This window comes from Giraffa tippelskirchi, chromosome 6 (genome assembly GCF_054371585.1).
Source record: "Giraffa tippelskirchi isolate mGirTip1 chromosome 6, T2T-mGirTip1v1.2.pri, whole genome shotgun sequence".
NCBI lineage: Eukaryota > Metazoa > Chordata > Mammalia > Artiodactyla > Giraffidae > Giraffa > Giraffa tippelskirchi.
In genome coordinates, this window is record NC_137280.1 from 147,346,001 (window position 1) to 147,617,500 (window position 271,500).

The window sequence follows — 271,500 nt, forward strand, 5'->3', positions numbered from 1 at the left end:
GTAGGGTGAAAAAACAGCAGAAGAAGATTCAAGCAGCGGGACTAACATATTTCACAGTTTAGAAGCTTAAGAGTTGATGGAGTTTAGAGACTGCATGGGGTTTGACATGGTTATAGTGTAGAGGGCAGGGCTGAGAATGGGGAGGGTTAAGTCAGAAGTGATGAGCTGGACAAGGTCCGGATGGAGGCAGGCCATATGAGCCATGTCAAGAAATTTGAACTTTGTCCTAAAGGCATTGAAGAATCATTGATGGATGTGATAAATGGAGACTATATTATTCTCCCGGCCCCCGGGCCCTGGCCCGGCCTAGGCCCTGTCGGTCGCCGCCCCTGGCCGGTAGACTCCGGGAGTTGGTGATGGACAGAGAGGCCTGGCGTGCTGCAATTCATGGGGTCGCAAAGAGTCGGACACGACTGAGCGACTGAACTGAACTGATATTATTCTACTTCTGTATCAGAGAGGTAACTTTCATTCCCATTGGGAAGATAGATTGAAGGAAGAGAGACCAGTAAAGAGGCTGCTACAATGCTTTAGATTAAAGCTGGTGCTAACTGACACTAACATGATAACAGTGGCAAGAGCAAGTAGTGGACAAACTTGCCAGACACTTGGAATAATTTCTTTTTTCTAATGGCTAGCCATGTGCTTATTTTGTCTTTTCCGTTATGAGCTACTTAAGATCAGAGACCATGTCTTCTTTTTTTTATTTATCAAAACTTCCAAGTCATCAGTAGTGAAGTCTTATAAATATTTGCTGACTGAATGGGTCTTTGAATAGAGGTATTCAATCATTGAGAATTTGTAAAGATAGCTGGCAAAAGATTCAAGATGAAATTCTCCATAGTTCAGTTTTCAGCATGGTAATAAAAATGGTACTGTGATGCAGAATTCTCAGCCATTACCTTCTTACAGTGACCAGAGTAGTAAGCTATAAAGTTAGTGATGAAGAATGAACCAGTAGTTATAGCAGTTATCTTAGCTCTAGGGCAGGAAGTCAATGCCAGTGACAAATTGCCAATACATGACAATTTAAAATCCAGTAAGTGAAGTTAACAAAGTTGCTTTATAGCTCAGTGAACTCATGGGTAGGGCTGGAAGCCATTTTCATCCTGTATCATCAGACTGGCTGTCTTATGAGCAATATAAATAGCAATCTGGCAAGGAATCAGAATATATCTCTTTAGGAAATAAATGATAAGGGTGTATTCAGGTTAGCTTTGTATGTTCAGTGGAGCAAAAATTAGAAATGTATGAAACTGATCATTGCTTTGAAGGGAAACATAGCAGGGACTGACTGCATTTTTTTTTTTTTAAATAGGGAACCTATCTCCTCATGCAAATAATTTCCCCCTTCAATTTTGTGAAGTGGTAAACATAGTTTCTCCTGAAATCCAACAACTATGTTATTTCTTGGTTTTTCTTGGATACTTGCTCACTAGGAAACTAAACACGATATATACTTCATTGTGTGTGAAATTTTAAATGGGAATTAAGAGAGTTCATGTGATAATTCATTGTGGGTTGCTCTTTTTTTAAGCCTAAATATGAGGATCTTTCAACATTAAAAAGTGCTTTATCTTATATGTTCAGGATTAAAAGGTGCTTTTCTGGCATGATATGCTCATAAAAGCAAGCTTGACCTAAAGAATTATAATAGAATTACATTATTGAGATGACCGACAAAGCAGTGACATACCAACATATTCCCCAAGAAACTTATCACAAGCATGTTTCATAAAAATAGGTAGTATTTATTGAGTACATACAATCTGAGTTTTGTATTAAGCATGTTATTATTTCATGCTCATAACAAATTTATGTAGTCGATGTTATTTTTATTCATATTTTATGGGTAAGGAACCAATATTTAGATGGTTTGGAAACTTGCTCAGTCCTGGGATTAAGACCCAGGTTTGGCGAATCTGGGTCTCAGAATCCAGAACTGCTACTTTTTACCACCATGCTTACAGTCATAATTAATTCCTGCTAAGAAAGAAACATCATTTGTAGTTTTGACCAAGTTGGATGGTGGTTACTATGGTCCTCATCTTTCACCAGTATAAAACAAAATATTGGACACCATTGCCTGGTGTAATGTGTGTTTATTTTCAAAGGATTTTTATTCAGATCTTAGGGAGGTTAGGTTTAGAGTTCAAAATTTAACCAGAAGATGTCATATTCATCATCTTATTCTGAAATGATTCTCCATGCTTTATGGGTCTGATTGGGCTTACCCACTCTCCAGCTGCTCTTGGTGCATAGAGGTGACACCTGCAGATTTCTTTAGGAGATTCACACTCAGCACACAGTCAAAATCTCTCCTTGATTTTCAAACTGTAGAATTCTTTACTTTCTACCAGACCCTCCTTTGCCGTAAACCCATTTTACTTCTATATTTGTTTTGACTCTCTCTAAATAGTCTAGAAGGAAATGGCAACCCACTCCAGTATTCTTGCCTGGAGAATCCCAGGGATGGGGGAGCCTGGTGGGCTGCCGTCCATGGGGTCACACAGAGTCGGACACGACTGCAGTGACTTAGCAGTAGCAAATAGTCTAGACAATCTTTGTTGGGCAAAGATTGTTATGCAATCTTTGTTACACAAAAACCTTAATTCTCCAATTTGCCTACTTTAAATGTGTCATAATTCTGCATTAAACATACACACGTTCATATACGTATGTCTACACACACACTGTCAAAGTGACTGAGTTGATAAAGACTTCCTTCTCTCTAGAAGGTAATTGAGAAGACAATATGTATGAGCAAAGACATGACTCTCAATTTCATACTAAATGTTACTACATTTATAAAAATATTTTGCACGGTGATCTTTGAATGTTTAGTTAACATTGCAAATGATTCCTCTCTTTATATATATTCATGATGGTCATTCTTGGCTTATATACTTAATGAGAACATTTCCAAAAGCAAGTGTTTTCTTTACCTGTGTGTTTAGCCTACTGATTCCTATTTTACTGTAAGTTTTACCAGAATGAATATTAATTTTGTAAAATATAAATTTAAGTTTTGGTGGAGATAAGCATACACTTATAAACTCAATATAAACATTTTTCAATATTGAACCATCTTAGCAGCTCAAGGCTGAATCCTATTTCTAATTCTCTTTAAAAGCTCTGGGTTAATACAGAGCCCCTGTTTGAGTTTCCTGAGCCATACAGCAAATTCCAGTTGGCTATCTATTTTACATCTGGTAATATAAGTTTCCATGTTACTCTTTCCATACATCTCACCCTCTCCTCCCCTTTCCTCATGTCCATATGCCTATTTCTCTATGTCTATTTCTTCTAGAGGGGTGGGATGGGGAGGGAGATGGGAGGCAGGTTTAAAAGGGAGGGGATATATGTATACCTATGGCTGATTCGTGTTGAGGTTTGACAGAAAACAACAAAATTCTGTAGAGCAATTATCCTTCAATTAAAAAAAAAAACAAAAAATCTCCAAAACTCTGGGTTAACTTTACTGACGTTTCCCTCAGAATTTTGGTCTTGATATTAAAAAATGAGCTTTGCTTACATTCCTCTGTCTCCTTTCTTTCCTCCCCCCATACCTTACATTTTTTGTTTGTTTTTTGAAATTATATTTGTGATACTTCCATTATTATGGCTTTTTAGAAAGAACTGGGGAGGGTTTTTTTTTTAATTTTTAATCTTTTCAATGGTCTGTGACTGGTTTCTAAAGGTTGGTATATTTCATCTATGAAATTTTAATTTGCTTCATAACTTTAAGCAGGGTGGATCTTTGACCCTCTTTGACCATATTTTCAATTACTTCCTTGGTACTTGGTCTTTTGCTACCTTCTGAGATAAACTCAGACATCTACATTTCTTTTTAAAATAATCATCTAGGCTTTGTGTATTATAATTTAGCATTTATTTATATTTATGCATCTGGTGGCAATAAATACTCACAATGCTTATTTCTTTATTGTTTTCATGCTGCCAGCTCACTTCCTGTAACTGTACACATACATTAGAGTCTTTCTTTAACTCACATCCATGGATAATAGATAATCCCTGGATATTTATAGATATTGAAGCCCAGGTGTATTCCCGGGCTTATCCACTCACTCAGAATTATGCCATGTGATAGAGGTGTTAACACTGTGACAGTAATCACATTGCACTATGCAGATAGATTAAAACAAGAAATTATACACCTTAAGCTTACCCAGTGTTGTATGTCAGTTATATTTCTTTTTTCTTTATTTTTAAAATTATTTTTAATTGGAGTATAGTTGATTTGCATTAGGTACTTTCTGTGGCATAGCAAAATGAGTCAGTTAAACACACACATAGATACACTCTTTTTTAGATTCTGTTCCTAGATAGGTGTCAACTGTACCTTTCAATTAAAAACAAAAACAAAAACAAAAAAACCTCATCTTTCCAAGTAAGGGATGGCTTATTTGATCCTTTAAGGCTACATATAATGTGATACATACAATGGTAACCTCTGTTTTAAAAAGAATAAACAATTTCTTCTTTTTTTTTTTTCCTATACCCTCTCTTAATTTGTTTCAAATTTTACTCTAATATTCATCTTGTCTGGTTTGGGGTTGCTGTTTTTTCCTAGCTTCACTGAAAATGAGGTTTACTTCCCTGCTTTTGTTGTTTCATTTTTACTTTAATTTGAGAGTGGGAGTTGAAATAAAAAGGTTTGTCCTTCTTCCTTTTTAAGCAAAAAATCTCCACTGCCCTGTTTTCTTTACAGTATCATCATTACCTAGGCAAAAAATTAAGTGCTATATTTGCCCATCCTTAGCTGACCCATATTGTATTAAAATCAGTTAATAATCACTGAATGGTTTCTGTGTATACATTGTTTTGTCATATTCTGTGTGGGCATCATGTTTAACACTTACCACTATCCCTCACCTCCCTTGTCTCTTGTCATCATGAGAAGTTTATTTTGTGACATGATTTTGGTGCTATTGTTTAGTCTTTATGTCATGTCTGACTCTTTGCAACCCTATGGACTATAGCCTGCCAGGCTCCTCTGTCCATGGGATTTCCCAGGCAAGAATACTGGAGTGGGTTGCTATTTCCTTCTCCAGGGGATCTTCCCACCCAGGGATACATCCTTATGATATCTCAAGGCAGGAAATTACTGAATGGATGTTCTAACATAGTGCAGAAAGCTTGAGGAATGGGGAATGGAAGGGGTAGTGCAAGAATGACCTGTTCTTTAGAAGATGGATTGAATTTTAACAAGTGGTGATGATACTGCCATTGGTGGAAAGATTTGGCACAAAGGCAGAAAGATGGGGAGGAGTAAAGTACAACTGGAGACTGAGTGGTCACCCAGAGCAACCGCAGGGCAGGGGAAGTGAGGCTGCATGATGATTTAAGGAGCATTAAGAAAAATAACCTTGACATAACCCACTTTTTCAAGAAACTGGGTGGTAGCTCAAAGGAAATAAATTTCACATTAAATCGGTTGCTGTATTTTACCTCATCAAATAAAACCAGCCTTTCATTTTTCCTCTTCCCTATTAGTATCACCAACAAAAATAATAAAAATCCTACAGCATGTTTATTAAAGTCTCACTGTATGCCAGGAATTAAGCATATACTTTACCTTCAATATTTTATTGATGTCTCATTTTATATTTCAAAAAGCAATGTAATACAGGGGTTATTTTCATACTCATTTTTTCAGTTGAGGAAGTTGAGTTAAAAAAAAAGAACTTGATGTAGAAAGTTATTTAAATAGGTTAACTGTGCCATGAATCTTGGTAGTCTGTTTATAAAACATGTTTGTATTGACTACACATTTCCAGCTCTACCTGTATTCAGGAAAACATTTTAAAACTATAATATTACATATTATAAATGTAGATCATATTCATTTAGGAAGATTTAAGAAAAACAAAAGTATACACAAACCGGCAAAATCATAACTGATTTAAAAGGCCTTAATAATAATTTCCTTTCTTCCCTCTGATTCAGCTTTTCAGAGAGAACTGTTGCAATAATAGTTTGTAAGCAATCCTTTGCTTCAGCATGTACTTACAAACATGAATTCACCCTGTTTATTTTACTGACCAGTGATACGTTTTTAACTGATAGTTAACTGAACTGATAGTTCAGTCCAGTTCAGTCGCTCAGTTGTGTCTGACTCCTTGCGACCCCATGAACCACAATACACCAGGCCTCCCTGTCCATCACCAACTCCCTGAGTCCACCCAAACCCATGTCCATCGAGTCGGTGATGCCATCCAGCCATCTCATCCTCTGTCATCCCCTTCTCCTCCTGACCTCAATCTTTCCCAGCTTCAGGGTCTTTTCCAATGAGTCAGCTCTTTGCATCAGGTGGCCAAAGTATTGGAGTTTCAGCTTCAAAATCAGTCCTTCCAATGAACACCCAGGACTGATCTCCTTTAGAATGGACTGGTTGGATCTCTTGCAGTCCAAGGGACTCTCAAGAGTCTGCTCCAGCATCACAGGTCAAAAGCATCAATTCTTTAGCGCTCAGCTTTCTTTACAGTCCAACTCTCACATCCATACCTGACCACTGGAAAAACCATAGCCTTGTCACTACATTTACTTTACTATTGAAAAAAATTCCGAGGCATTTTGTTTTTGGATCTAAAATTCCTCTATTAATGGATAGAGATTTAAGTTTTTATTTTGCCTTTTTGTTGTTGCTATAGCAAGCTTTTTGTGTGCATAACTTTATTGTCTATGCTGCTGCTGCTGCTAAGTCGCTTCAGTCGTGTCTGACTCTGTGCGACCCCTAGACGGCAGCCCACCAGACTCCCCCGTCCCTGGGATTCTCCAGGCAAGAATACTGGAGTGGGTTGCCATTTCCTTCTCCAAATTGTCTATATCTAGTCTTATATGCCATAATTCCATGTGGGATTTAGTATTAATGAAATAAATAGTATTCATGGTTTTAGTATTTCTAGGTTTACTAGGCTGTGAATTATACACATTTATAATATTGGTAAATGGTACCCTATTAGACTGCAGAATAGTTGTACCAGTTTATTGCTTACCAACTAAATACATTCTATCACCTATACTGGTTGTGTTAATCTTTTTTATATTTTAGTCTCATGGGATAGGAATAAAAACCTGTATTTTAGTAGGTTAGTATTTTTATGTGTCCACTGGTTATTTGCAATTTTTATCTGAGATTTTATTGTTTATGTATGTGTGTGTGTGTGTGTATGTGTGTGTGTGTGTGTGTGTATAGAAAGAGAGAGAGAGAGAGAGAGATCCTTTTTCCCTTGGGATGATTGAATTTTTAGAAGTTGATTTATAGGAGCTCTTTGCATTTTATAATTATTAACCTTTGGGTTTTGCATGTGTAAAATATTTCCCCCTATTTATTTTACAATGTTGCTTATGATAAATTTTAATAGAGAATTAGTACAGTGTTATAATTCAAATCTACTTATTTTTGTGTATGTGTGGATCCTGGGTTTTGTATCATTCTGTCCTATCCATTTTTTATATCTAGATCTTTAATCCATTAAGTGTAGTTGTTTAGATGTGAGTGGTGTAAGATAAAAGTATAATTCTTTTCCCTCTGAAGTTCAGTAGTTTTTAAAAGATTTATTGACAAAGCCATATTTTGCCACTGATTTGAAATGCCATCTTCATCTACACTTAATTTATTTGAATCTATGCTCTGTCTGACTTAATACTCCACTATCTCTATGCCATTAGCACACTATTTTAATTTCAGTGGGTTTTTTTCACAGTATTTTGATATGTTATGTTCTTGATTTTTCTTTTCTCCAAGTTTTTGTCTGCCTTCCACTATTCTTTGTCTTGCATTCTGATTTGTACTGTTTTTCAGCTTTTTTCACCTATGAGGCAGTGTTTTAGGTCTTGATCTGAGCTCTTTTCTCTGTCTCTTCTTGGTCTATCTGGGATTTCATCTACTAAATTCAGGATTAAAAAAATCTCTAAAAAACTACCAAATTGCAAATCTCACCTTGACGTTGATAAATGTGCAAGTATTTTCATATGACCCTATCTTAGCTGTCCTCTTGAATTTCCAAATAGAAGCTCTACTGTTGAAGCTGAAACTCTAATACTTTGGCCACCTGATGTGAAGAGCTGACCCATTTGAAAAGACCCTGATGCTGGGAAAGATTGAAGGCAGGAGGAGAAGGGGACAACAGAGGATGAGATGGTTGGATGGTATCACCGACTCAATGGACATGAGTTTGAGTAAACTCCAGGAGTTGGTGATGGACAGGGAGGCCTGGCGTGCTGCAGTCTATGGGGTCGCAGAGTCAGACACAACTGAGCTATGGAACTGAACTGAACTGAACTGACTAGGATTTCAAACTCAACGTATTTAAAGCCAAAATCAATCATCTCAAATTTCTGTCTCATTTCCAGAAAAAAAGTGAAAGTTGCTCAATTGCGTCTGACTCATTGTGACCCCATGGACTATACATTCCATGGAATTCTCCAGGTCAGAATACTGGAGTGGGTAGCTTTTACCTTCTCCAGGGGATCTTTCCATCAAGGGATCGAACCCAGGTCTCCTGCATTGCATGTGGATTCTTTACCAGCTGAGCCACAAGAGAAGCCAAAGAATACTGGAGTGGGTAGCCTATCTCTTCTCCAGCAGATCTTCCTGACCCAGGAATTGAACCAGGACCTCCTGCATTGCAGGTGGATTCTTTACCAACTGAGCTGAGATGGAAGCCCATTTTCAGAAACCTATGCACAATAATTTCCTTCATAATTATACAGGTGTGAAGTTTTGGGACCTGAATTATTTTTACCTGTACCTAACATCACTATCGGAGAAGGCAGTGGCAACCCACTCCAGTACTCTTGCCTGGAAAATCCCTTGGACGGAGGAGGCTGGTAGGCTGCAGTCCAGGGGATCGTGAAGAGTCGGACACGACTGAACGACTTCACTTTCACTTTTCACTTTCCTGCACTGGAGAAAGAAATGGCAACCCACTCCAGTGTTCTTGACTGGAGAATCCCAGGGATGGCGGAGCCTGGTGGGCTGCCGTCTATGGGGTCGCACAGAGTCGGACACGACTGAAGCAACTTAGCAGCAGCAGCAGCAACATCACTATATTTATAACGATGATAAATAACTATTTACTATGCCAGCTACTGAGTTAAACATTTCATGTATATGCTTTTTAATCCTTGACTCTTCCCTGTAGATTCTATGGTATCATCCTCATTTTACAAACATCTTAGCTGAGGAATGTTGTTCAGTAGCTCAGTCGTGTCTGACTCTTTGCGACCCCATGGGCTGCAGCAGGCCAAGCTCCCTTGTCCTTCACCATTTCCTGGAGCTTGCTTAAACTCGTGTCCATTAGTCAGTGATGCCATCCAACCATCCTGTCCTCTGTTGTCCCCTTCTCCTCCTGCCTTCAATATTTCCCAGCATCAGAGTCTTTTCTAATGGGTCAGCTCTTCACATGGCCAAAGTATAGGAGCTTCATCATCAGTCCTTCCAATGAATATTCAGGATTGATTTCCTTTAGGATTGACTGGTTTGATCTCCTTGCTGTCCACGGGAGTCTCAAGAGTCTTCTTCAACACTACAGTTCAAAAGCATCAATTCTTTAGTGCTCAGCCTTCTTTATGCTCCAACTCTCACATCCATACATGACTACTGGAAAAGCCATAGCTTTGACTAGACGGACCTTTGTCGATAATGTCTCTGCTTTTTAATATGCTGTCTAGGTTGGTCATAGCTTTTCTTCCAAGGAGCAAGCGTCTTTTAATTTCATGGTTGCAGTCACCATCTGCAGTGATTTTGGAGCCCGAGAAAATATAGTTTGTCACTGTTTCCATTGTTTCCCCACTATTTGCTATTAAGTGATAGGACTGAATGCCATGATCTTAGTTTTTTGAATGTTGAGTTTTAAGCCAGATTTTTCATTCTCCTCTTTCACTTTCATCAAGACACTCTTTAGTTTCTCTTCACTTTCTGCCATAAGGGTGGTGTCATCTGCATATCTGAGGTTATTGATATTTCTCCCCACAATCTTGATTCCAGCTTGTGCTTCATCCAGCCCAACATTTGGCATGATGTAGTATGCATAATACTATATTTGTATATAACTGCATATAACTGAGGAATACAGAGTTAAAAAAAATCCCTGCCCCATAAGTGGTAGGGCTAGACATATAGAGTAGATCTGTATATCTCCCAGTACTTATTTGCTATGCAAACTTGCCTCATATTAGTTGTGGTGGTCAGATTACAGGACTTTGGAGAGCAGTAAGATGGGTGGCTTATTATATCAGAATTATCTAGTAGGATTTCAGAAATTATCCATGCTTCTCATATTTGTAAGATTCACTAAAGTAATAAATGTCTTCATCATAAGATTTTCTAAAATATCTGTCATACTTATTCAGAAAACAAATCTAATTCTTCATAATAAATACTAAGTAAAATACTTAGGGAAATTGTTCTTTCCTTATTTAACTTATGGTAACTACAGATAAGTTTAATCATTGCATTTTTTCCCATACTGTAATGGCATACCTATGTCAAGTTTTAATATATATAAGATACATATCAAGCACATAATATATTAGACAAGTACAACTCTTCAATTTCTTAACTTTTAAGATACATAATTGCTCCACTATAAAGACTTAAATGGGGATTGTCACTTTTGTAATTAATTCTTTTTGTTTCATCCTTGTTACTAATTGAAAATTGGCTTTCAATATAGAATGCTTTGAAACTGGATGAAGAGACAGAATTGGAAATGAACTTAATTAACTACAAACTGTCCAAATCAATCAGAGTTTGACAGTGCCTTGGTAACACACAGAGTTCATAATTTAGTTGAGATCTATCCTAATGCATATGCCATAAATTGCACAGAAGCCATGCTCACTGTGCACAAAATTTAGACTGTGAAGTTGCACTGAGAGAAAATTGCTCATTCAACATAGACTATTTTGGGAGAATATGCTTTACGTTTTTCATTTAAGCCACTAATAAACTTTGGAAAATAAGTGCTTTGCTTTTGTGCCCTGATAGAATTTGACATAGGAATAAAAAAGTTTAAAAGTGTTTCCAAGCATTGGAGCATTTATAAGTAACATAGTTATATCTGCATGTTCTGTTATAGAGCCTCAGAGGGTTAGTCTTGGGATATATTAAATATTATAGGTTATAAAGGAAAACTTACATTTATGCAATTATTTTATCCCTCATCTTCAATAATAAAAATAGTATTCTAGACTTTCAAAAGAAAATAGTAATTTCTAGTTATCAAATTGATTAATCATAATTTCCTAGTATTTTAAGAACTAGCCTATATGACTGGTTTCCAAGAAAATATATAATTACATTTTTTGAGAAGAATGGTTGATAAAATTATGTCATACACTTCCATACATGTGTGTATGCTCAGTCATGTCTGATTTTTTGATACCCCCTTTCCCCACAAAGCTCCTCTTTCCACGGGATTCTCCAAGCAAGAATACTGGAGTGGCTTGCCATTTCCTTCTCCAGGGGATCTTCCCAACCCAAATATAAAACCAGCATCTCCTGCATTGGCAGGTGGATTCTGTACCACTGAGCCACCTGAGCAGCCCATCAAACTTGGCTAGACCACATTAGAGGACCATGTTGACCCAAGATATCTTAATTCATACTCACCAGTCATTCCTTATATGCTTATATCCTGAATATATATTCAATTTACTGTATTTTCCAACTACTTAATTAACAAACAAGAGTAGCCATCATATTATCATCAACTTATTTTAATTCTTGAATATTAGAATGTTTAAAAGAGGAAGAGAAATATTATATGCCTCTAAAATATCAGTTATAAAAACCCAACAAAATGGTTGTGTTAGCTATGTGAGAAATATTGCAAAATATTTGAGGTAGGGGAAAAATTCAAGAAGACACAAATCAGCCGTGATACATAAATGTCCAGTTTTTATCAATCTGTAGATAATTTCTGATTTCTTGCTAGCTGCTAAGTCATGTCCGACTCTTGCAACCCCTTGGACTATAGCCTGCCAAGCTTCTCTGTCCATGGGATTCTCCAGGCAAGAATACTGGAGTGGGTTGCTATTTCCTTCTCCAGAAGAAACAGTAGTTCGTTTAAGTTGTACTTTACTGGCCTTGATGTGATCACAGAAATCTTATGTGGCTGCAAAAATCTCAGAACAAATGATTTTTCAAGTCAATGCAACAAATAAAGGTGGTATCAGGTACCATTATGGGCCTGTTTTGAGCATGTGAAAATCTGGCAGATCAGGGTAGGAGTTAGTGGTGTGTTTCAGAGGATAAGAATCAATTTAGAAACAATAACAGAACAAAAGTATACCTTATTGTGGGAAGAAAACACAAAATCTTATCAGGCCTTTTGGAATTAGATAACAAAACCTTATTCTAGTCAAGTTACCATTTTCTCATTGCTTTATACATAAATCCTCCTAACCAAGGGTAAAATTAACTAATAATCAAGTGAAAGAAAAAAGCATACCAGTACGTACATGTTGGTTTGATTTACATTTTAATGGGAAAATTTTGGTTAACTCAATTTTTCTGTTGTTATGTGGGACAAAAAATGTACACTTATGGACAGAAAAGGCATTACAATATTGTTCTATTTCCAATCTTTTGAGAAAAAAATTATAACATTGAACCCTGCTTGAAATAAACTGTTTTGGAATATAAATTTGAGTTTGATAAACAGGAAAGAAGTAAATGTACATTGGTGATTCTAAGACATGATACGTTACTGATTTAGGGGAGGAATGTGTAACAAAAAGGGAAGAAGTTTCCTCACAAAGTAAAATTTCTAAAGAATAGTAGTGGAAACTCTAAACCAAATAAAACTGACTAGAGAAGACTACCCCAAAGAAAAGATTGACCAGCTAAATAATAATGAATAATCATTATCATTTTTTTCTTTTTTTGTATAGTTCTTCTGTGTATTCTTGCCACCTCTTGTTAATATCTTCTGCTTCTGTTAGGTCCACACCATTTCTGTCCTTTATTGTGCCCATTTTTGCATGAAATGTTCCCTTGCTATCTCTAATTTTCTTGAAGAGATCTCTAGTCCTTCCCATTCTATTGTTTTCCTCTATTTTTTTGCATTCATCACTGAGGAAGGTTTTGTTATTTCTCCTTGGTATTTGGAACTCTGCATTCAAATGGGTATATCTTTCCTTTTCTCCTTTGCCTTTAGCATCTCTTCTTTTCCCAGCTATTTTTAAGGCCATCTTGGACAACCATTTTGCCTTTTTGCATTTCTTTTTCTTGGGGATGGTCTTGATCACAGCCTCCTGTACAATGTCACAAACATCTGCCCATAGTTCATCAGGCACTCTGTCTATCAGATCTAACTCCCTTGTATCTGTTTGTCATTTCCACTGTATAATCATAAGGGATTTGATTTAGGTCATACCTGAATGGTCTAGTGGTTTTCCTTACTTTCTTCAATTTAAGTCTGAATTTGGCAATAAGGAGTTCATGATATGAGCCACAGTCAGCTCCCGGTCTTGTTTTTGCTGACTGTATAGAGCTTCTCCATCTTTGGCTGCAAAGAATATAAGCAATCTGATTTTGGTATTGACCACCTGGTGATGTCCATATGTAGAGTCTTCTCTTGTGTTTTTGGAAGAGGGTGTTTGCTATGACCAGTGCATTCTCATGGCAAAACTCTGTTAGTCTTTGACCTGCTTCGTTTTGTACTCCAAAGCCAAATTTGCCTGTAACTCCAGGTATCTCTTGACTTCCTACATTTACATTCTAGTACCCACCCATCCCTTTTGGGTTTAGCTCTAGAAGGTCTTGTAGGTTTTCATAGAACCACTCAGCTTCAGCTTCTTCAGCATTACTGGTTGGCACATAGACTTGCATTACTGTGATAGTGAATGGTTTGCCTTGGAATTGAACCTGATGCGAAGAACTAACTCATTGGAAAAGATCCTGATGCTGAGAAAGATTGAAGGTGGGAAGAGAAGGGGACGACAGAGGATGAGATGGTTGGATACCATCACCGACTCAATGGACATGAGTCTGAGTAAGGTCCAGGAGTTGATGATGGACAGGATTTGGACACAACTGAGCAAGTGAACTGAACTGAATCCTTATCTTATAGAATTTAGGCCCAAACTAAAATAATTTATATAAAAACCTATGTATTTCTAGATCATCCAGTGATTCGTATGAGTACTGGTAGGTAAGGTGATCTGGTATTACCATTTCTTGAAGAGTTTTCTGTTTGTTATAATGCATATAGTCAAAGGCTTTAGCGTGGTTAGTGAAACAGACGTAGGTGTTTTTCTGGAATTCCCTCGGTTTCTTTATGATCCAGCAAATGTTGGCAATTTGATTTCTGGTTCCTCTGCCTTTTCTACTACACCCAGCTTGAACATCTGGAAATTCTCAGTTCACGTACTGCTGAAGCCTAGCTTGAAGGATTTTTTGCATAACCTTGCTAACTTGGGATATGAATGCAACTGTCTGGTAGTTTCAACATTCTTTAGTACTGCCTTTCTTGGGAATTGATATGAATATTGACCTTTTCTAGTCCTGTGGCCACTGTTGGGTTTTCCAAATTTGCTGACATATTGAGTGCAGCACTTTGATAGCATCATATTTTAGGATTTTAAATAGCTCTGCTGGAATTCCATCACCTCCACTCACTTTATTGGCAGCAGTTCTTCCTAAGACCCACTTGACTTCACACTCCAGAATGTCTGGCACTGGGTGAGTGACCATACCATCGTGGTTATCCAGGTCATTGAAATCTTTTTTGTACAGTTCTTCTGTGTGTTCTTTCCATCTCTTCCTGAACTCTTCCGTTCCATTCAGTCTTTACTGTTTCTGTCCTTTATTGTGCCCATCTTTTGGATGAAATGTTCCTTTGATATTTCCAATTTTCTTGAAGTGTTTCCCCTTCGATTGTTTTCCTTTATCTCTTTGCATTGTTTATTGAAGAAGGCTTTTTTTTTGTCTCTCCTTGCTGTTCTCTGGAACTCTGCATTCAGTTGGTTATACTTTTCCCTTTCTCTATCGCTATTCACTTCTCTTGTTTCCTCAGCCTTCTCAGACAGACACTTTGCCTTCTGTATTTCTTTTTGTTTGGGATGGCTTTGTTCACTGTCTCCTGTATAATATTATGAACCTCTGTCCACAGTTCTTCAGGCACTCTGTTTACCAGATATAATTCCTTGAATCTATCTGTCACCTCCACTATATATTCCCAGGGGATTTTATTTAGGTCATACCTGACTGGCCAAGTGGTTTTCCCCTCTTCCTTTAGTTTAAGCCTGAATTTTGCTATAACGAGCTGATGATCTGAGCCACAGTCAGCTCTAGGTCTTGTTTTTGCTTACTGTATAGAGCTTCTCCTGCTTTGGCTGCAAAGAACATAATCAATCTAATTTCAGTGTTGACTATTTGGTGATGTCCTTGTGTAAAGTCATCTCTTGTGTTATTGAAAAAAAGGGTGTCTTGCTATGACCAATATGTTCTATTGGCAGAATTCTATTAGCTTCTACCTTGTTTCATTCTGTACTCCAAGGCCAAACTTGCCTGTTACTCCAGGTATATCTTGACTTCCTATTTTTGTATTCCAATCCCCTGTGATGAATAGGACTTTTTTTTTTTTTTTGGTGTTAGTTGTAGGAGGTCTTGTAGGTCTTCAAAAAACTGATCAATTTCAGCTTCTTCGGCATCAGTGATTAGAGCATAGACTTGGATTACTGTGATGTTGAATGGAAATGAACCAAGATTATTTTGTCATTTTTGAGGTTGCACAATCTTGGGTGACCTTGCATGGCATGGCTTTTTGCTTTGCTGAGTTATGAAAGCCCCTTCATCACGACAAGGCAGCTGTCCATGAAGTGGATTCATAGTCGAGGAGGTGTATATATGTACACGTGTATACATGCTCTGTCATGTCTGAGTCTTTGTGATCCTATGGACTATAGTCTGCCAGGCTCCTCTGTCCATAGGATTCTCCAGGCAAGAATACTGGAGTAGGTTGCCATTTCTTCCTCCAGGGAATGTTCTCGACACAGCGATGGAACTCGCATCTCCTGCATCTCCTGCACTGGCAGGCGGATTCTTTACCACTGAGTCACCTGGGAAGCCCATAATAGAGGAGAGTGGCTTCTTAAAGAAATGCCAGGGAGATTCTCTACCTGTGTTAATCATAAAAAATAACATATATTCACTTAGAGAATATTTAGAAAATATGAGTGGCCTATAACTCTTCTAGTTGCAGCAAGGAGATTTGATAGTACTTAGAGGAGAAAACCTTATAGCTATTCATTAAGCAATATTAAAGTACCTACTGAATTGTAGACACAGTCCTAATCTAAGGAAGGTGACAGTCTACTGGGTCATTGCCACATGGCTCACCTCCACCACCCTGTTACCTCTCACAAATAATTTATATGAAATTTTCCTGTGTCTCATAAAGCATCTGAGATCAAGGAGCATATAAACAGTAAATCGGGATATTGAGTATGAGGACACTAATTTGTACATATATCTTCAACTACTATTTTAAAAGATAGTGTAAGATAAAGAATGATACTAAATTATTTTTGCCTTGTTTCAGAAGTAGTGTATGTGTATTGTGACAAAAATATATAGAAATGTAAAAAGTAAAAGATAAAAATCTGTCCTCTATACTCTCATTCATATCTTCTTTCCTTCAATGAGAGGTTAGCATGGTATTCGTAGTTTGGTATATATTCTTTCTGAACTTAGACCATACCATCAATTAAAGCATCAAGTTTAAACTTTTCAACATATTATTCAAAGGCAGACCTCACAGCCCTGAGATGCCTTTTGTAGCTTCTTTTATTACAGTCCCCTAAGGGTTCTCCTGCTCCAGTTACACTTGGCTTCTTGCTCTTTCCAGATTGTGTCTTAGGGACACTTTACTTCATTAGCCCCGGTACTGATGCTAATTCCATTGTGGAGAGTTCCTTTCTACATGAATAGTCAGTTGGTAAAAATCCTATTATCCTTTAAAAACCAGCATAAGTTCTGTTACTTTCTGTGCTCTGCCTAGCACTTACTACAATTTTAATATATCACTTCTTGATTCTCCTATTTCAAATGTGTAAGAATATCACTTGTTTTGAGTTGCAAGTTCTTAATTTTTTTTCTGCTTTTATTGAGGTATAATCAAAAAAATTATTAGATATTTAAAGTATACAGCATGATGATTTGATGTGCATATACATTGTAAAAGGATTCCCCAATCATTAATTAATATATCCATCACCTTGCATATTTAATTTTTTTAGTGAGGACATTTAAATTCTACTCTCTTTGCAAATTTCAATTATACAATACCATGTTATCAGTTATACCCATCATATTATACATTAGATCATCAGACCTTATTCATTTTATAACTGAAAATTTAAACCATTTTAACAAATTCTTATTCCCTCAGCCCCTAGCAACCACTTTACTTTTTTTCCTATCTTTAGTTCTATGAGTTCACCTTTTTTAAAAAAAAGATTCCATACACAAGTGATATCATACAGTGTTATTCTATATCTGGTTTGTTTCACTTAGCATAATGTACTCCAGGTTCATCCATGTTGTCACAAATGACAGGATTTCTGTCGTTTTTAAAGCTGAATAATACTCCATTTTCTTTATATATTCATTTATTGACAGACACTTAGGTTGTTTTCATACATTGGCTATTATGAATAATGCTGCAATGAATAATATGGGATGCAGATATCTCTTTGAGATGGGGATGAGATATCTCTTAATCACTGAGCTATCAGGGAAGCAACTTTGAGAGATAATGACTCCATTTCCTTTGAATATATACCCAGAAGTAGGATTTCTGGATCATATAGTTCTTTTTATATTTTCTTTACTTCATTTTACTTTTTTTTTTCACTTTTTATAATATTGTGTTGGTTTCTGCTGTACAACATGAACCAACCATAATTATACATGTATTCCCTCTGTCCTGAGCCTCCTTCCCCTGCCCCCATCTAACCCCTTTAGGTCAGCACAGAGTTCTAGACTGGGCTTCCTGTGTTATACAGAAACTACTCACCAGCTATCCACTTTACGCTGATAGTTTATATATGTTGATGCTACTTTCTTCATTTGTCCCAGGAAATTACTAGAGCTAATCATAGTTATATTTTTATTAATAATTTTTTGAAGAGTCTTTATACGATAGAAACCTCACCCATTTACATTCTTGGTAACAGTGTACACGTGTTTGCCTTTTTACCACAATCTCGCTAGCATGTGCTCTCTTGTCTTTTTGATAGTAGACATCTTTACAGGTATGAGGTGACATCTCATGGTGGTTTTTATTTGCATTTCCCTGATGATTAGTGATGGTGAGGTGGCCATTTGAATGTCTTCTTTGGAAAGATGTCTATTTATGTCCTCTGCTCATTATTTTTTTCCCCTACTATTGAGTTGTATGAGTTACTTTTATATTTTGGATGTTAAGTTTTTCTTGGACATGTCGTTAGTGGATATTTTCTCCCATTCCATGGATTGCATTTTCATTTACTTGATGGTTCCTTTTACTGTGCATAAACATTTTTAGTTTGATACAGCCTTGCTTGCTTGTTTAGTCGCTAAGTCGTGTCTGACTCTTTTGCAACCCCATGGACGATAGTCCACCAGGCTTCTCTCTCTGTCCATGGGATTTCCCAGGCAAAATTACTGGAGTGGGTTGCGATTTCCTTCTCCAGGGGATTGTCCCTACCCAGGGATCAAACCCATGTCTCCTGTACTGGCAGGCATATTCTTTGTTGCTGAGCCACCAGGCAAGCCATCTGCTTACTTATTTTTGCTTTAGTTGTCCTTGCTTTCAGTGTCAAATTAAAAAAAAAAAATCATTGATAAGACCAATATCAATGAGTTTACCTTCTATGCTTTCTTCTAAAAATTTTATGGTTTCTGGTTTTGAATCTGACCTGATGTTATGACCTTATATTCAAGTATTGAATCCATTTAGAGTTTATTTCTGTGTTTGGTGTAAAATAGCAGTCCAATTTCATTATTTGGCATGTCTTTCTGGCACCATTTTTTGAAAAAAACTATCCTTCTCCATTGAACATTCTTCACTCCTTTGTTGTATAATAATCTACCATTTATGCATGGGTTTATTTGCAGGCTCTCTATTCTGTTCCATTATTCTGTGTCTGGCTTTTTGTTTTTGCCAGTACCATAGTATTTTGACTACTATACCTTTATAATATATTTGAAATAAGGAAGTGCGATGCCTTCAGCATTTTTGTTATTTTTAAAGGTTGCTTTGGCTATTCATCATCTTTTGTAGTTCCACACCCACTGTAGAAAGGTCTATTTTATTTCTGTAAAAAATGCCATTGAAATTTTGATAGGGGTTGCATTGAATCTGTAGATCACTTTTGGTAGTATGGCACTGTTTTAGATTTAAATTTAAGTTTGCAGTTTGCCTTCAGAATTTTCAACTGTAAATAAAACTTACCTAAATCAAGCCACATCACATTTGATTATTTGGAAAATATGTTGTCAAAATATGTAAGATAATACATATAGGTTTTAAAGATAGATTTTAGAGTCATATCAGATCCTGCCATTTATTAACATTTTTTATTGTAGTATGGGTATTTTAATAATACTCTTCTAATCCATGAGCACTGAATATATTTCCATTTATCTTTGTCTTCAGTTTCTTCAGTCAATGTCTTGTAGCTTTAAGTGTATAGATCTTTCACCTCCCTAGCTAAATTTATTTCATGTATTTTATTGTTTTGATGCTTTTGCAAATTGGATTATCTTCTTAATTTTATTTTCTGATAGTTTCCTGTTACAGAATGCAATGGATTTATATGTATTGATTTTGTATCCTGTTACTCTACTGAAATTGTTTAACAGTTCTAAAATATTTTGGTGTTATAAGATCTTTACATGTTTATCACTCAGTTTTGCTGTGCTCCAGCCACACACAGCAGGAGTCAGGAAAGCTCTAGTTCACTACCTGATAGTGCCCAACACCTGTGTTTGTGAATAAAGTCTTATTGTAACACAACATCCCAGTCATTAAGTATTATTTACAGCTACTTTTGTACTATGTCAACACTATTGAGTACCTAAAAGAGACCCTGTGTCTCAGAAACCAAAAATATTTGTTTTCTGGATCATTACAGAAAGAGTCTGATGATCTGGTATAATGTTTTACACATTATGGATGTCCAATAAATGATAGATGAAATTTGCACATGGGTATTTTTTTTTAGGTAATATCACTCAGAAATACAGCTCTAAACTGAAATTTCAATGGCCCAATTGTTTTATCACTGCAATGCCAAACCCTGATGGACTGATATCTGATCTTGTTTAGATGTTTTATTTGATTTTTCACAGGCAGTCTGTGTCTGGGTAGTGAAGGTGAAAGGGCAGTAAAATAGAGGAGAGAAGCATTTCACCATGCCTGTTTAATCTGGCATGGAGTTACCTCTTCCTCCATAAGCCAATGTTTTTAGGGGAAAATTTATAAATAATTTTATATAGGTGCATCAAACTGTTTTACTGGTTGCTATCACAACAACAAACAATATGCTTTGATAAAAATACTTGTTCTGACATAAAATATTTCTGGAATTAAAACCATGGTTATAATCCTTTTGGTTATAGAAAGCATTTTGTTTGTGCCCAGTAAGAACATAAACGTCCTCACCATTCTTCTAGACCCACTTCCAGCGAGGAGACCACTTCTTCTTTGAAAGAGATGAAAAAAACTACTCATATAATAGTTCAATGATCAAGAAGTAGCTAAAGTTTGCATCTTGAAACTTTGCTTTTCAAGTGCACTATTGAAGACATATTTAGTAAAAATCCCTACTTACCAAACAAAATATATTGCCTAGGCTAAAGAATATCTTAATGAGATGAACTTTAACAGGTGAAGTTTGCAGTGTACCTTTAGAAGTTTCAACTGTAAATAAAACTTACCAACATCAAGCACCAGCACATTTGATTATTTGGAAATATAGCCACAGTAGGTAAGAGAAAACATAGGTTTTGAAAGTACACTGCAGAGTCATATCAGATACCGCCATTTATTAGCATTTTGTTGTCATAGTCATTGTCATTGACTGACTCCCAAGTCACAACTGTTTACAACCTCAGTAAAATGTAAAACAGAGACAATAATATTCATGGTTTTTTTTTTTTTGGTTGAAATTAAATGACATAATATAAATAAAGATGGTTAACATCTTGAATATTGTAGAGAATCCATATATATTGATAGATTTAAGGAACTAAAGGTCTAGTTTAATGATCTAATAGAAGCATTTCAGATATAATCCCATTAACAACCAGATAGCCAAAATGTGGTATTTTCCCTTCTATTAGAAGATCTTGAAATTTCAGAGAGTATAAAACCTTTAACAATCATCTATTGCCACTGAAATCATCATCAGGACTAGCCTGGCCTTTTAAGGATAATTAATTAATTATAATGATATAATTATTATTGAAAATAGAGCCTTCCAAATTAACTTCTGATGATAATTGGCCACCAAAAAATGGAGCACCTTCACCAGTTTACTGTCCTAATATACTACCCTGCCTGTCTTCAAGTGTTGGTAACTTCCAGACTGAATCTTGAATAGCTGTAACTTCAAGGAGGAAGAGCATTTTCAAACCTTTGAGTTAGTGAGGTTCTGTGTCCTCAGTTCTCCTTTACACATTTTATATTATTCACTGGTTTCAAGTATGCTAGCTCGATAAAGCCCTTTGTTTGGTTCTTAATCATTCCACTTCAAAACAGTAAGTTTGCCAGCCAAGCAGGTTTTCCAGAATTCTCCCCGGATACCATAAACTAATTGGATGTTTTAAATTTAAAATGAGAAGTCATTAGAATTGCAATAAGGTAAAATTAGGAGTAGATCATACCAATAAAAGTACCTGGCTGTGTCATGCTTCTGGGAAAGACTTGAACAAATTAAGATTTAAATCTTGACATTAAAGGGAATGTTTAGATTTTAGCACTGTTCCTCAGAAATCTTAAAGCATTAAAAAGAAGTACATTGCTGGAAAGACAGTCTATGAAATGAGAGACTTTTCACATATCTTGGTCAGAGGTGAAACATACCTATTTCTGGATAGTAAATTTACCATGTTTGGCAAGCTATGGGAAAAGTGATATAAATCTCTATTGAGTTCAATTGAGCAATTTCACTAGAATACACATGAGTTTCACAGAGGTGAAAGCTAAATTGCCTTTCCCACTTAATCAATGTGGACAGCCATTTGGGAACATGGTTGCCTTAAAGTTTCTCTTTTTTGTACTCAACAAAGTATATCAGTATCTGAACCATTTGGATAAATGATTCCTTTTTCAAATCATGCAAATTCTCTTAAAACCATCCTCTTTTGTCATCTTGGGGCTTCCCTGGTGGCTCAGACTGTAAAAAATATGCCTTCAATGTAAGAGACCTGGGTTCGATCCATGGGTCAGGAAGATCCCCTGTAGAAGTGAGTGGCTACCCACTCTAGTATTCTTGCCTGGAGAATCCCATAGACAGAGGACTCTGGCAGGCTGCAGTCCATGGGTTCTCAAAGAGCTGGACATGACTGAGAGACTAACACTTTAATTTTTACTTTTTTGCTTTAAGAAATCATGCCCCTTAAAAAAAAAAACAAAAAAAAACTTTGTGCTTTATGCTCCTTTGATCAGAATATTTATGCAGGTATTTGTACTTTTTCAGAAAGTATTAATTTATGCAACTTTGGAGTTAATCCATGACTAAAATATAAATTAACAGTCAGTACTGACTAATATGCTAGTTTATGTCATATATGCTTGTGTAAGCCGAGATTTTGTTCGGAAAAATAAGTTAGACAAACGTGAAAATTAGAGATAAGTAAACAAGAATGCATCATAAATTGTTCTATCTTCTAGACACATCTCACTTTCTGTGATAAAACTGGCTCCTAGAGATTTGGAGATAGATAGATAGGTACAGGTTCAGAGAGATTTCAAATGTGGCAAATTTTTTTAAGCAGGAAAGTAGGAGTGTGGGTATGAAAAGCAGGTTTTATGCTAAAGGGAAAGCATGACTAAAGGAGAGTGTCAGCTCAAAAGGGAGAAAACCTGTCTGGAGTTAAGTTGTCAGGATGGGAAATAGTCAAAAGAAGGTTACCAAGAAAGATAGGGGATGTAATAGGAAAAAGCTGAAAAAGTGAACAAGTATGTAACACTGTTGGAAAAGCAAGCCATTGTTTTTATTGCTCAAGAGACTGACATAAGAAAATGTTTAATTTTTTGTCAGGCCCTTTTAATTGAAATGTTCAGTTCAGTTCAGTAGCTCAGTCATGTCTGACTGTTAGTGACCCCATGAATTGCAGCACACCAACCTCCCTGTCCATCACCAACTCCAGGAGTTTACCCAAACTCATGTCCATTGAGTCAGTGATGCCATCCAGCCATCTCATCCTCTGTCATCCCCTTCTCCTCCTGCCCCCAATCCTTCTCAGCATCAGGGTCTTTTCAAATGAGTCAACTCTTCACATGAGGTGGCCAAAGTATTGGAGTTTCAGCTTCAGCATCAGTCCTTCCAATGAACACCCAGGACTGATCTCCTTTAGGATGGACTGGTTGGATCTCCTTGCAGTCCAAGGGACTCTTAAGAGTCTTCTCCAACACCACAGTTTAAAAGCATCAATTCTTTGGCGCTCAGCTTTCTTCACAGTCCAACTTCACATCCGTACATGACTACTGGAAAAACCATAGCCTTGACTAGACGGACCTTTGCTGGAAAAGTGATGTCTCTATTTTTAATATGCTATCTAGGTTGATCATAACTTTCCTTCCAAGGAGTAAGCGTCTTTTAATTTCATGGCTACAATCACCATCAGCAGTGATTTTGGAGCGCCTCCCCCCAAAATTCTGACACTGTTTCCACTGTTTCCCCATCTATTTCCCATGAAGTGATGGGACCAGATGCCATGATCTTAGTTTTCTGAATGTTGAGCTTTAAGCCAACTTTTTCACTCTCCTCTTTCACTTTCATCAAGAGGCTTTTTAGTTCTTCTTCACTTTCTGCCATAGGGTGGTGTCATCTGCCTATCTGAGGTTATTTATATTTCTCCCGGCAATCTTGATTCCAGCTTGTGCTTCTTCCAGCCCAGCGTTTCTCATGATGACCTCTGCATATAAGTTAAATAAGCAGGGTGACAATATACAGCCTTGATGTACTCCTTTTCCTATTTGGAAGCAGTCTGTTGTTCCATGTCCAGTTCTAACTGTTGCTTCCTGACCTGCATACAGGTTTCTCAAGAGGCAGGTCAGGTGGTCTGGTATGCCTATTGCTTTCGGAATTTTCCACAGTTTATTGTGATCCACACAGTCAAAGGCTTTGGCATAGTCAATAAAGCAGAAATAGATGTTTTTCTGGAACTCTCTTGCTTTTTCGATGATCCAACGGATGTTGGCAATTTGATCTCTGGTTCCTCTGCCTTTTCTAAAACCAACTTGAACATCTGGCAGTTCACGGTTCACGTATTGCTGAAGCCTGGCTTGGAGAATTTTAAGCATTACTTTACTAGCATGTGAGATGACTGCAATTGTGCGGTAGGCTGAACATTCTTTGGCATTGCCTTTCTTTGGGATTGTAATGAAAACTGACCTTTTCCAGTTCTGTGGTCACTGCTGAGTTTTCCAAATTTGCTGGCATATTGAGTGCAGCACTTTCACACCATCATCTTTCAGGATTTGAAATAGCTCAACTGGAATTCCATCACCTCCACTAGCTTTGTTTGTAGTGATGCTTTCTAAGGCCCACTTGACTTCACATCCAGGATGTCTGGCTCTAGGTGGGTGATCACACCATCATGATTATTGGGGTTGTGAAGATCTTTTTTGTACAGTTCTTCTGTGTATTCTTGCCATCTCTTCTTAATATCTTCTGCTTCTGTTAGGTCTATACCATTTCTGTCGAGCCCATCTTTGCATGAAATGTTCCCTTGGTATCTCTAATTTTCTTGAAGAGATCTCTAGTCTTTCCCATTCTGTTGTCTTCCTCTATTTCTTTGCATTGATTGCTGAGGAAGGCTTTCTTATCTCTCCTTGCTATTCTTTGGAGCTCTGCATTCAAATGGGAATATCTTCCCTTTTCTCCTTTGCTTTTAGCTTCTTTTCTTTTCTCAGCTATTTGTAAGGCCTCCTCAGACAGCCATTTTACTTTTTTGCATTTCTTTTTCTTGGGGATGGTCTTGATCCCTGTCTCCTGTACAATGTCATGAACCTCCATCCATAGTTCATCAGGCACTCTATCAGATCTAGTCCCGTAAATCTATTTCTCACTTCTGCTGTATAATCATAAGGGATTTGATTTAGGTCATACCTGAGTAGTCTAGTTGTTTTCCCTACTTTCTTCTATTTAAGTCTGAATTTGGCAATAAGGAGTTCATGATCTGAGACACAGTAAGCTCCTGGTCTTGTTTTTGCTGACTGTATAGAGCTTCTCCATCTTTGGCTGCAAAGAATATAATCAGTCTGATTTCGGTGTTGACCATCTGGTGATGTCCATGTGCAGAGTTTTCTCTTGTGTTGTTGGAAGAGGGTGTTTGCTATGACCAGTGCGTTCTCTTGGCAAAACTCTATTAGACTTTGCCCTGCTTCATTCTGTACTCCAAGGCCAAATTTGCCTGTTACTCCAGGTGTTTCTTGACTTCATACTTTTGCATTCCAGTCCCCTATAATGAAAAGGACATCTTTTTTGGGTGTTAGTTCTAAAAGGTCTTGTAGGTCTTCATAGAACCATTCAACTTCAGCTTGTTCAGCGTTACTGGTTGGGGCATAGGCTTGGATTACCGTGATACTGAATTGTTTGCCTTGGAAATGAACAGAGATCATTCTGTCCTTTTTGAGATTGCATCCAAGTACTGCATTTCGGACTCCTTTGTTGACCATGATGACTACTTCATTTCTTCTAAGGGATTCCTGCCCATAGTAGTAGATATAATGGTCATCTGATTTAAATTCACCCATTCCAGTCCATTTTAGTTCACTGATTCCTAGAATGTCGATGTTCACTCTTGCCATCTCCTGTTTGACCACTTCCAATTTGCCTTGATTCATGGACTTAACATTCCAGGTTCCTATGCAATAATGCTCTTTACAGCATCAGGCCTTGCTTCTATCACCAGTCACATCCACAACTGGGTATTGTTTTTGTTTTGGCTGCATCCCTTCATTTTTTCTGGAGTTATTTCTCCACTGATCTCCAATAGCACATTGGGCACCTCCTGACCTGGGGAGTTCCTCTTTCAGTGTCCTATCATTTTGCCTTTTCATACTGTTCATGGGGTTCTCAAGGCAATAATACCGAAGTGGTTTGCCATTCTTTTCTCCAGTGGACCACATTCTGTCAGACCTCTCCACCATGACCCTTCTGTCTTGGGTGGCCCCACAAGGCATGGCTTATTTTCATTGACTTAGACAAGGCTGTGGTCCATGTGATCAGATTGGCTAGTTTTCTGTGATTATGCTTTCAGTGTGTCTGCCCTCTGATGCCCTCTCCCAACACCTGTAGTTGGCATATAATATCATGTTCGTTTTGGGGATATTACATAGAGATTTGACATTTCCATACATTATGAAGTGATCACCATGTTAAGTCTAGTAACTGTCTACCCCCACACAAAGTAATCACAGTATTATTGAACTTATTCTTTATGCTGTGTATTATATTCCTGTAAATTATGTTATATAACTGAGGTTCATACCTTGTAATCCCTTTCACCTATTTTGCCCATTCTTCAAACCTATCCCTTCTGGCAACCATCCATTTATTCTCTATGAGTTCATTTTCTTCTCATTTCTTTCTTTAGATTCCACATGTAAGTGATATTGGGCAATGTTTGTCTTTCCCTGTTTAACTTATTTCAGCTCTAGCTTGTTATCTTTAGATCCATCTATGTTGTTGCAAATGGAAAGATTACATTTTTTAACAGCTGAATTTTATGTAGTTATGTATGTGTGTGTATATATATATGTCACAACTTCTTTATCAATTTATCTATTGATGAGATGGTTATCTTGCTTCCATATCCTGGCAATTGTGAATAAAGCTTCAGTGAACATTGGAGTGTATATCTTTTCAAATACCCAGAAGTAAAATTGTTGGATCACATGAAAGTTCTATTTAAAATTTTTTAAAGAACTTCCATACCATTTCCCATAGTGGTGGCACCAATTTATAATCCCACCAGCAGTGTACAAACATTCCCTTTTTTCCACATCCTCACGAACAACTCTTTTTGATCATAATCATTTTGACAGGTGGGGAAGGAAATGGCAACCCACTCCAGTGTTCTTGCCTGGAGAATCCCAGGGACGGAGGAGCCTGGTGGGCTGCCATCTATGGGGTCGCACAGAGTTGGACACGACTGAAGTGACTTAGCAGCAGCAGCAGGAGCATTTTGACAGGTGTGAGGTGGTATCTCAATCTGGTTTTGATTTGTGTTTCCCTGATGCTAGTGATGTTGAGAATCTTTCATGTGCCTGCTGGCCATCTGTACCTTTTCTTTCAAAAAATGTCTATCCATGTCCTCTGCCCATTTTTAATGAGGTTGTTTGTTTTTTTGACATTAGATTGTATGAGTTCCATACAAACTTTGAATGTTAACCCCTTAATATATATAACACTTACAAATATCTTCTCCTGTTCAGTAAGCTGCCTTTTCATTTTGTTAATGGGTTTGTTTACTGTGCAAAAAACTTTTTAGTTTGATGTCATCCAACTTGTGTATTTTTGGTTTCGTTTCTCTTGTCTGAGGATGCACAGGCCAAAAAATATTTCTGTGACCAAAGTCATATTACCTATGCTTCCTTCTAGGAATTTCATGGTTTTAATTCTTACATTTAATTCTTTATTCATTTTGAGTTTATATGATATGAGACAGTAGTCAATTCAGTTCTTTTGCATGTAGCTGTCCCATTTTCCCAACAGCATTTATAAAAGAGGCTCTTTTTTCCCATTTTATATTCTTGCCTCCTTTGTTATAAATTAATTGAGCATGTAAATGTGGGCTCATTTCTGGCTCTCTATTCTGTTCCATTAATCTTTTTGTCTATTTTTGTGCCCATATCATACTATTTTGATTACTGTAGCATGGTAGTATAGTTTGATATCAGGGAGCATGATACCTCTAGCTTTGTTCTTCTGAAAAATCATCTATTTGTGGTAGTTTGTATTTCCATACAAACTTTAAGATTATTTGTTCTAGTTCTGTGAAAAATGCCACTGGTTGTGATGGGGATTGCATTGAATCTGTATATTGCCTTGAGTAGTATGGTCATTTTAGCAATATCAGCTCTTCTGTTCATGAGCAGGTCTAGCACTCCATTTGTTTGTGTCATCTTCAGTTTCTTCCATCAGTCTTAATTTTCCAAGTACAGATATTTTACTCCCTTAGACTTGTTCCTGGTAGTTTATGCTTTTTGATACAATTATATATTGTTTTCTTCATTTCTCTTTCCAATAGTTTGTTAGTAGTGTATAGAAACACAGCAGATTTCTGTATATTAATTTTGTGTCCTACAATTTTACTGAACTCATTTATTAGTTCTAATAGTTTTAGGGGGAATCTTTAGGATTTTCTATGTATAGTGTCATGTCATCTGAAGTGACAATTTTACTTCTAATTTGGATTCCTTTTATTTCTTTTTGTTGTCCAGTTGCAGGGATAACGATGTTGAATAAAACTTGCAAGAGCGGTTATTCTTCTTCCTGTTCTTAGAGGAAATGCTTCCAGCTTTTCACTGTTGAGTATAATATTGGTTATGAATTTGTCATATATGGTCTTTATTATATTGAAGTATGTCACCTCTATACCCACTTTGGTGTAAGTTTTTATGAGAAATGAATGTTGAATTTTGTCAATCTACCCTTTCTGATAGATTTCTTAACTGCAGACTTTTCCTTTCATCACTTTAAGTACATGGTTCCACTCCTTTCTAACCTGTAGTTCTTCCTTAAAAGACAGCACATAGGCTTATGGGAGTTCCTTTGTATATAATTTGTTGCTTTTCTTTTGCTGCTTTTAACATTCTTTCTTTAATTTTTGCCATTTTATCATAAGGTGTTTTGGTATACACCTCTTTGGACTCATCTTATTTGGAACTCTCTGTGCTTCCTGGATGTCTGTTTCCATACCCAGGTTAGGGAATTTTACAGCTATTATTTCTTCAAGTAAATTCTCTATCCCTTTCTCTTCTCTTCTCCTTCTAGGATCCCATTAATGTTAATGTTAGTATGCTTGATGTTGTCTCAGAGCTCTCTTAAATTATTCTCATTTAATATTTTCTGTTTCATTGGGGTGATTTCTACTACTCTGTCTTCCAGTTCACTGGAACCTTTCCTCTGTATCAACTAGTCTATTGCTGATTCCTTCTTGTCATCGTGTGTGGTCAGTTGTGTCAACTCTGTTCAAACCCACGGGCTGTAGCCCTCAGGCTCCTCTGTCCATGACATTTCCCAGGAAAGAATACTGGAGAGGATTGACGTTTCCTTCTCCAGGGGATCTTACCCCACAGAGATCGAACCTGCACTTCCTGCACTGCAGACAGATTCTTTACCACCCATAAGGGAAGCCCTGATTCCTTATTATATATTTTAAAATTTCAGTTATTATGTTCTTCAGATCTTTTTGGTTTTTCTTTATATTTTCTAACTCTCTTAAAATTCTCACTGTATTCATGTATTCTTTTCCTGAGGTCACTGAACATCTCTGTGATGATTACCTCGAGCTTCTTATTGGGTAGATTGCTAGATTGCTTACCTCCAATGTTTCATTTTTTTTTTTTTTTCTGAGATGTCTTGTTCCTTTGGGACATATTCCACTGTCTCCTCTTTTTGCCTAATTTTCTGTGTTTATTTCTATGTTTTAGGTAAGTCAGTTACTTTTTCCAGTCTTGGAGAAGTGGCTTTATATAGGAGACATCCTATTGGGCCCAGCAGCACCCTCCCTTCTGGTCACAAGACCTGGATGTTCTAGGGTTGCCTCCTATGTTGGCTGTGTGGGCCCTTCTGTTGTGGCAGGGCCCTTAACTGTGGTCACTTATTAGCTTTATTCAGTGTCTGCCAGCCTGCTCATGGGTGGGGCCAAGGCTGCACAGCCCTGAGGGCGCCAGGTTTGAGGCCAGCCTGCTAGTTGGCAGGTGAGATCCTGTTGCTAATAGACTAGGGGGTAGGCTTCAAAATGGCAGTCATCAGCATCAGCCTCTCTTCATAGAAAAAACTACTCCAAATGAATGCCGTATGCATCTATGTCCAGCAGAAGTTCCAGGTGCCTCCTTTCTCTTTGAGTCTCTTCAAGATCAACACATGTGTCTGAACCAGGCTCTTTTCAAATTACTGCATCTGTGCTGGGACTTGGAATGTGTAAGATTTTTATAAATGCTCTTGAAGAGCAGAGTCTCTTATTTCCTGAAGCCCTCCAGCTTTCCCATATGCAAACCCTGCTGGCCTTCAAAGCCAGAAGTTCTAGGGGCACATTTTCTGTAGCAGACTGGAAGGGAGCCTGATGTGGGGAAGAAGGGAAGAACTGAGGAAGAACTTATGCAATTGTGATAAATCTCCCATTTTATGGGTCACCCCTCAGTGGTATGGATCTTGACTATACGACATCTCCACCCCTCCTCTCCATCTTGTTGTGATTCTTTCCTTATATCTTGAGTGGTGGACAACCTTTTCTATTAGTTTTTGGGTTGTTAGGATAGATAGTTGCTCTTTAAACTGTTGTAATTTGGTGTGCCAGTAGGAGGGGAGCTCAGGGTTTTTATACTTCCCCAACTTGGCCACACCTCTAAGAGGCATTTTAGAGGAGTGACTAAGGGCACACACTCTGGAATCAGACTGCCTGGTTCAAAACAAATGTGTTCCTCCTGTACACGTGTATGTGTTTGTATGTGTGCACATGCGTGTGGTGTGCTTGTCTTAGTTTCTGCATCCATAAGATAAAAATGATTCCTATTCCTAGTGTTATGGTAAAGCCTAAGTCAGTTCATGCACTTAAAGCATTTAGACAGAGCTTGGATATGGTTGGAATTCTATAAAAGTGGGTTACCCATTCCGTGGAGATAGACTTCATCAGCCAGTGGCATGAAAGATGGCTTGCAAGGAGAAGAACCTAGGATGACATGAACAGTTGAGGCGAGTGTGGTAGGAAGTAGACTTTGGGCTATTTATAGCCATAGATCCTGTCAAATTTATCCTTATGCCTCCAATATCCAGGAGAGTGCCTAGCACATAAAAGATACTCAACACCTGCTGAATATTACTTTATAAAAAGATGAACCAGGTGTGGACCTATTGTATAAATATGGAAAGAGAAGAAAACAAGGCAGATGTGGAAGATTTTTTAAAGGGAAGTCTGTACTATAGAATAATTTATTACACATTCCTAGTTTCATAACTCAAAATCTACTTAATATTAATTAGTCATTGTAATGCTTCTGTCAAATGAGAACAATAATATTTAGAGGATTATTGTGAGAATTAAGTGAGACGATGCTTATAAAAATGTTTTGTAAGCTCTAACTTATTATAGAAATATGAAATTAACTGTGAGAAGAAAAATGTAAAGTTTCTGAAGTCTTAGAAAGGGTGTTCATTTGGGAGAAATATTTCATTTTTTTGTAAGTTTGAGATGACATTTCAGCTCTTTGCCCCAGACCACTTTAAATGAAAAATAAAAAAGGATTCATTGTACTATTTCTTGATTGTGTAACCTGTCACTATTACATGAATGAAAACATTATTTAATGGAGAAAGTGCTAATACTTTAATGTGAATACTCAAAAATTGATGTCTGGTTAACATGAAAAATAATGAATATATATAGGTTTGTGTATATGGGTATACACTGTTGTTGTTCAGTGTGCTTCTTTGTGACCCCAGGAACTGAATCACACCAGGCTCCCCTGTCCTCCACTATCTGCTGGAGTTCTCTCAGATTCATGTCCACTGAGTTGGTGATGCTCTCCAAGCATCTCATCCTCTGTCACTCCCTTCTGTTTTTGCCTCCAATCTTTCCCAGGGTCTTTTCCAATGAGTCGCCTTTAGCATCAGCTGGCCAAAGTATTGCAACTTCAGCATCAGTCCCTCCGATGTATATTCAGGATTGATTTCCTTTAGGGTTGAAACTGGTTTGATCTCCTTCAAGATTCTTTTTTTGATTCCTTTAGGATTGACTGGATTGATATAGTATACATATACAACATATATAGCTTTCCTCTTAGCTCAGTTAGTAAAGAATCTGCCTGCAGTGCAGGAGACCTGAGTTAGATTCCTGGGTTGAGAAGATCCCTTGGAGAAGGAAATGGCAACCCACTCTAGTGTTCTTGCCTGGAGAATCCCATGGACAGAGGAGCCTGGCGGGCTACAGTCCATGGGGTCACAAGAGTTGGACATGACTTAGCAACTAAAGCACCACCACCACACATACCTATATAAACACATGTATGTATACATATTCATAAAAATGATAATCTCTCTAAAGCCTACAGGCCATGCTGAGAGATCTGGTGTTATACTTTTACACATACAGATGAAATTATATTCAGATTTGTTATAGTTGAGAATAACAATCCAAATAACTCTAGATCTGGGCTCTGTGCTATATTGATGCTAAAGGCTGGCTTCGAGTCTGGGCCTTGGGTGAGTTTGGTAAGTTTTCTGGTTCCATTTCTAATTTACAACATAAGTTGGAAAAAACTGAGGAGCTCCTGGGCAGAGGAACCTTGTCACCACTAGCTTTATACTTTAATTTTCCTGAAGATTTTTAGATCATCAAGTACTCCACTCTGAAATCTGAGCATTTCTTTGTGAAGTTGAGGCTTAATAGCTTAGTTACAAGCCTCTACCTTAACTGTCTGTAGGGAAAAGATGGGGTGTTGGTGCTCAGCAGTGGATTTAATACTGATCTATACATCCTGAGCACTTCACTAGTCGTTCCCATTTCAGAGGGTATTGTCTACAAGAAGGCCTGAATCTAATTTTAACATTATTCTAAAGATTAATAAATCCTTATATAAATTGGGATTTATTAAACTACGGAATATGACTTGTCTTGCAGACTTGTCACTTTAAAATTTCAAGTGTTTTGTTATAATGGTGATGTAGTCAGTAATTTAGAAGGACTTTGTCTCTAAAAGCACTTTTAACATGATAAATTGTTTGCATACATGACAACAAAATTGCTTACATTTATTTTTAATTCTACTTTTCCCTCCCTCCCATCTCAGAGTAGAGCCTGTGTTCCCTCTTTTCCAATTTGGAAAAGACAGACACTGTGACTTGCTTTGGATAGAATGACCCAGAAGTGACATGGAGGGATTTCCAAGACTAGGTCTTAAAAAGCCTTGATGTTTTCATTTCTGCCCTCTTAGAATGCTGAGGATAAATCCTGGTTGCTTAAAGACACTGCATATTAGGGTGACTTGTTATGAAGCAAAAGGAAACTGATATTCTAACACATAATTCATGTGAGTCCAGTATACAAACATTTTTGGATCAATGAATCAGTAAAGATATACCTATCCATTTTGAATGATTTATGTAACGGTTTTTCCTTGTGGAAAACATAAATTCCTCTTTTGATTAAATGTATTTCAATTGGTTTTATGCTATTTAAAAGAGTCCCTTAAAATATTTTATGCTGTTTAAAATATTTAAAATACAGTGCTCAATTCGTCAAAACAAATTAGTAAAACTCAAATATCTTTTTCAGAATAATCATTCTTTTATCTCTTTATTGTGATCAAACATTTATCTTATTTTACTCTGTCACGTATCTGGAGACCAGTCCTTGGAGGTCATGGCTTGCAAAATTCTGGGGAAAAAATCAGATAATGTGTAATAAAGCAAATGAACTTGGAGAAATCAGATGGGCATTTCTATTCTACAGTTAGATAAGTATTTGTCATTAAAAGCCTGTCAATACAGTCAATTTCACCTATTATCGTGTGGCATCAGCCCTTTGTGATTTCATTAGACGACAGGTCAATGGAGCATCTCTGTAGAAATTTCTTTAAGGTTCATGTTTGGTTATTTAATTATATAATAAAGTCTATTTGAAATGTTTATGATTAAAATTTTTTGGATGGAGAACTCAAAAAACCTCTTACAGGAAACTTTGCTCACAAGAACCACATTTATTTCAAGGCTTTAATGTGTTTAGAATCTATTGCATGAGAGGAAAATTGAACTATTTTAAAAGATGGTCAAATATATAGATATTTTATAAGGATGGATTTAGAAATAGCAAAACTTTCAAAACAAGCACATTGAAAAGATGTGGGAAGACTGGGTAAATGCAGTTCTAAAAAGTATGCTAGACAATGTAGTTAGTGAAATCGCTTAGTCGTGTCCAACTCTTTACAACCCCATGGACTGTAGCCTACCAGGCTTCTCCACCCATGGGGTTTTCCAGGCAAGAATACTGGAATGGGTTGCCATTTCCTTCTCCAAATATAGTTAACAAAGACTGTTTATTCACTAGACTTCTGTAATACTTCCATGGCTTTTAATAGGGATTATTTTCATGAAGCACATTAGTAACAGTCTCGGTTAATAAGTCTTTCACTGTTTCCCCATCTATTTGCCATGAAGTGATGAGACCAGATGCTTGCCCCTTGGAAGAAAAGCTGTGACCAACCTAGACAGCATATTAAAAAGCAGAGACATTACTTTGCCAACAAAGGTCCATCTAGTCAAGGCTATGGTTTTTCCAGTAGTCATGTATGGATGTGAGGGTTGGACTATAAAGAAAGCTGAGTGCAGCATTGATGCTTTTGAGCTGTGGTGTTGGAGAAGACTCTTTAGAGTCCGTTGTACTGCAAGGAGATCCAACCAGTCCATCCTAAAGGAGATCAGTCCTGAGTGTTCATTGGAAGGACTAATGTTGAAGCTGAAATTCCAATACTTTGGCCACGTGATGCGAAGAGCTGACTCATTTGAAAAGACCCTGATGCTGGGAAGGATTGAATGTGGAAGAAGAAGGGGGCAACAGAGGATGAGATGGTTGGATGACATCATCGACTCAATGGAGATGAGTTTTGTTAAACTCCGGGAGTTGGTGATGGACAGGAAGGCCTGGCGTGCTGCTGTCCATGGGATTGCAAAGAATCGGACATGACTGAGTGACTGAACTGAATTGATGACACCAGATGCCATGATCTTAGCTTTTTGAATGTTGAGTTTTAAGCTAGTTTTTTCACTTTCCTCTCATCCTTCACTTTCATCAAGAGGCTCCTTAATTCCTCTTCACTTTCTGCCATAAGAGTGGTGTCATCTGCATATCTGAGGTTATTGATATTTCTCCAGCAATCTTGATTCCAGATTGTGCTTCATCCAGTCCAGCATTTCACATGATGTACTCTGCGTGTAAGTTAAATAAGCAGCATGAGAGTATACAGTCTTGATGTACTCATCTTCCAATTTGGAACCAGTCTATTGTTCCATGTCTGGTTCTAACTGTTGCTTCTTGACCTGCATACAGACTTCTCAGGAGGCAGGTAAAGTGGTCTGGTATTCCCATCTCTTGAAGAATTTTCCACAATTTGTTGTGATCCACACAGTCAAAGGCTTTGGCATAGTCAGTGAAGCACAAGGAGATGTTTTTCTGGAATTCTCTTGCTTTTTCTAAGATCCAATGGATGTTGGCAATGTGTTGTCTGGTTCCTCTGCCTTTTCTAAATCCAGCTTGAACATACATTATATATGCTTTAAGTATTCTTACTCTTTTTAAAATTTATTAACTCCTGGATTTCTAAACAGACAGCTGTGCTGTATTTGAGAAGTTACAATGCTCTAACCCATGTTGGATTGTTGCCAAGTTGTATTAACTTTAAATGACTGGGATACATATTTTATTTTGCAACATTTGATGGTAGCAAGTTCTCAGCACCATTTGTCATATAAAGTGGATGACAGTGGGTGGTATCTAGATGCAGAAGCACAAATATGAATAATGGAACTGAAGAATCTATAATAAGTTACTTCAGGTGGTGACTCTGGAGGAAGTCACTTCTGAAAAAATAGCACCAATTAGTGACATGGATAAAACAAGTACATGAAAATTTATTTGGCACATCCAGCAACCTAAGTCATCAGGGCTATAAAAATTTTGAGTATTTTAATATGCATTAATATTGTAATTTTTTGATTACCCTGAAAATGCTTTAAACATTTTCCAAATCAATAATTTGCATGCTAGGTGAAATACTCTTCCATACTTTTAAGGTTAATTTATTTTGGTTCAAGGTCTTATCCAGGGGAAACATTCAGTGCCATGGAGTGAGGCAAAGATAACTTTGACTTGTCATGGAGTTAAACACACAGTGTGGAAGAAAAAGTTGCAGGAGTGATCAAGCTTATCTATTTGTTAAAATATAATTATAACGTGTATTCTATGGTTAATATTTACAGTTGTAAAAAGTGTAGCAGCTTATGATATCCTACAGAAATGATGGCTACAACACAATTAGTTTCTCCTTGGGTAGTATTATCTATGGGGCTTTGATTATCCTTCAGGATTCAATCCAGCCTGAAGAAACATCAGAGCAAAGAAGCAAGTGAATTATAAATATATGGTGATAGGAAACACACATCTCGTTGCAGAGTAGAAGATCCTAGATTACTATCTGATCAGTTATCTGTATTGCTTTAATGATTCAGATTAGAAGACAGTTATGCTAGTCATCTACTCAGTTTAAAATAGCTTCATATATAGTTATCTTGCTTAAGCTTAATTTTTGTAAACAGATAATGAAGCATCATGAAGAAATATGTAGCAGAGTGGATGCCAATGATGTCTTTGGATGACAGTTCCGAAACTCCGAAAATTCAATGTACCTTCACCCTCTCCTTGAATCAAACCCATTTTATTTAAAAGTTCTTAAAATAAATCACACAAAAGAAAAATGACAACAACCATCATTAGTGTATTTCCCCTTCCTATGTTGATTTGGCCCACATGTGACAGACACCACTTCTGCTCATAATCTATTAATGAAAACTAGTCACTTCCCCAACTTAATCAAGGAGGAGACTGGGAAATGCGTGTCATTTTCCTTTGTGTTCAAGAAGAGAAACAGGATGGCATAGGTCCAGTCAGATTCTGCAACACTATATATTAAAGGTTGCTTCCACCATCTCATGATGCCAGTATTCTCAGAGGTATTTTTAATTTTTCCAATATAGAAGAAACTCTTTTTAAGAAACTATTCAATTGAAGCTTATTACATTGGCTAGTAATTTCACTAGGAATTGTATTTGTTTAATTTCTGTTTTACACTTATTTACTTGGATGAAGCCACAGTATTAAACTAAGCATCATTCTTCACATACCTCTGATATCAGCTTGATCCCCATACCTCACTGGCTAGTGATGATTTTCAAAGGCGTGATTTGTTGCAGTAACAGTCAATATCTTTGTCAAAGTTCAAACCTCGAAGACTACAATATTCAGAATACAAGGCAAATATTTCTAAGCAGTCACACTCAAGAAGATGTATTTCTTCCAGAATTTTGAAGAATATTTTGAAATGTTACTGATAATTTTCCTTGAAGGGCTATTGTATAAATTTTATATATAGTTTCACATAGAAATCTTCCTAAAATTGTGTTTTGGTGTCCTCTTCTCTCCAGTTCAATTCATAGCACACACTAACAATATCTGCTTCTCTGGGTCTTCAGGTCCTTAATCTTCTTGCTTGTCACCACTACCTCTCATCCTTCATTCCTTTTCCTAATAATACTCAAGTACTATGCTTCTAAGGGGTGAATAACCTACATCTTTCTTTTATCTTTAAACATTTAATTGATTAATTTTATAACTATTGATAGGATAATATGGGAAAATATGTAGTATCTTCACTGAAATAAATTGCTTTTGCAAGAAAAATTTCACTGAGCAAAGTGTTAAATGTATTATCACACAGCACATTCTAACATGTAAAATTTTTTCATCTTCTTTCTTAGATCACCATCTTGCACAAGATAGTGGTAAATATTTTCCTATGAGAGATTCCACCACCCTAAGGGCATTCTTAATGTTCTTTCAGTAATATCTATATTTGAGAACTTTTTTCAAAGATGCATTTCATTAAAAAAAGGAATGCTGCCACTGCTGCTGCTGCTAAGTCACTTCAGCCGTGTCCGTCTGTGTGACCCCATAGATGGCAGCCCACCAGGCTCCCCCTGTCCCTGGGATTCTCTAGGCAAGAACACTGGAGTGGGTTAACTGTGTTTAAATATATGGGCTTGTTCACTAAGGATTTATACAAGCTAAGTTTTTTCTTATTTTTTAAGTTCTTAGATTACTGTCCATACTTTATATTCAGGAAAAAATGTCATTTTAATTTTTTAATATTTAAAACATTTTTCTTTTACTGATGATTTATAACTGATTTGAAAAATATATTCGGTTATTTTTCCCTCTATGTTTTAACAGGTTTACTTGGTTCTTATCTGAACCATTATATACAGAAATACTGGCTCTATTTTAATAGAAAAATGATTAGAATTTATAATCAGTCATTTTGAGCTTGCAGTTTCTTTCATATAATCAGATATATATATATCTCATATATATATATATGTCTCATAAGAATATTTTTAATATCATCTTTATTCTGAAAAGTAAAAATGAAATAATAGGACTTACCTAGGGGTCAAATTTGTGGGGTTTTTTCTGTATGCATGCATTGAGTAACAACTGGAACACAGACCACCAAAAGTGTCCTATGAATACACCAAAATTAGAAATGTTTATAATGACATTACATGTGTCTGCTTGTGGGTGAGATAAAACCTACTAATATCAATTGCCTCCTTCTTATTTTCATCTATAAGTGTATTCTTAGTTTGGCAGGGGACACAATGAGGTTAGATCTGGTTAATCTGAGTAGTAGGAATGGAATGCGAATTGGTAGTAGATAGCTTAGTATAGAGTTCTCTCTGGTATCAAAGTCTGATTTAAAGTAAGACTTTCAAAAATACACACCTACATGATATTTTTAAAACTGAAGTATAATTAGCATACATTGTATTAGTTTCACATGTACAAATAATGATTCAATATTTATATAATTTGTGAAATGATCACAGTAAATCATTTTACCAAATTGTTTTTCCTTGTGATGAGAAGTTTTAAGATTCACTTTCTTAGCACCTTTCAAATTTGCAATAGAGTATTATTGCCTATAGTCACCATGCTGTGCATTATATTGCCATTACTTACTTATGTCATAACTAGTAGTTTGTACCTCTTGATCCCCTTAAAGCACTTTGCCCAACCCCTTAAATTCCCTCTCCTCAGGCAACCACCAATCTGTGCTCTGTGTATCTATTGAGTTTTAATTTGTTTTTTTCCTTTTTAGATTCCACATATAAGTGAAATCAGGTTTCCCTGGTATCTCAGATGTTAAAGAGTCTGCCTACAGTGTAGGAGACTCAGGTTCGATCCCTAGGTCAGGAAGATCCTCTGAAGAAGGAAATGGCAACCTACTCCAGTATTCATGCCTGAAAAATCCCATAGACAGTGGAGCCTGGCAGGCTACAGTCCATTGGATCGCAAAGAGTCGGACACGACTGAGCAGTTTCAAATTATAAGTGAAATCATAATGTATTTATATTTTGCCTAATTTAAGACCCTCAAGGTCCATCCATGTTGTTACAAAATGGCAAGATTTCATTTTTTGTTATGGCCGAGTAGTATTCCATTGTAAATGTTTACCACATCTTCACTATCTATTCATGTATTGATGAACACAGATTCTTCCCATATCTTGGCAGTTGTAAATAAATGTTGCAGTGAACATGGGGGTATTTATATATTTTTTTTAAATTGGTGTTTCATTTCCTTGGATAAATACAGAAAAGAGGAATTGCTGAATTATATGACAGTTTTATTTTTTGAAGAAACCTCCATCCTGCGTTTCAATTTACAATCCTACAAACAAGTGTGCAAGCTTTCCATTTTCTCCACATCCTCACCAAGACTTCCTAATTTTTATCTTTTTGTATAAAAACCATTCTGACAGTTATTCTTAATTTGTCAAAAGAAGACATAGTAAGGGTGGGTCTGGTTAACTTGAGAAGCAAGAATGCAATGAAAATTTGTAGTAGGTAGTTAACCACATAGTGATCTCTGGTATGAAAATCTGATTTAATGAAAGGCTTTCAAAAATACATATATACATGATTTTTTATGATGAATAACTGATGTAAAACATTATATATCAGAAGAACAAAACAGTGATTCAGCCTTTGTCTATTTTATTAAAGTGCTATCTCCTTTAAGTTCAGTTCAGTTCAGTCACTCAGTCGTGTCTGACTCTTTGCGACCCCAGGAACCACAGCACACCAGGCCTCCCTGTCCATCACCAACGCCCAGAGTCCACCCAAACTCATGTCCATTGAGTTGGTGATGCCATCCAACCATCTCAACCTCCGTCATCCCCTTCTCCTCCTGACCTCAATCTTTCCCAGCATCAGGGTCTTTTCTAGTGAGTCAGCCTTTCACATCAGGTGCCCAAAGTATTGGAGCTTCAGCTTTAACATCAGTCTTTCCAATGAACACCCAGGACTGATCTCCTTTAGGATGGACTGGTTGGATATCCCTGCAGTCCAATGGACTCTCAAGAATCTTCTCCAATACCACAGTTCAAAAGCATCAATTCTTCAGTGCTCAGCTTTCTTTATAGTTCAACTCTCACATCCATACATGACTACTGGAAAAACCATAGCCTTGACTAGACGGACCTTTGTTGGCAAAGTAATGTCTCTGCTTTTTAATATGTTGTCTAGGTTGGTCATAACCTTCCTTCCAAGGAGTAAATATCTTTTAATTTCATGGCTGCAGTCACCATCTGCAGTGATTTTGGAGCCCAGAAAAATGAAGTCAGCCACTGTTTCCACCGTTTCCCCATCTATTTGCCATGAAGTGATGGGACCAGATGCCATGATCTTAGTTTTCTAAATGTTGAGCTTTAAGCCAGCTTTTTCACTCTCCTCTTTCACTGTCATCAAGAGGCTCTTTAATTCTTCTTTGTTTTTTGCCATAAGTGTGGTGTCATGTGCATATCTGAGGTTATTGATATTTCTCCTGGCAATCTTGATTCCAGCTTGTGCTTCATCCAGCCCAGCATTTCTCATGATGTACTCTGCATATAATTTAAATAAACAAGGTGACAATATACAGCCTTGTACTCCTTTTCCTATTTGGAAGCAGTCTGTTGTTCCATGTCCAGTTCTAACTGTTGCTTCCTGACCTGCATACAGGTTTCTCCAAAGGCAGGTCAGGTGGTCTGGTATTCCCATCTCTTTCAGAATTTTCCACAGTTTATTGTGATCCACACAGTCAAGGGCATTGAACGGTTCTATGAAGGCCTACAAGACCTTCTAGAACTAACACCCAAAAAAGATATCCTTTTCATTATAGGGGACTGCAATGCTGTCTCCTTTATGAGGAGATAACTCATTGTGGTTTTGATTTGTATTTCCCTAATGATTAGTGATGTTAAACATATTTCTTGTGTTTGATGGACATGTTTAGATCTCCTATGGAAAAAATGTCTATTCAGATCCTCTCCTAAATTTTTTTATTGGATTGTTCATGTTTTGTTATTGACTTGTAGAGTTGTTTATATACTTTGGATGTTAATCTCTTTAAAGTGTGAAAATATTAGTCACTCATCATTTCTAACTCTTTGCGACCCCTTGGACTAGAGCCCACCAGGCTCTTTTGTCCATGGAATTCTCCAGGCAAGAATACTGGAGTGGGTTGCCATTTCCTTCTCCACGGGGATCTTCCCAACCCAGGAATTGAACCAGGGTCTCCTGTATTGCAGGCAGATTCTTTACCATCTGAGCCACCAGGGAAATCCCTTATCTGATATAATTTATGAATATCTCTCTTCATTCAATAGTTTACCTTTTTGCTTTGTTGATGGTTTCCTTCACTTTGCAGAAGGTTTCTAGTTTGGTGTATTCTCATTTGTTTAATTTTGCCATTTATGCCCTTGCCTACGGAGTCAGATCAAATATAAAACATCATCAAGGCTAATGTCAAGAGGCTTAACACCTATCTTTTCTTCTACAAGTTTTATAAATTCAAGTCTTATATTCAAGTGTGTATTTCATTTTGAGTTACCTTTTGTGTGTTGTGATACACATGGAATTTATGAAAGACAGTGGTCCCAGGTTCATTCTTTGGCATGTAGCTGGCCAGTTTTCCCAAAACTGTTTATTGAAGGGGCTGTCCTTTTCCCATTGTATATTCTTGCCTCCTTCATTGAAAATTAATTAATAATATTTGTATGGGTTTATTTCTGGAATCTCTATTATGTTCCTTTGATCTATATGTCTGTTTTCATGCCAATACTGTACTTTGCTGATTACTAGGGTATTATAATATAGCTTGTAATCACAGAGCATGATGCCTCCAGTTTTGTTCTTCTTTCTTGAGATTGTTGTAGCTATTTAGGATCTTTTGTGATTCTATTCAAATTTTAGGATTGCTGTATTTCTGTGAAAAATGCCATTGGTATTTTGATAGGGACTGGGTAGAATCTGAAGATTGCTTTGTGGAATACGGACATTTTAACAATGTTAATTATTCCAATCCATGAGCATGGAAATCTTTCCATTTGTGTCCTCTTCAGTTTCTTTCATCAGTGTCTTATAAATTTAATTATACAGGTCTTGCACCTCCTTGGTTCAATTTATTCATAGATATTTTATTCTTTTTGATGCAGTTGCAAATGGGATTGTTTTCTTAATTTTTCTTAAAGTTCATTTTTAATGTATAAAAACAAAAGAGAAAACCTATAATTGAAAAGAATCTGAAAAGGAAATATGTATATGTAACTGAATCACTTAGCTGTATAGCTGAAACTAACACAACATTGTAAATTAATTAATTATATTTCACTTTTAAAAAAGGTTTTCACAACTGTTCCAGGACTAGAATGTTCTTTTAAATGAAAAAAAGAAAAAGCAAGAGATGTTTGTATATTTAACTTGCTCGATTTGTTTATTAGTTACAACAGTTTCTTTGTGGCATTTTTAGGTTTTATTCTGTGTGTAAAATCATACCATCTGCAAATAGTGACAGTTTTACTTCTTCCTTTCCAATCTGAATGGCTTTTATTTCTTTTTCTTGCCTAAATGCTTCTGCCTAGGACTTCTAAGATTATGTTGAATAAAAGCAGCCAGAGTGGACATCCTTGTCTTAAAAGAAAAGCTCTCAGCTTTCACCACTGAGTATAATGTTGGTTGTGAACTTGTCATATATGGTCTTTGTTATGCTAAGGTATGTTCCCTCTATTCCCACTTTGTTGAGAATCTTTATCATAAATAGATATTGAATTTTGTCAAAAACTATTTCTGCATTTCTTGAGACGATCATATGATTTTCATGTTTCATTTAGTTGATCATGTGGATGATTGAACCATTTCTGTATGTGGTTTGTGGATGTTGAACCATTTCTGTATCCCTGGAATAAATCTCAATTGATGATGGTATACAAGCATTTTAATGTATAGCTGAAATCAGTTTCCTCATATTTTACTGAGGATTTTTACATCCTTGTTCATTAAGGATATTCGCTTGGTGGTTTGGGTATTAGTGTGATGTTGGCCTATAAAATGAATTTGAAGGTATTCTCATCAATTTTTGGAAGACTTTGGGAAAGACAGGTATTAAACTTTATTTAAATGTTTGGTAGGTTTCACCTGGAAAGCTATCTAGTCTTGGACTTTTGTTTGGGAGGGTTTATTTTTTTCTTTTTAATTCCCAATACAATCTCCTCACAATAATCAGTCTATTAAGATTTTCATTTCTTGGTGATTCAGTCTTGGAAGATTGTGTGTTTCTAGGAATTTACCCATGTCTTCTAGGATTTCCTTCTTGTTACTTTAGATGTAATTTCAGATTGTTAATTTGAGATTTTTCCTATACTTGAGGTAGGCCTGTGTGGCTATAAACTTCCTTCTTAGAACTATATTTGCTGCATTCCATAGATTTTGGTTATGTTGTACAGTTGGTCCTTTATTTCCATGGGTTCTGCATACATGGATATGAAGGCCTACTATACTGTACCATTGTATATAAGAACTTGAACCTCTACTGATTTTGCTATCCACATTGGATCCTGGAATCAATCCCCCATGGAGGCCAAGGGACCACTTATTTCTGTTTTTATTTGTCCCAAGGTATTTTTTTTACTTCTGCTTCATGGACCCATTGATTGTTCAGTAGTGTATTGTTTAATTGCCACATATTTCTGATTGTCCTGGTTTTGTTCTTATAATTGAATTCAAATTTTATACCATTGTAATTAGGGAAAATGTTGATATGATTTCAGTCTTCTTAAATTTATTGAGCGTTATTTTGTGCCATAACTGTCTTGGAGAATGTTCCATGTGTACCTGGGACACATCTTGGAATTTTCCAAGTAATATTTTTAGACTGTGGTTGACCAAAGGTAACTGAAATTGCAAAAAGCAAAATTTCAGATAAGGGAAGACTACTGTACAATCAATCTGTTTATCAGTTTCATACAGTATTTCATAAATTAGACAAGATATTCAAAACTTTCTGATATGTCTTAGTGTTAGATGATTTTTGTCCAACTGTAGACTAATGTAAGTGTTCTGAGCATGTTTAACGTGGATGAGGCTAAGATATGTTGTTCAGTATGTTGAATGTATTAAATGCATCTTTGACTTAGGTTTCAACTTATCGAACTTAACTTAACTTATAACTTCCTTGTAAGTTGAAAAAGATCTCTGTGTAGAACATTCCATACGAAACCGACAGAATACACATTCTTCTCAAGTACACATGGAACATTCTCCCAGAGGGAGAGGAGAGAAAGGAACAGAATTATTTGGAAAAATATTGGCTGAAAGTACACAAGTACTTGGAAAATTCCAGCAATAAATAAGTTTTAAATTGTGTACAGGGAAGAAAACAGACATCCAGATTCAGGAAGCCCAGAGAAGTCTTCAGCCATTATTTTTTTCAAGTAATTCTGCTCCTTTCTCTCTTCTCCCTCTGGGACTGCTGTACTGTGAATGTTACTCTGATTGATGTTGTCCCATGGGTCCTTAGTCTGTCTTCACTTTTAAAATTCCTGTTTCTTTATACTGCTCTGTTTAGGTGATGTCCACTGTCCTGTTTTCCAAATCACTGATAGGTTCTTCTGCTTTCTCTAGTGTATTTTTTTTTTTTCCAGTTCACTTATTGCCTTCTTCAGCTCTATGAATTCTTTTTTTATTCTTTCTTTTATTTTCTATCTTCATTGAAGTTCTGTGTTCACCCATTCTTCTTCCCAGTTTGGTAAGCATTACTTTGAACTCTTTATCATGTAAATTACTTATCTCTGACTGGTTAATTTTTTTCCCTGAGGTTGGAACATATTTTTCTGTCTTTTTGTTTGACTCTCTGTGTTTGTTTTTACGTGTTACCAATGCTCCTCATTCTTAAAGGAGTATTTTGTACGAGATGAACCTTAATGTATAACCTTGCCTTAGCTCACAGTTGCCTCTTAAACCTGTGTGATAGTATTCACAGCTTGATTTATTTTTGATAGTTGTTGAGCATGTGCCAAGACCTTTCTGTGAGTATTCCAGAGGGAAAGACCTCAGTTAGCTATTAGTTCATGCTGATTGGAGGCCAGACTCACAGGCAGCAGCTTAAGGTTTACAAGTGTGTACAGTCCTGTGGGAACACAGTCATAGACCCTGCTGTTAGCCAGAGCAGGCCATCTGGAGGTGTCCGCTTAGCAATAGTTGAAAATTTCTGGGCTCTAGATAAATGTATGAGCTCCTTTCTGAGAGATTCTGTCAATCTACAGTGAGGTCCAGTAAGCGTGCAAAGATGTATTCCCTGGCCTCTGTTCCCTTGGAGGACTTCTGTAGCCTCTAGCTATGTGGCCAACGGAAAGCCTGCCCCTCAGACGGAAGCTTCAGGACAAGGAAGTAGGCCTTTTCACAGGAAGACTGAGGGTGTGTTTTAGCCTGGAGTTGGTGCTGTGCCCTGGGGATGGTAGCCCAGCAAGAACTCTCTTTCTGATTCTTTCACACCCATGGGGTCCAGAAATGTGATTATCCCTGGCTACTCAAGGGGTGACTGCTGGGTAGGCTGCACACGCCTGCCGGCTTCAGTGAGATCACAGGAGGAGTGTGTCCCCACTGGTGCTGGCAAGTTTGAGTCAGAGTACAAACATGGTGCTTTTCTAGGCAGGCGCTACCAAGGTAGAGGGAGAATGAAAAAAATACAATGCCTCCTGCACCTTTATATCCTGAGAGAATTCCAACATACTTCTTCCCATGTGGAAGATTTTTTTTTTTTTTTTCTAAGATTAACAAATGAATCTCCTTCACATACAGTTTAGGCACTTTTCAAACTACTGCTTTGCACTGGGTTCCAAGGTAAGTGAGTTTGTATGCAAGCCTTTTAATAGAGAAATCTTCGTTCCCTACAGATCTCAGGTTCTCCTGGATCTAAGCCCATTTGGTTTCAAAGTCAGATATTTTGGGGGCTCACTTCTCTGGTGTAGCTCTCAAGAGTGGGGTATCTAATATGGGGCAGAAACTCTTTGCTCCTCAGAGATGCCTTGTATTTGAGAGTTATCTCTTGATTTTGGGTGACCACACTGGAAGTAAGAATTTTGCTGATACTGTATCTCTAATTCTTCTACCCTTTCATCTTTTCATGTGGCTCTTTCATCCTTTGTTGTACAGGAGCTGTTCAGTCTTCAGGTCTTTTTCAGAGAGAACTGTTTCATATGTAGTTGTAAATTTGTTGTTTATATGGTAGGAGGTGAGTTCAGATCTTCCTATACCACCATGTTGAACTGCCTCCCATGATATTTTAAATACGTGTTGCTGCTGCTAAGTCGCTTCAGTCATGTCCGACTCTGTGCGACCTCGCAGACGGAAGCCCACCAGGCTCCCCCGTCCCTGGGATTCTCCAGGCAAGAACACTGGAGTGGGTTGCCATTTCCTTCTCCGACTCTTAGCAACCCCATGGACCGCAGCCTACCAGGCTCCTCCGTCCATGGGATTTTCCAGGCAAGAGTACTGGAGTGGGGTGCCATTGCCTTCTCCATAAATATGTATTATAACTATCATAAATAAATAGTAATGATAAACTATACCATTCATAAATATATTGTTAAATAACAGACTAAAAGTGGTCAGTTTTCTGTTTTTTTTTCTTTTAATTCTCTGTTACTTTTATGGTCCCACTTTCTATGATCACAAAATGTCTATTACAGCCAAGGGAGGATGAAATAAAAAGTCCTTTATATCCTTCTAATTCAACAGCCCTAAACCAAACATTTTGAAAACATCTTTTTCACAGTGAGGAATTAATTCTAGCAATCAAATCCCACCAGTGAATGTGACAAACACAATCAAGCCTGGCATTTGTGTTATTATAACATCAATATGATACCTCTGTGGTCCTAGAAAACTTAACCATCATTGGGATTATCGATACCAGTACTTTTGCTTTATTTAAGAAATTGATTACTTTAACAGTGTAGAATGGAAAAATAAACTTCTCACAGATCAATGAAACACTACTCTCTCATGTGCTCCTACCCATACCGCCCTACACTGGATAAATGCTCTTGATAAATGCTACTTTTTGAGGTTTTCCTAACCAACAGATTCTACATATTAGGTTTGAGCAGCTGTTGCTGACACACTGTTCCATCCTAAATGTCCTGTTTCCTGTTCAGCAGCTCAGCAACAGTTGTAGTACCCAATCATGTGCTGAAAACATAAAATTATTTTGATAGGAATTAATAGAGAACACTAGCCACCAGATGATATAAGTCTGTCTGAATCATGCTCAGACGTTGAAGAAAACACTAGTTCTTAATGGGAATAATTTCCAAAGCCAGAGAAACTGAGCAATGAGCTTTGCCCCTAATACTTCAAGATGAGAAGGTAAGAAGTTAACATTCTAAAATTTCAAAAGCATTGAGTCATTGACTCTTAACTATAGCATGATATAAGCTCACTTCTTTTTCTAGTGTTAGCCTCTGTACATGTGTATACAATGTGTACATGTATAATACATACTCTACTAATTATCTAAAATCAACAATATTGGTTTGCTTTATTAATGACTTGTACTCTTTCTAACATTCTGGTTTTTTTTTTTCCTATAAAACTCTTAATCCCATGAGATCAAGGACTCAGTAATAGAGATAGTTTTAGTAAGCAAATATGACAGAGCATGTTTATTGAATGAATATGTGAGTGAATAAGTGAATGCAAATGAAGGCAAATCACATGGTAGACACTTTGAGTAGGGGAGGCAGAATGTAATTCTTTATCTTTTCTAAAAGTCAGAGCCCTTTGGGGGGGCAAAAGTTAATGATAACAAATAATTCAAGACGATGGCAATGCTGTAACAAGGCAAAGATTCTGTGCTGAGTGGCACAGACCATTTTTAAATAAAGGTTGAGCCACCAGGGGTGGGGCTGTTTGAGAAAAGAATTTTGGAGAATATGGAACTTGGAATTAATGGTTCCAAAAATATCAGTTGAATGTCTCTTGTGCACCATGTAACATATTTGATATGCATTATTTAATTCTCATATGTCTAGGAGGTGAGTATTGTAATTATCCTGTTTGACTGATGGGACGACTGAGGCTTAGAAAGGTTAACAACTTCCACAGAAATAGAGATATAGGATTCAAAAATCAGGTATTCGGATAACAAAGCCCTTTGTTATTATCTACTACCTATGTGTCCTTGAGTCTTAAAGAAAAGGCAGCATGTAGGTGAAAGGAGAGAGGCAACAAAATTCCTAGTGTGGACATGAAAATTCACAACTTCAGATATTTGGAAAACCAAGAGTCAACAGCCTGATTATCCTAAGGCTACCTTATATTGAAATGATGATGATGTATTTGCTTGAATTCTTTCAATGTGTTTGACACTGGGGTAAACACTTCATGTGTAAAGTCCCACTGATGCCTCACTTCACCTTTGTGATCTGCACTGTGCAGAACTCTGAATTACAATTACAGCAGGTAGTTGGGGGGCCATCGTAGCCAGGTTAAGATGCTTCACGTTCATCTAAAATGAAGAGAGATTTAAGACTGTCAAGTAGTGGAATGATGCAATAAAACTTACCATTAGTTTGATGCCAATATTTCATTTGACTATTAGTGAAATTTTTAAAATACTTTTGTTAAGACTAATATGATTGGGAATAATTGATTTTTTTCATATGTGAGAATAAATGTGCATTTGTGTCTGTGTTGGGAAAGTGAGAACTGCTCTCTGAGAATTTGAGGGAAGAGACTAATTTGGAGACTAAAGCAATAAGTATGACATTGGCCTGAAAAACACTGATAACATTGGGAATGGAAATGGGATAGATGGTATATATGTGGAGGGAAGGATTAGAAAAAAAACTAAAAATGGAATAGATCTTGAGCCCAATAAGCAAAATCTTTCTGTAGTTTCATGTTGGGAGAAGAAAAGAGAGTTCAAATATATCTGTTGGAAACTGGCTGCTGTACCATTGTGTCTTTCTACATACCAACTCCCATATGCTTCTTATGGCTTGAATTTGGGTGCTTTCCTTTAGGAAATACACAGACTGCGTGGCAGTCCTCCAGGTTTTTTTTTTCTTTTTTTTAATAGGAATTTCTTTTGCCTAGGACCTGATGCAGGACTTGTCTACATTCTAGCTATTAGGAAGGATTGTTTGATCCATTACCTAATCTGGACAAAATCAGTGAATTAGGTTCAATGAGGGTGGGTGGTGGTTGGGGGGTCTGTTTTCTCTAGAGCTTCTCAGGATGTAGTACCCAGAGCAGCTGGCAGAGAGGAATGGAGCAGCATATATTCTAATGTGGTTAGCTTATTCTAATGAGCTGCATTCTCTAAAATCAGACTTGCTGATGTTGGCAGGAAATAAATTTAACTCCCCCGCACAAATAAATGCAAATCTGAATTCTCTGATACATTTCATTTTCCACAAGGTAATCAAGATTCATAAAACTTCTATTTAGGATCAGGGCATCAGGGAGTCAATGTCCTTGAGGGAAACAAAACCTTCTAATGAAAATTATATTTCAGTGGTGTTAATCTCACAGGGTCCGATAAATGGACGCAGTGGAATTGAATCTTATTTGGCTTCATTGTCCTTTCTGCCATACATTTCATTCAACACCAAGGTAATCAAATACATAAAATCTGCATTATTCACTTCTGGCCCAGAAAACACTACCTAGTGCCCTTAATCAAAAGAACAGGAGACAAAGTTGATAGCACATTATTTTCTAAGGTTATCAATGTCTTCAAAATTTTTCTAATTTTTCAAATCTCCTCTTCTTGGCCCCAAATTGAACTAACGCCTCTCTTCTCTTCCATTTCCTTAGACCTTTATTAATTTCAGACAAAAGGTGATGAGACCACCCCATATCTGTCCTTTCTAACAGTTCTCAGCTCCCAATGCATTATCATCAATAGCTCCCTGAATAACAGCCCATTCTGGAAAAGGAGAGTTTTGGCAGCAAAATGAAGGCTAGTTGAGAGAAGGCTGAGAAGTATGATCACACATAACTTTTTGAACTTGATTTTTAAAGGATGCCATGGTTTCAGCAATTCTAATGTAACTCTTGGAGAAGGCAATGGCACCCCACTCCAGTACTCTTGCCTGGAAAGTCCCATGGACGGAGGAGCCTGGTGGGCTGCAGTCCATGGGGTTGCTAAGAGTCGGACACGACTAAGCGGCTTCACTTTCACTTTTCACTTTCATGCATTGGAGAAGGAAATGGCAACCCACTCCAGTGTTCTTGCCTGGAGAATCCCAGGGACGGGGGAGCCTGGTGGGCTGCCGTCTATGGCGTCTCACAGAGTCGGACACGACTGAAGCTACTTAGCAGCAGCAGCGGCAGCAATGTAACTCTTACAAAAGCCTGAGTACATGTTTGGACTAAGGAGCACTCAGGACTTTCAGGACAAGCATTCTGAATTGAAAGTTAAGATTGATGATGGGTTCAGCTGGAAACAAGTTTGCATCACTGAAGTCAAAATAATTAATGGCATATTTAAAATTCTTTCATTCCGTGTGGGGAAAAAATAGCTTCTGCTCAAGGAGTCAACTCACCCTGTTAGATGTCATCTGAGTCTAGATGCTTTAAGGAATGAGCTGCTTGTAACTTTGAAATCACTGGGGCTTCTGTGATCAGGCAAAGGTGAGATAATAGAGGAAAGGACCTTCTTCAGAGGTTGAAGGGGTAGTAGTAGTTTGATAGCAAGTAGGGAAATCCGGAAGTGAATTATGAAAGGCTAAATGCATTGTTTAAATATTTGGTTACGGGCTATGGGAAATGTAATTTGTTAAGTTTTGGTTATGGGGAATGTAATTTCTTAAGTTTTGATATACAAGCTGTTGATCTGATGAGAGAGTGCTGTTTGTCAATGTGTTCAGTAAGCATTTTATCATTTACTGTTAGCTATAAGCCAGAAATCATTGAAGGGGTGATGTGTTGCCATTACACCTGGGATGAAATGCAGAATCCATTCCATGACGTGCAAAGCCCCATGGTAGTGATTCAAGTGCAGTGTAACTAGGTGTTGCTAGTTTTAAAAGTTCCCCTGATTGTTCAAATGTGCGGAAAGGATTGAGCAGTACTGCCTACCATAATAGAAGTCTTGATTCCCTCTCTCTAATCTCATAATCACCACACCCACAATATTCCATCTTTCACTAGTCAATTTAATGTTAGACCTAGCCAAGCTCACTTCTACTTTAGGACTTTTTGCTTGGAGTGTTCTGATATTGATTACTCTTTCCTTTCACCCCTTCTTACCCCTAGTAGACAGTTATATGGTTGTCTCTTTAATGTCACCCCCTGAGAGGCCACTTGTCGCCTATACATAATCTAAGAACATTACCCCTCCACATTACATCTTATCACTTCAAATCCTGTATTATTTGGTTTATGGCATCTGTTGCTATTGGAAATCCTCAGTCAGTCAGTACTTTGCTTGAGGTAGACAGTCATCACTACCAACTAGAGAATACTGTCCCTGTCATATTCTTTACTGATATATCCTTTGTGCCTAAAACCATGCCTAGCACATAGGAATGTTCACTCCTATGTGTTAAATCAACAAATATATGATGAATGAATAAATGAATGGATGAATAAGTGACTGACTGAAAGATCACCTGAAAAAGACAATGCATTGGAAAATCTTTCTTGAAGATGATTTACTGGTCACTAAATTCCAATGCATGCCTTATAATGTGGACTATGTTTATAGTCTTCTGTTTATAGTATTTTTCTTTCCTAGGCCTTCTTTACTTTCTCAAGCAATACATGAAACAGACTTTGGATCAAAGAATATGAGGCACATGTGCCAATGACCAAAACAATTTTCTATCAAAAAATTCAATCAAGGATTCTTTAATCAGAACATAAGTCTTTCAGACACACATCACAGACTATAGTACATCAGATCATAACTGCCTTTTTTTCTTTTTTGCTTTCCCCCCCATCCATTTTGCAATTACAACCTCTCAGTGGTAGAGGAACAGCACTGAAGTAGCAGAGAGAAAGCAATACCCTGAAAAAGCAGTTTTAAACATGATGAACTTGGTACTTTTAGTTTATCTCAGTCTGCAATTTCAACTCTCATGGGACTCAGTGAAATGGAATCAGGCAATACAGATCAATAATGTGAAATTCTGTTGTAAAGGGTATGGTATAAAATAAACATTAAGAGCCAGAGACTGTTTTTATCTGCTCCCCTCCTTCTACCACCTGTCTATGGGATTAAAATAAAATTTTTTTTAAAACAGGTAAGAACACTTTACCTGTTTCCATATCTATTTTCTGTAGCCCGTGGAGAACATTTCATGAGAAGAAGCTGAGTTTATCCAAATTGATCTTTTCAGCAATTTCATGCAGTTCTCTTAAAGGGTGGCCATTTGGAAACTGGTTGTATTAATATTTGGTGATAGACATACTTAAAACAGTGAAACCTGTAAAAGGAAAAACATTATCAGATACTATTTTAAGTGTAAATAAGTAAAATCTTATCAAGGAGATTTCAATGAGAATATTTACTTCCTTTAAACTAAAGTTCCAAAGATAGGTAAACTCAGTTTCTAGTTTTTGAAACTTGAGAAGTTTAGGATATATGGTGGTAAAAATCATGAAAGTGGAAGTTACAAAAAAAAAAAAAAAAGCAAATGTGGTGGCAGCATAAGTGCCTATTTCAGGGTGCAGGAAGTGGGAAATGTGTGTACTTAGCACTTGAATATGCCTGCCTGCAGCCCAGTAGAGGGGCTTCCCTAGTGGCTCAAAGAATCTGCCTGCAATGAAAGAAAAAAAAAAAAAAAGAAAGTGGAAGTTACAAAGAAGATATACCGTATTCCATAAGTGAATCGTAAATTGGCTCAAAGAATCTCTTAATACTTCCCCAAAGTGATACATAAAGTTTTCTACAATCTAGCCAAACTGGAATTGATGTCCAGAAACATAATATGTCTGAATCAAAAAACATACATTGAGTTATGGAAGGAATACTAAAGCCATATCAAATGTTCTTTACAGAAGCATCTTTTAAAAAAGCATTTACAAAATGAAAAAGCATCTACCAAATGAAAAAAAAAATATGTTTCTTTAGTTCTTGTGTACATGTAATATATTCTGACAAAAAAGTATATACATTATGTTCTGCATTTCACTTTGTGGTTTTTTTAGACTTTAATTTTCATGATTTTTTCCGAACATCAGGAGACTCAAATAGCTATCACTCAAATTTAACATTGTTGCCACCTTCCTACCTGTAGCTATAGATACCATTAAACGCCACTCTTAATAACTATACCCTGCTTTTTAGAATTAACCATTATTTGGAAATTAGAGGCTCTCAGTCCCCAAATTCCTGTAAATCTGTACCCGAAATCTCTCAGTTTCTCCCTCCTGCTTCTTATTCCTTTGTCTCTGTGGGCAGTGCCCTGGGTGAATTTTTCACTTCCTACATGTACAGTTTTGAGCAAGGTGATTAACCTCTATACATCAGCTTCCTCATTTGTAAAATGTTGACAATAGCAGTGCCTACCTCAAAGGGTTGTTAGAATAATCATTCATGAAACATTTAGAAAAGAATGGTATAAATTTCTCAATAATAGGTCTCAATTCATTAATCTTTCTTTGGCTGCAAACTAGAGTTTATCATAACTATAACTTTATAACTTCAGTATTTTTTTCATTGCCAATAATTCTAATTGTTTTTTCCACATCCTACTATTTGTACTTCTACCTCTGTTAGTGTCACAAATTCTTGTCCTTTTAAAGGGATATTATCCCTTAGTTTACTGTTTTATAGACTTTTTCAGAAGCTCTATGAAATTTATTTCATCTGGCTGGCACAAAATTTTAATAATATTTTTGCTGGCCATACTTTTTGGTTGACTTTTACTTTTTATTCACTTAAAAAAATTTTTATTTTATATTGGAGTATAGTGTTGTTAGTTTCAGGTGTACAGCAAACTGATGCATGCATCTCTTCAAGTTATTTTCCCATTTAGCTTATTACAGAATATCGAGCAGCATTCCTTGTTCTATACAGTAGGTCCCCGTTGGTTTTTTGTTTTAAACATAGCAGTGTGTAATATCAATCCTGAACTCCCTATCTGTTCTTCCCATCTTCCCTGGTAACCATAAATTTGTTCTCTAAGTCTGTGAGTCTGTTTCTGTTTTGTAACTAAGTTCATTTATATCATTTTTTAAAGATTCTGCATATAAGCAATATCATATTTGTCTTCTCTGTATTAGTTCACTTAGTATGACAATCTCTAGGTCCATCCATGTTGCTACAAATAGCATTATTAAATTCTTTTTATGGCTGAGAAATATTCCATTGGGCTTTCCAGGTCGCTCAGTGGTAAAGAATCTGCCTGAAATGCAGGAGGCTCAGGTTCGATCCCTGGGTGGTGAAGATCCCCTGGAGAAGGAAATGGAAACCCACTCAAGTATTCTTTCCTGGGAAATCCCATGGACGGAGGAGTCTGGTGGACTACAGTTCACTGTAGTCACTCTGTGATTCTAGGATCACAGAGTCGGACAAGACTTAGAGACTAAACAACAACAAATATTCCATTGTATATACTTACCACATATTTTTTTATCCATTTCTCTGTTGATGGACATTTAGGTTCTCACTGAAGTGATATCTTATTAAAGCTTTGATATGCATTTATCTGATAATTATGCTGAGCATCTTTTCATGTGCCTGTTGGCCATCAGTATATCTTCTTTGGAGAAATGTCTATTTAGATCTTCTGCCCATTTTTTGATTGGATTGTCTGTCTAGACTCCACGTGATTTCTTAGGGAATTGTTAGTTTTAAAGTTCTGTGATTTTAACATATATTAGATTTTTGTTAATGACAAAGTGAAAGACCCTGTTTGTTGAGAAAGGATTCAGAATTGTTTTGAAAAATTAGAAAGGTGGTATTGAGGAGAGAAGGGAATTTTGATAGTTTGTTTGTTTTGTTCTAACACATTTTCTTGCATTGATTGGGAATAATTGGCAAATGCATCTCTTTCAGATTTATTGAACATTTTGAAGACAGCTCAATTAGCCTTATATGTGGATGTAATCATGTGGGAGTAACAATCTTGAGGAATACATGACTTTCTATCACTATGCAAAGCTTTGTTCTGATTTACCTTCCTGCTTCATCTCTAGTCTTTTAAACAAAACAAACTTAATGCTGCATTCTTAATAGTACCAGTAGTCTGTTACCTCACCATCTATGGCAAAATTTGTACTGAGTTTTGTGTCTAAACTGTCTACTGTTGAGATGCTACTTATTTGGACTGCTAGTTAATTATTTTTTTAAGCATCCTTGCTTTCCTGTAGTCCCAAGTCTCACGTTCAAAGGTGAGAAATGTACACTTGGCAGAGGAACACATTTTGTAATTGACCAGTCTATATTTCTTGGAATTTACTATGCTTGTAAATAGTTGAGCTATTTCAGATCCTAAAAGATGATGCTGTTAAAGTGCTATACTCAATGTGACAGCAAATCTGGAAAACTCAGCAGTGGCCACAGGACTGAAAAAGGTCAGTTTTCATTCCAATCCCCCAAAATGTCAATACCAAAGAATGTTCAAACTACTGCACGATTGCACTCATCTCACATGTCAACAAAGTAATGTTCAAAATTCTCCAAGCCAGGCTTCAACAGTACGTGAACCGTGAACTTCCAGATGTTCAAGCTGGTTTTAGAGAAGGCAGAGGAACCAGAGATCAAATTGCCAACATCCGGTGGATCGAAAAACCAAGAGAATTCCAGAAAAACATCTATTTCTGCTTTATTGACTATGCCAAAGCCTTTGACTGAGGGGATCACAATAACCTGTGGAAACTTCTGAAAGAGATGGGAATACCAGACCACCTGACCTGTCTCTTGAGAAATCTGTTTGCAGGTCAGGAAGCAACAGTTAGAACTAGACATGGAACAACAGACTGGTTCCAAATTGAGAAAGGAATACGTCAAGGCTGTATATTGTCACCCTACTTATTTAACTTATATGCCGAGTACATCATGAGAAATGCTGGATTGGATGAAGCACAAGCTGGAATCAAGATTGCCAGCAGAAATATCAATAACCTCAGATATGCAGATGACACCACCCTTATGGCAGAAAGTAAAGAAAAACTAAAGAGCCTCTTGATGAAAGTGAAAGAGGAGAGTGAAACAGTTGGCTTAAAGCTCAACATTTAGAAAACTAAGATCATGGCATCTGGTCCCATTACTTCATGGCAAATAGATGGGGAAACAGTGGAAACAGTGGCTGACTTTAGTTTTGGGGGCTCCAAAATCACTGCAGATGGTGACTGAAGCCATGAAATTAAAGGATGCTTACTCCTTGGAAGGAATGTTATGACCAATCTAGATAGCATATTAAAAAGCAGAGACATTACTTTGCCAACAAAGGCATGTCTAGTCAAGGCTATGGTTTTTCCAGTAGTCATGTATGGATGTGCGTGTTGGACTATATAGCAAGTTGAGCACTGAAGAATTGATGCTTTGAACTGTGGTATTGGAGAAGACTCTTGAGAGTCCCTTGGACTGCAAGGAGATCCAACCAGTCCATCCTAAAGGAAATCAGTCCTGAATATTCATTGGAAGGACGATGCTGAAGCTGAAGTTCCAATACTTTGGACACCTGATATGAAGAATTGACTCATTGGGAAAGAACCTGCAGCTAGGAAAGGTTGAAGCCAGGAGGAGAAGGTGATGACAGAGGATGAGATGGTTGGATGGCATCGCAGATTCAATGGACATGAGTTTGGGTAAACTCCGGGAGTTGGTGATGGACAGGGAGGCCTGGTGTGCTGCGGTCCATGGAGTTGCAAAGAGTTGGATATGACTGAGTGACTGAACTGACCTGAATGTAGACCACTTGGGTTTCAGGTCAGTACTTCCAGGTCTTGGAAGGACAATTCATGTCAAAGACTAGGACAGGAAACTAAGATGCCTGGTTTTGATTCTTAGATTTTAGACAGAAGGCTTGGTTATGAGGCAAGGGGTTAAGAACCCAGGCTCTGTATGCAAAATAAGAAGCTAGAGTAGAGTTAATATTAATATATGGCTTCTTGGCCCCTTAACTTAGCGTACACCTGGTCTCCAAATGGATGAAAGCTTTATTTACAGTTAAAGAGTAAATGAAATTCATGGCAAGTGTTAGGTCAAGTGTTCCCAAAGTCTGTTCCTCAGAACAGCAATACACTAATTTCCCCTTTAAGAGCTTCATTGTCAAATGATTTGGAGGAATACATAGCTTGCACACATAAATGTACTTCGAAGTCTGGTAGTAGATAACCCTATTCAAGTTTTGTGATTCAGTGTTTCCCAAAACTATTCGATTGCAGGATACTTTCTCATATAACATCTCAATATTTTATACAAGTGTTCTACAAAATATGTCATTTTATAAAAATGTGTCCAAAAATCTATGTGGGTGTGTGCATGTTAAGTGAAATGTGGAAAAGACACACTAGATGGTAGGGGATAAATTAGAAGATTATGAAGTCAGTTACTAAGTTTTCAGTCTGTCCTCAGTCAGCTTCTTGTATATATTAGAAATTAATTCATCATTCAGTTGAGTGGGGCTAATTTCTTTCCCTCCTCTCCCTTCCTTCCTCTTTATCCCTCTCCCCACCCTCAGCATTGGAAATTAAGGGTAATAGCTTTGCAATTAAACAGAATGAATATATTTTTTCCAATGTTTTAAAAAGTATGTATGCAAATACATCACAGTCTAATTCTTTTGGACATCTCTAAAAGTATAATCATTAAAATAATAGACCCAAGACATAATTAAGACATAAGTTATTTATGATTATCAAGACACCTGTTTACTTCTACATTTAAACTAGCATGTAGTTGAGTTTTCTTTGCAGTGTGTTCATGTTTTATATCATTTATGTTTAATTTTAATAATACAAATGAAAAAAGAAGATGTAACAGAACAATGTTAAAGAAAGTAAATTGAACTTACACAGTGATGTAAAACAGCATTGGCTTTAAACCTGAGGGAGAAAAAAGTAGAATCTGAATATGATGTTATCTAATGGCTCTCACATTGATGGTGATTTAAGGTTTTGCATATGGAATTTGGAGAAGTTTGGCGGTTGATGCTTATAAGTTGAAAATCGGTAAGCCCTGTGCCCCACGTTTACCTGTCTGCTTAGCATAGCAATAATGGTAATCCCCTGGCCAGCCATATTTGACTTGAACCTTTTGACCTATCTTGAACTCTAGTTCAATGTTCACGGTAAACATCACTTAATTACCTTTTCTCTTTTGCTTCTGTTTTGCAGCCAGTATGCCATATCATATTGTAGAGTTCAATTTGTAGAAAAAGACATTTTCTTATCAGAAATTCATATGACTTTAATTATACAATATCTTAGAAAAATTTTCAGAAAACTTTTCTCTGTTTACTTACTGAATGTTCATTTTATCATTCTGTAAGTCACACATTTATAAAGGCTTCATTCTACTTACATCTTCCTGATGCTTACATATTTGTGTCTGTATACCAAGACATAGAAAATGAATAGTATTTGGGGGTTTAGCAATGTTGTATGACTTTAAAACATAGAAGCATGTTCAGTTGCATAATCTTTTTTTTCTCTTCATTTCCAATGCCCAGTACATAAACAGATTTTAAAAATCCCAATGAACAGAAAATGCCTTTTTGAGATAATAGCAGGGTAACCTCGTTTCTATTGTTACCTTCAGATTCAGCACTGTCATTGTTTCTTATATGGAAGCAGACTGGATTTCCTCACTTTTCAGTTGCCCAAGGTTTTGCAGATGCTTTTTGCCTCATTTTGAACTCAGCCAGGGAAAACACTGGTTTTCCAAGATTTTCTTTTTTCTTGGACCTGTGATAAAAATGAGTCAAATATATCTGAATAGTGATGCTGTTTATAAAAGTAAAGTTAATCAAGGTAGTGTAAGGAATTTGGGGGTGGGGCTAGTAAATGTTAGTAATGAGCACATTTTTCTTCTGACGAGTACAACATCACCTATTCACTGTACAGACTCAGGAATGCATTGAATGTCAATACCACCACAAAATGATTTGGCCAAATTATTATGATACCAGTGCATCTGTGCTAAGTCTCTTTAGTGGTGTCTGACGTTTTGTGACCCTATGGACTGCAGCCTACCCAGCTCCTCTATCCATGTGATTTCCCAGGCAAGAATATTGGAAAGGGTTGCCATTTCCTCCTCCACAGGATCTTCCTAATCCAGGGGTTGAACCTGTGTCTCTTACGTCTCCTGCATTGGCAGGTGGGTTCTTTACCACTAGGGTCGCCTGGGAAACCCTATTATGATACCAGAACATAAGACAAAGTCTTAACATGTAAAACCAAGTGTTCTTACTCTATCTTACAAAGTATGATAATCCAGCAGCAGCAAGGTATTTATTTCTGCTAAGCAATCCTTTTATCTCCTGCTGGCTCCTCAGTGTGTGTCCACCCTAAGATGTTTCATCCCTTTTCTCTCCTCTAGGATCTGAGATCTTGTTCTTCTGAGCTTGTGGTCCTGCTCCCATGTGCTTGTGAAGGCTAAGTTCATGAATTTCCGTTTGCATCTTTGTCCCAACTCAACATATTGTTGTTTGCACCTGCCCTTTCATCTTCCTCTCAGGTCTCAGAAAATTCTTTATCTCTCTTTATGTTGAGAATCAAACCTTCCTTTCTGACCTCAGATTCCATCATGGCCCAACTCCAGAGGCACTTTGCTACCATTCTAACCCTTCTGGTTTTGAGCTCAAGTTCTCCCTCTTACCTGGAGAAAAAACTCGTGGCTTCATACACCCTTCCACTTTCCCTGCTGTTCTCATGCTCATTCGCATCTTTGTGGTATGTGAAAACTCTTAGAACATATTTCCTGTGAAACTAACTGACAAAGACTCCCTCCTTTATTAATGATGACTTTCTTGCTTGCCCAAAATTCTATTAAGAACTACATATAGATCCAACTTATTTTCTGATTCCCAAGTTAACCTCACCCGTCTAAAATCTAAGCTCTAGTCACTTCACTCAAGTTAATATTCCCACAATCCCTCATACATTTCAGTTTTCCATACTTTGAGTCAACATACATAGGATGGTTCTATCATGCAAAACATCTAGTTTAGTAATTAAAGATATTAAATTGCCAATTTACTACTGTATCTGGTTTTAACTCTAATTTTAAGATGCTACAGACAGGTAAGCCTTGGTTTCTTCCAGGTTTTTGAATTTCTAGATTTTGTGTGCATATAATTACCATTAAAAGATGACAGAATTTTCCATTTCATATTGTTAAACTTACTCTAGAAGCAATAAAATTTTGTTGGACATGACGAGGATTCAGATCCCTCTTGCCCTATAAAACTCAATGCCATGTTTCTCAGCACTCTGTACTTAAGTTTTAATTTATATAATGGTTAGTTCATGTTACAAAAAATTAAAGGGCAGGTTAGTCCAAAACTCTTAGTTCAGTTCAGTTGCTAAGTCGTGTCCGACTCTTTGTGACCCCATGAATCGCAGCACACCAGGCCTCCCTGTCCATCACCACCTCCCGGAGTCTACCCAAACCCATGTCCATCGAGTCGGTGATGCCATCCAGCCATCTCATCCTCTGTCGTCCCCTTCTCCTCCTGCCCCCAATCCTTCCCAGCATTAGGGTCTTTGCCAATGAGTCAACTCTTCGCATGAGGTGGCCAAAGTATTGGAGTTCCAGCTTCAACATCAGTCCTTCCAATGAACACCCAGGACTAATCTCCTTTAGGATGGACTGGTTGGATCTTCTTGCAGTCCAAGGGACTCTCAAGAGTCTTCTCCAACACCACAGTTCAAAAGCATCAATTCTTCGGTGCTCAGCTTTCTTCACCATCCAACTCTCACATCCATACATGACTACTGGAAAAACCATAGCCTTGACTAGACGGACCTTTGTTGGCAGAGTAATGTCTCTGCTTTTCAATATGCTATCTAGGTTGGTCATAACCTTCCTTCCAAGGAGTAAGCGTCTTTTAATTTCATGGCTGCAATCACCACCGGCAGTGATTTTGGAGCCCCAAAAATAAAGTCTGACAGTGTTTGCACTGTTTCCCCATCTATTTGCCACGAGGTGATGGGACCAGATGCCATGATCTTAGTTTTCTGAATGTTGAGCTTTAAGCCAACTTTTTCACTCTCCTCTTTCATTTTCATCAAGTTCCTCTTCACTTTCTGCCATAAGGGTGGTGTCAGCTGCATATCTGAGGTTATTGATATTTCTCCTGGCAATCTTGATTCCAGCTTTTTTTTTTTTTTCCAGCCCAGCATTTCTCATGATGTACTCTGCATATAAGTTAAATAAGCAGGGTGACAATATACAGCCTTGACGTACTCCTTTTCCTATTTGGAACCAGTCTGTTGTTCCATGTCCAGTTCTAACTGTTGCTTCCTGACCTGCATATAGGTTTCTCAAGAGAGTTATATGTAATATTTTTCATAAAATATTTAAAAGTGTAGGAGATGCTTTTTGGCATGTTATATACTATTTTTTGAGAAATATTAATTTGAAAAACATATAATTTATGGATAAAATGTTAGATACAAAAGTTCATTCATGAAATAAAACTGATTTCTAATATGTTTATAATTATTAACTATTTTTGTATAACTTCATTATATATATATTTATTACAAACTACATCCTTTCAGCAAGACGATACAGGAGCCCTATTTTGACCCCAAAGTTCATTGCCTTTCAGTATTTCTTTACATTGAGGGACTCCCTCAGATTCTTCTCATGCATAATTTATTTTAAATGTTTTCAAAGAGAGTATAGTTGACCCCAGAATCAATGGAACACCATCTTAAAGGTTATGGACAAGAAAATCTTCATGATGCAGGGAATAGAGTCCTACTGCTATTCCTTGTCCACCCCAAATCTTTGTGCCTACCCTGTTGGTGAAGGCCCCAAAAGGTCAGCAGACACTTCAAAATATGTTATTTCACATAAGTTCACATGTGTTTTTATAAAGTATTCATTTCTTTGCTGCTATATCCCACAAAATTCATAAGTAATTTATGCTAATACACATGCAGAATTTTATTTTTTACAAAAGAATCTTTCTATAAAAATCAGAGTTAGACACTGAAGTATAATCTTAACTTTTATCAATTACTGCTTAATCTAATCCTTGTCATTTTAGCTGATTTGATTGTGCAATACTTTTTTAAACTTTACCTCAGATCATTTTAACTAGAATAACACTTAAAAGGAATTTATTATTCAAACAGACATATAGTATTTTCCTCTCAAGAGGCAAACTGTTCTCATTATTCACTTTCATCACTTTCCTCTTCTTCCAAGTACTGAGTCTTCATTCTTTGAATTCTATTGTATTTCATAATATGTACTTCATCATTCAGGACTAAAAAATGTGGCCTTACACTGAAGATAGTTATTTCACAGCTTAGTAATGTTTCTCAATAGTCCTAATATCAACTTGAGGATGGAATTTACCTTATACATTGATGTCCCTATAAAAATGAGTACATTATTGAGCTCGAATAATGTATATATTTAAACAACATAATATATTCAACAAAAACAAGTAATGCAACAAATCCACTTGTACTCCATGAATATCAAATGCTGGACAAATTTCAGTGATATGAGCCTCAGTGTTTTGACCAAAACAATAGCATAAGTTTGACTTCTATAGAACATGACCTTCATTTGGCAACAAATGAGGATTTTTTTCACATTGCCTTTATAGAGCCAAAAGAAAAGAAATAGCTTGACCTAATTCTCCTTGCTTTGAACAGTCACAGGTCTTCTCTTTCATATCTATCTGAGTTTGGGAACCTGGTACTGCTGCACTGTCTGTCTTTGTACCTGTCCCGACTCATGGGTGTGCTAAACCACAACAGATTCATTCAGGTCAGTGTAGGAGGGGTGGGAGGACCCATCTGCTGAATGGAAGTAAAACAGAAACAGACCAGATGGCAGAAGTAATGAGGGTGGAGAGCAGAAAGGAAAATTCCCCAAAGATCTACCAGTGGCATTACTACATCTGCTAAAGGGAAAGAGGCTAAAAAGGGAGTCAGCATGGTTTCAGGACATCTGAATGATCTGACTCAGTCAGGGGTTACTCTGCAGGCTTAGGTTAAGAGATGGTTAGGAATGGGGAAGTAATGAACAGAAGATGTGGACATTTTGCCTGATTTTTTTTGTGAGATCATTTTTCCATCTTTGGAAACTATAGATATTTACCGGGAATTAATATGCTCTGCTCCCAATCATCATAAACTCTGTTAAAAAAAGGGGGGGGGGTTTCTTTAAAAATGTCCACCAGCACCACCAAAGATCCCCTGCCTTCATTAAAGCCTTTTCCAGCTTGCTAAAATTTATGAAAGAAATGAAATAGCATACTTAGTTTGCCTCATCAGCAAAAATGAAATGAAAACATTGAGGGATTTTAAAGATATTAAGTGATTATGGGTTTTGCATCATTTACGTGGTATAGAATTGACAGGTAATAAGCACTTTCTTAGTTATTTTTATATATAAAAATTAGGCACTGAGGTAAAAGGTATCAGGTATCATTTAAAATTAAACTATTTAGAACATGTAAAAATAGAACTTTTGATCTCTTTATCACAAGAGATTGCTAACACAAGGCAGTTGCTAACATCGATGACCAATGTGTGCTCTGTTGCCCAGTCATGTCCAACTCTTTGCGATTCCATGGACTGTAGCCTGCCAGGCTCCTCTGTCCATGAAATTCTCCAGGCAAGAATCCTGGAGTGGGTTGCCATGCCCTTCTCCAGGGGATCTTCCCAACCCAGAGATCAAACCCAGGTCTCCCACATTGTATGCTAATTCTTTACTGTCTGAGCCACCATGACCAATAGAGGACAATAAAATAGTTTAAATGTGTATTTTCATGTATGTATATATGTGGGAAGGAAGACCATGCCCATAAAAAAAGAGAAGGAAGAGATAAGTCAAAACAATCTCACTGCTCATTCATCCCTAAAATTTGGATTGTGGAAACTTAGAACAACACAAAAAATATTTTCTACTTTTTATTTTATATTGGAGTATAGCCAATTAAAAATGTTGTGATAGTTTCAGGTGGAAAGTAAAGGGACTCAGCCATACATATAATACGAGTATCCATTCTCCCCAAAACTCGCCTCCTAACCAGGCTGCCACATAACATTGAGCAGAGATCCCTATGCTATACAGGAGGTCCTTGTTGGTTCTAATCTTTTTTCTTTTTGATGAAAATGAAAAAAATGCTATTTTACCTTGAAAAATATGCTTACAAAGTGGGTTTGAGCCAGCATGCATTATTCCAGACTCTAGCAAGATTGGAAATGAACAAATTAATGGATGAGTGCAGGAGGAAGATTAAAAATTATAGGGAAAAAAGTTACCTGCTCTACATGGAAAAGGAGGGTAATAGCAGGGGTAGTGATTATAGTGATGATGCACATACAGACACCAGTTGGCACAAGTCTCTTGAAACCATGTAAAATTAGCCTTTAATACTAGTTAAGGCATTTTTTAATCTTTAAAAAAAATCAGCAATGAAATACCACTTTGTGACCTGTAATGCTATCACTTATAGCAGAAAGTAAATTTTCTAAGTTTAACATACTTTACAATCTACTTAGGTTTTCCTAAATATTTAAACTTTGATGTAACTGCAATTTGATGGAAAGTGCAACTTGAAAAAAATTTGTTAATGCTGAAATTTCCCTAATTCCATGCTGAGTTAGGGAGGCCATGAATAGAATTTGAGGGATTCCACCAGTATTTCTAGAACCTGACCTACACACTTAGTAGTATCGCTTTCATATTCTCAGGGTTGTTGCTGTTGTTTCGTTGTTGTCACTAAGTCCTGTATGAATCTATGGATTGTAGCCTGTCAGGCTTTTTTGTCCATGGGATTTTCCAGGATGGAAATCTCAACCCAGGGATCAAACCCATGTCTCTTACATCTCCTGCACTGAGCCACCAGGGAAGCCCATTTCTTAGATAGTTCTACTTAAATGTAGGATTTCCTTGACTGCTCAAGTAAGAATTCTATTCACCCACAAAGGATACAACTAAATAATAAAGTAGAAAAAGAAATAATATCTGTTAGTATAAATTCCTCATAATAAGAGGAACTCATGCTAAGTACTCATGATACCACAGCCACTAGTTTAAGAGCTTTACATCTATGTATTAAATTTTCATCTAGTCATATCATGACCCTATAGTGAACATATTAACAATCATGCCTATTCTGTAGGAGAAAAAAAACAGAACTAGAAGGGTAACTAACTTTCTTGGGTTCAGCTCAGTTCAGTTGCTCAGCCGTGTCTGACTCTTTGCGACCCAATGAATTGCAACATGCCAGGCCTCCCTGTCCATCACCAACTCCCAGAGTCTACCCAAACCCATGTCCATTGAGTCAGTGATGCCATCCAACAATCTCATCCTCTGTCGTCCCCTTCTCCTCCTGCCCCCAATCCTTCCCAGCATTAGGGTCTTTGCCAATGAGTCAACTCTTCGCATCAGGTGGCCTAAGTTTGGAGTTTCAGCTTCAACATCAGTCCTTCCAATGAACACCCAGGACTGACCTCCTTTAGGATGGACTGGTTGGATCTCCTTGCAGTCCAAGGGACTCTCAAGAATCTTCTCCAACACCACAGTTCAAAAGCATCAATTCTTGGGCACTCAGCTTTCTTCACCATCCAACTCTCACATCCATACATGACCACTGGAAAAACCATAGCCTTGACTAGACGGACCTTTGTTGGCGAAGTAATGTCTCTGCTTTTCAATATGCTATCTAGATTGGCCATAACCTTCCTTCCAAGGAGTAAGCGTCTTTTAATTTCATGGCTGCCATCACCATCAGCAGTGATTTTTGGAGCTCCCAAAAATAAAGTCTGACACTGTTTCCCCATCTATTTCCCATGAAGTGATGGGACCAGATGCCATGATCTTAGTTTTCTGAATGTTGAGCTTTAAGCCAACTTTTTCACTCTCCTCTTTCCTTTTCATCAAGAGGCTCTTTAGTTCTTCTTCACTTTCTGCCATAAGGGTGGTAGATATCTGCATATCTGAGGTTATTGATATTTCTCCTGGCAATCTTGATTCCAGCTTGTGTTTCTTCCAGCCCAGTGTTTCTCATGATGTACTCAGCATATAAGTTAAATAAGCAGGTTGACAATATACAGCTTTGACGTACTCCTTTTCCTATTTGGAACCAGTCTGTTGTTCCATGTCCAGTTCTAACTATCGCTTCCTGACCTGCATACAGGTTTCTCAAGAGACAGGTCAGATGGTCTGGTATTACCATCTCTTTCAGAATTCTCCACAGTTTATTGTGATCCACACAGTCAAAGGCTTTGGCATAGTCAATAAAGCAGAAATAGATGTTTTTCTGGAACTCTCTTGCTTTTTCGATGATCCAGTGGATATTGGCAATTTGATCTCTGGTTCCTCTGCCTTTTCTAAAACCAGCTTGAACATCTGGAAGTTCACGGTTCACGTATTGCTGAAGCCTGGCTTGGAGAATTTTGAGCATTACTCTACTAGTGTGTGAGATGAGTGCAATTGTGCAGCGTTTGAGCATTGTTTGGCATTGCCTCTCTTTGGGATTGGAATGAAAACTGACCTCTTCCAGTCCTGTGGCCACTGCTGAGTTTTCCAAATTTGCTGGCATTTCGAGTGCAGCACTGTCACAGCATCATCTTTCAGGATTTGAAATAGCTCAACTGGAATTTCATCACCTCCACTAGCTTTGTTCATAGTGATGCTTCCTAAGGCCCACTTGACTTCACATTCCAGGATGTCTGGAATCACACCACCATGATTATCTGGGTCGTGAGTTCTTTTTTGTACAGTTCTTCTGTGTATTCTTGCCACCTCTTCTTAATATCTTCTGCTTCTGTTAGGTCCATACCATTTCTGTCCTTTACCGAGCCCATCTTTGCATGAAATGTTCCCTTGGTATCTCTAATTTTCTTGAAGAGATCTCTAGTCTTTCCCAATCTGTTGTTTTCCTCTATTTCTTGCATTGATCACTGAGGAAGGCTTTCTTATCTCTCCTTGCTATTCTTTGGAACTCTGCATTCAGATGGGGATATCTTTCCTTTTCTCCTTTGCTTTTCGCTTCTCTTCTCTTCCCAGCTATCTATAAGGCCTTCTCAGACAGCCATTTTGCTTTTTTGCATTTTTTGCATTTCTTTTCCATGGGGATGGTCTTGATCTCTGTTTGCTGTACAATGTCACAAACCTCCATTCATAGTTCATCAGGCACTCTATCAGATCTAGTCCCTTAAATCTATTTGTCACTTCTACTGTATACTCATAAGGGATTTGATCTAGGTCATACCTGAATGGTCTAGTGGTTTTCCCTACTTTCTTCAATTTAAGTCTGAATTTGGCAATAAGCAGTTCATGATCTGAGCCACAGTCTGCTCCCAGTCTTGTTTTTGCTGACTGTATAGAGCTTCTCCATCTTTGGCTGCAAAGAATATAATCAATCTGATTTCGGTGTTGACCATCTGGTGATGTCCACACATCTATAAATTCGGAACTGAACTTGAACCCTGGTAGTCTGGTTCAGGAATGTAGGTTTATTTAAACATAATGTTACCTTGTCTTTCAATCAAGATGGCCTTGATATTTTGGAAATATCATATTAATGTTCTGCCTCTTTCACTCTCCACATTAGTTGTAAGATGTGTGCATGTGCACACTAAGTCATTTCAGTCCTGTCCAACTCTTTGTGACCCTATGGACCATAGCCTGCCAGGCTCCTCTGTCCATGGGATTCTCCAGGTAAGAATACTGGAGTGGGTTGTCCTGCCCCTCCTCCAGGGGATCTTCCCAGACCAGGGATCAAATCTGCATCTCCTGTGTCTCCTGCATTGGCAGGCAGGGTCTTTATCACTAGCACCTGTGCAGGTGCTCAGTCATGTCTGATTCTTTGAGATCCTGTGACCTGTAGCCCACCAGGCTCCTCTGTCTCTTGAATTTCCCAAACAAGAAATCTGGAGTGGGTTGCTATTTCCTTATTCAGGAGATTTTCCCAATCCACCTAAGATATAACATCAAAATTTTATTTATCGGTTCTTTGGAACAAGCCAAAACCGGATGACAGAATAGATGAACAGGAGCTTACCTCTTCTTACAAAAATACTAAAATCACAACTAACGGTTGATTGACCAATGATGTAAAAAAAAAAAATGCTGAAACTGACTGAAAAAAAATCCTATATCCAAAGATAGAGGAAGGTGCAATAAGATAATAGGGGCACAATCATGATAAATTCAAATTGCATAACAGTCTACTCTTTGAGGGTGAACACAAGGTCTTGAGAACATCAGGACCAAGAGAAAACAACACTGACTTCACAAAGCCTGGGCCAGACCTATCTGCTAGTATTTGGGTCTTCTGTGGAGGTGAGGGGTGACAGTGGTTCACTACAGGAACAAACGCATTGGCAGTGGAATTTCTGGGGAGTACTCATTGACATGAGCCCTCCTGGAGGTTGCCATTTTCTCACTAAAAACTGACCCCAACCAATAGGCCATGAGTTCCACTGGTGGACACCTCAGGACAAACACAAATGGGGCAGGAACACAGGAGAATTCCTCAGCATACAGTTTCAGTTCGATCGCTCAGTCGTGTCCAACTCTTTGCTATCCCATGCACTGCAGCAGGCCAGGCCTCCCTGTCCATTACCAACTTTGGGAGCTTACTCAAACTCATGTCCATCGAGTCAGTGATGCCATCCAACCATCTCATCCTCTGTCGTCCCCTTCTCCTCCCACCTTCAATCTTTCCCAGTATCAGGGTCTTTTATAATGAGTCAGTTCTTCACATCAGGTGGCCAAAGTATTGTAGTTTCAGCTTCAACATCAGTCCTTCCAATGAACACCCAGGACTGATCTCCTTTAGGATGGACTGGTTGGATCTCCTTGCAGTCCAAGGGACTCTCAAGAGTCTTCTCCAACACCACAGTTCAAAAGCATCCATTCTTCAACACTCAGCTTTACAGTCCAACTCTCACATCCATAAATGACTACTGGAAAAACCATAGCTTTGACTAGATGGGCCTTTGTTGGTAAAGTAATGTCTCTGCTTTTTAACATGTTCTCTAGGTTGCTCATAGCTTTTCTTCCAATGAGCAAGCATCTTTTAATTTCATGGCTGCAGTCACCAACTGCAGTGATTTTGGAGCCCCCAAAAATGAAGTCTGTCACTGTTTCCACTGTTTCCCCATCTATTTCCCATGAAGTGATGGGACCAGATGCCATGATCTTAGTTTTCTGAATGTTGAGTTTTAAGCCAACTTTTTCACTCTCCTCTTTCACTTTCATCAAGAGGTTCTTTAGTTCTTCTCTTTCTGCCATAAGGGTGCTGTCATATGCGTATCTGAGGTTATTGATATTTCTCCTGGCAATCTTGAGTCCAGATTGTGCTTCATCTATCCCAGCATTTCTCATGATGTACTCTGCATATAAGTTAAACAATCAGAGTGACAGTATACATTCTTGACGTACTCCTTTCCCGATTTGGAACCAGTCTGTTGTTCCATGTCTAGTTCTAACTGTTGCTTCTTGACCTGCATACAGATTTCTCAAGAGGCAGGTCAAGTGGTCTGGTAGTCCCATCTCTTGCTGAATTTTCCCCAGTTTGTTGTGATCCACACAGTCAAAGGCTTTGGTGTAGTCAATAAAGCAGAAATAGATGTTTTTCTGGAACTCTTAATTTTTGGATGATCCAACGGATGTTGACAATTTGATCTCTGGTTCCTTTTCTAAATCCAGCTTGAACATCTGGAAGTGTTTGGTTCACCTACTGTTGAAGCCTGACTTGGAGAATTTTGAGCATTACTTTGCTAGCATGTGAGATGAGTGCAATTGTGAGGTAGTTTAAACATTCTTTGGCATTGCCTTTCTTTGGGATTGGAATGAAAACTGACCTTTTCCAGTCCTGTGGCCACTGCTGAGTTTTCCAGTTTGCTACCATATTGAGTGCAGCACTTTCACAGCATCATCTTTTAGGATTTGAAATAGCTCAACTGGAATTCCATCACCTCCACTAGCTTTGTTCGTAGTGATGCTTCCTAAGGCCCACTTGACTTCACATTCCAGGATGTCTGGCTCTAGGTGAGTGATCACACCATCGTGATTATCTGGGTCGTGAAGATCTTTTTTGTACAGTTCTTCTGTGTATTCTTGCCACCTCCTCTTAATATCTTCTGCTTCTGTTAGGTCCCTACCATTTCTGTCCTTTATTGTGCCCATCTTTGCATGAAATGTTCCCTTGGTATCTCTAATTTTCTTGGAGAGATCTCTAGTCTTTCCCCTTCTGTTATTTTCCTCTATTTCTTTGCATTGGTCACTGAGGAAGGTTTTCTTATCTCTCCTTGCTATTCTTTGGAACTCTGCATTCAGATGGGTATATCTTTCCTTTTCTTCTTTGTCTTCCTCGTCTTTTCTTTTCTCAGCTATTTGTAAGGTCTCCTCCGCCAACCATTTTGCCTTGTTGCATTCGTTTTTCTTGGTACAAAGTCACGAACCTCTGTCCATAGTTCTTCAGGCACTCTGTCTATCAGATCTAGTCCCTTAAATCTATTTGTCACTTCCACTGTATACTCATAAGGGATTTGATTTAGGTCATACCTGAATGGTCTAGTGGTTTCCCCTACCTTTTTTCAATTTAAGTCTGAATTTGGCAATAAGGAGTTCATGATCTGAGCCACAGTCAGCTTCCAGTCTTGTTTTTGCTGAGTGTATAGAGCTTCTCCATCTTTGGCTGCAAAGAATATAATCAATCTGATTTCGGTGTTGACCATCTGGTGATGTCCATGTGTAGAGTCGTCTCTTGTGTTGTTGGAAGAGGGTGTTTGCTGTGACCAGTGCATTCTGTTGGCAAAACTCTATTAGCCTTTGCCCTGTTTCATTCTGTACTCTAAGGCCAAATTTGCCTGTTACTCCAGGTGTTTCTTGACTTCCTACTTTTGCATTCCAGTCCCCTATAATGAAAAGGACATCTTTTTTTGCTGTTAGAAGACCTAGAAGGTCTTGTAGGTCTTCATAGAACTGTTCAACTTCAGCTTCTTCAGCATTATTGGTTGGGACTTAGACTTGGATTAGTGTGATATTGAATCGTTTGCCTTGGAAACGAACAGAGATCACCCTGTCGTTTTTGAGTCTGCATCCTGATCACACAGTTGCCTGATAAACACACCCCTGACACACCAGAATGACAAGACCCAGCTCCACCTACCAGTGGGCTGGCACCAGTCCCTCCCACAGGGAAGCCTGCAGAGCCTCTTAGACCAGCCTCCTCCACCAGAGGGCAGAGAGCAGAAACAAGAAGTCTCTTGTATGTCTAGACAATGACACTAAAAGATTAGAAAAGGAAACAAACAAAACATACCACTTATCATCACATCAAAGAGAATAAAATACCTAGGAATAAACCTACCTAAGGAGGCAAAAGACCTGTACTGCAAAAACTGTAAGATGCTGATTAGAGAAACTGAAGATTACACAAACACATGGAAAGATATATCATGTTCTTGGATTGGAAGAATCATTATTTTCAAAATGACCAAGGCAACCTATAGATTAATGCAATCCCTATTAAATTACTGATGGCAGTTTTTCAAAGAACTAGAACAAATTCTTAAAATTTGGGTGGAGACACAAAAGACCCTAAGAAGCCAAAGGAATCTTGAGAAAAAAAAACACAGAGCTAGGGGAATGGACATTGGTATGTATTCAGATGGACAAAAGGCACATGAAAAGTTACTCAACGTCACTACTTAGAGAAATGCAAATCAAAACTACAATGAGGTATCAATCACCTCACACCAGTCAGAATGGCCATCATCAAAAAGTCTACAAATGGTAAATGCTAGAGAGGGTTTGGAGAAAAAGGAACCCTCCTACCCTGTTCATGGGCATGAAAATTGTTATAGCCATTATGAAAAACAGTATAGACGTCCCTCAAAATCTAAAAATAGAGCTGCCATATGACCCAGCAACCCTGCTTACAGGCATATATCCAGAGAAAAACATAATTCAAAAAAGATACATGTGCTGCAATGTTCACTGCAGGACTATTTACAATAGCCAAAGCATGGAAGCAGTCTACATGCCCATTAACAGAAGAACTGGGTAAAGAAGATGTGGTACATACATACAGTGGGATATTAGCCACAAAAAAAAAAAAAAATGAAATAATGCCATTTGCAGCAACATGAATGAACCTGGAGATTATCACATTAAGTGAAGTAAGACAAGTACCATATGATATTACTTAAAAAAATGATACAAATGAATTTATTTCTAAAACACAAACAGACTCACAGACTTACAGAATGCATTTATGCTTACCAAGAGTAAGGGTAGATTGAGGGATAGATTGGGAGTTTGGGTTAGACATATACACACTGCTATATGTAAAACAGTTAACCAGCAAGGACCTACTGTATAGCCCAGGAAACGCTGCTCAATATTCTGAAATAAACTAAATGGGAAAATAATCTGAAAAATAAATACATGTGTATGTATAACTGAATTATTTTGCTGTACACCAGAAACTTATATAACATTGTCAATCAGCTATATTACAATATTTAAAACGTTTTTTAAAATTTACATGCATATTAATTTTGTTGTTTGGCTGCTAAGTCATGTCCAACTCTTTTGCAACTCCTTGGATTGTAGCCTGCCAGGCTCCTCTGTCCAGGAGATTTCCCAGGCAAGAATACTGGAGTGAGTTGCCATTTCCTTCTCTAGTGGATCTTCAGCACCCAAGGATCAAACCTGTGTCTCCTGCTTGTCAGGCAGATTCTTTACCACTGAGCTACCTGGAAGCCTGCATATTAATTTAGACAATATTTACTATCATGATCGTAGTCATACAATAAATAATCTGTGGAATGAAAATAAAAAATTCTAAACTAGCTAAAGACACATATGAGGATTTAAGTTATTGAAAATCTCAGCTTTCTGTTTCATAAATCTATTACAAAATATAACGTACCTAAAAGACAAACTACTAAAGAGCCAGTCACAGAAATACGTAAATAGGAATGAACTATCTTTGTTTAGCGAAACAGTTCAGAAAAATAAACAGCTCATAGGCTTGACCAGAAAAGACTAGGTTTGAGGTAAAAGACAGCAATAACTCAAATGTTTTAAGTAATAAAGAAAGAGGGGTTTGGGGTTTCCTAAGTCAGTCCTTCAGAGAGAGGTAAAGGAACCAGGGAAAGGGAAAAAAAGAATGAGAAGACCAAGTCCTACTTGGAATATGACAACTGAGAAATTTTTGATGGTAGAAATGATTGAGGACTTTTAAAATCAGAAAATCTGTTTTGTCATTTTTAAGTTACCTGCATGGTAATACAACCCTCCCTTGACTCTGCCTTATTCCTCTAAATGAGTGTTTCCCAAAGGGCATTTCTGTGACCAGCAAACCCAGCAATATGCAAGACCTTGTTAGAAATGACAGTACTCAAGAACCACCCTGAACCTACTGAGTCAGAAATTCTGGGGATAGGGTTCAGGAATCTGGATTTAGCAAGCTCGCCAAAAGATTATAATGTGTGTTCAAGCTTGAGAACATCTGCCCTAAACTTAGCCAAAATCTGCTATTAATATTTCCTCAGCCTTGTGTGGTTCTTCAGGAAATGAAGAAACTGAGTCACAGTCCATCAGAGGTGTCATAAACAAGAAGTGAGATACAAAGTAAAGGAAAAAGAATTCACCCAGGATCAGGGAAAGAGCCAACAACAATGAGGTGTTCAAGTCAATGATATGTGTCACTTTCCAAAAATTCCAAACATATTGTGAGGCACACTGAGTTTACCACATTCTGTGTGATAAGGATTTGAGATAAGTTTGTAAGTCTTAAATGATGGATTGACTAATGATATCACTCTAATATGAAAGCCTTTGTTGCTCTTGTCTCAACTGCAGAGACAGACACAACACTTATTTCAGGTTGAACCCAAGAACTTTGTTGTTGCTTAGTCGCCAAGTCATGTCTGACTCTTGAGACTCCATGGAATGTAGCCTGTCAGGCTCGTTTCTCCATGATGTGCTCCAGGTGATAATACTGGAGTGGGTTACCATTTCCTTCTCCAGGGGATCTTCCCTATCCAGAGATTGAGCCACCATCTTCTGCATCGGCAGGTGGGTTCTTTACCACTGAGCCACCAGGGAAGCCCTCACCCAAAAACACTTTATGTTTATCATCCTGCATGCTTTAGTCTATTGTCTATTGACTCTGCTGCTGGATAGACCGACACTTATTAGTCAGAATCCACACTATCTTCATATGGAGAATCAAATGACAGAAAATACAGTTCAACCTGACCCCTGCTCCCCTTCTCAATCCCTGATACTGGAAAAGCTAGACTCGACGCCTCCTTACTTTCCCTTACTGCCCCCTACACACCCAGTCATTGCAGAGTAGGCTCATGACTCTGGTATAGATAGTGAGAACATCCTTTTTGCCAGTGATAGTGTGTGTCTTGGATAAACCATCTCCTCACAATGGCAAAATGGCAACCATGCGCTCTAGGTATTATACTCACAGCTCTGTACTGTCTCCAAAAACGTCATTCCCACAAATAGTTAAAAGGAAACTCTAAACACAGCAACACTGTAGGGACCATTTCCAAATCAGAGATAGAACTTAGAAGCCGAGTTGTTCTTTAGTGGGCCACTGGATTGCTTCTTCCCCTTTCTTACCTCTTGCTCAGTTGCTGAGTCATGTCCGACTCTTTGCGACCTCATGGCCTAAAGCATGCCAGGCTCCTCTGTCCTCCACCATCTCCTGTAGTTTGCTAACACTCATGTCCATTGAGTCAGTGATGATATCCAACCATCTCATCTTCTGCCTTCCTCTTCTCCTTTTTGCTTTCTTACCTCTATCAACACTTAAAAATAGATCTAAGCAAATACAAAGCTTTCCATCCCAGTCGTCCACTGAAGGACAACTCTGACTTACTGTGCTTCAGCCATACCTGAAGTTAAAACTAAAATTGCTATGAGAGTTCTTTGAACTAAAAAAAATCCTTATTAAGCCAGTTCAAGTTGTATCTTCCAGTACACTCTTATACAAAAGATATCCAACCAATATATGAGTGAGAAAAGAACAGTAAAACCCTTGACCGGCTGATTAGGAAAACATCTAATATTGGGCTCTGAGAAATGTGGGAAGAATGTTTTATTCAAAATAGGCTGTGTGGATGAAAAGTTATAGGTTTTGAGCACAGATTTCTATGTTTGTTCATTAGGGATTCTTGAACACACTGCCTACACTGGCATGCCCATTATTGGGCTAAGTGGGAAACATCAGTATCCCAAAAATCAATACATTCTCTTAAGTTTCTGCAGGCCAGATCCTTAGTTGATGCTTTATACTTTGCTTCCCATAGCTTAGAATCACAGATGTGGAAAAGGGAATCCTAGTGTTGGTAACCATTGCAAAGTTGTCTGTGTCTCCACCCATTTTGGCTGATTTTCACTGTTGCTGTGCACAGTGATAACTGCTTTTACCAAGTAACTGCAGCTCTCCACCTACAGGCTTTATCTGGCCTCCTGAGCTCAATCACGAGAAAAGATTAAAGGGTTAGGGAATCAAGAAGCAATCCTCAAGCAATGATGGAAAGGAACAAGAGGATAAATGCCCCCGATTCTGCACTGTTGTAGTGACAATTCTGAAGCACTTCTATTCCATCTCCCTGAGGTCCCCAACAGGCTTTAGCCTCAATCATCAATAACAGAGTAACTAATGCATCCCTTTTCGGCTTTAATTCCCTTTCATATCTCATTGTCTCAGTTCTGATTTCCTACCACTGCTCCTGAAATCACCTCCAAAAAAAATTTTCTTACTCTCAAATCCTTGCCCCTGAGTCTGCTTCTATTATTATGTGGGGAACCAAAGTAAATGAATATATGGAATCAGAAAAAGTGACAGGCGGCATCACAGGAGACACAACAAAGTTTATGGTAAGAGAAGCCTGAAGACAATCTAAGTGAAGTTGGAAAGTTCAGAAGCTAGTCCTCACACGAAAAGCTATGTCTTTTAAGTAAAAATACCTACTTAAAATACCTTCAGTGAACAGACACCCAAATATGCAACCACTCACACTTTATTTTCTTATTCATATTCTGTGTTCTTCCATAGTTCTAGAATTTGGTCTCAGTTAAAGAAACTGACTTTAATTCATTGGAAGAACTGATGCTGAAACTGAAGCTTCAATACTTTGGCCACCATGCGAAGAAATGACTCATTGGAAAATTAGTCAATGATTCTGGGGAGATAAAAGGCAGAGGAGAAGGGGATGACAGAGGATGAGATGGTTGGATGGCATCACCGACTCAATGGACATGAGTTTAAGCAAACTCTAGGAGATGGTGAAGGACAGGGAAGCCTGGTGTGCTGCAGTCCATGGGGTCGCAAAGAGTTGGACACAACTGAGCCTCTAAACAACAACAAAGAAACTGACAAAGCCAGCTTGTATTTTTTCAAAACTGTCCAATAATAATATCTGTAGTAGAAGGATATACTTTTTCCAGGAGATAATAGTCGAAGAGTTTCAATAAACTTAGTCCAACTTTGCTATCAAGAATCCGGAAAAACTGTCAAGAAACCTCAGCCTGAAGCTTAATAACTTATAAACCATAATGTCTTTCCAGCAACCAGTTTTGCTGATAACTTTCTGCTATAGGACTCACAAGAGCAATGCATACTAAGTTCCCAATTTTTAGGAAGTTGGTAAGCAAATCCCAAACAAGTAAGAGCCCCAAATTATCTGTGCTTGAAATAAGTAGGAATTTGAATACTTGTCCTCAAGAATAATAGGCTAAATCCTAGATGGGAAACATTCACTATAGAATAATAATAATACTAGCAACAGGAAAAGAAAAAAAAAAAAAAACAGGAACTTACTGCCTAAAGGAAAAGATTATCTTTATTGGTCAACAGGATATTAACTGAAAAATGCTCCTCTACCCTACTCCCTGATAATGTGTTTGTATTTTACTTTAATTTCAAAAGTAGAATATATACCATATCTTCTGCCACCTACAAAAAATATAGTAATAAAATCTAATTTCGACAGCCAATGACTATTACACTTTCCGCTTTGAAATTCCATTCTTTTTTTATTTTTTGCTCTCTTAAGTTGACACGTTGATTTGAAATTCAATGAAAATTTCATTAAAAAATATGTTTGGAGGCAATCCAGAGAGAGAGAAGGAGAGAATGACCTGTGGGTGGTCTTGACTATGCTGGATATGATGCTGATGTAGATTCATTCTTTCTGAACAAAGCTGCCCTGATCTGTAGTTTATGTACATCGTTATTCCTGGGGCTTGGATGACACATCTGTCCCCTAAAAATGGGAAACTCTTAAGCTCCCAGGGTCTTGTATGATGTCCTTCAGTGATCTGCAATCAAGTCCCAATACTTGACATAGTGATTACCACTCTCCCACCCTGGGGTGATCCTCGTCAAGGCTCCAAACTGAAACCTTGCAATCTTACGGTGCCTGCATTGAAAACACAGTGTGTGTCTAATAGGTTGGTTGGATCAGTCTCATTCCATAGCATGCAATGTGTGTACACATGATAAAAAAAGATGAAAGAACTCCAATCTAACTTGGAAATAAATATGCAGAGGGACATATTTCACCTAATTCATACGGCTCTGTGGGAAAGTAAACGGTAACTATTTTTTTCACTTTCATAAATGGTAATGTAGCACTGCTGTTAACTCAATGCAACACACACACACACACACCTGGAAGATTTTAATCCAAAACTAAACCCTTTAAGGGTGAAGGAGAAGAGATTGTATTGAAGGAGAAGAGATTGTATTGAAGTATATAGAAAAAACCATTAAGTTTTTGCAAAAGAAGGACAATCACAAACTATCATAAATTAGCTCTCTTTTGAAGGACAAGAGGCATAAGAAGTTGTAGGTGGTCTTATGCATTTCTTCATTATTGAATTTATACTCTTCAAGATTGGGCCATTTATACTCAGGGAGTGTTCTTGATCCTTTATTCAAAAGAAATTGAAATCTTTTTCCCATTTTAGAAATGGAGAGAATGAGTCATAAAACGTACTGTTCCCAGACCATTATCCATCAGGGAAGAATTCAAACAAGTTATTTACCCAACTGTGGTGCACGGTATATTAAATATGAAGATTTTAGAAAATTTTAACACAATTTTTTTAAGAAATTGATCTATTGTTTTTAGAATAACTAAGTTGTCTGGCCAAGACAATATATACCCATATTCATTATGGAGATGCTGAAAACTTAATTTTTTTTTTAATGTCAAACACATCTTAATGTTTAACATATTTAGTTCAGTAAATCTCTGAATTCACAGGGAATTGGAACCTTTACAATTAAATCTACTCCTCCTCACTTAAATGCTACCACATAATGCTGATTTCCATTTAATATACACACATTTTCAGAAAAACTAGTAGTAAGTGTCATGTGGCAAACAACACCCTCTTTTAAGTTATTTTAGGGTCCCTATGGTAGAGATCAGTGTGAAAATAGTTCCACAAAATTTATCTTGTTTAACTTACGTGACATATGGTAATACATCATATTTATTTTCTAACAGGTTTATAAAAATGCTCAGAGATAATTTGATCAGCTACAGTCTCAGCTTTCCATCCTTCCTTGCATGCTTTTTCTCCCCCCACCTCTGCTACAGCTTAAATATTTTCCATTTTCCCTGTTTTCATGGTGTTCTTAGTTCTTATGTAGTAACTTCATATGTTCTTGGAACAAATAGAAAGTAATCTATTGCTACTGATAAAGTCATCAGTTTTCTCTTACTTGTCATATGATGGACACATTTCATATCTTGTTGTTTCTGCAGCATTTCTTTCTATTCTATAGCTCATCTCTCTAATTTTACTCTTAACTCTCTAATTGTTCATCTCCAGTCTCCTTAAATAATTTTTTTCTACACTTCCTTTATTAATATTTCCCAGTATCCTGACTTTAGCTTTCTTCTTACTCTGTAAGCTGTAATATAATGCCCATGCTGTTGGTATCTATTCTCCAACTTTATAAATGAAGACAGTGATGCATAGGAACTAATAAAATTTCTGAGGATCATATATTCAGTAAGAATCACAGCCGTTATTTTAACAATATTTACTTTCTTTCTGTCATACCACTTATGTCCCTAGGATTGGCTGGGCAGCAAAACCCACAATATCTCTGACTTTGACAATGTTGTTTTTGTTTTTGTTATATGTCTCTACCTTTAGTGAAGAACTCTACACAGCTGCTAACTGGGACTCCAATGGACAGAGGCTTTACCATCTAGAAGGCTGCAGGTTTTGGTGACAGGGAAAGGAAAATTAACGAGTTGAGCATCAGTAATTAAAAACTGAAATGGAGATATGAAACACAACTCACTTTTGTTCACATATCTTTGGCTGAAACAATTCATATAGTCATTATCTCAGAGGATGAAAGTTTAGGAGAGCCAGGTAATTATGGAGAGCCAGGTAATTATGAGTAGAAGGTCAGGTTTCATTCCAATTCCAAAGAAAGGCAATGTCAAAGAATGTTCAAACTACCACATAATTGCACTCATCTCACACGCTAGGAAGGTAATCCTTAAAACTCTCCAAGTCAGGCTTCAACAGTACCATGAAAGTCCAGATGTTCAAGCTGGATTTAGAAAAGGCAGAGGAAACAGAGATCAAATTGCCAACATTCACTGGATCATCGAAAAAGCAAGAGAGTTCCAGAGAAACTTCTGCGTTATTGACTACGTCAAAGCCTTTGACTGTGTGGATCACAAGAAACTGTGGCAAATTCTTCAAAAGATGGGAATACCAGACTACCTGACCTGCCTCCTGAAATTCTGTATACAGATCAAGAAGCAACAATTAGAACTGGACATGGAACGACAAACTGGTTCCATATCAAGAGAGTAGAGCATCATGGCTGTATATTGTCACCCTGCTTATTTAACATATGCAGAGTACATCTTGCAAAATGCTGGGCTAGATGAAGCACAAGCTGGAATCAAGATTGCCGGGAGAAATATCAATAACCTCAGATATGCAGATGACACCACCCTTATGGCAGAAAGTGAAGAACTAAAGAGCCTCATGATGAAAGTAAAAGAGGAGGGTGAAAAAGTTGGCTTAAAACTCAACATTCTGAAAACCAAGGCCATGGCATCCAGTCCCATCACTTCATGACAAATAGATGGGGAAACAGTAGAAACAGTGACAGACTTTATTTTCTTGGGCTCCAAAATCACTGCAGATGGTGACTGCAGCTATGAAATTAAAAGACGCTTGCTCCTTGGAAGAAAAGCTATGAGCAACATAGACAGCATATTAAAAAGCAGAGACATTACTTTGCCAACAAACGTCCGTCTAGTCAAAGCTATGGTTTTTCCAGTAGTCACGTATGGATATGAGTTTGGACTATAAAAAAAGATGAATGCCGAAGAATTGATGCTTTAGAACTGTGGTGTTGGAGACAACTCTTGAGAGTCCTTTGGACATCAAGGAGATCTCACCAGTCCATCCTAAAGGAAATCAGTCCTGAATATTCATTGGAAGGACTCACGCTGAAGCTGAAACTCTAATACTTTGACCACCTGATATGAAGAGCTGACTCATTTGAAAATATGCTGATGCTGGGAAAGATTGAAGGTGGGAGGAGAAGGGGACAACCGAGGATGAGATGGTTGGATGGCATCACTGATGCGATGGACACATGTTTGAGTAGGCTCCTGGAGTTGGTGATGGACAAGGGAGCTTGGTGTGCTGCAGTCCATGGGGTTGCAAAAAATCAGACACAACTGAGTGACTGAACTGAACTGAATGCCTAGCACAGTTTCCTTATAAGGTAGAATTTTGTTGTTGTTGTTCAGTCACTAAGTCGTGTCCAAATTAGAATACTCATCATATGTTTTATACCTGCAGTGGAATATTTTAGTTTTTGGCTACCTATTCCAGTTATTCCTTCTCAATATTACCACAGTTATTAGTGAGGTAAGATTTCCTCTCCCTTATTTTGTGTGCTCTTACAGGATGGATGCAAAAACAAACAGACCCTCCCTGTTACCTTAGGCAGCATGTAGCCCAGATATACAATTCAGGTCCAGATATACATTCAGATGTACATTCTGGACCTGTACACCTGATACAGAATGTCCAGATATACATTCAAGTGATGTGCCACAGAACTAGAGGACTGTGGATTGATACAAAAATAGAAGGAAGGGTGAAAATAATCATTCTGACAGAGCAAACTGGCCCAACCATTGTTGTTACAATGATCACTACTCTGATTCACCTTCTAGGTCCCTCTGAAAATTGTTTCCTATTTCTAAGCAAGTACCATCCATTTACTTTGTGAACTCCCCTGTAGACATTTCAGTGTTTGTTTTCATAAGGTAGTAAAGTTAAATTCTGTTGCTTAAAGCAAAAGAACCCAAACATATACACACTGCTTTTAAAGTTGTAGGATGTTTCTGTCTTTATATAAAATTTATAGAAGATTCAGAACTAAGGTAGTAATAGTGTTGGCATTAATGCATATAACTTTTTAAAGTAATGCAGTAAAAGATGTCGAGAAACCATAAGAAAGCCAGTGATAGCCTCTTTCTAATGCAATATGAACACCTTTGCTATGGGACGCTTCAACTCAGATTGCTTAGCGTCTAGGTTAGATTCGGCTTGCTGATAATAAGATAAGCACTTCACTAATGTGATTCTGAATGAGCAATTTTCATATTAATGGATTTTCCACTGTATTAATGAAAACACAATTTGCCACTATAATGGGGACATCACTTAAATTAGAACAAAATTGCTAACATGAACAGGGATGTTAATAAAGCAAAGCTATTGTATGTGCTAATGGTTCTTCTGTTGTATTAACAATGTCCTTATATCCCCAAATTTCTATTACATTAAAAAAGCTGTCATTTATTGACTGCTTGGTAATGTCACTTACTGTATGTGCAAGCCATTGCTATCACATTACCTCTGCATACATCTGCCAGTAACTGAGCAGAAGACACCAAGAAAGGAAAATTCTACACATTGGAACTAACAAGGAATATCTATCAGCTAAGCATCCTTAACCTGGAACTAGGTTAAGAAAGAGAAAAAAACATGGAAAGAAAATTTAAAATTTAAATATGAATCATATATATTATATATGTGTGTGTACATATTCCCTGGTGACTGAGATGGTAAAGAATCTGCCTTCAATGTGAGAGACCTGGGTTCAAACCCTGAGTTGGGAATATCCCCTGGAGAAGGGAATGGCTCCCAATTCCAGTATTCTTGCCTGGAGAATTCCATGGACAGAGGAGCCTAGCGGGTACAGTCCATGGGGTCACAAAGAGTCGGGCATGACTGAGCGACTAAGCACAGTGCAACACGGCCTATATATGTGTGTACACACACACACACACACACACATATATATAATGACATTTCATATATATAAAATGAAAAATATCATTTTATGTATATATATATATGAAATGTATATATTTATGAAATTAAAAGACGCATGCTCCTTGGAAGAAAAGCTTTGAGAACCCTAGACAACGTATTACAAAGCAGAGACATTACTTTTCTGACAAAGGTCCGTATAGTCAAAGCTATGGTTTTTCCAGTAGTCATGTATGGATGTGAGAGTTGGACCATAAAGAAGGCTGAGCACTGAAGAACTGATGTTTTCAAACTGTGGTGTTGGAGAAGGCTCTTGATAGTCCTTTGGGAAGCAAGGAGATCAAACCTTCAATCCTAAAGGAAATCAACCCCAAATATATTCATTGGAAGGACTGATGCTGAAGCTGAAACTCCAATACTTTGGCCACCTGATGCGAAGAGCCGACTCACTGGAAAAGACCCGGAAGCTGGGAGAGATTGAGAGCAAGAGAAGAAGGGGGGCAACAGAGGATGAGATGGTTGGATGGCATTATCAAATCAATGGAGATAAGTTTGAGCAAACTCTGGGAGATGAAGGACAGGGAAGCCTGGCATGCTCAGTCCATGTGGTCACAAAGAGTTGGACACAACTGAGCAACTGAACTATTTTTTTATATATATATTTACATGTACATGTATACGAATTTATATATACACAGGTAAAGTGACTTTTTTTTTCTTCTATTTTAGTTTCCTAGGTAAGGCAATGGCACCCCACTCCAGTACGCTTGCCTGGAAAATCCCATGGACGGAGGAGCCTGGTAGGCCACACTCCATGGGGTCGCTAAGAGTCAGACACGACTGAGCGACTTCACTTTCACTTTTCCCGTTCATGCACTGGAGAAGGAAATGGCAACCCACTCCAGTATTCTTACCTGGAGAATCCCAGGGATGGCGGAGCCTGGTGGGCTGCCGTCTATGGGGTTGCAGAGTCGGACACGACTGAAGCGACTTAGCAGCAGCAGCAGTTTGCTAGGGGTGCTTTAACAAAGTGCTGAAGACTGGGTGGCTAAACCACAGAAATTTATTTTCTCACAGGCCTAGAAGCTAGGAGTTTGAGATCAAAGTGTCAGCAGAGTTGGTTCTTTCTGAGAGCCATGAAAGAACGTTCTGTTCTACGACACTCTTCTTGGCTGCTGTGTCTTCACTTAGTCTTCCCTGTACGCATCTATGTGTCCAAATTGCCTTCTTTTAATTACACTAGACATAATGGATTAAGGCCTACCCTAATGACCTTATTTTAGTTTAGCTCTGTCAGTACCCTATGTCCAAATATGGTCACAGTCTGACGTATTAGTATTTACAATTTCAACATAGGAATTTTGTGAAGAGAGGTTCAATCCAGCATATAATGTCTTTAAGTTTTAATTTTCCAAGCATATATAAAAATGTATGCTGTACATAAACATCCACTAAACTGAGCTTGAACATAAAATCAGGTAACTGTGGTGAAGTATTTAGCTCACTACTTATATAGCAAAAGATAACTAAATGTTAGTAGTAATAATAACAGCTATACTGTGTGCACAGAAAAGGAAACCTCAAAAGAGGAAACATTTAAATGATAGGTGGAATCATCTTGTTTAGTTTTATAGATATTTCTGTTCCCTGAAATGTAACTTTTTACTGGGTTAAATAAAAGAGCAACACTGATAACAGTAAAAACAAAACCCACGCAAACAAAACAACTCCTAATAATGTTCATTAGCAATAATAATAGACAGGCTTACCCCCACGAGCTGAGATGAGTCATGAATTTCTAAGAAAATGTAATGTCTCATAGTATGGTGCAGACCCAGCCTGAACTTCGATGAGTCACTTTCCCATGGTGGGAAGTAAGTCATGTGCACTTGGCTACACTCTATATTTATTCTTTCAATTAGACAAGTATTTAGTTGGCACTTAGTATGTGCCTGATGCTGCTCTCAGTACTGGGCAAAAGGAGTCAATAAAAGCCTATGCATTAAGATCTTCTACATATTTTGAATGTATGCTGGTATTTCTTCATATTGGTAGAATTAAAAAGAAACATCATATAATTTTAAATATGTTGCCAGTCTTGGTTTCAAAAGTAATTCATTAAAATCAATTGCTATTTAGCTAAAGAGACTACATGTCTTAAATATTCTCACTTCAGGTAGTCTATTCCATTCTATTCTAATAAAGTTTGAATTATCTAAGAAATCTCAGTATGCTGGGGTTTAGTATTTGCAATCTTGTCAGTGGAGGCAAAATAAGTTAATTTTTGCCTCAGAATAAATGGTTGAATAGTTATCTATTCCAAACACCTTTTTACCTAAAGCTGTGAAAGATGAAATCAATAATTAAGTCTTTAAAACAGTTTGTTTCAGCTCCTTTTAACATTTTATCTGTCCTGATGAAAGTAAAAATTAAATAGTTTTTAGCATTATTTCTTTCATTTCTAATTCTTTTCTATTATATACAATCTGGGGATATTACCAAATAATTAAAAATGGCACAAAAACATCACCAGGATGAAGAAGTGAGAATTGTAGATGATGTACAAACAAAAAAAATCAGATATTAATTTTAAACATATAGATTTTTAAGTTGATTTTAAGTTGTATTTTTATGCAAATAAATAGCCAATAATTACTTTTTAGTAATGCAAATTTTTTAACAAACTTTTTATCATAAATACTCATGGAGAATTATTATAGTGCTTTCTTAATACACAGAAAATATCTTGGTTATTGACTGAACTCAGTAACTTGAACCCACCTATATAAAACACTTGTAATTTGAGAAAACTGGATGCAAGCTGTTTAATTGTAAAATGATATAAAACAACATAATCCTCAAAGCATGTACTTGAATATAGTTCATATGTATTTGCATAGTAATGAATCCACAAAATAAAGTATAACGAATTAGGTGAAAGCTAAAAATGAAAATAAGATATTGCCAACAAGAAAACATGTGGCTGCATCACATTAAATTTAAATGAAAACTCTTCCTCTGAAATTCATTCTAAATGCATTTTTGTACTTGAAGAAAAAAGTATTTGGAGAAAATATTTTCTAATCTTAGGGTGTGACAAATAGTATTATATTGTACATTGTATTCCTGACTGGAATAAGAATCAATGAATGTCTTAACTAATAATATTTTTCACTAATAAAGTCCTTCCTTTCATAAAGCATTTTCTTATGTAAAATGAAACAAAAGAAAAGAAATACAACTACAGAACATTCATTATACCCTAGTATCTGCCTTGGCTTTTAAAATGCATTACCTCATTTAATTTTCATAACTCTGTAAAATAAAAACAATCCTCAATTTCTAGATAAGAAAAACCAGGCCCACAGATTAAATTGCTTTCTCAAAGTCATACAACTCTCAAGTATAGAGTATGGGTTTAATCTTGGCAGTCTAACTCCAGAGCTGAAGCCCCAAACCATTATACCATGTTGTCTGTATACTGTACTCATATTCTGTTGATCCTAGGGAAAAGCCTGTATCATTATTGTGAGTTGATACTATAGTAGGAGATATCAAGGGAATATTTCATTCAAGGATGGACAAGATAAAGAACAGAAACAGTAAGGATCTATCAGAAGCAAAAGAGAGTTAGAAGAGGTGGAAAGAATATACAAAAGAACTATACAAAAAAAGGTCTCAATGACCAGATAATCACAATGGTGTAATCACTCACCTAGGGTCAGACATGCTGGAGTGTGAAGTCAAGTGGGCCTTAGGAAGAATGATTACAAAGCTAGTGGAGGTGATGGACTTCCAGCTGAGCTGTCTAAAAATCCTAAAAGATGATGCTGTTCAAGTGCTGCACTCAATATGTCATCAAATTTGGAAAACTCAGCAGTGGCCACAGGACTGGAAAAGGTCAGTTTTCGTTCCAATCACAAAGAACAACAGTGCCAAGGGATGTTCAAACTACCAGACAATTGTGCTAATTTTACATGCTAGTAAAGTTATGCTCAAAATCCTTCAAGGTAGGCTTCAACAATAGGTGAACCTAGAACTTCCAGATTCCTCTTAGAAAACGCAGAAGAATCAGAGATCAAATTGCCAACATTCATTGGAACATCGAGAATGCAAGATAATTAATTCCTGAAAAACATCTGCTTCTGCTTCATTGACTGTGTAAAAGCCTTTGACTGTGTGGATCACAAAAATTTGTGGAGAATTCTTAAAGAGATGGGAATACCAGACCACCTTACTAGTCTCCTAAGAAACCTGCATGCGGGTCAAGAAACAACAGTTAGAACCGGACATGTAACAATGGACTAGTTCCAAATTGGGAAAGAAGTATGATAAGGATATATATTGTCACCTTGCTTATTTAACTTATGTGCACAGTACATCAAGTGAAATGCTGGACTGGATGATTCACAAGCTGGAATCAAGAATGCCAGGATAAATGTCAACAGCCTCAGTAATGCAGATAATAACACTCTAAAGGCAGGAAGCAAAGAAGAACTAAAGACCCTGTTGATGAGGGTGAAAGAGGAGAGTGAAAAAGTTGGCTTAAAAGTCAACATTCAAAAACTAAGATTATGGCATCTGGTCCCATCACTTCATGGCAAAAAGAAGGGGAAAAGTTGAAGCAGTGACAGATTTTATTTTCTTGGGTTCCAAAATCACTTCAGACAGTGACTGCAGCCACAAAATTAGAAGACTCTTGCTCCTTGAAAGGAAAGGTATGACAAACCTAGACAGCATATTAAAAACAAAGATATCACTTTGATGACAAAGGTCCATGTAGTCAAATGTATGGTTTTTCCATAGCCATGTATGGATATGAGAGTTGGACCATAAAGAAGGCTGATCACAATCTATGCTTTCAAATTGCTGTGCTGGAGGAGACTCTTGAGAGTCCCTTGGACTGCAAGGAGATCAAACCAGTCAATCCTAAAAGGAATCAACCCAGAATATTCATTGAAAGGATTGACGTTACAGCTAAAGCTCCAAAACTTTAGCCATCTGATGCAAAGTGCCAATTCACTGGAAAAGACCCTGATGCTGGGAAAGATTGAAGGAGAAGAGGATGGTAGAGGATGAGACAGCTAGATAGTATCACCGACTCTGTGCACATGAATTTGAGTGAACTCCAGGAGACAGTGGAGGACAGCAGAGCCTGGTGTGCTGCAGTCCATGGGGCTGCAAAGATTTGGACATGACTTAATGACCGAACAACAAGAGATGTTAGTATGAAACAAACTTCAGGATATAGCATTACATAAAAAGAAAGCAGCATGTACATGTTACTTATGTTTAGGTGTGCTAACATTTGTATAAGAGTAAAGAATAATGAGGTATGTGTCCATACAATATCTCCAGGAAAGTACCCATAAAATTGCTACAAATAAACTTGGAAACTACTAGGTGAGAGGGGTGGGAGAATTTTACTTTATATACACTTTTCTACCTTTTCAATTTTAAAACATATTACCCATTCAAAATATTCTGACTGTAAAGCAAACACAGAACACCTATTGTACACATGGCTGTGTACTATTTAATATACTAAGATAATAGGTACAGAAAAAGGGACAAAATCATGGTATACCACAGATCACACTTCATTATTGTTATTATCTCTCAAACTAGGTTGTACATCATTTTACGGCATGGGCTGCCTTGATTTGTTTTTTTAATGAAAACCTCAAGTCCCTCGTTCCATATCACACCTTCTGTGAAAATAAGCCAAATTAATTATCTTTTCTACAGCAGGCAATGCATTTTTTCTTTTATTTAACATTATAGGGAAGTGTGAAGATTCCTTTTAGAAAATTATGTCCTTTTGTTGGCATAAATTTTAATTGCCCAGAAGGATCTTATCTTGAACATAAATACCAGAGAAAATTATAAGCACACAGATTTGAGGGTGCCTGAGACATATAAACCAGTGATATGGAGAACCATACTGGATGTAAGAAGACAGATCATCCACAAGCGAACTGTCGCTTGTGGTAATGCAATTTGGGGTTGGCAGCCAAATATCTGCTAAGAAGGATCTCAGATCTTGGAAAACTTTGTGATGTTTTAGTTACAGAAGAAAGTAGGCCTCTAAAATGTATTCTAATGAATGAAAGCCAAGAAAAAAATAATTTTAAAAGCTGAAGTCATCCAAGCCCTTTTCCTAGAAATCTTCCCCTCAGAATCTAGTGCACCGTCACCTGCTTCAAATTGTTGCCAATTCCACTTACAGGTGTCTGAGTTTTTGCCCTTGATCTCTGATCACACTGAATTGTGATTTATCTATCCATACAACCATGTCCTTGTCAAACTGGAACTTCTACATGTCAGGGGCTAAACTTGATCTTCTGTTATAGAATCATGGCTTAGCACATGACTGAACATTCTCCAAACATGAAGAGTGAAGAAATGTAAAAAGGGGAAAATAAACCTAAAATGCAATTTTGAACACAAATGTCAGCCTTGGGAAGAAAAATCTTTGGAGTATGTACACTTTAAAAACATACAAAAGATAAAAACAGGAGAACAAAGCAGAAGTATTGAAAAAGAAGGAAAGTTTAAGAGAAAACGGTGTAGCAAAGTGGTAAAGAGAATGAATGAAAGAGATAATTGTGTGGGAAGTGGTAAGACGTTACTATCAATTATTTTGCAAGTCCATACTTTATTTAAGAATAATCACATAAGATAGCAAATATAAAAATAGTGGCTATCATTTTTAGTGCACTTACTATACAAGCCCTTTACCTGAATAACATAATTTAATTCTTACAGCAGCCTTTTATGGGAGTAACTATCAGTATCTTATTTAATAAATGAAGGAATATAGTCAATATACAATCAAGAGGAAGCAGAGATAGTCACTCTTTGTCCAAATCTAACACCCTTCTTTCTGATACTCTTCTGGGATGAAAGAGGTTTTGATATATGCAATCTGCATTTACACAGCTTCTTGTTCATCCCAAATCATCATTATCTTTTTTGTCAATAAAAAAATAATAATTTCTTAATGTTGAATGTGTATACCATAGGCAATGAACATACCATTTCTGTTTCAAACTTTTATGCCTAAACATTGCCTCTAAATTCATCCACTGAATCTTCACATTTCCTGAATTGGTTCTAGGGCTGACTGCAGCCTGGTTGCACTGGCCTAACCAGAGTCTACTCTGAAGAGTTGCTGACTTAACTGTACTAGTCATTATATGTTGCATGGTCCTAGATCTGGCCTAACAGGCTAATCCAGGTGGTTATGGTGGTAAAGAACCTGCCGGCCAATGCAGGAGACACAGGAGATGCAGGTTCGATCCCTGGGTCAGGAAGATCCCCTGGAGGAGGGCACGACAACCCACTCCAGTATTCTTGCCTGGAGAATTCCATGGACAGAGGAGCCTGGCGGCTATGGTCTATAGGGTCACAAAGAGTCGAACACGACTGAAGCAACTTACCACACATGCAGATCTGGCCCGAATACAGTCTCTTTATTTTATAGCTCATCACTTGGAATTCTGTCCTTTTGCCTCTTTACTTGCCTCACATACCCTGTGAACTTACTCCTTCCTTTTCTTTTGCTGATAGCATTCTCTGAAAGTTACTCTGTCTCTGTTCATAAGTTTCCAGGATTCATGTCTCATCTGGTATGGAATGCATACCCCCAACATTTATTTATATGTTAAATCCCTACTCTCAAGTCTCTTAGATTCTAAGACTTAGAACTGACTTTATTTGGAAACACAGATATATTTGGAAACATAAACATACAGGGTCACTGCAGACATAATTAGTTCAGATAGGCAGATGAGGTCTTACTGCAGTAGAGTAGACTCCTTATCTAATATGACTGATGTCCTTATTTAAAAAACAAACAAATACACAAACAAAATACCTCACAGGGAGAAAACCATAGAGAGATTGGAGTCATGGTGCTAAAATCCAACAATCTACCAGAAGCTAGGAAAGATACTGGGAACAGATCCTTTCCTAGTACCTCCAGAGGGCACATAACCTTGCCTACACCTTGATTTCAAATTCCTGTCCTCCATAACTATGCGACAAAAGATTTCTGTTCTAAATCACCTGTGTGGTACTTTGTTTCAACAGTCCTAGGAAGCTAATACACCATACATGAAGCCATAATTTTGGCTCTCTCCTCCCTCATTAACCTCATTTCATGCTCAATGATAATACTACTTAAATAGCAAAACCAAATCAACAATTTTTGAGTTTTACTAAATATCAAACATTGTGTCAAGAGCTTGATATATTCAATATTTTAGATTACCCCTATGCAGACCTATAAGACAGTTATATTGTACAGTTAAAATCTTTGATAATTATTAGTTACTTAAAAAAAGGTTATAAATACTCAAAGAAAAACATTTTCCAACAAGGGTAGGAGGTGGGAGGGAGGGGACGTATGTACACCTATGGCTGATGCATGTTGATGTATGGCAGAAACCAACACAATACTGTAAAGCAATTATCCTTCAATTAAAAATAAATTTTAAAAAATCTTCCAACAAACAAAAGTCCAGGATCAGATACCTACCGGATAATTCCCCCAAACATTTAAAGAAAAGCTAACAGCTATCCTTCTCAAACTCTCCAAAAAAAAAAAAAAAAATGCAGAGGGTGGAACACTCCCAAACTCATTTTACAAAGCCACTATCACTCTGATACCAAAACCAGACAAAGATGCGATCTACAAAACAGAATTACAGGCGAATACAATAATGACCGTAGGTACAAAAATTCTCAACAAAATACTAGCAAACCAAATCCAACAACACATTAAAGGATCCTACAACATGATCAAGTAGGATTGTCTCAGGGATGAAAGAATTCAATATACACAGATCAATCAAAGTGATACACCATATTAACAAGCTGAAGAATAAAAAAAATATGATCATCTCAGTAGATGCAGAAAATGCTTTTGACAAAATTCAACACCCTTTTGTGATAAAAAAATAAATTCTCCAGAAAGTGGGCATAGAGGGAACCTACCTCAACATAATAAGAGCCATACATCACAAACCCACAGCAAAAATTATTCTCAATGAAAAGTGAAAAGTGAAAGCATTTCCTCTAAAATCAGGAACAAGACAAGGGTTTCCCCTCTAGTTACTATAATTTAGAATAGTCCTTGAAGTCCTAGCCACAGCAATCAGAGAAGAAATAAAAGGAATCCAAACTGGAAAAGAACTAAAACTATCACTGTCTTCAGATGACATGATACTATACATAGAAAATCCTAAAGTTGCCACCAGAAAACTACCAGAGTTAATCAATGAATTTAGTGAATTTGAAGGATATGAAACTAACACACAGAAATCTCTTGCATTTGTGTACACTGACAACAAAAGATCAGAAAGAAAAATTAAGGAAACAATCCCATTTACACTGCAACAGAAAGAATAAAATACCTAGAAATAAACCTACCTAAGGCGGCAAAAGCCTTGAATGCAGAAAACTGTAAGACACTGATGAAAGACATCAAAGATGACACAAATGGAGAGATAGACCATGGTCTTGGGTTGGAAGAATCAGTATTGTGAAAATGACTATATTACTCAAAACAGTCTATATACTCAATGCACTGCCTGTCAGATTACCAATGACATTTTTCAGAGAACAGAACGAAAAATTGAACAATTTGCATGGAAACACAAAAGACCCTGAATAGCCAAAGCAATCTTGAGAAAGAAAAATGGAGCTGGAGGAATCAGGCTACCTGACTTCAGAGTATACTACAAAGCTGCAGTAATAAAGGTAGTATGGTACTAGCACAAAAGCAGAAATATAGACCAATGGAACAAGATAGAAATGGTCACCTAATCTATGACAAAAGAGGCAAGAATATACAATGGATAAAAAAAAGTCTTTAATATGTGGTGCTGGGGAAACTGGACAGCTGCATGTGAAAACATGAAATCAGAACACTCTCTAACACCATACACGGGGCTTCCCTGGTGGCTCAGATGGAAAAGAATCTGCCTGCAAAACAGGAGAACCAGCATCAATCCTTGGGTCAGGAAGATCCCCTAGAGAAGAGAATGGCAATCCATGCCAGTATTCTTGCCTGGAGAATTTCATGGAAAGAGGAGCCTGCTGGGCTATAGTCCATGGGGTCACAAAGAGTTGGACATGACTGAGCGACTAACACTTGCTTTCACTTTAGCACCATACATAAAAATAAACTCAGAATAGATTAAAGTAAGGTTCCTTTCTTCGTGGGATTTCCCAAGCAAAAATACTGGAGTGGGTTGCTGTTTCCTCCTCCAGGAGATCTTCTAAACCCAAGAAGTTAACCAATATCTCCTGCATTGGCAGGCAGATTCTTTACCACTGAGCCACCAAGGAAGCCAAATATAAGGCCAGGTACTATAAAACTCAGAGGAAAACACAGGCAGAACACTCTTTTACATAAATCATAGGAAGATCCTTTTTGACTCATCTCCTAGAGTAATGAAAATGAAGATAAAAATAAATGGGATCTAATTAAACTTACATGCTTTTGCACAGTAAAGGAAACCATAAATAAGATGAAAAGACAATGTTCAGAATAGGAGAAACTATTTGCAAGTGAAGCAACTGGCAACAGATTAATCTCTAAAATATACAAACAGCTCAGGGAGCTCAGTTTCAAAAAAGCAATCAACCCAATCAAAAAATGGGCAGAAGACTTAAATAGGCATTTCTCCAAAGAAGACATACAGATAGCCAACACACACATGAAAAGATGCTCAACATCACTATTTACCAGAGAAATTCAAATCAAAACTACAATGAGGTATCACCTCATACTGGTTAAAATGCCCATCATGAAATAAATGCTGGAGAGGGTGTGGATAAAAGGGAATCTTCATTCACTCTTGGTGGGAGTGTAAACTGATATAACCACTACGGAAAAACAGTAAGTAAGTTCCTTAAAAAAACTAAAAATATTATTACCATATGAACCAGTAATCCCATTCCTGGGCATATACTCAGGGAAAACTGTAACTAAAAAAGATACATGCACCCCCAATGTTCATGTTTAGAGCAGACAGGACATGGAAGCAACCTAAAAGTCCATTAGCAGAGGAATAGATAGAGAAGACATGGTACCTATATACAATGGAATATTACATAGCCGTCAGTAGGAACGAAATTGGGTTATTTGTAGAGATGTGAATAGAGCTAAAGAGTATCATACAGAGTGAGCTAAGCCACAAAGAGAAAAACACGTATCATATATTAATGCATATACGTAGGATCTAGAAAAATGGTAAAATTATCGTATTTCTAAAGCAGACACAGAGGCAAAGAGGCAGGTAACAAATATATGGATACCAAGGGGGAAGTGAGGATGGGATAAATTAGGAGACTTGGATTGACACATATACACTATTGATACTATGTATAAAATAGAAAACTAAAGAGAACATACTCTATAACACAGGGAACTCTACTTAACGCACTGTGGTGACCCTAATGGGAAGAAAGTCCAAAAGGGAAGGGATATGTATATGTATGACTGATTCATTTTGCTGTACAGTAGAAACTAATACAATATTGTAAGGCAACTATACACTAATAAAAATTAATTAAAAACCTCTATAAGGACAATTATGAATATCCCCTCCTAAAGAATACATATGTGTGTTATCAACAACTACCTTAAATGTAAAGGGATTAAATGCCCCAACCAAAGTGGCTGAATGGATACAGAAACAAGACCTGTGTATATGCTGCCTCCAAGAGACCCACTTCAGACCTAAGGACACATACAGACTGAAAGGCAGGGGATTGGAAAAAGATGTTCCAAGCAAATGGGAATGAAAAGAAAGCAGGACTAGTAATACTCATTTCAAACCGAGTAGACTTTAAAAAACTTATAAGAGAAATGCAAGTGGTTTCTCTGGATTGATTTTGTATCCTGTGACTTTGCTAAATTCATTGATTAGCTCTAGTAATTTTCTAACAGTATTTCTCGGGTTTGCTATGTAGTATCATGTCATCTGAAAACAGTGAGAGTTTTACTTCTTTTCTGATCTGGATTCCTTTCATTTCTTTTTCTTCTCTGATTGCTGTAGCTTGAACTTCCAAAACTATATTGAATAATAGTGGTGAGGTAGGCACACTTGTCTTGTTCCTGATCTTAAAGAGAATGCTTTCAGTTTTTCACAATTGAGAATAATGTTTGCTGTGGGTTTAGTGCCTTTACTATGTTGAGGTAGATTCCTTCTATGGCCACATTTTGAAGCGTTTTTCTCATAAATGGGGCTGAATTTTGTCAAAGGCTTTTTTCTGCATCTATTCAGGTTATCATTAGGTCTTTATTTTTCAATTTGTTAATATGGTATATCACATTGATTTGCATATATTGAAGGGTTGTTGCATCCCTGGGATATACTAACAATGAAAAATCAGAAAGAGAAATTAAGGAATCAATCCCATTAACCACTAAAAAAAAAAGTATAAAATATCTAGGAATAAACCTACCTAAGGAGACACAAAACTGTATACAGAAAACTGTAAGATACTGATGAAAGAAATCAAAGATGAGATAAACAGATAGAGAGATATTCTATGTTCCTGGGTTGGAAGAATCAATATTGTGAAAATGACTATACTATCAAATGCAATCTACAGATTCAACACGATCCCTATCAAATTACCAATGACATTTTTCACAGAACTAGAACAAAAACTTTCATCGTTCATTTGGAAACATGAAAGGCCTCGAAGAGCCAAAGCAATCTTGAGAAAGAAGAATGGAGCTGGAGAAATCACCCTTCCTGACTTCAGATGATACTGCAAAGCTAGTCATCAAGACAGTATGGTACTGGCACAGAAAACAGAAATATAGACCATTGGAACAAAATAGAAAGCCCAGAGATAAACCCATGCACCTATGGATACCTTATTTTTTACACAGGAAGCAAGAATATACAATGAGGCAAAGATAGCCTCTTCAATAAGTCATGTTGGTAACTGGACATCTACATGTTCAATAATAAAATTAGAATACTTCCTAACATCATACACAAAGATAAATTCAAAATGGATTAAAGACCAGAAACTATAAAACTCTTAGAGGAAAACATAGGAAGAACACTCTATGACATAAATCACAGCAAGATCATCTATGACCCACCTCCTGGAGTAATGGAAATAAAAACAAAAATAGATAAGTTGGACCTAATTAAACTTAAAAGCTTTTGCACAGCAAAGGAAATTATATAAACAAGATGAAAAGACAACCCTCCGAATAGGAGAAAATAATAGCAAATGAAACAACTGACAGAGGATTAATTTCAAAAATATACAAGCAGCTCATACAACTCAATACCAGAAAAACAAACAAGCCATCAATAAGTGGGCAGAAGACCTAAACAGATATTCTCCAAAGATGACATATAGATGGCTAACAAATACGTGAAAAGATGCTCAATATCACTCATTATTAGAGAAACGCAGATCAAAACTACAATGAAATATCACCTCACGTCATTCAGAATGGCCATCACCAAAACCCTACAAACAACAAACGCTGGAGAGGGTGTGGACAAAAGGGAACCCTCTTGCACTATTGGTGGGAATGTAAATTGATACAGCCACTGTAGAAGACTGTATGGAGATTCCTTAAAAAACTAGGAATAAAACTATATATGACCCTGCAATCACACAATAGGCATATACCCTGAGGAAACCAAAACTGAAAAAGACATATGTATCCCAATGTTCACTGCATCACTATTTACAATAGCTAGAACATGGAAGCAACCATCGACAGATGAATAGATAAAGAAGCTGTGGTACATGTATACAATAGAATATTATTCAGTCATAAAAAGGAATGCATCTGAGTCAGTCCTAATGAGGTGGATGAACCTAGAGCCTATTATGCAGAGTGAAGTAAGTCAGAAAGAGAAAAACAAATATTGTATACTAACACATGTATATGGAATCTAGAAAGATGGTACTGATGAAATTATTTGCAGGGCAGCAGTGGAGACACAGACATAGAGAACAGACTTATGGACATGGCTGGGGTGGCGGGAGGAAGGAGAGGGTGGGATGTATGGAGAGTAATATGGAAACATACATTACCATATGTAAAATAGATAGCCAATGGGAATTTGCTGAATGACTCAGGGAACTCAAACTGGGGCTTTGTAACAACCTGGTGGGGTGGGGTGGGGAGGGACGTGGGAAGGAGGTTCAAGAGGGAGGGAACATATGTATACCTATGGCTGACTCATGTTAATGTTTGGCAGAAACGAACACAATTCTGAAAAGCAATTATCCTTTTATTAAAAAACAAATAGATATAAAGAATTTAAAAAAAAGAACGACCAAAAAATATTTAACAAAATAACAAAAAAAGAAGTAAGGAAAGACACTACATACTGACCAAGGGATCAATCCAAGAAGACAATATAACAATTATAAGTATTTATGAATGCAACATAGGAGCACCTCAATATATAAGGCAAAGGCTAACAATCATAAAACAGGAAATAGACAGTGACAATAATAGTAGGGGACTTTAAACCCCACTTATGCCAATGGACAGATCATGTGGACAGAAAATTAATATGGACACACAAGCCTTAAATCACACATTAGACCAGATGGCCATAATTGATATCGTCAGAACACTCCATCCTGAAAGAGCAGAGTATACTTTTTTCTCAAGTTCACATGGAACATTCTCCAGGACAGATTACATCTTGGGTTACAAATCAAGTATCAGTAAATTTAAAAAAATTGAAATCATATGAAGCATCTTTTCTGATCACCAACACTATGCGACTAGATATCAATTACAGGAAAAAAACTGTAAAAAAACAAACACACGGAGGCTAAACAACACACTTCTGAATAACCAACAGTTCACTGAAGATACTAAAAGAGAAATAAAAAAAACACAGAAACAAATGACAATAAAAGCCTGACAACCCAAAACCTATGGGATGCAGCAAAAGCAGTTCTAAAAGGGAAGTCTATAGTAATAAAAGCATACCTCAAGAAATGAGAAAAATATCAAATAAACAACCTGACTTTATACCTAAACAAACTAGAAAAAAAAAAAGCCCCCAAGGTTAGTAGATGGAAATAAACTGTAAAAATCAGACTGAAATAAATGAAAAAGGAAGGAAACAATAGCAAAGATCAATAAAGCTAAAAAGCTGGTTCTTTGAGAAGATAAACAAAATTGACAAATCATTAGTCAGACTCATCCCCCAAAAAGGGAAAGGACTCAAATCAATAAAATAAGAAATGACAAAGGAGAAATTATAACAGACAATGCAGAGATACAAAGTATAAGGGACTACTAGGAGAAAGTATATTCCAAAATACAGACAACCTTGAACAAATGGACAAGTTGTTAGAAAAGTACAACCTTCCAAACTGAACCAGGAAGAAAGAGAAATCATGAACAGACCAATCACAAGCATTGAAATTAAAACTATAATAAAAAAAATCTTCCAATAATAAATAACCAGGTCCAGATGGCTTCACAGGAGAATTCTACCAAAAGTTTAGAGAAGAGGTAACACCTATCCTGCTCAAACTTTTCCAGAAAATTGTAGAGGAAGGAAAACTCCCAAACTCATTCTATCAGGCCACCATAACCCTAATATAAAAATCAGACAAAGATACCACTAAAAAAGAAAATCATAGGCCAGTATCACTGGTGAAAGTGAAAGCTTTACTTGCTCAGTCATATCTGACTCTTTTGTGACCCAATGGACTGTAGCCCGCAAGGCTCCTCTATCCAGAGAATTCTCCAGGCAAGAATACTTGAGTGGGAAACCATTTCCTTCTCCAGAGGATCTTCCCAACCCAGGGATTGAGCCCCTATTACCTGCATTTCAGGCATATTCTTTACTGGTGACTGCAGCCATGAAATTAAAAGACACTTGCTCCTTGGAAGAAAAGCAATAACAAACCTAGACCATGTATTAAAAAGCAGAGCATCACTTTGCTGACAGAGGTCCATATAGTCATAGCTATAGTTTTTCCAGTAGTCATGTACAGATGTTGGACCATAAAGAGTTGGACCATAAAGAAGGCTGAGCACTGAAGAATTCATGCCTTTCAACTGTGGTGCTGGAGAAGACTTTTGAGAGTCTCTTGGATAGCAAGGAGATCAAACCGGTCAATCCTAAAGGTAATCAACCCTGAATATTCACTGGAAGGACTAATGCTGAAGCTGAAGCTCCAATACTTTGGCCACCTGATATGAAGAGCCGACTCACTGGAACAGACTCTGATGCTGGGAAAGACTGAGGGCAAGAGGAGAAGGGGGCAACAGAGGATAAGATGGTTGGGTGGCATCACTGACTCAATGGATATGAGTTTGAGCAAACTCCAAGAGACAGTGAAGGACAGGGAAGCCTGGTGTGCTGCAGCCTGTGTGGTCACAAAGAGTCCGACATGACCTTGCAACTGAAGAACAAATCAATGATGAACACAGATGCGAAACTTCTCAACAAACTTCTAGCAAACAAAATCCAACAACACATGAAAGTGATCATACACCATAGTCGAATGGACTTTATCCCAGAGATGCAAGGATTATTCAATATATGCAAATCAATCAAAGTGATACACCATATCAATAAACTGAAAGATAAAAACCATATGATCATCTCAATAGGTGCAGAGAAAGCTTTTGAAAAAACTCAACACCCATTTATGGAAAAAACTCTCCAAAAAGGAACCTACCTCAACATAATAAAGGCATATATGACAAACCCACAGCAAACTTTATTCTCAATGGTGAAAAACTGAAAGCATTTCCTCTAAGATCAGGAATAAGAAAAGAGTGCCCACTGTCACCACTATTGTTGTTGTTGTTTAGTCACTCAGTACTGTCTGTCTCTTTGCGACCCTGTGGACTGTAGCCCGCCAGGCTCCTCTGTCCATGGGATTCTCCAGGCAAGAATACTGGAGTGGGTTGCCCTTTCCTTCTCCAGGGGATCTTCCCAATCCAGGGATCGAACCTGGGTCTCCTGCATTGGCAGGCACCACTATTATTCAATATAATTTTGGAAATTCTAACCACAACAATCAGAGAAGGAAAGAGTAATAATAAAAGAGGATGAGATGGCTGGATGGCATCACCGACTCAATGCACATGACGCTGAGCAAACTACAGGAGACAGTGAAGGAGAAGAAAGTCTGGCTTGCTGCAGTCCATGGAGTCGCAAAGATTCAGACACGACTGAGCAACTGAACAACAACAAGCCATGACAATCAGAGAAGAAACAGAAATAAAAGGAATTCAGATCAGAAAAAAAGTAAAGCTCTCACTGTTTGAAGATGGCATGATACTACACATAGAAAAACCTAAAATTCCACCAGAAAGTTACTGGAATTAATCCATAAATTTAGTAAAGTCGCAGAAATATAAAATTAATGCACGAAAACCTCCTACACTCCTATACACTAACAATGAAAAATCCGAAAGAGAAGTTAAGGGAACAAGCCCATTCACCATTGCAACAAGAAAATACCTAGGAATAAACCTACCTAAATAGACAAAAGACATGTATGCAAATAACTATAAAACACTGATGAAAGAAAGCAAAGACCATGTGAACAAATGGAGAAATATACCATGTTCTTTCGTTGGAAGAATCAATATTGTGAAAATGACTATTCTACCCAAAGCAGTCTATAAATTCAAAGCAATCCCTATTGAACTACCAATGGTATTTTTCACAGAATTCAGTTCTGTACAGTTTAGTTGCTCAGTTGTGTCCGACTCTTTGTGACCTCATGGACTGTGGCACACCAGGCCTCCCTGTCCATCACCAACTCCCAGAGCTTGCTCAAACTAATGTCCATTGAGTCAATGATGCCACCCAACCATCTCATCCTCTGTCATCCCCTTCTCCTCCTGCCTTCAATCTTGCCCAGCGTCAGGGTCTTTTCAAATGAGTCAGCTCTTTGCATCAGGTGGCCAAAGTATTGGAGTTTCAGCTTCAACATCAGTCCTTCCAATGAACACCCAGGACTGATCTCCTTTAGGACGGACTGATTGGATCTCTTTGCAATCCAAGGGACTCTCAAGAGTCTTCTCCAACACCACAGTTCAAAAGTATCAATTCTTTGGTGCTCAGCTTTATGTATGGTCCAACTCTCACATCCATACATGATTACTGGAAAAACCATAGCTTTGACTAGATGGACCTTGTTGACAAAGTAATGTCTCTGCTTTTTAATATGCTGTCTAGGTTGGTCATAGCTTTTCTTCCAAGGAGCAATTGTCTTTTAATTTCATGGCTAGTCACCATCTGCATTGATTTTGGAGCCCAAGAAAATAAAGTCTGTCACTATTTCCATTGTTTTCCCATCTATTTGCCATGAAGTCATGGGACCAGATGACATGATCTTCATTTTTTGAATGTTGAGTTTTAAGCCAACTTTTTCACTCTCCTTTTTCACTTTCATCTATAGTCCATGGGGTTGCCAAGAGTTGGACATAACTGACAGACTGAACTGAACTGATGGAATCTAGGTGGCGCTAGTGGTAAAGAACCTGCCTGCCAATGCAGGAGTTGTAGGAGACGCAGGTTCAATCTCTGGGTTGGAAGATACCCTGGAGGAGGGCCTGGCAACCCACTCCAGTATTCTTGCCTTTAGAATCACATGGACAGAGGAGCCTGGCAGGCTACAGTCAATAGGATCCCACAGAGTTGGATTCAACTGAAGCGACTTAGCATGCACACAGCACATGGAATCTACAAAATGGTACTGATGAACCTACCTGCAGTGCAGCAAAGGAGACACAGACAAAGTACAGACTTGAGGCCATGGGGGCAGGGGAAGAAGAGGGTGGGATGATGAATGGAGAAAGTAGCATGGAAACCTACACACTACCATATGTAAAATAGGTCACCAGTGGGGATTTGCCATATGGGAGCTAAAATCGGGGCTCTGTGACAACATAGGAGGAGGAGGATGGGGTGGGAGGTGGGAAGAAGATTCAGGAGGCAGGATACATATGTATACCTATGGCTGATTCATACTGATGTATGTCAGAAACCAACACAATATTGTAAAGTCATTATTGCCCAATTAAAAATAAATAAGTTTTTTAAAGTATGTATATGTATGTGTGTATGTATCTATATATAGATACATATTATTAATTGATTTCTCTAAGTATGCTAGCCCCAAAAGAAGTGTTATGCATATTACACAAAGAAACTAAAGGTGAACATTTTTTTATCCAACTTTTCCTCAAGAAAACTTTTTTTAATTACTGTAGCTGTTACTCCTGTGTACTCCCTAATTTCATTTTTAAGCCAACAGGAAATATATTTCCTACTGTTGTTATGAAACCTCCAAAGGTAATTACTGAAGATAGTTGGATTATTTTTTGCTTATCTTTATTCTATTGGGACTGTATACCATTTGCATGTAGCAATGTAGGGTGAATTCACTTCTGACACAGTCAATTATATAAGTCTATCAACAGCTATTTTATCATGGGAACAATAGAGACAGACAGCTTGGACTTGTGATGAATGTAGATTAGAGAGAGGTCACCCTGACATACATAATTAGTTTTAGAATGTTAAATTAATAGGTAGAATGCCCCTAAGGCAACCATACATTAAGGCTGAAGCTGCAGGATTTGGAGTCCAGCTCCTGCCTGCTGTTGTCAGCACGGACATGGCTCAGTGCACTACTTGTGAAATGGCATAAGGTATTATGGCATAACTAAATGGCTGTAAAAACAAAATTTGCATAATACTGTGGTCATACTACATCTATTTCCCTTCAGAAACATTCGTGCAGCTAAATTATTATGTAAATTCCTAATTGAGGTTGGTTCAGATAGATAAATCTTTGGGTGCCTTATGAGAAGTAAGTAGATGTTTAAACAAGGGTTCAATAAGCAATCAATGACAAAATTCAGAGAATTATTAAATTCCTAGTCTGTACTTGCTGTTGATATTAGCTTAAAATGTGAAGGTGAAATAAAAGACATTTTTCCAGTTATAAAGTATTTGCTTTTCCATCCATGTGTAGGTGAAAAATAACATCTACAGAAGAGGGATGAAAGATGATATCCAAACTTCACTTTAATTTTAATCAATGGCTGGTAATAGTTTGCATTATTATTACTGTTATTAACCTGTCTGAATGAAGAGAAGGATGATTTCTACAGAGAACAAGTAACATTTTCTAGACACTTCTAGGACACAGTTACCTAGTAAGCAATCTAGAGGCATATCTGCAGTATAATTTGTGACATACATTACACTACTATATGTCAATAGGATAATTATTTGTTCACATTTAGTGTTTACTTTGTGGTAGGCACTAAAGTAGATCGTCTATTATGCTATTTACTTTAATATGCAGAACATACATTAAAGGTAGATATTATTATCCACACTTTACTGATGAGGGTAAATTAAACACCAATTGGTTGAGACTCTGATCATATAACCAAAATATAAGAAGTTGAGGAATCTGAATGTGAAGCTCTTATTCTAATGGGTTTATTTTTTTTTTTTAACATCATTCAGATCTCAAATGTGATTGAACTAGGCCATACACATTTAGGTTTAAACAACTAGCATTAATATATTATTTATCTCCAGCACCAAGATAGATATTTTCTCAGTAATCTATGGGACACTTTCTCAATCTGTAGCCTAGAGAAGTTAAGCAACTTCTTTAAGGTCATATGCTTAGAGTGCAAAGGTCATAATTTGTAAAAGTTCATTTCCATTTTATCACAGCCTCTGAGAATTCAGTGGACTCTCACCCACTGAAAACTTTAGTGTCTCTAAGGCTGTTATAGGCTTTTATTTGTCTATAATTCAGTTTGCACTGGGGTACAAGTAACAGTACCCAGTAGAATGTGTAGGATGAACAATGAGAGTGTGTTTCCTGCGCTTGGCAAGAAGGCCAGAGACAGAATTTCCAAGCTGCTTCAGCAGCTCAGTGATGCAGACAAGAACTCTGATAATTCTCATCTGTCTACTCTACCCCTACAGGATGTTGACAGTGTCCCACTTATGGTCACGAGATGATGACTGCACTTCTGGTGTCATAGGCTGACACCACCAAAGCCAGTGGGTGTTCCATTCCTTGGTAAGATAATACAATGTGAAACATTTTAGGAGAACAAAACTGCCTCAGCAGGCTCCCTTCAGATGTTCTCAGCTATTAAGGGGTTGCTTAAATAAGCAGGTCTTAGTTTCTGGGAAAACTGGGGAAGTGAGTAACTGGTATTTTCAACATCTTAGGGTGAAAGAGGCTGTACGAACAAAAAGAGAAGGTGGACATGGCAGATAATGAAGAGCAGTGACCGTCTGGTATACAACCATTAATGTCTGCTCCACCATCATGTCTTGATGTTTAATTCTATAGATATAACATAGGTTGAGCTTTAAACAACATAGACCCATACCTAGTAAGACATGGAAGGAAAGGCTATGAAATTCCAGCCACACAGATAATGTCATTTTTAATTGTTCATTTCAAATTTATCACAGTCTCTCAGAATTCACAGGATACTCAGGTTTATGTTTATATAATTTAGGTTTCTTTGGAGTACAAATTTCAGATAACCTAATATAGCTAGTGACTTAAATAGACTAATAGACTGTGTCCCAAGCAATTATGAATAATTTTATAAAGGTGGTCAGTACTTTTTCAGAGATGATGAACAGTAAAATAAAATGGTACAGAGTAACTTATTTCCTGCTGATAGATAAATGCCAAGGTAAAACCAATTATTTTATAATTATTATTTTATGGAAAATAAATACTGGAAAATCATCTTTTCAAATGCTGAAGATTGATTCTATAGTAACTGAATATCATAATGGCGCATTTCATCTTGTACCAAATGATTGATCAACTACAAATTTAATTCTATTTGTTGTTGTTGTTTAGTCACTCAGTCGTGTCTGACTCTTTGTGACCCCATGAACTGTAGCTGCCAAACTCCTCTTTCCATGGGATTTCCCAGACAAAAATACTGGAGTGGGTTGCCATTTTCTCCTTTAGGGGATCTTTCTCACCCAGGGATCAAACCGGCATCTCCTACATTGGCAGGTGGATTTTTTACCACTGAGCCACCAGGGAAGCCCTAATTCTTTTATAGTATATACATATCTCAACCATATCACTATTCTAGTATTTATTTCAATTATCTCCCCACTTGCAAAGTTTTTAGACTAACTTCTAATTTGCCAAAGTCTTGCAGACATTCACAACACCTAAGTGGTCCTTAAGTCAGTCATATTTTTCTTAGCATAGATCTTTCTAAGGAAATAATATGCAAGAGAATTTATGCCTATATTCTGTAAACAGGAAGTTAAACAGCATTTTTGATACCACAAGTTTTGTATCTAACCCACTGGGTAACATTCCACCCAGAGCTACCAACCACCACAAAAACATCAATAAAAAAAGTCTGTTGTTTCCATGTACAGATGTGATAAATAAAGCACCTGAAATATTATCATGCAGGAAACGAAGTATTTCCTAATTTTCAGGTTTACATATGCAAATATATGATTTTTTTTTAAGCAGAAAAGGCATAGTTATTCCTGATTTTCTACTAGGCAAATTTCTGAACTCCCTGTTTGACAGTCCTGAAATGCTAGATTCACATTAGATATCTAGAGTTTAACATAAGGACAAAATAGTACTGACCTATAAGTTGTAGAGCATCAAGTAATATTTAAGCAATAGTTCCACAGATGAGATTGAATACTGAAGCTAGAGACTTAGGATACAGAATAAAGGTCAAGGGAGAGAATAGGTGTGTGTGCATGCACACATATTTTGTTTATGTGCATACATGCATGCACAAAGGTTGAGAGATAAGAGTCATATGTTTCCAATGTATAATCAAAAATAGTGCCTAGAGACAAGGCTTATGGCATAGCCCACAGCCCCTTTTATGGGGTTACCACTGCCATATGTTTTAAGTGGAACAGATAGCAGTGATGATTCAGATGTCACTAAAGAAAATAAGTTTGCCATAATCCCACAGAAAATGTCTTCTTTGCTAGTAATCAGTAAAGATTGCCTACTTCTAATTTGCTGTTCTGATTTTCTCACTCACTGCAGGAATGAGTTGGGAATTAAGTGAGAAATCATCTAACGATGGAGAACAGAGTTGAGGAATACAGTCCTGTGGTGATTCAGATTAAAAGATGTCAATATTATGTCCTTCTTTTTATCATATTTTTTGGGGGCCACGGATTTATAGGATCAATGTCATGACACACAAGGGATTTTCTAAGAGGAAATGGAGTGTATGTCTAGAACTACTAGGAGACCACGGCATGGGTAGAGAGGACCCCTTGCTACTGGAGACCTATGGCAATGCCTTAATTCAGTAGGGTATATTTTATAAGAAAATCCTTTTCAGATTAGAATTTATAAAAGATAGACCCAATCTGGTGGCCACAAGGATAAATATGATCTGCAGATGCCTTATGTTAATGCGGTGTCATGTGTAATCAAGCTTGAATTTGGGTGTCTCTAGCCAGGGACGGCGGAGCCTGGTGGGCTGAAGTCTATGGGGTCGCACAGAGTCGGACACGACTGAAGCGACTTAGCAGCAGCAGCAGCAGTCAGGGAGTAAATGCCATAGTTCATGGAAGGCCTACCTGGTTCCTTCTCATGTTTAACAGTCTAGCCATTAAAGGCATTTGAGGTTTTCCTCCTATTGTAGATACAGGGGTGCTTCTGATCTAGATGGAGTCAGGATTTGTCTTGGTGAGTAGAGCACAGAATAGGTTCATCCCTTACTGATTGCTTTTTGTACAGTTTATAATCCTCATAACCATATATGTGGCCCATCATTTTTTTTAAACCATGAACCTTCAAAGGATTTTGTCAATACATTTTTTTTGCAGTTAGGAAAACAATATATTTTTCTTCATATAAAATCATGATACTGAATAAATCTTTACAAACAATACAACATTCTGTATCCTCCATGAAATTTAGATATGCCCAACTCCCACCACCATCATCCCATAAGAAACATTAATGTAGAAAATGCATTAGGAACTCTAAATAAATTGAATCCTCTTCTCTTGATTTCTACAAATTTGTATTTTTTGCCTTAATGTAGCTTTTACCATTACCTGCCATCTTTCATTATGATGTGTTTCGAAAACATCTGACCCTGTTAATCTTGTTGATGGACCCAAAGGAGCAGACAATAGCCACTCATTGTCACTTTTGGAAAGCCTTCCCTTCCTCCATTAGAACATCATGTGTTACAACACTTGCCAATATCTAGTAAATTTAACACTGTTTACAACATGCAGCTGTGTTTCATTTCTAAATACAGCAAAAGTAATTATAAGTTCAAACTACCAAGAAATTCTAATGGCTACTAATAAAATGCACCTATTATTCAATAGGAAATAACCCCATTGAGGTTCCCCCCCATGATTGATCTAATTTTCTATTTTATACTTCTAAGAAACTAATGGAAACATTTATAGAGGTGTTTTTTTTCCCCTCTAAAATCTAGATGTTGCTAAGATTCTCATCAAACACAGTAGGTTGATGACAGGTACAGGGAAATGGCAGGCATTTAAATGATCCAAATTATAATTGGTAATTAGCTTCCAAATTATTCCTGTCTTTTTCAGTTGGAAAGAAGACACTTTCTACAGTTATGTAATTACCACAAAGAAATATAAATATCCTGTTCAGACCTAATATTCATGTGGAATATAAGTAGCTGAAAATATATATTTGCTTATATACAACAGAAATATATATATATATATAAAAATGCATTTTAATCATCTTAAAGGGAAATTTCCTTTTAAAAGTTATGCAATTATAAATAAGAGTTCTAAAAAAAATCTAAATAAACTATCACTCTAACATGTTAGTTTTATCTAGGACATTTCTTTACTAGGAAAATTTTCTTCTTCATGATTTTAGCTACTGTATATATTTTTCATTTTAGTCACGAAGTTCTGCTAATCAAAACTGGTGAAGTAATCTAAAGAGATCTGAGGAATTAATTAGGTACATCTCCTGTCTACTCTGCTGATCTTTATGTCTTCAGTTTAGGGAAAAGGAGTCCATTGTTTACTGATAAACCACGGAGATTCTATTTGCTATACAGAAGGATCTACTAAAAGGCTGACAATGGTTTATGAATCTTTTAGTTCTATCCTTTTAGTCCTATCCACAGCGACACTTGCAATGGAAAGTATTGTACTCTGTGTGGAAATCAAGTAGAGGTATTGTCATATTAGCTGATTTTATTCATATACTTGTTATGTTTTAGCCAGAGAGAGGGGGAGGGAGGGAGGAGTAGGAGGGAGAGAAAAAGGGGAAAAGACATAAAAAGAGATTAAAAGAAAGCTACATGGAAGAGGTGGTATAGCACCTCAAAGGATGCTTCATGACCATACCACCTCTAATTGCAAACAGTTTGAATGGTGGAAACTCTTATCTGCCTGCTAACTTCAGTGAAATGGATACACACACAAACCCAAGTTGTTAACTTTTCATTTGTAGGGGGATGTTTGAAAAAGGAAATGGACATTTTTTTCTTCCCAGGTAATCAGAAATACCTTGCTAATCAAAGACATTGCTCCTTCTAAGCCAGATTAGAAAACTGGGAAGTCATATTAGAATAAATAGAAAGATACCACAGGTGCATCATGGATCCTTGAGATGACAATGGGAGTTGATTGCAATAATGCTCTAGAAGTTTGGATAACTAGACTTAGTCATCTGGAGTCTGATTGTGTTCCACTGGCTGCATGCACCCCTGATAAAGGACCTAACTTATTTCTTGATTATTAGATACTGACTGACTGGTGTCTGTATCCTTCTTGTGTGAAAGTTCTTAACCAAAATACATGTTAAATTTTCTCTTGGGAATGTTTGCTTTAAGAGATTGTAACATAAGCATTTCCAGTTTATTTTTTTCATTTCTAAACTTGTAATTCATTTAATCAATTTTGGAAAGAAACCTTTACAAGAAGTCAGGACAGAGGTCTTATATTTAATAAAAAGAACACCATATTTGATTAACAATATGGTTAGTGTCTTTAAAGTGGTTCTTAAATACTTTTTCAATTATTGGGAAAACACTAATTTTGATCACTTGAGTCCAATTATGATATAGGTATATTTTGTAATTTACGGTGAAAGAAGTGGTATGTGCTAGTGAACTGTATACTTAAAAATGTTTTAAAAGCTAAATTTTATGTATATTTAACCAAAAATAATAATTATATAAAAAGAAGTGCTGTGATAAATATTCAAGATGTGGGATAGCAGTTTAATCAATTATTAGAATCAGTTGTTTATAATGTCTGATTTCTGGGAACTGTCCAACCAATAATTTTTGTAACTATATGGAGGTCTGTAGAAATTTTGCATACTTAAATAGAAATAATATTAGTCACAATTTATTTTCAAATTTCACCATCTACAGCAGGTTTCAGAAGCCTGGTTTTCACCTCTTTTTGGTTTTGTTGTTTCTTTCTACTCTGCCAATAGCAATTATGTGGTAGTGGAAAACTGAGCACAGATTTTAAATCTCTGACAAGTCCATTTCATTTTTTCATACAGTTGTAGTTTATTAAATTGAATTTTCTATAGAATATAATGAAATGTGAGTCACATGTCCCCTTCTGATATTGGGAGTAACTTTGTTACTGGCCTTAAAAAGTTAGTTCTCTACCTAGCAATGCATCAGGTTCATCACTCAAGTGCAGATGTGAGCAATATCCCAATGTTGAACCTGATTTTCCTAGAGGCTGTTTCTGCATTGCCAAAATAGCCATGGCCCCAGAGCAGAGAATTTATGCCTCCATAATGAATATGGTTAGTCCACAATCACAAGCCAAGTACGTGTTCATATCATCTTTATGACCCACATAATATATCATGGAGCTACAGGCTGAAAAGAAACTAATTAACCTTTAATGAGATGAGGACAGTGTAGGACAGTTGGCACTATGGAAGGGCTATAATTCCCAGACTGAGACATTTACCTGGGCTCCATGCCACTGCAGATCTACAACTCATGTTTGGCACCAGCCTTCTTTATGGTGTCTACCACGTGTGTCCACAAAAACAAAGCAAAATAAGTCAAGATGTTACCCGAGGGAAGACTACCCAGCTGGACTGATAGAGAGAATATGGGATATGGTAAATTTCTAATATAACTATTCTCAAAGTCTTCTCAAAGGAAATTATACACTTTGTAAGCTTATCACGGATCATTCTACTTTAAAAGACTATAACCATGCAGGTATGAAATTAAAGAAACATTCTCAAACCAAACAGAGGCATTTAATATGCTCACTCTTATCACAATGGAACATGACACATTTTTCAATGCTGTTTGATTCATATTAAATCTCAATTGAAGATAAAGGTTCAGTGAGTTGATCTATACTCAGCCTCTAGGATTCACATAATTTCTGAAATTACAGATATAGGATTGGTTGTCTGACAAATGTGCAACAGAATAATACACACAAAGTGCTTATTAATGTTCTAAAAGTTGAGAGAGAAATCTCTTTGGAATTGTTTGACCTTCGTTCTTATCATGTGAGTTGACAGTTATTCTAGAAAGAAAATACAGAGCCTATAAAACATCTTTCTCATCATATTGATCTTTCCATTGAAGCCGGACAAACATTTTTATCCAGTGGCACATTAATGTGGCAAACACTTAGGCATTTATCTGGGAAAGACTAATGATATCACCCTGGCTTCCCTACAATCACCCGTTTGATTTTCACATGTGAAAGGGGAGAGAGCTCCATTTCCTTCCCTTAGCTCACATTAGGCTGAAGTGAATTACAGTAAATTGAATTAATCCCATTCCTTTTATTTACTACACTTAAATAAGACCGATTTTTAATTCTCTTTGTTTGCATACATGTTATAGAGTAGCATTAAGATAACTAAAGCCTTAAAGTGTATGGACTGTTTAATGTAAAAAATAATAGCAATTCTAGTATATTTGCAGGTCTAGTTTCAAAGGCCATATAACCAGTACTTTGTTTTTCCCAACATGGCCTGCTTTGCTGATTACTAGGCCTGTTGGCTTCTTTGAAGTTGTTTAGAAGAATGGAGAAGCATGACAGGACTTTTTGGTTAATAGTAGAAGAAAACATGCTAACAATTTTAAACATTTTGACAATATCTTTAGTTGCAAGTGACATATGTATAGGGAGGAATTATGATCTCATAATGAAATGGCTTGTAGGTTCAATACACAAGGAGAATAACTAGAATCTCTCCATGTACTCTCTCTTTCACACACACACACACACATACACAGAGAAAAAATAATTTTTTTAAAGAGAAAGTCATCTGTTGAAAGTGAGGGGAAATTTACAGACTATATACTGTATCATAGTATATAATAACTATCACTACTATCTGTTATATATCTGATATAATGAATATCAGAGTTGCATGTAAACAGTTCTGAGCAATAGTCTGGTTCAGCTGCTTTCAAACTTTAGAGTGAGAATCATGGAGTTTGTTGAAAGTAAATATATGATAGAACCCATGTGAAGAAATTGTGGTTTAGTGGACCTGGAAAGAGATGCAAGAATCTACTTTTTAAATCAGTGCCCCAGGTATTTCTGAGGCAGGAGTTTCATGCATCACTGAGAACATTAGTTTAACCTCTCATTAAAGAATGAAGGGTCTCCTGCATTGCATGCAGGTTCTTTACCAACTGAGTTATCAGGGAAGCCCTAAAGAATATGAATAAATTAAAGTGAATGTGGCAGGAGGAAGTTCTTGTAGTCTTGGAATTAAGTTGTGGCAGAAATGTGTTTTGAGGCTGTTACTAATGAAGACTGCTCAGGGTCAAAGCTGATTTCCTAAGAGGGGCTAGACAATTTGTATAAGCAAATAATGTTAGGAGAAAAAGAATGAAATTCAAACTTAAGAGAAACTTCTGTGAAAGTGAATTGTCCCATCTCCCTAAGGATTTGTAGCTGGAAAGAACAAAGAGAACCCTAAGTGAAAAAAACTTATGATGAGAAAAATATATTTGGTAATCTGAGCGTACAAGGATCTCAGAGTGACTTAAGGTTGGATTCCCTTCAGGACTCACGTCAGTAGTAAAATGGCAGAACTGTCTTCTCCCTTCACTTTCTTGGGTGTCTAGCCCTTCTCTCTTTTGGGAGGTGGTAAGTTCCCAGGATGTGTGGATATTTAGGTAAGTGAAATGAGGTCTAAAGAGAGAGAGCTAATGCTCTTCCTGCTAATTAGAACAGATCAGGAATCAAATTATTAGACAAAATAAAAGTTACCTCCAGTTTATAAAGTAGATCAGAACAAAGGATACAAGATTAAAGAAAGAGAGGAATGAGCCTGACTTCACTATGTTTGTTTTCCTACTTGCTAATGCACCCATATGGGCTTCCCAGGGGTCACTAGTTATAAAGAATTCACTTGTCAATGCAGGAGACACAAAAAATGTGGGTTCAATCCCTGAGTTGGGAAGATCTCCTGGAATAGAAAATTACAACTTGTTCCACTGTTCTTTGGCAATCCACTCCAGTATTCTTGCCTGGAGAATCCCAGGGACGGCGGAGCCTGGTGGGCTGCCGACTATGGGGTCGCACAGAGTCGGACACGACTGAAGCGACTTAGCAGCAGCAGCAGCAGCAATGACCTACTTAGTTCTTAGCAGAGTCGGACATGACTGGGCGACTTCACTTTCACACTTTTCACTTTCCTGCATTGGAGAAGGAAATGGCAACCCACTCCAGTATTCTTGCCTGGAGAATCCCAGGGATGGGGGATCCTGGTGGGCTGCTGTCTATGGGGTCACACAGAGTCGGACACGACTGAAGTGACTTAGCAGTTTAGCCACTGCTCTTAACCTGGAAAAATCTCATGGACAGAGGAACCTGGTGGGATCCAGTCTGTGGGGGACATGTCTGAACATACATCCCCACACACAATGCACCAGAATACAATAATGAGTATCGACTTTGTCTAAACTTTAAGGTCAACGAGGATGTCTGTATAAATTCTGGCAACATATTCAGTTTAATAAAATTTGATCACTATAGAATGACTTGTACAGCTTCATATATAGGAATTTTTCAAGTTTAATCTTAATTTTCTAAATGCTGATAAAGATACATTATCAACTGATCATTCTTACTGTTTTACCAAACTTCTTGGTCCAATAAATCAAAAACACCAGAGTAAATTCATGTTTATTTTTGCTATAAAAATCATTCTTCACCTTAAACATTTACCTGTGCCTTTTTCTGTTAAGGCATTCATCCATTTTATAATTTATATTCACTAGCAGGAAATCTGTTCTGATTTTCAATATTTTCCTGATATTTCACCACCTTGGTCTTAACCACTGTCTATATGGTTATGTTCCTTATATATTTAATGCCTTTTCAAATACAAAGTTTGATTTACTATCCCAACACTCATTTAATTCTTACTTTGACAAAGTAACATTAAGTTTTCCCTTAAACTTGGAAAGAATGTCAGAATGTAGTTTATTAATTTAGGGAATATTTATTAAGCATCTACTATGGATTACACAAATCCCATCTGCTGCAACACTACAAAAGCTGTAGTGCAAAATATTATTCTAGAACTCAAAACCTAACTACAGAAAAATACCCACTCTATTCATGTATTCTAAAAAAGTATATCAAATGTAGAGAGAACATTCTTCAGGCTAGATCACATCTTGGGTCACCAATCAAGCCTCAGTAAATTTAAGAAAATTAAAATTAAAATCCTATTAAGCATCTTTTCTGACCACAATGGTAAGAGACTAAAAGTCAAGTACAGAAAAAAAAACTGTAAAAAACACAAAAACATACAGGCTAAACAATATTCTACTAAATAACAAAGAGATCACTGAAGAAATAAAAGAGGAAATAAAAAATATCTAGAAACAAATCAACTCCAAACAATCATTGGAAGGATTGACACTGCAATCGAAGCTCCAATACTTTGTCCACCTGATGTGAAGAACTGATTCATTAGAAAAGACCCTGATGCTGGGAAAGACTGAAGGCAAAAGGAGAAGGCGGTGGCAGAGGATGAGATGGTTAGATAGCATTACCAACTCAATGGACATGAATTTGAGAAAACTCTGGGAGACAGTGGGGGACAGAGGAGCCTGGTGTGCTGTAGTCCATGGGGTCATGAAGAATCAGACATGACTTAGTGACTGAACAACAGCAAGAAACAAATGACAAATCATGATGCCCCAAAACCTATGGGATGCAACAAAAATAGTTTTAAGAGGGAAGTTTATAGCAACACAATCCTACCTCAAGAAGCAAGAAAAATTTCAAATAAACAACCTAATCTTGCACCACAGCTAGAGAAAGAACAAACAAAACCCAAAGGTAGTAAAAAGAAAGAAATCATAAAGATTAAAGCAGAAATAAATGAAGTAAATGAAGAAAATGGTAGAAAAGTTTAATGAAACTAAAAGCTGGTTCTCTAAGAAGATAAACATTAATAAACCTTTAGCTGGATTCATTGAGAAAAAAGGAAGAGGATTCAAATCAATAAAATTAGAATGAAAAAGGATGAGTTAGAACTGATACCCGAGAAATACAAAGGATCATAAGAGACTACTACAAGCAACTTTATGCCAAAAAAATGGACAACCTGGAAGAAATGGACAAATTCTTAGAAAGGTACTACCTTCCAAGACTGAACCAGGAAGAAATATACAATATTAACTACCAATTGCAAGTGATATCATAGTCTTCTCACGCTCTTCCAAAAAATTGCACAGGACGGAACACTCTTAAGGTCACTCTATGAGGCCACTATCATCCTGATACCAAAACCAGACAAGTATAACAAAAAAAGAAAAGAAAATCACAGGCCAATATCCCTGATGAACATAGACACAGAAATCCTCAACAAAATGCTAGCAAACTGAATCCAACAATGCATTAAAAAGACCATACATCAAGATCAAGTGGGATTTATCCCAGAGATGTGAGGATTCTTCAATAAATGCAAATCAATAAATATATACAACAACAAACTGAAGAATAAAAACCACATGATCTCAATAGACATGGAAAACGCTTTAGACAAAATTCAATACTCACTGATAATAAAAACTGCCAAGAGAGTAGGCATAGAGGGAACCTACCTCAACAGAATAAAGGCTGATGATGAGAAACCCATAGCAAATATTATTCTTCATGGTGAAAAACAAAACATTTTCTCTAAGATCAGAACAAACCAGGATATCCACTCTCATCACTATTATTCAACTTTGTTTTGGAAGTCCTAGCCTTGGCAATCTGAGAAGAAAAATAAAGGGAATTCAAACTGGAAAAGAAGTAAAATTGTCATTCTTTGCAGATGACATGATACTATACATAGAAAATCTTAACGATGTCACCAGAAAAATATTAGAGCTAACTAATGAATTTGTTAAATTTGCAGGATATAAAATTAATACACAGAAATCTCATGCATTCATATAGACTAACAATGAAAGATCAGAAAGGGAAATCAAGGAAAACATACAATTTACCATTGCAACATAAAGAAGAAAATACCTAGGTATAAACCTACCTAAAGAGGCAAAGAAACTTTACTCACAAAAGTGTAAGATTTCTTTGTTAAAAGAAATCAAAGACAACACAAGTACATGAACAGAGATGCCATGTTCTTGGATTGGAAGTGTCAATATTGTGAAAATGACTATACTACCGAAAGCAAGCTACAGATTCAATGCAATCCCTATCAAATTACTAATGACATTTTTCACAGAATTACAACAAAAAATTGAACGATTTATATGGAAACACAAGAGACCCCAAATAGTCAAAGCAATTTTGAGAGAAACACAGCTGCGGGAATGAGGCTCCCTGACTTCAGACTGCACTAAAAAGCTACAGTATCAAGACAGTATGATACTGGCACAGAAAGAAATATAGATAAATGGAACAAGATAGAAAGTCTAGAGATAAACCCAAGCACCTGTGGTCACCTAATCTATGACAAGAATATACAATGGGAAAAAGAAAATCTCTTCAGTAAGTGGTGCTGGAAAAACTGGACAACTACATGAAAAAGAATGAAATTAGAACAATCCTTATCACCATACACAGAAATAAACTCAAAATGGATTAAAGCCCTCAATGTAAAGACAGACACTATAAAACTCTTAGAGGAAAACAGAGACAGAACATTCTTTGACATAAATTGTAGCAAGATCTTTCTTAACCTGTCTATTAGAGTAATGAAAATAAAAATAAACACTTGGGACCTAACTGAACTTAAAAGCTTTTTGCATAGCAAAGGAAACCACAACGCGATAAAGAGACAACCCTCAGAATGGGAGAAAATATTTGCAAATGAAGCAACTGACAAGTGGTTAATCTCCAAAAAATAAAAGCAGCTCAGTATCAAGAAATGAGACAACCCCAAACATAAGCAGAAGACCTAAAAAATATATGGGCAGAAGACATGTCAAACTAGACATTTGCCCAAAGAAGACATACAAATGGCCAAAAAGCACATGAAAAGATGTTCAACAACACTAATTATTAAAGAAATACAAATATAAACTACAATGAGGTATCACCTCACACCAGTCAGAATGGCCCTCACAAAATATCTACAAACATTACATGCTAGAGAGGGTGTGGACAAAGGGAAACCCTCTTAGATTGTCAGTGGGAATGTAAATTGGCACAACCACTATGGAGAACCATATGGAGGTTCCTCCCCTTCACGGATCACAGCCTTGTCATGGCAAAGAGGCTTACGTAAATCAATGAACCTATGAGCCATGCTGTGCATGGCCACCCAAGATGGGCAGGTCATACCGGAGAGTTCTGATAAAATGTGGTCCACTGGAGGAGGGAATAGCAAACCACTTCAGTACTCTTGCCTCAAGAACACCATGAACATTATGAAAAAGCAAAATATGACACTGGGAGATGAGACCTCCATGTTGGAAGGTGTTCAGTACGCTACTGGGGAAGAGTGGAGAAATGCCTAGAAAGAATGAAGAGGTTGGGCCAAAGCAGAAATGACACCCAATTGTAGATATGTCTGGTGGTGAAAGTAAAGTCTGATGCTATAAAGAACAATATTGCATAGGAACCTGGAATGTTAGATCTGAAAATCAAGGTAAATTGGATGTGGTCAATAGGAGATGGCAAGAGTGAACATCAACATTTTAGGAATAAGTGAACTAAAATGAAAAGGAATGGGCAAATTTAATTGAGATAACCATTTTATCTACTACAGTGGGCAAGGATTCCTTAGAAAAAATGGAGTAGCCCTCTTAGTCAACAAAAGAGTTTGAAATGCAGTACCTGGGTGCAATCTCAAAAATGACAAAATGATCTCAGTTCATTTCCACCATTCAACATCACAGTAATCCAAGTCTATTCCCCAACCACTGATGCCAAAGAAATTGAAGTTTACTGGTTCTATGAAGATCTACGACACTCTAGAACTAACACCAAAAAGAGACGTCCTTTTCATCATAGGGGACTGGAATGCAAAAGTAGGATGTCACAAGATACCTGGAGTAACAGGCAAGGTTAGCCTTGGAGTACAAAATGAAGCAAGGCAAAGGTTAACAGAGTTTTGTCAAGAGAACACACTGGTCATAGCAAGCATCCTCTTCCAACAACACAAGAGACAGATCTGCATAGGGACATCACCAGATAGTCAATACTAAAATCAGATTGATTATATTTTTTGCAGCTAAAGATGGAGAAGCTCTATACAGTCAGCAAAAAAAAAAAAAAAAGACCAAGAGCTGACTGTGGCTCAGATCATGAACTCCTTATTGCAAAATTCAGGCATAAATTGAAGAAAATAGGGAAAACCACTGGGCCACTCAAGTATGACCTAAATCAAATCCCTTATGATTATACAGTGGAGGTGATGAATAGATTCAAGGAATTAGATCTGGTAGAGAGAGCACCTGAAGAACTATGGACATAGGTTCTTAACATTGTATAGGAGGTGGTGACCAAAACCATTCAAGGAAAGAGAAACTCAAGAAGGCAGAGTGGCTATCTGAGGAGGCCCAGTGAATAGTTGTCAAAAGAAAACTGAAAGGCAAAGAGAAAGGGAAGGATATTTCCAGAGCATGAATGCAGAATTCCAAAGTATAGCAAAGAGAGATATGAAAGCTTTCTTAAGTGAACAATGCAAACAAATAGAGGAAAACAATAGAATGGCAAAGACTTGAGATCCCTTCAAGAAAACTGGAGATATCAGGGGAAAATTTTATGCAAGGATGGCACAATAAAATAAAGAAATGGTAAGGACCTAAAAGAAGCATATGTGATTAAGAAGAGTTGATAAGAATACACAGAAGAACTTTACAAAAAAAAGCTCTTAATGACTCTGATAACCACAATGGTGTGGTCACTCACCTAGAACCAGACCATACTGGAGTGTGAAGTCAGGTGGTCCTTAGAAAGCATTACTACAAACAAAGCTAGTGGAGGTGATGGGATTCTAGCTAAGCTATTTCAAATCTTATAAGATGACGCTGTGAAAGTGCTGCACTCAATATGCCAGCAAATTTGGAAAACTCAGCAGTGGCCACAGGACTGGAAAAGGTCAGTTTTCATTCCAAACCAAAGAAGGGCAATGCCAAAGAATGTTCAAACTACTGTACAATTGAGCTCATTTCACATGCGAGCAAGACAATGCTAAAATCCTTCAAGTCAGGCTTTAGCAGTATGTGAACCAAGAACTTCCAGATGAACAAGCTGGATTTAGAAAAGGCAGAAGAACCAGAGATCATGTTGCCAACATCCACTGGATCATAGAAAAAGCAAGGGCATTCCAGAAAAACATCGACTTCTGTTTCATTGACTATGCTAAGCCACTGACTGTGTGGATCACAACAAACTATGGAAAATTCTTAAAGACATGGGAAACCTGTATGCAGATCAAGAAGCAACTGTTACAACTAGACATAGAACAATAAACTGGATCAATATTGGGAAAGAAGTATGCCATGTCTGTGTATTGTAATCCTGCTTATTTAAGTTTTATGCAGAATACATTATGCAAAATGCTGAGCTGGATGAATCACAAGCTGTAATCAAGATTGCTGGGAGAAATATCAACAACCTCAGATATGCAGATGACACTACCCCAATAGCAGAAAGTAAAGAGGAACTAAAGAGTTCCTTGATGAGGGTGAAAGAAGAAAGTGAAAAGTCTGGCTTAAAACTCAACATTGAAAAAAACTATCTTAATGGCATCCACTCCCATCAGTTCAGTTCAGTTGCTCAGTTGTGTCCGACTCTGCAACGCCACGAACTGCAGCACACCAGGCCTCCAGTCCCATCGCTGCATGGTAAACAGGAGAAAAAGTGGAAGCAGTGAGAAATTTTATTTTCTTGGGCTCCTAAATCATTGCGGATAGTGACTGCAGCCAGGAAATTAACAGACGCTTCATCTTTGGAAGGAAAGCTATGAGAAACCTAGACAGTGTATTAAAAAGCAGAGACATCAGTTTGCCAACGAAAGTCTGTATGATCAAAGGTATAGTTTTTCCAGTAGTCACGTACAGATGTGAGAATTGGACCATAAAGAAGGCTGAGCACCAAAGATTTAATGCTTCTGCACTGTGGTGCTGAAGACTCTTGAGAATCTCTTGGACTGCAAGATTAAACCTGCCAACCCTAATGAAAATCAACCCTGAATATTCACTGGAAGGACTGATGCTGAAGCTAAAGTTTCAATATTTTGGCCACCTGATCTGAAGAGCTGACTCAACTGGAAAAGACCCTAATGCTGGGAAAGACTGAGAGCAAGAGGAGAAGCAGGCAACAGAGGATGAGATGGTTGGATATCTCACTAAGTTGGTATCACCAACTTAAGAGATAGTGAAGGACAGGGAACTCTGGCATACTGTAGTCCATAGAGTTGCTCAGAGTCATCACTAAATGACTAAACGATAAACTTAAAAAACTAAAAACAGAACTACCATTTCACCCAGAATTTCTACTCCTGGGCATATACTATGAGAAAACCATAATTCAAAATGGCACATGCACCCCAGTGTTCACTGCAGCACAATTTACAATAGCAAGGACATGATAGTGACCTAAATGTCCATCAATAGAGGAATGGATAAAGAAGATGAGATACATATATACAATGAAATATTTTTCAGCCATAAATAGCAACAAAAATGTGCCATTTACAGAGACGTGGATGGACCTAGAGATTGTAATACAGAGTGAAGTAAGTTAGACAAAGAAAAACAAATATCGTGTTTTAATGCATTTATGTGGAATCTACAAAAATAGTATAGATGATCTTACTTGCAAAGCAGAAATAGAGACACAGATGTAGAGAATAAAGGTATGGATACAAAGGGGTAAAGTTTGTGTGTGGGATAGATAGGGAGATTGGGACTGATGTATATACACTTTTATAAAATAGTTAACTAATGAGAACAGACTGTATCACACAAAGAACTCCACTCACTGCTCTGTGGGACCTAAACGGGAAGGAAATCCAAAAAAAGATGGATGCATGTATACGTATAACTGATACACTTTTCTGTACAGAGAAACAAAGCATTGCATAGCAACTTTACTCCAATAAAAAATAACAAAAAAAATGCAAGCATATCATCAAAAATCCATCCTTTCTATATTATGATGATGATAATCAAATTTGGAATTTGGGGAAATGTATTTTTGATGACCTATGTTTGTTACATTAGGTGAATGGCATTAAAAGTAGAGACACATAAGGAAGGAAAGGAGGCAAAATGAAAGAAAGGGAGAGACAGAGAGGGAGGGAGGTCCTCAAAGTTTTGATCATAACAGTTTTATCCTTCCTACCAAAGAGATATCTGTTTCATTAGGAAAGAGTTCTGAGAAAGCAAAATTACTTTATTTGGACAACAGTTAGAATTATTTCCTCTTTTATTTCTCTGACATATTATACTGTAGAGTTGCTTATAAACAGATTTTGTAAAATCAATAACAGTTTAAAGAAAATGCAAAGCATCTAGCTAGTCACAATGTTTTGCCCAAAACTATTAAAATATGTTGAAAATATATTTTCCCTATACATTTTATTCTTTATTCTTTATCTTTTCATCATTCATCAAGACATGCCTAAGAAAAATATGTATAATTCTAACTCTCTTATCTCTGGGCCTCAGACAAGTTTAGATGTTATGTTTATAATAAATTTTATTGACATTATTTGTTTTGATTCATTATGATTTTTTGTTTTGTTATATCTGAGAAAGCAGAAAGTTAGACCTCTGTATGTATAACTGCTAGTACATAACAGAAGTCTTATAAATGTTTTCTAATGAAATTTGTAAACATAAATGTTTAAATCTGTATATTAATATTTAATATATAATACATGATATATAATTTTAAAATAATCACTGAAACTTTATTATGGTAAAATCTAAGAATATTTGGGGCATAATAAATCCATTGGGGGGAAAAATCCAGTTGATTATTGTGCACTGTAAAGTAATAAATATAAATGAATATATAACACATTTTTTCTTCAATTATCTATTTTAAAAAATTATACATATCCCAGTCTTCTTTTGTTTAGGGTTAGCTTGGTGTGCTTTTTCTTTAAACTGTTTTGGTTTCAACCTTTCTGTGTAGTTATATATAAAGTATACTTCTGGTAAAGAGAAAATAGTGAAGCTTTGTTATTTTTTACATCTAGTCCTTAAAGGAAGAGATTAGGACAGAGACACATTAAAACAGAGAATACCACATAAAAACAGAGAGAAAAGATAGCCACCATCTACATGACAAGGAAGAGAAGCAAGGAGTAGAAGAAACCATTCTTGCCCATTCTTGATGTTGTACATCTTGTCTCCAGAATTAGAAAATAAATTTGTTTTGAAAGCCACCTAATTCATGTTACTTTATTACGACAACCTTGAAGATGTAACACAGATTAGCTATGTCCAAGTGCATAGCTGTGCTCCATTCAGTACCAGCTAGGATTTCAGTCACCTAGGGCCCAATTGGTGATGACCAGCGCTGTGTTTCCTCTTTGCTGTTTGGCCTACTATGGTAGGGGTAATGATGGTAATGGCACCATCAGAACAAGACCCAGATTCCCCCCCAGGCAGTCTCTCCCATCAGGAAGTTTACACAAGTGTCTTAACCTTATACATCAAAGGGCAGACAGAATGAACACCACAATCACAGAAAACTAACGAAACTGATCACATGGATCATAGCCTGGTCTGACTCAATGAAACTATGAGCCATGCTATGTAGGGCCACCCAAGATAGACAGGTCATGGTGGAGAGTTCTGACAAAACGTGGTCCACTGGAGAAGGGAATGGCAAACCACTGCAATATTCTTGCCTTGAGAATCTCATGAACAGTAAGAAAAGGCAAAAAGATATGACACTGAAAGATGAATTCACCAGGTTGGAAGGTGCCCAATATGCTACTGGAGAAGAGTGGAGAAATAACTCCAGAAAGAATGAAGAGAAAAAGCCAAAGTGAAAACAATGCCCAGCTGTGGATGTGACTGGTGATGGAAGTAAAGTTCGATGCTGCAATAAAGAACAATACTGCATACGAACCTGGAATGTCAGGCCCATGAATCAAGGTTAACTGGAAGTGGGCAAACAGGCGATGGCAAGAGTAAACTTTGATGTTTTAGGAATCAGTGAACTAAAATGCAAGGAAATGGGTGAATTTAATTCAGATGACCATTTTATCTACTACCTTGGGCAAGAATCCCTTAGAAGAAATGGAGAAGCCCTCATAGTTAAAAAAAAAGAGTCCAAAATGCAGTACATGGATGAAATCTCAAAGACAACAGAATGATCTCTGTTCATTTCCAAGGCAAACCATTCACTATGAGAGTAATCCAAGTCTATATCCCAACCACTAATGCTGAAGAAGCCGAAGCTGAATGGTTCTGTGAGGATTTACAAGGCCTTCTAGAACTAACACCAAAAAAAGATGACTTTTTCATTATAGGGGACTGGAATGCAAAAGTAGGAAGTCAAGCAATACCTGGAGTAACAGGCAAGTTTGGCCTTGGAGTACCAAATGAAGCAGGGCAAAGGCTAACAGAGTTTTGCCAAGAGAACACATTGGTCATAGCAAACACCCTCTTCCAACAACACAAGAGAAGACTCTACACATGGACATCACCAGATGGTTGACACCGAAATAAGATTGATTATATTCTTTGCAGCCAAAGATGGAGAAGCTCTATACAGTCAGCAAAAACAAGCCCAGGAGCTGACTGTGGCTCAGATCGTGAACTCTTTACTATCAAATTCAGACATAAATTGAAGAAAGTGGGGAAAACCACTAGACCATTCAGGTATGACCTAAATTAAATCCCTTATGATTATACAGTGGAAGTGACAAATAGATTCAAGGGATTAACTGATAAGTGTTCCTGAAGAACTATGGATGGAGTTTCATGACAGTGTACAGGAGACGGTGATCAAGACTATCTCAAGAAAAAGAAATGCAAAAAGGCAAAATGGTTGTCTGAGGAGGCCTCACAAATAGATGAGAAAAGAAGAGAAGCTAAAGGCAAACCAGCAAAGGAAACATACACCCATCTGAGTGCAGAGTTCCAAAGAATAACAAGGAGAGATAAAAAAGCCTTCCTCAGTAATCAATGCAAAGAAATAGAGGTGAACAATAGAATGTGAAAGATTGGAAATCTCTTCATGAAAATTAGAAATACCAAGGGAATATTTCATGCAAAGATGAGTACAATAAAGGATCGAAATGGTATGGACCTAACAGAAGCAGAAGATATTAAGAAGACGTGGCATGAATACTGAGAAGAACTATATGAAAAAGATCTTAATGACCCAGGTAACCACGATGGTGTGATCACTCCCCTAGAGCCAGTTCTCTTGGAATGAAGAGTCAAGTGGGCCTTAGGAAGCATCACTACAAACAAAGCTAGTGGAGGTGATAGAATTTCAGTTGAGCTATTTCAAATCCTAAAAGATGATGCTGTGAAAGTGCTGCACTCAATATGCTACCAAGTTTGGAAAACTCAGCAGTGGCCACAGAACTGCAAAATGTCAGTTTTCATTCCCATCCCAAAGAAAGGCAATGCCAAACAATGTTCAAACTACCACACAATTGCATTCATCTGATATGCTAGCAAAGTAATGCTCAAAATTCTCCAAGAAAAGCTTCAACAGTATGTGAACTGAGAACTTCCAGATGCTCAAGCTGGATTTAGAAAAGGCAGAGGAACCTAAGATCAAATTGTCAACATCTGTTGGATCATTGAAAAAGCAAGAGAGTTCCAGAAAAACACCTACTTCTGCTTTATTGACTATGCCAGAGCCTTTGACTGTTTGGATCATAGCAAACTGTGGAAAATTCTTCAAGAGATGAGAATGCCAGACCACCTTACCTGCCTCCTGATAAACCTGTATGCAGGTCAAGAAGCAACAGTTAGAACCAGGCATGGAACTACAGACTGGTTCCAAATTGGGAAAGGAGTACATCAAGGCATATATTGTCTCCCTGATTATTTAACTTTAACGCAGAGTACATCATGTGAAATGCTGGGCTGGATGAAGCACAAGCTGGAGTCAAGATTGCCAGGAGAAATATCAATAACCTCAAATACGCAGATGACACCACCCTTAAGGCAGAAAGTGAAGAGGAACTAAAGAGCCTCTTGGTGAAGGTGAAAGAGGAGATTGAAAAGCTTGCTTGACATTCAAAATTCAGAAAACTAAGATCATGGCATCCAGTCCCATCACTTCATGGCAAATATATGGGGAAACAGTGACAGACTTTATTTTCTTGGGCTCCAGAATCACCGCAGAGGGTGACAGCAGCCATGAAATTAAAAGACGCTTGCTCCTTGGAAGAAAAGCTATGACCAACCTAGACAGCATATTAAAAAGCAGAGACATTACTTTGTCAGTAATGGTCTGTCTAGCCAAAGAGATGGGTTTTCCATTAGTCATGTATGGATGTGAGAGTTGGACTATAAAGAAAGCTGAGCACCGAAGAAGTGATGCTTTTGAACTGTGGTGTTAGAGAAGGCTCTTCAGGGTCCCTTTGGACTGCAAGGAGATCAAACCAGTTCATCCTAAAGGAAATCAATCCTGAATATGCATTGAAAGAAGTGATGTTGAAGCAGAAGCTATAATATTTTGGCCACCTGCCTCAAAGAGCTGACTCATTAGAAAAGACCATGATGCTGGGAAAGATAGAAGGCAGGAGGAGAATGGGACGACAGAAGATGAGATGATTGGATGGCATCATCGACTCAATGGACGAGTTTGAGCATGCTCTGGGAGTTGTTGTTGGACAGGGAAGCCTGGTGTGCTGCAGTCCATGGGGTTTCAACGAGTCAGACACAGCTGAGTGACTGAACTGAGGGCCCAAGTGAGTTGGCATGCCCAAGGTAGCTCAGGAACTTAACAAGCATTCAGTGCTTTCTGGCAGTTGTTAACTCATCTATGGCTATCAAACAGATCCTGTTACTACTCCTTCATTTTGACTTTCCCTATGACTTGGGCCTCTCATTTTAATCTGACTGGATTCCAAGAAGCAGGAAATGGGATCTACCAGTTCTCATAGAAATTATGTTCAGAAGCATTATTTGTACCACCAAAATCAGTTACAAAGACAGATCAGATCCAGTTAGAAGGGAAATAAGTTCCATCTCTTAACATTGCACATGTCCTCTGCCATATCACAGAGGCAGCCAATTTCAAGGAGGAAAAAAATTGGAGAATATGAAGGATAGCATGCTTAATCCATTAGACTCTACATTAAATTTGGACTTTTATCACTTACATTTCAATAGATCAGTACCTTTAAACATTCTCCTGCCTTTTGTGCTATTATTATCATATATTAATCTTTTGCAAATGTTATAAACTGCAAAACATATCGTTATTAATCTTATTTTGGTATTCAGTATTTTTTAATATGTATCCACATATTATTGGCAAGGTTCTTTGTTTTTCTGTGGTTTCTCACCTTCACTTTAGATGCTTTCTTTCAGTCTCAAGGACTTCTTTAGTATTTCATGTATTGTCTACTAGCATTCATACTTTATTTTGAAAATATCTTTATTTTAACTTCATTTTTGAACTATGTTTTTGCTTGGATAAATTCTGGATTGGAGGGTTGTTTTCTCCATACCAACAGATGTTTCACTTTGTTTTGGCTTCTGTAGTTACTGTTTAAGTCAGCTGTAATTTCATTATTTTCCTTTTCATAAAGGTACTTCATGCATACTAGTCAAGTTGACTCTATTTTGCATCTCTCTTACGTACTGCTCTGTTCACTTTTTTACTCTGTACATTAGTTTGGATATTTTATTAATCCGAGTTCACTAATCTAGTCTTCTGTAGTGTTCAATTTCATAGTAAGGCCATTAATAACCTCTTAAATAGTGTATTTTTTCAGTTCTACAACAACATTGGCAAAACTACATACAGCCCATGAGCCGTATACAACCCATGACCTATTTTTGTAAAGAAAGTTGTATTGAAATACAGCCACATCCAGTTGATTACGAATCATTTGTGGGTTTTTTTCACACTACAGCCGTGGAGTAAAATACTTGTGACAAATCACATGGCCTACAAAGGGCAAAGTATTTACTACTGGACACTTTACAAAACATGTTTGCTACCTCTGTTCTAGAATGCCTACTTATTTTTTTTTTAATATGATTCCAATTCTCTATTGAAATTCTCCAATTCTTCATTCAATTATTTTAAAAACTATGCTGTCCAACAACTGGATAATTTCCAGGTATGCTTCTACTGTGATCTTTCTCTTCATTTATAGTCACATTTTCCTAACCCTTCTCATGTCTAACTTTTTAAAAATTATATTTTAGTCACTGCTTATAAAAGAACAATAGACACTGAGGTAATGGCTACTTTTATACAGAACAGATATGCCCTTCCTTTCCTAAGCAGATAGTTCGAAGTGTCATTTACAATTTTAACAAATTTATCTGTGTTGGGCGTGAGACTCTCCTTTAGTGAGTCACAGTCCACAAATGTCTCAAGGGCAAGTTTGGCATAGTAGGTACTTCTAGTGGCATTTCTACTAAGCACCATGAGGTGCTATCTCTCCTTTCCTTCTTTTAGTCACTGTTCAGTTCAGTTCAGTCACTCAGTCGTGTCCGACTCTCTGCAACCCCATGAATTGCAGCACGCCAGGCCTCTCTGTCCATCACCAACTCCCGGAGTCTACCCAAACCCATGTTCACCGAGTCAGTGATGCCATCCAACCATCTCATCCTCTGTTGTCCCCTTCTCCTCCTGCCCCCAATCCTACCCAGCATTAGGGTCTTTTCCAATGAGTCAACCCTTCGCATGAAGTGGCCAAAGTATTGGAGTTTCAGCTTCAAACTCAGACCTTCCAATGAACACCCAGGATTGATCTCTTTTAGGATGGATTGATTGGATCTCCTTGCAATCCAAAGGACTCTCAAGAGTCTTCTCCAACACCACAGCTCAAAAGCATCAATTCTGCGGCGCTCAGCTTTCTTCACCGTCCAACTCTCACATCCATACGTGACCACTGGAAAAACCTGTGTCACTGCAGCCTTCCCTGATATTTTTCTTTTTTTTTAATATTTATTTGGCTGTGTCAGGTCTTAGTTGTAACTCCCAGGAGCTTTGATCTTCGTTGCAGCACAGGGCATCTAGTTCCCTGGCCAGAGATCGAAACCAGACCCTGAATTGGGAACATGGAGTCCTTGCCACTGGGCCACCAGGGAAGTCCTTTTCCCTGGCGTCTGGTTGACATACTGGCAAATCTCTGCCTCTTCCCTGAAAGATTGCCTTTTGGCAGTTTTGAGCTCAACTATTGAGCTTCTCATTTCACACAGATTCAAAATCTGGCAAAGAGAGCTTCAGCAAATTTTCTGCAACCCTCTTCCTTTAGAATAACTTTGATGCCAAAGCACTATGAGACTGGATGATATTTCACTCTGCCCTTCTGACTAGCCCCTAGCTTTCTGCACTACCAGAGCATTCAGCAAATTTGCAATTTGGGGTTTCGCTAGATTTCAATCTGCCATACCAGATATGTCCCCAAAGCCCTCCTGGTTTCTGTTTTCCCTATTAGAGTTCTCTGCCTCTAGTTGTGGATCTCCAGATGATGCTGTGAAAGTGCTGCACTCAATATGCCAGCAAATCTGGGAAACTCAGCAGTGGCCACAGGACTGGGAAAGGTCAGTTTTCATTCCAATCCCAAGAAAGGCAATGCCAAAGAATGCTCAAACTACCACACAATTGCACTCATCTCACACGCTAGTAAAGTAATGCTCAAAATTCTCCAAGCCAGGCTTACAGCAATACGTGAACCGTAAACTTCCAGATGTTCAATCTGGTTTTGGAAAAGGCAGAGGAACCAGAGATCAAATTGCCAACATCCGCTGGATCATCAAAAAAGCAAGAGAGTTCAAGAAAAACATCTACTTCTGCTTTATTGTGGATCACAATAAACTGTGGACAATTCTGAAAGAGATGGGAATACCAGACCATCTGACCTGTCTCTTGAGAAACCTGTATGCAGGTCAGGAAGCAACAGATAGAACTGGACATGGAACAACAGACTGGTTCCAAATAGGAAAAGGAGTACGTCAAGGCTGTATATTGTCACCCTGCTTATTTAACTTATATGCAGAGTGCATCATGAGAAATGCTGGGCTAGAAGAAACACAAGCTGGAATCAAGTTTTCCGGGAGAAATATCAATAGCCTTCGATATGCAGATGACACCAACCTTATGGCAGAAAGTGAAGAAGAACTACAGAGCCTCTTGATGAAAGTGAAAGAGGAGAGTGAAAAAGTTGGCTTAAAACTCAACTTTCAGAAAACTAAGATCATGGCATCTGGTCCCATCACTTCATGGGAAATAGATGGGGAAACAGTGGAAACAGTGTCAGACTTTATTTTTTGGGGCTCCAAAATCACTTCTGATGGTGATTGCAGCCATGAAATTAAAAGACGCTTACTCCTTGGAAGGAAGGTTATGACCAACCTAGATAGCACATTAAAAAAGCAGAGACATTACTTTGCCAACAGAGGTCCGTCTAGTCAAGGCTATGGTTTTTCCAGTCGTCATGTATGGATGTGAGAGTTGGACAGTGAAGAAAGCTGAGCACCACATAATTGATGCTTTTGAACTGTGGTGTTGGAGAAGACTCTTGAGAGTCCCTTGGACTGCAAGGAGATCCAACCAGTCCATCCTAAAGGAGATCAGTCTTGGGTGTTCATTGGAAGGACTGATGTTGAAGCTGAAACTCCAATACTTTGGCCACCTCATGCGAAGAGTTGACTCATTGGAAAAGACCCTAATGCTTGGTACGATTAGGGGCTGGAGGAGAAGGGGACAACAGAGGATGAGATGATTGGATGGCATCACTGTCTCGATAGACACGGGTTTGGGTAAACTCCGGGAGTTGGTCATGGACAGGGAGGCCTGGCGTGCTGCGATTCATGGGGTCGCAAAGAGTCAGACACGACTGAGCCACTGAACTGTACTGAGTCTCATAATATTCCTCTGGGGATGGATGGGAAATCCAGTGAATAATCTTCATTCACCCAAGGATAGTTATTTTCTCTCTAGAATTTAATACGTGTAGTCTTACTTGGTTTCATGGTTCTACAGTGTCTTAAGAAGTATGATTTTGATAATTCACTTATATCTTTTAGTTGAAATGATTGCTTCAACCTATCACATTTTACTTGACAGTGGAAATCCCAAGTTAACTATAATCCTAACTGCTACGTTTAAGAGCTTGAACAATATAATCTCCAACTCACCTTTCTACTTTTTTCTATTACTGTTCACAGCTCACATGCTATGCTACAGCAAAACTGGATGTTTTAGTGTTTTTAAATAACAGGCCACATTTTTTTGCCTCTGAGTCCCTGCTAATGCTGGTCTAAGCATCCTGTGCTCGCTTGAATTCTGTATGTACTCAGTCTCACTTTAAATACCTTTCTTTTATGCAGTCTTTCTTAAATTCTTAATTGAAAATGATCTCTCCTTACTTTAAAACATTTTCCAGCTATATTATACCTCCCTTCTAACACATAATATTTTGTCCTATTTTCTTTTTATAAAAAAAAATAATTATCTTATTTCCTTCAGTAGGCAGATTATAGATGCCTTATAAGTAAGAGGTAGTCAAGTCCTTACACGTGAGGCCTGTACTTAACTCCCTTTATTGGTCCTTAAACATCTTGCACATAAAAGGTTGAGATAATAAAACTGTTCACTTGATAAGTTGTTATTCTGTCATGACTTTCTCTGCCTCTGTGATAGGCATAGAATAGCAAATTTTGAAATAGCTTTACTGAGATATAACTGACTTACAATAAACTGTACATATTTGATGTGTCTCATGCTCAGTTGCTTCAGCTGTATCTGACTCTTTGCGACCCCATGGACTATATAGCCCACCCCTTGCCCCGCCCATGCGATTTTCCAGGCAAGGATACCTGAATGGGTTGCCATTTACTCCTCCAAGGGATCTTCTCAACTTAGAGATCAAACCTTGTCTTCTGTGGCTCCTACAATGGCAGGCAGATTCTGTACTATTTGACAAGATGGGCTTCCCAGGTGACTCAGTGGTAAAGAATCCACCTGCCAAAGCAGAAGATGTGGGTTCAAGCCCTGAATCAGAAAGATCTCCTGGAAGAAGAAATTGCAACCCATTCCAGTATTCTTGCCTGGGAAATCCCCTGGAGAGAGGAGCCTGGTGGGCTACAGTACACAGGGTTGCAGAGTAAGACATGACTGAGCACGCACACATGCACTTGACAAGTTATGACAGAAGTATACATCCATGAAATCATAACCACAATCAAGATAATGAACTGCAAAGTTTCCTCATTTCCCTTTGTAGTCTCTCCCTCCCACCTACGAAACCCACACAACTACTGATCTATTTTCTGTTAATACAGATTAATCTGTGTTTTCCTGAATTTTAAATGAACAGAATCATACACTTGAGTACTCTTTGTTTGGCTTATTTTTGCAGTGTTATTATTTTGAGATTCATACATGGTGTTCAATGTTGATGTGTGTTGGTGTTCAGTGTTTGGATTGCTTTCACATAGTGATTATTATAAATAAAGCTGTTATGAGCTTTCATGTATAGATCTTTATGTGGATATGTTTTCACTTTTGGAGTGAATACCTAGAAGTAGAATGGCTGGATCATACAGTAAGTGTGTATTTAACTATTTAAGAAGGTGTAAAGCTGTTTTTTTCAAGTGATTTTAACCTTTTAAGTTCCCACCAGCAGTTTATGAGAAGTCCAGTTTCTCTTTATCCCTACCAACACTTGGTAGAGTTAATCTTTTTCATTTTAACTATCCTAATAATTAAGCAGTCATATCTCATTGCAGTTTTAATTTGTGTTTCTCTAGTGTCAAAATTCAGTCAGCATTTTTGGTGCAATTATTTGCTGTCTATTCACTTTTTCAGTGAGTTGTACACACACACACACACACAAATACACAGAAGTACTATTAATTAAACCATCATTAGTTCCCTGAGCCAATACTGTCCAGATTCCCTAATTTAGAAATCTGTATTTGGAATTTAGAAACAATCTCTTTGAGTGATTAAACATGTAAAATGTTACCAAAGGTGCTGTGGGCAACTTTCTTTATTTGTGAGGATTTGAAGCAAAGGAAGCTAATATGCTAAGAGAACAAAATACATATTGAGAGAGAGGAAGAGAAGGGAAAGACACAGGATACTATGTGGATTCCACACATCCTTCTAAATTCCAGTTCCCATCATTCCTGAATCCCAACTACTTCCTGACCTCAGGTCTCAGGAGGTACAACTTTTGTCTTGTTGACCAGGTCTATCTGTCTTCTGTAATTTGCAACTGAAGAAGTGCTTATTTATTTCATTAAATATCTGTACATTATTGGAAGTAGGTTTCAAAGGTTGAATAACTATTTCAGAGCAGTTCAAATATTTGGCAAGTACAATTTCAATGCATGTATATATACCATACTTCATTGTTTTCATTTCTAGTTTATAATAATAACCTCTGTATAGTGTTTTCACAGTTTAAATGGTTGGTTGGGGTTAATGGCTCTCAGTTATACCATGGGCCATCAACTCTTCTCAGTTGGCCATTAATCCCCAGGAAATGCCTTGTACCTCAATCATTATGGTTTAATTAGGTCATTAAGAAGCTGCTGGTTAATTGCCACATTACAAGCATCAAAAGATGGGCAGGTGGCTGCAAAGACCAGAAGAATCACAGCGTTCACGAAAAACAGAATATATGTGTGTGTGTGTGGAAGATAATAATTAGAAAATGTTTCTATATTTTTACCTGAAAATTTTCAATTAAGGAGATATTTATATAACTACATTTTTTTAAAAAAATAATCTTGGGGGCAGTGTCCACAAGATTTCCACCTCTGAATTCACTGTGGCCTAGGCTTGGCTGTGACCCTGAGCCCATAGCTACCCACTACGAAATATGTTTGAATAAAAAATATATTTGCATTAATAATCCCTGAAGAATACATATCAAGTTTCAAATTTTACAAAGAATAATTAGCTAAAGATTTTCCTAAGTGTGATTTAATGTTAGGACATATAATTGAGAAGTTTCTAATCTAGATGTTGTATCAACTAGGTACCTTGTCTTAATTAAGCCCTTTGTTTGTTCTGCATGTCATCACTCTCATCCATAAACTGGAAAAGTGGTGCTAAAATTTGGGGTGTTCTCAAATCTAAATTTTAATTATTGACAAACATATTAAAGCTAAGAAAAATTTTAGTCTTGCACAATAAATATGAATTATCTTAAGACTTTCACTGAGTCCTATTAATCTTATAACTTCAAACAGAGAGTAAAAATTATAGTTTTCACAAATCACCAATATCAAGAGTAAAAGCATTTTCACTGTACATCCTACATATATTATAAGAGAATATTCTGAACAATTTTGTGTCAGTAATTTTAGCAATTTATATAAAATATACAAATTCCCTAAAAGATACCAAAGCTCTCTCAGGAAAAAACAGATTAAGTTCTTATCTGTTAAAGAAATTAAATTTATGACAAAATTTTTCACAAAGTAGATGCTACAACCAGATGGCTTTACTATACATTTAATAAATTATAGTTATTTTACACAGGTTTTTCCAAAGCATCTGTACACATCATCTTATAAACTCATTCTTTTGGAAAAGAATTTATATAAGAAAGAATTCGTTATTAGATTGAATTTGAAAATTAAGGTACTTTAATTTTGATACAAAGTCTCTGAACTTGGTGGGACAATACTTTATGGTTCCTTTCAGAATGAGAATACTGCAAAATAAAGAGAAATACACAATATCAATACTAATTAAGAAAAGCTGCATGAACTTCAGGATGCAAACTACTAATATGATACAATATAAAAAGGGTGTAAAAGGAATATCTCATATTGAATTAATATAATAAATTTACTTTCACATAATATGACAGTATAGGAAAATTATACATGGACTGATTTTCCAAGTATCATAAATCGTGAGACCTAAGTTAGTACATGAGCAAATGTATACGGATAAAGATTGTTTTTAAATGTAGAAACTAACATATCTTAAAGTTAATTCAATTAAAAACATTTATTAAAATCTGATAGGCACTGTGAGAATTAATGCTGAGAAAACAAGATGAAATCTAGTGGATTTTTAAAAGCTAGGTTGTTTTCTCTGCCCACATTTTCTGAATACCACAGTTCATCACATCTGTATTCATTAAACAATACTGCTTTTTTGCTTGTATATATCATACTCTTGGAGGAGGTTACCATTAGCCCCACTATAGATAGAGTCACAAGGTGGGTGATCCACAAACTGGAGACCAATTACACCAAAGAAGTTCTTGCACTGTTGTCACAATTCCAGGGCTCACAACAGACTTCCCATCCTGGAGATCCAGCAAAGGGACTGAGAATCTCCAGAGAATCTGACTTTGAAGGTCAGCAGGGCTTGACTACAGAACTTCCAAAGGGCTGGGGAAACAGAGGCTCTTGGAGGGCACAAACAAACCCTGTGCCCACTAGGACCCAGGAGAAAGGAGCAGTGACCCCTCAAACGACTGAGCCAGACCTGCCTGTAAGTATTTAGAAGTCTCTGGTGGGGGCATGGGTTGACAGAGGCCTGCCACAGGGTTGGGACACTGGCAGTTCTGGGAGGTGCAGCATGCTGGCATAAGTTCTTTTGGAGAAGGTTGCCAGTACCCCTACCATAGTTTGGCTTTGGGCCAAACTATAAGGAGGGAGCACAGCCCCCTCCATCAGCAGAAAATTGGAATAAACATTTACTGAGCATGGCCCTGCCTACCAGAACAAGACCCAGTTTTACCCACAGCCATTTCCTCCCATCAGGAAGCTTCCACATGCCTCTATTCCTTATACATCAGAGGACTGACAGAATGAAAACCACAGTCACAGGAAACTAACCAAAATGATCACATCTGGTCTAACTCAGTGAAACTATGAGTCATGCCGCATAGCGCCACCCAAGACGGATGGATCACTATGGAGAGTTCTGACAAAACGTGGTCCACTGGAGAAGGGAATGGCAAACCACTGCAGCATTTTTGTCTTGAAAATCCCATGAACAGTACAAAAAGGCAAAAAGACATGACACTGAAAGATGAACAACCCAGGTAGGTAGGCTACAGGAGGAGAGTGGAGAAATAGCTCTAGAAGGAATGAAGAGGCTGAGTAAAAGTGGAAATGATGCGCAGTTGTGGATGTGTCTGGTGGTAAAAGTAAAGCCTGATGCTGTAAAGGACAGTATTGCACAGGAACTTGAAATGTTAGGTCCGTGAATCAAGGCAAATTGGAAGTCGTCACACAGGAGATGGCAAGAGTGAACGTCGACATTCTAGGAATCAGCAAACTAAGATGGACTGGAATGGGTGAATTTAACTCAGATGACCATTATATCTACTACTGTGGGCAAGAATCCCTTAGAAGAAATGGAGTAGCCATCATGGTCAACAAAAGAGTCCGAAATGCAGTACTTGAATGAAATCTCAAAAACGACAGACTTATCTCTGTTCATTTCCAAGGCAAACCATTCAATATCATGGTAATTCAAGTCTAGAGAACATTTCCCTAGAGAAAATTTCAGTCTAGACAACAGATCAGCCTAGCTGGAAATCTATTTTATGATACCATAAATCTCTCCATAGTAGACTGTTTTCAATACTGTGATTTTAAAGACCAAAAGAAGATTGGTATTTAGGGGTAAGGAGGTATGAGAGATGCCATTCTGCTTCTCTTTAGTCACTAAGTTGTGTCTAACTCTTGGTAACCCCATGGACTGCAGCCCACCAGGCTTCTCTGTCCATGGCATTTCCTAGACAAGAATATTGGAGTGAGCTGTTATTTCCTTTTCCAGGGGATCTTTCTGACCCAGGGATTGAACTAGTTCTCCTGCTTGGCAGGTGGATTCTTTACCACTGAGCCACCTGGGCAGCCCAAGAGATGCCATACCCTCATAGTAACTTCCAGTCTGTCATGATGCTGACTTGTTTTTCTACTGCCTTCTACTAAGCAGAGGGCTTCTCTGATGGCTCTGTGGCTAAAGAATTTGACTGCAGTGCAAGAGACTGCCTGCAATGCAGGAGACCTGGGCTCAATCCCTGGGTTGGGAAGATCCCCTGTAGAGGAAATGGCAAACCACTCCAGTATTCCTGCCTGGGAAATCCCAATGACAGAGGATCTTGGTGGGTTACAGACCATGGGGTCCTAAGAGTCAGACACAACCTAGTGACTAAATCACCACCACCACTAGAATGCACTCATACATTCAACCAATGTATGACATTATGTTGACATTACGTATGACAGTATGTGACAGGATCTGTTCTAAGTCCTGGAATTATCATAGGGAACAAAACAGAGTAAGTTCTAACTCTGATGGTGCTTACACTTTAGTGGGGGAGGAGCATAAAATAAACAAGCACTTTCAAAGAGATTTAAGCATCATTTAGTGGAACAAAGTAGGAAAGTTAGATATTTAGATTGAGTCACTGGGAAAACCTCTAAGAGGCAGTACCATTTGAGCTGGGATTCAATGAGCAGAAACAGCCAGCCTGCAAAGATCCATGGAGGATAACATCCTGAAGGCAGAAGGAATTGTTGGTCACAAGTAGTGAAGTAGGAATGAGAAGGTGCATCTGGCTAGAATGTAGCAGATGAGAATGAAGCAAAATGAAGTGAGATCAGGGAGTGCTAGTGTGAGAAGTCCGGGCTAATTACATTTGTAGTGAAAGTGCTAGTCGCTCAGTCTTGTCTGACTCTTGGCGATCCTGTAGACTGTAGCTGGCCAGGTTCCTCTGCCCATGGGATTCTCCAGGCAATATTACTGGAGTGGGTTGCCACTTCCTTCTCCAGAGGATCTTCCTGACCCAGGGATCAAACCTGGGTTTCCCACATTGCAGATGGATTCTTTACCACCTGAACTACCAGGCAAGCTCATTTGTAAACAGTACTCAAAAAGCTGAACCATTGGAAATATGAGTATAAAATCTCAGGAAGAAGACAAAGCCCATTATACAGATTTGGGATTACTTAGCATATAGATTGTATTTAGGATCATGAGATTTATTATTAGAGAACAGAAATGGCCCCAAGAGAGGGGTAGACTAGTCCTAAAATGCGTTTATGTGCTCTGAAACTCTATAAAACACTGGCTTTTTAAAAATATTTCAGTCAAGTTTAGGGAGTTCAGAGAAGTTCAGAGAAGATGGGGTAGATAGGTAGTTGCTGGAGGCTTCATTAAGAAGGTAGGGTCTGATTCAAAATGTTTCAGAACTAACAGCAGCAGCCCTAGAGAACAGGGTTGAATTCTATACTTATGGCAGAGATTTGTCTTCTGTTTTGTTTAGTTCTTTAACCTTGGAAATACAATAAATATCATTTTCTTGGAGCTTGCATACTCCTGGCATGGAGCAGCTACATCCTGGCCAAGACATGAACCTGAGGGTTCTTCAATTTGTAATGTCAGATTGCTTTCTCCACCTCTCAGAGGGCATTCTTTGAAGAGATATTTGCTGTTATCTTTCCTGATGCAGGAAGTAATATTTAGCAGCTCTTAGGAATTTATATTCAGATAATTACACTAATCCTTTGTGGAATTTTCTTTAATTCTTGTGGATACCATACAACTGAATTTTAACTTTTCTTTTTGGAAGGTTTATTTAAGCTTTTTTAAGAAAATCATAAATGGTTCTTCACTTTAAACCTTTTTTAGCTTATTAGAAGTAAAAAACAAAACTAAGGTGACACAGAAGAGCCCACTATTTAGGGTCTTATATGCTTTTCTTTAGTATCATAGATTTTCCTCCAATTTTGCAGTATCTTCTAATTCCAGATAGTTCTTCTGCCTTTAAAACTGGCCCTCAAGCTAATGCTGACCTGGAAACATCTAGAAATTGCTAATCCTATCAGCTCAGAAACTGCTACTGGATAAAAAGCTTTTGAAAATCATGACTCCTATTCTCTTCCCAAAGCAATAAAAAAAAAAAAACACCTATCAGTCAAGATCCAAACAACAAAACAGAAAGCACTATCAGTTTTCAGAAGAGACAGATTATTTTTTTTTCTTTTGGCCACCCTACATGGCCTTTCTGGGGATCTTAGTCCCATGACCAGTGACTGAATCCATATCCCTGCACTGGAAGCACAGAGTCTTAACTACTGGATTTCCAGGGAAGTCCCTTGAAGAGATTGAATTTAATGTAAGGAGTTTGTTATAGATGTCTGAAATGGCTAAGAAGCTAAACAGGGAATGGTTGAGTGATCAATCATGTCTATCAACATGCCCCCCACCCCCCCACCCAGGGCTGCAGGGATAGAGAGAGAGGAGCATGTGACTAGAACCTAGAAATGACCTGTCCAGAGGTGGCTGAGGCTGCCCAGGGCAGAGAGAGGAGGATATCCACCCATGTGTACCCTTTTCTCCATCTTTCCAATCTGCCATCAGTGCCTCCCACTGGTCAAACTCAGACAGAAGCAGTTGGCAGAGAAGGCTAGAAATCATACGCCTCAGACAGCAGCCTTCCTGCTAATAGTGAGGATAGCAGGGGCAAAGTAAGAAATGGTTCTGAGGTCAAACAGGTCTGGGACTGCCACAGAGCATTCTAGACTATAGTTCAAGAATGATAAAGGAATTCCAGCAGTATTCCACATTTCATACAGGTAAATGCAGTAAAAATAAGCAAAAGATCTGAGGTGTCTCCATTTACTCAGACAGACCCCATTCAGACAAAGCACAGTTACAGGGTAAAGCATATCTTTTATCATCTGTCTTAAATAAAGTATGTATATTGTATGATACTCAAATCTGTACATATCAAGAGTACTAAATATACATCAAAGTAAGATTGAGAAGAAAACAGTCACATTTTGTGCACACAGTAGTTTTCCACCAGGATTGCTGAAACTCTTGACCTCAAAACAGATTTTGGTACAACATCTATTTCTTTGGCAGAGGTATACCAAGTGTAGTCAGTCTGTTCTTTCCGCTAGTTTTTCAGTGATACGTTAAAAACAGGATGTAACATCTAAACATCTCTGAAAGTCAACTAGTTGATTTTAACTCCTATGAAAAGTGTGAAATTTAATTTCACATTGGACAAAGAATCCCATCTGAAAAGCCAAATTTACAGTCATAAAGTTCTTCCTGTATTGTGTTAAGGTGGTCTGAGTGGATTAAAGTGTTCCTGCTTATTTGTTTGTAAAACGTAGTTAAACAAAATCTACTCTAGCTACATCAGAGGGTTATTGTAAGGGCAAAAGAATGGTTAGAAAGTGCTTTGAAAATATATAATTAGGTACAAATGTGAAGCAATATCATCCATGCTAACTTCTTGTCAGTTGAGAAATATTTAATACCTGACATTTCTGTAGCACAGTCGTAAAAAGTGTGACTTAGTAAGTAGTATTATCATGGTTCCCTACCTCGACCTATAAGATATAATAGTTTAAAAAGAATGACTCAGAATTTACCAGCAGAGTAACTGAGGCTGTACAGGTCCCCAGATGCTACAAATAGTCATTATGGATGACTGTGGTCCTGTGCTAAACAAACAAATGAGCAAGTAAGTGATGGTCTGCCCAGACTGGAAATTTGTAGCCAAGAAACAGCTGTAATTTTAAAGAAACAAACTCTTACAGGAATAGCCAAACAAGACATGCTTTATCTTAATTTTCTCTTGTTCAGAAGGGAGTTTTACTCCAACTCATAATGAATGGGAGTATTTCCTGGGACCAACTGATTCCATTACTAAAATTATAACTCAGGTTATATAGGAATTTATCTACATCCTGAGTCTTCAGCCAAATTCAGTCATTTATTTCCTTGACTACATTTCTTGAGATTTTCTAATCCTCTGTGGGTGGAAAAAAAACAAAGTTTTATACAGACAAGGTCAACTAAGATTAAGCTAAAATGGGGAAATAGTATTTGCATTTTACAAGACAGCAGAGGTAGGAGCGTATCTTTCAACCTCTCACTCTTTCTGTAAGGGAGCAGGGGTCAGGGTGCAGCTAAGGGACAGTAGAAGGAAAGACTGTGATTATCTAAGGCCACTCTGTAGGACTTTTGTTCTCAACGTAGGTTTTGCTTAGCAGTGAGTAGAGTTGGACTAGAAAGAATGCTGAGCACCGAAGAATTGCTGCTGGTTGGAGAAGACTCTTGAGAGTCCTTTGGACTGCAAGGAAATCCAACCAGTCAATCCTAAAGGAAATCAGTTCTGAGTATTTGTTGGAGGGACTGATGCTGCAGCCAAAACTTCAATACTTTGGCCACCCGATGTGAAGAACTGACTCATGGGAAGGGACCCTGATGCTGGGAAAGATTGAAAGCAGGAGGAGAAGGGGACGACAGAGGATGAGATGGTTGCATGGCATCATTGAATTGATGGACATGAGTTTGAGCAAGTTCTGGGAGTTGGTGACCGACAGGGAAGCCTGGCATGCTGCAGTCCATGGGGTCACAGAGTCAGATAGGACTGAGCAACTGAACTAAACTGAAGTTGTGATAATTGGCCAATTATTCTTGTAACACAAGATTATGTGATAACACTGTGACCCTCATCAGGGCCAATTTTATGCTTCCTCCAAGGGACATTTAGCAGTGTTTGTAGACACTTTGTTTTTACACTCGACTCATTACAGCTCTGCTGAGTAGAGGCCAGGAATGCTAGAGGACAGTTCCCCACCCAATCCTCAAGAAGATTAGCAAGAAATTGTGGTTTGATATTGATGTTTGAGATAATATGAAGCCTGAAAGGTCAATAATGTTGAGGGTTAAGAAGTTCTGTGCTAGTCACAATGCTAGGTGCTAGGTCATAGTGATGAGCAAAACCAAAGCATCTTGCTTTCATGACAATTCATTTGGAGAAAATTTTATTCAAATAATAGTCTAAAATAATTTTTAAAATATAAACTATGAGTATTTTTTTTGAAGGGATGGTAGATCACTTTATGAAAGCATATACAACAGAAGGATTTTGATATGCTCAGAAAAAGCAGTTACAGACTTTTTAAAAAAAGAAATGACTAGTTATAGATAATGGAGAAGGAAATGACAACCCACTCGAATATTCTTGCAAGAGTTAGAAGTGACTTAGCAACTAAATTTCCACCATCACCAATCATAGCTAAAGTACCAGAATTTTTTAGTAATCTGGGTTTTCCTGAATTTACAGATTCAGGATTTTAATCATGTCAGTACTGCTCAACTGGCTTTTGAAATGTTTTCTTTGGTTACAGTAATAAGATTGTATATAACTAAAAACTTATTATTATTTTTATTTCTTTGCTATAGTCTATAGTTCTATGGGCTTCCCAGGTGGCACTAGTGGTAAAGAACATGCCTGCCAATGCAGGAGACATAAGAGACACGAGTTCGATCCCTGGGTTAGGAAAATCCCCTAGAAGAGAGCATGGCGACCCACTGCAGTATTCTTGCCTAGAGAATCCCACGGACAAAGGAGGCTGGTAGGCTATTTGCCATAGGGTCATAAAGAGTTGGATATGACTGAAGTGACTTAGCACACACACACATAATTCCATATCCTAAATTTAAAACGTAGCAGTAGAAAAAAAAAAAAAAACCTTGAAAATATTCTTTAGAGAAAGGCTGCCTGTTTTTCAGCTATATAGAAGACTTTTCAACACATACACAAGTTTTTTTTTAAGATTTATGCATGATTTACCCTAGTAGTTTTCAGGATCTTGTTTTTTGTGTGTTTGTGTCATTTTTTTCCCTTACAGAAGATCAGACCAAAAAACGTGATCTTCTGAAGAAGTTAACAGTTGTTTTTTTCTTAATGAAGAAATTACTATTTGAGCTAATTACATTTTCTCACTACCATTCATTCCTTAAGTCCATCTATCTGTTTTTCAGCATTTCTGTTTCAACTACAACTATTTTAGTGGAAGATCTTAAAAGTCATAATTGGATGTCATTAATTGTGGACAAAACAGAATCTTTTGAGTTCTCTTGACTCTTCGTTTTTATTCTACCACAATTTCTTATTTCTTCTACTCCCTAGCCCACTCCTTTCCCGTCTCCCTTCTTTATTGTATTGCTGTGTTTTCTCTTCCTGCCCTGATATATATTCAGTCTATTACATTTACAAAGATCTGTTGTTAACATCTTTATTTTTCAGTTCATACAGAGAACTTACCAATTCTGTGGTTCATATCATCTCCTTCTTGAAGAACTGGAAACACACAGGCACTGACAGAATCTGTTTAAAATATCTGAATATCTAAATATATACATATATAATATTCAATTCAGGTAATATACAAATAGGGCTTCCCTGGTGGCTCAAACGGTAAAGAATCCATCTGCAACGCAGTAGACCTAGATTCGATCCCTGGTCAGGAAGATCCCCTGGAGAAGGGAATGGCTACCCACTCTGGTATTCTACTGGAGAATTCCACGGACAGAGGAGCCTGGCTAGCTACAGTCCATGGGGTCTCAAAGAATTGGACACAAATGAGTGATTAACACAATATATAAATAAACTTTATTACTGAAGCAATTCAACTTGAACCTGTTCACCTATTCCTAGTTTGTCTTCATCAAAATCTACTTCTCCAACCTATATCACCTTTACTTTTAAGATCTTTGTGGTGTTTCAACATTTCTATCAAAGTCTCAAAGCTGACTTTTAAAAAGAAAACAAACCTTTCCCCTTACTTCTCAGGTGGAATGATCTCTGGCACTTAGATTCTAACGTCTGCCAAGCCCATCATTCCTACTCCCATCATCACCTCTCCAGTGATGGTCTCATTATTTCACATCTGACCAACTGCATCATTCTGCCAACTGGTGACCCCTGTCCATGCATATCACTACATCCTCCTTCCCATAATTTCACATATTGTTAACAAAGTAACCCTGAGACTTCCCTGGAGATTAAGGGGTTTAGACTCTGTGCTTCCACTGCAGGGTACACAAGTTCTAATCCCTGGTCCAGGAACTAAGATCCAGCATAGCCAAAAATAAGAAGAAACCTCAAAACAACAACAAAAACCCCCACAGTAACCAAGTAACTCAATATTCTCCCAAACAATAATTTCTTCCTCAAAAGTTCAATGAATTCTCTTTACTATCATAATAATATTCACACATTTCATTCTTTGTTCTACATACAGCCTCATACAAACCTTTCTCCTGAGGTCTTCTTGAAAACATCCCTTTTTAAAATTTCTTTGCAATATTCCTTCTGAGATACTCCTAGAGGACTTTTCTGAATACAGTTCCTGTATGGTCACTTCTTACTCAATATTTATTACATGTATTATGTACAGTATTTGCGACTTCACTAAACTACCTTATACTAGTGTCTTTGTTCTGTTCAACTCATTTCTTTCAAATCATATTGTAAGATGCTATGGATGAGATGGAGGCCTTAAACTTCTTTAAAATTTTATTTTTAAACATTTTCTCTTCAACATATTTGAGGATATTTGGTGATTACGTTAATGATGTTTACAGTTTGTTACAAGAAGAAAAACTATTTCTCAGTAACATATAATACAGAGAAGATAAAGCAATAACTTTACTATCAAAAATATTTTAATTTCTAAATTAAACTTAAAAGGTTTTACACAGCAAAGGAAACCATAAACAAAGTAAAGAGACAACCCTCAGAATTGGTAAATAGCAAAGGAAACAACTGACAAAGGACTAATTTCAAAAATATATAAGCAGCCCATACAAATCAATACCATAAAAACAAGCAACCCAATCAAAAAGTGGACAAAAGACATAAACAGATGTTTCTCCAAAGAAGACATACAAATAGCTAATAAGCACCTGAAAAGATGTTCAACATTGTTCATTATTAGAGAAATGCAAATCAAAACTTCAGTAAGATATCATCACACAATCGTCAAAATGGCCATCATCAAAAAATCTACAAACCATAAATGCTGGAGAGGGTGTGGAGAAAAGGCAACCCTCTTGCACTGCTGGTGGAAATGTACACTGATAGAGCCACTATGGAGAACAGTAGGGAAACTTCTTTAAAAACTAGGAATAAAACCACCATATGACCCAGCAATCTCATTACTATTACTGAGGAAACCAAAATTGAAAAAGACACATGTACTGGAATATTCATTGCAGCTCTATTTACAATAGCTAGGACATAGAAGCAACCCAGATGTCTACTGACGAATGGATAAAGAAGCTGTGGTACATACATACAATGGTGTATTACTCAGCCATAAAAAGGAAGACATCTGAGTCAGTCTTAATGAGGTGAATGAATCTAGAATCTATTATACAGAGTGAAGTAAGTCAGAAAGAGAAAAATAAATATTGTATACTAATGCATATATATGCAATCTAGAAAGATGGTGCTGATGAACCTATTTGCCTGGCAGCCATGGAGACACAGACATAGAGAACAGACTCATGGACATGGCTGGGAGGGAGAGGAAGGAGAAGGTGGGATGTATGAAAAGTAACATGGAAACGTACATTACTGTATGTAAAATAGATAGTCAATGGGAATTTGCTGTAATACTCAGGGAACTCAAACCAGGGCTCCGTAACAACCTAGAGGGAAGGGATGGAGAGGGAGGTGAGAGAGGGTGTTCAAGTTGGCGAGGGGGGCATGTGAAAACCTATGGCTGATTCATGTTGATGTTTGGTAGAAACCAACACAATACTGTAAAACAATTATGCTTCAATTTAAAGAAAAATAAAAATTAATTTGCTTAATATCATAAAGTATCAATAGTAAGCAATCTTTATTCAATAGTTTTTAAGGATAACCTCACTTCAGCATGATCTCAGGTTTATTTTCTACCTCAGGGAAATATATTTCAGAATGAATCAGTTTGGAATACAAGTACAGGTTTATTTCATTTTCTCATAGGAAAAAAACTCCATAAAACATTTTAAAACATAATTTTCAGTAAATGCATATTCTCCTATATATTTACTTTTCCCATCAAATTCCAAAACACAGTAGAAATGAGAGATTCAAAATTTTGTCACAGCCACATAGCCTATAATTCTGCCAACAAAAGTTCTATCCATTCACCATAAAGCCCTGAATATGTAGGAGTAGGAAATTAAACTAATTGATCTAAACCCAAAGATATAAATCCCTTACAATTGCCTAAGCACTCATTATGAGACTGGCTCTTCCATTTCCTCTCCAAGGATGTAGAAGTGTGTTCTACATCCTGAAAATAGCAGACTAACTGAGTTTACATTGCATGGCTACAAGCAATAGTTACTGGACAAGTGAACAGGATACAAAATCACCTGAGCTGGTTGACTGGTGTATGGTACGGAGATGAAATGATGACTAGTTTTCTTTTTCCCTCTAACAGCCAACAGCACGTGAGCATCAATATGACAGTAAAAATATTGCTGATTCTAGGGATATAGAATATCAAAGTGATACGCATGAACTTGATTTTTTTTTTTAAGTAAAATACTGAGTACTTTTTGGAGGAAATTTAAACAGATGGTGCTAAACTACCATTAAAGTGAAGTGTTAGTTGCTCAGTTCCATCCTACTTATTGTGACCCAAGAACTATAGCACCCCAGATTCCTCTGTCCATGGAATTCTCCAGGCAAGAATACTGGAGTGGGTTGCCATTGCCTTCTCCAGGGAATCTTCCCAACCCAGGGATTGAACCCAGGTCTCCTGCATTGCAGGCAGATTCTTTACCATCTGAGCTACCAGGGAAGCCCAAAGTACCCTTAAGAAGTTACAAATAAATCAACAAAGTCTACATATCATTAACTGTCACTGTATCATACATCAAGTTCAATATATGGCAAAGGAAAAAGAAGCATGATACAAAATGATTATGTAATTGTGATACTACTTCTTAATATTGCTATGACTATGCTATGAATTCATCAATATAGTCTTTTGGATATACCCAATACCAAAACATAGAAGGGAATAAAAGTAAAAAGAAAAAAATTAAAAATATATGTATTAGTTTATATTTTAGAGTTTCAGCATCATTTGATGGTTCAATAATAGTAAAATATGCTTTTACTTTGTAGCATAAAGTATTTGGTAAATCAAATCTCCATTCATAATCTTTTTATTATCTCTTTATAAAGAATCATAATACATACTATTACGCATTTAATGCTATTTAACTTGATGTTAGATAATAAGCATCATAAAGACATTAGTGTCTAGCAGTAGTGATGATCAATGGTAGATATCTAAATATTTTTAGCACATATTATGAGCTTAGTCTTTTCTTCATCTATTATTTTGTAACTTGTCATTTATGATTACTTCATTTCTTTACTTACCATCAATTTCTTTTTGATATATACTTACAAAGACTGCTATAACATGAAGGTTTATCTATGCTCTATGTCTCTAAGCTTACCTTGTTTCTGTAAAATGAACCTACTGCCATGAAACTATGAGTGGTTTTAAGCATGGGAAGTTGGTGATCTTAATCTTCTTATTCCTAAAACAGGACTTTTTTGGCACCTGGTAGGCAATGGTTTAGAAATTTGAAATTAAAGTTGGCAACCAACATGTTGTGGTGGGAAAATTAACTTACAAAATTAAACTTGTCAGTCCAATGTGATTTTTAAAGTAAAAACTTCTCTCATTTATAATTATAAATTGCCATCCCTAAAGTAAAAAATGTAATCATTACTTTAGATGCATATTTCAATGATTTTATGAATTACTATGATTGTGACAAACATGTGTTTGAGCATATTTAAATATTTTGCTAGTGAAGGGTATGTACAACGATCTAGTTACAAAGATGTTCATCATTAAATTGTTTTTGACACAGGACAATTCCAAAAATATATAAATACCAAATAAATTTGTTTTAATAAAATTATGCTTAAACATTAAGACATAAAAATATGCCACAAAGAATATTTAATATCATGAAAAAGAATACTATGCTAAGAAAGATATATCAAAACTGTATGCATAATATGACCTCTTCTATAAAAAAATAAAATTTAGATATGTGTCAATTAGAAGATTAGAAATTCAGTGATAAATTCAAGTTTTCTATGGGTAAGGAATTTGCACAGTATTTGTATTTTTAACCTTTTGTTCTTTAGTGTTCTATATAGTGAACATGTTGAATTTTTTTCATGTGACTTTTTAACTGAGAAAAATGATCACTGGTGTAATGAAAAAGGTTTACTTCATGGGATTACATAATTCACCAGAGAGTGTTTTGTACACAATTTTTAAATAAGTTGAGACAAAATTACTTTCTAATATTCTTGCTTATTCTATCCTTTATCACTTTTGACCCCAACTAATTTTGATCCTGGATGTTAGACTTTCTAACATTGAGCTCTTCTAACAAATAGTATAAAATTCAAACTGAAAAATCAAATAAATTCAAAAAATATTTCATTTTTGTGCCCAATGTGCTCCAGATACAAAGAGAACCAGATGAGAAAGGTACAGCCTCTTTCCTTAAAGGTTCATAATTAAGAAAGCATAAGACAAGTGCTCTTAAAAGTATGCCCCCCCCCAAAAAAAAAACAAGTAAAGAGACATTGGAAACATACAGTTATAGATATGACACTCTAAGGAATTTCTAGGTGTTTGCCAGCAAAATCCTAAAATGCAAAATACATCAGAGAAATTCACAAAGCCTCAGGAGCCTAATACTACAAAAGATTATATTATAGTGACACCTTCAACTTATTTCTTTCAGGATAACTATAAATAAATAAAATGCATCACATTCTGTTTGTTAGTTTAATGAGTTCTGCATCCACTTCCCTTCAAACAACACTCATGGCTATTAATGGATTATTCTCATCTAGTGCTGTATCAATTAGAGGAACAAACTGGAAAAAGACAGGATGTAAATCAACCCTTTTTCGAACATAGAGGGCAAGTAGATGAACCAATATATATACCCTAAGGTCTTGGCTGCAAAATAATTTCTTCCTCTAGGAAGAATCTTAGGGGAAAAAATAGCATCTTTTGCTTGCATTAGTTTTTGATAAGATAGTCTGATATATTTGATTAATATAATGTCAATAACAAAAAAATTTGAGAATATAATCGTCATTTCTGAATGGTTTGCCACAAAACTAAGAACATTTATATAAATTAAACTCAAGTAATTTATCAAATTTTGTTACATGGTAATTTCATTACATGACCTTCAGAATACATTATTCTTAGTAATGCCAAAATGAATGTTTAAATGCAAACATCTGAGAAGACCAACCACAGCTGGAAAATATTAAATCTTTTTCTTAGAAAATTAACTATTTTTTAAGATATAATGAGAGCTCATTGGGATTTGTCATAGGCTGATGAATATAAATGGCTGTTTTTCCCCTCACATTGCCCTATTTATCCCAATATTTATAAAGAGCAAGTTCTCTTTCCTAGTTGTATAATTGGAAATTATCCAGTTGGACAAAGATCAGAACTAGCTCAATGTTGTATTTATCACCTAGAGCACTGTTGGCCTTCAGTCAATGTTAAATATTAATAACAATAAAAGCTTCCGTAAGCAAACCCAGACAAAGCACAAGGGATTATGAGCAATCACTCACTCTAACACCAACAACTTCACCCTGATTAGAAAAGATCATCTACAAAACAAGAAGACAGATTCCCTTATCCTGTTCAGACCTCTGGAGTTAGCTATACTACATTATGACAGCTTTGTAGTGAATCAACAGTAAGGTCTAAAAACCCTCCAGGAAATTAACTGAGGCAATTTAACTTTAGACCTCTTAAAGTGCTCTCTTTGAGTGATTATTGTTTGTTTTCTTGTTTCTAGAAGCAAAGTTAGATTCTAAGTTGGTCTGCAGATGTTACCCTGGCCTCTTAAATTTCCACCACTCCCTCCATCATTCTCAGATCGGCGATGGAATGGACGTTAATAATCATTATGTATTATAAACACTTATATAAAAACAAACAGACTCTGCTAAGAACCTCATTTCCAGTCTGGCTCTTATATCATGTGTTCTACCGTTGTCTTGTAACAACATATGGGAAAGACATCAAATGTTCCCAAACAACCTTGGCAAAACCGTAACTGTCAAATTTCTAGCAGAATATCAAAGGCTGTATTTGCAACCATTAAATAAAAGAGTAGATTTTGGCAGGATCAACAATTCTATCCTCTCTTTGCAACAAAAAAAAAGTCCAAGAACTTCTCTATACAGTTTCAACTCATATAATAAAAAGTACCCTTTCCTGTAATTGATTGTCATTTTTTCCCATTTATTTTCTTGATGTTGTCCTTGTTATTTTCTGTTGCTATCTTTCAAGATGATAAATGCAAAGCAGAAGGCTCACGCTAATTACTGTACTATAGCTGTCCTTCACTCACAATAATTCAACATGTTAATACCTTGCATCTTAAAGGCTAAAATCATTCCACTTTTTGCCTTCTAATTTGTTACAATTTCTGAAGTAGCATAATGTGACAATGAAACTCTAGCTCTGAAACCTCACAGTGTATTAATGAGTGAATGCTGCAGGGAGGAAAAAAATTCTTAAGGATCAACTGATTCAAATTTTAGTGATCCGTTATCAAGGGGTTATAATCCTTCATGGACAACACCCATATACACAGGAAACCTGACACTAATGGAATATAACAAATATAAATGAAAAAAAAAATGACCTAGCAAGAGACAATATTTACACAAAATATATTAAAACATTCATGGTAGTGAAAATGTATTCTCTCTAAATACTGGATATTTCACACAGTGAGTATTCTTAAGTGTGGACTATCTCACATTCTGAATATGAAACTATTTTGTGTTTTAAAATGATCAGATCGAGAAGGCTTACCTAGAGTATGGCAAAATGGCACTGCTCTCCAGGGCCCTTTGTGTAGCCCCATGTGCTGTTACAGGCTCTGGGCAACTGCTGTGCAGAGACCAAGCAGGCAGCACAGAGAGGAAAGGTGGTCTTTCCACCATCTGGTGATAAAAGATCCTTGGGGGGCTCATATTAGGTCACAAGCTTATCTGCCACCATATGACAGGAACCTGTCCAAACACCCTTTCTCTATTTCTCACAGTCCTCTTGAGGCATAGCATGTGGACTGTGTGGGGATGTCCCTGTACATGCATATTCGGCCTTTTCCAATCTGTTCTCAACAGAGCAGCCAGAATCATCTTTACAGAACATATCAGTACCAGTCACATAACTGTTTTTCCACTGCAGTTAGGACAAAATCCAAACTCCTTTGATTACAAGACCCTGCCTAATCTGGTTTCTACTCAGTATCAGTTTCTGTTTAGGTCACTTACCTGATGGTTTTTGTAAGCACTAGTGCCTCTGGCCTCCTTTCTGTTTCTTGAATAAGCCAGGATTTTCCCCCACTTTTGAGACTTTGCACTCTTCTTTCCCTATGCCTAGAAAGTGTTTCCCCAGTTTTGAATAGGAAAAGACTCTTGAGAGTCCCCTGGACAGCAAGGAGATCAAACCAGTCCATCCTAAAGGAAATCAACCCTGAATATTCATTGGAAGGACTGATGCTGAAGCGGAAGCTCCAATATTTGAATACCTGATGTGAAGAGTTGACTCTCTGGAAAAGACCCTGATTCTGGGAAAGATTGAGGACAGGAGGAGAAGGGTGTGACAGAGGATGAGATGGTTGCATGTCATCACTGACACAATGGAGATGCGTTTGAGCAAACTCAGGGAGATGATGGACAGAGAAGCCTGGTGTGCTGCAGTCCATGGGGTCGCAGAGTAAGACATGACTTAGTGACTGAACAACAACAGTTTTGAGTATGCCTCTTACTTCCCTTTTTTTAAGTCTTAACTCCGATGTCACCTTCACAGGGAGCCCTTCTATGTCCCTGAAACACCCTCTTGAGGTTATTTGCCATCATTCTATATGTTTTCCTATGTGCTTAAAATAATCTATCATTATTTGCTTTTAGTAATTTGGGGGAGGTCTCCTTGTCTTTTCAGATGTTCCCACTAGGATACAGCTTTATGAGGGTGACAACCACTCATTTTCTGCACCGTTGTATCATCAATTTCTGGCCCTTTGTGGCAAGTCAGTAAATATTTGTTGTTGAATAAACACATAAACAAATAAACGGTTGTGTTGACTTAATGGGAATTGGGGACCAGTAGTCTTTGGATATAATTCATTCTGATCATCAATTTTTAAAATATTACACTTTTCACTTTCACCCAAAAGATGGTCTATCAAAATAATCAGCTTTCCTCTTTTGTATTTATCTTTCCTAAAATTTATATACCCTAGTCAAGGAAGGAAAAGTTATGTTGAGCACCTGCACATTAGTTGTTATACATCTCATCCACCTGTGTGGATGCATGTTATAGACAGGGACATAGAATTTAAAAAAAGTTAAAAATCTAGCTGCTTCTACAAATAATCTATCTATTACTAATTTATCACCAATAAAGATCAGATACGAACTTAAGTGTTCCTAACTCCTTGGACTGATTTTACATCATATCTTGACTGCTTTCATTGTCAGGGATAAGTAACATCAGGCAGAATCTGATGAAAACTTTAAATCAACTTAAAAATTTCTTGCTATGTGGATTAAAAAAAGGTTTATGCCATGACATTCGTAAGTACAGTCAAATAAACAATGAGAAATTAAACTGTTGGGCACTTCATAATATTCTTAGTATTCATTACAAAGTTTTTTGAATTCTTTACTTAGCTTGTTATTATGTCAAGTAAACAAAGCTGAAAATGTATCAAGAAAAATAAAATATATAAGCTTAGCTTCCTAAATTATACTTTAATGATCAGAAAAGATGAATTCACTGCAAAGGGACTATATCACAAATTAAAGGGATGTTTTTGTTTGTTACAATCATCTGTCCAATTTTAAAATCTATATTGTTTCTTAATTTTATTGGTCATAATAATGAACTATATAATATTTGCTTATAATTTAATGTCTTATGTTATCATAAGTGAGAATGAGAGAATTTCCCCAGAGGGGACTAAAATTCTCTATCAGTAAATACTTATTTTACTACATTACAAAGGTTTAAATTTTGTAATAATTTTCAGTGTAAACTTTCTGAATAATCACTGTTAGAAATGTTAAAGGAAAAAGCAAATATGTCAAAGGTAGCTTCTTTTGAACATATTTTAAAACTTTGTAATAAGTTAGACAAGAAAAAAACCTCATGACCTCACTTATATATGAAATGTAAAATTGTTGAATATATAAAATAGAGAATAGAATGATGGTTACTAGAAGCTGGGAGGTGGGGGAAACACAGAGATGGTCAAAGGGTACAAAAGAGAAGTTAAATAAAATGAGTAAGTCTAGAGATTTGATGTATGATGCCTATAGTTAATAATATTGCATTGAATACTGGAAATTTGCTAAGAGTAGATTTCAGGTGCTTTTATTACAACAATTAAAAGGGTAACTAGATGAGAAGACATACATATGTTTGAGTGTAGTAATCACTTCACTATGAAAATGCATATTTAATCATCACATTATATGCCTTGAATATATACAATTTTTATCTTAATAAAATGGGTTGGAGGAGAGAGGAAAGAAGAGACAGATACTTCTAGAAATAAAAAGACCCAGAGTGAAGATAAACAGAGCTCAATATTCTGTTATTTTTGCAGAGGATGGACTATCAATTCTTCATTTCTTAGCAGAAGTAGTGATGGGGAACAGAGCATTTCTATAATGGTAAACTTCCAAAAATCGGATCCTCCTTAAAAACAATGAAGCTCGGCAAAATTGGTCAAAGTCCATTTTTCTAGAGCTCTGGAAATTAAACAAAGTCTTAATCTGAGAAGCATTTACTTAAGAAAAATGTCTGAGATGGTAAGAACAACAAGGTCTGTGGTGCTTTAATTTGTTCTATTCACATTCTCTTCTTCATAACTCTGTAGTAGCCTTGAAAACCTTGAAACCAAGGTTACTGTGAAAAAAAGCAGCCTAGTAGCTGCCAGAGAAAACCAAATGGCTTTGGAGTTTCTCAAAAAGTTTTATCCTCAAATAGCTATCAATATTTTGACCTTTCTGGATGCTCTTCGAAAATTTAAATTCAGAGGGTTTATCTTTGAACTGAGTCAGTGGGGAAAACCCTATTCCCAGAACAGCACTGAAAAACAAGCAGTAACAACTGTTTCATGCTGCAGCTGCCCAAGATTGTAATACCAGTTTGGGCAATAGAGCTGGAGCAATCAGGCTCCTTGACTTCAAACTATACTATAAAGCTACTGTCATCAAGAGACTGTGGTAATGGTATACAAAAACAGAAATATAGATAAATGGGCAAGATAGCCCAGAGATAAACCCATATACCTATGGGCAATTACTCTATGACAAATGAGGCAAAAATATACAGCGGAGAAAAGACAGTCTTGTCAATTAGTGGTGCAGGGAAAACTGGACAGCTACATGTAAAAGAATAAAATTAGAACCTTTTCTAAATCCCATATACAAAAATAAGCTCAAAATGGATTAAAGATCTAAATGTAAAACTGAAGACTATAAAACTCTTAGAGGACAACATAAGCAGAGTACTCTTTGATATAAATTGAAACAATATCCTTTTGGATCCACCTCCTTAAGAAAATAAAAGCAAAAAATAAACAAATGAGACCTAATTAAACTTAAAAGCTTTTGCACAGCAATGAAACCATATACAAAAAGACAACCCACAGAATGGGAGAAAATATTTGCAAACAATGTGACCAACAAAGGATTAATCTCTAAAATATACAAACATCTCAAGCAGCTCTGTGTCTAAAGCAAAAATAAAAACAAACAAACAAAAAAAAAAATCAAAAAAGAGCTGAAGATCTAAACAGATATTTCTCCAAAGAAGACATACAGATGGCCAAAAAGTACATGAAAAGATGCTCAGCATCACTAATTATCAGAGAAAAGAAAAATCAAAACTACAACAAGGTATCACTTCACACCAGTAAGAAAGGGCATCATCAAAAAGTCTACAAACAATAAATTCTGGGGAGGGTGTGGAGAAAAGGGAACCTTCCTATACTGTCAGTGGGAGTATAAACTGGTAAAACCACTATGGAGAACAGTATGGTGGTTCCTTAAAAAACTAAATGGAACTACCATATGATCCAGCAGTTTCACTCCTGAGCATATATCTGGAGAAAAAGACATAATTTGAAAAGATATGCATCCCAATGTTCACTGAAGCACTATTTACAAATAGCCAAGACAAATATCATATGATATTGGTCACATGTGGAATCTAAAAATATGATGTAAGTGAACTTATTTACAAAACAGAAACAGACTCACAGACTTAAAAAACAAACTTATGGTTGCTGAAAGGGAAACATTGAGGGGGTGGATAAATCAAGAGTTTGGGATGAACTAACGCATGCTGCTGCTAAGTCACTTCAGTCTTATTCGACTCTGCACGACCCCATAGACGGCAGCCCACCAGGCTCCTCTGTCCCTGGGATTCTCCAGGCAAGAATGCTGGAGTGGGTTGCCATTTCCTTCTCCAATGCATGCATGCATGCTAAGTCGCTTCAGTCATGTCCAACTCTGTGTGACCCATGGACAGCAGCCCACCAGGCTCCTCTGTCCACAGGATTCTCTAGGCAAGAATACTGGAGTGGGTTGCCATTTCCTCCTCCAGAACTAACACATACTACTATATATAAGACAAACAACCAAAAATTGCAAGGGACTCTCAAGAGTCTTCTTCAACCATAGTTCCAAAGTATCAGTTCTTAGGTGCTCAGCCTTCTTTATGGTCCAACTCTCACATCCATATATCCATTCATGACTACTGGAAAAACTGTAGCTTTGACTATACAGACCTTTGTCAGCAAAGTAGTGTCTCTGCTTTTTAATATGCTGTCTAAGTTTGTAATAGTTATTCTTCCAAGGAGCAAGAAATTGGTATAGATGATCTTATTTCCAAAGCAGAAACAAACAGAGAACAGAACAAAACAGATGCATAGAGAACAAATGTATGGATACCAAGAAGGAAGGAGGGGGTGGGGTGAATTGGGGGATTGGGGTTGGCATATATATGCTCTTGATACTGTGAATAAAATAGATAACTAATGAGAAACTACTGTATAGCAAAGGAAACTCTACTCAATGCTCTGTGGTGACCTAAATGGAAAAGATATCCAAAAAAGACCTCCCTATTGCAAAATTTGACTTATGTGGAAGAAAGTAGGGAAAAACACTAGACCATTCAGGTGGTCCCTTATGATTATACAAATCCCTTATGATTATAAGGGATTCAAATCCCTTATGATTATACAGTGGAGTTGACAAATAAATTCAAAGGATTAGATCTGGTAGACAGAGTACCTGAAGAACTATGGCAGAGGTTCATAACATTGTACAGGAGGTGGTGACCAAAACGATCCCAAATAAAAAGAAATGCAAGAAGGAAAAGTAGTTGTCTGAGGAGACCTTACAAATATCTGAGAAAAGAAGAGATGCAAAAGGCAAAGAGGAAAGGGAAAGATGTACCCAACTGAATGCAGAGTTCCAGAGAACAGCAAGGAGAGAGAAGAAAGCCTTCTTAAGCGAACAATGCACAGAAATAGAGGAAAACAAAAGAATGAGAAAGACTAGAGATCTCTTCAAGAAAATTGGAGATACCAGGGGAACATTTCATGCAAAGACGAGCACAATAAAGGAAAGAAACTGCAAGAATCTAACAGAAGCAGAAGATATTAAGAAGAGATGGCAAGAATACACTGAAGAACTGTACAAACAAAGTCTTAATGACCTGGATAACAATGATGGTGCGGTCACTCACCTAGAGCCAGACATCCTGGAGTGTGAAGTCAAGTGGGCCTTAGGAAGCATTACTACAAACAAAGCTAGTGGAGGTGCTGGAATTCCAGCTCAGCTACCTTAAATTATAAAATATAACGCTGTTCAAGTGCTGCACTCAATATGTCAGCAAATTTGGAAAACTCAGTAATGGCCAAAGAGCACGGTAATGCTCAAAATCCTTCAAGCTAGGCTTCAACAGTACTTGAACCTATAACTTCCAGATATACGAGTTGGATTTAGAAGAGGCAGAGGAACCAGAGATCAATTTGGTAACATCTGCTGGATCATAGAAAAAGCAAGAGATTAAAAGAAAATCTACTTTTGCTTCATTGACTTTTACTGTGTGAAAGTAGTGAAAGTGAAAGTCCTTCACTTGCGTTCAACTCTTGATAACCCCATGGACTGACTATACAGTCCGTGGAATTCTCCCGGCCAGAGTACTGGAGTGGGTAACTGTTCCCTTCTCCAAGGGATCTTCACAACCCAGGGATCGAACCCAGGTCTCCTGCATTGCAGGCAGATTCTTTATCAGCTGAGCCAAAGGGAAGCCCTGGTGGCTCACAACAAACTGTGTGTGATCACAACAAACTGGAAAATTCTTAGAGATGGAAATACCAGACCATCTCACCTCTCTCCTGAGAAACCTGTATGCAGGACAAAGAAGCAACATTTAGAACTGAACATGGCACAACGGACTGGTTCAAAATTGGGAAAGGAGTATGTCAAGGCTGTATACTGTCACCTTGCTTTTTTAACTTATATGCAGAGTATATCATGCAAAAAGCCGGGCTGGAAATTCACAAGCTGAACTCAAGATACACCAGGAGAAATATCAACAACCTCAGATATGCAGATGATACCACTCTATTGGCAGAAAGTCAAGAGGAACTAGAGGGTCTCTTGATGAAATTGAAAAAGGCAGAGTGAAAAAGCTGACTTAAAACTCAACACTCTGAAAACTAAAATCATGGCATCTGTTCCCATCACTTCATGGCAGATAAATGGGGAAAACGTGCAAATAGTAACATATTTTCTTGGGCTCCAAAATCACTGTGGACAGTGACTTCAGCCATGAAAATAAGACAATTGCTCTTTGAAAGAGAAGTTGTGACAAAACTAGATAGCATATTAAAAAGCAGAGACATCACTTTGCCTCCAAAGGTCTGTATAATCAAAGCTATGGTTTTTCCAGTAGTCATGTACAGATGTATGGATGTGAGAGTTGGACCATAAAGAAGGCTGAGCACTGAAGAAGTGATGTTTCGAACTGTGGTGCTGGAGAAGATTTGTTAGAGTCCCTTGGTCAGCAAGGAGATCAAACCAGTCAATCAAAAAGGAAATCAACCCTGCATATTCACTGGCAGGACTGGTGCTGAAGCTCCTGATGTGAAGAGCCAACTCACTGGAAAAGAGCCTGATGCTGGGAAAGATGGAAGGCAGGAGGAGAATGGGGCAACAGAGGATGAGATGGTTGGATGGCATCACCGACTCGATGGACATGGGTTTGAGCAAATCCCAGGAGATGGTGTAGAACAGGGAAGCCTGGCATGCTGCAGTCCATGGGGTCGAAAGAGCCGACATGACTTAGGGACTGAATAACAGAGCTGATTTGCTTTGCTGTGCAGTAAAAACTAACATATTGTAAAGTAGCTGTACTCCAATAAAAATTTAAAACCAACAGAAAACCATACACACACACACAAAGAAATGTATATAATTGGTCTTCATCCCAATTTCAGGGACTGAGTTCCTAAAACCCCTAGTGAGGAGGGCCTTCAAGGTGTCTTTTGTAATGTTAGTGAGATAACCCTTGGAAAGCATCTAGAATGTGTGCCCTCACCAGGAGAAGCAACCAGGTGATTAAAAGGTTGGAACTTCCAGTCCCCAATTCCCAAACTCTGTAGAAGGGAGGGGGGCTGCCAATGACAATGGCCATTGATTTAATCAATTGTGTCTTTATAGTGAAAGCTTCATAAAAACCCCAAAGGACTGGGTTGAAAGAACGTCCATATTGGAACACTTAGAGATCTGGAGAGAGCAGAGTTCCTGGAAAAGGCATGGAAGATTCTTGCTCCCTTCCCATAGCTTGCATAGGTATCTCATCCATGGGCTGTACCTGACTTACACCCATTTATAATGAACAGATAGTCTTAAAAAAACAAAAAAGAGAGAGAGAGAAGAGAGAGCGAGAGAGATTGGCCAAAATACAAAAAAAAGAGAGAAGTCTGAGGAATAAGACGCCTATAAGTGACTTTGAAAATCTCTAACATCTCCCTGGGATGCACTCCACACATGTGCACAGTGGAGCATGTGCCTAGGAAAGACCAGTTAAGACACTGATATATAAGCTTTTGTTGACCTTGAGCTCTGCATATGCAGAAAGTAAAGGTAAGGCAGAATTTTGAACTGTTGGCACACTGAATGTGTGATCACACACACACAGAGCTCATTGGCAAATAGTGACAGGCATACTGACTTGAGATCTAAATGAATTTCTGTCTAATAAGTAGCTAACCATAGAGCTTCCTAATCAGAGACCTTAATGGTCACATATGACAAAGAATCAAACTTTCCAGTTACTTAAACTGACTAAATAAACCAGCAGTAACAACAACAAAAAGCAGAAACAACAAGCCATAGTACTGGGGAGTTATGGAGTGGAGAGAGTAGTTGCCATATTATTTTAAAAGTCCAGTTCCCAATAAAAAATTAAGAAATAAACAGACAAAGAGGAAAGTATGGCACATATATAGAAAAAAAAAATAGGTCAATAAAACCTGTCCTTGAGGAAGTCGAAATTTTGAACACCAGAGAAAAGATTCTACATAAGCTATTATAAATATGTTTAAGAAATTAACAGAATCATATACAAATAGCTAAAGTTAACAATGACAATGATATTTCACTAAACGGAAAATATAAAATAAATTATTTTAATGGAAATTCTAAAGTTAAAAAATAAAACATTGAAAATGAAAAATTCACTAGAAAGACTTAAAAGAAGATTTTAGCATCAGCAGAAGAAACTGAAAAATATGAATAAGTCAATTGACATCACCAAATCTGAGCACAGAAAGAAAACAGAATAAAGAAAAATTAGTAGAGCTTCAGAGACTTGTGTGACACCATCAAACATACCAACATATGCATAGCAGGAATTCCAGAAGAAAAGGAGAGGGGGGAAAAAAAAAGAGCAGAAAGCCTATTTGAAGAAATAATAGCCCCAAACTTCCCAAATTTGATATAAAATAATTATCTACACATACCTGGAGCTCAAAATACTTCAAGTAAGATAAACTTAAAAAAAAAAAAATCCACATCTGGCTACAGCAAAATCAACTACTAAAAGAAAAAGAGAAAGAGGATTTTGAAAGAAGGTAAAAGTGATGTATCACATACAAGGATCCTCAGTTAAGATTAACAGCTAACTTCTCATAAAAACCATAGAGCTCAAAAGGCAATGGAGGAGCATACTAGAAAGTCTTGGGGAAAAAAAAAAAATCTTGTAAGAAAAATACAATCAATGAAGAGCTCTATATCCAGTAAAACTATGTTTATGCAATTCAGGAAAATTTAAGAATTTCTGAGACTAAAATTTTTTTAAAAAAAGATTTCATTACTAGAATAAGTATCACAGAAAAGATACAAAGTGAAGACTTTTGCTCTCAAAGGAAAGGACACTAGACAGTAACTTGAATCCACACAGTGAAATAAAGAATCTGGGAAGAGTAATTGCATAAGTAAATAAAAAGAACAGTATAAATGTATTTGTGTTTTTAACTCTTTTTTACTTCTATCTGATCTAAAACATAATGGCACAAGGCATAGAGTAATAGTATTAAAATTGTATTTATAAGATTCTATCATACAAAGGCATAATTTGTATGAAAATTATAGCACCAAGAAACAGAAGCCATTTTGGAGCAAAGTTTTTATATACTATTAGAATGTAGTTTTTATTAATCCAAACTAGAATCCTTTAATAGTTACCTTTAATTCCTAGGACAGACACTAAAAATAAGTAAGTTTTAAAAAAACAATAAAAAAGGCAGCAATAAATTCTACCTTATTAGTAATTTTATTAAACATAATGGATAATACATTTTAATCAAAAGGCAGAGATTTTAAAAGTATACTAAGAAAAAACCATATTCCAACTAAGTGCAACCTATAAGTGACACATTTTGTATTCAGTAAGTTGAGTAAAAGATGGAAAAAATATATGCCATGCAACAATAACCAAAGGAGAACTAGAGTGGCTATACTAATATTAGACATAACAGAATTTAAAGCAAACTGCTACTAGAGAAAAAGGACATTTTATAATGACTTTTAAGAGCCTATATGCCAAGAAGACCAACAATTCTAAGTGTATCTGCAGTTAATAAGAGAGACTTAAATTAAGCAAAATCTGACAATATTAGGAGGAGAAAGATATGGTTCAAAAATAGTTGAATACTTCAAAACCCTATTTTCAAAAATGGATAGAACAAGTAGGCAGAAGACCAATGAAGGAATAAGGAACTTGAACCACATTATGAATTAATTAGACCTAACAGAAATCTCTAGACTACTCCACCCAACAAAGGCAGACTACATACTCTTCTCAAATGAACATGAAACATTCTCCAGAAAACATTATATGTTGGGCCATAAAACAATCCACAGTAAGTAAAAAAATTAATCATAAAGTATATGTTTTCTAATCACAATGGAACAAAAGTAGAAGTCAATAACAGAAGGAAAACCCAGTAATATGCCCCAATTAGACAACACAATCTTATATATTAATAGCTAATTGGTGAAAGAAGAAATCACATCGGAAAATATCTTTTGGTAAGTGAAAAAACACAACATACCAAAGTACTGGCATTTACCTGAAGCAACTCCTAGAGGAAAATTTGTATATAGACATGTCTATGTATAAAAAAAAGAAAGGTATCATATTTTAACACAACATTTTATTTTGAAGAACTAGAAAAATAGGAACAAACTAAACCCAAAGAAAGTAGAAGGAAATAATAAAGATTAGGGAAGAAACAAATGAAGTAGAGAATAGAACAACAGAAAATCAACAAAACCAAAACCATTGTTTAAATAGATTAATAAATTTTCAAACCTTTAGCTTGACTGAGCAAGAAAAATAAAAGAACTAAATTATTAAACTTGGAGATTAAAAGAGGACATAAATGCTAGTAAAATTTATTGTAAGAAAATATTATGAAAGTGTTTTCCAAAAATTTGATAGCCTCCAAGAAACTGACAGTTTGAGAAAGACACAAACTACTGAAACTAACTCAAGAACTAACTGAAGATCTGAATAAATAAGCCAATTAATTTTTAAAAGTTGAGTTTGTCATCAAAACACTAAGAAAATCTCAAGCCAAAATAGGTTAGTAGTGAATCCTACTGGGCAATTAAAGAACCAGGAAATTTCCTGGTGGTTCAGTGGTTAGGATCCTGTGCTCTCATCACCAAAGGCCTGGGTTCAATCCCTGGTCAGGGAACTAAGATCCCACAAGCTGCATGGTGTGGCTAAAACAAACAAATAAACAAAAAAGAAATAATACCGATCTTCCATAAAACTTTCATAAAATTAGAAAAAAAATTCCAACTCATTCTATAGGAACCTAATGCCAGAACCAGTCAGAGACATCTCCTTTGAACATAGATGTCAAAGTCCTCAAGAAAATAATAGCAAAGCAAATTCAGCAAATATAAAAATGATTATATACTCTGACCAATTAGACTATGTCCCATGAGTGTAATGTTGGTTTAACATCTGAAAAGTTAATCAGTGTCATACGCTATGTTAACAGTATACCAAAGACATAAACAACAGGGTGTTCTTAAATACCCTGCCTAGAAGGGATACACACACATCAACCCCACTTGTATTACATTGATCGACTCGAGTGTATCATTCCTGTGCCGAAGTTCATAGTTGGCACAGAAGGACAATCCTTCCATTTGTCTGAAAGGCACAAAGCTGGCCTATATTATATTACTAAAATTTCACCTTCACATTACACTCTTTTAACATTCAGTCTAGGCACCAATTTAATGAGAAATTTTATTTGGTTTTTTTTTAGCACATGTTTCTCAGAGCATGTACCAAATAATTGCAATTGTGGACTTTTTTTTGTCATCCTCAATTGACTGAACTCCATGAGGATAGAAGCTATATTTTGTTTATGTATTCCTAGTTGTTATGTACAGCATAGTATAGTTACATAAATATTAACTGAATGAGTGAGGGAGGGAATGAGTGAGGGAGGGGATGAGTGAGGGAGGTAGGGAGATTAATTTTATCTAGTTTCTGGAGATTCAATTATGTGAAGAAATCTGCCCCATTAGGGTCCTCTCTCAGAAGGGTGCTCTATTTTATCTAAAAACAAGATGACCCAAATTGAACCCAAGGCAAATTCTAATATGTCACATATTTCTATCTGAATAAAAATTAATATTAAAGCTGCACATGTTCTCTCTACCCTCCTAAGACATGACTTCCTCTGAGGCCTATGTATCTTACTCCACATCACAATGGTAACTCAAAGGAAGACTGATTCTGTGAACCCTAAGCTTTGTAGAAGATTGTGAACCAATTACAGTATAAATAAAAATGAAAGGCTTTGTCTAGGAGATTTATTACTATGAAAATAAGCCAGAACTGAAGGAATTATTTTTGTTTACATCACTGGATTGCAGTGATTAGAGGTGTATGGCAATAAATAAAGAAATCCATTATTAAACACATAAAACACACACAAAATTATCGATTCATTAAAACTGTACTTCTCATGCATGTCATATATTCTACTGGATCTCAATCTTTAAAACCAAATAAAACTTTCCTCTTGTTTAAAGGAAACATAGATGAAACAAATGTCAGGCAAGCTCACCTAACTAGCTAGTGGCCTGCGGGGAATAAGGCTTTGAGAATCATGAACTCTATTCAAGGACCCGTGAGTCTATGGCCCCAACTCACCAAGGCTGTGTTCTAGGGCAGAAGTGAAAATGACCTGCCATGTACTGTTTTCCTATTGGATTTCACTGTAGATTAGATGATTTAACAGTGCTTAATTTTTAGCCTGAAATGAGTTTTTCAAAGTCTGTGTCAAGTTCTGATTACTCTGAATTAGCAGTTTGTATATTCACATTCATTTGTTTTCAAAAACAATAAATTAGCAGTCAGTAGTTAACTATTTGAGTTCTGTACCCAGAACCTTAGCTCAATAAATGCCTGTTTGGGTACTGCTTTAATCCTCACCTTCCAGATGGAGAGAGGAAGGCTCAGAGAGTATAAAATTGTGTAAGGTCAAATGGTGCTGGAAACGTTTAATACTGCACTATTCTGCCAGTTCCCCTGATATTTCCAGATGGCTTGGATAATATCTCAAAATTGAAGAACGATTTTTAATTTCCACATCATTTAAATCTCTGCTACTTCAAAATATTAAGTTTACAGATATTATGGAGGACTCGTAGCTTTCCTCACCAATCTGTCCTTGACCTATAGTATTTGACTAGCACAGTGTTTAAGAAAAAGATTTTCAGTACTTTGAGGTTTGGAAGGCATTCGTGCTGATCTCCCACACAGCCACTCCCTATAGTCATACATTCCGTAAGCCATACATTATTATTTTAATAGCTTCTAAAGATGTTTATTTTATCTCCTGAAGCAATCAACATCATTTCGGCCCACTAGGTCTCTCTGGCTCCTCTTCCATTCAGTTTAAGCGTCCTCTGACATAGTCCAGATTTTACTGGTAGGGCCCATAATGATTCCATTTTTTTTTATGTTAAAAAAAGAAATTTCCATTTACCTCAAAGTCTATTATATGGTCTTAACACAAATTAATGTACTATGACTCTTTGTAAGTTACATTGTTAATTTAATAGAGAAAAAGTGTTAAGAAAATTGAGACAGAGAAAGCCAATCTAACAGAATGGAATTTCAGACTGTCAGGTTAGTTAGTATTTTGGGGGGATATGAGGATCTTTTAGTGAGCAACTCAAATCCTAACTTGTGGGTAACAATTTCTGCATAAAATTGAGCCTAGAAATGCCCACAGTACCACTGCTGATCATGGTCTGTTAAAATTCCTCTGTTAATTGAATCATTGACATTCTTTCCTTCATCTAAATCGTAAACAAATTGTACGGAATGACTTTTCTATTCATATTTATAATATGGGAGGAATTAATGCTTTATTTTTCCTCTTTTAAAAATTTTGACCAGTTCGCAAAACAAAACTTAAATAAGTAGGTAGTAATTTATGTGATAACCTATTTAAATATGTTTAAACCTACTAGCAGAGTTCTAAAACTTTTTTGAAAATTTTTATCTTATAGGTCTAAAATCTATAAAATATTGCCAGAAAAAATGTAGAACATGTTTATCAGGACATGATTTCCTTTGATTTCTTTGTGTTTTGTGTAAAGTAAGTTGTCACAAAACTATTTAGTTCTAACTACCTTAATGGAATTTGGGGGAATTTTTTATAATCTGTAATGATATATCTTCCATGTTAGCAAATAATTGTATCATAATGAAAACATTAGGTTTCCAGTGTTCAACTTTTTAATCTTTTAGAATTCAGATCAAATTCTCTGCTTGAATTGACAGTCCTTGCCTAAACCCTTCAAATTCTGGGAGCTTTATACATTATCATTTCAGCATTTAATGGAAAGTAACTACACACAGTGGAGACATAAATCCAAAATGCCTATAAAGAGAATAAACTCATTTTTTAGGGATGAATATTCATAACCAAGACTTCCCTGAAAATTAGTTAAGGAATTGCCTAAAATGTAATAAAATACTTTTTTGTCATTTCTTCCATGTTTCTCTCAACCACCTAGGGTGCCCAGTTTGAGAGGTATTTACATATGAAATATTCACCTTCTTTGCAATCATTTATTTAACTAAGGAAAAAGATTGTCAATAATTAAAAAAAGTACATAGGCTCTAAATAATATTCCTCACCTTCTTTGGTCAATCTCTTTTAAAAAATGACTTTTAAAAACTCACCTGACCCAATTAGTAGCAGTCAACCAGCCTAAAATTATCTCTTGATTGTTAACGCAAAAAAGGCTTGATTCAACAGGAAAGCATAGATTTATTACTGTGAAAAGGCACTGCTAACCAAAAAGGTCTGTCGTTATTATGAAATAATAATACTGACTGGACTTAGAAAACTCTGGATTTTAATGGTAGGAAAGGGTGTGGAGTCAGTATCCTTTCCACTTCTCAGTTGCATCTGCCTACATTCAAAATGAAGCTGCTCATCCTTATAGGTATGATTTAAATAATTTAATGAGGTGTGAATGAGATATCAGTGGAAATAAGGATTGCCTTCAGACTAGTATTAACACTTGATTTGGTTTCTTTGTGCTTCAGTCCAAACTACTAATTCTAACAATGCTCTTTCTAAACTTCTGTTAGATTTTTCAAAAGCTTACAGAAAAGTTCATGAGATTCTTAGATTAGTTCAGTTCAGTTCAGTTCAGTCGCCCAGTCGTGTCCGACTCTTTGCGACTCCATGAATTGCAGCACGCCAGGCCTCTCTGTCCATCACCAACTCCCGGAGTCTACCCAAACCCATGTCCATCGAGTCGGTGATGCCATCCAATCATCTCATCCTCTGTCGTCCCCTTCTCCTCCAGCCCTCAATCCTACCCAGCATTAGGGTCTTTTCCAATGAGTCAACCCTTCGCATGAGGTGCCCAGAGTATTGGAGTTTCAGCTTCAACATCAGACCTTCCAATGAACACCCAGGATTGATCTCTTTTAGGATGGATTGATTGGATCTCCTTGCAGTCCAAGGGACTCTCAAGAGTCTTCTCCAACACCACAGTTCAAAAGCATCAATTCTGCGGCACTCAGCCTTCTTCACCGACCAACTCTCACATCCATACATGACCACTGGAAAAACCATAGCCTTGACTAGATGTACTTTTGTTGGCAAAGTAATGTCTCTGCTTTTTAATATGCTATCTGGGTTGGCCATAACCTTCCTTCCAAGGAGTAAGAGACTTTTAAATTCATGGCTGCAATCACCATCAGCAGTGATTTTGGAGCCCCAAAAAATAAAGTCTGACACTGTTTCCACTGTTTCCCCATTTATTTCCCATGAAGTGATGGGACCAGATGCCATGATCTTAGTTTTCTGAACGTTGAGCTTTAAGCCAACTTTTTCACTCTCCTCTTTCACCTTCATCAAGAGGCTCTTTAGTTCTTCTTCACTTTCTGCCATAAGGGTGGTGTCATCCACATATCTGAGGTTATTGATATTTCTCCCGGCAATCTTGATTCCAGCTTGTGTTTCTTCCAGCCCAACGTTTCTCATGATGTACTCTGCATATAAGTTAAATAAGCAGGGTGACAATATACAGCCTTGACGTACTCCTTTTCCTCTTTGGAACCAGTCTGTTGTTCCATGTCCAGTTCTAACTGTTGCTTAAGTTAGATTAGGTATTTTAAGTTTAGATTAGGTATTTTCTTAGATTAAGGTATTTTAAATAGTAATGTTTTTATTGGTATATATTCTGAAGATATTTATTCTTTATGTATACTATTTAAATGATTTCTGATCCCTCAAAGTGTCCTGAATATTAGAGCTGAAAAAGTGAGAAAACAGATATACATATATATTCTCTACATATATATCAATTTGAGCTTTATAAGAAACCATTTTTATACTTTATTGGAAGGGATTCGAATATTTAACCTCCTTCCTTGCAGAATATATATATGTACAAACACTAATTATATAAACTAACTATATACTAAAAGGATACCCATTCCAATATTCTGACCGAGAGAATTCCCTGGACTGTATTGTCTATGGGGTCGCAAATAGTCAGGTATGACTAAGTGACTTTCACTTTCACTTTCATGCCTGAAAGCTGACAGCGAATTGCAACCTATAAAAGTTTAAGAACAGCAATCGAATTAATCTTACAATATTTCTAACCACAATCTTTCCCTGTTCCCAAACCTTATTCATGAATTTCATTTACTTAAGGAAACAAAAAGTCCCACCCAGACATTCAAAGCTTTTCATGGTGTATGCTCAAACTCTGCTGGCAAACACTCCTCATTCTGGGCTTCTTTTACAATATACATGTCTTGTTTCATCATGCCAATTTTTCTCTTTTATTCTCCCTTCTCAAAATGGTCATCCCGGTTTTTTTTTTTAAAACATGACTGAATTGTACCTCTTAGTTAATCTAACAAAACATGGTCCACTGGAGAAGGGAATGGCAAACCACTTCAGTATTCTTGCCTTGAGAACTCCATCAACAGTATGAGAAAGCAAAAAGATAGGACACTGAAAGATGAACTCCCCAGGCTGGCAGGCGCCCAATATGCTACTGGAGATCAATGGAGAAATAACTCCAGAAAGAATGAGGGATGGAGCCAAAGCAAAAACACCACCCAGTTGTGGATGGGACTGGTGATAGAAGCAAGGTCCGATGCTGTAAAGAGCAATATTGCATAGGAACCTGGAATGCTAGGTCCATGAATCAAGGCAAATCAAACAAGGGATGGCAAGAGTGAACATCTACAATTTTAGGAATCAGCGATATAAATGGACTGGAATGGGTGAATTTAACTCAGATGACCATTATATCTACTACTGTGGGCAAGAATCTCTTAGAAGAAATGGTGTAGCCATCATGGTCAACAAACGAGTCCAAAATGCAGTTCTTGGGTGCAATCTCAAAAATGACAGAATGATCTCTGTTTGTTTCCAAGGCAAACCATTCAATATCACAGTAACCCAACTCTATGCCCCTACCAGTAATGCTGAAGAAGCTGAAGTTGAACGGTTCTATGAAGACCTACAAGACCTTTTAGAACTAACACCCAAAAAAGATGTCCTTTTCATTATAGAGGACGGAAATGCAAAAGTAGGAAGTGAAGAAACACCTGGAGTAACAGGCAAATTTGGCCTTGGAATACAGAATGAAGCAGGGCAAAGGCTAAAAGAGTTTTGCCAAGAGAATGCACTGGTAATAGCAAACACCCTCTTCCAACAACACAAGAGAAGACTCTACACATGGACATCACCAGATGGTGGACACCGAAATCAGATTGATTATATTCTTTGCAGCCAAAGATGGAGAAGCTCTATACAGTCAGCAAAAACAAGACTGGGAGCTGACTGTGGCTCAGATCATGAACTCCTTATTGCCAAATTCAGACTTAAATTGAAGAAAGAAGGGAGAACCACTAGACCATTCAGGTATGACCTAAATCAAATCCCCTATGATTATACAATGGAAGTGACAAATAGATTCAAGGGATTAGATCTGATAGACAGAGTGCCTGAAGAACTATGGATGGAGGTTCGTGACATTGTACAGGAGGCAGTGATCAAGAAAATCCATAAGAAAAAGAAATGCAAACAGGCAAAATGGTTGTCTGAGGAGGCGAAAGGCAAAGGAGAAAAGGAAACATATACCCATTTGATTGCAGAGTTCCAGGGACTAGCAAGGAGAGATAAGAAAGCCTTCCTCAGTGACCAATGCAAAGAAATAGAGGAAAACAATAGAATGGGAAAGACTAGAGATCTCTTCAAGAAAATTAGAGATACCAAGGGAACATTTCATGCAAAGATGGGCTCAATAAAGGACAGAAATCGTAGGGACCTAACAGAAGCAGAAGATATTAAGAAGAGGTGGCAAGAATACACACAAGAAGATCTTCATGACCCGGATAACCATGATGGTTTGATCTCTCACCTAGAGCCAGACATCCTGGAATGCAAAGTCAAGTGGGCCTTAGGAAGCATCACTACAAACAAAGCTAGTGTAGGTGATTGAACTATTTCAAATCATAAAAGATGATACTGTGAAAGTGCTGCACTCAATATGCCAACAAATTTGGAATACTTAGCAGTGGCCACAGGACTCGAAAAGATCAGTCTTCATTCCAATCCCAAAGAAAGGCAATGCCAAAGAATGTTCAAGCTACTGCACAACTGCACTCATCTCACACTGTAGCAAAGTAATGCTCAAAATTCTCCAAGCCAGGCTTTAACAGTACATGAACCATGAACTTCCAGATGCTCAAGCTGGATTTAGAAAAGGCAGAGGAACCAGAGATCAAATTGTCAACATCCGTTGGCTCACCAAAAAAGCAGGAAATTTCCATAAAAACATCTACTTCTGCTTTATTGACTATGCCAAAGCCTTTGACTGTGTGGATCACAATAAACTGTGGAAAATTCTGAAAGAGATGGGAATACCAGACCACCTGACCTGCCTCCTAAGAAACCTGTATGCAGGTCAAGAAGCAACAGCTAGAACTGGACATGGAACAACAGACTGGTTCCAAATCAGGAAAGGAGAATGTCAAGGCTATATATTGTCACCCTGCTTGACTTTAATGTAGAGTACATCATGTGAAATGCTGGGCTGGATGAAGCACAAGCTGGCATCAAGATTGCCAGGAGAAATATCAATAACCTTAGATATGCAGATGACACCACCCTTATGGCAGAAAGAGAAGAGGAACTAAACAGCCTCTTGATGAAAGTGAAAGAGAGTAAAAAGGTTGGCTTGAAACTCAGCATTCAGATAACTAAGATCATGGCATCTGGTCCCATCAATTCATGGCAAATAGATGAAGAAACAGTGGAAAGTGACAGACTTAATTTTGGGTGCTCCAAAATCCCTGCAGATGGTGACTACAGCCATGAAATTAAAAGATGCTTGCACCTTGGAAGAAAAGTTTTGACCAACCTAGACAGCTTATTAAAAAGCAGAGACATTACTTTGCCAACAAAAGTCTGTCTAGTCAAAGCTATGGTTTTTCCAGTAGTTATGTATGTATGTGAGAGCTGGACTATAAACAAAGCTGAGCGCTTAAAAATTGAATATTTTGAACTGTGGTGTTGGATAAGACTTTTGAGAGTCCCTTGGACAGCAAAGAGATCCAACCAGTCCATCCTAAAGAAATCAGTCCTAATATTCATTGGAAAGACTGTTGTTGAGGCTGGAACTCCAATACTTTGGCCACGTGATACAAAGAACTGACTCATTGGAAAAGACCCTGATGCTGGGAAAGATTGAAGGTGGGAGGAAAAAGGAATGACAGAGGATGAGATGGTTGGATGGCATCACTGACTCAATGGACATGAGTTTGAGTAAGCTCTGGAAGTTGGTGATGGACAGGAAGGCCTGGCATGCTGCATTCCATGGGGCTGCAAAGAGTCTGACACGACTGAGCAACTGAACTGAACTGAGTTGTACCTACTCCCAACAGCAAGCAGAAACGCCACTTTGAACAGAAGCCTGACCTGATTTTGTCTGGAGGCATTTATGTCTCATGCTTCTGAACTCCCAAAGCACTTTATTTATGCCTCTCTCACTACAGTCGTTACCTTTTTGTACTTATTTCCATTGTTAGCCATTACTTTCTTTAAGCACAGTCAGTATCTAAGCATAACTGACCTTTGTATTTTTCACTGTGTTACATAGTAAGTGCTCAATATATTACTGACTGAACAAATGCTATAATAGTAGAAAAGTCACCATGACAGTAACAGTATTGATTGCTATCATTAATTCAGTAATTTTTAAGTGCCAAGCACTGAGTTAACTGAGTAATTTATACTAAGAGAATCTAAAGTTTACAAAGTATAAAAATCAATTTATTTGACTCTTAATATTCTGGGTATATGCCTATCCAAAATTACCATAAAATAATTTTTAAAATGATCATTTAAGAGATAAAAATAAATTTTTAAATTCAAAGTGAATATTATTATGACAATGTGTGCCACTTCTGTGAAAGCTCAAAACCCTAAAAAGTTCTTCCCTTTTTTTACATTTTGGTAAGATTTTTAAAACATGATATACATCTTTAAAGAAACGATCACCAATTTCTGATGCTGTTCACAACCACAAAACCTGAGAAGGTGAAGGGAATGCCATTAAATGCCACTGAAGCCTAGAAAAGTGTTTTTAGACCTCATTCATTTCCTCTGTCAATAAGGAAATATTGTATTCAGACAATAGGAAAGAAACTAGGAATAGAAATTGCTGCAAATTCTGTTTGTGTTGATCCTTCAGGTTCAAACCTTTCATTTCATGGGCTGCAGCTGTTAAGAAAAGAGCTGGATTATTCATTTCTATAATTAAAGAGATACCCAGTCATTGAAATATAATGCCCTTCTCTGTGACTGACAGCCGCTATGATTGGATGTTAGCAATGGGCCACATGGAAGATGAATTCAGGTAATCTCCAATGTTTTTCCTCTTTCTCTCAGAAATGTTTCTAACTGACACTAATTTGATAGTCTCAAATCCCAGAGCCCCTTGGATACTGAGAGTGGACTGTAAAGAAATTCTCCTTGGTGTCAGTCAGTAACTTTCTCTTTTCTTCAGGTTACAAAAGGTGATTGGCAGGAAGAGAAGCCCTGCTCACTACTACAAACAGAAAACGAACTTGAAACCTGAGTTGGCAGACATCTACTCAGGGTTTTTTTTTTTTTTTCCTAATTGTGATACCAGTGATGATGAAGAATTGATGATTCAAGTTCATGGGAAGACAGATACCTTTAACAACCATTGTCAAAGTCTGATGGCACAAAGAAGCCCCACCCAAAATAAAGCCATGAACACATTTTTTTTCAATCTTCCTTTTACCCATTCATTTACCACCAAACTAAATAGTAGAGGTAAAAATGCAAAGACCCCAATTCTAGGTCTAGGACTGCCTTAGGACTTCTCTATAAAATATAGTTATCCCCAACACTTTACCCTTTGCACATTATAAACAAGGAATAAGTAGATACAAATTGAGTAAAAGACAGTAAGCCACAGAAAATACAATCTTCTTCAAAAACAAAAATAGTAAAGCAAGTTGCCTATTTTCAGTATTTTAAGTGAACTATATATGATCCTCAAGAGGCCACATATACACACTATAAATACCAGAGGTGAAGACCCTGAGTGGAACAGAGATGGCCACTGGAGCAGAATTTGGTGCAGCATCTCTCACTGCACATTATTTTGCCCTGGTCAAGTGAGTCATTGCACCCCAGGCCAGGTCTGGCCAGATCTCATTCTGATTTTGTGTTGCCTCCTAGCCCATTTATACTTCTGCCATTATCTGGAAAAATGTGCAGGATAGGTTTTAGGGACTATATATTTAATGGCAACAGTGCTAACTTTTCAACCAGAGGAACAAAAGCAGAGTTAGTGTGCAGGTATTACAAATAACTACATCCAACACCATAGAAAGCAGTTTTACCCAAAATAAAGCACTTTCCAAAGACAAGAAAATCATAGCAGAAAAAGAAATCTATTACTATTTTAAAATTCCCATCAATTCATTACCTGGTATGCATTAAAGAGGAAATCTGAGTCATGTAAGTCTCTGAGTATTAACTCCGTGTGTTTTCACTACTATCGGCACCCAAAAGACTTCCTAGTATTATATATAGCTGGCTTACTTCTTAAACTAATGATTATGCAAAAAAATTCAGAATTCTGGATCATCTCCCAGATATTGTTCAGAGCTCAGACGATCCAAACCAGCCCCGAAATAGAAAATACTTGGGTACTTCCAGTTCCACATTGGCTTCTAGTACTAACATTTTCAACTTGAGTGTTTTAGAAAACCCAAATAGGGCTTGTTTAATTAGCAGCAAGTTTTGCAAGTTGCTAACAACACAAATTCAGCTGAAACCTTTGCCTTTTTCATCTTCACCATCTTATTCAATCATATGTTACATGTTCTTTTATTACAGGGCCTTCCTTTTAAATCCTCTGAGAAGAGACTATGCACTAGGAGTTGTATCTGAGTTGCAGGTACCACCTGAATGCAATTCCTTAAGAACTTGTATGCTATTGTCTTTTGTAGAAAATAGCCTGTCAAGCCTGCTAAAACAAAGAATTCAAGACAAAGTACAGACTCTTCAGTTTTCCAAAGATACAATCACCCATTCTATGGGTAGATCATTTTAGCATAGATAAGACCAAAACTGTCAGAAAGCTGAAATGATGTTCTGGCATCTAGCAGTGACGCCAGACGGGGCATAGAAAAAATAGACTCACTCATTTACTCAAGAAATATTTATTAGGCATTTACCTCATTAAGCTCTATGCTATGATCTTAGCTAAGGAAGTGCATGCACAGTTTCTGCAAGGAAATCAGAGTCTGGGAGTGGTGATGCAGGGGTAGTCCTTGGTCAGATTTCTCTTTATGGGATAGAAAATGCCTGCCAAAAATTGGCAAAGAAAAAAGGACTTTATCTTCCACTTCACTCAAAAATAAAGATGAAAATCAAAGTTTGGTTATTACTTTAGTCACAGTAATTTCTATGTGCCAAGACATTATAAAACAACGTAAGTAAACAGGTACTGTAGTTGTTGTCCGTTGTTAAGTAGCCCGGTCACGTTGGACTCTTTGCAACCCCATGGACTGCAGCACACCGGGCCTCCCAGTCCCTCACTCTCTCTCAAAGTTTGCCCAAGTTCATGTCCATTGCATCTGTGATGCAAAACAAGGACTTTAAGAAATATTAATACATAGTACACCAAAGTTCCTATTAGAACTCCTTCTATCCAAAAACTATCCCGTTGGTCTGTTGTAAGGTTGCTACTAAAAAAATTGTTCTTCATTGACTACACCTGCCTTAAATGAGATAATGCAATCATGACTAAAGATTTCACCACAGCTAGCCGTTTCGCCCCAGAGAACATATTAAGTAAGATACGTGAGAATTCCTCCTCGTTCTTTTTAATTACTCACCTGGTTCTCCTTCTTCAACACCAAAACCTTCTAAACAATGTGGAAAGCCTAAAACTGCTTATATTTTAAAATTCCTCACTAATAAGATGTAAAACAAATGATATTTGAGTTCAGTAGTGTTTATGATCATTGGGAGTATATAACAAATGCATCCACAGTAGAAAAAACATTTGCGGAGTCTCCGTCTCCTCGTGACCCAGAATATCATCTCCCAACTCCCCACAGAGAACCACAGTCCGCTCCAAGATGACGACGGAAGGACGGGGACCCCCGACTCCCCTCTCACAGACACACCAAATCTATAGCTACATGTGAAACACGTCCTCTGAAAAAATTAAAAAAACCCCTAAGAGCTGGCTCCAGAAACTCCTGGGTGAAGGAAAGAAGGCCCCTATCAGATCCAGTAGAAGAAGCTGGAACACAAGCTCCCGACAAACCCCGACCCCGGCTCGGCGACTCTGTCAGGAAGGAATCCAAAACCCAGAGTCTCTCCCCAAGGAGCAAAGGGTTTGAGCTCCACGTCATGCACCCCCAAACTTTTAGGAGAGCTGAGCCCGGGAAATAACTAGTTTTGAAAACACCAGAGTTTGCGACCATGAGACACACAGGCTCTATTAGAGATCTGAGGAAAGAGCTGGCAGCTCGGACTCACCTGTCCCAGGGCCCCGGATGGAAGAGGCTGGAGTGAGAAACGCCCAGGCGGCCTGTGGAAGGCACTCGCTTGCCCACCTTGGAGCGTCAGCCTGAGCCTCAGGCTTGGTCTGACCGGTATTTGAGGCGGCTGGGCGCCCTCTGGGGTTGGGGTCGCAGCACCGCCTTCGCCTCCGCCGCTGTGCGCCAACCACGGGAGCCATTTTTTTTTTTTTTTTAACTGCAGCGTTTTCTTCCTTTTCCCCGTCCTGGTGGGTATTATCTCTGCATTCTCATTCTACCACCCTCTAGAGCACCCATGTCTCTGAGAGGGGAATTTTTACATGCAGCTGGTGCCCAGGTTTTAATTTCTAGTGTCTGGGTCTCTGCGGGGCTCCCAGGTGTCGCTAATGGTAAAGATTCCGCCTGCCAATACAGGAGACACAAGTGGTGAGGGTTCAAACCCTAGGTAGGGAAGAACCCCTGGAGGAGGAAATGGCAACCCGCTGAGGTATTCCTGCCTGAGAAATCCCCTGGACGGAGGAGCCTGGTGAGCTACAGTTCGCGCCTGCCACTCAGCGGATGCCTCTTGATCACCTCGCTCAGGTGAGGTTGGCAGTGAGGGGGTTTGCGTTCCTGGGACCCACAGGCCCCTGTAATAATTGGAGAGACAGTGCTTAAAAGACCACCTTTACGGCAATGCACATATAGCTGATTGAAAATCCCTGCCTCGTCTTTCTGTGAAAGAAACCTGCTTGTTTGTCCAAAAGCTAGAGCATGAATCTTACGAAGGAAAACTGGTAGTCAGAGGACAGATTGGTGGATGACAATGCGGGGAGTAGGGGATGGGTGAATGGGCAAAAGGGGACCAAAACCTATGCATTTCCAACTATCAAATAAGTAAGCCCGGGGCATGTAAAGTACAGCATGGTGACTATGCTGTATTCTATATTTACAAGTTGCTGAGAGAGTACATCTTAAAAGTTATCACAAGAAAATAGAATTTTGTTAACTACGTGTATGATGAATATGGGCTAGATTTATTGTGGTGATAATTTCACAATATATACAAATACTGTGTGTACCTTCTACACCTGAAACTAATAAATACGTCAATTATATCTCTCTTTTTTTTTTTTAAAAAAAAGAACTATAATTAGGTCTAACCCAAGGAAGAAAGTCACTTTTGATTTCAGGAGTTTCTCAACAATATCAGGTAGGCAAAAGAAAAAAAAGCAATCAAATCTGGTGAACCAAGTGCTATGGTTGATAATATACATGGTTCTGTGAAAGGAGTCTCAAATTCCATCTTTTCAGGGAAGTCTTCCAAAAAAAGATCATTACTGGGATGAATCTTTCATGCTCGATAGAAATTAGGCAGGAGAAGGAGAGAGAAAGAAAGAGAAAAACGAAGTGGTTCAGGAGGACAAACAGCACTTACTAAGAAATAGTACACATCAGTTGAATCTAGCTAAACTATAAAATATAAATTGAGACTTGTGAGAGGGTGGAAGTAGGATGGCGGTAGAATGTACAGGACGTTAGACACAGAATAGAGAGGTAAGAAGTTCAGTAGGTAGGTAGATAGGAAGCAAGGCTGAACAAGATCATGAGGATCTGATGAAACTTTGATATGAAACTTAACCCATAGAATGGTAGTGATAGTAGTGTTATCACTCAGTGGTGTCCGACTCTTTGTGACCCCATGGACTGTAGTCTGTCAGGCTTCTCTGTCCATGGGATTCTCTAGGCAAAGATACTGGAGTGAGTTGCCATTCCCTTCTCCAAACCATAGAATGGTGACCGATGAATAATTTCCAACTCCTGAAATCTATGATTCAGAGAGGGCACTGTGATTCCAGTATGGAGAAAGAGGTAGAGATGTGATAAGGCTAAAGACAGTAAAGAGACAAGTAGTTTTAAAATTTACTAAAGATAGGCATGGAAAGAAGCTGGTAATTTTGAAAATGTTAGATGATAGGGAATGTGTAAGGTGAAAGAAAATATCTAATCAAATATGTTTTCAAGAGAAATATTACTAAGGTTTAAATGTTCTGTTAGAAACTAAGTCTAAATGAAAGTATATTCACTTTTTAGAAAATATGTTCTTATAGGATCATATATTAACTTGGCTTCATTAATTTCCCAGTAAGCAAGTCTTTTCATAGGATTAAAAAAAAAAACAAAAAACCTTTAGCCTTATAATTAAATCTAACTGCAGAGAAAAGAATAATTATTAAAATAATTTGAATGATTATTTAAATGATTACTTAATTTAAATAATTAAATAACAAAAAATGAATTACCTGTTAATTGTTTTGCATGTTCTTTGCAATCCATCATTTGTTCTTTTTGTGTAATTTAATAGGATTATTATTAACTGCTAAACTGTTAGTTGCTCAATCAAGTCCAACTCTTTGTGATCCCATAGGCTGTAGCCCAACAAGCTCCTCTGTCTATGGAATTCTCCAAGCAAGAATACTGGAGTGGGTAGCCATTTACTTCTCCAGGAGATCTTCCTGCCCCAGGGATCAAACCTGGGTCTCCTGCATTGCAGGCAGATTCTTTACCATTTGAGCCACTGGGGAATCCCTGGTGGCTACAGTTTATGGGGTCACAAAGAGTCAGACGTGACTGAGTGACTAACACACACATACACATTATTAACTACAGTTTAAAATATACCCAGTTTTCATTGTATAATTCAATGTAAACACAACCAAAATAAAAATATAGAGCATATCCATCCACTGCCTCAAAATACTCTAACATCAATCTCACCACCACCCTCAGATCCAGACAGCCATTCATCTACTTTATGCCACTACAAATTAGTTCCTACTGTTGAGTATTTCCACCTAAATAGATCTATGGACTCTGTATCAGACCTCTTTCACTCAACATGAAGTTTCTGAGATTCATCTATGTTGTTGAATATATATCAGTAATCTCTTTCTTTCTTGTATTATAGAGTAGTCTATTGTATAAATGTACTTTAGATTATTTATCTACTCTATATTTTGGTTATTCCCAGTTTTTGAGGTTATGAATAAAACTGCTTGTATATTTGTGTATAAGACTTTTAGTAGGTATGCATTTTGCTCTAGAATCGTTATGGTTATCTAGCTACATAACCATCCTTTTTGGGAATAAAGGCAAATACACTACTCCCTTTCAAATTTATATACCTGTATATTATTTTTAATTGCTTCATTGCACATGTTAAGAACTCCAGCATAATGCTTAGTAGAAGTGGTGAGAGTTGATCTTGTCTTTTTTTCCCAGTCTTTGAGGGAAAGCATCATTATTGATTCTCAAAGATAAAGCCAACCTTGCCTTCCTGAGATGAATCTCAATTGCATATGATGTATTATTATTTTTATATAGCTGGATTCAATACATTTAACATTTTCATAAGAATCCTTTGTATTTATACTTATGAGTGATGTTTATCTCAATTTTCTTTTCTTATAATTGCTTATCTGGTTTGGTAACATAATTCTCACCTCATAATGCCCACTTTTGATTGGATATTGGACACTGAACATTATGCTAAGCATCTGAATTTTGGTGTCTTCCTTTAAAGAGAGTTGATGTTTGTTTTATCAGTAGTGACTTGAAGTAACTTGAAGATCAGCTTTGTCCTATTGATGCTTTTTTCCTTTTTCCTTTCTCCCCTCCCTTCCTTCCTTTCTTTGTCTTGGTCCCCATTGCCAAAGCTCATCACCCCCTACTTACATACTATGTGTTTTTATTTTGCAGAAGTGGCCCATTGTATACATCTTCTGCTTCTTGTTTGTTTTTTTAAGCTCCATGTCGCTAACATATATCTCTGTCTTTATGTGGATATATTGATTAATTGATTGACATACAGTTGACTTAAAGTATTGTGCCAATCTTTACTGTATAGCAAAGTGACTCAGTTTTATGCATATATTATATAATTCTTTTTAAAATATGCTTTTCCATTATGGTTTATCCCAGAAAATTGGATATAGTTCCCTGTGCTATAGGACCTTGTTGCTTATCCATTCTAAATGTAATAGTTTGCATCCATCAACCCCAAATTTCCAGTCCATCCCTTTCCCTACTCCCTCCCCTTCAACAACCACAAATCTGATCTCTGTCAGTGAGTCCGTTTCTTTTTCATAGATAGGTTCATTTATGCCCTATTTTAGATTCAAAATATAACTGATATCATATGGTATTCATTTTTTTGACTTAGTTCACTTAGTATGATAATCTCTAGTTCCATATATTAATTTATTGCTGCAAATTGCATTATTTTGTTCTTTTTTATGGCTAAGTAGTATTCTGTCCTATGTATGTATCACATCTTTATCCATTCATCTGTTGATGGACATTTTGGTTGCTTTAGTGTCTTACCTATTGTATATTGTGGCGCTATAGGGGTGCAGGTAGCTTTTGAAGTTTTGTTTGGATATATGCCCAGGAGTGGGATTGGTGGATCACGTGATAAGTGTATTTTTAGTTTTCTGAGTAAACTCCATAATGTTTTTCACTGTGGCTTCACCAACTCATATTCTCATCAAGAGTGTAGGAGGATTCCCTTTTCTCCACATCTTTTGCAGGGTTTGTTATTTGTAGACTTTTTAATGATGGCCATTCTGACTGGTGTGAGGTAGTAACTGATTGTAGTTTTGATTTGCCTTTCCCTAAATGGCAACCCACTCCTGTACTCTTGCCTGGAAAATCCCATGGACAGAGGAGCCTTGTAAGCTACAGTCCATGGGGTCGCAAAGAGTCGGACACAACTGAGTGACTTCACTTCACTTCACTTCAATAATTAATGATATTGAGCATTTTTTCTTGCACCCACGGGCCATCTGTATGTCTTCTTTGGGGAAATGTCTATTTAGATCTTCTGCTTATTTTTCAATTGAGTTGCTTGCTTTTTTGTTTTCTGTTATATGAGCTGTTTGTGTATTTTGGAGATTAATTGCCTGTTGGTTGCATCATTTGCAAATATGTTCTCCCAATCTGCAGGTTGTCTTTTTTTTATGGCTCCCTTTGCTATACAAAAGCTTGTAAGTTTAATAAGGGCCTATGTGTTTATTTTTATTTCTATTGCCTTGGAAGACTGACCTAAGAAAACATTGGTACAACTTTTTGTGCTTTCCTTCTTAGTGCTGTACAGTATCACTATAGGGTCCTTCTCCTAAATTGGACATCTAGCTTTTTTCCAATTCCTTATTACCACAAACATTACTTCAAATAACCTTATTCATATCCCCTTACAGACACATGATAAAACTTCTGTTCAATATGGAAGTGGGATTTTAGGATTATATAGCAAATGTAAAAATACTCAGTTTAACGAAATCAGGGACATATTGCTCTTCATAATGATGTCATCTTACACTCCCACTAGTACAGGAGGGTTATGTCCAACTTTGTAATTTTTTATAATAAAAAGTATATATCATCACATCTTTCTTTACCTCACTCAGGAAGATATTTTCTTTCTAGTAGAAAACAAGATATTTGACATTATTTTTTTAGCAGGAAACACAGTATGCTGCTGCTGCTGCTAAGTCGCTTCAGTCGTGTCCGACTCTGTGCGACCCCATAGACGGCAGCCCACCAGGCTCCGCCGTCCCTGGGATTCTCCAGGCAAGAATACTGGAGTGGGTTGCCATTTCCTTCTCCAAAACACAGTATAGAGTTTGCGTAATTTAGAAACCCAGCATAAAAAGCATTCTGTTGTACATTGATTGTTTTTATCTAAAAGAGGCTGTTTTAGATCTAATAAGGGGGTCAAACATGGAACTGAGACTATACCAACAATTTGTTCCCTGTACTGCTGCCACCTTTCAAAAGAATAGAGAATATTTAGTTTGCTCCTTCTAAGTTCATAGGAGAATAAATCACAGTTCTTTAAATGCAATAAAAAGAACCATTTGTCAAAGAAGGAAGCTACTCCCTGACAGACTTATATAAAATAGGACAGAAAATTTGACTTGGTTTAGGATTTACAAGAAAATGATCCATAAATTCTACTAATTAAAAATATATATTAACTACTATAAAGTTAATTGTTGAAAGGGAGACAAACATATATCATTAAGTTGGAAGGCTTTTTACCTCTTAAACCCATCCAAATATTATCCATTAACAGCAGTTCTGAAAAACATCTCTTTTGAAAATAACAACAGTGCTGCTAAACTAAGAATCCATTTTTCCCATAATTTCTTCCTCTAACTAATTTATATAGAGTTCTATATTATCAAAATAATTTATAGGGAAATACATCAAATTATTTCATCATTAACATACTTATATGCCCAATTTTTAAATGGATATAATTGATTATTGACCATAAAATTACCTTTTCATATCAATATTTTATAATAATAGTTTATTTTTTCTTCCCTGATGATAACGTAGTTATATGTGATATAGAAACCAGCCTCACAGTCTCATTCATCTCTGCATCTCTAGTGTTAGTAACACTGGTATAGAGTTTGTGCTTAATAAATATTTACTAAGGAATATATTTCAATATGTATTTCTAGTATTGAAAGTGTAATGGATTTAGAGTCAGGATTTATGGGGTTTAGTTCTTAATCATTCATTTATGATAGTTCTGAAGCAAATATATACTCAAATTCTGTATGATGAACCCACCTCTGCTGGGCAATGAGATTACTTCAAAGCTGTTCTATTTCCATAAGAGAAATGGTCTAGCTCTTTTAGTAAGGCATATTTTAAAAGAAAAAGGTGTTCAGCAGAAAGGCAGCTCCATGAAAGAGCTCCAAGCATGGATATCACATGATTCTTTTTGAAAGAAATAATCCTAAGAAATAGGATAGCAGTAAGGCACATGAAGGGTGCAGAGAGCTGGTAATAAGTGGCTTTGGGAACCTATCGGAGGATCTGAAGCAGAGTCAGAAAAGAGAAAAAAGTAATTGCATTTACCTAGCTACAAATGCATTTTAAGAGATTTAAAATGGGGCACTACAGTCAAGAAGAATTTGAGATCTGAAATCAACAGGGTTAAAATTACCTGTCTGTGTTACCTTGAGCAACCTTTCAGTAGCATCTTCATCTGCAAAATGGAAATAATAATGATGATATTATCAACTAGTGTGGGTTATTGTGAAGATTGATAAGTTAATGCATATAAATTCCATGACTTGCTAACAGCGCTCAATAAATATTAACTGTTATCACTGTAATATTGCAGCTACCTTTTAGAAAATCAACATTAACACATACATTCTGCCTTCTATTTACTTTAACGCCTATTCTCAAACATTGTAACACAATGGAACTTGCAATAAACTTCATAAGAACTGTGTTTTCATAGCTGTCAATCTTCCATTTCTTAAAAAAGCATAAGATAGGGATAAGCCACCTTGAAACATCCTTTGGTAGCAGCTGTTCTAAGGACATGGACTACCTTACAATGCATGTATCACTTATATCATGTCATATAAATCAAGTATGGGTCATTCTGTCTTCCAAAAACTAAAGTACATGGCAAATTCAAAGCAACATTTTATGTGAAACCACTGAGATCCTGATGAGAAAAAGATACATGAATAATATATATATATATATATATTATATATTATATATACATATTTCCTTCTCATTATCTCTCACCATGTATTATTTTCAAGCTGTCAATACATACAGTGGCCAAGAGGGAGTTATTTACCTGATTCTAAAGTCTATTTATGCATTTTTTAGGAGCTAGCAAATATCACATTATATCTTCCCTTTTCTTTACCAAATGCTGTCTGACACATCTCCTTCTATTTAAAAATCAAAAGCTCACCCAAGAAACTGCATCATTCCCTTGAGCATGAATATCTGTAACAAATACACCAGTACTTTGGTTGCAAAGAGAATTAAGGATGTATTTGCTATTTAGCCTTCCATGAATGACAAGCATAATTACACCTCAAATGTAGAACAGAGCGGACAATGTAGCATATAGACTTGAGGATCAGCTGCTTTGGTATTTTGACTTTAATTGCAATGATGGGTACACACTGCGGTGCTCTTAAAAAACAGGGCCCCTTCGGTGATAGATTTCACTGATTTCTAAGATAAACCGCTCAAAGCAATGCTATACATATTATAGCCTTCCTGGAGCAGTACTTAACAGCATGTACCAAAAGGCAAACATTTGGATGATCTCTGGCCTGGATGACCATTTCTAGAATTTATCGTAAAGAGTAAGAGAGAGGTGAACAAAGATGCTTCTTAGAATACAATTTCAATCCTAACAACAGCAGCAACAAAACTGGAAAAAATATAGTTCTTCCAGTGAGAACTGATTAAGGTAACTATAGTAATCAATGCCAGAAATAATACGTAAGCAACAAAAATAGTTTTGTGGAAATAGACATAGGTAAATAGATTGACAATACAATCAGACAAACGTAAGTTTTTATGTAGTTTGTATATATACAAACCTTGGGCTTCCCAGGTGGCACTAGTTGTAAAGAACTTGCCTGCCAATGCAGGAGGCCGGGGTTCAATCCCTGGGTCGGAAAGATACCCTGGAGAAGGGCATGGCAACCCACTCCAGTATTCTTGCCTGGGGAATTCCATGGACAGAGGAGCCTGGCAGGCTACAGTACATGGGGTCGCACAGAGTTGGACACAGTTGAGCAACTAAAACTTTCACTTTCACTTTATATACACAAACACACACACATATATATATACACACACATGTATATGTGTATATATATGTATTTATTTATTTGCAACAATGTTTACAATATATATGTGATACAAATCACCAAAGTTTTTCATGTCTGTGGTATTTTCTTCTGAAGATCAGTTATAGTGTTTCCATTTTCCAGGTAGTATACTGCGGAAAATTCCAAATCCTACCACTTGTCTTTAAAAAGCCTACATTTCCCCCCTGAAGTATTTGGAAAAACAAATAGGCCTCAACTTTGCTTCTGAATCAGTTTATATGCAGCTTTTAAAATTATTTAATTCTTGAATAGTGAATATACTGATGATCTTAAAGTGTCAAAAACTATGAAAACATATGTGGAAAAGCCTAGTTTTTTTCATCCTTTTGCCTTCAACTTACCTTTGCCATTGTATTTGTTTTGTTGTTTTGTTTTGCTTCTTAATTTTACTGGAGTACAGTTGATTTACAATGTTGTGTTAGTTTCAGGTATACAGCATAGTGATTCAGTTATATATAAACATATATTCATTCTTTTTCAGATTAACCTATTTCCCATATAGGTTATTACAGAATATTTTGTAGAGTTCCATGTGCTATACAGTAGGTCCATGTTAGCTATCTATTTTATATATAGTAGTGTTTGTGTGTTTATCCCAGGCTCATTATTTCTCCCTCTTCCCCACATTTCCCTTTGGTAACCGTAAGTTCAGGCTTCCCAGGTGGCACAGTGGTAAAGAATCTGCCTTGACAATCCAGAAGGCACAGGAGGTGCGAGTTTGATCCCTGGGTTGGGAAGATCCCCTGGAGTAGGAAACGGCAACCTGTTCCATTTTTCTCTCCTGCAAAAGTCCATGGACAGAGGAGCCTGGTGGATTACTGTCCATGGGGTCTCAAGGGGTCGGACGCACCTGAGCATGCATATTACCATAAGTTTGTTTTTGAAATCTGTGTGTCTGTTTTTGTTTTGTAAGTTCATATACATAATTTCTAAAAATTAGATTCCATAATCAACAAATATCATATGAGTGATATCAGATGATAGTTGTCTTTCTCTGTCTGACTTATTTTACTGAGTATGATAATCTCTAAGTCTACCCATGTTGCTACAGATGGCATTATTTCATTCTTTGTATGGCTGAGTAATATTCCATAGCATATATGTACCACATTTGCTTGATCTATTCATTTGTTGATGGACATTTAAGATTTTTCCATATCCTGCCTATTCTAAACAGTGCTACAGTGAACATTGGGGTGCATGAATGTTTTCAAATTATGATTTTCTCTGGATATGTGCACAGGAGTGGGACTCCTGGATCATATGGGCTTCCCTGGTAGCTTGGACAGTAAAGAATCCACCTGCGATGGAGGAGACCTGGGTTTGATCCCTAGGTCAGAAATGTTCCCTGGAGAAGGGATGACTTCCCATTCCACTATTCTTGCCTGGAGAATTCCAGGGACAGAGGAGCCTGATAAGCTACAGTCCATGGGGTCACAAAGAGTAGGACAGGACTGAGCGACTAACACTTTCACTTCTCACTTTCATGGTAGTTCTATTTTTAGTTTTCAAAGAAGCTTCTTACTGTTTTCCATAGTGGTTGTACCAATTTACATTCCCACTGACAGTGTTGGAAGTTTCCCTCTTCTCTACACACTCTCCAGCATTTATTGTTTTTAGACGTTTTGATGATGGCCATGCTTATTTGTGTGAAGTAACATTTCATTGTAGTTTTGACTTGCATTTCTTTAATAATAATTCCTGATGTTGAGCACCTTTTCATGTGCCTCTTGGCAATCTGTATGTCTTCTTTGGAGAAATGTCTGTTTAAGTTTTCTGCCCATTTTTTGATTTAGTTGTTTGTTTCTTTTGACCTAGTGCTACATGAGCTGTATGTATATTTGAGAGATTAATCCCTTGTTGGTTATTTGGTTTGCAAATATTTTTTCCCATTCTGTAGGTTGTCTTTTCATCTTGCTATGATTTCCTTTGCTTTGCAAAAGCTTTTACATTTAATGAGGTCCCATTTGTTTATTTTTGTTTCTATTTTCATTACTCTAGGAAGTGGATACAAAAAGATATTGCTGTGATTTATATCAAAATGTTCTGCCTATGTTTTCCTCTAATAGTTTTGTAGTATTCAGCCTTCATTTAGGTCTTTGATCCATTATGAGTTTATTTTTGTGTATGGTGTTAAGGAAATTATGGCTCTAATTTCATTCTTTTATATGTAGCTGTCCAGTTTTCCAAGCACCACTTATTAAAGAGACTGTCTTTTCTCCATTGTATGTTCTTGCACCCTTTGTCATAAATTAGGTGACATAGATGTGTGGGTTTTTGAGCTCAGGGTCTCAGGGTTTCTGAGCTTCCTAGCCTGTTCCATTTATCTGTATTTCTATTTTTGTGAAAGTGCCATTGTATTCAAAGCGAATTTCTTGTAGACAGTATATTGATATATCATGCTTTTCTATATACCTTATCAACCGATATTTTAATTGCTCCTTTAGATCATTTACATTTACCATAATTACTGGTATGTTATTTAACCTATCAATAACATATCTTATTTCTTTTCTGTTTGTTTCTTCCACTTCTCTTATGTTACTGTACTGTGAGTTATTTATCCATTCTTTAGGAGTTATCTTGATTTATCTACAGCATTTTATATGATTTTCTTAGAGGATACTCTAGTTACTATGATGTAAATATGTAACTTAACACAGTCTACCAATATCGACATTTTACAACTTTGAATCAAGTATAGAAACATTTCCTCATTTAGATTCTTTTATCTCCCCAACTTAATTATAATTATTTTAAGCCTTTCCTCTACATGCATTGAATATCACATCAGATGATAATTTTTGCTTCAACCACACGTTTGATTTAATAAACTCATAAGAAGTGGATTAAATTCTTATATTTATCCCTTTTTACTTATGCCAATGTTCTTTCTTTTATGACCTCCCAAAACTTGTTTTGTCATCATTTCCTCCTGTTCAGAGAGCTTCCTTTACTATTTTGGGTTTCTCTGGTGGCTCAGATGGTAGAGAATCTGCCTACAATGCAGGAGACCAGGTTGGATCCCTGGGTCAGGAAGATCCCCTGGAGAATGGAATGGCTACCCACTCAAATGTTCTTGCCTGGGAAATCTCATGGACAGAGAAGCCTGAAGGGCCACCATCCATGGGGTCAGAATGAGTCAGACATGACTGAGCGATTTAATACTTTTAAAAAGCCATTTTAAGGGTAGGATTGCTAGCAACAAATTACCTTTGTTTTCTTCATCTGAGATATCTTTATTTCCTCAAGGATAGTTTTAACAGGATATAGAACTTGCTACTAACAGTGCTTTTCTTTTAGTATTTGAAAATGTTGTGTTCCTCCTTGGGCATTCCCAACAACTTCTGGGTCTGCAGGCTCCTCCTCTTTTCACAATCGTTGTCTTTAAATGATTACAAATTATCTTTATGCAAAGCAGTGTGTCTCATGTTTAAAGCTGTCTTTTTGGTGTCATGTCTAAGGAGTCTTGCCTTTGTCAGCAAAAATGCTCAATGGTACCCTTTCCTAAATAAGATATCCAACCCAGTACGTGAGCTTTAAGAAAGTGGAAGCCTGGCAACTGATTTAATAGCATTTAATTTTCTGCTTTATGAATGACTTTTTAGAAAGTTAAAACTATTACAATAAAACTGCCTTTAAATTAATTTTAAAGCATTTGTGTATATATTAATGCATGCATAATAAAAAATCTCAAAAATGGGTTCTCAGTTTTTGTGACACATTAAAATAATCTGGAATGCTTCTTAAAAATCCCGATGCTGGGGTTCTAAACTCATAGCTTGAGTGTTTCCCATACTTTGTATTCTATTTACAAAGGTCAGAATCATCTCAGGTCATCTTGGATTCTTCTTGCAGCTTAATTTTCTTATAACTAATACCTGTATAAGCTTTTTTGGAATTCTTTTCAATATCTACTTTTCCTTTCTGTATTGCCCATCACTATGCTAATTCAGACTCTCATTACCATTTTCTAGAATTACCATAAGAACAGCTTCCTAAATATTCTCTCTAATTTTTCTCATGCCATATTGTCTATAACTAAAATGAATAATAGTTACTATTTACTGAAGATTTCTAATATACCAGGTATAGTGCTAGATATATGTCATTTAGATTGACAATGCCCTTTAAATAGAGATTTTATTTTCTTTCCCATGTTGAAACTGAAGCACTGAGAGATTAAGAATCATGTCTTAAAGTGCCAGAACTGTGAGTAAAAAATCCAAATCTGTTTGATTTTGAAATGTCTTCCATTGGAACACTGCTTCTCTCTCTCTTCCTCTTAATCAGTATGAGATGCTGCCTTGTGTTAAAATTAGAGTTTCCTTAAACTCTCTAGTCTACTGTATGCTCCCTGAGGACAGGAGTTTTATGTGCTTACACATAAAATTGTCCTGAAAATTCTACTGACTTTAAGTCATTTAAGTGAGATGTACATAATAGAATAATGAAAAGGGTAAATTTTATTTGAAATTTGCATCATTAATTTTTTATTTTCTCTGAGATTGTATTTTTCTTTTAAGTCAAAAATGATCCTTCATCTTTGAATTTGCTTAAAATACCCATTATTTAAATATGGCATTAATATGAATATCAGCTCCTTCATAATAAAATCTCCATAATTCCAAATTAGTGAATTAAAATATTAAGAATGAGATTATTTAGCTGCCAAAATTGACCCTTCAAAATTAATATTATTTTGCATGGAGATTCAATACCACCAGTACAGCCTAGGGCACATATAATTTAATAAGCATAAAATAATTCCTTAAGAAGTGGAAATACAATTTTACATCTATTATAATATCCTAGTTATATGTAAAATATGCACAGCAAAAGGACTGAGAGGATATGGCATTGATTGAAATGTGAAGTGATTGTAGGACAGTGGGTGATTTTTTTCCTATCTTCAGCCTTTCTGCAGTTTTGAATTTTTTATTTATTTTTTAAAAGTTTTATTGAGATACAATTCACAGGCAATAAAATTCACCCATTTTAAGTGTAACAGGGTAGTTGTTTTTAGTAGATTTACAGAGTTAGACAGTTGTCACCATTATGTAACTTTAGGACGTTTTCATTATCCCAGAAAGGAAGCCTATATTCATTAGCAATAACTCTCCATTCCTCTATACTCTCTAAGCCCTATCAACCAGTAATCTACTTTTTGTCCCTGTAGATTTTTCAGTTCTGGACATATCTATCATATGAATGATAAGAATGTGGAATCCTAGAATGTGGTCTTCTGTGACTCGTTTCTGTCACTTAGTATGATGTTTTCAAGGTTTGTCTATGATGTTGTATGTGTCAGTACTTCAACTTTTTCTAGCTAATAATATTCTTCAACTCTTTTTCTAATAATATTCCATTACATAGAGGTACTACATCAGTGGTCTCCAACCTTTTTGGCACCAAGGACTAGTTTTATGAAAGAAAATATTTCCACAGGCTGAGGTGGGGGAGTGGTTTGGGATAATTCAAGTGCATTACATTTATTGTGTACTTTATTTCTAATCAAATGCTGCCACTGATTTGACAGGAGGTACAAGTCAGTGCAGGTTTGGGACCCCTGTGCTACATTTTGTTTATCCATTAGTGATAGACATTTGGATTTCACCTAGTTAGAGATTTGTTAGATACCATACATTACAATTTAAAAAAAAAACTAAAAATCTTTCATTTTGAATTAATTTCAAACTCACAAAAATTTGAAAAATTAGTCAGAAGAGTTCTCTCAGAGTGCCCAAATGTTAACATCTTATTTAAGCACAGTACAATTATCAAACTTTGATGTAATACTATTATTTCATCTAAAGAAACCTTACTCAAATTTTTCCCATTGTTGCACCCATATTCTTATTCTGGTATTGAATCCAGCTCAAGGTGATATTTGCGTTTGGTGCCATGTCTCCTTAGCTTCTTTTAATCTGGAACAGTTGTCATTCATTCTTTGTTTTTCAAGACAAATTTTAGAAAAGAGCTGTCCATTTATTTTATTGGAATATCCTTCAGTCTGGACTCTTTAGAAGTTTCTTCATAATTAAATTTAAATAATGCATATTTGAAAAGAATATCATATTGGTGTCCTTCTCATTGCATTATATCAGGAGGTTGTTGTTGCTCAGTCACTAAGTCATGTCCGACTCTTTGCGACCACGTAAAGAGCAACACAGCAGGCTGCCCTGTCCTTAACTATCTTCCAGAGTTTTCTCAAATTCATGACCATTGAGTCAGTGATGCTATACAACCATCTTATCCACTGTCTCCCCCTTCTCTTCTTGCCCTCAGTCTTTCCCACTTTCAGGATCTTTTCCAATGAGTCGGCTCTTTGTGTCAAGTAGCTAGAGTATTAGAGCTTCAGCTTCAGCATCAGTCCTTCCAATGAATATTCAGGGTGGATTTCCTTTAGGATTGACTGATTTGGTCTCCTTGCTGTCCAAGGGTCTCTCAGGAGGTACATGATATTAATGTGTCCCATTTCTGGTGATGCCAGATTGAATACCTTGGTTTAGGTGATAGTTATGTGTGGAGTTTCTCCGTTGTAAGGTTGTGATTTTGCATTTTGATCTAATATTTATTCTGTGGGAAGCTATTTTGAGACTATATAAGTAGTGTTTGTCCTCATAGTCTCAATCACAACTCTTAATATTTAATTGGTGGTTATTATTGGTGTTTACAATTATTGGCAAACAAATGGAGGTTTTTCTACTTCCATCATTCCTTCTGCATTTATTAGTTGAAATTTTACTTCAAGGAAAAGTACCATGCTCTTCTTCCTGTCAATATATATGTAATATCTATTTGTTTAATTTCACTCTGGGCTCATCGATCCTAACTTTATTCTATGGGTTTTAATACATTGCTTTCATTACTTATTTTGTTGATTTAATTATCTAAGATTTTCCCATTTGGAAACCCTTCCATTTGATAGTCTATGTTTTAATTTACTCCCATTTTCATTGTTCAGTTCAGTTCAGTCACTCAGTCATGTCCAACTCTTTGTGACCCCGTGGATTGCAGCATCCCAGGCCTCCTTGTCCATCACAAACTCCCAGAGATTACTCAAACTCATGTCCATCGAGAGGGTGATGTCATCCAACCATCTCTCCCTCTGTCCTCCCCTTCTCCTCCTGCTTTCAATCTTTCCCAGCATCAGGGTCTATTCCAATGAGTCAGTACTTTGCATCAGCTGGCCAAAGTATTGCAGTTTCAGATTGAACATCAGTCCTTCCAATGAATAATTAGAATTGATTTCCTTTAGGATGGCTGGTTGGATCTCCTTGAAGTCCAGGGGACTCTCAAGAGTCTTGTCCAACACCACAGTTCAAATACATCAATTCTTTGGTGCTCAGCTTTCTTTATAGTCCACATCTCACATCCATACAAGACTACTGGAAAAACCACAGCCTTGACTAGAGGGACCTTTGTTGGCAAAGTAATCTCTCTGCTTTTTAGTATGCTGTCTAAGTTCGTGATAGCTTTTCTTCCAAGGAGCAAGCGTCTTTTAATTTTATGGCTGCAATCACCATCAGCAGTGATTTTGGAGCCCCCAAAAATAAAGTCAGCCACTGTTTCCAATGTTTCCCCATGTATTTGCCATGAAGTGATGGGACCAGATACCATGATCTTAGTTTTCAGAATGTTGAGCTTTAAGCCAACTGTTTCACTCTCCTCTTTCACTTTCATCAAGGGGCTCTTTAGTTCTTCCCTTTCTGCCATAAGGGTGGTATCATCAGCATATCTGAGGTTATTGATATTTCTCTCAGAAATTTTGAACCCAGCTTGTGCTTCATCCAGCGCAGCGTTTCTCATGATGTACCCTGCATATAAGTTAAATAAGCAGGGTGACAATATACAGCCTTGACGTACTCCTTTTCCTATTTGGAACCAGTCTGTTGTTCCATGTGCAGTTCTAACTGTTGCTTTCTGACCTGCATACAGGTTTCTCAAGAGGCAGGTCAGGTGGTCTGGTATTCCCATCTCTTTCAGAATTTTCCACAGTTTATTGTGATTCATGCAGTCAAAGGCTTTGGCATAGTCAATAAAGCGGAAATAGATGTTTTTCTGGAACTCTCTTGCTTTTTGTATGATCCATCGGATATTGGCAATTTGATCTCTGGTTCCTCTGCCTTTTCTAAAACCACCTTGAAATTCTGGAAGTTCATGGTTCACGTGCTGTTGAAGCCTGGCTTGGAGAATTTTGAGCATTACTTTACTAGCGTGTGAGATGAGTGCAATTGTGTGGTAGTTTGAGCATTCTTTGGCATTGCCTTTCTTTGGGATTGAAATGAAAACTGACCTTTTCCAGTCCTGTGGCCACTGCTAAGTTTTCCAAATTTGCTGGCATATCGAGTGCAGCACTTTCACATCATCATCTTTCAGGATTTGAAATAGCTCAACTGGAATTCCATCACCTCCACTAGCTTTGTTCATAGTGATGCTTCCTAAGGCCCACTTGACTTCACATTCCAGGATGTCTGGCTCTAGGTGAGTGATCATACCATTGTGGTTATCTGGGTCATGAAGATCTTTTTTGTACAGTTCTGTGTATTCTTGCCACCTCTTCTTAATATCTTCTGCTTCTATTAGGTCCATAATGTTTCTGTCCTTTATTGAGCCCATCTTTGCATGAAATGTTCCCTTGGTATCTCTAATTTTCTTGAAGAGAGCTCTAGTCTTTCTCATTCTATTATTTTCCTCTATTTCTTTGCACTAATCACTGAGGAAGGCTTTCTTATCTCTTCTTGCTATTCTTTGGAACTCTGCATTCAAATGGCTATATCTTTCCTTTTCTCCGTTCCTTTTGCTTCTCTTCTTTTCATAACTATTTGTAAGGCCTCCTCTGACAGCCATTTTGCCTTTTTGCATTTCTTTTTCTTGGGGTTGGTGTTGATACCTGACTCCTGTACAATGGCACGAACCTCTGTCCATAGTTCATCAGGCACTCTGTCTATCAAATCTAGTCCCTTAAATCTATTTCTCACTTCTACTATATAATCGTAAGGGATTTGATGTAGGTCATACCTGAATGTTCTAGTGGTTTTCTCCACTTTCTTCCATTTCAGTCTGAGTTTGGCAATAAGGAGCTCATGATCTGAGCCACAATCAGCTCCCAGTCTTGTTTTTGCTGACTGTATAGAGCTTCTCCATCTTTGGCTGCAAAGAATATAATAAATCTGATTTTGGTGTTGGCCATCTGGTGATGTCCATGTGTAGAGTCTTCTCTTGTGTTGTTGGAAGAGGGTGTTTGCTATGACCAGTGCGTTCTCTTGGCAAAACTCTATTAGCCTTTGCTCTGCTTCATTCTGTACTCCAAGGCCAAATTTGCCTGTTGCTCCAGGTGCTTCTTGACTTCGTACTTTTGCATTCCAGTCCCCTATAATGAAAAGGACATCTTTTTTGGGTGTTAGTTGTAGAAGGTCTTGTAGGTCTTCATAGAACCGTTCAACTTCAGCTTCTTCAGCGTTACTGGTCGGGGCATAGACTTGGGTTACCGTAATATTGAGTGGATTGCCTTGGAACAAACAGAGATCATTCTGTCGTTTTTGAGATTGCATCCAAGTACTGCATTTCCGACTCTTTTGTTGACTATAATGGCTACTCCATTTCTTCTAAGGGATTCCTGCCCACAGTAGTAGATATAATGGTCATCTGATTTAAATTTACACATTTCAATCCATTTTAGCTCGCTGATTCCTAGAATGTTGACATTCACTCTTGCCATCTCCCGTTTGACCACTTCATTTGCCTTGATTCATGGACCTAACATTCCAGGTTCCTATGCAATATTGCTCTTTGCAGCATCAGACCTTGCTTCTATCACCAGTCATATCCACAACTGGGTGTTGTTTTTGCTTTGGCTCCATCCCTTCATTCTTTCTGGAGCTATTTCTCCATTGATCTCCAGTAGCATATTGGGCACCTACCTACCTGGGGAGTTCATCTTTCAGTGTCCTATCTTTTTGCCTTTTCATAATGTTCATGAGATTCTCAAGGCAAGAATACTGAAGTGGTTTGTCATTAGTCCAACACAAAGACCCTTAATTAGAGCAGAAACATCAGAGTAGAAACCTCTGCCTTTAGAAAGCAAACTTGAAAATAAATACAAAAGTAAATGACTAACACCAGGTAATAACCAAGATGTGCTTGTTGGAGGAGAGACATGGAACTGTATATCCTTCTTTCTTATTTATTATTACCTTATTCTTTAAAAATGTATATAGAAGGAGTCTACATTTTCATTCAAGTGTTCATTCAGTATCTATTAAATATCAAACAAATGTTGATGCAAGGGAGTAGTAGGGATAAGGAAATAAAAAGGAATCACTGCCTTTAAGAAGCAGATAATCCTATTTGGAAGATAAAACACTAAACACATACAACACAGTGCATATCAAAATGCTGTAGAATACAGTAGCTTGTTAAGTGCCAAAAGAAATACAAAATGTGAGTATCAAAGGAGATTAGAAGAGAGAGCAATAAATGGATATTAGAAGAGAAGACTTAACAGGATTGGAACAAAATCTTGTAAAATGTGATTAAGAATTGGGCTTATCATTAGTGGAGATTTTTCTGGGTAGGGTCCAGCATGGAGATAGGAACAGTGTTGAGGGAATAAAATGTATTTGACTAACATTAATGGATGAGTTGCGTTGGAGAATGTAAAAGATAATGAGTAGGGGGAAAAGAAATACTTAGCATTTATTGAGCATTACTATATACCAGACACTACAAATGCTCACAATAACATCAGAAGTTACCTCTATTTTATAGAAAGGAAAAAAAAAAAAACAGCTAAAGAGAGAAATTTGGAACAGATTAAATAGCCTTTCATAAAAGGAAATACTGTATGCTGTGTGCTAACTTAAACAGACAATCGGCAGAAGGACATGCAGATAGCGAAGAGAGAATATAAATTGGGACAATGCACATTTTGCGAGTTAAATTTCATTTTTCATAGACCACTGACTTTTTAAAAACTAATCTGTACAGTGAATTAAAGAATGCGAGTCTAAGAAAATTCTTAGGTTCAGTGAATAAATTCACGGTATTAGCACTGAACGGTGAGAAGTCAAAATTGCTTCTCTTTGAGATAATGGCAGATCTCATTTGATATAATTTTTAAAAAATTTTATCTACCATGAGATGCAAAAATCTGCCATACAGATTCCACTGTCTGTCAGTAGCTAACTAGGTATTATACCCATAAAAAGTCACTTAATTTTCCTCAGAAATAAAATGGGAGAAGTACAGAGTACAGAAGAACAACTGGACATACCTTATAGAAAATAATAGTCTCGGTCACTCTTTTCTTCTTTGCTCTAAATTTATAGAGCTCTTGCATTCCCCAATCCCCCCCTCTCTCTTTCTTTCTTCCTTTTGTCCTTCCTTTTAATGCAGTTTTATTTTTTAAACATTCTAATGAACAAATGCAAATATTAGGACAGATAGCTTACTTTAAGTTTGCTCTCATGTTTGTTAACTATGGTAAAGAAAACAAAAAAGACTTTTCTAAAATTAGAGTAAGTGATATAGTATCCATAGTTTTACAGCACTTCTTTGGAAATTTCACAGGTTTCCCTTACAACTATAGCTATGCTAAAGAAATTCATGATATTACACAGGTGGAAGAAGTTAGCAATCTTAACTTGGTACATTGATTGGACACAACTGGGCAACTGAGCAGACAAGCTCACATAGATTAAAAAAAAGTAACATCAATCTCAAACAAAAATTTCATCTGGATCATCAAATTCCTTACATAGTTTCTGTCACTTGGCAACTGTCAGCAGCATCTTTTGTTAACTATTAAAAATATTTGTAACCTAAGGTTAAAACATTTTCTTTCTACGTTACTCCCTTTCTAACTGCTAAATTTTAACATAAAATATGTGTTGCCAGATTTCAAAAATGTCTTCAGTAAATGAAAGAATTTGGAAGAAAGGAATCAATATTTAGAATATAGAATACAAATCTCTGATTTATCAGAATATCTTCAGAATCATATTTCAATATGTGGTTGCTTAAGGGATTTTTATCTTTATTATGTATTATTTGAAAAGTATTAAACTGCAAATTTTGTGGATTTAAAATGGAATAAGGCACTTTCATTTCTGGTCAAAATGAATAACAGGGACCAAACCACCCAAATCAATAAAAAAGGGAAAATATGACAATAGCAGTTTTCAAGACTAGATATCAGACAACCATGGACTGTGACACATGAGAGCTGGGAAATAATTAGATCAACCCTATTTACCCCAGCTTACAGCCTTGAGAGTTTCCAGGCAATGGTGAAAGTACACAAAGCCAAAGAAAGCCTTATGGGCTCCCTGAGTTGAGAAGATGAAGGTGAGAATCTAGAGAGACTAAAGTAGTTAAACTTTATAGGACAGAGTACCACAATAGACAGTTTTACAAAAGTGATCCCTGGAGCGCTGTAGACAATTTCCTCCATGTCCTGAGCTGAGTAACTATGGGAGGAAACTACCCAAGGCTGGAGAATGAACCATTAGAAAGATTTAGTAAGAACATAGCCCTGTGCTCATCCAGGACTGGGAACAGTGGCTCTTCCTACCAGCCAGATTCGAGAACCATATAATTCAGGGAGCACAGGGTGGAGTACACAGAAGGATTGAGAATCACTAGTAGGAAATAAGTACAGAATAATTAAACTAAGCATCGCTCTGGTATAGTCTAACATATCTTACAAGTAAGAATGAAAGCCCTGGAGGAGAAAATGGTAACCCACTCCAGTATTCCTGCTTGGGAAATCTCATGGACAGAAGAGCCTGGTGGGCTACAGTCCATGGGACACAAAGAGTCAGACATGACTGAGCAACTGAGGACACACAAGAATGAAAAGGATCAAACTGTTTCTAAGTAATTGCATTCTAGAACGTACATCAAAAGTATACAAAATACCCAGTACCCACCCAACAGAGTAAAATTCACAATTTCTTGTGATTTTCTTTGTGAGCAAAAATTACAAGCTGTAAAACAAGTCTCGTTAAATTTAAAGTGGTTCGAGTCATGTAAACTGTGTTCTCTAACCAAATGGAATGAATTAGAAATTACTAAGGACAAAAAGCTATCTGGAAAAATCTCCAAACATTTGGAAACTAAATAATACATGTATATATAACCATGAATCAAAGAAAGAATCAAAAGGGAAATTAGAATATAATTTGAACTGAATGAAAGTAAAACCACAACCTTTTAACCTTTGTGGCATACCACTCACGTGTTTCTTAGAAGCCAATTTATAGAAAAAACTACCTATTTTAGGAAAGAAGAAAAGTCTCATATGATCTTATCTTCTATATTAAGAAACTAGAAAAAGAAGAGCAGATAAAACCAAAAAGGAAAATAAAAAAGAAATAGAAAAACAATACAGAAAAATCAATGAAACAAAGCTTTTCTTTGAGATAAAAAAGCAAAGTGCCTCAAAAATGAAAGGCCTCTGCCTAAAATGATTTGGATAAAAGAGAGAAGATACAAATTACCAGTCTCAAGAATGAGAGAGGTGATATCATGACAGATTCTACAAATATTAAATGGATAATAAATAAATATGTGAATTATTTTATGTATAAATTAACAACTTAGATGAACTAGACATATTTCTTAAAAGATGCAGCTACAACGACCACTCAAAAAGAAACCTGAAAATAAAAAGTCATGAGGACGTAATGTATAACAGGTAATATGGTTAAAACTTTATTGCATATTTCAAAGTTGCCAAAAGGGTAGGATCTTAAAAATTCTCTCACAAAACAAATTTTCTATATATATATGGTGAAATAATTTAATGAGACTTACTTGTTGGTTATTTAGCAATATATACAAATATCAAATTATTATATTGTACACCTGAAACTAATATAATAGTGCATGTCAATTATGCCCCAATTTAAAAAGAAAGAAATCAAGTTCTGAATAGATTTATGTCTCTTAAAGGAACTGGATTTGTACCTAAAAATCTTCCTATAAGAAAAACTCCAGGTCGACTAGTTTCACTGGTAAATTCTATTAGATATTTAAGAAAGAAGTAATATTCTTTAACACAAATTTTTCCAGAAAATTTAGGAGGAGGAAATACTTCCAAAGTTTTTTCGCCAAGTTCTGAGTTAACTTACAAAAAAGAAAACCTTACTTAATATCCCTAATGTACACAGGTGCAAATATTTTTAAACAGAATTTTTAGCAAATCAAATCTAATAGTACACAAAGCATAATACAACATTATCAAGTAAGGTTATCACAAGAATATGAGACTGGTTTAATATCTGAAAAGCAGTCAATGCAATTCAACAATCAAGCAAAAAAAAAAAACCCTTAGGATCCTCTCAATTCCAGCAAAAGAAGAAAGAATAAAAAAGCACAAAAGCAATCCATTAGGCATTCCTCATAAAAAAAACCATAGCAAACAACATATGCAAAAGAATTTCCTCAAACTGGTCGAAAGTATTTATGTAAAACTTACACTTAGCAGTATACTTAATATTAGGTGAAAGACTATATTTTCTCCCTAATAACAGAAAAAAACAGGAATTTGTGAGATGTACTGGAGGTTCTAAGCCAGAACCATAAAACAAACAAAAATAAATAAGAGAACTCTAGCTGGGAAAGGAAGTGATAATACTGTCTTTATGTGCAGATGACATTATCATCTGTGAACAATATTCTAAGGGTTCTACAAAATGTACTCAGACTAAGAAATGAAATTGTCAGGAATTCAGGCTACACACCAATACACAAAAAGCAACTGTGTTTCTATATAGTAGCAATTGGAAACTGAAATATAAAAAGCAATACCCTCTAAGTTAGCATCAACATTATGAAATGTTCAAGATTAAATATGACAAAAATGTGAAAAACTTATAATGAAAATGACAAAATATTGGAGAGATGAAGACAAATGAAGAGAGAGAATGCCTTGTTCAATACTCAATATTGACAAACTCAGTACTCCATATTGTTAATATGGTATCATTCCACCAATGCATCTATGTTGTTGTTTCTTGTTGTTTAGTCACTAAGTCTTGTCCAACCCTTTTGCAACCCCATGGACCTGCCAGGCTCCTTTGTCTGTGAGGTTTCCCAGGCAAGAATACTGTAGTGGCTTGCTGTTTCCTTCTCCAGGGGATCTCTCCCACCCAGGGATCGAAACTCCATCTGCATTGGCAGGCAGATTCTTTACTCTTGAGCCACCTGGGAAGCCCAAAATGGATCGATAGATTCAGTTAAATCCCAAGCAAATAGTAGCAGACATTTTGGTAGAAACAGGCACGATGGCTCTAAAACTTATGGAAATGCAAAAATATATAGAGTAGCCAAATGATGTTGGAAGAATTGAAAAAAAAAAATGGATGCATAATCTAACACTACTTGATTTCATGGCTTATTGTAAGCTATAGTAATTGAGATAGTGTAGCCTTAGCATAAAGAGCGACATGTAAGCCAGTGAAAAAGAAAGAGTCCAGAATGAACCCAAATGTATATGGACAATTGATCTTTTATAAAGGATACAGGCACTTCAGTGGAAAAAGAATAGTATTTTCACCAAATGGTGCTAGAACAATTAGATGTTCATATACATCACAAAAATTGATCTTGAACCAGATTTCGTACTATATATAAAAATTAATTCAAAATGATTCATAGACTTAAATATAAGTCCTAAAACTGTAAGACTTCTAAACTAAAATATAGGTGAAAAAACCATATGCCCTAGGCAAAGACATCTTAGATATAATACCACTATCAATAAAATATAAATTAATTGTATTTCAGATTTATTGGTATTCAAAAGACATTCATAGGAGAATAAAAAGACTATCAACTGGTAGAAAATATTTGCAAAGCATAAATGTGATAAAAGACTCAGACTGAAAATATATTACAAACCTTCAAAACTCAGTGATAAGGAAATAATTCAAACACAAAACTGAACAAAATATTTGAGCAGTCACTAAGCCAAAAATGATAAAGGAATGACAAACAGGCACATGAAAAAATGCTCAACATAATTAGAGAACTGCAAATTAAAACCACAATGACAGGCTACTATATACCTTTAGGACAGCTAAAATTAAAAATACTGAATATAACAAGTGTTGACACTAGGTGAAAGAGGTGGGACTTCCCTACACTTCTGGTGTGCGTGTAAAATGGCACAACTATTTTGGAAGCAATTTAGCATTTTTTTAAAAAAAAGTTTATTTATTTTTGTGCTGTGCTGCATCTTTGTTGCTGCCCTGGGCTTTTTCTAGTTGCAGAGAGTGGGGTCTTCTCTTCCATTGTGGTGCTTGGGCTTCTCCTTGGGGTGGCTATTCGTGTTGCAGAGCACAGGCTTTAGGGTGCTCAGTAGTTGTGGAACATGAGCTTAGCTGCTCCACAGGAAATGGAGTCTTCCCAGAGAACGAACTGAACTCATGTCCCCAGCATTGGCAGGTGGATTCTTAACCACCGTACCAGCAGGGAAGTCCTAGCAATTTTTTACATTAAACATACATCTGTTCTATGATTCAGCCATTCTAATCCCAGGTATTAGAAAAGAAAACATAGTCCATATCACGACTTGGTTGGGGATATTAATAGTATCTTTATTTGTAATAGCCAAAATCTAGAAACAACCCAAGTGCCCATCAATAGGTAAATGGATAAACACAAAGATATACTATACAATGGAATATTTCTCAAGAATAAAAAGGAACAAGCAGTCATTCAGCAACATGTCTCATCAAAATAATTATGCTGAGTGATAGAAGCCAGAACCCTGTCCCCAAAAGAAAACCTACTAAATATTATGGGATTCCATTTGTAAAAACTCTCAATAATGCATACTTATCTGTAGTGACAGAAAGCAGACCAGTCATTGTCTGAGGATGCAAGAAAGGTTTAAGCCGGAGGGAGGCACCACAAAGTGACCGAGGAAACTTTGGGGGGAAAATGCAAACAGTCATTATCTAGACTGTGATCTTGATTTCATTGGTCCAAACTTATCAAAATGAACTCTTTAAAGAGGTGTGGTTTGTTGCTGGTTGATTATACCTCCATAAAGCCTTTAACAAAGTTGGAATATTGGCCATTTCATGTGTTCAATCTATACAAACACTTTATTTATTCAGAGATAAATTTTGAAGTGACAGGACAGGATCTATATTTAGGGCATTGCTTTGAAATTACTTTATTATTAAATTCCTTTAATTGCTCTACATGTATTACTGAGTGTCTACTGTGTGTGAGGAATACTACAGTGAAAGCTTTTTGCATGGTTTTCAAATTTTTCTTCATTATTTAGGACTTCCTTTTAAAAACCTAATACAAAAAAATCATTCCAATTAATTTAGCAGTCTTATTGTAAAATTGTCAATTTATGAAGTGAGTAAATAAAATAATTAAAATGATGGCCTTGTAAAGACCAGCTTTTCTTCTACTCTGTCAATATTCTCAGTGCTGCCTTTCTTGATTCAACCACTGTACAAGTTTTTGAAATGTGTAGTTCTATGACAGTGTAGCTACTTAAGACAGTATTTGTGAAACGCCATATGCAACTAAAGTGAAAGTAATCAAGCCAGGTCACTTTGTCCTCTGGATTAACAAACATCATTTAACACAGATTACTTGAGGGCTAGTGCTATTAAACATATCATTAATATTTTAATTTATTTTCAGAAGTGCATATTAATTTTGAAAACTTACTCTTCAACCAAGTTACTGTCAACAATGAAATGACACAATAACAATGAAAGAAACAGGGAGTTATCTAAACTGACCTCTGTGGTTTCAGAAAATTTGATCAACTTAACGTGAATCTTCATTTTCATGGATCCTTAGGAAAGCCATTCATAAGCTTTTGTGCATGCGTGCTAATTCACTTCAGTCGTGTCTGATTCTTTGTGACACTATGGACTGTAGCCTGCCAGGCTCCTCTGTCCATGGGATTCTCCAGGCAAGGATACTGGAGTGGGTTGCTGTGCCTTCCTGCAGGGGATCTTCTTGCCTAGGTATCGAACTTGCATCTCCTTATGTCTCCTGCATTGGCAGGTGGGTTCTTTACCACTAGTGCCAGCTGGGAAGCCCTCATAAGCCTTTGTGTTGTGCTTAGTCATTCAGTTGTAAGCCTTTACATGCTGGTAAAATCACTTAAGGAAACATATTCAAGTTACCCTAATATAAGTCAGCAATTACGGCTGACTAAACTTGATATCAGTCACTTTTGAATGAAGTATTAATCAGATCACTTATAAATATGCAGAAAAAAAAAAGTCATGCTTATTTGACAACCACATGTTTCCATTGAAACTAGTCAACAAAAACTAACTTTATTTCTGTCCCTAAATTGTCTCCCCAGGCTTTCCTGGTGGCTCAGTTGGTAAAGAATTTACCTGCAATACAGGAGACTGCCTGCAGTGCAGGAGACCAGGTTATTATCCCTGGGTCAGGAAGATCCTCTGGAGAAGGAAATGGCACCCACTCCAATATTCTTGCCTGGGAAATCCCAGTCTATGGGGTCACAAGAGTCAGACACAACTTAGCAACTAAGCCACCAACCACAAAATTGTCTACCCAATTTAGAGTGATTCAGAGAATGCAGACAGTATATCTGGATTTTAGTAAGGTTATTGTCAATATTTTTGACTCCATCCATGAATATAAGATGGAGCAATGAGGCATTAGTCAAGGAAGGTACGAGTATACTGAAGAAACAGGACTCGTGATAAAATCAGAAAGTATCTTTATTTTTACCTTTCAAAGGTCCTTTAAACTTACCTAGAGATGGGTAGACATATCCATAAGGCATCCATAAGGAACTGGCTCCAGGACAGCAACACTTTCCTTCAGTTCAGTTTAGTTCAGTTGCTCAGTTGTGTCCAACACTTTGTGACCCTATGGACTGCAGCATGCCAGGCTTCCCTGTCCATCACCAACTCCCAGAGTTTACTCAAACTCCTGTCCATTGAGTTGGTGATGCCATCCAATCATTTCATCCTCTGTTGTCCCCTTCTCCTCCTGCCATCAATCTTTCCCAGCATTAGGATCTTTTCCAAGGAGTCAACTCTTCGCATGTGGTGGCCAAAGTATTGGAGTTTCAGCTTCAACATCAGTCCTTCCAATGAGTATTCAGGGTTGATTTCCTTTAGTATGGACTGGTTTGATCTCCTTGCAGTCCAAGGGACTCTCAAGAGTCTTCTCCAACACCACAGTTCAAAAGCATCAATTCTTTGGGACTCAACTTTCTTTATAGTCCAACTTTCACATACATACATGACTACTGGAAAAACCATAGCTTTAACTAGACAGACCTTTGTCAGCAAAGTAAGGTCTCTGCTTTTTAATATGCTGTTTAGGTTTGGTGTAGCTTTTCTTCCAAGGAGCAAGCATCTTTTAATTCCATGGCTGCAGTCACCAACCGCAGTGATTTTGTAGCCCAAGAAAATAAAGTCTCTCACTGTTTCCATTGCATCCCCATCTATTTGCCATGAGGTGATGGGACCGGATGCCATGATCTTCGTTTTTTTGAATGACGAGTTTTAAGCCAGCTTTTTCACTCTTCTCTTTCACTTTCTTAGTAGCTACCAAAATTCAATGATGTTTAAGTTCCTTATGTAAAATGCTGTAATGTTTGCATATAACCTATGAACTTCCTCCCATATATTAAAATCATCTCTAGATTACTTATTATAGCTAATAAAATGTAAAACCTATGTAAGTAGTTGCCAGCATGTAGCAAGTTTGAATTTTGCTTTTTGGAAATTTTGGAAATTTTTACTGATGTTTTCCATCCGTGGTTAGTTTAGCCCTTGGATTTGGGACCTGCAGATACGGAGGGCCAACTGTACTTCCACTTCCCTAGGTGAAGACTTGAGCAGCTCCCTGACTTTTCTGAACCCTCTTAGCAACCACTTTAAGCTGCAAATACAGACTAGGTTCAGAAATTAAATATGTGTGTATAGTAATAAAATGTCTCTATTTTATTCAAAGTTGTTAAAGTAACCTTCCCTTGCACCCCAACAGGACATTCTAGGTGGGAAACTGAGGAAAGGACATTGTTCTTCTCTCTTACTTCATCTTGCTTACTCCAGTTTTTTGACACCCCAAAAATCAAGAGGAATGATATATAGGAAGGCAGGAAAATTCTTACTTGTCTAGTATATATTAAGATGGTTTCACGTTCTTCAGATCTCACAAATCTTGAAAGATGTGGCCTTCATGAAAGCTTTTGTGGGTTCTCAGTAAGTCTATAATGTAAACTTTAATTTGCATTTCCTGGATAATGTGTGTTGCTTTGCTTGGACCAAAGTCCACTAAGTCTCTGGTTTCCTGGTTTGCTTTAGGTAATGCACTCTACCCAGACTCTTACTGCTGCCTTTCAGGCATTTTCTTGGAAATGTTTTTAAATGGCTCCAATCCTGCCTGTCTCAGGCCCTGATTCCATCTCCCTCTCATTTTCACTCTTCTCCATTGTTTCTGCCTCTCTCTCTCTGGTTGCACACCTGGCCATGGAAAACACACACACATTTTTTGCTCTGACAGGTTATAGGAATGCAAGTTGGCAAATTCTAGATCAATAAAATACTCCCCACACCCAACCCCCATTTTGTTTTGTCACCACCTAGGCAGCCCATTTTCATTCCCCTAGATTTCTTAAGCAAAAGAATCCCTTAACTGCAGTAACTTCCATCAGTCTCAGTCTTGTACAACTAGATCCTGGTATCAGTTCCAATGTGGGGAGGGATCCCACACCAGTTAGCAATCCTCAGGACACCAGCAGGGTATCCAACAATCCAACTCAATTCTGACACTACCCACCTGGAGATACCATCATATTGCGCAGGTTAAGTCCTACAAGACTGCTCCTCACTGCCACCCTACTTCAGAACCAGGTGCAAGCCCATGTTGTGTCCTATACGTCTGGCTGACCGGCTATTAATAAAAGGTTCTTAAGACCCCCCTCCTTGGGTTAAGTTGCTAGACTGGTGGTACGTAGTACTCAGAGAAATACTTACTAGATTATTGGTTTATTATAAAAAGATATAACCCAGAAAGAAGAGGTTTACAAGGCAAGATATGTATTAAGGGGCATGGAGTTTCCATGCCCTGTCTAGATGTACCTCCTCTTGTTCACAAACCTGCAAGATCTTTGAACCCAGTCCTTTTGAGTTTTCATGAAAGCTTCATTACATATTTATGATTGGTTAAATCACTGGCTATTGGCAGTTTTTAAAATTGGCAGTTTTTAGGTTTTAGTTTTTCAAAAAATTTTATAAAATTTTTAAGGTTACTTTCCATTTACAGTTATTACTAACTATTGGCTATATTCCTTCTGTTGTACAACATATCTTACACTCAATAGTTTGGGCTTTCCACTGCTCTACACTGATATCACTCCTCCTCTCCACTGATAATCCCTAGTTTGTTCTCTATAGCTTTGAGTCCACTTCTTTTTGCTATATTCACTAGATTGTTGTATTTTTTTTAGATTCCACATATAAGTGGAATACATATAGTATTTGTCTTTGTCTTTGACTTATTTCATTTAGCATAAGGCTCTCCAGTAAATGGCACAATTTCATTCTTTTCTGGCTGAGCAGTATTCCATTGTGTGTCCACAAAATCTTCTTTATCATTCATCTATTGATGGACACAGATTTCTTCCATAACTTGGCAATTGTAAATAATACTGTTATGAACTTTGGGGTATATGTATCTTTTCAAATTAGTGTTTTTGTTTTTTTTAGATATATACCAAGAAGTGGAATTGCTGAGTCATATGGTAGTTGTATTTCTAGTTTTTTGAGATATCTCCATGCTGATTTTCACAGTGATTGTATCAATGTGCTTTCCCACTAGCAGTATATAGGGTTATCTTTTCTCCACATCTTCACCAGCATTTGTTATTTATCTTCTTATTTTGATAGTCATTCAGACAGGTGTGAAGTGATATCTTATTGTGAGCTATTGGCTATTGATTCAATCTCCAGATACTTTCCCTTCCCCAAAGTTAGGGCTGAGACTGAAAGTTCCAACCCTCTAAAAACATGACTGGTTCTCCTGGCAACAAGCCCCATTGTTAGCTATAGTCCAAAAGTCATCATTGATGTAACAAAAGATACCAAGAAATTCCAAGGATTTTAGGAGCTTTGTGCCAGAAAAGAAACAAAGACCAAGTACGGATTTCTTATTCGGAAACTAGAGATGATTCTGCAAAGACCAAACTGGTCTTATTTGGTCTCATTTCAGAGACCAAATTGCAATATCACTATAACCTTCTCTCTTTTGATTTGTTTCATATCACTCACCACTCAGTTGCTGTAGGGGTGGAATATACAGCACCTTTTCTCGAAGAAATCCTCCTCACATAAATCTGTCATTGTTTTTACTCCTTTTCGTAACTCATTGTAGTTCAAATATTTCTGAGTTAAATCCTTTGACAATTTCAGACTGTGTAATGTTATATCTACTCTGTCTCTGTGTCTCAGTTGAAATTGCCAAATTAATATCCGAATAGAGTATGTGGCTCTGCAAGCCACACATAGAGTGCTAATTAATGGATCCATTTCTATCTGGAGGTGGTCACTAATGGCCTAGCATGGGTAGTTATCCTGCTCAACATTTGAGATAAGTACTGTAGGTGAAGATAGTAAAAGCTTGTTTATCAAAGCTTTAGATCCTAAAGTCACATAGGACAGCTAATTTCTGAAACTAATGAGGTAAAATTTAATAAAAGCAGGAATATAGTCATGCATTTAGGTACAATAAATCACCTTCCCAGGAGTAATTGAAGAGGGGAGATGTCTGATGGCAGTGAGTCAAGATGGCTGAATCCCAGGCAGCTCCATCAAAACAGTTTCTACATTGACAGGCTTCTTTAGGATTATCTCTTGTGTTAGACTTTTTGAGTTGTAATACAAAGAAATCTTTCTTAAAGGGCTTAAGTAAAAGGGAATTTATGTCTGCAATAGTTGAAAAGTCCAAGGAGGGGCTTCCATCTCAACTGGATCTAGATGGTATGAGTGATTTGTTTCTTCCTATTACTTACCTTTTCTCTGTAGTAGACTGTTGCTCAGATAAAATACACATAATATAGCTACCCATGAATCCAACATTGTATCTGTGGGTTAGTGATGCAGATAGATTGTTTTCCCTCAGTAGCTGCAATTTCAGTGCTAAGTTAGCTCAGAAAGACACATCTTGAGTTCATCTCTGAACCAGTTGCTGTGGCCAGTGGTTGGGCTCAACTCCGTCCACTCTACCTCAATCTTTTGAAAACAAGGATGACTTAAAAGAAGCAAGGTTGGGTAGCATCCAAAAGGAAGTCCAGATGTTACCATAAACAGGAGAATAGGAAATAGGTAGGCAAAATGAAACTATCTACTTTATGCGGACAAAAATTTTAAAGAATTTTGACAAACATGGTGAGTTCAATCTACTATAGTGAGAATTAGAAAAACCCTTTAAACCATATCATATTAGAAATTAGTGGAAATTAGTCATGTTTTGCTTGAACAAGAGAAGGGTGAGGCAAAGAGGTAAGCCAGTAAATGAGAGGTTTTTTTGTCTTTTTCTTTTCAAACATCATATGAATCAGCATAAAAAGTAGAGACTAGTCTGTCACTAGAAGGCAAAACTTAGACAAGACACTGGGATTTACAGGAAAGTTTATTTACATATTAATCTTATAAAAATGTGTGATAATGTCAGCCAATTGAAAATAATGTCTCTCACAGGCAATATACTTCCTGTCATTTGTTGTAAGTCCAAGGTTGTAGTAACAAAATCACATTTACTGTTCAAAATGGCACAGCATGAAAGTGCAAGAATGACCAATGACCAAATGTCTAACCTGTCTAGCAGTCAAGGAAATGCTGATTGAAATGATGACATAGCATTTCACAACCAAACTGGAAAATGAGCAGTGTCTACAGTAGTGAATTACCTTGTGTTGGCAAAGATGTGAATAAACAGGCTTCCCCCCTAGTGCAAAAATCTTGTAAATTGTTACAGCCTTAGAAATGAGGAATGGGAAGAGGGTGTGGGTGTGCACAAGCATGCCAAATCACTTCAGTTGTGTCCTTCTCTTTGTGACCTGTGGACTGTAGCCCGCCAGGCTCTTCTGTCCATGGGAGTCTCCAGGCAAGAATACTGGAGTGGGTTGCCAGGATCGAACCCACGTTTCCTGTGTCTCCTACATCGCAGGCGGATTTTTTCTTACCATTGAGCCACCGGGAAAGTCCTGGGAAGAGGGTAGACATATCAAAAGATGTAAACATGTACATACATTTTATCTAGAAATTTCTCTTCTAGAAAGAACTTCAAGAAAATTCACCAGTGTGCTCAAAAATGAATATATAAAACTGTTTATTATACTATTATTATCATAACAAGAGGAGAAATAATCTACATGTTTAACAAGGGATTGATTAAATTAAGTATGTTACATGTATAGACTGGAATTTTTTCACTTAAAAACTGACATACATATGTATATTTATGGCTATGGGAGATTATTAGTTAAATGAACAAATTAGATTTTGACTGTGTGTGCACAGAGGCATCAAATTATTATTTACCCTACAACAGTAGTAGAATCAATACCAATATGTTATCAATATTTATCTCTAGATGGTGGGTTACAACTGCTCTTGCTATTTATTTATGCTTTTCTGTGTTTTTCAAATGTTCCATCAATGAATTGCTTTTTCAATCAAGAAAAACAGTAAATTCTGTAAAAATGTAAAAAATAAAAAAAGGCACAGCATGAAAATGAATTGGACCACTCTGCCTGCCCAACTTTGCCTCTTATAGCTACATGGAAGAACATTGATAATGTTACTTTCAAGTGGAGGAATACATATTTTCTCACAAATGTTATTTTTGCATCATATTCTATACATTGTTCAAACTTTCAATATTTTCTACTCTGTAAAAAAAGTCAAGTGGGCTTTAGAAAGCATCACTACGAAAAAAGCTAGCAGAGGTGATGGAATTCCAGTTGAGCTATTTCAAATCCTCAAAGGTGATACTGTGAAAGTGCTGCACTCAATATGCCAGCAAATTTGGAAAACTCAGCAGTGGCCACAGGACTGGAAAAGGTCAGTTTTCATTCCAATCCCAAAGAAAGGCAATGCCAAAGAGTGCTCAAACTACCGCACAATTGCACTCATCTCACATGCTAGTAAAGTAATGCTCAAAATTCTCCAAGCCAGGCAATACGTGAACCGTGAACTTCCAGATGTTCAAGCTGGTTTTAGAAAAGGCAGAGGAACCAGAGATCAAATTGCCAATATCCGATGGATCATACAAAAAGCAAGAGAGTTCCAGAAAAACATCTATTTCTGCTTTATTGACTATGCCAAAGCCTTTGACTGTGTGGATCACAATAAACTGTGGAAAATTCTGAAAGAGATGGGAATACCAGACCATCTGACCTGTCTCTTGAGAAACCTGTATGCAGGTCAGGAAGCAACAGTTAGAACTGGACATGGAACAACAGACTGGTTCCAAATAGGAAAAGGAGTACCTCAAGACTGTATATTGTCACCCTGCTTATTTAACTTATATGCAAAGTACATCATGAGACACGCTGGGCTGGAAGAAACACAAGCTGGAATCAAGATTGCTGGGAGAAATATCAATAACCTCAGATGTGCAGATGACACCACCCTTATGGCAGAAAGGGAAGAAGAACTAAAGAGCCTCTTGATGAAGGTGAAAGAGGAGAGTGAAAAAGTTGGCTTAAAGCTCAACATTCAGAAAACTAAGATCATGGCATCTGGTCCCATCACTTCATGGGAAATAGATGGGGAAACAGTGGGAACAGTGTCAGACTTTTTCTGGGGGGCTCCAAAATCACTGCAGATGGTGATTGCAGCCATGAAATTAAAAGACGCTTACTCCTTGGAAGGAAGGTTATGGACAACCTAGATAGCATATTTAAAAGCAGAGACATTACTTTGCCAACCAAAGTCCGTCTAGTCAAGGCTATGGTTTTTCCAGTGGTCATGTATGGATGTGAGAGTTGGACGGTGAAGAAAGCTGAGCGCCGAAGAATTGATGCTTTTGAACTGTGGTGTTGGAGAAGACTCTTGAGAGTCCCTTGGACTGCAAGGAGATCCAATCAATCCATCCTAAAAGAGATCAATCCTGGGTGTTCATTGGAAGGTCTGATGTTGAAGCTGAATCTGCAATACTTTGGCCACCTCATGCGAAGGGTTGACTCATTGGAAAAGACCCCAATGCTGGGTAGGATTGGGGGTGGAAGGAGAAGGGGATGACAGAGGATGAGATGGTTGGATGGCATAACCGACTTGATGGACACGGGTTTGGGTGGACTCTGGGAGTTGGTGATGGACAGAGAGGCCTGGCGTGCTGCAATTCATGGGGTCGCAAAGAGTCGGACACGACTGAGTGACTGAAGTGAACTGAACTGAAAAAAAGTTATTAATACCAATTGAGACTTTGATTTAGTGAGGCTCAGTTTTCTTTATTTCACTATTTGATAGTTGCATTTTTTCTATTTATTCAGAAAACAAACAAAAATTCAAGGAGGCAAATTAAATAATGAGCTTTCTGTGCACTATTGGTAATTAATTTGCTAAGCAGAATTTGAGTGGGATGAACTATTCTCACCCCATTCAGTAGGCATGACTAATGTTTACTTATTATTAGCCTCTCTGTTGTTCTAATTATCTATTTATGGCTCATCATTCACTTATTTGACTTGTGGAGGAGTTTTGAGTGTAGGAGGCTTGGAATGGGTCAGCAAATTAAAATTTAGTATTCTTTAAGAATCTTAAAAATTAAAAGGAATCTTGTTTGTTTGCATGTCTAGAATTTTACAACAATAGAAAACATTAGAGGTTGAACATTTTGCATTATTTTTCTGTGACATATCTAAGAGGAATAAATTATCTTTAAGTCTCAGCATACATACACACAAACACAGATATATGCATACTTTTTAAAGTTGCAGAAAGGAGTAATTTAATAAAAATAAATAGGGGAAGGCTAGGGGAAAGAAAGAATGTGAGGCTTTCATCTGGACTAAACTGTAAGTCATCAGGATCTGTGCCATTCAAGAGGAATATATTTCTTTATGTGTATATGTATAGTTATGTGTGTTTGTATGTCTGCATATATACATTTATAAATATATTAATATACATATTTTCCAAATATAGACAATAATCTCAGAGGAAACTGAAACTGATATGTATACCGAGGAGTATAATAGATATGCTGCTAACAACATCTAACACATTCATAATTCCATCCATTGTTGTTGTTCAGTCACTAAGTCATGTCCAACTGTTTACAACCCCACGGATTATAGGACACCAGGCTTCCCTGTCCTTCACCGTCTCTTGGAGTTTGCTCAATCTCATGTCAATTGAGTTGGTGATGCCATCCAACCATCTCATCCTCTGTTTGCCCCCTTCTTCTCCTGTCCTCAATCTTTCCCAGTATCAGGGTCTTTTTCAATGATTTGGCTCTTTGCATCAGGTGGCCAAAGTATTGGAGCTTCAGCTTCAGCATCAGTCCTTCCAGTGAATATTCAGGATTGATTTCCTTTAGGATTGTCTGGTTTAATCTCCTTGTAGTCTAAAGGACTCTCAAGAATCTCCAGCACCACAATTCAAAAGCTTCCCATCCATGCAGACATGTTTTTTTTTTTTTTACTATATAAACCTCATTTTATGTGCTATACCTAGGGGATCTAAGAATAGGTACCACTCCCCAAAAAAGAATAGCTTGCTTGTGACCTTTGACAAGTGTGTTAATCACTGAGTTGTGTCTGACTCCTTGTGACCCCATGGACTGTAGCCCACCAGGCTCCTCTGTTCATGGAATTCTCCAGGCAAGCATACTGGAGTGGGTTGCCATTTCCTTCTCCAGGGTATCTTTCCCACCCAGGGATCAAACCTGGCTCTGTCTCATTGCAGGCAGATTCTTTACCGATTCACCAGGGATGCCCCTTATCATGAATTAGCCCAAATATATTTGGCCCATCAGATTTTCTCTCTTGGAAATTTGAAATAGAATGAAAAAATTAAGAAGAAAGAATGACTATTATGCACTGCATAGTTGTTGTTTAGTCACTAAGCCACGTCCAACTCTTTGGGACCCCGTAGACTGTAACCTGGCAGGCTCCTCTGTCCATGGGATTTCCCAGGCAAGAACTGGAATGGGTTGCCATTTTCTTTTCCAGGGGATCATCCTGACCCAGGGATTTAGCCTGTGTCTCCTGCATTGCAGGCTGATTCTTCAGAACTGAGTCACCAGGGAGCCTTATATCCCCCCAAATTCATATGCAGAAACCCCAACCCTGCATGAAATGATATTAAGAGGTATAGTATTTGGGAGGTAATTAGAATAAGATCAGATCTTAAGAGCAGAGCCTCCATGATGGGATGAATACCCTTTTAAAAAGAGAAGACGAGATCTCGCCCTCTATTTTCTGCTAGTAAGGCTACAGGGACCACATGGTTATCTGCAAACTCAGAAGCAGACCTTCAGTAGACACCAGGTCTGCTGGCACATCAATCTTGGACTTCCTAGCCTTTAGAACTATGAGAAATAAATGTCTAGTGTTCACATCACCCAGTCTCTAGTATTCTGTTATAGCAGCCTGAGCTGAGATAATGACTAAGGCAAATCAGCTGAAATTCAAAATAAGTTTACAGATAAAAGAGTAAGAATCAGGCATCTCTAGTGAGAGTCAAAATGTTTAGAATGACACCCTGAAAAAAGATAGATGGTGGGGGTGGGGGATGTCATCCCTGGAATTATCTCAGATTGGATCTGCATTCAAATTCTTGCTCAGGTGAATGTCCACCATTCTCTCCTTTTTTCTTTCCTTGTCGTATCATTTACCTTAAATGCCTCATTCTTGAAACTCAAAAATATATATTTTTAATCAGGAGTCGGTATAAATAAGTGATTAAGAGGGAAAAAAATATATTACTGTGTGACCTCTAGCAGGATGCTTAAAGGTGGGACTTTCCTGGTGGTCAAGTGATTAAGACTGCAGTTCCACTGCAGGGGGTGCTGCTTTGATCCCCGGTTGGGGAACTAAGATCCATCATGTGGTGTGGCAAAGAAAAACAAAGTTGCTTAAAGGTCAGTGGCTCAGTTTCTCTTTCATTTCTTTTAAAGTCAACTTTATTGAGCTATAATTTATGTAAAATAAAATATACTCATTTTTAATGCACAGTTACATGAGTTTGAAGAAGTCTGTGCTTCTGTGTATATCTCCATTGTAGCCACCACCAGAATCAACTCTTAGAAGAGTTCCTTCCTCCTGTTCTGTAGCTGGTGTCTCCTTGTCACCCCATACACACAGAAACCCTGACCTCAGGCCAAAATCCATCTTTGTTTTTCCTGTCAATTATAATTATTTTCATTTTTCTAGCATTGTATGTAAGTTCAGTCTTAAAGAATTTTACAAATTTATGCTTGTTGTACCTATTAATAGTATGTTTCTTTTTATAGCTGGGAAGTATTCCACTGTGTAAATATACCACATTTGCTTAGTTAGTCATGTGTTGATGGAAATTTTTTTCCTGTTTTTTTTTTTCATTATGCATAAGTGCTGCTATGGATATTTGTGTGCAAGTTTTTTTGTGTGTGGACTTTTTTGTTTCACTTCTTTTTTGTGTTACATTGAGGACTGACATTCTTGGCTCAGGCATGTTTCATTTTACTAGAAACCGCTAACCAACTCTCTAAAATGGCAAAGTATGAATTCCAGTTATATACATCTTCACCAAAACTTAGTAGTGTAACATCAGTCCTTTGCATTTAACCATTCTAGTTGGGGTGTACTAAACTCATTAAGGGTTTACTTTGCACTTCCCTAACAGTTAATGACATTGAGTATTTTTCATGTGCATGTGGGCCATTTGTATATCTTCTTAGGTTAAGTATTATTTAACTGCCCCTTTTACAATCAAATTATTATTCTTATAATTATAGAGTTGTACAATAAATATTCTGAATCTGTCTTTATTATATCTAAGTATCTTCTCACATTGTGACTTTCTTTGTCATTTTTAAAATAATAGTGTCATTTTAATGGCAGAACTTTTCATTTTTATAAAGTCTAATTGTAAAATTTTTATTTCATAATTTCTGCTCTTTGATCCTATACAGTAACTCTTTGTCTAACCCCAAGATTTCCTCTTGTCTTGTTGAAAAGACTATCCTTTCACCATCCACCTGCCAGTGCAGGAAACTCAAGAAACTTTGTTTAAAATCAATTAACCGTTATGTACAAAACTATTACTTAAGTCTTTATTCAGTTATGTAATCTTTATACCTATACTTACATCAGTACCACACTATCTTGATTAATGTAGCGTTGTTATAAGTCTTCAAATAGGTAGTGTTCATCTCTGAACTCTGTTTTTCTTTTGATAGATCATTTCGGTTGTTTTAGATCCCTTGCATTTCCATATATATTTAAGAATAAGCTTGTTTCTTTCTCAAAAATTCAGCTGTAGTTCTAATGGAAAATATGCTCAGTCTATGGATCTATTGGGTTTCCCTGGTGATTTGGCAGTAAAGAATCTGCCTGCAATGCAGGAGATGCAGGAGATGAGGGTTCGATCCCTGAGTGGGAAAGATCCCCTGGAGAAGGAAATGACAACCCACTCCGATATTCTTGCCTGTAGAATTCCATGGACAGAGGAGCTTGGTGGTTTACAGTCCATAGGGTCGCAAAGAGTCAGTCATGACTGAGGCGACTGAGCACTCACATGGGTCTATTAGGGACAAGCAGAATTTTAACAATATTGTGTCTTCCAAGCAATGAACCTGAAACTAATCTTTGATTTTGCTCAGCAATGTTTTTCAGTTTTTAGTGTGCATGTACTGCATGTTTTGTTAAATTTATTCCTAAGTATTTCAAGTTTTTGATGCTATATTAAAGTATATAGATTAGGTAAATATGTGTATGTATATGTACAAACACATATACTTTGGGCTTGCCATGTGGCTTAGTGGTAAAGAATCCACGTGCCAATGCAGGAGACAAGGGTTTTATCCCTGGGTCAGGAAGATCCCCTGGAGGAGGAAATGGGAACTCCAGTATTTCACCAGGAAAATTCTATGGACAGAGGAACCTGATGGGCTACAGTCCATGGAGTCGCAAAGAGTCAGACACAACTGAGCACACATGTACAAATACACTTTAGTGTTTACAATTTTTCATTGGTAGTATTTGGAAATGCAGTTTACATTGGTATACTTACTTGTATTCTTTACTATTACTCATTCACTTATTAGTTCTGATATGTTTTTATTTTTTTAATTCCTTAGAATGCTCTATATACATTACCATATTGAGTGATAATAAAGATAAATTTTCTTCTTTCTAACCTCATTGCCTTTTATTTCTTTTTCTTATCTTATTGTAGAGGTAGACATCCAATACAAAGGTGAAGAAAAAGGAAGGAGTAGAAAATGTTAATTATCATAAATGGATGTTGAATATTTTAAGCTTTTTCTGCATTTATTAAGATGATAATATGACTCTTCCCCTGAATTATGTTAATATGTTAAATTCTTTTTCAAAAATTAACTCAAACTTTAATTCCTGGGTTAAAATTCTCTTGGACATAAATATATTATCCTTTTAATATATTGCAGAATTTTATTTGCAATATTCTGTTAAAGACATTTTTATTTTAACTCATGAGAGATATTTGTTTGCCCTCTTCTTTTATATGACACCTTTTTCTGGTTTTTGGCATCAATTCTGACTCCTTAAAGTTAATTGGGCAGTGTTTTCCTTTAACTCTATTTGCTGAAAAGGCTTAAGAAGTTTTGGTGTCAATTGATGTCATTTTTTTCTTGAAAGTTGAATTGACAAGTATAGTCATCTGGGCCTAGAGTGTTTTGTTCTGTTTGTGGGAAGGACTTTTATTGTAAAATCAATTTCCTCAATTGACATATGACTATTAAGATTTTCTTATTTCCTGTCTTTTCTTCTGCCAGTTTTAGTTGTGTGCTTCTACTTTTTAATTAGTAAAAGCATACTAATAGTAAACCCCTCATTAAGCTGATATGAAGACTACATGAGTTCATATATTATAAATACTTATAGCAAGATCTGATGTTGGGTAAATACACCCACAGATAACAGTTAGTTATTAGAATATAAGAATTATTTTTATGCAGTTAAGTGAGATCAAAAGCACACATAGTCTGTTATTCTGGTAAAATCCCGAGACTTAATAATTATAATGCAAAATAGCAGTTATTTAAATCTACTTGGCTTGTGATATGTCCCTACCTCATCAACACATTGGGTTTCCAATAATCCCAATAGAATTTCAATTAAGCTGTTAGAAAAATTAGAAATTGAATTCTTAGATACCATCTCAAATAAATAAATTGAATGTTTGGAAGTATTGTATAAGTAGAGTTTTAATATGTCCTTTATATTTCCTATTTTTAATTTTTTTAAAAAGAAAGGCTATTACTGAGTCTCGAAGTTTCACATATGATATTAAGACATAGGACAATGAGCTATAGAAATTATATACCAAATGTTTATTAACAGTACTTTATTCATAGAATTGAGAATGCTTTTGGTTACTAACAGAAAAGTATATCAGGGTGTCTTAAAAAAATGTAACATGTTGGTGCATATATCTAGAAATGTAGAGTTACTGCTGGTTTCAGAATTGATTAATTCAAATGTTCTTTGATTTCTTCAAATACCCAATATTTCTCTCTTTCTCTTAATTGTCATATTCATCTTTAAACCATATCCTAAATCCTTTCTTCCACATTGAACAGTTCTTCTTCCCTTCAATCTGATTGGGTCAGGGTTAAAAATATATATTATCCTTGAGCCAGTAACTGCCACCAAATGAATATGCTGCCCTGAATGGCTCAGACCTCTGTTCCTTAACAACCTCTTGCAGGCATGATGTTATCACTATGATTGGCTTAGAATAAACAGGCTTAGAATAAACTCCCTGCTGGAGTTGGAATCAATTACCTCAGTTACATTGCAGCTATCCACTAGAATAATGATGGAATAGATGTTGTGGTAACACTTAAAATGTTCATTGTCCTTTTTCCTACTATGGCAGACACTCTATTTCCATTGTTTTCTTCTTCCTTAATGATAATCCAGTTTTTAGAATACTCAGATTTTTAGCCATGTACATGGTCATTTCACATACTCTATTTTTTCAGACCAGCATGCAGTCAGCTCCATCCATATGGTTAATTTCTGGTCAAAGAAATGTCATGTGCAATTTCCAGAACGTGTCTTTAAATAGAAAGCGTGTTCTCGTCATCTTTCTCTCTTCCTGAAGTTTGAGTATCAATTTGATGGCCATAGCTTGAATAACCATCTGGACCGTGTTGAGGATGACTGAGTAATGAGGAGCCCAGATCCTTGTTGATCCTGGAGCTCAAATCTAACCCTGGATTATTAAGCTCCAGAATTTATTGTCATGAGGGATAGAAATGAATTTATGTTTATTTAGCTCTTAATTTATTTCAGGTGTTTGGCATTTATAGATAAATCTAATCTAAACTTATACTTAATTGATTTTCCAGAAACTAATGTCTGGGTTATATTATTGTTTTTTAGAAGACTCATCCTAATAGTATTAACTGATTGGGACCAACATCTAGGGGTATGCAACCCAAAGCTCTATATCCACAGTTCCCTGTAGCTTTTTTAATATGAAAAAAATTCTCTAACTTTCCTTAAGCAAGCACCTGCAGGTTATTAGCTAATAAATCTTTCCTGAATGCAGGATATATGTTAGCTATCTTCATTTATACATTGATACTTGCAAAAAGTACAAAACATACGTGATATAAGTAAGATCTTTTTCTGTTATCAAGCTGAGTATTAGCTAGACATCAGTGTGTCCCATTTATTTGCTCGGTTCATCCTTCGGCACTTACATTCTTCCAGACTCCTTCATCAAGTTCACTTTAGTTTATCTCAGTTTCTATTGTTGGCACCTCTGAGATGCTGATGCTTTTTGTTTGTTTGCTCATATCCCCCTCACCACTCAGTCCCTCTGGGAATACTCAGACTAGAGAAATCCATCTTCCACTACCATGAAAACATTTATTTGGGGGCCAAACAGAGCTGATCTTTATCTTTGTCTTCAAAAGTTAGAAAATTCAGTTGCTTCGGCAACAACTCGAATATTAGCTAGGTTCTCTAAGTTTAACATAATAGAAAACTCTCTAAAACGCTTTTGTTAAAGATGTTCAGACAGTTAATAACAGAACTTCTATCCACAGAAAACAAGGTCCCCTACAGGGGAAGCCAAGTCCTAACCAAACTTTATGATGCAGGTTCCTAGGAGGGAGGGCGACTGGAATGCGGTTCACCTTTCAGCCTGACTGCCTGGCTGCCTGCGGAGTTGCAGTGCAGAGTATCATTGCAGCGCTTTTTCAGGGAGTAATGTGCTGCACTGGTTCGGGGCTTTGTCTTTATTCACAACACATTCATGTGTCTCAGCTGGGGGGGAGGAATGCACAGTTGCCTGCCAGCCTGTCCTCTTAGACTGTCAGCGGAATAAGCGGAATGGTAACTCTCCATTAGAGAGACAGAAAGAGAGAGAGAAGGAGGCACATTGAGATACAGAGGAAGAAAAACCACGCATAAGGGAGGGGGAAGGAAGGGGGGTGGAAAGGATGCTCTCCAGCACACTCATATGTTAGGTCTCTGTGCAAAGGCGGAAGGCTGCAGGAGCGGCAACAGCAAGCTTTTGGGCAGTCGTCAGGACGACTTTGAAGAGGCAATATATTACTTATGCATAGAGCACTCTAGCTCTGCTAAAACTGGGAGTGCAAACACCCCCTTGTTTTCTATTTTAGAGACTTGCATCTTTTCCACACTCAACACTATCAAGACACTCTGCTACTACAGGTAAGATGCAGTTAAGATTTGTCTACTAGTGACATCATTGTAGTTTCACACACTTGAATCATGACTACTTTTTAATATAATGCCTTGTATGTGTTGAAGTGCTCTGTTTCTTGATTAGTAGTCTACCTTCAAGTAAATAATATTATTTAAAAAAACATAATTAAATGAAGGAATCACCAAATCTCACCTAAAAGGAATGTATGTGATTGTTTGCATTTCCATGAGCTCTGAGTTCATAGTTGGAACTTAATTTCAAACTGTCATCTGAGATGCAATTCATAGTATATACTATTTCTAAATGTACCAAATTATTCACTATCATTTGTAAATGCTACAATCCCTCCCTGGTAACAGCAGTGTGATGTACATATATGTTTTGTGCTATTTGTTAAACTTTCATAGTTTAGAGGAACCAATGATGAGGCTTATAACTGCTAGAGTTTGATCACATTATTATAATGTGGGGGTAATGTACTCATTCAGAAACATGTGCTATGATAGTCATACCAGGAAAGTGTTATCATAAGAGTATATGTATATAATTGCAGCACAAACATGTGAAATGTATGTAATTTTAAGAGAAGATGCAAGGATATTGATAATTCATACACTGTATGATATCACTGAGTCTCAAATTTGTTTTTTTTAATTAAAATTTACCTTTGTTTTCATAACTCTGCTGGTTTTACCCATTATTATTATTATTATTGTAAGATGAGCTCTTAGGTGAGGTCATTCAGTATGCTGATGTTGCTGAGAAAACTATAACCACAGAAATGTATTAAGAACCTGTTAGGAGTCTATAGAGAATATAGGAGTAATATTGTCAACAGGTTTGTAAAATTTTGCTCTGCTGAGTTTTGACAAGAGCATCCTGTAGTGTTAGTTACTGGTAACTTACATTACATTTTGCTGTTCCACTCAGGGTGCCAATAACTTGGAAATATAATTGCATTGCTCTATGTGATCCTAGTTAAAAGCACTAGACAATTTTAATTATAAAGCCATTATTTTCCTTGACCTTTTAACTTAAATTAACCTCAGTTAATGTATATAGATTCTGTCCTTGTGTGTCTATAATGTTCTTTCTATTAACCGTATTTTATATGAGTTTCTCCTAATCAAATTCTCTCACATGAAGTATTTAAATGCTAGTAATCTAGAATCATTAAAATGACACTTGGTAATTAATGGCTTTAACTCTTACATACAATAAAATATGTAGTATAAGATTAAAGCAAATCCTAGAGAAGCACATGTTTAACGTAAAGTATTGTGAAAATAGAAGCATTTGCATGCAAAAATACATAATTCATTGGAAGACTTGTGATTCTTGTTCCTGTGCATGACTTATTTCATTTTCCAATTTCACTTACAAAAGGTTTAAATCTCTGGGGAGTATATATAAAATATTCAATTGACTGAGAATGAAAATTAAAGGAGGAAAGAATTATTACTGCAGTGACTTTTTAGGACTTGGGAAGTTGGTAACTGGCATGAATGTAAAGAATTCATGCTAGAGTTTTTCCTAGGGTGCACTAAAAAAATCATGAAGTATTGAAATATGTGTCAATATGTGAAACTGTTCAGAAGAAAAATGTGAATGATGAAAAGAGTAGAAAGGTTTATACTCTTTAATGAGTAGAATATCTTCAGTAAACATAGAGTAAACTCAATAGTCTTTCTTTTATGACTGGCAAGAAAAATGAGGTATCAAGAATACCATTTCTCAGGCATGAATGAATCCCAGTGGCCAAAAATCTGGTTGCAAAAAACTGTTCCTTTTACTTAATTACCATATTTGAATATATAGTTACTAAAATTGTACCTTGCCTGAAAGATATTTTGGAGTTAAAAAGTTAGAAAAGTTACTTTTAAGCTATTTAGATTTCTAAAAGCATATAGATGTTTTATATACTTTTTGATTCACATAACTTATAATGACTTTTTCTTTCTTTCTAGGAAATACATATATTCAAACAAATGGTGTATGTACTTTGGTTTTGAAACTTTATAATATTAGTTTTAAGATTACTTATCCCAAATTATTCAGTCCAGTTATCTCCTTCCCCAGAAAGAGACATGTTCTAGATTTCCTTCTGCAATATACATTAAATACAATGTAAATACCACTGTATTTACATACATCACGGCAATATGCATAATTCCATGATTTATGGACTCTCAACATCCTACTCATTTTGTCTTCATCTCCCCAAACTCTGGTTTTGCTAGTGGCATAAGAACTTTTTTAATGTCTGATAAAAGAGTAAGTTCATGATTAAGGTAATTTCCAAGGTCTTGGTCTTTTAAACTATTTCAGAAAGAAACTTTTTAATTTTAAGGAATATTCATTATTAATAATACCTTTAAGTAGTTATCCCAAAATCACCCAAAATATATTGGTAGAAATATGTCCCTTCTTTCAGTTTCTTTATAGTTTCAACTAATTGAGAAAGTTTGGAAAAGTTTCCTTTTGATATCACTTTATGTTTACCTAGATCACAAGTTGGAAGTTAATCTGGATGATTAATAATATGAGATTAGGTGATAAAGATATTAGTACACTTTCTGTGATATTTATGGAATCTTAGTGTGGCATGAATGTGAGGCTTCCTAGGTGGCTTGGTGGTAAAGGATTCACCTGCCAGGGTGGGAGACGTGGGTTTGATCCCTGGGTTGGGAAGATACCCTGGAGAAGGAAATGGCAACCCTCTCCAGTATACTTGCCAGGAAACTTGCATAGACAGAGGAGACTGGTGGGCTACCTGGGGTCACAAAGAATCAGACACAACTGAGCACACATACACATATACACACAGAATATGGTACGGAACAGATTAGCTAAGATGAAGCTTGGGTAAATTAATTTTGAGCCTTTGGCTGATGTAACAATAGACCAAAACAAAAGATTTCATGTCCTTATTATCTGAGAGAAATCGAAACTGTTATCTACATGTATATTGCATCAACTATTTATAACTTCTTGAAATAGATTCCTTTTTCATTGATGTGGTAGTGGTCTCCTGAAATAGTCCTTGTTGATTTTCTACAGGGATTTTGTTTTGATAGTTCTGGGATGTCACATAAGTCTCTCATTTGGAATAATGGACAATTTCTCTGAAATAAAAAAAAGAACATAATCCAATCCCGTTTCATGATGACTTTAATACTGATGCATGAATAGAAATAGCTACAACTAAAAATTCTGAGATAACAAGCAAGAATGAGAGATCTCCAGCTAGTTTTCTGATTCAGTTACTTAACTTAAAAATACTCAGACTGTGGTGTGGATCCTGGAAATCAAAGCTTACTGATCTCAATGACCTAGCAGAACTGGCAAGTAGCAGCTTCTTCCTGCTACCCACAGGCACAAGTTAATGCTGACCATTAGGAAGAATTTTTGAACTGAAATAGTTGCTGTATCTTAAATTATCTAAATGTAAAATATGAATTTATCCAAATAAGAATAATCATAATTGTAAACTTCCAATTGGTTGTTTTGAAGTCAATTGGAGTCAACATTTTGAAGATCATATTATAGAAGTTTGAAATAGTCATAAACATCTAAGATTCAAAAAAATCTGACCTTTGTATTCTTTTTACCAAATAAGTAATAATATTTCTATGCACATATTACATAACCATCTTTAAAAATATGGTAACAGGTGTGCCTTGCTTTGAAGAGTCTTTGTATAAGAAAGCTTGTTCATTCAATAAAATGCTAAATTCCAAAGTTTATTGTTAGCTTTAAAATTTTTTTCCAAGATAGTTAAAACAGTTTTTAAAGAGCAAGCTTATTTTAAGATATTCAAGACCATTAATTTTACTTTAAAATTGTTTTATATACACTTCTTTAGAAACCTAACCACCAGGCAGAATGAGATCGATTTGTAACCACAAATACATGAGTATATGTGTGAATTCACAAATGGAAACAATCCTAATTTTAAAACAAAGTGCTTCTTCATTTACTTTCCTACAACCTTGTGCATGCAAAATGACAAAACTATCTGTTTATACAATCATTTGTGTGTTATATGATAGCAAAATATATAACAAGATAAATGCACATATGTAGAAAGGTTAAACTGTTAGTTTTGTAGTGTGTGAAAGTCAGAGATTAAAGAGTTTTCCTCACATGAACTTTCTTTAACAGATAAAAGGGTTTCTGACATTTCAGGCAAGTTCTGTTCAAATTAACTCCCAGTGTTTTCTTTAATCTGCACAGGCAAATATTATATGCGTTAAGGTTACTCTTAGAAGGTTACAGATTCCAATTAATTAGTTTCCGCCGATAGATCCATACATAGTAAATATAAACCATAGGGTTCCAATAGAGAAATTAATTCAATTTCTACAAGAAAACACTGGGATCAATATTCCCTTTTAAGTATTTGTAAGAAAACATACTACCCATTAGGCAATTATTTAGTGAAGGCAAACTTGTAGTTGTGATTAAGAGAGATTGTATTAGCACTTCAAAAGGTAGTCTGTAATGCTTAATCTTTGTTTAATAAACACAAAATATGACTTGGGATTCTTGAAAATTGATAATTTTCTAAAGATTCTTTTACCTTTTTGGAATGCAGATGATCATCGTTTTTCACAGAAAATATTATAAAAAAGATTAATTGTCATGTAATTCAATTTGTTATTATTTTGTTCAGACAGTAATCAGAACATTTAGTTGTGTGAAACAAGAAAAGACTTGAAAAGCAAGTAAACTAATTCAGTTTAGACTATCATTTTACACCTCTGTTTGCTATACTAGTTCCCCAGTCATATTTGCAGAATGTATTTCTTATCATCTGGAACATCTATAGAATGTCATCACCCTATCTTCCTTTTTTAAAACCTAGGCCTTCTAAATGATGCTTCATTTCCAACTGAAAACATGTGGTTAGTCCAGATGTTCAAACACAATCACTCCCCAAAGGCTTACAGTTACAGGTTGATTCAAGTATGGCTATGTATAAATATACACATCGGATCCCTAATTTAAAATTAGAACACAGGCTGTGAAGTGCATAAAAATGGTAAGAGACCACAGTTGGCTGTGTAAATTCCTTGTTTAAATGAAGATTCACATTCTGCCCCATCAGTGTAGCACATCTGATGGAGTCAATGAATTCTTACAGAAGTGTTTGTATATGTAAAAGGGTAGATAATAGCTATGACAATATTATCTGCATGGGAAATATGATTTCCCCAGGAGCCCTGCTTTAAATAAATTTAAAATGGCATCGTTGGTCCAGTTGGGAAACTCAGGAGTTCGAAGGGTTTAAAATCATTCATTCTCTAGTCATTTACAGTGATTAAGATATAAAGAAAGAAGTTGATCACAGGAATAATAACTTACTTGTTTTGATTTCCTAACAGTTCATTCAAAACTCAAACTAACAAGAAGAAAATCAGAAAGATTTTCTCCTTTCCCTAAGGAAAGCTAGCACTTGCTAACTAAGAATATTTATGGCACTTCGCTGGCTAATTCATCCAGACAGATAAAAGAAAAGCAGTGGTACATGATGGAACAATCGTGAAAACAGCAGACAGATTTATGAGCCACAGGGCGACTCTCATGGGACTCCCCCATAATTGAGTTCTTTAAACTTATGCATTTCATTGCTTTATATTTTCCTTTTTCTATCTATGCTTTCTGTAGTCACATTTCCAAGAGTCTGAACAAGGATAAGAAAACCCATCTTCAGCATTTTCTTAGTTTAAAATTTATTATGCATGTTGTAATCAGAGCTCCCAAACCACTCAATAACTCTCCCTCTAGTCAAAGCACTGTCACCAAGCCAAAACTGTAAAGTTGAAATAAGCAAGAGATACTCTGCTATCAACGATTGGTGTATGGTGTTGGTTTCCACTTGTGTGGGAAAGGAAATAGACCCTGAATGGATGAGGGTCATGTTATAAGAAGGGAAGTCTTACAATCTAATAAGTCCCCTGTGTTAAATCTGCCTTAGAGCAATCTTGGAGCCACTCCTTAAATAAATGTAGACCAGGCTTAAGAGGATGAGGAAAAACAATTGAATCTACTGCAAAATTCCATATTAGGCGTGAAGCATATGGCTACTATAATAGGTACAAAATAGTCTTCCTTATTTCTAATAGAATGGGGCAAGGGAAAAGAAGAAGCCAAGCAGATTTAATTAGCAGCTCCCATTTTCTAAACATCAGGAGTGAGGAGCCTCTTTGGTCAACTTGTAATTAGAGAAATATTGCCTGATCAACGGAAACTTTTAGAATAACTAACAATTACTACTACTACTGTGTTTGTTATTTTTTTTCTGATGTTTCTGCTACTAATACAGATTATTTTACCATATGCAAATCTAGACACTTTATATATATATATATTATCCAATTTCAAAAACTGTATAAAATCAAAATTAGTAACCCTGTATAGAAATGACCAAATAGACTTATTTAGGTTAAATATTTTACCCCAGGATTTAGAATTCAAAGACAGTTCTGTGTGTTTTCCACAACCTATAACTACTAGAATTTGATATTTACTGTTTTATTCTAGGAATCTGCATGCTATTCAATGGAAGTTATTAATAACAAGATACAAAGGGGCTTCCCAGGTGGCTCAATGATAAAGAATCACCTGCTAATGCAGGGGATGCAGCTTTGATCCCTGGTTCAGGAAGATCCCCTGGAGAAGAGAATGGCAACCCACTCCAGTATTCTTGCCTGAGAAATCTCATGGATAGAGAAGCCTGATGGGCTACAGTCCATAGGGTCTCAAAAGAGTTGGAAATGACTTAGCAACTAAACAACAACAAAAACAAGATACAAAACAGCCAGTAGAAAAACAGAAAGGAAGCTTGTGTGTGTGTTCTTAGTCACTCAGGTAGTCATGTCTGACTCTTTGCGACCCTTTATACTGTAGCCCACCAGGCTTCTCTTTCCATGGGATTTCCCAGGCAAGAATACTGGAGTGGGCTGCCATCTACTCCAGGGGCTCCTCCAGGGGCTCTTTCCAACCCAGGGATCAAACCCATATCTCCTGTAGCTCCTGCATTGCAGGCAGATTCTTTACCTGTTGAGCCACTGGGGTTTCCTAAGAAAATCAAAAAGGAAGAGTCATAATATAAAATTTAAAGGATTTTAAAAATTAAGCTAAAAAGCTTAAAGGTTTTAAAAATCAACTTTAGTAATCAATCCTTACTAGTAACTGTAATCATTTTGTCTCATTTTTTTGTATTTATTTTACAAGTCTGAAATACATACTTCCTAAAAATGCTGAAACTGATTTTAATTTTCTTTTTCATTCTCAGAATTTATCAAGTGGTTGTTTTTAGCTAAATTGTCTAAATCATAGACATGCCAAAATATCAATGTTATGTCCTGACAAAAAATGTGAAAAGGGTCTTGTTGTTGTAGCTTAGGGCTTCCCTGGTGGTTCAGCAGTAAAGAATCCTCACAGTGGATTTACAGCAGTAAAGGCCACACAGCAATGAAGACCCAGCACAACCAAAAATAAATAAATAAAAGAACATTAAAATCAATTATAAAATAATAAAGCAGTTTTGGATTACAATTCTATATATATTTGAACATCCATGTTTCTGTTCTGATATAAATAAATGATTGAAAAAAATCAACAATTGGGAAAATAGACAAATTTCCCATGCAGAAGAATACCAAGTAAGTTATGGAACTACTCTGCCTTCAAGAAGGGGGAGCATAGGTTTCCACTAAAGTGTTGGGTGCTGATGGTGTCTTTGTTCCATGAAGTGCAATAGGGGAAGGAGTGAGGGGAAGAGGAATTCTATATTAGAGAAACTCGACACACACAATACCTCAGCCAGGTGGTCAAAATGGACATCAGCAGTGTATCAAGTAAAAGCAAAAACAGACTTGGATAAGGAGAAGCTTTATTCAAAAGGACTTATTAATAAGGAGGACACTCCAATCCCAGAAATCTGCAAATGCCTCAAAATTAAACAATAAAAGGCTTTTTTTTTAGATTAAGGAAGGGCAAGCAGTAAGGAAGGGTAAGTTGTATGTTGTGAACTGAATTTTGTTCCCTCTTTCCTCAAGTTCATATGTTGAAGCCCTAACACCCAGGACCTCAAAATGTAAGTGTATTTGGAGACAAGGCCTTTAACAAGGTGTAATTAAGGTTAGATGAAGTCAAATATATGGGGCTTAATGCAGTCTGACTGATATCCTTGTAAGAAGAGGAAATTTGCACACTAAGAATATTAAGGAGGGATACACACAGAAATAAAGAGCATGTGAGAACATGATGAGAAGGACAACCATCTGCATGCCAAGGAAAGAAGTCTCAGAAGAAACCAAACCTACCAACACCTTGATCTTTGATTCCTAGCTTCCAGACTGTGAAAAAAATAATTTCTACTATCTAAGTTTTCCAGCCTGTGGTGTTTTGTTATGGCAGCTCTAGCAAACTAATACATTTTTCAAAGTAGGAGGAATAACTACCAGTGTGGTTTGATACAGTGTGTCTCACCGTGGTCAGCCAGTTTTCAGGAAAAGGATGAAGGTGGCAAGTTTTGCATTTTAGTGTCAGCTCAGGCTTGTGCACAAGCAACATTCAGGTTTCTGTGGAGAGGAGAGAAATCTGACAAAAGTCTGATTGAGACAAAGTAGAGAGTAAGGAATGGGCAATTGTGAATACTTGGGCAAGTGATGAATCATGTTGATATGTGTACCCTTGATAGGATGTGATGAGAATGGCACTTCAGGTTTGTTGTCTTTCTCCCTGAGTACAATCATAAAGAAACCAGACAAATCTACAATGAGACTATTCTACAAAATATCTGACCACTATTTCTCAAAACTGTCAAGGTTATAAAAAACAAGAATAGCCTCAGAAACTGTCATAGTCAAGAAGAGCCTAAGGAGACATGACTATTAAATTCAGTAGTGAAACAGAATCCTAAAACAGAAAAAAGACCATAGATAAAAACTAAGGAATTCTGAACAGAAAAAAGGGGATTACATAAAAACTAAAAAAAATTCTGAATAAAATGTGGACTTTAATTAGTAGTAACTTTACTTCAAGAACATTTTTTCCCTGCAAGTCCCTAAATATTTGACCTGCATCAATCACCCCTATACCCAGACCTTCACAGATTATCCTCAACCCCGTGATTTTCAGGGTCTTTCCTTCAGGTTAGGATCCCTTATTGCTGTGAATGTTATCACCCTCCTTGTGTACCTTACTAATGAACTGATGTGTTATTCTACTCATTTAGACAATTATTTTTACATTTGTAAAGTATATATGTTATCAAATAAAGGGCTCACTGCCCAGCACCCACAGAGGCCAATACTATGGCATTGGGTTTGAGAAAAGAAGAAACTTTATTGTAAGGTCAGCCAACAAGGAGACAGGAGACAAGGCTCCAATCTATCTCCCCACCTGGGATGTAGTCAAACTTTTGAGTTACGGGAGAGTAGCTGGGATGCAGAAGTGCTGACGGGGCAGAATTCCACTGCAGGGCTCTGGAACTTGGTCATGCATGGTCAGGTGTGGGAAAGGGGCTTCAGCAGTGGATCTTCTTGGGAAAATGACCGTTTGAAAAGGGTTTAGAGTTGAGGTTCTAGTCATGTTCCCTTCCTTTGGTTTCTTTGGGGGCAGGAAAAGGAAAAAGTTTAGTTCTGGATGTTTTTTGAGATAAACATTTTCTACTCTGTGCATGCTTTGCCTGCATGACTTGCAGTTTTGTTCTGTTGTCTCTGAAAAGCAACAAAGTATCTTGTTAGCAAAAGGAAAGGGCTATTTTGAGGTTGATTCTGTAGTTACCTATATATTCATAACATAAATAAATGCAGTCACATTATAAGTATCCAATCTTTTCCCTACACAAAATTCCAATAGCAGCAGGAACAAAGTCTATTCCACATAACTACTGTTATTCTACTTTACTCAAATAAAAAAGTTACTTTTCTTTCTGCCTCTGGTAGCAGTCCATGTGCAAAGAAATGAATGCTGATTTTATTTTAGTGTCAGGAAGTATTGACTCTTTGCGGTATTTCCACTGATGAAAATACTTTTATGAACCATTGTCAAATCATACCTATCTTCCATGTAAGAAATCACCCTGTAAGGATACTGCAGAAATAAGCTTTTGTGGTCATAGACTTGAAAACTTTATCACACTCGTAGCTTTGCATTTGTATTTAATTCTGTCTTGCTTTGAATTAAAAAAAAAAAAAGTATTTCTACTTTCTTAAGGATAATCAAAAAGGGAAATAAGAAGAAAGCTGACCAGTCAAAAGACAGTCATTTGATTTTACTGGCTATTTGTCATATTTTTTGCTCACTTCATAATTAAAATCTGATTGCTACAGGAAAAAATTATCTCCCAAGAAAAATTATGTTATTAGTTGATAGATTTCTTTATTCTTTGAAAAATGGGTTAACGCTGGCAAGTTTGAATTATTACAGTTATAGAATTTTATTTTTCCTAAGTTCAATAATTTAATGTGACTAGCCTTTTGGAAAATGACTATAATATTTCAGTAGCTCAGAAACATAATCTGTATGTATGTATTACACTTACAGTTTAATTAGAAAACTAATGAGGTGCAATTGCCAATCTGATTGGTGAGGAACTGGTATGGTAAATTTCTGTTAGCAGATTTGAGTATTTCTCTTCCACCTCTGCATTCACCCAACCTCAGGATATAGGGATTATTACATTGGACAGCTGCCATCCTGGTCTTTGGAAACCATTCTCCTGTAAAACCACCAAATTAATTATAGCTCAAAATAAGGGAGTACCAGAAGATTCAACTACGTGTGAATTTACCTGTGAAGAGCAAACTGTGGAACAGATGACTATGGCTATTAATTAGATGTAAGTGAATTAGCAGAAACAAAGTTTAGTAGAGTACTATTATTTATCTAGAATTTACATTTTTATAAGGGAGTGTATGTATTTATATATTTTTTTAATTTATTTTTAACTATTAGTGGAGGCACACATTTTCAGTGTCATTAACTCTGCTTTTGAAATTAGAAGCATTTGTCACCTTTGTAGGCAATTCACAAGCTTGTTGAAGCAAATATACTCTCACTCATACTGTTTTCTTTCAGCATTAGTCACCTCTCATGATTTACAGCAAATTCATGTTTTAAATCATTTTGCACGCTTACCTTCCACTGTCCGAGTCTCATTTTCACAAACATCATAAATTCTAATGATAATCCTATCAAATGTACAGCTTGAATTGATGGAATGAGTCACCAGTCTCATTGGTTGTTGTGAATAAAACCAACATGTCATTGTTAGATTTCATTTTGGTATTATTAAGTTCCATTATTTATAAAACATATTTTAAATCTAGTCAACAAAAGACTTAAGGTGATTTTTACTTTTTTGCTAAAAGCCAGCAAACTTGTTAAGACTTGTTAAAACTTGTTAAGATGATAAAGCCTAAATCAGAAATTCCAATAAATGCACCAGTATTTATTTACTAATGAAATAAGTGAAGACAAAAACATTATTAATAAACACAGCTACCATGGAACAGACATTGTGTTCATGGTTTACATATTATCCTTTTGAAAAAGTCTGTGAATTATTACTGCCACATATTTAAGTCATGATGGAGAAGGCAATGGCAACCCACTCCAGTACTCTTGCCTGGAAAATCCCATGGACGGAGGAGCCTGGTAGGCTGCAGTCCATGGGGTCGCAAAGAGTCGGACACGACTGAGCGGCTTCACTTTCACTTTTCACTTTCCTGTATTGAAGAAGAAAATGGCAACCCACTCCAGTGTTCTTGCCTGGAGAATCCCATGGAGAGAGGAGCCTGGTGGGCTGCCGTCTATGAGGTCGCACAGAGTCGGACGCGACTGAAGTGACTTAGCAGCAGCAGCAGCATTTAAGTCATGAAGATTAGAGACCAAGAAGCTTAATAATTTGCCCAAAGATACAGGTATACTGAGTATTGAAATTGAATTTGAACCTAGATCCACCTGACTCCAAAACCATATCTTACATTGTTTTGCTGGACTACAATTTAATTACCTATGCATGAACAATGCTTTCCATGGAAAAAAACGAAAATTGATGAAAAAGTGTAAAAATTAACTTGAAACAAAATTCATTGTTAAAGAACCATGATTCATAATTTCTATACTGCAAAGTAACCCAATACTGCAATTATTCCATAATAAACTTTTCCACTTTTCCCCCAAAATGACCTCTGCTATTGAAAAAGATTGATATGTAAAATTGAAATATTGTTAGAAAAAATATCATTTTTCCTATTAGATTCTATATATTATGTTCTCTCTTTCTCTCTCTCTCTCTCTCTCTCTCTCTCTCTCTCTCTATATATATATATATATATATATATATATTAGTAGTGGAATTATTTTTTGCAGCAATTGCTTTGATCACTAACTACTTGAGTTGGAGCAGGCAAATTAGAAGAGGAAATAGCCAAAAAGTTCAATGAAAGGTAGATTGAGCCAACTGAAGATCAATCCACAGTGAAGGTTAAGAGCTCTGAGTAGATAACGTAAATCAATAGGAAATATGATTGGACTTTGAAAAGTGTGATTTTTCAAGCTACTTTTCAGGAAACTATCCATTGTGTCGATTAATAACTGAATTTACTTCTGAGAAGTCTGCAGGTGGTATATTCTTGATCTTCTTTATCATATTGCCACTTTCAATCCCATGTGTCCCAAACATGTTGTATAAACTTTCATTCCAAGATCTAGGTTTTAACAAACATTTGAGCTCCTACTATGGGCAAAGTAGAAATGCTAGGTGCTGATGATACATTGGTGGATAGTCATTTAGCATAGTCATGATTAGCCCATAGTCAGCCCATAGACCAATGTTGAGTGAATGATCAGAAATCCTAACAGATTATGTCAATACACTAAATAGTCCTACCATAGCCCAAATACTAGGTGCTGTAGAAGTCCTGTGTTACCTAATCATGAATGATATATGAGTTTAAGTTACTGAGTAAAGATGACAGAGATTAAGCATCCTTCATCTCTAACCCATGACTGGTTCTCTTGTGTTGTTCTGTAGTTGCTAAGTCATGTCTGACTCTTTTGCGACGTCATGGATGACTGTAGCCTGCCAGGTTCCTCTGTCCATGGGATTTCCCAGGCAAGAATACTGGAGTGGGTTGCTGTTACCTTTTAGATTTTAGAATAGACATGTGCTTGTGTACCTATACTTTTTTACTTGGTGTGAAAAGTCTTCCTGACCCAAGGAATGAACCCGTGTCTCCTGCGTTGGGAGACAGATTCTTTACCACCGAGCCACATGTCCAGTACCTGGTTCTCTTACAGAAATTCATTTCAGCACTAATCCCTGTTACTTAAGAATGCTATCTCTCAAAAGTCCTTTTAGAGAATGGGTTTAGGGTTTAGGGTTTTGAGCGTGATGCACTCTGTTTCCAGTTGAGTGTTACATTGGACAGGCTTTTGTTCCCTCTGGTTTAGAGTGGGGACAATAATTGTGCTTACCTTATAATTTGGTGTGAGAATAAAATGGATGTGTGTGTGTGTATGGCAGCAAGAATTATTGTTAGCCTATATTTACATAGTATGGCTAGTTTTCAGTGTTTACTTGAATAGACTAATTAGCTGCTTAGGTCAATGGTTCAAGAAGAAATAGGAGATAACCTCAAACATACGGGAATCATGCACACACACACAGATTAATCTTATTTTGAATATGAAATCTTAAATATATTAAATGAACTGAAATTCACAGAAGACCTCAATATTTGACAATCCTTAGAGAAACTGAGATCACCTTGTTTTTCATTAGTAAAAGCAAAACTTTCATATTTCTGTTTTGAAGAGCATTGTAGAGGGCATTTGTCATTGTTATTTAATATTGTTCTGGGAAAATGAAACAATATCCATCATTTCCTTTTGACCATAGTTAAGGCATTGATTGAAAAAGTGTGGATACACAAGTACACGTCCATTCTAAAATCTAGGATCCTAAAACAGACTCTAAGTAAGTAATGGGAAAATTTGAAAAGTCTATAATTTTTTTTTCTGTTTATAGTCTCTTTGCATGTGCTATGGTTTTTTATAGCTCCAGAAAATATATGCATTTCCATGATGACATATGCTATTCAAAATGCTGAATTTCACAAAAGGATGTGAGTTAGGCTTTTCTCTAGCAAGACATTTCAACCTGAGGCAGATTATTGATTTAGGTTTTGTCCATGGATGTGACAGAGTGTCTATGCACTATTATAAATCATATTAATACTTTATATGTACACATATGCATTTTATAGTTTTTAATTTTCAACAGGTTCTAGGATAACATCGCTTTAAGTGGTTAAAAACAGCTGTCATAAAGACATTTTCACAATTGCATCCAATAAATGAAATTGTCTGCCATAATACCTTTTCTTTTGCTTTCGCTTCTTTAGCTCTTGCTGAATAATCAGACAAGGGAAACTTAGCAGCTTTTCCTTTTTTATTTCAAGTCTATAAACTGGTTGGCTATATCTCCTGATCTTCTTCAGGATTGGCTGGGAAGTTTGGACTTGTTCATGTGCAGTGGTCACCTGGTCAGTCAGCTAAGAGCTGACTGGTCTAGGTTGATGTTGATTTGGATAACTCAGTTCTTCTCCACATGATTGCCCATCTTGTAGCAGTTTAATGTAGACATCATCTCATAGTATAGAAGGTATCCAAAAGAAGTATAATTGTCCAAGTCTTTTGTGAAGTCACTACTGGTATCACTTTTTAATTACCTAATTGACCAGAACAGTTAAATGGTCTCCAATTCCATGGGAATACCAGATCTCCTGAATATTCATTGGAAGGACTGATGTTGAAGCTGAAACTCCAATACTTTGGTCACCTGATGCAAAGAACTGACTCTTTAGGAAAGACCCTGATGCTGGGAAAGATTGAGAAGGGGACAACAGAGGATGAGATGGTTGGATGGCATCACCAACTCAATGGACATGAGTTTGAGTAAACTCCAGGAGTTGGTGATGGACAGGGAGGCCTGCTGTGCTGCAGTCCATGGGGTTGCAAAGAGTTGGACATGGCTGAGTGACTGAACTAAACTGAACTGAACCAGATCATCTTAGCTGCCTCCTGAGAAAACTGTACCCAGGTCAAGAAGCAATAGTTAGAAGAACTAGACATGAAACAACCGACTGGTTCCAAATTAGGAAAGGAGTAAGTCAAGACTGTATATTGTCACCCTGCTTATTTAACGTATATGCAGAGTACATCATGAATCAAGATTTCCAGGAGAACTATCAATAACCTCAGATATACATATGACACCACCCTTATGGCAGAAAGCAAAGAGTAACTAAAGAGGCTCTTGATGAAAGTGAAAGAGGAGAGTGAAAAATCTGGCTTAAAACTCAGCATCCAGAAAATGAAGATCATGGCATCTGGTCCCATCACTTCATGGCTAATAGATGGGGAAATAATGGGAACACTGACAGACTTTATTTTCTTGGGCTCCAAAATCACTGCAGATGGTGAGTGCAGCCATGAAATTAAAAGATGCTTGCTCCTTGGAAGTAAAGCTATGACCAACCTAGACAGCATATTAAAAAGCAGACATTACTTTGCTGACAAAGCTCTGTCTAGTCAAAGCTATGGTCTTTCCAGTAGTCATGTACAGATATGAGAGTTGGACCATAAAGAAGGCTGAGAGCCAAAGAGCTGATGTTTTCAAACTGTGGTGTTGGAGAAGTCTCTTGAGAGTCCCTTGGACTGCAAGGAGATCAAACCAGTGAATCCTAAAGGAGATCAACCCTGAATATTCTTTGGAAGGACTGATGCTGAAGCTGAAGCTCCAATTACTTTGGCCACCTGATGTGAAGAGCTGACTCACTGGAAAAGATCCTGATGCTGGAAAAGATTTAAGGCAGGAGGAGAAGGGGACGACAGAAGATGAGATGGTTGGATGGCATCACCGACACGATGGACGTGATTTTGAGCAATCTCTGGAAGATGGTGAATGACTGGGAAGACTGGAATGCTGCAGTCCATGGGGTCACAAAGAGTCAGACATGACTGAGCAACTGAACAACAACAGCAGCAATTCTATGAGTAGGACTCTGCTGCTGCTGCTGCTGCTAAGTCGCTTCAGTCGTGTCCGACTCTGTGCGACCCCACAGATGCCACCCACCAGGCTCCCCCATCCCTGGGATTCTCCAGGCAAGAACACTGGAGTGGGTTGCCATTTCCTTCTCCAATGCATGAGAGTGAACAGTGAGAGTGAAGCAGCTCAGTCGTGTCATGAGTAGGACTCTACTAAAGGGCAAAGATGCAGACAAGGCATAAGTTGGTGCCATCAATGCAATTAAACTATCATAACTCAAGTTATGCTGTTGTAATGAATAAGTCCAAATCTTGGACAACTGAGGCACATGACAGAGATTTATTTCTCCACTATTGTAGTCACTAGTAAATACAACTTCATGGAGGTTCCATCTCAATTCAAGATGATATGCAGCATTTTTGTTAGAGGAGAATCATGGAAAACAATCCAAATTTCCTTCATGATGGGACTAATTAACTGAACTGCCTGCGTGCTCAGTTGCTTCAGTGATGTCCAACTCTTTGTGAACCTATGGGCTGTAGCCCACCAGACTCCTCTGTCCATGGAATTTTCCAGCAAGAATACTGGAGTGGTTTGCCATGCCCTTCTCCAGGGGATCTTCCTGACCCATGGATTGAACCCTTGTCTCCTGTGTCTTTTGCATTGCAGGCAGATTCTTTACCTCTGAGTCACCTGGGAAGCCAGACTAACTGAATTTTGCTGGAGTTTGGTTGCTGTTTCCTATTCCAGGATTTAACACATAGTAGCTGGTTAATTGGTTTTCCCAGGTAGCTCAATGGTAAAGAATCTGTTCCCAGTGTAGGAGATGCAGGTGCAATATCTGGGTCAGGAAGATCCTCTGGAGAAGGAAATGGCAACCCACTCCAGTATTTTTGTTTGGGAAATCCCATGGACAGAGGAGCCTGGTGGGCTATAGTCCATGCGGTTGCCAAGAGTCAGACATGACTTAGAGACTGAGCACAACTGCTTAACAAGTTCAATATTCTTGTTGCTACCACTGTTCATTTCATTATTTAATTATAAGAGGTAAATTGTGAAATAGCTAAAGTACAAGTCAAGTAGGATTTCCACTGAGAATGTTTTTCTAGGTTGTTCTTTCTTCTTACTCTTCTTAATGCCTTGCTTAGAATTTAACCTTTGATTGTTGTAGATTATTTTAATATTTTGGGGGGAATATAGAGCCTATTACACGGAGAGAAGTAAGTCAGAAAGAGAAAGACAAATACTGTATATTAACACATATATATGGAATCTAGAAAGATGGTACTGACAGTCCTATGTACAGGGCAGAAAAGGAGACACAGACATAAAGAACATACTTTTGTATTCAGTGGGACAAGGAGAGGGTAGGATGATTTGAGAAAATCGCATTGAAACATACATTACCATAGGTAAAATAGATAACCAGTGCGAGTTCGATGCATGAAACAGGGCACCCAAAGCTGGTGCTCTGTTGCAACCTAGAGGAATAGTGTGGGGAAGGAGGTGGGAGTTGGGATTCAGGATGGAGGGAACACATGTATACCTATGGCCAATTCATATTGATGTATGGCAAAAATGATCACAATGTCGTGAAATGATTATCCTTCAGTTAAAATAAATAAATTTTAAAAACAAATGTGACCTTTGCTCTCTTTCTGATCTCTTCTCATTTTAATATTATTGAAAAGTCAAAATCAGCAATTAAAACATGGCATACAGTAAATGAATTTTTAATATCATGTTAGAATTCTCAGTTACTCCTTCCTTGTGTTGGCCACATGCAACAAATGAATTCTAGAAACTTGTAGAAAAATCATTGTGATGATATTAACTTTGCTAGTGGGGGAATTTTCAACTTTTTGGTTTATTCATTTGTTTTGGGATCTCAGAAGTTTCAGATGTTGCAAGTGATAGATAATACCATGATGTTCTTCACTGAAGAGGTCTTTAATTTTTTATAAAAACAGACACATTGACATTTTGTTTGAAAGAGTGTGCTCTAGGGATTTTGTTTATTAGTATAGCAAGTCTTTATTGTTCGTCTGTTTTAAATAACAGAATTCTCTTTCCACCCTAGTTAAAAAATTGAACACTGATTGAGCAGTAAATAATGTCAAGGAATTAACATGAATTTTGCTAATATCACTGTATCTAAGAAATATTCATAGTTTCAAGATGCCTACCAAAGTTTTATTGAGGAACAGTAGTGATCAGAATTTGCTTATACTAGACTATATATACTATACTATGTATACTGTATAAATTCTGTCTCAAAAAAGTATGGCAAATGCTTGATAATTTTTGAGTCTGAGTTATATGTTTTGTAACTTTGAGGATAAAGTCCTTCAAAATGGCACTTTTTTTTAAAACTAGGAAAATTTTGTATTTAGATTACATTTATGATTCTAAATGAACTTTCAAAAATCTTAACCTTGAACTTTTTTTACTCAATGTTTCAGGGGTGTGATTTATGCAAGAAAGCCATCTTTAGGGCTCCAGTGACTAGAATCCACTGAAAAGAAAAGCTTGATACTACATAAATATGTTGACACAAGAGTATACATTTATTTGTTTACTTTATGTTCAGATAAAATGGTAAAAAAAAAAGGCTGAGTTGTTGCCTTATTTAACACATTTCAATTTTTCAGAAAAATGCCTTTTTTTTGGTCTGCGTACTGTCTGCCAGAAACACTCTGTTGGCTGCCTCCTGTGTGTAGTTAGTGATACATCCTTCAGCAGGATTTCCCTAACCACCCCTCCCCTCCCCAAAATACAGAAATTTTCATGTATGTTTTCTATAACAACATTTAAAGTATCTGGACATGGAACAACAGACTGGTTTAAATAGGAAAAGGAGTACGTCAAGGCTGTATATTATCACCCTGCTTATTTAACTTATATGCAGAGTACATCATGAGAAACGCTGGGATGGAAGAAACAGAAGCTGGAATCAAGATTGCCGGGAGAAATATCAATAACCTCAGATATGCGGATAACACCACCCTTATGGCAGAAAGCGAAGAAGAACTAAAGAGACTCTTGATGAAAGTGAAAGAGGAGAGTGAAAAAGTTGGCTTAAAGCTCAACATTCAGAAAACTAAGATCATGGCATCTGGTCCCATCACTTCATGGCAAATAGATGGGGAAACAGTGGAAAGAGTGGCTGACTTTATTTTTCTGGGCTCCAAAATCACTGCAGATGGTGACTGCAGCCATGAAATTAAAAGACGCTTACTCCTTGGAAGGAAAGTTTTGACCAACCTAGACAGCATGTTAAAAAGCAGAGACATTACTTTGTCAACAAAGCTCTGTCTAGTCAAGGCTATGGTTTTTCCAGTGGTCATGTATGGATGTCAGAGTTGGACTGTGAAGAAAGCTGAGTGCTGAAGAATTGATGCTTTTGAACTGTGGTGTTGGAGGAGACTCTTGAGAGTCCCTTGGACTGCAAGGAGATCCAACCAGTCCATCCTAAAGGAGATCAGTCCTGAGTGTTCATTGGAAGGACTGATGTTGAAGCTGAAACTCCAATACTTTGGCCACCTGATGTGAAGAGTTGACTCATTGGAAAATAAATAAATTTATAAAAAAAAAAAAAAAAAGAAAAGACCCTGATGCTGGAAACGATTGAGGTCAGGAGGAGAAGGGGACGACAGAGGATGAGATGGCTGGATGGCATCACTGACTCAATGGACATGGGTTTGGGTGGACTCCGGGAGTTGGTGATGGACAGGGAGGCCTGACACGCTGAGGTTCATGGGGTCGCGGAGAGTCAGACACGACTGAGCGACTGACCTGAACTGAATGTATTTTATGATTATTACCTGTTATATTGCCAGCATTGGCAAATATTTGTTGAATGAATAAGTGGATTAACATAGAAACAAATACTGCTTTTAAGATCCGAGAAACCCAAGGGATGAAGTTGTGTCTGTGTAGTCTGCTACTCGATGCTTCCTAGTATATCAGTTCAGTTCAGTTCAGTAGCTCAGTCGTATCCAACTCTTGGATCTTTTAAAAATATTAGAGATCAAATTTTGACTTCTAAAACATAAACACATTCAGCTAAAGCCTGATCTACTCTGTGAAGCACCCATATGATAACAGAGTCTGTCATGGTTTAGAAAATATTGTTCTAGTTTTGTGCACAAGCCTGAGTTTTCTACGTAACAGGTAAGGTACACTCAGTGATATTTTCTGATCTCCAACACCATCTTCTTTACTGTTGAACTTCCATGTTTTACCAAGGACAGCCCTATGTCAAATCATGTTAACTGTACTGACTTCTTGTTAAACATTGACATAAAGAAAAGATGAAGGTAATTTACCAATACTTGCAGCCTAAGATGTTTCATGCATAAGCATTTCTAGTCTCATTGTTATTTATCTTGTTAAGAGTAAAATGAACATGGATGTAAACAGGGTAGAGTTTTACACTCTAAAAATGAGGCAAATGCCATGTAGAGCATAAATGAAGAAACCAATATGTAACCAACAGTGCATATCTGTCAAGAAAGAATTCATTGCATATTAATCACAAACTGGATTTTATATGGTTTATACTTGTTTCAAAGTCCTATTTTTGCAACCCCCAAGTTATTAGTGTTTTGTCCTGATTAAATTGGATTTCTTCCAGTACACCTCAGAATAGTGAGCAAGATTTCTTTTTTCTTTATGTGGCAAAAGTAACATAAATAGCAGGTATTAATATAAAGATTTTCCTTCATCTGTCCTTAAAATTTTGACTGAAAGTTTCCTCCCTGTATTAAAGTATTCCAGCCACTTGACAAGATAATGCTCCTCTGATGTGTATCTGATCTAACCTTTGTCTTTGTCAGGAAAAGAAAGATTTTTCATGGAGATGTCTGAGTTTAAAAGAATGCAGTTTGTCTCTTTAATAGTAGGTGAGGGAGTTGTGGTGTGATATGTGCTGTATTTTGGCATAGGCACATGCCCTTTAAAATGAAGTGCTTCATTTATAAAGTAATAAGAACATTAGCTAAATTTGTGTTCCTAAATATGAACAGACAAGTCAAATAAAAGTTTTAATTCAAACAAAAAATCCCAACCTGTCACATTGTTAGGGTTTTGACAGTTGCTGATTTGAATGGTCATCTTTCATTAGTCACAGGAAGAATTAAAGCCTTTCTGGAATTTAATTTTAATTTGATCATCTGTTGTTTTTCCTTTAGTATGCTCAACTTGTTCCTCTGATTAGTAATAATTTTTAATATTCTATTCTTACTGAAGTCTTAATTTAATAGGAAACTACCTAGCTATAATTTCATTTACTAGTTCCAGAGAAGCACTTTGATTTTTGTTCTTCCTGGCTTATGAAAAAAATGCCATTTTAGACTCAATGAGAATTAGTGGAATGAACTTATAACTCTTAGAGAAATGAATTTTCCCAAAACTACCAAAAACGAAAAGTTTATTCTTTTTGCAATCTATATAGTCTCACCTATTCTGGTTATTTTTCAATTAACATAAAAATATCCTTATGTTTGTCTTATCTACTAATCAATCCATAGAAAATATATTTCAGTAACATAAAATTATTTGAAGTGTTACCCATATTTTAAAGTATTATTCTTATGCTGTTCATCTAAGAAAACATAGTTTACACTTTATCTGTTGACTAGCGTATCATTTACTTTTATAGTGATTAGTCGTTTTACAGCTATCATTGAAAATTAAGGCATTTGACTTTTAATTTTAACAAACATAAAAATGACTTGCCATGGTATATATCCTTTATTCTAGAAAATGTCTACTAATTGTTTAGAACATAAACATACATCAATGACCAATATTTATCCTCCATACACACCTGGGTAGGTAATAATACTTGGAATTTTAATAATTCTACCCTTGCTTTGTTATACTTAATTTTTGAATAATTGTTATTTTATTATGAGTTCTTCCAGTGACTTCACTCTTCCACTCTTTAATTTTACTGTCATAGAAGTTAAAGCTTAGAACCAGCAAAAAAGTGATTTTACTATACAAGAAAAAATCATTTTGTTATTCTTTATGAGGGTATATTTTAGAAAAGTTTAAACTATTCTCTCCAATAACAGCACTTTTTGGTCTAAAATAGAAAGTTGTTCTTAAAGGTTAACCACCGTAATTGAATAATGTGAAGTAACATTTATGAAAACAAGATTACCTATAATCAGATTTAGATCATTATATAATCATCTATGAAACACATACCATCTTGTAACGTTTTAAGTTCCAAAATATAAATATTGGGAATCTCCTGATAATCACCAAATTCCCAACATTCTAAAATAGCAGCAGAAGGGACTTCTTTGTCCATTTGGATAGTCTAATTAAAATGGAATTATTCTTCAGTTCAGTTCAGTCACTTAGTCAGATCAAACTCTTTGTGACCCCATGGACTGCAGCATGCCAGGCTTCCCTGTCCATCACCAACTCCTGGAGCTTGCTCAAACTCATGTCCATCAAATCAGTGATGCCATCCCACCATCTCATCCATTGTTGTCCCCTCTCCTCCTGCCTTCAATCTTTCCCAGCATCAGGATCTTTTCCAGTGAGTCAGTTCTTCACATCAGGTGGCCAAAGTATTAGAGCTTCAGCTTCAACATCAGTCCTTCCAATGAATATTCAGGACTGATTTCCTTTAGGATTGACTAGTTGGATCTCCTTGCAGTCCAAGGGACTCTCAAGAGTCTTCTCCAGCACCACAGTTCAAAAGCATCAATTCTTTGGTGCTCAGCCTTCTTTATAGCCCAATTCTCATATCCATATGTGACTGCTATTAATATATTATAAAATACAAATTATGCCACATCAGTTTTATTTTTCTTTGGTAATCAAAAATATAAGACGCATATACTATATTGTGTATATATAAAATATATTTTGCATTTGTAAGATTTATCTTCCTGAAAAACCTTACTCTAAAATTGATGCTGAATTTCTAGTTGTTGGTATTCTGGATAAGTAAGACATTGGTCTTGTGAATGATTATTCCATGTATGATTGCTAGGTGTATCACCAGTTGATATAATAATATGATCTTAGGAAATATAGAAGGCTTATGGATCATCAAATGCAATTACTACTGTGTTAATATGGCCCACTTTAAAATATCCTCAGTAGTCAGTCAGCCAAAGCTCCAATACCTGAAGGGATAGATCTGTATGTCCTGAGACAGCACAATTTATCATTGCAGCTCAGGTTACTAGAAATTTCTTCCTTTTTCTTATGCAAGCAAAACTCTTCCACCTTGTAGCTTCCACATAATAGTCCATTCATTTTCTCTTCCTACAGACCACTGCCGAATCCTTCACATGGCAGGACTTCCTGCAAGCCATTTCATTCATTCTCCCCATCACTCCAGGAGGGAGATGTGAGTACCACCATTTTCTGGATGATGATATAGAGAAGCAAAGATATCAGGTTAGTTGACTGAGCCACATCACTGAATTTTACTACAGTCAGTATACCTTCAATCCAATCTTCTTTTCAAAATGATTTTCTTTTTCTTGTTTGAATAGTTAACTATGTCCCAAAGAAATTTTGATTTTAGGGTTAAATGGATTTTATGGCCTGCTTTTAGCTTCCTTAACCATGCATATCTGTATATAGCTGTGACAAGAGCAACTGAAGATAAGTGTTAATATTTGCTTCTATATTAGAGTGTAAGTTCCAAGAAGAGGCCATACTTATATTTGTAAATGAAGGTTTTGGTATGGTATCCAGCATATTGTGGGTGCTCAATAAATGCTTTTCTGGACTGAAAAATAATCAATCTTTAGGTAAATCTTTGAAATATATCCAAATGAAACATCTTTCATCTTGTTTTGCCATCTTTTCATTTATTTGTCCAGTCAATACTTAATGACCATTTTCTATAAGCCCAGAAGAATGGTAGGCAATGAACAAGGTTGTTAAAGTCCCTACCACTGTTGAACTTACTTATTTTCTGGTTCTTTCTGGGTCTACCAATCTATAACCATTAGAAAAACCTCTACTGGCTAATAGTGTTTTAGGATGTAATCTCCTTGTAATTACATTATTTTATAATGACTGCTCAAATTATATTGATCAAAGATTTACAATTTTTGGTTTTGTCCTGGATTTTCCATAGGAACCTTAAATTTAGAGTGTGAATATAAATAGTGAGAGAGGGAGAAACATAAGTGTGAAAGAGAGGAAGAGAGTAAGTTTGAGGGTTACAGTAAAAAATGTAGCACACACAGAAGCACACACAAAACAGCTGTACTACATCAATTTCCTTTTGGTTGTCTTTACTTTAAGGTCATGTTTTATGGTTATGAATATAAAGAATAACTAAAGTATGAAGACTTGAATTATTTTCTATGAAGTCTCCCCAAAGCTGCATGAAGGCTCCGTGTCAAAGCTGGATCTTAAGCTTTTCCCTGCTGAGAACATGACTTTGTTCTCATTAAATATTCCCCACCAGCAGTGCACATACTAAACATAACTTTGGAAAATGAATCAAGGAGACTTCTAACGTGGGGTTGTGATCAATGGCTAGTTCATTAATAAAATATTTTGGTAGTAGTTAGCAATATCAGTCTCCCTGGGTCTGCAGACTTGGTATTTAAGTCTCCGTTTTAGTTGTATGCTTGTGTCACCTGTCCCAAACAGGTCTATCCTGTGAAACAAACAGTTTCTTTCTCCTCAGACCCCATTTTGGAAATAAGTGTCCCATGTGGTTAGATAGCATCAAACATTGGAAACAAATGACACAGTAAATGCTTGTTTTTTTCTTTCATTTCCATAGCTCATTACCAGGGAGATAGTAAAATTCGTGGGGCATCAGTGTATAGTTAGGCCATGAAAGCAAGTACAGTAAGTCCCCTACATGTGAATGAGTTCATTCTGAGAGTGGATTTGTAAGTCCCACTTGTTCTTAAGTCCAACAAATTTAGCCTAGTTATCCAATTGACAGACTTGGTTATATCATACTGTACTGTAATAGGTTTATAATACTTCTCACACAAATGGTACATATATAAGAAGCAAACACAAAAAATAAAGAAAACATTTTGAATCTGATAGTACAGTACCTTGAAAAGCACAATAGTATAGTACAACAGCTGTCATACAAGGGCTGGCATGCATGTTCGCAACTTCGCAACTTGAAGATTCATATGTAGGGGTCTTACTGCATATATCTACAGAAGTGGTTTATGAGAAGTGAAATTCTGATCATAGTTAGGGCTTTGATCCAATGCAAAACAAGTAATATTTTATTTATGAAGAGAGCTACTTCTAACAAATTATGTTTAGTGGAAAAGCCATCTTATAATCCCATAAATTCTGAAATACTTATTAGAAAAACACAAAATTTCAGTGAATTAAATGAATTCTCTCAGAACAGAAGAATTGAAATATTCTAAAAGAAGAGTAAGAGTGTTTTGTTTGCTTGTTTTTTGTGTTTTTTTCTGCTTGGTATATTTGAGAAGATTTCTCAAATGATTATCTAAGTAATAATGGCCAGAGGTGTTTCATGTGATAAACTTGTGAAATATTCATTACTGGGAATAATGTTAATGAAAGATTTCTGTGAGCAAGACACTATGTGGTAGAGTTTAATATGTGTAAATTAAATCATCTACTTGGAAATATACTAATAAAAGCAATGAATTAAACATCAGGACCAAGAGATTTCAGCTTATTAATATGGTATAACTCTATTTAGCAAACCCTAATTTGCTGAACACTGATACTACTGGTAAAATTAATAAGTAGAAAAAGTGTACCCAGCAAAATCCAGATGTATAAAATATTAAACTTTAAAATCTAATAAAGATAGTACAATATTAAAAGTTGGGAGAAAATAAACTTAATAATTTTAAATAGGTGTCAAGGCATTACTGCTATATGAGTTATAGGAAAACATTTTGCTAAAATTAAATTGTCAGTCATTCTTTGCAGGCCATACTTGACAAAAATGAATTCTCAAAAAGAGAAATATCTCATTTATCTCTCAAAATTTTGAGATTTTAAGATACTGTATTTCAAAGCCCTGTAGGGATAAACTGTATACTGGTATTGACTATCAACAGTGAAGTGAAGTGAACAGTGTTACAATATAGTGAAGACATGAGTGCTCTGAACTATTTTCCTTTTTGCTGTCCAGTCAACACAATAATTCTTTCTTATACTAGTGGTTTACTAAGGTATGAAATACACTATTGAATGACTTTTAAATGCAAAGCATTGTCCTAGGTGCTAGTGATTCAATGGTGACCAAAGTATCCATGTATTCAGCCACTATGGAACATGCATTCAAGTGAGACAAATGAAGGGCAATTAAATAAATAAATGTTAAAGGAATAAAATTAAAAATTGGGTGATGAAAAATAGGATGTACATGATACAGGAGGGCCTATATCAAGTCACTATTCTGTGATCTATAAGGCTTTAGTTACACAGAAATAGCAAATCAAAGTAGAGATTTGAAGTAGAGGTGTTAATACCATTTAATTGGCACTTAAGAGGATCATTTTGCGAGGAGTTTCCATGTTTCCCCAGTACAGGATTCATACACCTAAATATGATATTGACATATTGTAAAAAAAAAAAAAAAATCTCAGAAGTCCAATTCTGGAGGGGGAAAAAAAAAACTTGGCCCACAATGGATATCCTTTACAAATCAATGCATTTGGGCAAGATAATAATAAGATAATTTGTGTAAAAATGCCTTGTAAAATGCAAAGGGTTACATTTTATTTTCTAAAACGACCCCATAGGCCTTTTTGTTAGAAACCTACTTTTAAGCAGTTGTATTATTCTTAATAAAAGCATTATCCACTGGGTTTTAAACCAAGTGAGAGAATGTTATATTTTTTTTATCAACTTTACAAATCAGAAAGGAATCTTATTATGTTTATTTCTTTTTTTTTGTTTGTTTGTTATCAAAAGAGAGAGAATGACTTTAGTTTTGGAAATATTGAGTTTGGAGTGAAAAGAGACCATTCAGGAAATTTGAAGAGGTAGAGCAAGATAAAACAAACAGGACCACACAAGGATTCTGAAGTTGGAGGTTTCATTTTGGAAGTTGTGTGTGTGTGTGTGTGTGTGTGTGTGTGTGTATCAGTTGAAAAAAGACTGAGAGTGACAGAGGAAGGAAATGGTCCATGGTGGTCACTTTTGTGAGAAGCCTGGTGGTAAACGCCAGGCCAGGATTCGACTGATAGAATGCCATAATAACTAACCATGTTGTATCTGTGCTCAGTTCAGTTCAGTTCAGTTCAGTCACTCAGTCATGTCCGACTCTTTGTGACCCCATGGACTGCAGCACAGGCCTCCCTGTCCATCACCAACTCCTGGAGTTTATTCAAACTCATGTCCATTGAGTTGGTGATGCCATCCAACCATCTCATCCTCTGTCATCCCCTTCTCCCACCCTCTATCTTTCCCAGCATCAGGGTCTTTTCAAAAAAGTCAGTTCTTCACATCAGGTGGCCAAAGTTTCAGATTCAATATCAGTCCTTCCAGTGAATATTCAGGACTGATTTCCTTTAGGATGGACTGGCTGGATCTCCTTGCAGTCCAAGGGACTCTCAAGAGTCTTCTCCAACACCACAGTTCAAAAGCATCCATTCTTTGGCACTCAGCTTTCTTTATAGTTCAACTCTCACATCCATACATGACTACTGGAAAAACCATAGCCTTGACTAGATGGACCTTTGTTGGCAAAGTAATGTCTCTGCTTTTTAATATGCTGTCTAGGTTGGTCATAACTTTTCTTACAAGGAGCAAGTGTCTTTTAATTTCATGGCTGCAGTCACCAACTGCAGTGATTTTTGAGCCCAGAAAAATAAAGTCTGCCAGTGTTTCCACTATTTCCCCATCTATTTGTCATGAAGTGTTAGGACTGGATGCCATGATCTTAGTTTTCTGAATGTTGAGCTTTAAGCCAACTTTTTCACTCTCCTCTTTCATTTTCATCAAGAGGCTCTTTAGTTCTTTACTTTCTGCCATAAGGGTGGTGTCATCTGCATATCTGAGGTTATTGATATTTTTCCCAGCAATCTTGATTCTAGCTTGTGCTTCCTCCAGCCCAGCATTTCTCATGATGTACTCTGCATATAAGTTAAATAAGCAGGGTGACAATATACAAAAATATCTGTGCTAGACATACTTTTAAACATTTTAACACCTCTGAAATTGGGATATACCATAGGATTGATAATAATGTCACCATTTTAATAGGTTGTTTTTTTTTTTTTAGTGAAAGATAAAATGATAGCAGGTCTCATGTTGATGAATTTTTAGATTTGATTAAAAAACTCTTCCCTCAATAATTAAGAAGGGTAGTTGGGAAGTTTTAAAGTGAAAGTGAAGTTACTCAGTCTTGTCCATCTCTTTGCAACCCCATGGACTGTAGCCTACCAGGCTCCTCCGTCCATGGGATTTTCCAGGCGAGTACTGGAGTGGGCTGCAAGATAATTAACCTTAAAATTCTAATATTCTCTGTGTTTAAAATGGGAATAATATACAATCCACTCATGGAATTATGAAGGCCAAAGAAGACAGATTATGTAAAAATGCTCTGTGAAATGCAAAGGACTACAAACATGTAGAGATGAAATCATCCTTATTAGTCTTTGACCAGTGAGGGCTTGCTCTTTAGCTAGAGAGCACAGCGTTTTCTAATAAGGAAACATGGATTGATTGTTCTGGTTTTATGTTAAAGCATCTTTCTACTACCTCTTATCATAGAAAGCACAATAGAATATAGGCAAAGCAAACTGACACACAGAGGTTTTCTTCTAAATATATAGATGTATATTGAAATTTTAATGTTAAATTTTAAACATAAGCCATTGATAACAGAATATGCCATATCTGAGCATGATTAGTAACTTGAATAATTTGATTAGGACCTATTTTATAATTAAAAAAAAAAAAAAACTTCTCAAAGTTAAACTTGTTTTTTTCTTCTTTTACTATGTAGTCCTTCCTGGATATTTAACCATAGACTCTAATGGAAATTCCATTTTTTTCCCCCACTTTCTTGCATTATCCAAGAAAGAAAGCTATCACTTCAAACACAGTCTTGTCTCCTGTCAAAATCTCATACTGCCTGAAGATGTTGTGTAGGAGATAAAGAATCTGGCTCTACAGTTTCCAAGACCAAAATGGATTGAGTGATGGCAGCACAAAAGGCAGAATTAAGAAACCTTACTAGGAGACAGCCTTAGCTTGTGACCTTAGGCAATCCACTTAATCTCTTCCCCTCTCTCCCTTAGACACCCAATCTGTAAAATAAGATTTATGATTTCTGCCAGCACCTGTGGTTATAAAGCCACAATGCACATATTTTTGTTGGTCAGAACATAGTCCATATACACATTTGCATAAAGGATTACGATTTGGTTAAAATCAAATAATATGAAAAATAAATAAGCTGAATATTTATATATATAACTGGGTTTTTCACAACAACAGCATTATGGTGACCTGTAGCCTGTCATGTTTCAAATAACACCCCATGGACAGAGAAATGAGGAAGAAATAGAGGCAGAGAAAAGACCAAGTAAATGGATAAGAACTTTTCAAGCTGATAAAGGCTTCCTTCTGGTGATTGAAGCATATGTGACTAAATACTAGAAATAAACACTAAGTATATACCAGCTTAGGAAACTGTGAATGTGTTTTTAGTTGAAGCTCTCACCAATATGGAATTGAGATGCATTGCCATTATAATAGGAGATGATTTTCTGTGTTATGTTTGCTCCTTTTATCTTAAAATTTCTAAATATTTTCTGACATCAAATCTGGCGTTTTATAACTATGCCCACATTTGAAAGAAAGTAATTTTATATTTACTCCTTGCCATTTACAGGAAATTCCTAATAGACTTTCCTTTTTGTGGTCATTTCTCATTCTCATTGTTCATTTCTTACTGATGCCACTTCAGAGATTCCAGTTGTTGCTAATGGAAGGTGAAGGTCATTCAGTTCCTCACTTATTGCCAGAAAACATCTTTTTCTGCTACTTTCACTATGCAAAGATCTGGCATTAATGTCTTTATATTTCATAGAATATTGAGAAATGTCAAATAAAATATATGGGACAGGCTTTTAAAAGAAAACTCTATTTTCTTGATAGACATTTAAAAACATTGATCATGGAGTTCCTGAACAGAACTATCTTTGTCCAGCTTCTTCCTTGTTCAATTCTTCATGGATTTCTCATTGCCAGAAAGCCTCCCTAAAATATCGATTGCATTATGTCATTTTCTATCTCAAAAGTCTTTCTTTGCTACTCATATCTACATAGAATAGAGTCAAAATTTATTTCCTTTTCAAGAGCCTGCTCTTTCATCAACCAAATGCCTCCTTTCCAAGGGCATTTTCCTTGACTCCTTTGAAATGAAACCATGGTTTCAGCCCAACTTGTGTGATCAGTAGAGAGTAGCCGCTGCTTTTGGAGCACATAATGTGCACTCACTCCTTGTATAACCCCTTGAATTAAGTATCTTCATTTGAAGATAAAGGAACTAAAGCTCAGATAAGACAAAGCAATTCATCCAAGGTTATATAACTCTTAATGCCACAGCTAAGAATTAAATCCAGAATTGATACTAAAATGTGTGTTTCTCTCTACCAGGCTAGGCATAGTCAAAAGAATGCCAAGTGTCTGTCTTCTTCATGCTTTGTGCACAGAAAAAGTTGTTTCCCTTTATCTCCAATGCCCATCCAAGTCTCACTCTGTATTTTGGTTCCAGTTATAGCCTTCTCCAGATAGCCAAAGATGGGCATCTTAGCCCTTGGCCGTTTTCTTACACTTTAACACATACACTGACAACACTGACATAGGAAAGCTAATCCAATCGTGCGATGTTTCTGGCTTTATTGCCTGTATATTCTTCAATGAGATCACTCCTTGATGGCATCCTGCTATGTATTTCATCCTAGTTTTGACAGAAACACCCTAGTTTCTTTCTGTGGAAGTAACCCCTATCTAACTCTTAACTTTGTGTGTTTATCTACAGTTAACTTCATCCTCTGGTTCAGGTGTGATCTGTTCAACATGAACATCCTTTTCCCCTAGACAGTGATTCATCCAGGGATAGACTTGTGGCATTGTTAGAGCCAACAAAACACAATGAGACTTCTATCTGTAGAGTGGAGTTCTCTCACTTTTAATGGGATTAGGACATTAGGAATGATATGAGCCTGGACCCTTCCTGGGTCCCCTGCCTGAGATGGAAAATAATGTAGTGGAAGACAGAACTGAGATAAAGAAGAAAACACATCCTGAAAACCGAGTTTGAGCTCATGATTCAAGCCTCACTTGAAGCTAGGCTGGATTTTTAGTTGCTTGAGCTAATAAATTCTGTTTTGTTTATACAAGTTTGTGCTGGATTTCCGATCTGCTACAATTGAGGACATTAAATGCATGAATACCTAGTTTTCCTTGAATACATATGTACATACTATATATATTATAAATATATGTGTGTAAAATATGGGAACATGTGCATGTTCCTCTTCTTAGGTTCTGGATTTCTTAAGGACAGAATTATATTTTACTTGTCTTTTTGATTTTTCTCATCATCTTATTTCAATGTCAGCTAGTAAGAACTCTATTCTTACTTACTAAATTGAATAAAATTACAGAGCATTTGCAAACTGGAGGGATGGGATTATGTTTCTTGGCTCTCTTGTATTTGATATTGTATTAGAAATGGATCTTTGCCCCCCAACACAAGAGTCTGATTTCCCTTTAGAGATTTGGTCCCTCTTAAAATAGCCTCAGGGTTCTTGGAGGATCCGCATTGACTACAGCTGACTCACACGGGTTGTGTGGGACATTATTATCTATTTCATGAGTAGATGACATAAAACAGGACAACATCCATCAGCATATTTGAGTTCCTTCTCCATGGTGACTGGTTCAGAGATGAGCCAGTGAATGAAGCCTGTAAATTAGAGTTTTGTTGGGATTTCTTGAGCTGAGACTATGAATTCTCTCTCTCTCTCTTTTTTAATGTTGGGTATATTGCAGTTTCAGTTGCATTTGTTGAATTCCAAAGGATATAGCCCCAGGAGATGCTGTTTGTCTTCCTCTAATGCTTTTGAATTGTGGTGTTGGAGAAGACTCTTGAGAGTCCCTTGGACTGCAAGGAGATCCAACCAGTCCATCCTAAAGGTGATCAGTCCTGGGTGTTCATTGGAAGGCCTGATGTTGAAGCTGAAGCTCCAATATTTTGGCCGCCTGATGTGAAGAGATGACTCATTTGAAAAGACTCTAATGCTGGGAAGGATTGGGGGCAGGAGGAGAAGGGGACGACAGAGGATGAGATGGTTGGATGGCATCACCAACTCAATGGAGATGAGTTTGGGTAGACTCCGGAAGTTAGACAGGAAGGCCTGGCATGCTGCAGTCCATGGGGTCACAAAGAGTTGGACACGATTGAGCAACTAAACGGAACTGAACTATAAAGGGAGAGATTGTAAGGAAATGAAAGAAACAGATGGAGGTGAGGAGGATTTAGTGAGAGAAACTGAGACCTGATAATGTTGTCGGAAGCCCTGAATAAAGCTTCACCTGAAGTCTCTCCAGCTACTATGCTTTCAAAATACATGAGGCAACACATGTGATTTGTATGCTTGTTTATTCTCCTTCCTCAGGTTCTAATGCGCATTGTAATACTTTCGAGAAAGAAAGCCCTGATACAAAAACATAGTTTAATATCACATTCAAACTAGCATTTCTTGATAAGTGACTGCTTCTTCTGAAATGAACTTGAAGTAAGAAACCTATAACTTTAATCCTTTTCATGTTGTTGAGTTGTTAAAAGTTAGGAAGCAGAACCTTCATCTCAAAATTAAAATTTATTTGTAAAAATTTTATAAAACAAAATATAATTTTTTAGTTTTGATAAGCACTTAAGTTTTGAATTTTTGATAAGCACTAAAAAGACTAGGAATTGCTAAGTAGACCTTGAAAAATGGAGCAATATGTTAAGTGATTCTCTGGCCTTTGCTAAACCAGCTACATATTTTTTCCAGTTATTCTTAACATATAGCACCATGTAAGTTTAAGATATACAGCATAATGATTAGACTTACATGTATCATGAAATGATGATCATAGCAAGTTTAATGAACATCCATCATCTCAGCTACATATATTTTTACTACTCTGGTTAATTTTCTCTATTATCTGACCAGAGTCTACTATTATATCTGAAAACTCAGATTAATGTGTAAAGTTAATGACAACTTCTATCTAATTATTTTGGACTGACGTTCCATAGAAAGAGCTTTGAGAGAGTCGAGAATTCTCATAAAGATCACAAGTGGATATTTATTGATACTGATTTCATACTAGCTCATAAACTCTTTCTTGCTTATTTATGTATTTTAAAAAAACAAATAGAAATATAAAATTACCCATGTTTGAGGTGATCCTCTAAGATTTATAAGTAGTTTATAGTCATATATCTATCTATCTGCATGCATGTAGGTACATCTCATTTAATTCTATAACAACTCTAAGGAGTGGCTATTCTTATTAGACCTATAATATAGAGGCACAGAAAATTTAAGTAACAAGTAAAATATTAAAATCATGAGCTAGTATGTAATTTGAATCCAATCAGCCTGGCTCTTGTTCTTTCTTAAGACCCTCACTATCCTGTTTGTACCATTTATACAAAATGAATGACTAATTTTATTTTCTTAAAAATTAGTGTAGTCAAATTGTTTCTGTAGAATCAGCCCCTGTCTTTGCACCAGCCTGCATAATTCCACACAGTCTAAAAGGCATGCCTTTTTTGGCTTCTTCCCCATATTTAATGCTACATGAAGATAGCAACTTAGTTTTGCATACTTTTGCATCCCACATTGTGCCAAGTATGTAGTAGCAGGTATTGAACAGGCATTAAGAATTTAATTGAGAATTTTATTATTTCTTTGGGTGTTTTCAGTATTATTCTGTGTTTTATTTTGCTAAAATGACATAACAAAGTTCCATTTGATGTAGAGACAGGGAAGCTGAAGGACACGTCAAGATCAAAAAATAGTTTGGGGAAATAATGTGCTCCTAGTAGCGATCAAACTTTCAAGTCAACGTACCCTTTGCAAGCTGTCTCTTGTTAAAATACAAGGAAACCTGTTCAGTCCCCACCCCCCCAAAAAGTCCCAAAGTGCTTAACAGATAAATTCTGGGACTCCCTTGGAAGATATTACATGATTACTTGGTTGCTGACATTAAAGGCTTTGGTGTGTCTGTGGGTTAAGGAACACACATGCATGCACACACACAACACACACACAAGCACTATTGTTAAATGTCTTCTTATGCCCCCAGGATATTCACAGAAGCATAGAACCAAAACACCATCACCCCACATCTTCTAATCAATGCAAGCAATTCAGTGTCTCTGATGTTGACAAATTATCTCTGGAAAATAGCCCTTGTCAGCAACGTTACCTTCAAACAGGATAGACGGCCCAGACTTCTTGAGTCTTCTACAGAAATCTGGCCCAGAGCCCACAGTGCAAGCTGAAAATCTCTTCTAACAGTTTCTAACTATACAGTGGCTTGGGAGTTAATGTTGTAATCGCACTCTAAGCCTCAATTCGTTTCTGATGTGATCCTCTGGAAAGTTGCAATCTTCATCTTACAGGTGTTTGTATTTTCATCCCAAAGCAAAATTGTTAACTTGACATTATGACTTTATGACTTAGAACATAAATCTACAAAAGCCAGAAACTTGACATCACTGCTCCCAGAGCAATTATAACTTCACCCCTTGCACTTAAATAGCTTTTATTTGATTAGATATAGTCTGAGCTGATTTTTCATCAATATTTACATAAAATAAATTTCTTCAAATGGGAAAATGTGGCTGTTTTTTAATTGGCATTTATAGGTATTTGCTAAAACCTAGTTGGCCAGGAATTTATAAAGTCATAGGTTTGATGAGGAAGGTTTAAGAAGCTTTTAAAGTTGTAAATTCAGTCTCTGGTAAAGAAGGGTGAAGTGGAAGATAATGTGAGACTAAGTGCTTATAATTTTGCAGGAAATAAAAAGTTCATATTTTTCTTCAGTCCTTATAAAATAGCTAACCCACTTATCAGTGTTCTTCAAATTGATGTAGACATAAAAATTGAGGAACTTGTAAAAATGAAGAATATCTGATTGTACTTCCAGAGATTCTGATTCATTTGATCTATAATGTGGTCATCAATTTGCATTTTTACAAGTGCTTCAGTGATTATGATAAAAGTAGGTTAAGTAATACTTCCATGAGTCTATTCTAGTAGGTACTAGTGCAATTACTCTTGTTGCCAAAATTTATATTTACTATATGTGAGGGCTTCCCAGGTGGCACAGTGGTCAATAATTTTCACCTGCTAATGCAGGAGATGCAAGAGATGTGAGTTTGATCCCTTGTTTTGGAAGATCCCCTGGGAGTGGAAAATGGCAACCCACTCCAGTGTTCTTGTCTGGGAAATCTCATGGACAGAGGAGTCTGGCAGGCTACAGTCCGTGGTGTCACAGAGTCGCACATGACCAAGCAACTAAGCACACACAAACATGTGATCACAGTCTAAAAATGTATGTGTTTACAAATGCTGTCTTTATAAACATATATACTGACATATACATGTATGTGTGCTGGCTAAGTCATTTCAGCCATGCCCAACTTTCTGTGACCCTATGGACCAAAGCCTGCTAGGCACCTGCTGCTGCTGCTGCTAAGCCGCTTCAGTCGTGTCCGACTCTGTGCGACCCCATGGACGGCAGCTCACCAGGCTCTGCCGTCCCTAGGATTCTCCAGGCAAGAATAATGGAGTGGGTTGCCATTTCCTTCTCCAGTGCATGAAAGGGAAAAGTGAAAGTGAAGTCGCTCAGTCATGTCTGACTCTTAGCGACCCCATGGACTGTAGCCTACCAGGCTCCTCCATCCATGGGATTTTCCAGGCAAGAGTACTGGAGTGGGGTGCCATTGCCTTCTCCAGGCACCTAAGTACTCCTAAAGCCTACAGAATTAAAATTTCATTTCTTCTTTTGATAATGGAGCTTGTGTGCAGGGCTATATTTTTTTTTATTCATTTTCTAGGAGGGAATAAGAAAAGTCCTGGTGAAATAATTCAAAGTAAGTATCACCTCTTGACTTTCTGTTTTTAAAAACAGATTATATTGTTGTTGCTGTTCTATTGCTAAGTCATGTCTGACTCTTTTCAACCCCATGGACTGCAGTATGCTAGGCTCCTCTGTCTTTCCTTATCTCCCCAGGTTTGCTCAAATTCATGTCCATGAATGATGGACGTGATGCTGGTGATGCTATCTAACCATCTCATCCTCTGCCACCCCCTTCTCCTTTTGCTTTCAATCTTTCCCAGCACCAGAGCCTTTCCCAATGAGCCGACTCTTTGCATCAAGTGGCCAAAGTATTGGAGCTTCAGCTTCCGCATCAGTCTTTCCAATGAATATTCAGGGTTGATTTCCTTTAGGATTGAATGTCTCGATCTTCTTGCAACCCAAGGGACTCTCAAGAGCCCTCTGCAACACCACAGTTCGAAAGCATCAATTCTTTGGCACTCAGCTTTCTTTCTGACCTGCCTCTTACATCCATACATGACTACTGGAAAAAACTATAGCTTTGACTAGATGGACCTTTGTAGGCAAAGTAATGTCTCTGCTTTTTAATATATTGTCTGTTGGTCATAGCTTTTCTTCCAAAGAGCAAGCGTCTTTTAATTTCATGGCTGCAGTCACTATCTGCAGTGATTTTGGAGCCCAAGAAAATAAAGTCTATCACTGTTTCCATTGTTTCCCCATCTATTTGCCATGAAGTGATGGGATTGGTTGCCATGATCTTAGTTTTTTGAATGTTGAGTTTCAAGCCAACTTTGTCATTCTCCTCTTTCACTTTCATCAAGAGGCTCTTCAGTTCCTCTTTGCTTTCTGCCATAGGGTGGTGTCATCTGTGTATCTGAAGTTATTGATATTTCTGCCTGCAATCTTGATTCCAGTTTATGCTTCATCCAGCCTAGCATTTCACCTGATGTAGTCTGCATTTAACTTAAATAAACAGGGTGACAATATACAGTGTTGACGTACTCCTTTCCCAATTTGAAACCAGTCTGTTGTTGTTCCATGTCCGGTTCTAACTGTTGCTTCTTGACCTGCATACAGATTTCTCAGGAGGCAGGTAACATGGTCTGGTATTCCCATCTATTTAAGAATTTTCCACAATGTGTTGTGATCCACACAGTCCAAGGTTTTGGCATAGTCAATAAAGCAGAAGTAGATGTTTTTCTGGAACTCTCTTGCTTTTTCTATGATCCAACAGATGTTGGCAATTTGATCTGTGGTTTCTCTGCCTTTTCTAAATCCAGCTTGAACATCTGGAAGTTCACGGTTCACATACTGTGGTTATCCGGGTTATTAAGTCCTTTTTTGTATAGTTCTTCTATGTATTCTTGCCACCTCTTCTTAATCTTTCCTGCTTCTGTTAGGTCTTTACCATTTCATGTAGAAGAAATTAATTGCATGAATTCTCTTTTGAGAGAAAACATCCAATGCCCATAATTCTCACGAGCACAATAAAGTTTGCAATTAGGTAGATCTGTGAATGTCTTGTCCAGAAAAGCCAGAGATTTTTCAGAGAAACGTAAGTGCTCCAGAATAAGACTTGTGCATTTTTTGTTGTTGTTGTTAAAGAATGCAGATGTAGAATTGCACTAATTATCAGAAAAGGTTTACAGTTTTTGAAAATGGAATTGTACTCTCTTTGGGCATTATACATATTGAACAAGAAAATAAAGGCTGAAGTGGATAACATTCTTTTGGAAATTGCTACATACTTTCTGTAAGACATTATGGTTTAGCTGATGGGTGTTAAGAGAAATATTTTGCATAAGTATTTCACTATATTGAATATATATTTCTCTGTAATTAGAGCTCTGATTTTCTGGGAGAAATATTAACTGTAAGATAATAATTAGAATGTATTTCTCAAAATTGCCAGAACACATATCCAGTCCCTTGATTATAAAAAAACGAAGATACACTTCCTCTCACACACACCCACGATCAACCCCCCAATACCTGCTTGAAAGAAAGAACAATATATTTTTAGATAAAATATTAGCTATAAATATGTGACTTTTATAGCTTTGTTTGAAGTAAATGTGAATTTTTAAAAATTATTTATGTTTTATGTCTTTGCAAACAGCTAGTAAATATAACTTTAGGACAGGTAAACTATTAGAAACCAAATTATTTTAGGCAAAATTATTTGAATTTTTTATTTTTTTAATCTAAGTTGAAAAGGAGCAGTGTGGGCAGTCCTCACTGCTTTACATGTGGAGTGTTGGAGCTCCTGCTAACATTTGAATACATTTGCAAGTCCTGTAGGAAGTCAGTTTCTTCTAGTGAAACATTTGGACAGAGTTTTACACACATCCCTGTGTGTACTTTGCATACGTTTCTCCTGAGGCAGAAAATGAGCAGATCCAGGGTGAAGTGTCTAAATTAGACCAATTGTAATTTCCTTCAAACTAAATGGATGTTAATGATTCAGTGGCTAAAACATAGACTGTTGTGAGAAAATAAAGATGCGCTGTAAAATGCTTTGTGCCTTTGGGCAATGCAGGATTTTTCCTTGTATTTTTAAGCTAATCCCCATGGGGAAGGGGAATTAGAAACTGTGTTTGGTATATAATGAAATGTGAAGGTTGTTCTGATTTTCTTATTTATAAATCCATCTTTCTGAAATGAGAATAAGTTAATTCTGAGTAAAGCTACCCATTCCAATAATTAAGAACATCCTCAAATATTTCTTTATGATTTAATTCCTTCACTTTATATATGCTATTATTTCTTATATTTACACTATCATCCTTATATAATATTACATTCTAAAATCACCCCAATTTCTACCACATAGAGCTCAATAATTTGAGTGTTTTCCACTTATCAGGGCATTGAAACTTTCAATTATCCTACCAAGTAGTTACTAAAGTAAATTTGCTGCTAGTTGGTAGATGGTAAAATAAGATACAAGGTGGTCAAGAACTGTTCAGTCATGAATTTGGCATTTTAAAATGTGCCTTTTAATTATTACCAATGGCTTATGTGTGATCAGATGGGCATCTAATTCTGTTTTTGAAAGTTAGAAGCTGCTGGATGTAACATATTACTTTCATTTGTAAGATGACCGTGGGTAGAGAAAACAATGGTATATCTAAAGAGTTACTTATGATTTTTAATAGTATCTAATCAAATATCACCTGATCTGGTGAAGTTCAGTTCAGTTCAGTCGCTCAGTCGTGTCCGACTCTTTGCAACTCCATGCATTGCAGCACGCCAGGCCTCTCTGTCCATCACCAACTCCCGGAGTCTACCCAAACCCATGTCCATCGAGTCGGTTATGCCATCCAACCATCTCATCCTCTGTCGTCCCCTTCTCCTCCCGCCCCCAATCCTACCCAGCATTAGGGTTTTTTCCAATGAGTCAACCCTTCGCATGAGGTGGCCAAAGTATTGGAGTTTCAGCTTCAATATCAGACCTTCCAATGAACACCCAGGATTGATCTCTTTTAGGATGGATTGGTTGGATCTCCTTGCAGTCCAAGGGACTCTCAAGAGTCTTCTCCAACACCACAGTTCAAAAGCATCAATTCTTCGGCGCTCAGCTTTCTTCACCGTCCAACTCTCACATCCATACATGACCACTGGAAAAACCATAGCCTTGACTATATGTACTTTTGTTGGCAAAGTAATGTCTCTGCTTTTAAATATGCTATCTAGGTTGGCCATAACTTTCCTTCCAAGGAGTAAGCGTCTTTTAATTTCATGGCTGCAGTCACCATAAGCAGTGTTTCTGGAGCCCAAAAAAATAAAGTCTGACACTGTTTCCACTGTTTCCACATCTATTTCCCATGAAGTGATGTTTCCCCATCTATTTCCCAGAAAGAATGATGTGATGGAGCCAAAGCAAAAACGATACCCAACTGTGGATGTGACTGGTGATAGAGGCAAAGTCCGATGCTGTAGAGAGCAATATTGCATAGGAACCTGGAATGTTAGGTCCATGAATCAAGGCAAATTGGAAGTGGTCAAACAGGAGATGGCAAGAGTGAACCTCGACATTCTAGGAATCAGCGAACTAAGATGGACTGGAATGGGTGAATTTAACTCAGATAACCATTATATCTACTACTGTGGGCAAGAATCCCTTAGAAGAAATGGAGTAGCCATCATGGTCAACAAAAGATTCCAAAATGCAGTACTTGGATGCAATCTCAAAAACGACAGAATGATCTCTGTTCGTTTCCAAGGCAAACCATTCAGTATCACGGTAATCCAAGTCTATGCCCCGACCAGTAAGCTGAAGAAGCTGAAGTTGAACAGTTCTATGAAGACCTACAAGACCTTCTACAACTAACACCCAAAAAAGATGTCCTTTTCATTATAGGGGACTGGAATGCAAAAGTAGGAAGTGAAGAAACACCTGGCGTAACAGGCAAGTTTGGCCTTGGAGTACAGAATGAAGCAGGGCAAAGGCTAATAGAGTTTTGCCACGAGAACGCACTGGTAATAGCAAACACCCTGTTCCAACAACACAAGAGAAGACTCTACACATGGAAATCACCAGATGGTCAACACCGAAATCAGATCAATTATATTCTTTGCAGCCAAAGATGGAGAAGCTCTATACAGTCAGCAAAAACAAGATCGGGAGCAGACTGTGGCTCAGATCATGAACTGCTTATTGCCAAATTCAGACTTAAATTGAAGAAAGTAGCGAAAACCACTAGTCCATTCAAGTATGACCTAGATCAAATCCATTATGAGTATACAGTGGAAGTGACAAATAGATTTAAGGGACTAGACCTGATAGACAGAGTGCCTGATGAACTATGGACAGAGATTCGTGACATTGTACAGGAGACAGGGATCAAGAAAATCGCCATGGAAAAGAAATGCAAAAAAGCAAAATGGCTGTCTGAAGAGGCCTTACAGATAGCTTGGAAGAGAAGAGAAGCAAAAAGCAAAGGAGAAAAGGAAAGATGTTCCCATCTGAATGCAGAGTTCCAAAGAATAGCAAGGAGAGATAAGAAAGCCTTCCTCAGCGATCAGTGCAAAGAAATAGAGGAAAACAACAGATTGGGAAAGACTAGAGATCTCTTCAAGAAAATTAGAGATACCAAAGGAATATTTCATGCAAAGATAGGCTCGATAAAGGACAGAAATGGTATGGACCTAACAGAAGCAGAAGATATTAAGAAGAGGTGGCAAGAATACACAGAAGTACTGTACAAAAAAGATCTTCACGACCCAGATAATCACGATGGTGTGATCACACACCTAGAGCCAGACATCCAGGAATGTGAAGTCAAGTGGGCCTTAGAAAGCATCACTACGAACAAAGCTAGTGGAGGTGATGGAATTCCAGTTGAGCTATTTCAAATCCTCAAAGGTGATGCTGTGAAAGTGCTGCACTTGATATGCCAGCAAATTTGGAAAACTCAGCAATGGCCACAGGACTAGACGAGGTCAGTTTTCGTTCCAATCCCAAAGAAAGGCAATGCCAAAGAATGCTCAAACTACCACACAATTGCACTCATCTCACACGCTAGTAAAGTAATGTTCAAAATTCTCCAAGCCAGGCTTCAACAGCACGTGAACCATGAACTTCCAGAATTTCAAGGTGATTTTAGAAAAGGCAGAGGAACCAGAGATCAAATTGCCAATATCCGATGGATCATACAAAAAGCAAGAGAGTTCCAGAAAAACATCTATTTCTGCTTTATTGACTATGCCAAAGCCTTTGACTGCATGAATCACAATAAACTGTGGAAAATTCTGAAAGAGATGGGAATACCAGACCACCTGACCTGCCTCTTGAGAAACCTGTATGCAGGTCAGAAAGTGAAGAAGAACTATAGAGCCTCTTGATGAAGGTGAAAAAGGAGAGTAAAAAAGTTGGCTTAAAGCTCAACGTTCAGAAGACTAAGATCTGGTGAAGAGGTGGAGAAAACTGAGAAGGAAAAATGAAGGGGCGGGAAGAGAAAAGAAAAACTACAATTATTGGCTAAAGAATGATTTGAATGCTCTATACACCTCATTCAATTCCTACAGGGTTGCTTGAGCAGTATTTTAAACAATACTAGGATATATTTTGCTATTATGCCAAATTGGATGATATATATATCCTGAGTATGAGTGAACTTTGAGAATTTGGGCCCCCTGTCTTTAAATGACTACTTACCAAAATGAGATAATCCTGTCTTATAGGAAATCTGAACTTTTTTTTGGCACTGTACAAAACGTCAGTCCATTAGAAAACATAAAGAGAGATAAAGAATGCAAGTAGGTTTTTTCTGTACATGTTAGTATGTGCTACCAATAATCTTAATAATAGTTCTTAAAGGAGCAGTTGCCTATAGCTTAAAAGGGACCACTGAAATACTGCACTCACTGAAGGTGCCATGGTAGTCACAAAATGGTTTCATCCCTCAAATTTAGCCAAATTGTCAGCATGTCTGTTTACACGATATAATCTGACATACTCTCTACCAGGATGAGGGGTGAAAAGAGCGGAAGGCCACCTCGGCTGAACCTCATCATGCTTTGCCAGAAGGAAACAACAAACTGTTCAACCTCAGAGACGCAAAGGCTCTTTTGACTTAATTCCAAACCAGCTAAGCTCTTTGGCATAAAATAAACCTTTTCCCAGGCATTCTGTAACAACAGTCATTTCCCAGGTTTGTTGTAATCATAATTCTCCACAAGACCTCAGTAAGCTTAAGAGTATTTCCAAATCTTTCCTAGAGGAATAGGTTTTTCTCTATATTCATTCTTGGGAGAGTGTACCTGCACTTTTTGTGGAGGGTTTTTGCATTTGAAAGTAGTAAAGAGAAGCCTGTTTCCTTTTCTTCTTTTTTAAAAAATTCATAATACTCATCTTTCTTCCCATAATTTAAAGAATGCAATTGCTTTATTTCCAAAGCTGCTCTTTAAACAAGTCCAAATCATGGAATTCAAGAATTTTAAGCATCTTTTATATATCCGGGAAATACGCAGATAAGGGGACTGGTGGGCTTGTGTTACTACCGAAGTGAAATAAAGTCGCCAGCCATGAAAACACAGGATAAAATGAACAACAAAGGGAAGCAGTGGCAGGATGACAAAGAGAGGTCGAAGGAGATTGTGATTATTTACCCTGGCAGAGAGGCCAGAGCCACGAGTAATGGGATGGAATGCTGAAACGTAAGGGGAAGAGAGAATCTTGATAGAATGTGAGTAAAAAAATGTTCTGACAGAGAGAATTGGATTCAGAAGTACTATCCTAAGGGAAATAGTGGAAAATCCATTACTCAGTACACGTGTAATAGGACAGGACCAAGCTCTGGAAATTGTCATAGGTAGTGATTCTGTATCAGCTCCCTGGGGAAAAGTGGAGAAGCTTTTGGTGCGATCTGATTTCTGTCACTATTTTTGACCTGTTCCAAGTAACTTGACCATTTTTTGAATTTATGTACATGGGAAACGTGAAATCCAGGAAACGTCTGATAAAAGAAAGATGGAGGAGGTACAATATGCAGTGCATTTACCATGATTGATGAGTCCAGGTACAATTATCAGGAGGATGGGGCATAGGACACAGTCATGGTCTGAGTCCCGGTGAACCAGGCAGTGCCCTGACCCTCAAAGATTGTATCCAGCCATCTCTGATGGGGTTGTCACTCTCTGCTGGAAGGGAATCACTTCTGAAACAAACTCTGGCTTTTTCATTTGGCTGACATTTCCCTGATAGAAGGAGAGCTTATCATAAATTATAGGAAATAAAGCGGAGAACCAATTTTCTCTTTACCTCTATTCCCCATGGACTGATAGGGCTAATGTTTCTCTTGAATGATTTGATACACTATGGTAGAATCAAATATTTGTATTATTAAATGTAACTTCAAGCCCCATTCTTTTTTAAGTTGGAGGATAACCGCTTTACAATATTGAATTGGTTTCTGCCATACAACAATGCAAATCAGCCATAAATATACATATATACTAATGAAACACCATTCTGATTTACCTACTCTAGCTGCAAAGTTCAAGAGAGCATGCACTAAAAATGTCCAGTCAGACTCAGAAAGAACAAACTAGGAGGCATGAAGAGGTAAGAATACCTCTTGTTGCTGTGTGACACTCAGGAACTGTCTTAATTTCTCTGAACTAGCTGTGTGAATATTTAAATTTCTTAGTGCCTAAGAGGATATCTAAAAATACTGTGTAAATAAATATTTGACATCATGATTAACATTTAGAAAGATCTCAGTAACTGATATTTCCAACTTTAGAAACTTGTTCTCACTGGTTCACTAAGGACTTTATTTGAATTCATCTTGTAAACTATACCTTATAGGTAGTTCTCTTTCTGGTCTTCAGCTTTATTCACCTGAAAATCAAGGGTTAGGAAGAAAGAATCTGTGATATAAGTATATTCCAAGTTGTTATAAGGTCATAATCCTACATTTTGGATGGCAATGTGGGTTAATATAATAAATTTGGAGGGTAATTTGTCAATGATCAAATTTTTAAGTGCACATATTGTAAGCACTAAAAGTTCTTTTTAACCATGATTGACTTTTCAGAGGTCAACTGTACTAGAAATATGCCCAACTATACTAGAAATAGTGCTAACGAATCTGCCTCTAATGCAGGAGACCCGGGTTCAATCCCTGGCTCGGGAAGATCCTCTAGAGAAGGAAATGGCTACCCACTCCAGTGTTCTTGCCTGGAGAATCCCATGGACAGAGGAGCCTGGCGGGCTATAATCCATGGGATCACAAAGAGTTGGACATAACTGAGCACACACACACATATGTGTTTATAGCCTAAAAATGTCAGTGTTTACAAATGCTGTCTTTATACGCATATAAACATACATATACCCACACAGTCCATGAGGTTGCAAAGAGTCGGACACAACTGAGCAACTAATACTTTCACAACAACATACTAGAAATAAACAAGCAGGGAATGAATGACATATTTCCTAAAGCTGGGCTTCCCTTGTAGCTCAATCGTTAAAGAGTTTGCCTGCAATGCAGGAGACCCGGGTTCGATTCCTGGGTTGGGAAGATCTCCTGGAGAAGGAAATGGCACCCCACTCCAGTATTCTTGCCTGGAGAATCCCATGAACAGAGAAGCCTGGCAGGCTACAGTCTATGGGATTGCAAGAATTGGACACGACTGAGCGACTAAGCACACAACTAAAGCTAGTTGACTACGGAACCCTTTTTTAGCAAAATATTTCCTGTAACAACTATTCAATGAAACGTATTTTGGGCAAAGCTGATCTGAGGAGTAAGCAAAATTTATGCATAAGTATAGAAGAACTCACACTTGTGAATTAGTTTCTACATACCAGGTTCCCTGATAGGTGGAATAAGGCATTACAATGGCTTTCAATAAGAATATGAAGGTACACATTGCTATATTTAAAATGTATAACCAACAAGGACCTACTGTATAGCACAGGGAACACTTTTCAAAGTGTTGTGGCAGTCTGGATAAGAGGAAAGTTTGGGACAGAATGGATATATGTATATGTGTGGCTGAATCCCTTTGCTGTCCACCTGAAACTATCACAATGTTGTTAATCAGCTACACTCCAATACAGAATAAAAAGTTTAATTTTAACAAAAGAATATGACGAATAATTGAATGAATGGTCATGCCTCATTTGATCTTCATAACAACCTTATGAAGTAGGTATTACTGTCCTATTTTTTTTTTAAAGCAAGGCTTCCAGAGGTTTAGTCTTCATTCCAAAATTCCTCAGGTCTAAGTGGTAGATCCAGACTTCAGTCACTAGTCTGCTTCTATCTCTCCTCTACGCTCTTCTCATTATACGGTACTGGAGGTCCGATTGAGGCAGTGGGAGGCAGGGAGATAAAAAGATTCTATAATCCTAAGAAACTGTCTAAGAATAGTTAAGACAGGAATTTATTTAAAATGGTGAGCATAGAGTTAGTCTTCAGTCTTTAGTATACTTTGGAGAAACATTGCACCTTAATTTTTTTTTTAATGAATGGGGAAAAATTATATCCCATAACAATAGATAAACACATCAAAGTGATAATTTTAAGACGTTATGAAGGCTGGAAAAATCTAAATAGAAAAGAGTAAATGTTCGAAGCTCATTAAATGAATTTAGATAAATAAATGGATAACACAAGACTAGCAGCCATTCATCCAATGCCCACTCTACCCCAGACAGATACTTTGTGTAATACCAGACAACTCACTTGCTAATAAATAGTTATACCTCTTCTTTAGTGATAAGTTTAACTGAGACACAGAGAGGCTGAACAACTCTCCCAAAGTTCCTCAGTAAGTAAACTGAGGTGAAGTCAGTTCCAACGAGTTCCAAATTCCCTATGTATTTTATGATAGTGTGTTGTTATGCATGGGGGAGAAGACCTTTCAAAGTGAAAGACAAGTAGTGCCACTGTGATGTTATTACAAATTGAACTTCTGTGTTCTCATGGTTATGGGCTTTAAGGGACACCTGAGTTTTCAGTGTCTGTGGGAAAAGTGTACATGTATGCATGAGAGGAAGAGAGGAGGAGAGGGCAAGAAAGGACAGAATAAAGGAGAGAAGGGAGAGAGAAGGGGAGGAGAGGGTTCCATTTTATAAGAGTATATTTATCATACATTGTTAATATTAGTTTTGAAGGGAGATGGCCAATGACCCACTCTGTGAAGAGTAGTAAATTAATAGTAGTGGATTTTCAAAGCAGGGATTTCTCTTTTGTGATTGTGGGTATTTCATTCAGAAGTGCATCATGCATCTCAGCTCCCACATTTTAAATTAAATTTCCTTATTACTTTTTAAGTAGCTTGTCATGGATTATTGAGTATTTACTGTATGTTTATACTGTAATTCTCTGAAATGACATATAGTAATTGCTTTAGCTACTGCATCTGATGTCTAATTACTGTAAATGCATGTAAAGAAGTAATTAAATGGAAAAAGATAAACTTTTTTTTTCCAAAATTTCATCTTACAGATTAAGCAGAGGATGTTTAGCTCTTTCTCTGATTTTTGGTAAAAACAAATAAACTCATGTGCAAGCAGAACGATTAGCAAGCTGCCAGGGATAAATTGATTTGATGTGACTTGCTCATCTGTTCCACTGGAGGTGCAGAAGTACCCTGAACCCCAGCATGAACTGTGAACTCATGCCGTGCCCCTGTACCCTAAAGACAAGCCAAGGCTTTCCCTGTTCAAACATGTTCCTCTTCTACCTTACGATTATACTGCAGAATACAGTGGGACATCTCAAGACATTTTGCGTAAAATAGGCCTCTACAAACTTCTGGTCCAGTTGTGCAGGAAAAAAAAAAAAGTCAATTAAAAACCATTAAAAATGCCATACCCCCAAATTTTAACAAATACTTGATTCAGTTTTGCAGCATCTGGTTATTTTTAAGTGATTTGCAAATGAGCAGCCCCTTGGTGTCCTGGACGATGTAAACCACTCAGAGCACAGAAATTAGTTGTATAGAGCTGGAGTAGGAGTAGGAGGGATGAGGTCTGTTTTATAACATCAAACACAGCAGCACTATACTGGTTAGGCAATGCCAAAAGTTGTCAAATGGCCTTTTTCCACAGGAAAAAAGAATCACAGCAGGATGGACTTAAAGCAAGATCCAAAATTAAAGACTGCATTATTCCTCTCATCCTTCCAAGGGCAGGTGAACACAGAGGGATATTTTCAACCACTGAGATATTAATAAAGGCAGACACAAAGAGCCTATTGCAATCTTGCTGCTATAAAGTTTAGGTTGATCCAATCTTTCTTCTGACCTTTTGAATTGCCAATTGGAAAAACACACACAAATGGCCCTCAGCTGTGAAGCAGCTCAGTGAGCATTCTAGACAAACTGTGGTCATCCCCTTGAGCAAGGAGTTTGAAAAGTGACAAGATCTGTACCCTGCCTCTCAGAGGATGCAACTTTCTGCTCCATGGCTTGGTCTGGAAGTGTGTTCCAGCCTGCCCTCAGGTCTAAACCAGACTCCATTCTTTACCTCCTTTTGGGGAGCCATAGAAATACTCTGTTACTGCCCTCAAGCTGCCAAATCTGATACTGCAAGCAGCCAACATTCTGAATTTATCAATTGATTTCATTAATGTGAACAAAGTTGGCTTTTTGCCTCCATTACAACTGGGTGAAATTAATATTAAGACATCAGGAGAAGGTATCCTTTGGCTCCAGTAAAGAATACGAATGGGGAAGAGGAATCCTTGAGATTCTGTAGCAGTGGTTGGCAGATTTTTAGATTTATAATCCTTCCTGCTTTTGCAGATATTCAATATATGAACTTTAATAAGAGCCAGCACTCAGTTGGAAAAGACCTTGAGGTTGGGAAAGATTGAGGACAGGAGGAAAAGAGGGTGGCACAGGTTAAGACGGTTGGATAGCATTACCGACTCAATGGGCACAAATTTGAGCAAACTCTGGGAGACAGTGAAGGACAGGGAAGCCTGGTGCGCTGCAATCCATGGGGTCACAAAGAGTTGGACACAACTTAGTGACTGAACAGCAACAGCATCCAATCATTCAAGGTTCCCGTCACCAACCATGTTCTTCTGTTCTCTAAAGTAACCCTTTGAGCACATTCTTGGAGAATATCATTTTTAAAACATTGCATTTTTATTAATATACTTTCACTTATTTGTCAGTATGTTTATTCATTTATTCAATCAAGTATCTTTTTTTCACAATTTTATTGAGAAATAATTGGCACCCATTATTGCACAAGTTAAAAGGCATACATCATGATGGTTCAGTTGTGCCAGGCACAGCGCTAGGAAGCTAATCATATTTTCTTTAAGGCTGAGAGATGGCTTACTTTCCCCAAAGACATTTGATCCAGAAAGCCACTTGTGAAAGGAGGACTTTCTGAGTAATCTCGCTGCATAGACTTGTTCTTGTATTCCTCTTCTGCTTGTTATAAAATGAAGTTAATGAAATGTAACATGTAGATTCAAGGTTAAAAGGGACATGTGAACATTAGGGTAGTCAACATTCTAGCTCATTTTTATCTATATTTTGTCAGATAACAGATATATACCTTGAATTTCTTAAAAGTATGTGAATGGAATTTGATGCATGCATCTTCATGGCAGGAAAAATACCATTAGATAAATAGTTTCTGATATTTATGTCAAGATCTCAGGTACTTTTCTTGACATGCATATATTAATAATGAGTGTGTGTTTAGTCGCTCAGTTGTGTCCAACTCTTTGTAACCCCATGGACTGTAGCCTGCTAGGCTCCTCTGTCCATGGAATTTTCCAAGCAAGAATACTGGAGTGGGTTGCTATTTCTTACTCCATGGGATCTTCCTGACCCAGGGATCAAACCCAAGCCTCTTGTGTCTCCTGCACTGGCAGGAGGATTCTTTACCACTGTGCCACCTGGGAAGCCAATATGTAACTTGAACTACTTGTTGTTATCATTACAATATGTTTTATTATCATTACAATTTTATAGACATTCCCTGGTGGCTCAGACAGTAAAGAATCCACCTGCCAGTGCAGGAGACCTGGGTTTGATCCCTGGGTTGGGATGATCCCCTGGAGAAAGCAATGGCTAACCACTCCAGTAGCCTGGAGATTTCCATGGATAGAGGAGCCTGGCTGGCTTATAGTCCATGGACTTGAAAAGTAGGATACAGCTGAGTGACTAACACTTTCTTTCACTTTCAACTTGAAACAAAGAATGATTAAGCAACTTATGCAAGGTCACATAAATACTACAGATGGGATCAGAAGCCAGAAAGATTAGCTTCACATCCTGGATTCATAACCACTCTATATTGACTCTGGGAATAGGACCTAATAAAAGAGACCAACCTTTTTGGATTTAGAGTCAATAAAGAACCAGGATTTAGAGTCAATAAAGGTGATAGCTGCAGATTTAAATGAATTTGAGAGCTAGAGGATAGTTACTTTACCCTTTTCTTCCTCTGACCATCCCCCCGACACGCTGGCCCACACAGACCCACAATGGAAAAACATTTTTTCCATTTAAACTAAAACTGAATTTCGATCATTAGACATTAATTTCTGCCTGTTACACTATAATAGGTTATTGGTAAGAGCAATATGTTATGCATTTTGATTAGGACAAACTGATTTTTAATTATTTTGATCCAATTGAACCAGCATTATCAAACCTATGCAGAATTATAGCCAGTGTACTAGGATCATTGTGTACGCAGAGGAGCTTGGATACACCCACAGATACCTTACACAAAGTCAAAGTTGTACCTTTACATTGCAAGCTTCCAAGAAATCCACAGCCTCCCAAGGATCTAGGTTTAAAAGTGTGTATGACTGAAGAGGAAAAGTGCTCAAACATCAAGCAATATGTCATGTTATGTGAATAGAGAAAGTCTCCTTTTGCTTGGAAATAGTTAACATTGGTGGGGTTTAAAGGGAAGATTCCTAGAGAAGGTGAAAGTGGCATTGATCCCTGAGAGACAGGCTTTTGTCCAGTGTGAGGATGTATTATCAGTTATGGAAAGTTCCAGGAACAAGGTTAGGCTGAAGGTAAGGCTGGCACAGCCCCATAGTTTCATTGCTTCTCCATGTATCTCATGTCTTATTTTCATAACAATTTACTGTTCAGTGTGCATCAGCTGGGGGACATTTGCAGACAGAGACCATTTTATGGAGCTCAGTAGTTAGTTGTGCTTTCCTGGTGGCTCAGCAATAAAGAATCTGCCTCCAATCTGCGGGAGATGTGAGTTCAATCCCTGGGTTGGGAAGATCCCTTGGAGAAGGAAATGGCACCTCACTCCAGTATTCTTGTCCAGGAAATCCCATGGACAGAGGAGCCTGGCAGGCTACGGTCCATGGGGTTGCATAGAGTTGAATATGACTTAGAGACTAAACAACAGCAACAACAGTCAGTTACATGGTTATGGAAAGGATGTGGAAGACTGCATGAGTGAACTCCAGAGTGGGCCTCCAAGGCTGGCTTCCCAACAACCCTGTGGAGCTGGCCTTCTCAGCGTGTTTCTCCTGCTACACTCAAGATACTAGGGACACATAAAACTGCTGGCCCCATGATAGCTATGACCTGGAATTAGGTAACTGTTTCCACATCTGTTGAATTCAGAGTCACGCCTTGCCAGCCACTCTTCATTCAAGCCAATAGTGTTTTCTCAAGCACGGCCTTTCTTCCTATGTAACTCAGTCCTGAAAAAAATCCAGATTCCTAAGAGTGAAACTAACTGGAAGAACCTAGTCACAGCTGAAAGCCTGCTTTGCCAGGGAATCTGGGAAATGTGGTTTTTCCTTTGTAGCATCTGATTACTGGATGGGTCATGAAAAAAAAACTGGAACAGATGCAAAACAAGTGAGTCTACTCTATTTGTCACCTCATCCTTATCACTGTCTGAGAAGTCACCATGGCAGTTGAAAAAGGGCTACTTTGGAGAATCTCTTCTAGAGAGTGGAGTGGGAGGAGATGTCTATAAAATAGAGATGTCACCTGCCATAGGAGACATGGCTAACTGAGCCTTGCCCTTTTCTCCCTGAGCTCCAAAATGCACCTTCTAAATACTTGTCAACCAATTACCAAAGAATTGCTCTCAAAGTTGATAAAGATCTATTTGGGATTCCTGGCCAGGGACATGAAATACAGGAAGGTAAGCCAGAAGAATCAGCATACAATACAAAAAAATTACAAGTGCTAGGGGGCAAATTGAGACTAAGACTGTCTCTCACCCATTTGTTTAAGGCTAACCCCAGAAAGAATTGTTACAGTTTAAATCACTAAAATTATTTATACATTCCTCAACCAAAGAGCATTATTTCTGAGATACTGGCTAGAACTTTTATCCAGCAATAGAAAAAGTGGCATTATGACCTAAACAGAACACATGCATCTAACTTAACTATGCCTGCATAATTGCTGGCAGTGAGCTGTGTTCCTGCAATTAGGGCTCATCAGCCAGGTTGGCGGATTCCCAGTATATGACGCTGGAGCTTTCCATTGAGCCTACAGAGAAAGCAGGGGCTGGGTGACATTGTCAGGCCTTTTTCATTTGAGTTACGAGTGGAGCTGCGTCTGGTCCACGTGGATAATTATTTGTTTGCTTTTTGTCACATTTGGAACCAACGTAAATAAACCCAATCTGTAAATGAGAAAGCAAAGCCCAAAGCACCTGGAGTGTTTTGATGGAACTGAGTAAACTGAAAGCTTGTTGGCAGCTGTGAGGGAGAAAATGACATACCCTGTACCAGTGGGAGTAGGGGAAAGGATTGAATGGTCACTCTCTGATACTGCTCCATTTGTAATTTTCTTGAGAAATAATAAGGATCCATTAAGATACAGTCCCTGGAAAGGAAGGAAATAGTGATCTGCATTGGAAATGGTATTTAATTGCTCCATATGAAATGCAAAATATCTGCCTTTAAAAAATGAGTTGGCATAAAGTAGTTTGTTTCAAAAGGGAAATAAATTGAGAGGTTTATGTCAATACAGGATGCAAATTCATAATAAAACAAAACCTTCACTTGTGAGAACGTGACACAGCATGTCTAGAACAGAGTGGTGTGCCCAGAACTCCTATACAGTGGGGCATGGGCTCAGGCAGGTAGCTAATTGATGATGAATACAGGGGACTTCCCTAGGAAGAGCATTTGCAGAACTATTGACATACATAAGATTAAAAAAATTTTGAAAGCATGTGTCCATATGAATGAAGTAGAAGAGAGAAGCATAAGTGAGCCACTTTTCTCCCTTCCTTCTCTACAACTGAACATCCTTTTGATACTGTCAAAGCTAGTGACTTTTTGGTTCTGGATAGCTTGAGAATTTGATAAAATCGCAGATTTTGTCAAGTTTCTCTCTATAAGTTTTGGCCTTTCATTTTGGTGACTTTTACCCTCTCCATTAGAAGGTGCGTACTCCTTAGTATTCAGAAATACAATGCCAATTTAACTCCCTGTCTTCATCCCTCATAAAATATTCTGTCTTCTGGAAATAATCAAATAGCATTTCTGTGTGCCCTGTTGTGAATTTTTAACTACAATATTTCTCTCAGAAGTGTCTCTAGTTACAGTAGGAACTGTGAATGATAAATGTTTAACTGTTTTCATATTCTTACTGGTATTACCTGTTCCCTCTTTCCCTTCCACAAATCCTTTTGAGCAAACATGCTATCCTCTGAGGTTACAGTGAAAATAAGGTAGAGACACTGTCTTCAAGGAGATCATAATCTATCGGAGAAATCTGTGGTGAGTGCTACAAATCAGGTTGGAGGTGGGTGCTAAGAGAGGGTAGTGAAGCAACATTTTATCTTGCCAGAGAAATCTTCCAGAAAGTGATATCTGAACTGGAACGTAGACTGAGCAAGATGAACACAGTGAAGAAGAGAAAGGACAGAGACCAGAGGGCACAATCTGAGGGCAAATGACACAGACATGAGTGTTTCACTTTAGCTACAGGCCCGGGTTCTGTGGAGGAGAACATGAAAAGTTCAGATATTAGATTAGATAAGAGCTGCATAAGGAAAGGTTGCATGAACTTTCTTGACAAGTTCTAACTGTTTTGTAGTTGGTGGTTGTTGGTGTGGTTTTTTTTTTATTGTTATTTTCATTTTTTATCGAAGTTAGTTGATTTTCAGTGTTTCATATGTATAGCAAATATATATGTGTGTGTGTGTGTGTGTGTGTCTGTGTGCCAGCTAAGTTGCTTCAGTCCTGTCTGACTCTTTGCGACCCCATGGACTGCAGGCCTCCAGGCTCCTCTGTCCATGGGATTCTCCAGGCAAAAAATACTGGAGTGGATTGCTATGCCCTCCTCTAAGGGAT

General features: G+C 37.0%; 1 long non-coding RNA gene across 1 annotated transcript; it reads right to left on the bottom strand.

Moving 5' to 3' along the window:
• Window positions 1-47,235: 47,235 nt before the first annotated feature.
• On the bottom strand, window positions 47,236-174,485 carry LOC145511428 (uncharacterized). The gene is made up of 5 exons (XR_014057847.1): window positions 173,908-174,485; window positions 59,339-59,490; window positions 58,599-58,629; window positions 52,893-53,060; window positions 47,236-49,132 (listed from the first exon to the last, which is right to left on the bottom strand). It is a non-coding gene; the product is annotated as an uncharacterized LOC145511428 (long non-coding RNA).
• Window positions 174,486-271,500: the final 97,015 nt, after the last annotated feature.